This window comes from Ischnura elegans, chromosome 4 (genome assembly GCF_921293095.1).
Source record: "Ischnura elegans chromosome 4, ioIscEleg1.1, whole genome shotgun sequence".
Taxonomy (NCBI): Eukaryota; Metazoa; Arthropoda; class Insecta; order Odonata; family Coenagrionidae; genus Ischnura; species Ischnura elegans.
This window is the reverse complement of record NC_060249.1, coordinates 137,513,020-137,801,377: the sequence shown is the minus strand read 5'-3', so window position 1 is coordinate 137,801,377 and position 288,358 is coordinate 137,513,020. Positions and strand designations below refer to the sequence as shown.

General features: G+C 39.2%; 6 protein-coding genes and 2 long non-coding RNA genes across 13 annotated transcripts; 4 read left to right on the top strand and 4 right to left on the bottom strand.

Annotated features, from left to right (window-relative positions):
• Positions 1-34,222: 34,222 nt before the first annotated feature.
• LOC124156969 lies at positions 34,223-36,351 on the top strand. Of its 3 annotated transcripts, XR_006864485.1 has the most exons (4): positions 34,354-34,752; positions 34,865-35,584; positions 35,898-36,100; positions 36,176-36,351. XR_006864485.1 is itself a non-coding variant. In XM_046531413.1 (2 exons), the coding sequence occupies exons 1-2, from the start codon at positions 34,344-34,346 to the stop codon at positions 35,278-35,280; spliced, it is 825 nt and encodes a 274-aa protein (XP_046387369.1). In that variant the 5' UTR covers positions 34,223-34,343; the 3' UTR covers positions 35,281-36,351. The 3 variants fall into 3 exon arrangements, 1 of the variants encoding a protein (XP_046387369.1); XR_006864484.1 differs by having other exon boundaries at positions 34,223-34,752; positions 34,865-36,100; XM_046531413.1 differs by having other exon boundaries at positions 34,223-34,752; positions 34,865-36,351.
• Positions 36,352-47,555: 11,204 nt separating this feature from the next.
• On the top strand, positions 47,556-50,153 carry LOC124158109. Of its 3 annotated transcripts, none has more exons than XR_006864736.1 (3): positions 47,556-48,348; positions 48,455-48,596; positions 48,821-50,153. It is a non-coding gene; the product is annotated as an uncharacterized LOC124158109 (long non-coding RNA). The 3 variants fall into 3 exon arrangements; XR_006864737.1 differs by having other exon boundaries at positions 47,588-47,620; positions 47,715-48,596; XR_006864735.1 differs by having other exon boundaries at positions 47,556-48,596.
• On the bottom strand, positions 49,247-54,508 carry LOC124158108. The gene is made up of 6 exons (XM_046533289.1): positions 54,247-54,508; positions 53,585-53,802; positions 53,189-53,371; positions 52,620-52,956; positions 50,003-50,159; positions 49,247-49,390 (listed from the first exon to the last, which is right to left on the bottom strand). The coding sequence occupies exons 1-6, from the start codon at positions 54,263-54,265 to the stop codon at positions 49,363-49,365; spliced, it is 942 nt and encodes a 313-aa protein (XP_046389245.1). The 5' UTR covers positions 54,266-54,508; the 3' UTR covers positions 49,247-49,362.
• Positions 54,509-104,131: 49,623 nt separating this feature from the next.
• LOC124158268 (Golgi reassembly-stacking protein 1-like) lies at positions 104,132-191,528 on the bottom strand. The gene is made up of 10 exons (XM_046533463.1): positions 191,511-191,528; positions 188,636-188,800; positions 170,154-170,234; positions 162,789-162,879; positions 154,609-154,735; positions 152,848-153,058; positions 133,884-134,027; positions 120,197-120,410; positions 118,787-119,273; positions 104,132-104,609 (listed from the first exon to the last, which is right to left on the bottom strand). Exons 1-7 carry the CDS (start codon positions 191,526-191,528, stop codon positions 134,007-134,009), a joined length of 714 nt encoding a protein of 237 aa, XP_046389419.1. The 3' UTR covers positions 104,132-104,609; positions 118,787-119,273; positions 120,197-120,410; positions 133,884-134,006.
• Positions 106,964-110,350, top strand: LOC124158106 (myb/SANT-like DNA-binding domain-containing protein 3). 2 transcript variants are annotated; one of them, XM_046533287.1, is made up of 4 exons: positions 106,965-107,409; positions 108,025-108,307; positions 108,667-108,995; positions 110,190-110,350. In XM_046533287.1, the coding sequence occupies exons 1-4, from the start codon at positions 107,245-107,247 to the stop codon at positions 110,208-110,210; spliced, it is 798 nt and encodes a 265-aa protein (XP_046389243.1). In that variant the 5' UTR covers positions 106,965-107,244; the 3' UTR covers positions 110,211-110,350. The 2 variants fall into 2 exon arrangements, with proteins under 2 accessions (XP_046389241.1, XP_046389243.1); XM_046533285.1 differs by having other exon boundaries at positions 106,964-107,409; positions 108,667-110,350.
• LOC124158107 (putative nuclease HARBI1) lies at positions 113,438-115,972 on the bottom strand. Its single transcript, XM_046533288.1, has 6 exons — positions 115,299-115,972; positions 115,159-115,215; positions 114,836-115,055; positions 114,451-114,659; positions 114,059-114,350; positions 113,438-113,694 (listed from the first exon to the last, which is right to left on the bottom strand). Exons 1-4 carry the CDS (start codon positions 115,557-115,559, stop codon positions 114,595-114,597), a joined length of 603 nt encoding a protein of 200 aa, XP_046389244.1. The 5' UTR covers positions 115,560-115,972; the 3' UTR covers positions 113,438-113,694; positions 114,059-114,350; positions 114,451-114,594.
• A 520-nt stretch (positions 191,529-192,048) lies between the features above and the next one.
• LOC124158105 lies at positions 192,049-196,422 on the top strand. The gene is made up of 3 exons (XM_046533284.1): positions 192,049-192,529; positions 192,638-192,752; positions 194,410-196,422. The coding sequence occupies exons 1-3, from the start codon at positions 192,383-192,385 to the stop codon at positions 196,248-196,250; spliced, it is 2,103 nt and encodes a 700-aa protein (XP_046389240.1). The 5' UTR covers positions 192,049-192,382; the 3' UTR covers positions 196,251-196,422.
• A 24,016-nt stretch (positions 196,423-220,438) lies between these two features.
• On the bottom strand, positions 220,439-233,614 carry LOC124156968. The gene is made up of 3 exons (XR_006864483.1): positions 233,284-233,614; positions 232,854-233,123; positions 220,439-222,604 (listed from the first exon to the last, which is right to left on the bottom strand). It is a non-coding gene; the product is annotated as an uncharacterized LOC124156968 (long non-coding RNA).
• Positions 233,615-288,358: the final 54,744 nt, after the last annotated feature.

The window sequence follows — 288,358 nt, the reverse complement described above, 5'->3', positions numbered from 1 at the left end:
TTGTTTCTTCATTAACAGAGTGTAAGTCAGGTAATGGCATACGTGAAAGAGCGTCAGCATTACCATGTTTTTCAGATTTAACGTACTGAACATCAAAATTATACCCTGATAAAAACAAAGCATATCTCTGCAGTCTACTCGCGGCAAAAACAGGTAATCCCCTTTTTGGGCCGAAAATGCTTACTAAGGGTCTGTGATCGGTACATAAAGTAAACTTCCGTCCGTACAAATATTGGTTGAACTTCTTGACGCCAAAAACAACAGCTAATGCCTCCTTATCTATCTGCGAGTACCCACACTCGGCAGGAGATAAGGTTCGCGAATGAAATGCAACTGGCCTTTCGACACCCTCCTGAGTGACTATGCTTAAAACAGCACCAAGTCCGGTGGAGCTGGCGTCAACTGCCAATTTCACGGGCAGTGTTGGATCATAGTGTGCCAACACAGGTGCTTGCGTCCAGATTTTCTTTACTTCATTGAATGCATAAAGACAGTCTTTGCCAAATTTGAACGGAACATCTTTACGTAGAAGTTTATACATAGGATTTAAAATGGTTGACATGTTTTAATAAACTTAGAATAATAATTCACAAGACCAATAAATGCTCGAACTTCATTGACTGATTTTGGTATGGGTGCATTCACAATCGCAGCTACTTTATCTTGGGATGTGTGCAGTCCGTCTTTATCGATTTTAAACCCTAAATATTCAACCTTACTTGCAAAAAATTTACATTTTTCCTTTTTGACTGTTAGACCACATTCACTAAGACGTTTACACACAGCCTCCAATCGCTCATAATGAGTTTTAGTATCCGGTGCACTAACCAAAATGTCATCTAAAAACACAACAGTACCTTCTAACCCTGCTAAGGTTTGTTCAATGGCCTTTTGAAATACTCCTGGAGCACTCGAAATACCATAGGGCACTCTGCAATAAGAGAAGAGACCCTTGTGTGTGCTAATAGTACAAAGCTTTTGTGACTCAGAATCTAAGGTCAATTGCATAAATGCATTGCTTAAATCAATTTTGCTAAAATGCCTACCTTTATGCATGCTTACAAATAAATCCTCAATGCGAGGTATGGGGTATTTATCAACCTCCAAATACTGGTTTAGTGTGACCTTAAAATCCCCACAGATTCTGATGTCACCATTAGCTTTTAACACGGGCACAATTGACGTACCCCAATTGCAGCTACGTACAGGCATTAACACTTTTTCGTCCACTAGACGTTGCAATTCACTCTCAACCTTTGACTTCAAGGAAAAGGGAATGGGTCTTGGCTTGAAATATTTCGGCTTAGCACTCTCTTTAAGAATTAATTCTACTGGTTCGCCTTTGTACTGGCCTAATTTATTGGTAAAAACTTCAGGGAACTTTTTTACTAAATTGTTAACCATTAAATCAAAGTTATCAAATATTTTACTTGAATCGCTAATTCCGTAGAGATCGGATTTATTTTTGAAGGAAATGTCTATGCCCAATATTTTAAGCCAATCACGTCCTATTAACGGATGTGATCCCCCTTGGATTACATACATATCAAGAAGTTTATTTACATTCTGATAGCTGACCTTGACTTTAATTTTACCAATTGGAACAATCGGTTGATTGGCATAGGAACATAGCTTTAACTCGCTAGGGTAAAGCGTACAAGAACTTAGATTATTCTTGTAAAATGTATCACTAATAACAGTCACACTTGCTCCTGTGTCTACTTCGAACGTAGTCATTTCACCCTGAACGACAATATCTACCCTTATTGGGTCAACTTTGACTTTCTCGGTATGTTCCTCATACATGGCAAACATATGCTGAATATCTTCGATGTGAAAATCGTCAGCTTGATTTCCCACACAAAAAGCAATCGGCGTATCGGAACATTTTTCCAAACCCACGAAATTGTGTTTTGGCTTTAACATAGACTTATTAAAAGACTTACATTTTGGTGGTCTGGAATGGCCGTAACTATTATTACGCACAGTTGTCGCACTTGTCATCGCACTCGCCGATCGACAAACTTTGGCAATGTGGTTTTTCTTCCCACACTTATGGCAAGTAACACCATACAATTTACACTGATTCTTTACATGCCCAATTTGCCCACAACAGAAACACTTCACACCACCATCCCTGGACACTGAGTTTGACCTGGTCGATGTAGGGTTGTTGATCCTTTGCGTTGCTCTCCACGATGCGATGTGCTGTACTCGGCCGCCGTTGTCGACTCCTTGGACAGCCAAGGCTGCTGCGTTCTTCTCTGCTGCCTCCACTGAGCTGGCAATCTTGACTGCCTGCTCGAAACTCAAGCTGGCCTCTGCAAGTAGTCGCTGTTTCGTCGACTCATTCCTGATGCCACTTACTAGGCGATCCCTTAAATAGTCATTTAAGGAAGACCCGAACTGGCAATATATTGACAGCTTTTTGAGGTTTGCGATGTAATCAGCTACCGTCTCCCCCTCATTTTGATTTCTCTTGCTGAATTTGTAGCGCTCAGCTATAAATGATGGTGCCGGATAAAGATGGTCCTCTACCAGCTTTACTAACTCGCTATACGTCTTTGACGATGGTTTGTTCGGCGTGCACAAATCACGAATCAAATTAAATGTTTTAACTCCCACAACGGTTAAGAGAGTACTCACTTTCTTAGTCGCATTTATCTCGTTACATTCCACGAACAATTCAAATCGTTCGACATACGACGACCACGTGTCTATCGTACTATCAAACTCGCCAACCGAGCCTATTACTCCAGCCATTTCAGAATTACTGGATCACACAGAATTACTTCCTTTATCCTAGCCGTTATCGATCTGTTACATAACGCTAGTTTCCACATAGTTTATCCTCGTCGCCATTTGTGGTGTACCGGGCTCAATGATTTAACACACGTGATTGACAGTTCAGCGAGTCCGACTGGCTCGGCGGCAGGTAGGGTAGCAACTGCCCTCGAGCTAACAACTGCAGCTGAGAAGCCGGGGTAGGCGGCGTGCCGGACAAGCCAATCGAGCCTCATTTATTTCCAGCACCAAATTCAAATACAACAGTTTCAAATCACATAACGTGTGCAAACCCTGACTTGTATTTTCTCCCCCCCCCCCCTCCACCTATAGTTTACTACCACTTAATATTTCGCCGATGCGGAAAACCGACCGCCATCTGTGTTGAGGAGGACATCATTGATTCCAGGGTGCCATCGCTCGAGTCGGAGCATCTACTCCCTGAGTCGATCCCAAGGAGTGAGTGGAGTAGATACGTGATCAGTTCACCCGAAACGACTCAATGAATCGGATAGAACTCTAATGTCGTCAACATCTCATGAAAATTGGGCGGCAAATTTTGCGACTTTTTATTTCAAGTATATGAGAGAACGGCTTAATGGGGAAGGTATTTTCCTTCGTAAAATATCCTTGCTTTAAAACCGAACGAATTATTTGATAAATTTCGATTTCGGTTTTTAATAAACGACCCTATTGTTATATGATGTGTAGCGGGCTAAGAATTAATGAGGCTCCAATATATTTTTCAATCTACCTGTTTCTGCTACAAAATATCCATAAACTTATTCCCATTAACCGCCAATTTCAATATTTCTCTGAACATTTAGCTTTTTTGGCATATTTCTTCTCTATTAACGACAGAAAAGAAAATATGTCCAAAAAATCTGTTTATGCTAAAAAAAATAGTGCGCTTTTCCACCTTTGGCTATTTTGGAGTTCTTGGGCACTAAATTAATGGTAGAAAAAACTTTAAATGTCCATATATTTAGCTGAGTTCACTATTCTTAATATTAGCTAAATATAAACAAAGACATTCAGGCGAATGCGAAAAACAAAATAACTGGACAAATAAAACAATAGCAAAAACAAAAATGAAACTTAAAGAAGAAAATGAAGAAAAACTCGTACAGGTATCGCAAGTAATAAAAAGATTTGAGTGATAGCAGGTGAAGGTAAGTCATAGTGAAACATAAAAATATTCTCATTCATCCATCCTCTCCAAATTTAAAAATTATTATGAAAAAAATAGATTTAATTGCTAAGATTGGGTTAACGTAGCGCTCCTACCCGTTAGTACTATGATTGCGTGAAAGAACGCTCAATCCTCTTTGTTTTGAACGAAAGTAGTTGCGAAAAAATGAATAACTAAAATCGAACGAAATAAATTTTCGAGGAATCTACAGGTGAATGATCGGAGACGCTAAAAATAAGTCGACTATATCGGAATGATGTGTGTGCTTGTAGGACTTCATGGCTGACCGCGTTTGACACAGGGATTGTCGTGGGAAAATGATATAGGGAGGATTTCATGAGAGATTAAGGCGGAAGAGGCAGAGAAGTGGGACACTTCTCGCCTCAATTATGCATATGAGTGTGGTGCGCACTCCGCGCGGATCGCACCTAGAGTATAAGGAAAAAAACAAGAGAAACGCGAGAGGCGCATTCATCGATATCAAACACCAGGCGAAAGTATACTACGAGAAAGGCGTAGACCAGATGCGCTTTCACCCTCCACGTATTTAAATGATTTACAAAAGTCACGACTAGCGTCGCTCTCTGATACAGCGATCCCTATTTCACGGAAAAATAAGCTTTAATCAAGGTTGAAAATCAAATTTCATATTCCTGACTATGTGATCTATTAACCTCATAACCTTCCCCCTATTTATGGCAATTGCAGTTACCCTACGAGAAAAAGTTTACCAATAAATTAGAAAGTGGCAACAAAAAAACCTGCTCTCCATGCAGTCCCCTTGACGACTAGGATTATTTAGAGGAGGCTCCAGGAATTGATTTGGGTTGCCAATTCGGGGTGCATTTTTAAATGTTTCCAAATTTCTCTAGGGTGCATTGTTGAGAGCGGAGAAATGTAGTTATTCTTATTATTTTTGTGGGAAGATTTTCGGATGAATAAGTAAAAGGTGGTTTTCCGAACTCATCCGCACAAACATAGAATATGGGACCCTCCGCAGAAATACTTAATCCGTGGAGTAAATAAAATACGAAACAGAGCTGCGCGGTTCCTCAAAAACTCATACTGCCACAAAGCATTACAGAGATGAAAAAAATTATACTGGGAGCCGCTAGAGATTTGGAGGCTACAATAAGATTGCTTGAGAATTAAATAATAAATACCTTTCGGAGCGACACGGAGAGCATAAAATAAGAACACCACAATTAATCCAGGTTCGACAGACGCGATTAATTAAGAGAGATATTTTGCCGGACGGATAGGTATAGGAATTAGTTTTTCCCCGAACAATTAAGAACTTTAATAGAATCTAGGGGGAACTTCATATTCGCATTTCCCTCTCATTTGGTAACTTTCGCTGGTGTCCTGACACACTTCTCCACGTGCCCATGGAGGTGTCTTGCATTGGGGTAGTATGAAGTGATTTAGATGAATAGTGAGTATTGCTCATAAGTCATCGCGTCGCTCAGGTCCTCTCTGAGGACCGATTTAAATGCGGTTGAAGTCGATTCACATTTATTCCAGCTCCCCGGGTAAGGGCCTCTTCCACATATTATGCAGCCGCCTAGCTCGAGTGCACACAAGAGAAGGCCCTCCCAGTGTGGACTGAAGGGTTGACACTCACCAAGGGGCGACACCTGCCGCTCCCTTCCCACCTGCCGCACCCTCGCCACCAGCCGCATCTCCCGCTCGGCCCTAAAACAACAACGCTTCGAACAAACGCGAAGCGACGAAGTGCAGAGAGTTGGTTCGGCCGCGCGACAATGGCTTCCCCTCCCTCTCTCCAACGCCCTCTCGCGGATGCGATGGTTTTGAGGCGACACGGGGAAAGCAGACGCCTGCGGAAAATAATTGCGAAGTATGTAGTGTAGCGCCATTTTCAAGTACGCCTCCGTATCGCGCCTTGCGATTTTAACGTCTGCAGACAAAAAATAGTAGTTAGGTTAGACTTGACTATGCGTATCATATCTTTAGGCTACCAATTCATCCGGTGTTTTCGAAACATAATCACTCAATGCTTTCCGTTTTATTTTAAACACATATATTCCACAGCATCACTATCATGCTAATGCAACGATGTGATAAGATCAATTTGGTCCAGATAAGCCTCTATAATTTTCCAGTGAGATTATATATTGTGTTCGTGGTTCAACCGGTGCGAACGCCATAATCTAATTTTGTATGTACATTTGTGCTCTAATATTCTGCTTTCTGGGAATGGGGAACTTGCATGGGTCATACATTTCTATAAAAGCTATTTTGGACAGATAAAATGGATCCATTAGCTCGCAAAAATACTTAAAGTTTCTCTATTCATCATTAAAAGAAATAAAAAAATGACTTTAATATCGAGAAAAATTTCTCTGAGCCGCCCACTGCGCGAAGACGCAAGAGCTCTGCCGAAGCAAAGTGTAACGTCATAGTTGCCTTCACTGCCGTCAGGAGTCGGGAAATACACTGAGCGGATGCGGTAAACATTGCGTTGAGGTAGTATTTAGCTGCTCATCGTCACTTTTTTACGTTCTGTTGTTCTCGGAAAGTTCTCCTATAGCTATTGTGCCACGATTATTCCTTGGGAAACAAAAAATGCGACATCGGATTGATGAAGTACAAGGATTTGCCTTTGTATGCTTCAATTATCAGAAAAATGGATGATAATAGTACACCTGATTCATCTACATCTACATACTACCTCGCAAGCCACCTATAAGGCGTGTGGCACGGGGTGTAAGGACACCAGCCTTTTTTTGACGCCAGAAATTGATGCCACGACCCTCATGGAATTTGTTATGACAAATTTTTGCTATGCGTAGACGGAAAATCGAGGTGTAAAAGAAACTTGTAATGATGGAGGATAACGCTCGTTAGCTTACAAGCCGTGCTGCTGAAATTGTCAACGCCGCATTAGCGGAGAAGGTAGTCTTATCCGTCCTACGGTGGTCGGATTCTCTTCCTGATGAAAATTCATCACGAATACATAGCCGGAGAGCCTTAATCACCGATAAAAGCTCTTAACTCATGTGAAACAAATATTCTGTTGCTCTGAATTATTTTCAAGTAAAAAGAGGGGTTTGGAAAGCTAATGCCAAATCAGAGAGCACAAGAATATCACTTTCTTTCATTGTGAAAAATAACTTTTAGACAGTTATTTATGAAAAGCTATGGACAGTAAAAGAAACACGAGAAATGCATGTATTGTTAAAAGAAGCTTTTATTTCATGATAATGGACACCATTTCATTGGTTTCACGAATTTCATTTGTTTCACCGTTTCATTGGTTTAACGAATACGAATTCACTGCAAAACAGTCTGCACACAAATCGCATATAAGAATCAGTTCCGCTGTCAACACACACACATACAAGCTACAGCCTATTTCAATAATATAGGTAAATCTATAGACGATATATTAGCACATGCCATAAAAATATAGTGGGAAATAGGAAAATACAATTATTATATACTGGAAGTCACTACAAGTTCATGCAAGTTTCCCATTGTGAAACACGTCCAACAAAATTTGCATGCCAATCATTGCAATTGATTGATTAAACAACATAACTTCTGGAAGCACGTTGGAGATGGAAATTTTAATGCGCTTATTGGTATACTTAACAGATTGTGTATATTAGAAAGAGTAGTAATACAAAAAAAGCGTAGGTAAACTGTAAAAAAATGATAATCAGAAAAATCAATCTGAGGATTGTTTACATTTCATAAGAAAATTAATTTTTCTATGATCGCGATGTGATCCGACATATTTCCCATCAAAGTAAAATCACATATACAAATAAATTACTTACTTGAAATGTGGTCATCGACTTAGTAAGGATAAGACCGCGGAAACATGTGCACTACGTATGATTTCCATAACACAAAATATACTTCATCGCCAAATATCACTAGAAGTGTCAGTTATGAAGGATTAGCAATATCATATTTTATTTAAAAAAATAAGTTATCATCTCCCCTAAATTTTTAGTACATGTAGTGGTGCTCAGCCTTGTGTGTGTGGCTGGCATTTAGTACTGCATTGAGACATGGCAGTCAGTTTTAGCAATTAGAAAAACACACACATAAGTTTAAGTGGAAATGCAACGGAAAAAAGGGGCCAGCGGTCCTTTAATACATCTTATTTGTCTTCCTTGTCAGCCAGATATGCCGGTTGTTTCAGTGTTATATTTAATCTCATAAAAGCTAGCTGGAATACACGTGCGGGAATCAGAGAAAGTTTGAGGAATGAATGTGTATACGATGATGGATATTACACTCCTCTGTCTCCAGAAGAAGAGAATAACAAAAAAGATATCTCAATCATTCAACCTAAACTTCTATACGTAAAATAGCTCTGTACTCCATTGCATTATGCTTAGTTCTCCCATTTCACATTATTTTAAAGAATAAAATCCGCAATAGCACTGGGTAAGGACTACTTAACTCACTAGTTTCCAACCACGTCCGTTCCCGATGTGTCATTCCGAGAGGACACACATGTTCGCTTCAAGTGCATTCATTTGTCGAGACGGGGGAGGGAGGGAGCCGTAAACGCCCCAAATCTATTGCCCCGGAAGAGGCGCTTGCGGATACCACGGGGACGAATTTAAGGCCCCAGCGCAAGGGGCTTGCTTGCCAGAGGACTTATTTTCGCCCCAACTTGTGCTCGCGCGTAAATCTAAAGCGGCTGGCAAGGGACAGCGGATTTAAGGTGGGAAAGACGACATCTGTCGGTGGGCCGCAGAAACAGGGGCGGCGGGCGAACACAATGGGACGGTGTGAATTGCGACAGCTCAGCTCAATTCACCGCGTTCATGGCGTACGCGATGTCCAATAGGCGATAAAAACAAATACCTAACGCCCTGCGCATCACCTCAACTAGGAACACATTCGAGGGTTCCTCCGGTCAACGGGAAAGTTGATCTGGAGAGTTGCCACCATCAACGTGTAGTTAGCTATCTTTCACGCAACCAAAAATACGATTTGTCGATTTATGTTAAGATTTCAGTCAAGTTACTCGAGCGCAATATTCGGACGCTATCAGATTGGGCTAGAGAATATAAACTATTTGGCTCGATGAAAAAATATGATGAAATACAAAAAACAACCTGGAGTGTTAATTTCGAGGCTATTCCAGCGAAGCCGCCAAAAATGAAACGGCCGGAAGATATACCAAAGGAGTAAGAAATAAGAATAGGTAAAATATTCATTTGACGTAAGTATGTTCTAAATTTCATTTCGGAATTTATTTGCATTTTTGATAGAATATAGGGATTAAATTTCACGCTAGTATTTCGGATGAAATTTTAGCGATTCAGAAAAAATTGATTGAAGTATTAAATTGCACGATCGTTTATAAAATTCAAAGTTGAATGAAGTAATTTGAACGAAACGATCATGAGATGGCTCTCATTAATCACAGAATGATACCTGAAATATGACGAAATGATGCGTTTAATGGGATTTCACAGAATTCAAAGGTGACATACGAAAAACGATGCCACTGTGGTCTCCATACAAGCAATCCTCCAATGGGACCTTAAAAAGTATAATAATAAATAATGCGCAACCAGCCGCGATCCAAGGTCGTAGCGGTGAGTCGCAAATTGCGATTATCGTCGGTCGCCGGGATATCGCATGACTGAGGAAGACCGCGCAGTGATAATTGGCGAATCCAAACGACGAGCCAGTCACCTGGTGGCCAAAAATCGAAGCTAATTGGAGGCGATCGTGCGAGCGCTGGTTTGATTTTCGACGGCGTCCCTGAAGTGTACGATCGATGAAATCAGTTAATTACGAATGAGATAACTTCCGAGAAATTTGGTCACATTAATAAATTCCGAGAGAAATAAATTTGTATCGACCGAAGCACCGACGCCTAAATTTTGCGCACGCACTTTCGCGGGCGTTCCGAGCACCGAGTAAGGCACCTCATGCCAATGCATGGACACGTTCTTGAGAAAGTACCGTTTAACGAGGAATTACCGTTTCTCGAGCGTCCGAAACATTACCTATTATAATAAAATGTCGGTTAAGACATTTTTATATTACCGGGATGAATTTCTGAAGATGTTGAGGAAACGAAGCAGTGAATTCCCTTTAAATTCCAGTTCAATGGCATCACAGCCAAAACGGAATAAATAAGTATTAAACTTGACTTTTTCCAACTTTTTCCTAGGACAGTAGTTTTCATGATTACCTAGCGGCAATTAAGGGAACATTTTCTACTGCATACGGGACAAGCAATACAGTTATTTATTTTGTCTCCTGAAGCGCAAAGTTATGAAACTTAAGAGATGTATAACAGCACTATGTACTATGTTCTTAATTCTGTTTTTCGTGGTTAGTTAGACGGTAGGAGTATTATTTTACACGGAATCAGGAAAAAGATTCCCAATAAATATATATTTATCTTATAAGAGACATCGGAAGATTAAAAAAAATGCGTTCATTCTTTAATAAGGTGACTTTTTATAGGTAAATTACAATTTTCATGGATATAGAAAGTAAAAAAGGAAATTCCTTCAAATTTAGAGGAGCGCAATATAGCAACGACACTTTTCTTGGCCCCCTTCGCATATTTTATTCTAATTTTACCCGTGTAAAACAGAGGGGTCATGGTCTTAAATTTATTTTTTTTGGGCGCAAAACCTATATCAATGCCATCAAATAAGATTGTATTTGGCACTGAAAACATATAAATGATAACTCATGAATGCTCGATGCAGCAATTAAGAAGTGAATGATGACGGCACTATATTATTCGTGATCCAAGGTCAAAGCTCAATTGCGATTATCATCCACGGTTCAACGTGGGAAGCGGTCAGGATATCACGTGACAGAGGAAGAGACGAGCAAGGGGGGGGATAGAAGGAGAAGATGAGGATAACGGAGGGAGGGAGGAAATGAGGAAGGTGGTCAGGGAAGAACAGGTTGGGACGATGTCAGGTCAACTAAGTGATGACCCCCACAGCCGCATATGGCGCTGATGGCAAGTCACGCTGAAACGAAGGGTATGGAAATAAATGAATGAAAGCGATAAATGGGGAAGATTAAAATTATTAATTGAGCCCACAGCGCAGTATCAACCAGTATCTGAAAAATATGCTTATGACAGTGATAGGAGAAACTGCAAATAAATGCAAAAAAAAGAGAGGAATCCACCTCGAGCGAGTGTTTCACACATCTATTCCAGGAATTCAGCTGATTCGGTATTCGCGATTCGCTAGAGACTCGGAGATTCAGTGTCAGGCTTAGATTGCAGGAGCAAATGAGAATAGACATCTTATATAGCGAAACTTAAAGTAGAACAATTCGTAGAGCATCACCATATTTCCGGGTCCGATAAAAACGATAAAATAAGAGACATATTTGACCGATCAAATATTTGGGAATCCGTATTCACCATGTTTATGCAATTAATGCCAGGCAGAAATGAGTAGTGAAATCACTTTTTCTTAGCAAGAGATTGGTGTCCTACGTCCTAGCAACCCTGGCTACACGCCTGTTAAGACGGCTAGTAAGGTAGCATGTAGAAGCAATGAGAGAAAAGTCTGCGTCTTTTGATAGAGATATAATTTTGTTCGAGATACGCAGCGTCTGCAACAGTTATCGCCTAAGTGATGTTTCGCCTTCCCTCCTGCAGGCCTTCTCAAGGTGAAACGGTTCTTTCATCCTATTTTCCGCGCATTTATGTGCATCTTTTTTGTAGTGTGAAGGTAACTAAGAACTTCAGTTTCTACCCATAATCTCCACCCTTTGAACGCAACAAGTGATACATGTGATGCTAATTTTTCTCGACTGACCATCCCGGCCATGTAACAAGGTTTCAATTTAACATTGCCCTTCCGACCACATCCCGAGGACAAATAATTCAACAGGGCGGATATTGACCATTTCGGCGCCGGAAGTTGGCATCGAGATCTTGCAAACCAACGCGCGGTAAGCTTGCCCAGGACATTGAATCCGTATTGATACTTAGAAATAGAAAAACCAATAATTATGAATGATTTTAAGTCATTAAATTAATCATTCATAAACATCCTGTTATGAAATTAATCAAGATTCCTCAGTATTTCTCAAGTAGTAACCCGTAAAAGAACTATCAAAGTGAGCCTTTAAAAGCCTGCTTGCGAGCGAATCTTGTGACCTATTGGTATTTTTCCGATTAAAAAAATATTTCCATAGACATTCATGCACGTATCAAAGAGAAAATCAAAATAAAATAAGGCCAAATCATGTACGGTTATGGCAAGAATAATCTGGCAAGATACTACGAAATCATGATGATTGCTAGAAATTCGATATCAATTCATTGGTGTCACTATATATATGCATCACGTATATTTATGCAGATCAATCGTGAGTAGAGAGAAAAAAATATCCAAGTAAAACATACAAGGAGAATACATGTATATCACCACGTAAACATAGGCAGCTAGTCCAAGCCAACTGAGCATTTCTAAAGACAAAAGCTCGCATCGATAGGGATGCCTATTGGTCTCTAAAGGCCTGGTTACTCGGTACATTAACTCGCACAAGTTAATGTATGTTTGCATGAATGATTTTTGTGGACCGGAACGGAACATGTACGAATGCATGAACCAAATAAGAATAGGTTCTATTTTCTGGGCATGCATTCGCACAAGTTGGGTGGTTACACGGTATATTTTGGTGTTCATTCACGCGTTCATACATTTGGACAATAAACCGAACGTGTTAATGCATCGTGTAACCAGGCCTTAGTAAACGTGAGAGAAAAAATTTTATCTCAAATTGCGCAGCAAGAAAACATTTTCGGCTTTGTCCATACATGTTTCTAACAGAATTATTGAATAGCAAAACTACAGTTGGTAGAGGGAAGCCAATGGCAAGCTGGTCTCAAGCAGAAAATAAACATGTACCAGCTGAATCAGATGGGAGATCTTATTAATGCCCGGCGTTCCGGGACTTGTAGACATCATTTCACCGCTCAGCCTTGCTCAGGTTAAGTAACGAAAAAGATCTTCCATGAACTTACGGCAAGGAAAATCAAAAGAGTTAACAATAATTTATACTGTTGGAATGTCCACAGTGGCCTCATTACTCATGAAAAGAATCTCAAAAAATGTATTTCTTCTTAAACGAAAAATCACACTCGTCGCGTCGTTGGCAACCAAGGAATCTGGAACGCAAAGACAGCGCTGGCAAAAATATCAAACTGCAACGGAGCAAAAAGAATTCACTAACAGCTGTGACTATCGGTAAAGAATTAATTGAAAATAGCAATATTAAAATATGAAAATAGCATAAGAACTATTTGAACGGTCTTCTGAGGAGTGAGGTGCGAGTGTTTAATGAAAAGTGTCGTGGTCACTCTCACCAGACCACTTCCACATTCCATTGCCTCCGCAGCAGAACGCAATTAATAAGCATTTAACGCTCACGAAACAAAGCCAACGAGGAGGATGAGAAAGGGCAGGCGAAGACGGAAGGTCATCAGCATGCATATTTTCGAATACAAGATTGACCAACTGAAAATTTCCATAGCTGCACTATTATGGAGATAATTATAGATGAGCCGGAAGTTGCTGGGATCACCGATATGAAAATAACTCGTATATATGGATGAGATTTGGCTCCTAGTGTGAATATTTATTAATTACAAAGTCCTAAGATTTAGCTTGGAAATTAATACCAGCTACTTGGAGATTAGAATGCGAGTTATATGGTAGGGACAATTGTTATTGGATATTAATATGTAGATTGAATTGCTAATGCTCCAAAAATTCGTAGATATAGCATGCTTCCAAAAAATTGGAAGCTATCAATAAATTACTTATACGTTAGCTACCACAAAAAAACGGATACAGGAGTAACGACATCAGAAGGGCAATAGGGTGGTTTCCTATAATTTTTTTATTGCCTAAATCGAAAGTTTATAACTCCTGGAGTACGCATTTCACACTTTTAGATTTTTTAATGACGATATCTATTTTTCGCGATTAAATGAAAAGTGAAAAATTTCAAGCGCGCGAAAACGCGATGGTTATGTAGGAATGATGGGAAAAGCCCGTGTGACGTAATTCTTGTTCCCACTGCCGCAAAGTGAGGTGACATTGGGGCGAGGACATGTGCGCCGCTAAGATGCAGGCTGCTAGCATGTAGCAGAGTACCCTGCTAGCAGGTAGCGTTTGGCTTAAATGAGGATTATTAATACCCTATCAAACGAAGGAAACATTCCGTCCATAGGCAGTTTTAATAGGTGTTTATTAAGAGATATTTCCCTGAGCTCTGTGCCTCATGCATGCATTGGTAATCTTAGACGATGTAAAACTCCTATCTATTCGTATAGAAACTAGGTCCTTGTGACATCACGTGGAGTGGCATCGCATGGGCGCCAATCTGGCCTTTTTTCGAATGAGGATAAAATTGACCATTGTCATTCGTATAAATTGGAATTTCTAAAACCAAATCATTTGTATATTATGAATACAATATTGGTGGGTAACGAATCGCAAACAATGCATTACGTTTTTTTTATGAAGGAAACTACCCTATTGCATTAGCCAGGGAGGGCACATGAACAGAAAAGACCTTATGAGAGGATGGCAATGCTAAAGTTTAGAGAAGAATCTGATCTACAATCTAGTCTAATCTAGTCTAGCTTTACGTTGAGGAAACGTGAAAACTTAGAAAGTAGGACTAGAAAAAAATCTGAATGGGTTCAAGATGTATTTATGGAGAAAAATGCAGAAAGTGGGGTGGACGGAGAGGAGAACGAATGACGAAGTGCAAGACATGGTGGGTGAGGAGAAAATGATTTGAGAAGGGATACAGAGGAGATGGAAGGTTTAAACTCCACGGAACTTGTGCGGGATGCCTACAGTGGTAGCCGAGACATTTTGTTTACTAAGTGTTTTCGTCACGAGTTGTCGGGGGCGGGGAGGAGTCGCAGTTGTTAAAAATATACGTTGAGGTAAAAAAGAAATTGATACGAATTTCTGTTTTTCATTGCATTAAAAATAATACAAATAAAAACAATTTTTTTAATTGATTTAAATAAAAAAAATTCAGATCACTCATCACAATTGACGCATTTGATGAATAATGCTCGTTCAGAATAGGTTAAATAAACAAGACTCTTCACAGCACGCTTTATTCCTTCAGAACCAGACTCAAGCATCTTAATAAATATCTGTAAATATTTATAAGTACCATCAACTGGTCTTAAGTCGGACACTTTTATTGGTAATTTACATATAACGAGTTTGGTTTTTGATATACGCTAATATTTTGTTTACGTAAGAATTAAAAATCAGTCAAAGTATGCATTCGTACCGTTTCAATTGACCCATCCAATGTTTTCTGACCAAAAAAAAGAATAACGTGTGTCCGACTCCAACCACCATTCTGGTATTAAGTCGGAGTCTTATAATTTGCACAGAAATAAGTCTTTGCAGGCCCTACTGTCCGGATTTGGACGCAAAAATGATGAAAAAATGTTATTTAGTCAAGAAAAAACGTCAAAGGGGTGGTTACGGGATGATTTTTTGGTATGGGGTTATGGAGCTGCATCATAATAAAAAATATTTTGAGCGAAGACTTGAAAACACCATATTTATTGTTTATCCATCTTTCAATAAACATTATAACCATCAAGGTCCATTATTTTCATTCAAATGGAAATAGGTCACTCTTCGGCTTATTTTTACCTCTTGAGGGGGATCTAGCCTTTTCTCAATTTGAATTAAATCCACTAAATACCTGTCATCTTTGTCCGGCCATTTAAAATGTTTTCCAGTTTTCCATGCACATCGAATTTCTAGTTCTTCGTCCTCAACACATTCCACACATACAACATAATAACCGACACTTTTCTTGCTTGAGAATTTAACTAACACCTATTCTCCAACTTCCGGTCCCTCAGGAAGTTAGAGGTCCTCGTGAAGTTTTATTGCCACAGCGTTTGAAGATTCCCCTTCCAACGTTGAATCATTACAATGAGAAATTTGTACTGATGTTTGATATTTTTTGCTCTTTTTAGCACCCAACATGCCCAGATCGGTTTCCTCCGACGCTTCCTTTTTCCTGCCGACGTTTCCTCAAAACGTCGGCAGATGTGACGCTCTTACCGGGCTCCACATTCATTTTTCTTTTTCTTAGAGGGAAAGGTATATTTGGGGAGAGTAACGAGTCTTCTATCGGCTGTTGCTCTCCATTCAGTTAAAATTTAGATGAGTTCATAATACGCTCAGGATATTTAGTCCCCCTCTTGAATATGCACACTTTTTCACCAGGATCGTCGGTTGCCCAGGTTCATCTCATCATAATTGAGGATGTTGGATGGGGTAACCCCGTCAATCGTCTTTCTCAGCTTTTCAAAGTATTGTTTGCATTGCTGAGGGTCAACCTGTAAATATGAATGGAAGTTTTGGAAGAAACTTTGAAAAACACGAAATAATCAACACTGGCACTGGAAATTAAAATAATAGAACGAAACCTTACCTTACATCTCCTTGCAGGAACATTTCTACAAGTCCGCAAAGAGAGTTCAGCATTTCTGCGGAGAAATCCTTCCACCCATTCTTCTCCAGGCAAATTATTCTTAAATCGCGGCTCCGTACGTCCAGCTTTGTCCAGATATTGTTTGGCCAATATACGAAGATCAAATTTAGTAAATGGAAAGCCCCATTCCGAAACCTTAGTCAAATTTGCACAGATAATTGCCTCCTCTTCTTCATTAAACACTGTCTGAGCTCCATGCTTGCCAGGGTGTTTTCCACAAACATGATCACAAAGAGTTGACTTTGGGATCTGGTATTTCTTGGAAGCAGCTCTGATTGAAAGTTTCTTCTATCTAACTTCCTCAAGTGCCCTCTTAACCCTCATATGGATTCGCTGCGCCTTAGCGGCGCTCGTGGTTTTAAAAGTGGTGTAAAAATTTTCCATTCCAATGAATCATTTTGTAATTTTCAGTAGTCTATTTTTTCTGCTTTGTGCGTCTAAATATAAAATTTTGTTAGCGTAGTGTTTATAGTTTACATTTTATTGGCCTCTAATGGAAAAAGTTACGTCGTTGGATTGTCGGCGCCGCTGCGGCGCTCAGTATTTCCTCGTCGCTACGTCGTTGACTGCACTCTCAATGTTAATGTCAAAGCAATTATGTTTCGTATGAAATGCTATAATATATTTATAGTCATATTATTTATATTTCTAAACATTATAAACAAAATAAAATTGTTAAACAAAAGGAAAATATTACCATATCAATTTTGCTTTCTATTTTAGCTAAGAATCAATCTATTTGCCTCTTTATGATGTTCATTGACAAAACTTCATCTTTTTACGAGAATTATTCATAAAAACTCATGGCTAGTCCAAGTTGTTTTTTCATGGGCCTCCGACTTAGTTTTGCTTGGGCCGAGAATTTCCTCGTCGCTACGTCAGGGTCTGCACTCTCAACGCTAATGTCAAAGCAATTATGTTTCATATGAAATGCAATAATACATTTATAATCCTATTATTTATTTTTTTTAACTTATAAACCAAGTGAAATTGTTTAACAAAAGGAAAATATTACAACACCAATTGTGCTTCCTCTTTTAGCTAAGAATCATTATGTTTGCTTCGTTGTAATGTTCATTGACAAAACTTCATCTTTTCGCAAGAATTATTCATAGAAACTCATGGCTAGCCAAGTTTTCCTTGTTTTTTCCGTGGCTTCCGACTTAGTTTTGCTTGGGCACCTTCTCCGCTCCGCGCCCACGTACCTGCCGTGGTGATAGTCACCTTTGGGTACATCCTAGGGTGACTCTGTTTAGAATTACTCCAAGCCGCAATTCTAAGAAAAATTTAACACAATGCATTATCCGAATTCGTAGAATAATGCTTCCTCACCGTTGTGTGAATATTTCTCGCTGAATGAGTAACTGTAACTTGCCAGGAGATTCAGAAATTTCACCGACTACCGTGAAGAACACATCGCACAGTTATTGTTATATGTCTTGTACCTTTCATTCGAAAAAAATCCCTTTGCGTCTAAGATAGTCTATACAAAATTGCAAGCGTTTATACAGTTACTGATGACGTGACAGTTTACCATTGGGGTGAAATCCAGATAACTACCCAACTAATTGTGTGATAGAAAATAATTTCTCTTTCCTGACGATGAGTTTAGACTTTACATGGTAAAAATCGTTTCATTATGAATAGGTGAAAAGACAATTTACCGTGAGGTGAAAATTTGTGAACATATTTCTCGTTTCTTTGTGTACTGAAATGCACAGATGTTTTATGCATTGGGGGTGTTACTAACGTAAAGGGGTGAGTGAGGAGGAGAAAGGAGAAGGAATGCCAAGAGGTTGTTTTGAGGTGAAGTGGTGGTAGTGTGTCGACTGCCAAGGATCGGGGAATACCCAGATCGTTAGGACAGGTAGGAGTAGAAAATCCTTATCGCGGAAAAGGTTGGGAGTGCAAGGAGGCAATTAGATACAAAAGCATGCTTTTTCTTCTTCCTTCCATCGCTGCACCAGGGACAGGGAACAAAAGCCTTGTCAAAACGCCCCGCGGTGGCCCTCCCTTCATTCCGAGAAGGTCTAGCTCGGGTGGGTCATTAGGGTGGAGAGAAGTTCAATCAAGTTTTGTGGGAGGGGGGAAGAAGGTGGTGAATGACGAATAAGGGAGCTTAGTGGGAAGGTATGGACAGTCTCAATGTTTGGGTCAGTGAAACGCTAAGAAAGAAAACGGAAAGAAAATGTAAGGGAAGTCCTTCCAAAGTGAGGGTATTTTTGTCACCCCAGAGCATTCTTTCATTGGTTTCTCACGCAGAGCTGGACGAAAAAAAGGCAGCTGCTCCTTCTCCCCTACCACCAATAACACATACTTCTAAGAATTTATTTTTTTTGGATTTCCCACCAATCCAGGAGTAAAACCTAATCTGATGCACTCCCACGCAAAACATTTACCCGTCCATATCTAAGGAAACCTTTTCCTTGGGCTACACGTCCCCAGTGGGGGAATAGGGCTCCGTGGTAGGAAAAGAGTACCGACTCTTCTAGCTTCAACTCCAAAGAAGCGTAGGGTTCTTTGACACGTCGCTTGTCATCCCATATTTTTATATTTCAAAACCCATAAGACTTGATTTTTTTAATGCAGGACATAAGCTCCTAGAGTATTCGTAAGATTTGTCTTGATCGCCAGAATCTTGTAAAAATCACGAAAGTAACACTCGTCTCTTCTCACTTAACCTACAGCTGTTCCATTATTAACGTTTAATAACTTTTCCTTCTATATACACTGCAAAGATATAACAAATGGGTGGACGTAGTGAAGCAAAATTATGTCATATGGGCATAAACGAATTTTATTCGGTCATCATTTTTAGTATTTAGATAATACAAAAATTTATAAACAATATAAACATTAAAAAGCGGAGTTTGTCGAGCTCTGCATATCAGAAAAATATTTCAAACAACAATAACACATAAAATTAAAACTTTCATTCAGAAATAACGAACAAAGGGAACTGAAATAAAGAGCATTACGGCAAGAAATGGAAAAGAATGCAGCGTTCAAGATTTGTTGTTATAACTTCAACAATAAGGGTTTAAATCTAGCAAAACACGGTGAGAAATAAAGATAATAGATGTATTTACCATTATCAATCGGAAAACTTGTAAATTCTGGCTAACTTTGAAAGATAATAGCAAAAAATGACGCGGCGCCGCTGCGGCGCCGAAAATCCAACGACGTAACTAATTTTGTAAATCCATATGAGGGTTAATATCAGGACACTTATCCATTTTCTGGGCCAAATAACACCACTTAAATTCCTTAGTGCAAAAAACACAAACCACACACACATACACTTCTCCCATCACTTGGCGTTGCTCTGTCCGACTTCAGGCGGGGATATGTCCGCACCAGGCTTTGCGAACTGCCATGTTAAGAGGAGGTACCTTGCCTCCCCTAACCACCCCCCGCTTTTTCCTTACTCGACGTAGTACAGTAATTTTCATAGATGGCAGCCCGAAAAAAGTGTACGTGACTGCCGATAGATGGCAGCACTGACAATTAGCGGCAAAACTGGGCATTCAAATATGTCATCCAGTATATACAGTAATATTAATACTCGCATTTCCTGAAAAACAAAACTTTTTGTTTCTTTTAAAGAAAAAACAATGGTAATTAAACATTAAGTCATTTTTATTGATAAAAAACTGTAATACATTTATAAAACAAGGCAACATTAACATTTGAAAAAGATCACTGAAAAACAATAGATCACCACTTCAATGCCTTACGTTCGAAACAATTTTATAAAGCATGAAAAAATACTAAGGCATTAAAATAACCTCACATTCAGGGATAAGGAAAGAAATATTGCTAACTCGAACACATTGAGCAAAAGACAGTTGTGAATGCAATGCATTAATACCCTAGTAGCACAAAAAGGATTATATCTGTATATTTTTAAGATTTCGAAATACATCGGTATACATATTTGAAAATCTGTATATAATACATATTTTATACATGTCCGATGATCCATGGTTACACCATAAGGATATTAATTGTATATTTTAAAGATTCTGGTATACATCATATACAGATACACATATCTGTATTATATATATATTTAACATATATTTTAAAATCTCTGCTTCTCTTTCAAACATCCGCACACAGCACAAGAACTCGCGTACATAATGTATTTACGAAGGAAATTGATGTATACTATACATAATGTATTTTGTAACGTATTATTGCTGTATTACAGCGTTATTATATGTAGGGATTTACATTATGTATATTGGTGTATCCATACCGGTATAATGCATAAACCTTTGAGTTCATATTAGCGACCAAAAATATTAATGTAACATATAGGAGAGTACACTGCCGAGGAAAATTATATTTGTGGATTAATATTCACTCTGAAAACTAATAATTGCCTAGTTGCACATTATCGGTTTTAATGAGTCCACTCATAAGATCATCTTTGAGCGAAGTAGTGATATCCTTGAAACTCCTACGTTGTTTACGAGTGAATATACGTTACGTTTCACCACTTTTTAGGGATTTTTGTGGTGTAAGTTGTTGAAAATTGAAGTTTCTGAGGATAGTTAATTTTCCTTTATTCTTGAATTTCATTCGCTGGGCTTAAGAAACGTGTGTTTGTGAGACATTTTTGTTAAAAACGCCTTTCATGTGTTCAGTACCGTGCGAAGAAAACTCCAGGAGTGGACCCAAAGTTTGTTTTTAGCTTTCCAAAATATCTTGAGTTGGAGATCAAGTGGATTCGGGCGATCAGAAGAGACAATTTCACCTCCACGAAAAACAGTAAGGTATGTACCCTTTCACGCTGTAATTATTTGGATGTAATTTCTAGCTAGATGTGGCTTGGGGATGTTGATGAATGTCTCCAATACTAAAAGTGGTGATTTAAAATATTGTAGCGGCAATTCGACTGAAAATTCTTTTATTTTAGTTGTTTTTTTGTATTATTTCGTTCAGTAGACGTGTGGTTGAAGGAGTTAGTGGGAATTATAATTTAGCAGCCAAGTTTATGGTATCGAATATTATTTCTTAGCTTGCCCTTTGGTTTGTTATGCGTCTGAAACTCAGTACTCAGTTAAAAATACTTATTTAACTTAGATTTGAAAAGCTGTTTGAATTATTTACGCCCTAAGTTATATACTAGGGTATTTTCGATGAGGCTTCCTGAGTCATTGTATTTTTGGCGTAGTACCGTATATTACGGGGGAAAGCACATACCTTTTAAGGTATTCATGCTTTCGAATTAATTTGAGCTTATGTATCATTTCGCAAGACCAGCGATACTCACTTAATAAGTTGCATGGAAAGCAATGCTGAGAAATTCATTGAGTCTCGTCAGAAACTTATATACTAATTGTAAGTGTGTATGAACCGCCGTGAATGGAAATATGCGTTTTTATCTTGCAATCGTGAGTGATGCAATGAACCGGAATTTAACTGTGTCCGGCTTTTATCATCTCAAATTATCTTATGCTTATATCTAGTTTTTTATAAAAAAATCGTTGAGGTATATATATAGTTATCTCCTGTATTTACCAGCCAAGTCATTAGATATATTTCTCATTCAGAAATGCCTTAAATTGAAAATGAAATGACTAAGTAATTTACTTGGTATTTTCTTATTTATTAATTTTAGGTGTGTGAGCTGCACTTCACATCGATTGATATCAGAAAAGAATCTGTGGCCTTGCACGAGAAGATGGGGAGATAATTCGTGTTGAATTAAAGGTGCCGAGACTGGAGGAAGGTGCCATTTCTTCAGTCACCAAACTATCATTCAGAAGACAGAAAGACAGTGGTATAAGTGACGTATAGAACTATGGTGGATGTGGATTTTTTTTAAGTGGATGATGTGACAATAGACATTCGTTGGAGAAACTATTGAAGATAGTATGGCTTCTGTCAATGCACTTAAAAATAATTTTTGTTCAAAAGAGAATGACAGTATTTGTTTCAGCAAAGTATTTCATGGTAACAAGAGAGTATTGCAGCTATTATTGTGATTGAATAATGAAAATAAAAAATATCTGTATTTTAATTGTTTTTTTTTCTTTCCTGCCACTAAAATTCATTATGGTGATGTCCTCATGCATGGTAAGAGCTGAGATGTGATTTAAGAGATATCATATTCTTTATACATATTTTTATGCTGGTGGTTTGGCAGGACATTCAAATTTTTATTAGATTGATACATCTACTGAAGTGACATTGAAACTTTTGCTCATCCCAAACAATATTTCAAATATATATCCGCCTGGGACTGGTACGTTTTAGTAGCTGAGGTTGGACTAGTAGTTGAGGTTTAGATTGATCTTTGCTTTCGCTGGCATAGTGGAAGTACAATCCTTTCAGACATATTTAGTTGAAAATATTATTTTTCTCGCGAATTCACATTGTTAATAGTTCTTTGTGGCAAGTATAGTCTCTCTCTATTATCTCGTAGGTATATGGAGGGTTAATATATAATATCTTATTATATTATGGATTATATTTTGAATATATATTATGTCGCATATTTAATCTGTATATAATCCATATTATTGCAGCAGATATAATACGTATAATATCTAGATATTATATGCGTGGTAGAGGACATTTGCATGGATTTTATACAGATATAATCTGTATACAGTGTATACAATGATACGTATTATATCTAGATATAATCCTTTTTGTGCTACTAGGGTAGGTGCATGAGCAATGAATAGCAATGTTGCTTATCAAATGCATATGAAGCCAATGGCAGTACACCCCAGCATAACCATGCAAGACAATTAAACCAACAGGCAGTTAGAGGCAATCAACACTATCAGCAAAGGACAGTTGTGAACGCAATGCATTAATAGGAAGGTGAGCACTGAATAGTTATCAGATAACTAGCCACAACACTTGCATATGAAGCAAAAGGCAGTACACCACAGCATAACTATGCAAGACAATTAAACCAACAGGCAGTCAGAGGCACTTAAACACAATCAGCAAAGGACAGTTGTGAATGCAATGCATTAATAGGAACGTGAGCACCGAATAGCAATCAGACAACTTGCTTATCACATGCATATGAAGCAAATGGCAGCACACCCCAGCATAACCATACAAGAAAATTAAACCAACTAACAGTCAGGGGCACTTCAGCACAATCAGCAAAGGACAGTTGTGAACGCAATGCATTAATAGGAATGTGAGCACTGAATACTTATCAGATAACTCGCCGCAACACTTGCATATGAAGCAAAAGGCAGTACACCCCAGCATAACCATGCAAAACAATTAAACCAACTGACAGTCAGGGGCACTTCAACACAATCAGCAAAGGACAGTTGTGAATGCAATGCATTAATATAGGAACATGAGCACTGAATAGCAATCAGATAACTACCTTTAACACTAACATACGAAGCAAATGGCAGTACACCACAGCATAACCATGCAAGACAATTAAACCAACAGTCGGAGGCACTTCAACACAACACAAACACTTCAGCAAAGGACAGTTGTGAATCCAATGCATTAACAGGCGCGTGAGCACTGAATATAAATCAGAGAACTGACTTTAACGCTGACATACGAAGCAAAAGGCAGTACACCACCTCCCATCCGAAATATGGGCACCACACTCCAAAACACTACGGTAGTGCTTCATTTTCACTTTATAAAAATAAAGACTTATCACACGGATCACGAGAGCTCCTAACTTGCCAAGAGAACAGATTCAAAACGTGGTCACGTGGTTATAACGGCGCTGGGACCACGTGAGTTCCACGAAAACCCTCCCCTACTTCCCCCTCCCTCTCTCACCTCCCCTACAACTTCAATACTTCTCTCAGATGGCGTGAGAGTGCAAGTTACCCGGAAGCCCCGTAAGAGATCGCACTGGTTGGTCCGCACGCTGTCCGACTCAAGAAGGAATGACGGGAAATTTATTTGACGCTCAAAATTTGGATTTGAGTACATTGTAAACAATGCATACTTGGAGAGAATACATTTCTTCAGGATTTTACTCTCCTTTATACTGATTGTAACTACATTGACGAAGGTCGCATGTGAAAGTTGGACAGCGACATTTTCTTCAGATTTTTTCTGAAATTGATCTTGCTACAACTTCGAGCCCAATTAAATCGAGACGGGCGGTGTCTCGAATGCTTCAAAAAGGAAACCTTATACGCTACGCGATCATATTTCGTCGCGGTGGGAGGGCCGAACTGAAACAATTCCATATCATTTCTAAATCAGAACTGCTCGTTGTCCGACTTCATACCCCCTGTCCGACTTTAGACAGAATGACGGTAGGCAATTTTCACACTAATCCTATTTTGGGTCATGGTTTCGACAGTGCAATTTCGTTCTTAAGGTGATAACAAGTCTCTTGATAACGACAGAATAGTGTCGGAATCATGGTCGTAAATTCAGTGTCAATGCGAGACGTACCAATTGAATTTCCTTTTTTTATGCATATAAGTGACATTTCTTAGATCGTATACAGGCTCATCAACGCTCACATTCCTTTAGACTTATCTACGAGTACTACGATTCATTAAAAATGGTATGCACGGAAGAGAGCTTAAAAAATTAAATGATTGGAGTTAAAATTGACCTTGGTGAAATTAACCTGTCAGAGCTGAAATATACTTTTCTGAAAAAGAACCTGACTTAAGAAGAGTTATAAACGAAGCTGGCAATATAAGATATTTATTTTTATTTTCAGACATTCGTAAAATAATCGAAAAATAAGCATTTCATCCTGATGTGGATAATACCTACTATAATGTCGCGGAGGAAATCATCGCGGACATTGTCTGCGAGTATTCTCGTCTCTGGGATTGAATTGTGCGAATGCATGAACGAAATTAGAACATGGGCTATTATGCCGTCTCACTTCCACGCATTCTCGCACGTGTTCACGCAATACACCGCTTTACACGACGCAATTTTGATTGCGCCTTCGCATGTACGTCAGATTGCGCAATTCCGTGTACCGTGTAAAACGGTCTTTAAGCTCATATTTATTTCCCCTCTGTCGCTTGGACACCTTGACTTGATCAAATTTGAACAGATCGACATTCACGAAAATTTAAGCGAAATGAAATTTACAGAAGATAGTTTTGCATCGCTTTATGTAAAAGTTGAACAAGTAAGAGTTGAAAGCTAGCTTTTACAAATATTAAATTACATACTTAATAACATTAATAACGAATAATTTTAAACGCCAATGTTTTAAATGGCAAATTCCAACTATGTCCAAGCAGCACCGAGGAAGGCCGAGGAACCGCACAGAGTCTTATTAAGCCATGGGAAGGAAATTGTGAAATTATATCCGAAATGAGATAATCCATTCATTTGGAACATCCCTCGCCGGCTTATCTTCGAGAGGAGAAACTGGTCTGCGGATAAGACGGCCTCGAAACGAGACGAATCAAGGGGTGAGGATGATGAAGTGTGGCATGGGAGACATGAAAGAAACAAGTGGGCTCGTCCAGACCTCCCAAAGCTCGGGTTTCGCTTTCGCTCGACCGAAGAGGAATATCGAAATACGAGTGCATTCCTTGTGAGATCCAAGGATACCCCTTTGTGAGGAAGTTGAGGGAAAAGCGAAAGAGAGGAAATGTTGGAGGAGGAGGAGAAATCGGGAGCGGCGGAAGACGTTTTATCGGATGAAGCCCGAATAATTAATGAGAGGCAGGCGAAAAATATTCGTTTTTTTAAATCCGTCCCTCCCGTCATTAAAATTGCTCTCGGGCCAGCCCTTGAAGGGAATTCTTGATATCCATATTTCTAGCGGACACGGAAGCCTCATCGAAGCGAGGAGAGCGTTTTAAAGCGCCCGAAGAGGGATTATGCAGGTGAGAATGGCGAGGGACACTTCATCATCGGCGAACGGCATCCACCGGCAAAAAATAAACGACGACGAGGAACAGAGGATTTGGAGGAGACCACAGCGCGGCAGAAGAGCCTCGTGAACGGAAAGAGGACCAGCGCCATCGCGATGAAGAGTTCTTTACGACCGGAACACCATTTATAGTTTCTTCTTCTCTGTGAGGGAGAACGTTCCCTGCGATGGAAAACGCCTCTATTCTTATGCACCCCTGATTTTAAATGCTCATGTGGAAGGCCATTAGTCAGAAATGACCCACTTAACCTATTTATAGTATTTTTTATCAATTAAATAACTATGTTAAATGTAATTTAATTCTTACCCGATGAATAATTTGCGTGAATTCCCGCCAGTGAAGCCAATTAGTAGAATGGGAAGTGAAAAAATTGAGGGCGAAAGACCCCGAAGATATAATGACCAAAGGCAGCGTCTTTCTATTCGCTCACAACCAAAAATCGCAGTTCATGAATAAAATTCGGAAAGAGATGAAATCGAAAACTTCTGCCACCTTTTCCATGAGTTGGTGACGGCATTATGGCTCTGGTACACTCAGTCGTTCATGGAGAAACTTTCACCGAGTTGTTGAGGTCCCTCATAAGTCTACAGTAATAGATACTGTCTGTCTGATGCACGACCCCTAGGAGAAGCGGTAACCCTCACGGCAGATGGCCGTGACATCATCAACTATAGGTTCTCCTGCAGCAGTTAAGGAGGTATTTCTCGAGTATTTAGCTCCATATGCAAGCGATAAATCTAGGCGGAAAAATCAGGTATCTCTATCCTTCAGCAGTGGAAATTATTTATCTAACAAGTCCATTACGTACTTTTAGGGTACCGAAAATAATTTAATCTAGATTGAGATAACTGCTGAGAGTATGAAAACCGATGCTAATTACGTTAAAAGGAAAAAACCATGTGAAGATATTGGATGGTGATATATTCAGGGTCGTAAAATTGGCCTATCAGGCTTCTAGGTGTGCTTAGCAAATTGCCTGCATAGGCCGTTCGTTGTCTCATTGGCCAGCCCCCTACCCCCCCTCTCCGTTCCTCCGACTCGCCTGTGTCCCCGCCAGATAACATGACACCGGCAACCGTCTCCGCGCACCACGGAAACTTGAGCGTCCCGCAGAATGCGCGCTTTATTGAATTTATGGCGCCACCCTGCAATGCTGGGCGCCCCCTTCAAAGCACCTTATCACATTCCGCTCTTTTTACACCAAAGCCATCCAATCGGCGATGTCATCTCCTTTATTGCGCATTATCGGGACGTGGGAGGCACATAACAAAAGCCCTCTCCTCACACCTCCAGATGAGTTTTTTGCTCTCTCTTGTCGGATAAGGACGAGAGGGACATCTGGAAGATCACCTGACGAGATATGTGAGCAGCCCGCCTCCACGCTACCTCCGACCCTTCACGCCCATGCCGTTCACCATCATCACCAATCCTAAGTTTGCTCTGACGCAGCTCTCCACTCAATTCTCCTGCATCTCTTCACACCTCCGTTATTCTTCTCCTTCATACATCCGTCTTCAAGCGTTCCATTTATTTTATTCTTCCGGATAAAGTCTACGAAGGCATATATCCATCATTTTCGAAGGAATGAAAACAATACGTTACCTACGGCGATTTTATTTGATGAAATTAAGCTTTTCACATCGCAACATTTTATGTAGGTATTGTTTTTTCATCACTCAGCTTAATTGCCTCTAAGCGTTAAGGCGTTATGGTAGTGACCGCTGGGAGCCGCTCTGGGCGACCGAAGCCGATCGTTTTTTCCCCCTGCCAGAGTTCACATACCACTCAATTGCGGAACAACTAGTAGAGATAGAGACTTGCGGTTTTCTTTATTGTATTTAGAAGACGTGTATACACATTTAGGAAAGACATAAATTGTAATATGTCCTCAGGTAATCGAGAAAATTAAGTTGGACTTTGGTCAATTATAACTTGCCTCCAAGCTAAAACATAAGAATTTTTAAACCGTCTATCTGTGGCTACACTTTTCTTCCACAACCACCTTGAGAACCACAGTTCTATGTGAATTCGCTTGGCCTTAAAAGTCTCAACCCTCGAGTACTGCAGGCCCAAATCGGCGACAAAGGACGTGATTCGGGCCAATTCGAATTTCTTACTTCCCCTTACCCCGCACCGCTCTCCCAACTACGGCAACGTCGCAGAAAGTGGAATGGGGAGTGATACCTCGCGCCCTCCCGTATCGCCGACGCGCCGAGACGAGGCGAGTATCTGGTTACCTATCGTTTTAAGGTGAGGGGGGTGAGGTCGAAGAAAAGCGAATGGTATTCGCTTGGCCTTCCCCGAGTTGCGGGGTGTAAAGGCTACTGCATGAGAAGCGGGGAGGAACACTCCCCTCAGCTGTCTAGCCCGCCCTCCCACCTGTGTTTGAGGTGCGAATGCCGTGACTTCTCAGCTTCTTCGCTTTTCTCCACCTATCGTGAGCATCCGGTAAAAGAGAGCAGTCGTGTCTGTCAGTTGAATATCTGCTGTTTCAGTGGTTGTGTGTCTGAAAGCGAGCTGAAGATATGGGGAAACGAAAGGATAAGGGTTACAGGAAAAAGAGAAGGACTATCGCAATACGGAAGTAAGTCACCGCATTATCCTGCATCCTCTTTACCTGCACAATTTCCCCCTTAACAAAAATAAAACTTAACAGACGGTAACATTTTTTGGCGGAAAATGCTGCTAATTAATTGCTGAATTTGTTCAAACAGGCAATAATTGATCATTATACAATCTTACCTATTAAGTTAGCTGTTTAGCAGGTCAGGTTTCGTTGAATACCCTCCTGATAATCCTGTCTCGTGCATTATCTTCATCCCCACGTACTCTTGTCTCCTATTCTAAATCAACCGTCCTTTTCTTCCGTTTTCTATCTCAGTGATATCCACATGATCCAGCCAGCTTTACTTCCTTGTTTTGGTTGTCTTCATCAGTCATCTATTTTACTCCTGCGGTATCGCTTAATATCTTTCTCGTCTTTCCAACTGAAATTTAACTTTCTGCTCCACACCCACATATCCCACAAATTCCTTCTTAATTTTTAACTATATGTGCTAAACAATACTCAGATGATTTGTAACCATTCCGGCTATTTTTTATTTATTTATAGAATAGTTAGTCATCTTTTCCTACGATATAATCGCTCAATGTTTTACATTCCCTCATACCATAATTTCCTGATCTTATACGTTTCTCTTCAAAATTCACTGTTTAGTTAAAATATATCTTTTTCCCTCTCTCTCTTTTATTTTTTTACATTCCCTTCTTTCTTGTGTTTTATCCATCATGTCTAAATCCATGCTTCGGTTGCTTCTCTCGTCTTCCATTCCGATACCTAGCGTCTTCCTTTGTTTTTTTCCCAGTGCCCGTTCACATTGATGCGGTAAATACATCTTTCATTTCCTGTCTCCATATATTTACAACTTCTACTTAGTCAAACCTTTAGCTTAAAAGTTCATCTTCACCATATTATCTCTCTTAATTCTCTTTAGTCACATCTCATATTCCTCAAATAATAACACATAATCACTAAATCTATCATCGTTCGGAAGCCACATAAAACTAATTCTGCTCACTTATTCCAATGGCTCATAGCAAAATGGCCACATCCATATCTTTTGTTCTTTGATAAACTTTCTATTTTATCGAACATTTCCTTCACTTCTTCTCCTCTACTGCCACTACCTGGCGTGTTCATGCATCTGGATGGCAAGCAGCTTTTTAGTAAGTAAGTCTATTGAAATGTCTATCACTATATCCATTCCCTATAATACTTTATCAATACAAGCCTTCGTTTTTTATCATGATTCGCACTCATTGTCCTTTTCTTTTATTCACATAGCCGTTATATTCATTATCTCCACATTCCTCTTCCTTCAGTCCCGTATTCATTTTTGGAAACTCTTCGCACCTCATTGCAACTCTGTTCCTACCGTAAATCATATGGTGGGACGATTCCGGACAATTTTGTATCCAAAGAATTCCTATTTCATCTATCGCTGTTTTTCTAAAGATACTTTTGTCTTGGATCTTCACTGCGGGGTTTTTCCGTTGCCTGTCGTCGCATCCCCATGCTGCTGACCTGTGTACAGCTCATCCATATTGAGGAGAGACTCCTTGATCATCGCAGCTCTAAGATATCAGAGCACCATGACACTTCCACCCGCTTATTGTTAGTTAGAAGGATTCTGCATCTCTGCATCGTATTGAAAACAAATGACGCACGATACACGGTTTTTCACGGGAGTTTATAAGGATGTGAATGTTCACTCGCAAGTAATAAATGCAAAGGACTTAGCCAGCTGATAACTCATCTGAATTCCGCATTAAAAATTATATTCAAATGAAATTACAGCCATCTTGCGAGGTTTTTCTTTCATTCATCTACCTTTTTATCGTTCTTTGCTGTCAGCGTCACCCTAAATTGGAAAGCTAAAATAGTCGTCCAGCATCGGCACTCTTACACTTTATCCAGGTGAAACTTGGAGTTCTTTTCTTCTAAGTAGAGTGAGGTGTAACTAACTCACCTCTCTTCTCTTGCAGTCATTGAAGAAATGCATTCTCAATCATAGAAAATTCTGCATTTGCTCTAGATTTTTATTGATTTGGCAAATGGCTTGTATTCTGAATTTCGCTTACAGGCACTACTCAAGCTTTCTTTAAGCCTGCGTATGGGTTGCTTTATATTTTTGCACCAATTTAATCTAAAACAGAGCGCAACAGCGTTGGGAACTGATTCTTTGGAAGCACCGATCCTGTTACCAGCACCTTATTCTTTCCATCGGTCAAGAAGGCCCTTCCACTTCATTTTGAGTGGCGAAAAATACCCAACATCCAGTAGTTGAGTGAGGTAGGATGACTTATGGGGGAGACAAATGAAGTATGCATCACAAAAATGAATGAAATTGATACTGAGGTGTGAAGTAAGATTGTATACTGTTACCACCTTCTTCCCTTCCTGTTTCTTAAAGAAGCTGGTAATTGGTGGCACAGTCCTTAAACATTAAAAGAGTGTCTAAATTGTTGTGGGGAACTTGAGCCCAAACTCTGTATAGACTGAAGAGCAAGAAAAGTAGCAGTGGGTTAGCAGGCTGGGCTCAAGTGGCCCGAATTTTTCGAAAATGTGTACTAGTTCTACTTACCAACATACTGTACAGTTAATGAGCTATTTAGGGCATAAAACGGTCTCTATTTGCTTTGCCAAAAAAACCTAGTATGAAATATATGCACTTATCTCCAGTTTTAGCTATTCCTGATGTCTATACAGACGAAAGTTTGCAGAGTGAAATAAATAACAAACACGAGTGTAGGTAAGTTATATAACCAGTACTGCTCTCGGCGGTGACTTCCCTAACCTCCTAGACTCGAAGTATTGTCTACCTAATGCCTAAGCCTACCAGCAAATCACTGAATTACGTCGCTACACTGATGTTGAGAGAGCGAAAAAACCATACTTCATTTTTCAGTTTTGGGCTCAAGTTAGCCCACAGGGTTCAAGAAGCCCTTTTTTACAGTATGCAAAGTTGCTTTCCACATTAATTAAATGCATGTAACAACAAATTATCGACGACAAATTTTCGTATTATCAACAAATCAATGTAAAATTAACTATGCTGATCCAATCACTTGATGTAAACAAAAACCGCTTTATTTGTTTCGGAAGGGGTCCCTCCGGTTTTTCACCCCACTTCATCTAACGAATATCTAAGGTATTCACTGGTAGACTGACTTTTTGTAGGCCAAATGATCTTAATAATAGAAAAGCAATAGGAGCATTGAAGATATTCTGTGTTCCGAGAGAAGGATGAAAGAACAATCTACAATGCAAAGAATAAAAGAAGAAGACTATTTTTATGTATTCAGCGTGAGAATGACACCATTTCAAATGTTATTTTTTGGTTCTAGCTTGTGGTATGCTAATCATCGTAAAGTACAACAAGAGGGGAATATACCAAGAAACTGTCCTGTTCTGGCAAAGGACAGTGATGCTTCTGCTTCGGATTTCATTGAAATATCCACAAGGTAGGCTGAGAATGTATATAGCGGTGGCCGGATGCGGTATTTATATCTCCTGTGAAAAGAATACTATTAGTTATTGCCATGTCAGGGAAACATGTTCTTATTTATTTGATATCGTTACATTTTTTAGCGTATCCAAGGATGAGGGACGAAAAGAAATAAAAGGCAAGGGGTTAAGTCCGGCAGAAGATACCATCTTTCTTGCAAAGGCAAACTGCACCCCACGCCGCAAGGCGTTTGAAATGGGGGGAGCTTCCACTCCTCGTCTCGGGAGACAATCCAACGTCGACGAATATGATATGGGCATGCCGATGGACGTATCTCCTATCAAGCCGTTTGAATCGCACCAAAGGTGATTATCCTAGTACCATGAATAGTTGTTGGATACCTGCGTGAAGGAGGCGTTTATATTTTTTGTTTGAAATGTTTTTGCAGGTCTCAAGCGTCAATCATTGAGAGTGAAGAATCAGGGCTGGATCCTCTTCATGACAGGAGCCGTAGTATAGTCCAGCATTTCTACATGTTTTCCCAGATCTTTTCAGATAAACACCAGTTAGGATGCTCATTTATGGACTGTGAATACGTAGGCGAATGGATGACTGGTCTCCTCTGTCACTGGAAGTTTCAGTGTAAAATGTGCGGGAAGGAGACAGTGATCCACAGTCAGGATGATTCTGGCACTGTGATGGACGTGAACGATGCTGCAGTAACAGGAACAATTGCTGGTGGCGGCGGCTACTCAAATCTAAGCCCCCTTTGTGCAGCACTCAACATGCATTGAATGACCGCCAAAACATATGCAAAATATGAAGATAAGCTGGGAGATATTATATATAGTGTTGCATCGCAGGAGATGGCCACAGCAGGGCAGGAGGAAAGAAGAATTGCCTTAGAGGAGGGGTCATTTGACAAAGAGGGTAGACCTGTAAACACGGTCATCGCTGATGGTATGTGGGGCAAGCGAAGTTATAAAACGAAGTATGACTCACTATCGGGGCAGGTAAGGAGTCAATATTAGGTACCTATAAATTATTTGAGTATGGGTTTAAGATAGGCTAACCTATTTTTAATAAATTATAAGTATTTACGCCTCGTGCAATTTTTAATCAATAAGAAAAATATTTCCGAGGTTGGCTACCTAACCAGATGCTTTTCATATTGCTTATAAAATAGTGCACTTACATGTTATATCTAATAGGCAGGCAAAATTCCCTGCTGGAAAAAATTAATCAGTAGAAAAGAGTAATGGTATTAATACAATTTTAAGATGAATGTTTCATTTTAGGCGGCCATAGTTGGTGCACGAACAAAAAAGGTGTTATTTCTGGGAGTAAGAAATAAGTACTGCAGCTATTGCCCTTTGAGGGAGGCACGAAACGAACCTGTAGACCCAGCTCACAAGGTTAAATGTGCTAAAAATTGGGATGGAAGCTCGACCAGCATGGAAGCTGACATAATTACAGAAGGTTTCGCAAAGAGTGAATCGGTGCATAATCTTATATTTCACCAAATAATAGGTTCGCTCCCTGTATTTAAATTCAATTGCTCAAAGAGAACTAGAGAAGATTCCAAACAGTTAAAGAGGTCCAACTCTTATCTTGTTTATATTAGGTGACGGAGACAGTAGTGTCCACAGACGCTTACTGGAGACCAGCCCATACGGAAATTCAATGCCCGTGGAAAAAATTGAATGCATAAGCCACCTTCTACGGAACTTCTGCAACAATATGCGCAAAATTAAGGATAACACGCAATACCCAGCCCACCTTCGTCATGAACTGGATGCAAACGTCCTGAAGATTCGCACAGCTATTTCCTGTGCTAGTATACACTGGAAAAATCAGAAAGGTATTAAAATTAGAGGTTATTTGTGGCATATGAGACGATAAAATACGCGTGATTAACTTTAATTTATTTTAACAGGTATGTCCATGCAAAACCGAATAATGGCACTTCGTAACGACATCATCAACTGTCCTAGCCATGTGTTCGGGCAGCATGATCGATGCGCCGATTACTTTTGTAAAGGGCCAGACGGGAAAGAGGATGAGGTGAACTTAGTGCCAGACTTCATAGCTGCTAATATGTGGACCCCAATACAGAAATTGATTGAGAAGATGACAAATAATTCAAGAAGTTTGATCTTTCGCGCTACTAATAGTATGTGCGAAACCTTGAACAGCGTAGCTGCAAAATATTTAAATGGTAAACGCATTAACTATGCTAAAAGCAAGTCATTTGGAACCCGATGTCATTCTGCAGTCGTATCCCTGAATTCCTCTTGCCATTTTCAAGGGAAGATTCACAAGGCAACAACGGGTGGTTACAGTCCTGGTAAGTCATTATCATAACCATAACAGTAATTTATGAATAGAGAGGAATGAAGGCATAGAAAAGTAGATTTTATTTTTTTGGAATGTTGACTGTGGATCTTTTTTTATCCCAGGAAAATACACCAAAACATTTGAGGATAAAAATATGAGGCAGACCAAGAGAATGAGGAAACGAAGAGCGCAAGGGCTGCAAAGTAAAAAGAAATTGAAAACAGGAGCAAAAAGAGCTGGGCCTGATAAAGATTACGGGATGGTGGATGATGATGCGCCAGAGCCATTAGAGTTATTGGAACGCATGAAGGGCGATTTCATTGAACAATTAAGCATAATGACCGCAGAGGATAGATTAAAACTGCAGAAGTCTACAACGGTTCAAGTAGACAGAAGTATTTGGATGACGGAGCGTCGGAAAAGATTGTCCGCTTCCAATCACGGAGAGGTTTGCCATATGCGACCATACACCTCCTGTAAAAGGCTTGTGCATTCCATTCTATACGGATCCGTATGCACTCCGGACATGATGAATTGAAGAAACATGGAGGAGAAAGCGAAAGACCACTTGCGATGCATGGGGTACAAGGTGGAACCCAGCGGTTTATATGTTGATGAGGAGTTTCCATATCTTTCGGCTAGTCCAGGTAATATCAATGCTTTCTGTAAATCATTCAGACAAACCTCTTATATTACAATTTACCTAATGTAAACTCAGTCTATCCATTTAATTTTCTCTATTAGACGGTCTGATTGGAAGCGATACTGTGTTAGAAGTGAAGTGTCCTGGTGTCACCGCTGCCTCCTATCCAACATTTGAAGAAGCTTTTAATGCAAAAAAGGTTATAAATAGTAGCATATGCAGCTAAATATATGAAATGTGTTTTTTTCCATTTATTAATTTAACTAATTTATGCATTTAACTAATTTCCATTTATAGATTTGTAATTTCACTCATATTTTTTATTTAACGCGAGTCTACTTGCTTACCGAAAACTTATTTCGAAGGCCCCTTAATTTTGATTTTCTGCTGTTGATACTGCCAAATTTATCGAGCGAATATCACAACACGACACAGCGTTTTGAATATAACCAAATAGTATATGCAGTGAATAGATTCACCCAAATTATTTACATAAATCATTATCATTACAGCTTCCCTATGTGCAGCTAAAAGAGGGGAAATATATCCTCAGAGAGACGCACAATTATTTTTATCAGGTGCAAAGTCAGCTAAGGATGACTAAAAGGGCCAGATGCCTTTTTTTTGTGTACACGAAAGGTTGGAGCCGCGAATTAGAGTTAATTTCGCCCAACAATGAATGGTGGATGAAGGAAGTGGAGCCAAAGCTCACAAAGTAATTTTTTAAACTTTTACTGAATATCCAATAGAATTGAAATCTGGCACAATTACATCTAATTTTCTGTTATAGATTCTTCATGGAATGCTTGTTGCCAGAAATAGTCCTACCTAGGCACGGCAAAAGGCTTTGCCTTGAAGATATAAGAGAAGCTGCTCATATTAGCAAGGCGATAGTGGAAAAGGGAGCGAAGATATAATGTATCCCAAATGTAATTTAATAAAATATTTCACACAGCCATTTATGTCGTAATATTTCTCATCATTTGAATTTCTGCTCCTTAATTTAAGATGTTTTATCCTATAGTATGTAAGAAAATATTTTTGATAAGCTCCTCTTCCCAACTTTATTTTCTCACTTTACTCTTTCTAATCGTATCTCAACTTCCAAAATTAGTAACAAAAGTATTATTTATTTATTTTCACTCTAGCTGTCAGCGCAGTTTTTGTAACTGTAATTTTATATTTTGATTGTTTATAAAAAAAGGCTATTCATCGTTCACCTCGATAATTTTCTCTTCCCATGCCAAGGTTGTCCAACTAAACCGTCCAAAATTCCTTCTCCTGCACTCGCAATCAATTCAATCATCACAATATTGCAAAACCCCTGTATTTCGTTTTTTAAAAAACCCAGTATTTTATCCAACACTTCCTCCACTTAATATGAAAGACTTAATTTTGTGTTTTGAAAAGAATTGAAGAAGCTAGTTCTGAAGCTGCAACAATTAAACAAGCGCAAGGTTAGAGGCAAATGATTTTACCATTACCGATTCTCCCAGCGAAGTGAAACTTCAGAGGCACAAGACTTCACTCCGTGACACTTGGAAGTTTATTACTAGAAGCGAAGTCGAAAATAATTTCTTTCTCTCCCTCTCCATGGCTTCACAGCTGGGTTTAAATGTCGAAGTTGACTCCTATATGGAAAAAATGGGGATTGAGCTTCTACGGCCTCAATGGATTAAAGAAGAAAAGGAATTTCTCAAATGGCCGTATAATTCTCCCTGCTCGTCCACCTTGCAAGTCGAAAAATTTTGCTGCGTTGGTGTGCGGGAAGGGGGAGAAATTCCCCGCAGGGACCAAACACCAGCCTCTCAACCGGAAGGCCCAAACAACACACACACTCACACAATCACTCACTCAAACATACACAACAAGATCCTTTGTGGGGCTGTAGGGACCTCCGCTAAGGATTCTTGCTCCACAGAAAACCGGGAATCTTCACAGGATGGGCCTGTTAAAGACAGCCAGTGATCCGTGGAAACACATTCACTCGATAAGCAGTCACTCACCTGTGGATGGCTTCAAAATTGAAGCCATCCACAGGTGAGTGACTGCTTATCGAGTGAATGTGTTTCCACGGATCACTGGCTGTCTTTAACAGGCCCATCCTGTGAAGATTCCCGGTTTTCTGTGGAGCAAGAATCCTTAGCGGAGGTCCCTACAGCCCCACAAAGGATCTTGTTGTGTATGTTTGAGTGAGTGATTGTGTGAGTGTGTGTGTTGTTTGGGCCTTCCGGTTGAGAGGCTGGTGTTTGGTCCCTGCGGGGAATTTCTCCCCCTTCCCGCACACCAACGCAGCAAAATTTTTCGACTTGCAAGGTGGACGAGCAGGGAGAATTATACGGCCATTTGAGAAATTCCTTTTCTTCTTTAATTTGACTCCTATAGCAGTCAACTAGGTATTACGCGCGACTAGTACGGGTAGTCAGTGACTGAGAAGCAAGCGCAAGCAGGGAAGACGGTAAGAATCGATTGAGGTCTTGATTCAACATGTTAGTGATATTGAAGCAGTTCAACTTGGAACGTAATAGGAGCCGATGGCTGTGTATGTATCGCAAGCGGAAAATGTTGATTTATCTACGACGGCAAAGAATATAATTACATATTGCTAGTTATCAATTTACTTCTTGGATCATTGGTTAGCCAAAATTTCATATAATTTTCTTATTAAGAAAAAGATGAAATTATTTATCCTGCGCAACTGTCAATTCTTTTGTTTTTCTATATGAATCGTATTGGCACTCTTGAGACTCTTATTTGTTGAAATTAGCCGCGAATAATCCTTTTGGTGCTACTGCTAAAACAGCCTGCTTCGACTGTTGAACCCAGCTAAGAGTACTAATCTGATACTCGTTAGTGAATCTCCCTGCGTTGACTGCGACTGGGGAGAGCTTGAAAGGTGGGCCTTCGTTTGAGGGAGAAGGGGAGCGGTCCCCATTTCACTTTCTGCGACGTTGCCGTAGTTTGGAGGGCGATGCGGGGTGAGGGGAAGTAAGAAATTCGAATTGGCCCGAATCACGTCCTTTGTCGCCGTTTTGGGCCTGCAGTACTCGAGGGTTGAGACATTTAAGGCCAAGCGAATTCACATAGAACTGTGGTTCTCAAGGTGGTTGTGGAAGAAAAGTGTAGCCACAGATAGACGGTTTAAAAATTCTTATGTTTTAGCTTGGAGGCAAGTTATAATTGACCAAAGTCCAACTTGATTTTCTCGATTACCTGAGGACATATTACAATTTATGTCTTTCCTAAATGTGTATACACGTCTTCTGAATACAATAAAGAAACCCGCAAGTCTCTATCTCTTCTAGTTGTTCCGCAATTGAGTGGTATGTGAACTCTGCCAGGGGAAAAAACGATCGGCTTCGGTCGCCCAGAGCGGCTCCCAGCGGTCACTACCATAAGTCCTCCATTGCTTTCCATGTTAAATATTTGAATCATCATCATCACTGGTCAACAATCCTTGGATTGGTTTGACGCAGCTCTCAACTCTATTCTCCTATCAGCTAATCTTTTCACTCCTACGTATTTCTTCTCTTACACATCTCTCTTTACTTGTTCCATGTATTTTGCTCGAGGTCTTCCTTTTCCGTTCTTGCCTTCCACTTGTCCCTCGACGAATGTCTTCATCCGGCCATCATGTACCAAGACGTAGCCGATTTTATTGTTCCGTCTCCTTATTAAGGTTATCATGAGACTTCTCTTCTCTCCTACCCTTCTTAGGACTTCCTCGTTACTAACTTCGTCGATCCATTTGATCTTAATCATTCCTCTGCAGCACCACATTTCGAAGGCCTCTACCCTTGCTTTCTCCGCTTAGGTCATTGTCCATGCCTCACTTCCGTATAGGAGCATACTCCAAATGGAAGTTCTGATAAATCGCTTCCTTACTTTTCCTGCGTCCTAAAATCCGATGTCAGCTTAATCCTATTTTTGTAGAATGACTTATTGTAAATTTAAACATATTGGCTCTTCCTTTAAGGAAATACGTCCATCGGAATTTTTTACCAATATAGTGTGCCACGTTATTATTCTTAAGGTACAATTATGCATTAATCTAGTAAACGAAATAGAATTGGCCCACAAAATAAGCCGTTCCAACATACATAATGTTTTTGCTACTCCAACATAGCCTTATGAATCTTTAGGAATCGACGACGCTTTTTATAGTTTTCTTGTAATTATTTCGTAAAAATCCGTATAAAATAGCACTAAATGCCCTGCTGCGTAAATATTTTTGATGAAATTGAATTGGCACATTAATTGTGACGCGAGACAAAATACAACAGTTTCAATTTATTGAAACCAATACATGAGGGTACCATTGGTAAAAGACTTGTATTTCGCGTAGTTCGCAGTCTAAATAAATGTGGGATATGAGATTGTGTTCCGGTCTACACTTGCATCTTGGAGGCTACGTAGACCCCATTTCCCGCTCGTAGTGCCTCACTCTTCCGGTGGGCGGCGCCAGCGGCGCACCAGAACGTCCATTGCACAGCTCATCAAGCAAACGGATCGCCGCACGCTCTACTTCACCAATGCGGACAAACCAATATGGCCACGGAAGGCTGGAGACGGCAATGGAGGAGGCAGCGCCACGATAAGCAATAAATTAGAGCGAATCCCATCGAAGAAACACTTCTTGCCGTTATTAGCCCATGGGCCAGCCAAGATGTCACTATAATTTTGGGATACCAATTTTTTTATATGTATTTTATATTTTTTAGGTGAACATTATGTATTCACTCGTATATGTGCTCGTAAATTGACTTCTCTCTGATCTTTGCTTTTAAAAATATCCTTGGAAGAGTGTAGAGGCATTTTTTTTTAAGTATACTGGGACTAGCCACGGTGATAACTTTTACGGGAGTCACCCGCAATGCACAAATTGTGCGAAAAATCCACTGAGGCCTTCGTGAATATTGCGCGCAGATGCTTTTGGTGATCGAGTTTGTGGATAGTATTCTCTGAGATACTTTGGTTAAGGATCGCAGCTTTCTTTGAAAAGCTAATGCTTGCTAGCGAAGAAGTTACATTCAACTCTTTCGATAAATGAAGGCGTCACGTGATTAAAAAAGGTTGAACGAGCGTAAAATTCACACGCGCGCGTTCGAAAAACGCCTTCACGATCAATAATTCTCATCAACGACTATCGAGAAAAAAGTATGTATTTAGGTGAATAATAGGTATTTAGGTGTACATTATCATCATAATTCAATAATCGATCAATTGAGAGCTCTTCTATCCGTTATTTATTCATAGAGACATATTTCTTCTATTTCATTCCCTTATATAAATGTCACAATGCATGCATGCATAGAGAGAGATACATAAATCTTTACGCTTAAATAAATCATTATCTACATTTTAAAACACAGATGTAAACGTGCAAATTTTTTTTCCAAACTTTTCTGCGCATCGATTCTCTGTCATTGAGAAAGGTGGGTTTTCTCATTGAAACGTAGGGATTTTTTTTTCTTTTTCTGTGCGTTAATGTTCTAAAATCTAGTTTTTTTAAGTACATACATATATCAAGTGTATTTTCTTTATTAAATTGCTTGGTTATAAAGCATCTAAGAGCCATCGCCAGAAGAGTTACCTTAGTCACTTTCTTCTCGAGAGTCGTTCATACGAAAAAAAGAATCAATGCCATGAAGGCGTTTTTTGAACGCGCGCGCGTGAATTTTACACTCCTTCAACCTTTCTGAATCATATAACGCCTTCATTTATCGGAAGCGGTGAATAAAAATTCCTCGCTAAATAGCATTAGCTTTTCAAAGAAAGTTGCGATCCTTAACAAAATATCTCAGAGAATGTTATCTACAGACTCGATCCACAAAAGCCTCTATACTCTTCTAAGGATCCTTTTTTTAAGTAAAGATCAGAGAGAAGTCGATTTTTGAAAATAAATATAAATGAAAAGCACTTTGCTAAAGTAGGTGATAGCAATCACAGAGTTTGGAGATAAAATGTTAAACCACAATTACTCGTTACAATCCAGGTCACCCAGAGTTCTCTCCTGTTCATACCCGTCTAAAACCTTTACCACTCGCAAATAAATAAAAGTTCTCTAATGATTTGGAATCAAATGAATTGCAATAAATAATGTAAATTACTCTTAGAAAGTGTTCTGAAGAAGAAAAATCAGACAACCTGCCATCGAACTTGAATTTGAAAATATTGCTTTGGAAATTCTAATCCACCGTCAGTACACTAACATTGATCAAGAATATTAATATACATCCTTAATTATTACTCTATATAACTATTAAATAGGTAGAAAGAAACTTTTATGCTGTACTTAATCACTTACCTCCACACATCTGCATATAAAAATTTATTATTCAATTACGACAATGCAAAAGGGCATAGGGCTCACTATGATGCATTAATCACCAACAGCAATATAACATTCCCCAAAAATTGTCACCTTTTTTCTTTATTATTCCCACGTACTGATTTGTAATAGTGATTAAAAGAATAACGTTGAAAAGCAGTTATGTACAAAATTAAGCATGCGTAGGAATTTATTATTTGCCAATGTTTGAAATTGAAAAGGCCGTTAGCAAATAAGAGATGTTTTACGCAACAGCACTGCTTGATAATATTTTCATTAATTTTCTTTACGTCAGTATTAACAGTTGTTTTTGCACTCGAACGGTGCCAAAAACGAGCTCACAAGTAGAAATCGCAACTAGGCAATCGTATCACAATAGGGTGGTTTCCTATTATTTTTTAATTGCCTAAATCGAAAGATTACTACTCCTGGATTACTTATTTCACGCTTTTAGATTTTTAAATGACAATATCTATTTTCCGCAATATCTAATTTCCGCAATTAAATTAAAAGTGAAAAATTTCAAGCGCGCGAAAACGAGACGGCTCAGTAGGAATGATGGGAAAAGCCCGTGAGACGTCATTCTGGTTCCCGCTGCCGCAAAGTGAGGTGACATTGGGGCGAGGACATGTGCGCCGCTAAGATGCAGGCTGCTAGCATGTAGCAGAGTACCCTGCTAGCAGGTAGCGTTTGGCTTAAATGAGGATTATTAATACCCTATCAAACGAAGGAAACATTCCGTCCATAGGCAGTTTTAATAGGTGATTATTAAGAGATGTTTCCCTGAGCTCTGTGCCTCATACATTCATTGGTAATCTCTGACGATGTAAAACCCATATCTACTCGTGTAGAAACTAGGTCCCTGTGACGTCACGTGGAGTGGCATCGCATTGGCGCCAATCTGGCCTTTTTTCGAATGAGGATAAAATTGACAATTGCCATTCGCCTGAACTGGGATTTCTAAAACCAAACTATTTTTATATTATGAATACATTAATGGTGGGAAAAGATTCGCAATAAATGCCTTTCCTTTTCTTTGATGAAGGAAACTGCCCTATTACGTAGGAAGGGAAACAGTGTGTGACCTGAACGACGAGTGAATTTCCCCACCTAAACTCCAACCATGAAAATAGATTATAAAAAGTGACCATTTCCAGGCGCTTCCTTCGCTAGAACGGGTCTAGCTATTCCGACCCGTCACTTGTCGCGTTATCTGCGCCTTTCCCTGTGCATGACAATCGTCTCTCTATTTCCGTATCGGGCCCCTCATTATCTGGTCCGACGGACGCATTACGCCGCTGAAGGAAAACTTTGGCTCCTCCAGCGCCCCCGCGCGGACGATGGAGTTGGAAAGTTGAGCGAAGGCTGACTGAGCGGGGGATGCGAAGTTGCCGTAATCGTCTGCGATGGGCGATGGTCACGTCTCGGAAGCGATATGGGTGGGGAAGAGGGGGGCCAGGGGCGTAAGTGGCCAGGGGTCCACGAACCGATTGACTAAGAGCCGCTCGAGGGATCAAATCTTATTGAGTAACACAAATGCATTTAACACGCAGTCACAAAGGGGTGCTCTCATAAAATTAAAATAGCCATTTTTTACATGTATCGATAAGTAAGTTGAAGTTATAAAGGTTTGCAAAATATGACTTCATAATTCTCAATATTCTTGTTATTACGGAGCTTCAAAGTTCGCGAAAACCACTTAATTCTTTCGCGCTACAAAAACGTCCTGTGACGTCAGAGTGCGATTAAGCATATTCGCTCCATAGCAGTAACAAACAGTAACGACTATAACAAACAGCTACGACGATACTGAGACATAACATTTAAGGTGTGTCAAAAACAGTTTCGAATGGTTTTAAAGACTTAACGATGCACGTACTGCACGATGGCTGAATCCGACTTCGTGGAGACACATTCTAGGAACATTTTGAAGGTAGATTAATTAATGGTCGCTTATTTCTTCTCCGGCAGTGAAGATTTCGCGTAGTTGAGAAGCTGGGAAATTGAAACGTAAGACAAATGAACTATTTCGTTCGATAGTAATATAGAGCTCGTTTTGTATCTGATTTAACTACTGTCATTTACTCATTGCTTTGAGATGCCTAGATTTATGTGCTATGAGAGATACATAGATTTTTCTAAAACTGGGGCAAACAGTCTACTGGCACCACGTAAACGTTTTGTTTACTGGACTCTGACGTCACGCTCAGCCAACATGGCGATGGGTCGTTTGAAGCGCAAGATTACTAGACGATTTTCAAAGTGGAATTATGCGAATAATACGCTTGTTAAAGAAGAACTGCTTTCGCTATAATTTTTAGCGTGGAGGATACTTTTTTATTGCATAATCACCCATTTCCAGTGGAATTCCCCACTGATAATCATTGAGCATATATTTTTTATTCAATTTATCTCGTGGATTTGTCAAATAAAATTGCATATTATAAAACTTCCACAATCGCCTTGTCATTTTCAGAGTTTGGAATTAATATATGTGTACATTCATTATATTTCATAAGCTAAAGTACTCAGTAAGTTATAGTACATGTATATATTATTAGGAAGAATAAGCATGGATTATCCGATGAATATGCTGGCATTTATCTGGTGAGAGACGTTAATCATTTTCAATATGTATAAAATCAAACCGAAGAACTAAAGCCATTGGTGTTTTTTTCTTTATTTACAGAACATATTTAAAATTTTGTTACCAGCGTGCATCTGTCACAAATGCAACCACATTTCATGCAACGTTAACACATAATACATGCGCATTTTTTCAACGATGTGAATCGCATTTTTTCCATCGTGAAATTATTGCGAGAGAAAGTTCAATGCCAGATCACCTACCGGAGAAATTTCCTAATCGTTTAATTTGCGACTCAGGCTGATTGAAGGATATGTACCTCAGAGAAGGGCAAAGGAAATGACCTTCTGACTGTACTTGATGGAATGACGGTGAAAAAGCTTGATATTTAAAGTAGCATTATCCGGACACAACACTTAAAATCTCAACGTATTATTCATAACGTATCATCTAATTGGATCAGTTCTGAAAAACTTGAACAGGCCAAATGAGGAGTACAATCAATTCTTATTGAATCATTTCCGATAGTTTGATAATTAAATATCATAATATGAGCTGATTAATATTCTCACCATAGAAACACATGAAATTAGGCCCACAAAACAAGATCTGAGCTTAAATCAGCTCATTTCCTCAAAACCTTCTGTAAAATTTCCGAACGGGAAGAGGCGAAATTTGAACAGTATAGAGCGAACGATATCAGGAAATAGGAGTACTTACTCGTAAGAATGTCAAACCTATGGTGAACGAGTCGGAGAGGAACGAATCCCACAAATGAACGGAACTGTCCCGCACGAGTAGGTTTGCGAGGGCCCACCAGGGCGCAGCACAAGCGAGGTGGTGGTGAGGAGGTCGTCCTCCTTAATTCCAAATTCGCGAGGGCAGCCAATTACTCGTGATTGAACGTGGCAGAGGAAATGCTTCCAATTAACCCGATTCTGATTGAAAACAATGAATTGAACATAGGTTTGAATTTAAATAGTCGCTCACAAAATGCTTAGTTCAATTATTCACCGGTCGACCGTTCGAACAATATCTCCCATTTTCACAGGTCCAAGTCCATTACACATTCCTGCCGTACGAATTCTAAAATAATGACCAAAAGGAAGGACTCATAACAATTGCGCACGAGAACTGAATAAAAATGTGACATCCAAACAATGTAGCTTCAGAGCGACCGAGGAAATAAAAAAAATTGATATGATTACTCAGGTAACAAAGCAAAGGGACTTTGTAGCGTCACCCACGAGCAGCCGCATGTATCCACCGCTAGTTTTCTGGGAAACAGAACTCCACAAAAAATGAACCGCAAAGCCGATATGATAATCTGAATCAGGGGCCTTATTCACGAAGGCCTCGATTTCGTCGAATCCTCGAAAATGTCGAGGCGGCGACGTTCAAGCCTCGACGTTTCCGTAATTTGCAATTCACGAAGCTTATTGTCGCCGTTTCGAGGCCGCGCCAGACGGAAAAAATATCGAGGCGACGTAGGCCTCGACAATTATTCCGAGTCTTGTTGATCCTCGATTTACAAGGATTGCAACTACAGCTGGTATATTAAGAACCTTATATTTCAATAGCTGACGCACGTACGACGGTGATCAAGGTCTTATTTCATATATTTAAGAAGGCAAAGTAGGTATAATTATACGTATAGTTGTATAATTTTATATATGATAATTCCAAAAACCGAAGTTTCATGCGGTTGTTTCATGAGCGATCACCTGTGAACTAGCCTTTAACTTATTTAATGTTAAGAATCGTTATTAAAATTCGCCATCACGAATCTCAGTCACATTAGAACAATATTTATATAGTGGATTTCATAGCCCCTAAATTTGTGGAGTTAGGCAAAACTCATGAACTCCCGGTAACTGATTTTGGGTTGCGCCTACGTTCGTGTTGATTTCGGGATTATCATTAAGGGTTGTGTTCTTCTTTCCGATGCATGTTATATTGCCGTGTTTTCTGCTGTAGGTGATCAATGTAGCAATGTGGGAAAGGAGGAAAATCTCTGTAGTATAATCGAGAAAATGATAACTTAATTGAGGCTTGTTTTTTTTACCTAGACTATATAGCTCGCTAGCATGGAAACAACTTACAGCTGTAGAGATAAATGAGTGTTTGTTTTCAACTGTACGTGGTGGTTCTCTTTGAACTTGATGATTAATGGAATACCTAGAGTTCTAAATGCGTTGTACCTATTCATGAGATATAAACGTTTATATATTGTGCATTCCTTCATAATATATTGAAGCCAATCTTATAATATGCATCATTGGTACTTTCTTGTTATTACGTGTTGAATACGAATTATGGTTTTCATCGTGTAGCAATTTCCTGATTTTTATTCTTCTTTATGACCGTTGCCATATAGTAAGTACTACTGTTTTCGTGTCACTGATACTTTCCCATGAGCATGGTAAGTTCTCGTTCCTTAATAGCACTATTAAGGGACGGTAATTGTGAGATTCGCGTCACTCGTAGGAATTGCAAAGGCTTTTTATGAATTCCGCTGGAGTGCTATGAATGAGAGTACCTATCTCACACTTAATTAGAGGTCTTAATTAAAGATCAAGTTGCATAAAGTAGGTACCACACTTTTGTATGATGAAATATAAAGCATTTCTCAGTATGATTATTATCTCAGGTTTTCAATGGATACTTTATTTGTTAAGAGTGAAATCAATGCACTAGGTTCATATAACACATAAATCTGAGCTTTGTCTTGAATAGTAGATGATCTTAGTATTAGCACAAGGAAAAAAACAAAGGTATTGTAGCACTAATTGTAAGTGGGAAAGATTACATGATTAATCAATAGGCAATTAAGAATATTGCTTAGGTAACATAATATAGTTGATGATTTCATTGAAAGTATTGTTTATGCTTAGCTTACAAATTGATACTCAATTAGGAATAATAATAGTATTCTAAAATGACAAGCATATTGATAATTATCTTAAAAAATTGTTCATTGTAAACTTATGATAAGGCTGAAAGTAATGAATGATACATTCAAAGCTAATTAAAATTTTCATATCATGCTTCATGATCCTCTGTAGCTAATTATGGATGATGATATCGCCTTGATTTGGTTAAGGAGGAGAAGAAATTTAAGGAGAAGAAGAGAAATAATAATTAATAGAAGAAGATTACAAAATTTGAGGCACACATCAGTACCTTTCAGAATGCCCGATGAAACCTTTATGGGGCTATACAGGTTATCAAAGGATTTAACTATGAATTTAATAAACGAGTTGCAACCTAATGTACCTGTTGCCACTAGGGGATCATCTGTATCCCCTGAATTAAAGGTAGTATGGTTGCCATAATTGCCTGAAATTTTTTACATTTCTGATGCAACTATGTTTATTAATTTACTCAAATCAATTTTCTTTAATGAGGAAGGTACTCTGCGCTCTCCACTTTTTTGGCCAAGGCTCCTATCAAAAATCAACTGGTAGTGACAGCAATTTAGGGTTGAGCCAGAGTTCTGTAAGTCGTTTTATAGATGAGGTGACCGAATGTCTTAACTCCCCTGGCATGGTTGCCAAATGGTTACCTTTCCCTGTGAGAGCTGAGGAAAGACAGGACATGATTCGAAAGTTAGTTCAAATACTTTATCAATCTTATACAAATAATTTAATGAGGAAATATAACCAGGACCATCATGCTAGTGTAAAGTCATATGAGATATATCATTTCATAATATAAGAAGATAGACACTGCTGTTAGAGCATGTTTATGCCATTTATATGCATATATATATTTATATAGTAGAGTAATGCAGTCTCATTAAATTTTCCAAGAACAATTAATACCTTCAAAATTATGGTAGCCTTCTGCTGTCTAGATTTGAAGAAAGGAATAAACACCATGGTAAATTTTATGTACTACACCTGTTTTTCAGGAATTACAGAGAAACTAGGTTCCCAGGAGTAGTGGGCTTTGTAGATGGAACACATGTCGCTATAAGGGCTCCTTCTACGTATGAGCACTTATACGTAAATAGAAGGGGATACCATTCTATAAATGCTCAATAGTAAGCATATTTAGTTAATTTTTAGATGCCCCGATCATTACTGGATTAATTCATTTTGTTAATTTTCTCATCAACTAGAATAAAATGAGTTTTTACCTTTCTATAGATATGTGATAGTGACCTCACAGTTCTGAATTGTGTTACAAGATTTCCGGGAAGCTCTCATGATTCCTATGTGTGGGGTCATAGTGAAGCTCACATTCAAATGAGAAGGGTATGGGAGAGTGGTGAGCAGTGTTGGCTGCTTGGTCAGTACATGTCATTAAAGTATTGATATTAAATGATTACTTCCACCAATTCTTAGATAAAAAATAGAATGATGTAGTTTGAACATTACTTTGAACAGACAACTATTTTATTGCTGCTTTTGGTATAGCCTTTTGTAAAGAATGATGTTAATTCTTAAGTGATAATTTGAATTCATAATGTTCCATTATTACAACTATATTATATTGTTTATTTCATTATATAGGTGACTCAGGATATCCTCACCTACCCTGGTTACAAACCCCCATAATAAATGCCATTGAAGGCTCCCCTGAGGCAAGGTTTACACGCCTACATAGCAAAGCTCGAGCTACTGTAGAGCGGTGTATTGGAGTCATTAAAAATCGATTCAGATGTCTTTTAAAACACCGTGTGTTGGACTATAGCCCTAGGAAGGCCGGAAAAATAATAGTAGCATGTTGCGTGCTACATAATATGTGTGTGAGGGGAGGTATACCTCTTCCTCAGCACATACAGGAAGAAGATGAACCTCTTCTTGCTCCTAACCCCCCTATTCCGCAAGAAAGAGTGTTGATTAATGAGGCACGGCGTGTGAGAGAGGGGATTATACAACGAATTGTTAATTAGACCATACTTGCAAATATTTTACTAGAAATATTTATTAATTGTGCATGAATACATTTAAATTTTTATTTTGGAAAAAAACTAAATATAAGAAAATAATTATATTATTACACAGTTTATTTAATGAAATCTTGAACATGTCTAAAGTATATACAAAGGAATTTATGTTGGCCTTCCTCTGGCTATGTATCTGGAAAAAAAATCAATAATTTAGTCTTGCATGATTAAAAATTGAATATAAATTTCAATGCTATGGTATACTTTAAATAATTTTCTATATTAATTTATCTTTTTTCACATTTGTAGGTAGATTTTTTACTGCTGACTCAGTTATCCTCATCAATTAAAGTTGAGGGCCCCTTAGAGGAGCAGTGCACTTCTTTACAGGCCGAAGCAAGGAGCAAATCATCATGAAGAATCATGTTTGATGCCTACTTAGATATTACTTTCTGGCTTAATATGGGCTTCACTTTATTTGTTTATGGAGAAGTACCTGTCCCTGCACAAGTGAAGAAAGGTGGTCCCTTTCCACCTTCCCACTAGGACTGGAAACATGGTGGCCTATAGATTTCATGTTCAACCTCCCACACCAAGGCCTCAGTTAATTGTTTCACTGCCCCCTCAACCTCTCCCATGATGATATTTTTACACCCTAGTTTATTCTGCATTCAACCCTATTACCAGCACAATGTTTTACCTTGAAAGGAGTGATTTTTTGGGAACAAAATGTGCTGGAGGGATTTAATTTAATTTTTTATGTAATTGGATACATTACATTCAATATTGAATTAAATCCCCATACTCATCGCTAGCATCCTTTATTGCTTGGCAGGCCATCTTAATGGATGCAGTTATGTCTCTCATACTCTCGGCCAAACTACTTAAGGCAATCGCCTTTGCCTTACTGTGCTCAGTCCTCTCTTTTGCTGCCAGAGCCAATATGTAATCAGAATCATCATCTGAAAAAATAATAATTAGACTTGTTTAATATGAATCGGAATTGTTTCATTTTATAATTACACCCTAGTAGCTCAATAAATTATTGCAACATCATTTATTTTCTAAAATCTCAATCAAGGTTTGTGCTTGGATTCATCATCATCAGTGATTACTGTCCTTAGACAGGTTTCCACTGGACTTCTCTCCATCTTTCTCTATCCTGAGCATCCTCCTTTAGGTCTTTGTATTTTCTTCCTCTTCTTATATCATCCAACATTCCCATCCTCCTTCTTCCTCTTCCTCTCTTTCCTTCTATCTTCCCTTCTATTATTCTCCGTTCCAAACAATTCCTTCTTAATATATGCCCTAACCAACTTGCCTTCCTCTTATGAATCATATGTATTAATTTTCTTTCCTCGCCTATTCTTCTTAGAACTTCCTCATTCTTCACTCTGTCAGTCCACTTCACTTTCAACATTCGTCTCCATACCCACATTTCAAAACTTTCTAAATATCTCTCCTCCTTCTTTTTAACAGTCCATGATTCACATCCGTACAACACTACACTCCACACAAAACATTTCATAAACCTCTTCCTCATCTCTATTGGAATTCTTTTTGCTGTTAACAATGCTTTTACCTTTCCATACGCTCCTTTACCTATTGATATCCTTCTTCTTATTTCCTCAGTACAACTTCCATTCCATCTTACCAGACTTCCCAAATATTGGAAAGTCTGTACTTGCTGTATGATATTTCCTTCTAAGGATATACAAACACAACCTTCTTTTCTGCTGATTCTCATCACCTTGGTTTTATTTATGTTTAAGTTCATTCCAAATTCCCTCCCCACATCCATTATATCATCCATCACTTGTTGTAAATCTTCTTCACTTTCTGCCAGCACTGCCTGATCATCTGCATATTTAATTGTTTTTATTCTTTCTCCTCCTATTACAACTCCTCTAGCTTTTTCTAAAGCTTTCACCATCATTTTTTCTGCATAAACATTGAAGAGCTCTGGAGAAAGGCAGCACCCTTGCCTCACTCCTCTTCCTATGCCAATTTCTTCTGTTTCATCATCTCCAATTTTTATAACTACTACCTGCCTACAATACATCTCCTTTATTAATCTCCTATCTTTCCAATCAATGCCAATGTCTTTCAAAATTTTCAATAACACATTCCAATTAACCTTATCAAATGCCTTTTCCCAATCAATAAAGCAAATGTACAAATCTCTATTCACTTCCATCATTCTTTCTCCTATCATCCTCAAGCATCCTATTGCATCACGAGTCCCTTTACCCTTTCTAAATCCAAATTGATCTTCTCCCATATTTTCTTTAATTCTTCCTTCGATTCTTTTTAATATAATCCTTGCAATTACTTTGGTAACATGGCATATAAGACTAATTGTCCTAAAGTCTTTACATTCTTTGGCATTACATTTCTTTGGTATTGGTATTAGAATAGTTTTAAGTAGATCATCAGGCCAGCTCCCGGTATCATATATCCTATTGATTAAATTTGTTAATCGACTCATTGCACTGTTACCTAGGTTCTTTAATGCTTCTGATGGTATTCTATCGCATCCCATTGCTTTCCTTTCCTTGAGATCCTTGATTGCCTTTTCCACTTCTCTTCTCAGTATGTTTGGTCCTCTATTCACCTCTTCACATTCCCATTCCTCTTCCAGCTCCATCTCAGAATGATCATCTTTACTATCATATAGTTCTTTCACATATTCTTTCCATATGTTTTTGTTTTCCTCAACACCTGTTGTTATCTTTCCGTATTTATTTAACATTCCTTGTTTACTTATTTTCTTTGGCTCTCTTTTTGTGAACTTTTTAGCTGTTTTATACATTTCTTCCAATCTCCCTTGTTCTTCTAGGACTTCCATCTTTTCGCATTCTCTCTCCATCCACTCCTCTCTTGCCTTATCAGTTAATCTTCGTAGTTCATTGTTAAGTTTCCTATATTGCCCTTTTCCTTCTTCAGTGTGAACATTTTTCCACTTTCTCCTTTCCTCCATTTTATCTATCATGCTCTGAGTGATCCATTCCTTCCTATTTCTTTCCTTTTGTACAACACCAACTTCCTCTTCTAAGACTTCCCATATTACATCCCTAATGTTATTCCATTCCTCTGATACCTCATTACTTTGTCTTACATCTTCCAATTTTTTCTCAACATTTTTATTATATGCTTCATTCTTCTCATTTTTCAGCTTTATTACATCCCATTTCCTTATCAACCTCCCTTTCTTAACAAGCTTCAATCGTGTTCTTATATCAGTAACTAGAAGATTGTGCTTGGATTATGTACTAGTAATATTAGAATAATAACATTAACTGACGGTTGTTCAGGAATATGTAAGGCAACATGAAAATAGTTCTATCGCAATAGCAGCTGAGCATTTAGGGACATTTTTAGTCCTCCATATAACTACCATATCTGTAGTTATTATTTCTTACTTGGTGGAGATGGCCGCTTCCTTTTTCTGGCCCTTGGTACTGTGTCACATACAGGATTTGAGGGAGGAAGGACTGGAGGGGAATGATTTTCTTCTGCGGGGAATGTTTGTGAGGTGGATGGCATTGGAGATGGCTTTGAAATCGCATTTTCTATGGCTGATATGTGATTTTGTATTACTTCAAAATTTAGTGGGATTTGAAATGGCTGTTGGTGGGATGTAGTTACTGTTGTAGGGGAATATGATGTCAAACAATAAATGGGGTTTTTATCTGGTGATGAAGGAGGAGAAGGTGAATCAGATGCAGGTAGGGGATGTGATTCTTGGCTTATGCGGTGCTGAAAAAAGTTTAAAAAATTGTTAGACATCAAACCATGAAATGCAGTACATCTGCTATCCCTCAATCATTCATGAATTTTGAAGGCTAATGTGTTTTATAGCCCATTGACTATAATAACAAATTAAACTTTTATTTATTAAGTTTATCATGAAACCACAAATCTTTTCAAGGAGTGGTCACTGCCACAAATTGGCCATTTAAGTGGTCATTCAATATCAATTTAAACTTACTATCAAAGGGTCTACAAGGCCATCCTCCCCATCCACTGCCTTTTCCCCCACCAAGCTTAGCACTTGTTGCTCTAACTCAGTGAGGGGGGTGATTTTAAGGCGGCCACCTCCACCAGTTCCGCTAGCATGGGTCCTTATTTTGGATGCCTTTTTTTTTGTATCTAGACGCCAGTCTTGCCATGTCTAACGAGAATAAATAATTCAAATATTAGCTTTATAATAGATTAGAATTCTGCATTGAGATTATTTGGAATGCTTAGGAAGGCATAAAATGCTCTGGTTCTTGAAACTTTGAACTAATTTAGATTGAAAGCATTGGCAAAATTTTTTTATTACTGCTTTAAGCAGTGACTAACTCTAGGCCTTCATGAATGAGAAATATAAATTACAAATTACCTTCGCCCACTTAACTGATGATCTTGTTGCTCCAGTTGGGCAGGCATTTAATTGGTCACTTAAAGTGGCCCACAGGCGTTGCACTGTGTTGGAAGCATTACTGCCTTTGATGCGGTTGCGTGCCAACCCTGGGTGCTCTCGCATGTATTGGATAAGGATTTCCCTCTGCTCGTGAGAAACGCGTGCCTTTTGGCGACTCATGCTTTTTTCAATTGCCTCTTACAGTGTAAAATCAAAAAGTATGTAATAATTAATGTGCGATTATGTAACGCAAAATTAATTTCAATTTTAATGAGTTTGTATGCAGCCATTATGTGATAGAATCTTATTCTGTATATTTTATTGGTATTTATTTCCACCTATTTACCCAAAACCTAACAGAAGAACTTATTCTATATCTTTGCATTTAAGGAAGATCGTTAATTCTTAATATATGCAATGTTATGATCAACTTCAGAATTTTTATGAAGTATCGGGGCGAGAATGTTGAACAACATGCATTATTTTCTTATTATGTCAATAAATTTGCGTCAATAGTTGTTAATAATAACTACCCTGTATATAACATTTGAAATAATTAACGTTTAGCTGAAATATGTATAAATATGATTCATTTGGTTATCCTCATCACTGAATATCAACGAGAAATCATTCAAACTTACCTCTCTTTTCGGAATCCATAGTTGAATTTCGAGCGAGAAGTCTTCAAGTTTTGGGAAAAAGAAGAGCATCGAATATCAATCCCTCGATAATCCATGACGTCACAAGCGTCAATTTCGTCCAGCGTCTGAATTCGTCGAGTCCTCGATTTTCGCTTCGTGAATAGCACGGAAAGCGATTTCGTGCCTCTCGACATTGTCGCCTCGACGGCTTCTCATTGTCGAGGCGACATTTCCGATTTGTTCGTGAATAAGGCCCCAGGATGGCCAATTCAAAATGAGGCCACGTGTTCTTCAATCTCTACGGCTACCTGCCTAGAAGAAAAAGCATTCTATGAACACAATATGGAGAATAATTTATTAAATTTCAAGCGCAAATGCGAGGACGCTTTGCGGATTATTTACAGGTCTAATAATTTTTCAAATGATATGAGTAAGGAAACACGCCCAAGAATGATGCGTATACTCCCAGAATTAAATATTTAGTAGAAATAATAATTTTTCCCATCTTTTGGACCAACAGATGATGAATATTGATGACAACCAGAAAATGCAGATCAGTATAGTATTTAATAACTTTAGCAAAATCTTCAATGCAGCCATTAACCTCCTGTCAACGAAAGACACACCAACATAGCATATAATAACGCAATGTGTTCCAACGGTGGTACTTCTGCATCATTCTTCATTATTTTAGGAAGGAAGGCGACCATTATAATTTCGCAATTGTTTCATTCACCAGCCAGATCCCTCCTTAATTAGATTTCTCTTTTTGGAAAGATTAATAAACAATACGGGAGTCAATTTCTCGATACCAATAGGCAAATAAATGAATTAAAATAATTTCAATTCAGACACGAATTGCAGAGCAGGTCACTATTAATGCAAATGAATTTAGTCGTCATAATGAATTCGGGAGACAGAGCATAATTTATGTTTCCTTTATGACACGCATGTTTGTGTTGTATTCTCGATTCCCTCCGGTTATACCCAGAGCGTACGGGAAAAATAAACGTTTAGGGCCTAGATAGGTCTTCGCTGCTCACCAGAATTTCAGCGGTCAAATTCATCGAATTTGATTCTGTTGCAGTCTGAAATGATAGTAACGGACGCCACAGTTTGACATCCATTATCACCTTCTCTATTTATATTCATACATAGTCACATCAAAACAAAAATCGTATGACTCTTTACAACATAAATGCCATAACACTAGCTTAAAAGAATAATGAAATCCACAGGGCGTAAAATTCTTAATCGCAGAAACATTATAAAATAGCCACTTATATTCATTGGATATCAAATTTAAATGTCTACCGCTAATATTGTGTCAACCAAAATCTTCTCTAGAAACCAGAATTCTATCGAAAGATTTCCTCGATTACAAATCAAATTCCATTGGCAGCGTAGCAATATTTCGTATGAAAATATTAATTGCTCAGTTTAAAATTGCCCGACCTGATTAGCCAAACCTAAAATAATAGGAAATATTTTTCTGAATATCGGGCCAATCCCTCGTGCTATTTAATAATTCTAAATAAATAACCAATAAGTTGTCATTGCACTTTCATCATTTTTAACGACGCACAACTGAATTTATTTGCAGCGAAGTATTGAACGTTTATCCATAAGCATTTACAAGCAGACACAATCATTCAGAGAACCTTCGAACGTGCTCGTGCTCCTGGAATTCATTTCCCAGAAAAAAACTTTCAATTGTTTCAAAAGGGTAGCCAGCAAATACGACTGGAATATCTTCATACTTGGTTTTGATACTGGTATCTGGTGACCGCCTCTCTTCCGTTGAGATGTTTACACATTAACGACTTATAGACGAATGCAGAACTACGCGTGCAGTGGTGACTAAACCCGGGACTTGATCGAAGAACTGCGATCATTGGAGACTAAGTCTCGGGGTCTTAGTCGGAGAGAGGCATGAAAAACTCGAGTCTCGGAGATTTATCTCAACCATGAGTCCACTGAGGGCGACAAAGAGTCTCAGAGCCAATTCACAGGTATAGCAACTGTTCATTGGTTCTTGAAGTATGGTGAATTACAAAGCGAGGATAAATGTTGAATGTGCTGTGCGAAAGTACTTATCAGAAGTATGCGGATATCAGAAGGCGGTCATTAATCTAGTTTTTTTTAATCCCACCTAAAGAGATGGATAATTAATCAGTAAAGGGGTTACGATATCAAAGAACAGGAATGCAAATTTTGGCTTCAGGTAGTTTTGAAAGTTTACTGCATGAGTATTTTTGGGTACAAGGAAATGTAACTTTACATGATCCACTTCAATAAAAAACATTGTAATGGATGGGAGTCCTCAGACAAGAAGAGGCGCTGAGGAGCGTAATTTACACAAGCAAGGTAAGGCAGGGTTTCTGTTCCATCTTGCACTCCGGGGATATCCATTTGGAGGAGTCAAAAAAGTTTATCCGGGAATTGAACCAGAGGCCCGCCGATAACGGTCTAACAACACATCGCTCAACCGCCTACTACTCATGAAACATCTACATCTACATAATACCCTGCGAGCCACCTCTAGGGTGTTTGGCAGGGGGTGATCAATCACCAGCATGCAGCATGCATTTGGACTCCCACATGCACACTACACCGTCCAAAGAACGTCCCGTATAATAACAAACTATACTACTATATGCTGTTAGAAATTCAGAAACATGCATTAAGTTTTATATAGGTTAGTAAGCTACACTACAAGTCATGCAATCTATTTACGAGTTCTATTGCTGCCGTTATAATCTCTTATCGATCGTGGAAAAAATGACATTCGGAATCTGTCTGTTCTGCAATCTCTCTTATTTTATTTATATGATCTGATCTTCCGTAGTACGTTGGCGTCCGCAAGATATGGTTAACTTCGTCAGAAAAGACACTGCTCTTGAATTTATCTAAAAGGTTTAGTCTATTTTTCAATCTACGGTCCGACAGAGATTCCCATCCGAGTTTAAAACTTTAAAGCTTTTCTATGAAACATGAATATTGAATAAATCATTTTAACCAATATTAGCTTTCAGGTAAGAAAGCAAAGCGTAAGTATCTCCAATGCGACTGTTTATTACTATTCACAGATTCATGAGAAAGGCAAAAGTAAAAAGAATTTTTCATGGTAATGGCCATGAATCTAAAATAAAAATTATTTCATATTTTAGATATGGCTTTCATAGAATAATGAGAATTATTAAGCATTTAATGAAGTATCGCATGAAAAATATGTGTTCATATGGGGATATTATAATCTCTAATGAACTATGCTACAATTGGATCGACGTAGCTTTCCACTCTTTTCTACTGTTAGCTAATCTTTTCACATCCAAGCATCTCTATTTTTTCACACCCTTTAACTCCTGATCCACACAGGTATTTCATCTCAAGGTCTTCTTCTTTCGTTCTTGTTATTCGATTGCACCTCGGCAATTGTCTTCATAAGTCTCCTCCTCCGAGGACTTCCTCTCCCTCCATTGCTTACTCGATCCATTTGATTCACTTCATTCTCCTGTTTCACCGATTTTCTACTCAACAAATCTTGATATCTCCGCTGCTGCCATCGACTATGTCTCACTGTCATTGGGAAGCCAACTCTGTTGATGCTATATGCTCGATTGAATTGTGTCCTTAATTTCTATGCTTACATTTCCATCTTATAGCATTCGAATAAAGTTTTTGAGGCTGGATTAAATAATTTCACCATCGTCATCACTAACTTCTGCTAGTCCGAATAATAATGATAAAGGTAAAACAGCAAGTAAACTCCTGAATCCAGTGGAATTGGCACAAGACCTCAAACAACTGCTACGGTTGGCCATCAAAGAAACTGCCGCGTCATCGTCATCTGTTTACGTAGATAATAATGTCCAGATAGTCCGCATGAGGGTCGGATGAAATCACATTTATTGGCAGAAGAACTGCTCCCGAATCGGAGAAGGGAAACCGAAGCATTATCGGAAGACAAGCAAGACGGGTGATGTATGTAAATTTATCGGCCACCCAGCACAGTTTGAGGATGAGGAACAGCAAAATTCCGATAATTTACCGTTAGGGCCGAGCAAATTAAGCAAAAATCAATATCATCGTCCTTTTTACCACACTAATATCGTGCGTGGGTCGCGAGGTATTGACTCCCTGCCGGCCCTGGGACTACCCTTTTCTGGGCCGGCGGAGCAACACGCGTCCTTGGAATGCAAGCAGCCCTCCAACAATGCCTCTGACCGCGAACCATCGAACAAAACCATCCGTAGCCACGGGACCGCCCGCGGTGACCCCACGACGTCTGGAACCGCAGGCCAGGGATCTCATTGGCGGAGAGATATATATATACCGCTGCTGCTGACCCCCACAAAACATGACCTCAGGGCCGCGACCCTTGGGCAAGGAGAAAAAGCGACATAGAGAGCGTTAATCTTATTAGCGATGGCATTAAGCGGCGACGAAACGAAAGTTTTGATCAAGGGCGATATCAAATGGGCAGGGCCGCAACTTTGGCCCTTCGGGGTCCTACCCACAATCCCTTTCTCTTCCTCTCTCTCTGCAACACCCCCTCCCCCTATTTCAGGTGGGATAGAGGGGGCACTGCGACCCCCGAAGGTCTTTCAATCTTGCTTCCCCCCCGCCCTCCCCTGGTGGCTGCCTTTCTCCGGAACTTATTGTGGAAAGTCCGCTTGGCCTGAGGTAACGAAGTTATACGTTACAACCTCTTTCCCCCATCCCTATCTCCTCCTAACCCTCCACCCCCAGCCCCATCTCATATTTCGTGCGATATTACGGTGAGGTGACCGCAGAATTGGTTCACCATCGATGACAACGGATTTCTCTTCAAAGATACCTTTTATTTTTATATCCTCCAATTTTTTAAATCTCATTTTTTCGTTCACTCCCGCCTGATTCCACCCTACGGCCGTACTACCTAAAATAAAGACTGTCAGCTGGTAGACTTTATTGTACAAGTCCGGATTTTTCCACTGAGGTACGCTTTTTAACGTAATTATGATTATACATCTACATCTACATCTACATAATACCCCGCAAGCCGCCTAAAAGGCGTGTGGCAGGGGGTGTTAGGACACCAGCCGTTTACAGCTATTAAAAAAAAAAAAAGAAGTGCTCTAACGAGGTTGGGACAAGCGTTTATTAAAGTCCTTTATTGTTCGGGGGAAAAACGAATTCTTATATCTATCCGTTCGGCTAAAAATCTCTCTTAATTTATCGCTTCTGTCGGACCTGGAAATATAGTGTGGCTCTAAGATTATGTTCTCTGTGTCGCTCTTAAATATATCCATTCTCAATTGCTCAAGCAATCTAAACCTAGCGCGCAGCCTCCGAGTCTCCAATGGCTCCCAGCCTAATTCGCTTAACATCTGGGTAACACTGTCTGTACGCCCGTAGCGGTTTTTGACGAAACGCGCAGCCTTCCTTTGTATCTTATTCAGCTCGCGGATTAAGTCTTTCTGCACTGGATCCCATACACTCGCTGCATATTCAAGGTGCGGTCGGACGAGAGCGAAATAGCACCTTTCTTTTACTTTCTCATCCGAAAATCTTCCCACAATACGCTTGACGAATCCTAATCAGTGATGGAAAAGAATTGAAAAGAAATTAAAGCCAAAACATTTGATTGAAATAAACCTGAGATTACACAAAGAATAATAGTGAAAAATATCTCTCAAGCAGCTGATTACTTGTCGCTGGCCAAAATGTCATTCGAAGCACGAAACCTAGAACCGAATACCATCACCAGTCGAGAGAAAAAATTTGAACACTTGAAATTCCGAAACGGTCAACAGGTCACTCAGGCGCTGCTAGTGTTAAATTAAACGGGAATAATTATCAATTGATACACACAAAATTTAAACAGGGACTAAGGTTGAAATTATCCAGCCGCACGTATACCATATGCAAGAAAATGTAGGAAGGATGCTGGGGATCACGTGATATGCGAGAATACCCCTCGGGCATGCGCAGAAACAAAGACATTGCTCTCGTTATTACTAACTCCTGGATTTGAAGCCGGCCCTGACACCCAAAGAGCACTACGGAAGCACGCGAATTGGTCGTCATGAGGAGGACATGTGGAGGGGGAACCCTTCTGAAAGAGGACACCCGGCACAACCTTAATCGTGTTTACAATCTTGGAATGGATTAACATTATACCTTAGGTTGAAACAACGTTGGATCCAACGCAACCATATCAGGCGACGAAAGAATTTGACAAGACACTTCCTGACATTCTTCAAGTTTAGATGACAAGTAACATTATCCTCAAAGCAAATAAGAATCTTTCATATTTCCATGCCTCGACGCTAGCATATGAATGGCAATTTATATCCAGCTTTGATTTGAATTTCAGAAATAAAAGCACATAAAACATAATTATACGGCTAAACATTTGCTACACTAAGGCCATAGTGACTTGAAGTCTGCGCTTTTATCGCATTCCGAGTACACTACGAAAAATATACTCGCTCAACAACCTCCAAGTTTTCAATATAATTTTACTCGTTGCCCTCAAAGTCTTTCAACTGTAAAAATCAAAAGTCAGAGTAAAAATCAAATTCAAAACAGATAAACAAGAAAGCAGCCAAGTCATAAATCCAAATCAGAGAGGTGGATAATTGAAGTCACTCACTTCGCATATTACAAATTTCTTGCATTAAATCTTTTTCACACGTCATCTCCGTTCACACTTGATCCTCGTTCCCGATTTAAGCGCAGCCTTCCGTTAACGTCACGAATCTTTCGCAGGCGATGGTAATCTGCTCATTTCGTAAACAGTAGCAAACGAGTGGTGGAGTGAACAATGTGAATTTTTGGCAACGTCACAGAATTACGAAAAACAAATCGTAGCGAATTAAAAAAGCTGAGGCCGGAGAAAAACAAAGCGGAGGATTTTGGGGCAAGCGAAGATAATGACTTGAGATTCCGTTCATTCCTTAAAAACATGATTATTGTTCCACCCAGTGAATCATTTGAATGCGGGGCAACAGGGAGAGGGGAGGGGACTTCATCCCCATGGACGCAATAGCCTGAACCCTTTTTTTGTGATCCCCTGTGAAGAGTGATGATTTATAGGGCCGTCTCCTCAAATGACAAATAACATTTTGCGGACGAAGAGCGACTCTCATATCTCTCTCCCGCGGCAATTACTCCGCCTTCAAGTTCCCAATTCCCCCAACTCATAATTCTGGGAAATACAATTTCTTACTTAAAAAAGCTTACACCTTGTTTTTTCAAGGTTAATTTTAATGTGTGCAAGGAACGCCGCGGAAGGAGGAAACCGACAGATTAAGTCTTTTGCGCCATGAAGGAAGGATAGGGAAAGAAGGATGGAGAGTAACTCGGCGTTGGAACGAGCCAGCTCTAAAGGAAAGGTAACCACGGATTATCGTCCAATGCGAAGGACGGAGTGATAATCTTTGATTTCCCTCCACAAAGCATTCAAGCAGGGATAGGAAATTTTTCACAGAAATCAGGAATCTATTTATGGAAAATGGCGGGGGAAAATTTAACCCTCTTTCAGTCACGTCACATTTTGGAGCGCTATTTGTCTCACAGACACCATTTTGGAATGTTTAAGCAAAATTCATGAAAGGAGAAATAACTGTTTTAATTACAATAAATCATTCGTTCAATACTTATTTTAATTAATGACAAACAATTAATGCATAACATTGATTGAAATATTTGTATTAATAAAAGACTGAACACTAACTGTTTTGACGTTTCTTATTTCTTACTTGTTTACGTACTTATTGCTAAATTGATCACCATTAGAAAATCGTCGCACTAAAACGCATATCCAAAATTTAATGATTTGAGTAGTTTTAGTTTAAATTATAAACGTATTTAAACACTTTGTGATGAACATCATTGTAACTCAATTTTTCGCGTTGCGTCTACCAGACTACAAAAACAATTACACACAAAAATTTATTCCATAAGTGTGACAAAAACATGCAATGACATTGGTGACTATTTCAAAATCTCAATTACTCAAGGTAAAAGAACTCAGGCATTTAAAAGCAATATGCGTCAAATGTCACCGGAAAACCATAAAGGAAGGTAATTGGCATTCGATAAAAAAACACGGTATTTGGATGCTCATTCGATATTTGGGTATTTTCATAAAAGCAGAATTGTATAATAGGTATAATTCGTTTCTTTTGCCAGCGAAAACTTCCGTGGGAGCGCATTTTACGACGACGGACGGCGGAAAAAAAGATGGAGAAAGGGTTGGAAAATCGTCTCCTCCACTCAAGGTCACTAACTCCAATTCCTCCTCCCTTATTTTCTGCAAGAATAGGGAGACATGTGAAGGGAGCGGAAAAAAACATCTGCGGAGCACGGGGCGAAACTGAAACGAAAATAAATTAAAAAATGAGAAGCGCCACACGCCATATTGTCCTATTCACGCCTCAGGGCTCTCGACGGAGACATTAAATAACAGCGGCTAAAGGTTGAGAGTGAGAGACGAGATGAGAGAATGAGGGGAATGTATCGGGGGAATGGGAGGGTGAGAATGTGGAATGAAAAGCGAAGGGGGATTTGGGCGTTGGATGGAGCTAAAGGTTGAGAGTGAGAGACGAGATGAGAGAATGAGGGGAATGTATCGGGGAATGGGAGGGTGAGAATGTGGAATGAAAAGCGAAGGGGGAATTGGGCGTTGGATGGAGCTAAAGGTTGAGAGTGAGAGACGAGATGAGAGAATGAGGGGAATGTATGGGGGGAATGGGAGGGTGAGAATGTGGAATGAAAAGCGAAGGGGGAATTGGGCGTTGGATGGAGCTAAAGGTTGAGAGTGAGAGACGAGATGAGAGAATGAGGGGAATGAATTGGGGGAATGGGAGGGTGAGAATGTGGAATGAAAAGCGAAGGGGGAATTGGGCGTTGGATGGAGCTAAAGGTTGAGAGTGAGAGACGAGATGAGAGAATGAGGGGAATGAATTGGGGGAATGGGAGGGTGAGAATGTGGAATGAAAAGCGAAGGGGGAATTGGGCGTTGGATGGAGCTAAAGGTTGAGAGTGAGAGACGAGATGAGAGAATGAGGGGAATGAATTGGGGGAATGGGAGGGTGAGAATGTGGAATGAAAAGCGAAGGGGGAATTGGGCGTTGGATGGAGCTAAAGGTTGAGAGTGAGAGACGAGATGAGAGAATGAGGGGAATGAATTGGGGGAATGGGAGGGTGAGAATGTGGAATGAAAAGCGAAGGGGGAATTGGGCGTTGGATGGAGCTAAAGGTTGAGAGTGAGAGACGAGATGAGAGAATGAGGGGAATGTATGGGGGGAATGGGAGGGTGAGAATGTGGAATGAAAAGCGAAGGGGGAATTGGGCGTTGGATGGAGCTAAAGGTTGAGAGTGAGAGACGAGATGAGAGAATGAGGGGAATGTATCGGGGGAATGGGAGGGTGAGAATGTGGAATGAAAAGCGAAGGGGGAATTGGGCGTTGGATGGAGCTAAAGGTTGAGAGTGAGAGACGAGATGAGAGGAATGTATCGGGGAATGGGAGGGTGAGAATGTGGAATGAAAAGCGAAGGGGGAATTGGGCGTTGGATGGAGCTAAAGGTTGAGAGTGAGAGACGAGATGAGAGAATGAGGGGAATGTATGGGGGGAATGGGAGGGTGAGAATGTGGAATGAAAAGCGAAGGGGGAATTGGGCGTTGGATGGAGCACTCATTAAAACAAGGCCAAGGACGCGAGAGGAACTGTTTGACTCTTCATTATTTTTGAGAGTCCGCTCTCCTTTGGCCGCCATTTCGAAACGCCAAAGCGAAACGCTCGCGACCTTTGTCGACGTCTCCCGAGATAGGGCACGCTGATACAATGGATTGACGATCGCTATGCGCTGCGCCAGGAATCAGCGGGAAACGGACCCGGGCCCTCCTCCCGTTTTTTTCCTCCGCTGAAGTTACGTCTCCACTGAATGTGACCAAATATCGAGACTAGATCTCTGAACTATGTCCGTTGGAGACTAATCTCGGCCTTCAATAGGTAATAATTAATGCAAATTGCTATTCCACCCCATTTCTAATATGGGAGGGTGAATTTTCACTTGAATACATTTCCCACGCATTTCTGTGGAGGTATATGCTCAGGAGGAGAATTCCAAAATGGTCTTTCCTTCGAATTCACTTCGCTTCACTCGGACCTGGCTTGTCATCGTGCAGTTTCACATAAAGCCCTAAATCTAAGATGAAACTCCACATCTAGAGCTTCAGTTCCGCACGAGGATGGCTAGGATTCATCTGATGCTAAACCCTCAACTTCCCACACCGGCAGAGTATGAATATGTATAAACTCGATCTCCATGTTTCAAAAAAATGGAATTAAAAATGTGATGGGCGCGGGTTATTTTTGTGGGAATAAAGTGCTAGGCGTCTATCGGAATGGCTCCAGGTTCTGATTCCGAGAAAAGGCGATGGACACGAAAAAAAAACAAATAAAATTCCTGTAAGGGAGAGATGGCTCAGTGGGGAAGACTAGCTACCTGCCCTAAATAGCTGTCATTCACACGCGTATGGCTTCGCCAAAAGTGAGCTCTTCCTTGCCCAATACAAAACTTCCTTCGTTATTCATTCCTGACAATGGATGCTGATAATATTTAAGACGAATGAAGCTTGAAAACGAGAAAATGTGGATATAGCAAAAAGACAATGAAAATTAATTTTGGCTGCTTTTTAAATGCGATTGAAGCCTAAGATGCATGCATTAATTGTAATTACGCATTGTTTTTTTCACAAATTTTAAAGTTCTCCTCCGAGTACTCAATCTTTAGGAGCACCAAATGCAGTCAGCAATAAATTTCATTGGTCGTTTTCCAACTCGGTGTTAATATCAATTTGCAAGGGTTCATCGTGATATAAAAATGTCATATCTTCAATATTTCCATCTTCACTCTATTACCTTTTACTCAACACCTAGAAGTGTTTTCCTCTCAATTTTCATCGTGAATTTAACGAAAAAGATTCCGGAAAAGACTTCTCCATTAACATCGAACCATCATTCTTGTACTGATCAAACAAAGATAACACTATAAATCATTAAAATCTTTTAGAAGTCGACAAATAAACATAGCCTTAAGTTTCAAAGGCTTCAAACAAACGTAGGATTAGGTTTCGAAGGGTATAGCCGCATGGACCTCTCAGAATGATTCATCACAGATTAGGTATCTACCCTCACTACCTCCTTATGATTGAAATATAAAATGCACGCGTTCATGGAATAATGAAACGGTACTTGTCCCTCCGTTTTCCAGCACTTTTGAAGGTGTTTGTCACTAAAACACCCCAATATCTGCTCGCGTTCTGCACAATGAGGAATAACGGCGTCACTTTCACGCTGACCGCGACATTCTTGCCTACGCCACCGCAAAACCCTTCTCGGGTGATCCACGTCGTCACGGGCGACGAGCGTGTTTTGTCCTGCCCGAGATCCACCTCCCGCCCGCATCAACGGAGCAATCGCGTGTGACGAAGGGAGGCGGATGTCACGGAAATTTGACGCCAAGCTACCGTTACGTGCTTCGGACGGATCGAGGCGTCTTCATCGGAGAAACGAGTCTCTCGCAAAAACAAAAGGTTTGAAAAAAGCATACCTTTCACTGCCTGATTCCGTGTTCCGCAAAAGTAAGTAATTCTATCAAACATTTAGCATAATTTTTAATATAATACAGGAAATTCGGAAAAAGTAAGGACAATAAGGGTAGAATATTCCATATTCGTTATCCATTTGATATAAAAATCCATTTATGCCCAAGCAGTCTCAGAGCTATGAACATTCGAGCCTAAATGTGAAAGCAGCCTAGCCAGTTTATGGGAAAAAGATATTTTTGGACTATTACGTTATAATTACGATAACAACACTTCACTTAGCGTCAAATAGTTGCAGTATAATTGGATATGAAAATGAATAGTGACATTTTTACGAATAAATATTCAATTACTCTTTTAATTCTAAGATTGAAGCAGTTGTATGTCACGATCCTCTGAAGTAACGCCCATGAATTTATCGTCATGGCTGGTGCTTTTTACAAAATCATTTATTGGCATTAACAAAGGGATTCTTCTTCACTACCAACCTACAATATATAGGTGCATGTGACACACCTGCAACGGGGCTAATTAGAGTACTAAGGCCGCCTAGCTCACTTTTATCTCCACAATTCCACAAATATTATACTACCTGAGGATAAACTTCTTATAAGTAAGAAACATGACGATGTGTTACATAAAACCAACGACAGTCGAGGGTCTTCATGGCATAAGAATCGTAGCAATGAATTAGTGTTCTCCTAGGGTAAGAAATCACAGATAATAGGAAACCTTTTGTCAAATTGCGTGTGCTCGATGAAATAGAAACAGAAGTGGCGATAACTAGCCTTCAACTCGAATGGCAACGTAAAAAGAAGTAATATCTTATTATATTTTTCCTCACATTTCCCCCCCCCCCCCTCCCCAGGCTAAATTTAAATCACTCCCACAGAAAAATCGAGCGATCACGTCGCATGCCTCGCCTCATTTGTTACCGGCCATACGCACGCGTATTCCTCCCGAGGCTAAACTTCCCTTTCATTCCAAATCAACGGCTCTCGAGAGATTCTTCCGCTCCGCTGCCAAATATTCTTGCTCCAACCGCTCCTTCTCTCGTCTTTTGTGCGATCCCTCATTCATTTCGTCAATCGCTTAATTTCACCGAAACAAGGAAAGTGGAAATTTGTCTATGAGAATTAAATATAGCTAAGAAGTATGATGGTAATATATTACGGCAAGAACCTATGGATGAAATCAAATAAATTTCTATTAATGAGAGTTAAGCATCGACAACGAAAGCGGCAGAAAAGTCATGAGTCAAAGGATTCGTATAGTGGTGTTGACGAAAACTAATTAAAATAAAGAGGTTCGCTTCAATAAGTCATAAATAAGGGGTAATAAGAGTAGAAGCAAAAAGAAGTTCAAAAACCATTAGAAGAAGGCGGAGCAACTTTAATTTGCCACATCTCAGGAATGATGGACCGATGAAAATAATCGAAAATTTACTGTAGTCTTATTAACTCCGTTATTTTTACTCTTAAAGTTAAAGTAAATTATAATTTCATTTTATAAAAATGCTACACAGTTTTTAGCGTTCTTCAAAGACATTTAACAAATATCAATATTCAGATATTCCTTGTATGAACAGTCAATTTTTGGGTAAGATTGAGTTCTTCGTGAAATTCCTAAGGTGAAGAAATCGGAAATAACTCTCACGCTTTGTAATAATGAAAAATGAAAACATCAGATTCAATAATCTGCGATAAAGGTTTACGAAGATTTTTTAAAATCGTAGGATTCTCCAATGGAAGATCATTAAGCAATGTGTAGCTCACCATATTGCTTCCAAGGCCATCGCATACCAAAGGCAACAGGCACACAGCAAGAAATATTTATTGTTATTATGCTAAGAGGGTCATTACCTCTTTTGCCCTCAATCAAATATTGTTTCATAGAATGAACGAATTGTTTTTTCAATCCGTGTGGAATTTATCAGTTTTAAGTTTGAGAAAGATAATTTAAATTCATTTTTGCTAGCACTTCCCCACTTCAACCCTTGATAATCAAACCTTATGTTACGCGAAAGGCGTGAAGTAGCGAACGAATAAGGCTATTCGATTATTGAACGGGAGGATATTATTTATCATTAGCAATAAAATTCCATCCATTTTTTAACGCCCCGTTTAAATAAACTTTGAGAATATACCTTCAGAACTTTTGAAAATAACAAAAAACATCATTAGTATTCGATTTACAGGGAGAGATGCACTGAGGGATGATGAAATATGATCTTCTGAGGTCAAAACAGTATAGCGTTAGCTAATGAAATCGTTCAATTTAAGAGGGCTCGCATTAAATATCAGTTTAAGTATTGAGACTAGGCAGAAATTGCTTAAACTTTTTGAATGTAGTGCGCCGACACATGGATGTGAGATATGAACACTAAGGAAGAAGGTGACCAAACTTGAGCAAAGCAGACATGAGGTTAGAAGGAGTAATACATTGTGGACACAATTCTAATTGGGCACGCACCAAATGAAGTCCATCCAGAAAAAGAACAAATGGTAAAAAGAAGGAAAATAAGAAACTTGAGATCATCGGACAGTTACCCAAGCAACACCACTTCAAACGGAATCTCATAAAAGGAAATATTCTTTGGAAAATAAAGAAAGGACGACCGAGACCTTGATGCATTCAAGTTTTGGCGTTGGAAATGGGATGCAACTACAACAACGACATGAAAAGGATGGCCGAAGATAGAGATTGTTGAAGTCATCACCGCAGAAGTGAGGGCAACTTTTAAAAAAGGAAGGAACTTAAGAAAAAATGTATTCGGAACAGTCAAAGATTTGCGACAGACTAAAATTAATTTCAACTACTCTAATGATAAACGCCTCCCTTCCGCAAAATTCAGCAAGCAGAGTTCAGGAGTAAGCAAATATGTTACAATTATTCGATCGCATTTTCAACCGTATGTTTCATAAAACTTTGTTTTCTTGTTTTATTGCGGAGTCAAATACTCCAACGGAAATGTGCGACTGAAAAATACCCACATAAACAACGTTGGAAAACAATAAAAGGACTGTGATAGGTGTCCCTAAGAGTAAAAAAACAGCAGGATAGGTTATTCAAGCGTTACACGGGAGTATCTATAGCAAGGATTTCGTAATTGCACAGAATCCTTAACTGGCTTTATAATTAAATGCGTTTGGAAGAAGTGAACGATTAAGTTAGGAGCCTTTGCGATACGCTTTACCAAATTTAGATACCAGCGCAAGAATTTATCAAAAACTGCTGCCGTTGCCAAGAAGAGAGAGTGCATTGACGGCGAATAGATTTTCAGAAAATTTCTATGGTAGAAGATTATTTTATCAAGTTAAAATACTATCGAATAACAGCAGGAGAATCGATAGAAAATAATAATGTGACGTAAACGTGTTAATATTACATGAAAACCAATCTAGTGCCTCAAAAAAATGACAGCTGCGAAATGAAACAAGTCAACTATGCACCAAGTGTCTATGTAATGAGAAGATAAATTGTCAAGTGTATTTAGAAGACGCTAATATTCATAACGAAGTGCAGGTAATATCTAAGATACCTCTAATTGTAAGATGTCTAATGATACGTTTAGCCAAACAAATAAACTATGAATGGGATCATAAGTACAAGAATCCGTCTGCTCCACCTCGAGAACAGCTTGTAAAAAACGCGAACCCAAAAATCACCTCGTATCTTATCTGGTATTTGAAAATTTTTAAGAAATCACGAAGGAAGAAGCCAAACAAAAATTATATTGTGTGTTACTGCGCTTAAGTATATCACGCCCGTCATAAAAAAACTTCTATTTCTAGTAAACACTGAATTTTAGCATACAATTGGCAACGTTTTGGCATATAACATAATAAAATGTTGAAAGAAGAAAATTGCTTACCTTTCATTCCTCACGATGTGGAAGGATTCCGAGAAATATCACTTGTAAAATAGCACACCACTACTTTCACACGGCTCAATTTTCTGAAAATAATAAGAAAAAAGACATATATTAACAAAGCGCTGTTATCATGCACGAATCGGGAGTACAAAATGAATAAAATCTGAATATATTGTACTATTGCAGCAAAATCAGGCTATCAAGGCGACGGAAATTTTTCAACGAGAAATTAAATTAGCGAGAAATGATAGTAAATCCACTTACTTATTCAATCGTCTTTACTTATTGATTGCTCAGGCCATGTAAGTCAACGGACAAGGAGAGAAAATAAAAGACGAGAACTGAAAGTTCTTGGTTGTATTCGGAGGAAACTCCCGAATAATTGAGATAAATTTAAGGAATGACAACCACTAGGCGAGTACACTAAAGAGAGGCGTCTATTTCAACTCAGAACACGAAATATTAAGAACTCAGGGTTAAGGTGCGTTTGGTGGGGACATGGAGCAGGTAGTCCGAAGATGGGCGTGGTACACCTTCCGTAGGGTCCTTAATCCTCAACCCTTTCCTCGACGCGTTCGGCCTCGCTGGCCCGTGTCTTGGACCCTCCCAGGGGGGGGGCTTCCCTCCCGAAAAGTGACCCTATGACTGCAATTTGGAAATCAATCAATCAATCCAATAATCAAAAAATGACTGTTTGCATAGTACTCCTGTCAATCATGCGATCAAGTACGTCTTTGAAGCGTGATTCTGCGATGAAAAATAACGATTTTGTTAACTTTGCTAAACACGTGGCTGTGGACCACCGGAAAATGGCAACAGCGCTTTGGAATGGGCAAAGTAGTGGGCTGTTTGAATGAGTTACGAGCATGATTTTGCCATCTGGTACCGCTCATTTGCACGCCAAGGCTTCAGTTAATTTGCCTTCAGTTCCACATAGGCTCCGATTAGATAACCTGCGTCGAGATAAAGGGTCAATTATTCCCTAAGTCGGATATTGAAGGGTTAAAGCAGTCGAACTACTTCAAAAAGTCAAAAAACACCCGAAAGGTGGATAGGTTGCGTGATTTTTAGACGGTGACTGCGAGTCCCTTTACGTATTTTCTCCAGAGAAATGAAATAAAATTGCGGCAAAGTTCTTTGTATACAAGGAATCTTAACTGCTGACAAAAATGCACCCCATTAATGATCATTCATTCAAAGAGGCGCTGCCAGGTACGGTAAAATTCTTTACTTCTTGTTAATCTTGTTAGTGTTAATACCTCATCGATAAACTCGAATGGAAATCTCTATAAGACCGCAGACTGAAAAATAAACTTAGCCTAATTGATAAATTCAAGAGACATGTATTTTCTGGCGAAGGTAGTCATATCTTACCAACGCCAGCATACCACGTAGATCGAATCATAAAAAAAATATATGAGAGATAGACTGTGGAACAGACAGATTCAGAATTTTTTCCACAATTTATAAGAGACTGTACAGACAGCATTAGAACTCACAAATAGATTACATGAGTTATATTGTAGCTTACAACTTACTTAAACATTAATGCATGTTTCTAAATTTTCACGACGGCTCATAATGCTTGAAAAAATGCTTGACAAATTTGTATTGATAAAAGAAGACTATAATGAACAATGTAAAACAATTGACCCAGTTACATTTGATTTTATTACCTTTTCTAAATACTTACTGAATGGCCGTCGTATCTCACTTTGTCGTCGCCCTTTCCTAGTATTTTTTTACAAAACCCAATTTACTTAATACCTGTTATTTCCCGAATATATTTTATTCCACGATAGATGATTTTTGAGGTTTCAAATGATCTGCGCTTCCTGAATCCATGTTGACCTCTCATTAAAGTTTTGCGCGTCTAGGTGTTTAATTAATAAGCTGAATACGGTGTGTTCATCTACATCTACATAATACCCTGCGAGCCCCCTCTAGGGTGTTTGGCAGGGGGTGATAAATCACCAGCATGCAGCACGCATTAAGTTTTACAAAGGTTAGTAGGTTACACTAAAAGTCATTTAATCTACTTATGCGTCTATCGCTACCGTTATAATTTCTTATTGACCGTGGAAAAAATCGATCGTTTTACCTTCAACTTCCCGGACATAAGACCATGATGCTCTTGAGTTATTCCGTAACTGCTCTACTAGTGTTTTTCTTTTAAAATTCGTGAATGCATTCCTGAACGCTTCCTTCGTGGCGGCTTGGGACAACTATATTGTTCATTTATTAACTCAACGATTCAAGATTCAACCCTGGTCTCTGTTACGGTTACCGCTTGGCTGACGATTGAATTCTTTACAGCTATAAATACTCCACCTCCAGCTCGATTCCTCCAGCTAGATTTTTATTCGATCGAAATCTTACCAAGATCCGGGAAACATTGGTTAGTATCAATGTACAGTATTGATACTATTGTACTGTTCCGATTAATGCTCAGAATTTCGGCAAAGACGGATTAAGTTCATTGTATGAATTGCTGTCTCATATGCCCATGGAAAAATATGTTTGTTTTGGAGTTATCCTTTAGACTAGCTAATTTTTTGCTACCTGCTCGAAACCCAAGCTAGTCTTGACCGACTTTCATTAGGCTGAGAGTCCAGATCGGAATTTCCGACATCGCCTTCATTCCTGCAACCCTTCCTGTATAATACAAATTGCACGACATTTTGGATGGTCATTAATGGGGTGCATTTTTTTAGCGCTTTAGAGTCCATATCTACAAAAAAAACTTTGCTGCAATGGCTGAAAGAGGACTGAGTAGTGAGTAGTATATGTGAGCATTTATGTGTGATAAATTCAAAGAATACCTGTCAGTGCGATAGTTAAAGTATTCTTAAAAAATTTTCTTTCCTTTCTCTGGGGAGAATATATAAAGGGCCTCGCAATCACCGTCTAAAACTCACGCGGCCTAACCACCTCTAGGGTGTTTGGCATGTGACAATTATTTGCTATAGCGTTATTATTACAGCGCTATTTACCTGCACCTCTCTTACGAATAATCAAAAAGCCTTAGGGCTAAAATAATGGCCATATTTGCCCATTATTTTTCGTTTGAATTCATTCGATGCCCCCAGAAGAGCTTCCTTTGTATCATTTTTCGATTTTAATAATTGTCCCGCATTTATTTTATTTTCACACAAAAAAGATCTACACGTGTCTTTTTCATTTTTGCGAGAGAAATTAGCTACTTCTCCCTCATTAGACTCCATGTAGAATACGCTGTCAGTGTTTGGGATCCTCGTGAAATAGGCTTAAAAAAGAGTTAGAACGCGTGCAAAGAGGAGCTACCAGCAAACAATTATCTCAAAAATAGCAACCTTTCGGGAGAGCAAAAGAAACTATTCATATTTTTAATTGCACACCTAAATTCAAAATCACAAATACATTTATTAAATAATAAATTCAACAACGATTTCAGAAGGGAACTTAGGAAGCAGAGCAATTTATACAACGTGTACAGAAAGTACATTACGTCATGTAATAAATTGAAGGAACTTGAAGCTAAAGAAAATTACGCTCCACAACGCTCAATAACTAAGGAGTTAGCTCCACAGATCACTCCTTACTAAGAGATAATATCTAGAAGTCACTATCAGAAGGAAAGTTATCGCTAGACTGGAACATTGCAAGCGTTACACCCATATTTAAAAAGGGAAACAAACATGACCCAGGCAACTACCGTCCAATTTCAATAACATCGATCATAGGCAAGATACTTGAGCATATCGTCGTTAGCAATATCATGACTTTCTTGGACAGACGTAACTTCCTCCATGACTGTCAGCACGGATTCAGAAAAGGTAGATCATGCTATTTACGAGTTCTATTGCTGCCGTTATAATCTCTTATTGATCGTGGAAAAAATGACATTCGGAATCTGTCTGTTCTGCAATCTATCGCTCTTATTTTATTTATATGATCTGATCTTCCGTAGTACGTTGGCGTCCGCAAGATATGGTTAACTTCGTCAGAAAAGACACTGCTCTTGAATTTATCTAAAAGGTTTAGTCTGTTTTTCAATCTACGGTCCGACAGAGATTCCCATCCGAGTTTATCTAAGAGGTCAGTTACACTAACAAGACTATCGTAACGACCTTTCACATACCTGGCAGCTCTTCTTTGCACGCGATGCCTTGTAAATAGATTGACGAGAACTCGTAAATAGATTGCATGACTTGTAGTGTAGCCTACTAACCTATGTAAAACTTAATGCATGTTTCTGAATTTCTATTCTATATTCTATTTCTAACAGCATATAGTAGTATAGTTTGTTATTATACAGGACGTTTTTTGGACGGTGTGGTGTGCATGTGGGAGTCCAAATGCCTGCTGCATGCTGGTGATTGATCACCCCCTGCCAAACACCCTAGAGGTGGCTCGCAGGGTATTATGTAGATGTAGATGTGGATGTAGATGTAGATGAATCTTAAACCGATCTAAATCAGCTCTTTTAAAAATGAAAACTACGTGATTATTGAAACGCGGGTAAAGCATTTTACATATGAATCGATGACATGAAATTTACCGATCTAAATCAGCTCTTTTAAAAATGAAAACTACGTTCTTCTTTAAAATTTTCAAAAAATTGCTGTCTCATATGCCCATGGAAAAATTATGAAAGCTTTTGAGTTATCGTTTGCACCAGCTAATTTTTTGTTACCTGTTCGAAACCCAAGCTAGTCCTGACCGACCGTCATTAGGCTGAGAGTCCAGATCGGAATTTCCGTCCTCGACTTCATTCCCACGACCCTCCCTGTACAATGCAAATTGCACGACTAATCTGGATGGTCTTTCATGGGGTGCATTTTTGTTAGCGTTCTAGAGTCCTTATCTACAAAGAACTTCGCCGCAATGGCTGAAATAGGACTGAGTGGTAGATAAATGCATTTATATGTCACTGACGTCTGGCGAAATTCAAAGAATACTTGTCATTACGACAATTGACGAATTCTTAAGAAAATATTCTTGCGAAAATACGTTAAGGTGCTCGCATTCACTTTCCAACACTCGCATGGCTCCTTATAAAAAGAGGGTTTTACGTGCAAAGTTTTACTCTCTACTGAACTGCCAAACCAGTGACATGGAGTTCTGTAAGAGCATATCTGCGTTTAAGGCCCATATTAGGGTGGTGGGTATAGTGCAATTCTTGGTGCTTTGGGGCTTGGTGCGTCTGTGGGAGCATGAGAACTACCCTCTCGAAGGGGAAGGGGAGGCTGCCTGTATTTAGATGCCCGTTGGCTACATGCCGGAGATGTTCCTCCATCACAGTGGGAACCATTTTTCAATGGTTTGCCACTAGACCGGAGGACGTCCTTGCCGTAGTCATAGGCTGGATTAATCGCTATCCAGTCTGTGTAATTTCTAAGGAGATAGGCATCCAGCGGAGGACGGTTTCCAGCATCATCGGGGTCTTCCAAGAGATGGTCTTCACCTGGCTCCAGGAAACGAGTGTAGAAATCGGCGGTCCGGGGCACGTGGTCGAGATCGACGAGAGCGCATTCGGGCGTCGAAAATATAACCGCGGTCGTCTCTGCCAAACGAAGTGGGTCCTTGGTGGTGTTGACCGGGAGACCAGGGAGACCTTTCTCTGCGTCGTGGAGAAAAGGGATGCCGCCACTCTCAACGAGGCAATAACAAAATACGTAAGAATGGGAACGACGATTAAAACAGATATGTGGCGAGGGTACGCCGGTCTGGAGAGTTTGGGGTACATCCATGATACCGTCAACCACTCTCAGAATTTTGTTCGTCCCGGAGATAGAAGCACCCACACGCAAAACATCGAAAGCGTGTGGTCAGTAATGAAACGGGACTTGAGGAGGAGGACCGGCAGATTACGTGTGGGAAATCTGGAATCGTTCCTCACAGAATTTGTTTGGCGATCCAGGCTCTCAACGACGGAGGACCTATTTCGTGATTTGGTGAAAGCGCACAAGTGCTTTTACACAAATGTTTAGAAGTAGTATGTAAAGGAACTGACAACGCTTATGGCTGCATCTATTCATCATAACAAAGCTCTTTTCAGGGCTGCTACCTATATTTTTTTGCTTTGCTTTGCATTTTTTGGCAAATCAATTTCATAGTGGTAGCAGACTTGTTAATAATCATCAGTGTCACCCAGCTAGATGCCAACCAAACGCGATGGAGATGGTGGGTAGAGAAAATTATAGATATCAACAATATTTTGCTGTCTCCTCTACATTCTAGAATGAATCATTCGTTCTATAACTTAACAACTTGGCTATGAAATGATGAAATAAAGTGGCACATGCAGCATCATTTTACCTGTGTCTATCCCCAAGTACGTACTATACAATACCGTGGGAGCCACATCTTGGGTGTTTGGCAGGGGGTGGCCTCCGTTGACTTCATCCAGAAGAGTACCAAGTCCTTTCCCTCCGATGTGTAATCAGGGATGCCGACTTAAAAAAATATTGGGGGGGGGATCTTGCACTGGGAAATTTTATAATTAGTGAGTTTTAAGCTTATAAGCATTTTAGAAGAGTCATATGATCAACATTAGAAACGTGATAACTCGAATGTCGATATGTAGACAATCCGGGGAAAATCGACAAGCCTGACATTTTTTCCTCACACCCATAATGAATTTTTGAGGGGAGTCGGGCCCCCTCAAGCCCCAGTGAGTCGGCGCCACTGTTTGTAATTACACTACAAACAAATAATTTGGGGAAAGTAGAAGCCAAATTCTTGTTTGATTCATTGAATTCGGTAATCGGCCCCATGTTGTTCATTGTATACATTAATGATCTCTGCTCCCGCATACCAGTAAAATTCGTTTATTTGGTCACAACGCTGTCATCTATCGCGAAATTATGGACCACTCTGACTATGAAATTCTATCATCGGCGTTAAACAACGTTCATTTGTGGAGCCAAGAGTGGGGACTCGATCTTATCTGAGCAAATGCATGTCGGTACATTTCTTGCGAAATTCGTCCAATTATAGCCATATTTAATCTGTGGATGGTATTAACATAAAGGCAACATACTAAGTGAACTACCTGGGAGTTACGATAACCTCGAACCTCTACTTAGATTGCCAAAATCTTTCAGTAAAAGAACAGCACGGATTTAGAAAAGGGATAGGAAAAAAAAGATATTTTCTCAGACGACGAGAATCATATCCTTCGTTTACCATCGTACTATAGTAGACGTGATCATGAGAATAAAATAAAATAAATAAACTGCAGAACAGAGAGATTTAAAATGTCATTCTTCCCTCGTTCTATTAAGGATAGCAACGTCGTCTCAATTGATAGGATTAATAGCGTCGCTCGCTAGGATCACTCATTGCATGTTTTTTTCATAGTTCTAACCTTGTATGTATTTGCTCTACGAATAAATAACCATTAGCAAGTTTTTTTATGGACAAGCATGTATATTTTACTAGTATGCGTAATATTTATATGACCGTGCGGTGTGCATGTGGCGGTCCTCTTGCATGCTGCATGTTGGTGATTTGTCACCCCCTGCCAAACACCCTAGAGGTTGCTCGCGGGGTATTGTTAAAATGTAGATGTAGAACACCTAGACGCGCAAAACTTGTTAATGAGAGCACAATATGTATTCAGGAAAAGTAGATCATGCGAAACCTCAATAATGATCTATCGTGGAAATGCTGTCGGTACAGTCTCATAAATCGTGGGAAAAAAGACAATGAATCTGTCTGTTCTACAGTCTATCTCTCTGATATTATTTATATGATTTGATCTACCGTGGTATAATGGCGTTGGTTGGTAACATATGTCTACCTTCGTCTGAAAATACACTCCTCTTGAATTTATCTAATTGGTTCAGTTTATTTTTCAGCCTGCGGTCTGATAGAGATTTCCATTCGAGTTCATCAATGAGGTATTAGCACTAACAAGACTAACGTAAAGAATTTAGAATGGATATCTTTAAGGGGGTGTCCTAACGCCCCCTGCCACACGCCTTTTAGGCGGCTTGCGGGATTTTATGTAGACGTAGACGAACCGTGAGGTATGTACGCACTCCGAAATATTCGCAGTCACTGTCTAAAACTCACACAGCTTAGGCACCTCTAGGGTAGTCATCATAGCGAGTAACGTAATGATCTACTTATTGAGATACCGTTGCTATCATTTGCAGTACGATGGAAGATTGACATTTTGAAAGCCTGCGAACTTAGTATCAGTAGCTGGTGAGTAAGAAAATACTCTGGTAAATTAACTGAAGCCTTGGCGTGCTACTGAACGGTACCACATGGCCAAACTCACGCTCGTAACTCATTCAAACAGCCCGCTACCTTGCCCATTTCAAACCGCTGTTGCCATTTTCCGGTGGTCCGAAACCACGTTTTCAGCAAAGTTAACAAAATCGTTATTTTTCATCGCAGAAACACGGTTCAAAGACGTACTTGATCACACGCTTGACAGGAGTACGATGAAAACATTTATTTTTTGATTATTGGATCGATTGATTGATTTTCAAATTGCAGTGGGAACGGTCACTTTTAGGGAGGGAGGCCCCCCGCTGGTAGGGTGGAAGGCGTGGGCCAGCGAAGGTGAGTTCGTCGAGGAAAGGGTCGAGGATTAGCGACCCTTCCGAGGGTGGCCACGCCCAACCTGGGACTACCTGCTTCATGTCCCCACCAAACGCACTTTAACCAGTATTACAAAGGCACACTCCCTTTAAGCCATGTCGTACTTTGCAAACGGTAAAATATTATCGTAGGCGAAATAAAGCAGTGTAATCGAAAATAATTATCGGCATTAATCGCACCAAATATAATGATATCATAAACTCTAACACGAAACAGTAATGGCGCACATATAAAAAGGAACCGATAACTTTAAGATGGCTTGCTTACTTACCTCTTCACTCCAAGCCGGCTAACATCAAACTGATGAATCGAAGCGCTTCAGAATGAATAGCGCCAGAGGATAGTTACCTGATTGGACAACGAATGTGAATTCACGAGAAAGTCAGATATATTTTCGCAAAAAAAACTATAAAATGGATTGTTATAATATATTAATGAATAGGATTTATTTGAATTAAATATTAAAAGGTAATACTTCATATCAATTCGTGTAAAATAGTTAATTTTTCCGAAATCTAACTTTTATGGAGAGTAAATATTGGTACGTCACATGCTGTTCGCCTATGGCGAAAATTGATTGTCTTTTGTTTTCTTGTGACGTCTTTCCCAATAAGTTCGCTAGTCTCGGTGCCCGGCCGCTTTTCACTCTCCGACGGTCTCAATGCCCTATTCAATCATGTCCCACTATATTCCATTGTTGACCTCCACACCCACTAACTTTCGCGGTATATCTCCTCCCCCACCCTATATTAACGATCTTATTTTACCTTCGATAGACTATGACTCATTCTCACGTGCCATTTCAAACTACTTCCGCACTCTTTGCGCAACAGTGTCCACTCCGACATACCACCGTCAGTTACTCCATTTACATCGATGTGACGCCCAACGGATTCACGGATGCAGCGACGTGACTGTTTATTGCACACATACCACGCTGGAGAAATTAAAAAGGAGTGAAAATTGTGTGCAAGTGAAGCTTCAGTTAGAAGGTAACCTGGCGCAAACAGCGGCTATTTGGACGAAATTCACGTTATCGATCGTGATTAAGCGAGTGAGTACAAAATTGTTGTTTAGTTTTATTGCCATTATAATTTTCATTCCATCACTTAGTGCGCGGGTTTTTGACAAATTACCTTCAAAATACAAAGATAATGTCGATTTTCGGAATTAAATTATACTATTCCAATATATAGCAAACTCTAAATAGCTCCTTAAGAGGTGATAGAGGGTAAGAACTGATATTCCTTCGAACTTTGGTATTCTCCGATAATCTCTCGGGAATGCAATAAAAACTTCTTAGTGTCTGTCTTTTACGTGCGTTTTTCAGCATCCTTCTTCATCGCCGTGTGTTTTGACAACGATCCTATGGTCTAGCATTGTATCTGCTTCTCTGTTTACGGGGAATGTGATTTACTGATTGTTACGGAGTGAAAGGAGAAGATTTTGTACGGACGTGCGCGCGGAGTCAAAATCCAATGGAGTGATCGTGATTATTACGTGAGTGTTGAAGTACAAGTCCTATCTATTAAGTGCCGTCATCTTAGATCGGAAATTCGGAAAACCGTTTCACGCAGCACTCAATACTATTCTCCTTTCAGCTATCACTTCCATATTTGCATGTATACAAACCATCACTTGGTTTGAGGAAATGAGTGAGCGATGAAATTGGTTAGATTTTTTATGATCCCACTCAATTAAACTTCTACGCCCAACCCAAATTTTCAGTCGTGCACTTAGTACCGTCACTTCAATTGGCACCCATGATTAATATTCCCGAAACTTATCGCGTGGATTTTAATGTATTATCGGCATTGTTTCTCAATTTTCAGTCCCATAAAAGTTAAATGTTTCAATTCCTCAAGTTACATTCCTGTTTCTTAGCTAGATTTAATTAGCATACAAATCTGTGGTTAATCATTTATATTTTCTGGTGCCATTGGTTCATTTAATCATTTTATCTATACATTCCCAAGAAGTACTGCAGATGAAGATAATACTTAGCATTTATTCAAAGCATTCATTTATGATGATTATCAACTGTCCCGACTTCCAGTAATATTTCTAGCGTGTGCAATTTTGCAGTTGCTGAACTACGAGTCGTCCTGCCAAATGATCCCGGTGTTCGTCGGGACAGTTGTCACGCCTATGAAGTGAGAAGAAAATCTGGTGGGGGACACCGTTACGTGCATGTTTGCGGAGCGGAAACACACCGGAATAATCGTAAGTGAAAAAGTTAATTTTCATGTACATGCAAGTGATATTGCAATCTATACAGGGGTACCAACTCCCTCCACGGCTCACCATCACAAACCTGAAGATTAAATATTGCAAAACAGATGACTCGCCTCCTACTCCCATAACCATTAATTTGTATATTCCAATAAGCCTACTTTTTCTCACAAGCGCCCCTCATCCCCATCCTAAGTGATATTCACATTTTTTGGTGATGACCCTTAAATTGGTCTGGACCGCTGGATAGCTCAGTGAATGTTAGGACGGGGTAAAAGAGTAATTTTATACGAACATGCATTTAGAGAGTTCCCTCTTGGGGAGGGAATTTATCTTCGAAAAAATTCCACTTGTGACGACGAGTATTTTCCTTGCTATTGCGCGTCTCCAGTGTATAATGGAAGAAAAAGATCGAAATTTAAATTAAATTCATTTCGAAATATACCCTCCGCTAATGCAATCCATGGAATTAACAAGCGACTATTGGACCGATTTGCTACCTCCCACGACCTTCAGATTTTCGCACATTTTTGAGGAACCGTTTGAGCCCCCACCTCCAAACTCCTTCCTCACACTTACCCTACCCACTTCGAATAGTACCTAATTTATTATTTCTTGGAGTGTGGGTCTGACTTAGGTTACTATAAGGGTGTTTACGGATATCAGCTACTCCATACACGAAATGTCCTTGCGCGCGAACACAATAGGCATCAATTTCCAAAAATTTATCACGAAGTGTTTCCAACAGACATAACATTATGTTGATGTAAGTAAATTATATTCACCTCGACTTGTTTTGCGCTAAATATGAATCCGAATTTTCGACGCCCGTAACTGTACAGCTATGCCAAAGCCTTGTTCACAAATAAATTCATCACTTGATTAATGGTGGATCAGAACAATAAACCACTTAATCTTTCAATCACAGAACAAATCGCGAATCAATCCTGAAATGAATATCAGAAGTTTAATTTCATTACGATTGTTTTCCTTGGTAGATACAACTATCTGACTTGATACCGGATAATATCAATAGAAATTTTAGCCAGCATCAGCTGATGATCATCCTTAGCAGAGTTATAGAATTTTTGAGTGGTGTGATCCAACACAAAACCCTCTTGTAGAATTTCATTCCATGGCTTGTTCAATTTGGGAAGGGGAATACGCAAAATACACAAAACGCCGGGATGGTGCACAAAATATTCCATGTGAACCAATTTTAGCCGGTAGAGTAGCTCTACCTATAATACATCTGGGAAAAGTGTTTTTTTAACTTCCGGACGTCTTATGAACACTTTGTATGCGTGGATGTCGTAGTGATGACTGCTTATTCCATGTATTAATAAAAAATTTCCGGTACATACCAATAGAGCTCATAGTAATAATTGTTAATGGACGGGTGACGTCACTACTTTGGTCCCAACATGCCTCAGAGCGTCAATGGTAATGTGGTATTGCATCACGTGACATATGTACGCACGATTAACAAATTGATGCGCATTTGAGTGACAAGAGAAATCATTCGAGGGAAGCCTAGTGGCCTTATATTGGTTATTAAGTTTTAAAGTATTTTATTTTAAAGTATTTAAGTTTTAATATATTGTATTTCATTTTGATATGCACCTAATTTTCCTCCATCCCCGGGTTCATTAATGTCTGAATTTCCCACGTCACGTGATACATATGATGGACATACGTGTTTACCGAATAGGATGTTAGGCAGTTTATTTAAATCGGCATTTCACCAATCACAAAACTCCAGAATTGTAGGATCTATGAAACAGACTGGAGTTAGTAATTGAAAAACTCTTTCCTCACACTTGCCCTACCCACTTCGAGTAGTACCTAATTTATTATTACTTGGAGGCATTGGAATTGGGGCATGGATCAACTTCAAGAAGGTACGTCAGTAGATTTTACATTAATTGTGTATATATTTGTCGCTATTGTTATGTTGGCAGCCTGCGTGCTGTGAGTAGTGTTATGTTGGCAGCCTGCGCGCTGTGAGTCATGTGGGCAGCCTGCGCGCTGCTGAGTGTTACGTCCGGGCACAGTGCTGTTCGGGCGGTTGACGAGTTGAGAGAGGTCGCAGTCATTCGTTACTCATGTCTGTGAGACCCTAAGTGAAATAAAGTCTAAAAGCCAAAGAGCAAGATTGTTCTTCTTGTAGACAGCTTCCTTCGACATAATATCTGGCGACGAGGAAAACTGGCGAACGTGTGCTATCTTTCAACAGTAATATCCATGTTAAGAGAGCGGGATTGTAATTGAGGTTTTTTAGTCATGTCGAAACCTCCTATATTTGAACCCGGAATCGAGGACTTTGATTCCTTCGTGGGAAGACTTGAGTTATTCTTTCTCATAAATGGCACCGAAGACAGACTCAAGAAAGGTCATTTCTGTGTGAATCTGAATCCGGGCGTTTATGCGGAGTTAAAAATTTTATTAGCTCCAGTAGATTTCGCTAAGGCTACATATGATCAGTGTGTGCAGGCTTTGAGTACTAGGTATAAAAAGATAAGTAAGGTTATACCTGAGCGTTACAAGTTCAATTCTCGTAAGCAACAATCAGGGGAATCCTTACAAGACTACGTTTCTGAGATCAAGCGTTTATCAACGAAGTGCAACTATGGCTCGTTCCTGGATCAAGCATTGCGTGACAGGCTGGTGTCGGGTCTACGGAACACGTCTATGGTGAGTCGTCTATTATCAGAGAAGGACACAATGTCATTCGACGAGGCTTGCAGTATTATTTTCGAGATGGAAGCGGTAGAGCAGTCAACATTGGTGATGGCCGGTTCGAGTTCTGACTCTTTTATGGTTTCCTCCAAGTCTGAGGGTTCGCCTTCATTTGAACGTGTTGCCGCGAGGAAGAGTTTTCGTTCTCCCGTGAGGTCGACGTCATACCAGTCGAGGAGGGGGTCATCGCCGAGGCGAGGGTCTCCATTCCGGGGGCGTTCGCCATCACCTAGTCTACGCTCGGAAGGAGGTCAGAAGAAGAGGTGCCGGTATTGCTATTCCAGACATACTCCAGATAAGTGTCCAGCTAATAAGTGGTTGTGTTACAATTGTGAATGTCAAGGTCATACAGCTGAATTCTGTGGCAAGCAACAAGTGAATTTTGTTGTTACTGGAGTCAATGTATCTGTGAATGTGTTAAAGTCTCAGTCTGATTCATTATTTGTGAATATTGTTATTAACGGTAAATCTGTGCGGTTCCTTGTTGATACTGGGAGCTCTATTTCGATTTTGAGTTATGATGTTGCAAAGGAATTGCAGTTATTGTCGAAAATTTTGCCCTACTATGGTACTATAAAAGGTGTTGGGAATCACTTATTAGATGTGATTGGAAAGTGTGAGGTTAGTATTTGTTACGGCAAGTTGAGTACAATATTTTCCGCTGTAATTATAAGAAATGTATCATGTCCTGCTATACTGGGTCGCGATTGGCTGTCAGTATTAGCACCAAATTGGGGTATTACGTTATTACCTCATTTGTATAATGAGGGTGAGGTTGGTCTAATAAGTAGACAGGAAACTTGTATGTCCGTGCGGTCTAGCATAGAAGAGTACGTTCAGTCCTTGTCAGTGAAATTTCCTAAAGTATTTTCTAAACAGAGTAATGATAAACCAATTGAAAATATTAAGGTTAATCTAAATTTGAAAGAAAATGTTCCTCCTGTTTTTCATAAAGCATATACGGTTCCTTATGCATTGAGAAATGAAGTAGGCCTTGAGTTAGATAGATTAGAGTCTAAAGGCATAATTACTAAGGTGAAAACGTCTGATTGGGCAAGCCCTTTGGTTCTTGTTCCTAAAGGTAATGGAAAGATAAGATTGTGTGCCGATTTCAAGGCAACTTTGAATAAGTTTTTGAAGGTGGATCAACACCCTATGCCTATACCTGAGGATATTTTTAATCAGTTTACTGGCTGTACGGTGTTTTGTAGGCTAGACTTAACTGAGGCTTACTTGCAATTAGAAGTGCATGAAGCTAGTAAGGATTTTCTAGTTGTTAACACAATACGAGGTTTGTACAGATTTAATCGTTTGTGTTTTGGTCTGTCTCCTGCATGTGCAATTTTTCAGTCTGTTATTGACTCCATTTTAGTAGGAATTGATCATGTGGCACCATACTTAGATGATATTTTAATTGGTGGTAAAGATCTGGCTACTTGTAAGGAAGTTTTGAATAAGGTCATGATAAGATTAGAGGAATATAATGTCAAACTGAACGTACAGAAATCTGAATTTTTTGTCAACTCTCTATTGTTTTTGGGTTTTGAGCTGTCAAGTAAGGGTAAAGTTCCTTCGGCCACCAAGATTGAGAAAATTTTGTCAATGCCACCACCTGAGAATTTGACACAGTTAAAAGCCTTTGTTTCTATGTTCAATTACTACAGAAATTTTGTTCACATGTGTCCTGACATTTTGGAACCATTCCATAAACTTATGAGGAAAGATGAACCATGGGTATGGTCTTCGGAGTGTATGATTGCCTTTTCCAAATGTAAAACAGCTTTATCTGAAGCTTCTATGCTTGTTCTGTATGATCCAAGCAAAGAGTTAATTTTGTCGGTGGATTCCAGCTCCTTTGGGGTTGGTGCCATCCTAAGTCAAATTGAAAATGGTGAGGAGCGGCCTATTGCTTTTGAGTCAGCTACCTTAAATCAGTCCCAGAGGAACTATTCTCAGTTAGATAAGGAAGCATTGGCGATAATTTTTGGTGTAAAAAAGTTTCATAAGTATTTGTGGGGGAGGAAATTTACAATTTTCAGTGATCACTTGCCACTGAAAACAATTTTTGGGGAACAAAAAAAAATTCCAGTTATGGCTTCTTCTCGATTAATAAGATGGGCTACCACTTTATCGGCTTATAACTACTCTCTGGTACATAAAAAAGGAACTTTGATTCCTCATGCAGATGTATTGTCGCGTTTACCATCTTCAGATAGCATAAATGATAAGGAAGTGTTGTTTACATACTTGTCCACTCCCATGTTAGATTTAGATGAAGTGAGTGAGCACACTCGCAATGATAAGTTGATGAGCAGAGTCTTGGAGTATGTTTTAAAAGGTTTTCCAAATTCTTGTGCAGATGAATTGAAGGTTTATGAACGAAATAAGTGCGCCTTATCTGTAAGTAACAATTGTTTATTTTTTGGTGACCGAATTATTGTGCCTAAGAGTTTAAGACAGAAAGTATTAGAGATAATGCATTTTAATCATGCGGGTGTTGTACGATCCAAATTATTGGCACGTTCATATGTGTGGTGGCCTGGATTAGATAATGATATTTATAACAAAATAGCAACCTGTGACATTTGTCAGTCAACAAGGAATAGAGCAAATAACAAGTACCGTCAATCGTGGCCATTGGCTCATTTTCCTTGGGAAAGGGTTCATGTGGATCTATTTGATTTTTGTGGAAATAAATATTTGATAGTGTGTGATGCATATTCGAAATGGATCGAATGCTTTATTTTGAGGTATAGGTGTGATTTCAATGCGGTATTGTCCAAGTTGGCTGAAGTTTTTTCAAGATTTTCCTTTCCAAAGACTATTGTATGTGATAATGGACCACCATTCAGTTCTCATTGCATGAAGAATTTTTGCTACAATAAGGGGATTAAACTGATTTTCACTCCTCCATATTCTCCGCAATCAAATGGGCTGGCTGAGCGTAGTGTCCAGACCTTCAAAAATTTGTTATCAAAATTTCATTTACAAAAGAGACACAGAAACGAAAATGTTATCACTGAAGAACTGTTACTTGACTGTCTATTTGCTTATAGGTCTACACCGTCCTCGGTGACGGGAAAATCACCGATGTCGATGTTGTTAACATATGAGCCAAATGTTCCTTTGTCGGGTCTCAAAAAAAAAGTTACATTTAAGAGTGGTTTAATTGATGAAAAGGTCACAGAACACAGGAAATCATTCAAAATATTTGAGGTAGGCCAAGTAGTATGGGTTAACCCTAATAAAAAGCAAGAATTTGGTGTCAAATTCGAATTGGGAAAGGTTATAGAGAAGGTTAGCAATTTTGTTTATATAGTAAAATTGTCCAATGATGTTGTGGTTAAAGTACATGTAAATCAGCTCAGAGAATTTTATGATAATGCCCAGCTACGCAATTCTCTGGCGGCCAAAGTTCGCAATTTGCAAACTAGTGGTGGTGAGAGTGAGCAATGTGAGGTGAATGATTATAAGGAGACACAAAACGAATTGCGGAGGTCTGGACGAGTCATAAGGAAACCGAATAGGTATTCCGACTCGAACTTTGCTTAAATTTGTATTAGCTTGAATCTGGGATATGCCCATTATTATTGTAGTAATGTCTTTTGTTAAGTATTCGGTGTTAAGTCATTTCTTATCTAGTCAGTCTGTTAAAATATAAACCAATCTTGTCATTTGTTTTATTGTATCTTTTGTCAGGTCGACAGTTATCATGTCGATTGTCATTTTGCTATTGTTTTATTATTTATCAACTAAGAGGGGAGAGTAGTGTTATGTTGGCAGCCTGCGTGCTGTGAGTAGTGTTATGTTGGCAGCCTGCGCGCTGTGAGTCATGTGGGCAGCCTGCGCGCTGCTGAGTGTTACGTCCGGGCACAGTGCTGTTCGGGCGGTTGACGAGTTGAGAGAGGTCGCAGTCATTCGTTACTCATGTCTGTGAGACCCAAAGTGAAATAAAGTCTAAAAGCCAAAGAGCAAGATTGTTCTTCTTGTAGACAGCTTCCTTCGACATAATAGCTATAAATTTGAAAAATGTTATTATATGTTCATTATAATGCGATTTAATTTATAAAATCAGCCTTCATAAGTGCAAACTTATATTACTCAGATACCAACGTGTTAATAAGAACGATATTAAGGAATATTTTCCCAAAGGAAAATATTAAATTTCTACTTTAAACGTTGAAAATTCTGAGCTGAATCTTTAACACGCATGTATGACCTCAATATAAGTCATTGCCAAGGGGGGGGGGTCGCTTTTGCCAAAATTTAATGTTGTGAAAGGCGTCACGTAGCAGTCAGACATCCCACATAACCACGATCACGATGGCATTTCCATTTATCAAATGCGACATATTCTATGGATGCGACATTTTGCATTTTCAATTGTATTCTCACACATCCTTCCCAGCAAAGCGCACTATAATTATTGAAATTATAGCCGCGGAGGAAATGAGAACTTTAGTCTACTTCGTAAGTCAACGCGGCGAGGAATTCGCGCTAGGTGGGAGACCATAAGATGAACCACGCCTCCTCGTGGGAGCACAACAAACCTACAAGCGCTGCAATGGGAGAGACTTTTCTTAGGTGGGGTCCAAATGGAGTGATTAGTTATTGAGGAAGGGAATTTGAGTAGCAGAGTGATTTTTGTGATTGGGTGCGCTCGAGTCCGAACAATTGACCCTCCCTTCAAACTCACGAGGGTTTTTTTGTTCTGCGAAGTCGAAAGGTTGGTTTAGCGTCGTCGCCAATTCCACGTTTATTCTCGAGAAAAATTTCGGCTCCTGGGTGGTAAGGTTTTTGTCTCCGAGACTATACTAATGCTGCGCCTTTAACCTGGATCCGCCCAAAATATTTTTTTTTAGATTAATAATTCATATTCTAGGGGAATGGTAAGGGCCTCAGTTTTACTACATTCTGAAAATATTTCGTTGATCGGTTGTGTAGTTTCCGAGATACAGGCTGTGACATAAATGTCACATTGGGCGGATCTGTTGTCTTTTGGTGCAAGGTAATATTTCCCCAGAAAAAGCAAATATTTTTCGCATTTGAGCTGCACTGTTCATTTAAATGATAAAAAGCACTAGAAAAACATATTATTAATTACGTACACTATTTTCAAGCTTTTGTTTAAATTTAAAGTAAATTGTTTAAAAATTTAGCAATAATTTTCAGAGTTCCATTGCCAGCGATTCATAAATTTTTCGATGTAAATTGTGATTTTTTAAGATGTAGAAGTGTTTTGGATTTTTTCAATGCTATTTCACAAGTTTGGGGTATATTTAAATTTATAATGTTTATATTATAAACTTGTCAAATACACACCAAGAAAAATTATTTTAAATTTATGTATAAATTTAAGTTTTCGGCAGTAGTGTTATGAAATTACAGAACCTTGAATTGACAAAATCAATGGATTTGTTGAAGGTACATTTAAATAATATTTTTACATGGCTAACAAGTAAAATAGTTGAAAATGCATTTCCCAATTTTGGAAAATACATAGAATAAATATACATGTTTGAAAAATATTCTCACAACATATAAGGGTGTAATACCTTATAAAATTGAATTAAATTTGAATCAATTTGTTTCATATAAACTAAAGATTGCTTTAGAGTTCAATGCCGGTTTATACGTACCATTTTGAGTGGTAAGTAGTAAAGCAATATTTGTCCATATTTCATGCATCGCATGCAGTGCATTTGACGGAAGCGCAATGTTCTCCAGCACGGCGACGCAATCTTTTGAGACTAATTGATCATTAGCATCGTAACATATTTCACTGTCTGCCTCTGTTGAAAATGAAGTAATACGGCGGCTATACTTGCCTTTGCATCGATGTATGGTCAGTAATGTTTGCATTATTACACGCCTGATCTCTAATTGTGACATGCAATGACCAGATTTCGCTCGTGAACAGATTGTGAACAGCTACATCCAAAAGTCAAGGAAAATATTCCACCATTACCACCAAAACTGATTGTCCTCCGCCGAATGAAATACATGCAAGGATGGATACCAAAATACTCCACAATCATACTCCTGCCAAAAGAGAGTTTTTTCAGTGGGAAAAATCCCTCTGAAACGTTCTTTCAATTTAGTGATCTACGGCGAAGCTACCACAATTTGTCTATTATGTCGGGCATCGTATTGTCTGCACAGTGAAGGTATCTACTCATCTCAAAGAACCTATTCCTTCGCTAGGCTACGGTAACCATTGAGTTGTGAGCACCCCCAGAATCTTCCCAGGAGCATCGCTTGGATGGAAACCAGTTACAACCTCATAACAGTAAAATCCCAATGAAAATTTTCATCCCCTCTTTACTGATGCTAGAAGATGAAAAAACAATAGAAGTAGTATAGTTATCTAATTCTGCCATGAGAAAAAAGAATGTCATCCGAAAAAACTATTTGAAAAATTTCTACACCTAATTTTTCCCTCTATTCAGGAAGATCTGTTTCGGGGAATAACCTATTTCTTACAAAATGACCTTCTTGTCGCAAATTGGCAGCTTCTCTTTTTACTTTTTTCTATTGGAGAAGTGATGTAAGCTTCGTTGACTTCGAATTCTTTTCCTTACATCTAACTGGTACCGAAATACTTCAGGACTTCTCTTGAAATTCATTAGTATTATCATTATCAAGCTGCAAAACAAGCTCCACTCTTGCCCGAAGTTGTCTTCCCGTTAAATTTTCCACAAGTCTACCAGCCTGGTCATCTGCAATGTCCTCATCAGTGACAATTGCTGCTTCTGGTAGCTCAAGGTATATTGTACTTCGTCAAAGTCTTCGTTTTCCGGAAGCTATTTGCTTCACACAGTGTAATATCTCTGAGGTATCGATATCCCTAATATTAAAAAATTTAATTCAAAAGTAATTACCGGAATAAAAGTTAATAAATGCAAATTTATCGACTAATTGATAAATAATAAGTATTTTGGCGGGAATACGAAGGAAAAAACGTTGAAAATGGAATAAATTCTAACTAGAGCATAAAATTCGAAACTTTGAAGATTTGCATAGGGATCCGCCCAATGTGACATTTATGTCACAGTAACATTTATCAGAGTATATTACAGAAATGGAAAGCAATACCAAACATATTAATGTATTATTAATAATTTTGTATCATTATGTTGATACATACCAAAAATTGTTGCTGTAGCGCATATAGTTAATGAAAAAATTAAATATTTACACAAAGCGAACGTCCATTTTTAGTGTCTAGGGAAGGCGCATAAGTACCAGGGGTACTCAAAGGATAGGTCTTCACTCTCACTTGACAATTCTTACCTTGAATTGAAGCACTTAGCTTCCTCTTTCTTATAAGGTATAAAACACAACAATATACCGTGCCCGAACGATGCAAGAGCCATTACAGTGAAGCGATACAGGGTGTGACATTTATGTTACATTGGGCGGATCCAGGTTAAGGCAAAGAATTCTAACTAAACTAAGAGTAAGTAATTATTACAAATTTCACAATTATAAATTTTCCGACATAATAATTTTCTCACATGCGTGGAATTGAATTTACGTGGAAATAATACGTGTCATTGGAAAATTTGGAATAATTACTTCACAAGGCGGAACAGGCACACCACAGAGAAATAAAATCAACACCCGTCAAACGGTTATCCAACAATTGAACTATATTCTGAGTGCCAATTTCAAATGAAAGAGGCTATAATATTATCAAATATAGGATTCTCCATTCAGCTGCCACTCGCTATGCATTTTAACTGGTTTACAAACGAGGGTGATCCGAACTTCATGGGGATATTATTAGATAAAGTTAATAATTAGTTTAAAAATGTTAAAATCATTCTTACTTGCTTGTTTCCTTGGATTTGTAGCCCCGACTCTTTCAACAGGAATGAAGTTTAATCCTAAGGTCCGAGTATCGTTTGATGTCTTATTCCTCTTCTGTAACTCTCATTGTATCACAAAATGCTAAACACAATGTAATACAATCACCACATGTGCTTACACACACACACACACACACACCATCGAACACAATTATCACTATGCCATGGACTGACTCAGTGATTTCCAAATACCGATTTTATCCCACTCCACATAGATCAATGCACTTGTTCACAATGCGCAACGAACAGTAAGCGTTTTTTAGATGCATAAATCACTTCCTTAAATTCATTGAAAAATGGAATAATTACTTCACAAGACGGAAAAGGCACGCCTTTCGGAAAAACTCGACATTCTCATCACACGGCCATCCAGAAACTGGACTATGGTCTGAGTGGCTTCGCACCGATCGGAAATTTTCTCCACCCTCAAATCAATATTGAGTCATGCCGAAGGCCTAAAGCCACGATCAACTCAACCAGTCAGTACATGACCCCACAAATTGTTAGTCCCTAAAAAATTGCATAGGTACGTCCGGTTAAACGGCAGTGATGCGCCTTGTCTACCGCACGCGCAAATTTTAGTTATTACTCACTTCGGTGGATTCGTATGGGCATTCTTCGCTCCGAGGGCATTGCCTGATTCATTATGAAGCGAGGGATAAAAGACCAACTCTCACCGCGGTATACAATAGATTCGACAGTAAAGTAAAAGCGTAAGGTGAGGTGGGGAATCATAAATCCATAAGTATAATATTATAACGATCGTCATATTTCTCCATCGGCTCATTTCAGCATAGATGTCCCCCACGAGACGTACCACGGGGACTGTGTACTACACTTGGGCAGGACCTCGGCACATTTATTTTGAACAGGAAAGATTCGGCAAACGCTAATTCAAGAGACACCAATGTTACAAAATAAAGAATTTTATAATCAGCGAATTTTTCTCACCGCGAATTTAAACGGCTTTGCAAAAGAGACAAAGCGATCAGAATAGGGTGGTTTCCTATTATTTTTTATTGCCTAAATCGAAAGATTATTACTCCTGGAGTACGTATTTCACACTTTTAGATTTTTAAATGACGATTTCTATTTTTCGCGATTGAATGAAAAGTGAAAATTTTCGAGCGCCCGAAAACGCGACGGCTAAGTTTGAATGCTGGGTAAACTCCGTGTGACGTCGTTCTGGTTCCCGCTGCCGCAAGTAAGGTGACCTTAGGGGCGAGGCTTTGAGCGCTGATACGACGCAGAATGCTAGCAGATACCAGAGTACCCTGCTAGCTGGTGGCGCTTGGCTTAAATAAGGATTGTTGATACTTAAAAAACTTAACTGTGGAACTTAAAAATCTTTACTTAAAAAATCTTCAGCTCCACAGCATTTCCCTTACTTGATTTTTTTCAAAAAAAAGTACCCGTTTTTGCGTTTATTTCGCCGTAATTTTCGTTCCAGTAGTTAGCAATTTTGACGTAAGAAACACAAAACTTGTATTAACAGTTTGCAAAAACATATTGTCTATACAATTAAAATTGATGGATTTGTTGCAAACAACGTAAATCTCTGCTAACTTCGAAACCAATGGGTCAATTGATTGCTATTGAACCTCGTGTGCTCCTTCCAAAATTCCGTGGTCCTTTATTATGCCTCCCTATCGGTTTCGGTGAATAAGAATAATCAATATATGGTATTTTCCTTCATCAAAGAAAACGAAAGGCATTGATTGCGATTCGTTACCCACCATTAGTGTATTCGTAATATACAAATTATTTGGTTTTAGAAATATTGGTTTAGACGAATGGCAATGGTCAATTTTATCCTCATTTGAAAAAGGCCAGATTGGCGCCCATGCTATGCCACTCCACGTGACGTCACAGGGACCTAGTTTCTATAGGAGTAGATGAGTTGCCGGAGGGTACCGTTTACCGAGGCAGACACGATAAAATTTATCGATGAATATCAAAGGCATGAATGCCTTTGGAACATTCAAGCACCGGAGTATCGGAGGCTTGGCTTGAAAAATCGAGCATATTTGAACCTGGCCGAGACTTTTAACTTGTCGGTGGAAGCGGTCAAAAAAAATAAATAATATACGGTCCACGTATCTGCAGGAGAAGAAGAAAGTGAAGGCAAGCGGTAGGACTGGGTCAGCGCCCGAAGATATCTATGTGCCATCGTTGGTGTGGTACCACCAATGCGCGTTTTTGGATGACGTGGTGGTACCAAGGAAGACGACGTCCAGCTTGGAGGTAGGTTTTTCTGCTTGTGAATGCATAGTGAACAATTGGGAATAAAAATATTGATATCAAATAAATTTCTTTAAAATAATTAATTAGCTTCGTTTCAAGTTAGCATTCTACGGAATTGGCGAATTTCATAAATCCACAGTATCACTGTAAGTTATCAATTGATGCTTCCTATCAAGCACAAGTTGCCTAAATTTTGAGCTAATCTTGGATTTTGCTAGCTTCAATTGATATGACGTTATTTTACCAATTTTAAAACCTAAGTTAATTAAATTCTAAATAATATCTTTCATTGTCTCTTTCAATAACATTCATTTTTGTTATGGAGAGTTTTCATCGAAATTTGACCAGAAGCCACAAGGCCGTTAATTGGACAATAGTTTAGTAATGAAGTTGTTCTTAATGGCGTTAGCTGTCAAGGAGCTGTCTGGAATTTAGTATTTGAATAGTACATGTGCACTGAGGTTTCCATGTACATTAATTGCTCCGTCAGCTGCACTCCTAGGTACAGCGATGTTGTATTTCCTAAGCAGTTGTTATACATTGATTGGGCTATCGTATTTCCCCAGCATTTATTTGCGCTGTGAGTTAACTGGAGGGGTTACTGTACTTTTCAGCATCAATCAGTTTCAATAGGTCTATTTTTAAATTTCTCATACCATCCCCCACCTGAGGCCATTACATATTCTCCTTGCTTTCAATTCGCTTTCCTCCATCTTACAATAATGTCTGTAGTAGGTTTATGGTCCTCAACATTCATGTACATTTATACCGTTCACGCCGCCTTCACATTTTCTGCCTTGGTTCTCAAAGTCATTCTGTGTGCAGTGTACATGATAAATTGAATAGGTCTCTGGACAAAATTTTAATATCCCTTCAAATACTAACTAAAAATCGTAAAATATAGTAAAATTGTCATATAGGCCACTTTAATGCACTCATTTCACATATTTTCTTAAGAACTTTGAAAAGAAATGACCGAAACAGCTCCAAAAACACACCCACTTCAAAACGCAATTCCATTGGCCAGCCGGAAAGTGACGTCAGCTCATGCAATCGTGTGGGAAATCCAGTGGCGTTGCGCATTGTCACCAAATTTCTCGGTTTAATTAACGACTTTGACGTGAGATTTTATTTCTTATACATCTTTCGGAGGTTTTATCGTAAAAAACAAACGCCACGGAACCTGGTTTCACCAAGGCTGACACCGGAAACTTGCCGAAAATTACAACGGCAGCAATGTTTACTTACGTAAGCAACAGAAATTGCTACATGCAGGTTGAAAGCCGGGGAGTGAAGATGCATAGCCATGGAAATATAATATCACCGGCTCTTGTAAAATAAATATTAAATGTGTTTATGAAATTTAACAATGAAATTCCATTCATTAGGGTCGGACGGGAAGATTACGCTGACGACGCCATTGGCACAATCTAAACATATGTTCAGATTGCCATTGGTTGCGTGCAAATTATGCACAATGAAAACGAATGTATAGTTCGAGCTCGTGTGTGCCCCGAGCACAACCTATTATGTGGAGGCACGAGTTTTTGAGGAGGACGGTGAGGTGGAAGTTAACAGCCTTTCTTGCAATGATTGCATAGCTAGTTCTGAGAGCAGTTCAAGTATTGTGTAAGTAGGGCTGGGCAAATTGAAATGCGCAAAACCTGTGACTTGGGAGTTTGAAATCTAAAACAGTATTTGAAATACTTTTTGAAATAAAAAAAATAACATTTGTAAGCCGGCTGGTCGACGGCCGACAGACGGCTTCGGTAATATTTTTACAACACCTTCCATAGGTATTTCGCTGGAATCCTCATTCCATGGACAGGTGAAACTTATTTCAGTTCCAAAAAAGTCCTCAAAAATCAAACCACGGCATCACCTTATTCATTAATCTCCAGAATATTCCCTGCAGAGTGAGCATCTGACTTTTTGCTGCTGAACCTAGCCAGAATCCAATCCCCACTTTGAATGTTAGTCACCGAATTTGTTAAGCTTTTTCGGCTCATGCTATCTTGTTTCAGGCATTAATGCCATGTCGTCTACATCCTCCTCGTCAGAAGACATGATATCCAATGCCCTATCATAATCAATCAACAAACTGAAGTAAGCTATCTTTATCAGATAAACCTTCGAAATAAGAGTTAATGAGAGGACTCTAATTAAAAGACATAGTTTTATAAACTTCGGTGTTTTGCAACATTTATTTAAGAAATTTTAACGCAAGAACTGCCAGACAGAAACTAAAAGTTTAACGCAAACACTGTTACACAGAAGCTAAAAATTCAATCCATACCTACTTCAACCTCGTATCCTGGGGTAAGTGCGGCAGGGGGTCGCATTAACCGCGGGCAACGGGGTCGCACTTACCCCAGGCAACGGGGTCGCACTTGCCCCGGAAGGTAGGAATGAATGGTTACGACGGGGAAAGTGCGACCCCCCATCTAAACTAAATATAATGACCCGAGTTCCTAAATTTAAAGTAAAGCAAGGAAAACCAATCCATGAAGAAGAGAAAACAAGATATAGTTCTTACCTAACACCTCCGATGCGTTGATTCAGAGGGAACTGCGGTGTAGCCTCTCCTCACAACCAACTAAGTCTACGAGATGAACGGACGGGTATATTTCCTAAGCATGGGGAACGAGAAATTAAGGGATAAGTATTACAAAGTCGTTCGCTCTGGTTTCATAACAATGTGTGGAATATGTTGCACGACCGCCACCTGCTTCGAGAACGGAAATACGATTTACCTGAAGGGGGGTCGCACTTACCCCGCAGTCGCACTTACCCCACCTCACCTTATGGAAACTAAGAGATCTTAAAAAATATTTAACCTGTTTTTGCTCGTAAGGATAGTTACAAATAGTACACGAGAAAGGTATGTTTTAAAAATATATATTTTATTTTTTAAAGTAAAACTTCTCAAATGTTGCTCAATATGGTTGCATTAGTCTCCCTGAGGAATATAAATTTTTAAAAAAGTGTCGGACAGAGATCCCCTCGAAATGGATAAAGCCAGCAAGTGAAAAAACTTTCCACTGGTGAAGATGAGTAGGTATAGGATTGTGTCAAATCTGATAAACAATGCGTTAATATTAGAATTCAATTTTTTCATTCATTCACATTCGTCGGCACTTTCTCATCTGAACCAATCTTCATTCTACGTCTTTGGTGACCGTATGAAAATATTTATTTGGAGCATTTCTAGTCGTATTTCTGCACTTAGGCACAATGTAGTACTTGAAGCTATACGCTGCGACATATCGAGGAATAACTACGACACGAAAAATACGGCGTAATAACCACAATATCTCCACTGTAAACTTCAATAATGCACACGGTCAAGGTGGTTAAGAACAACACTATTGCATGAGCTGACGTCATTGAAGATGGCGGCGGTGCGATTTGCGTTTTTCCTTGATGGCTTGTAAGACGTATTTTAAATGCTCATAATAAAAAAATAGATGACTTTACAGCCATATTGTTATAACTTTGAGCTTAATAATTACACCTACTTTTCAGAAACGTCTTTATCTACATAGGTGTTCAGAGACCTATTGGCGGCAACCTATCCCATAATAATAAACTTGTCCAGGGGCACGACCAATAGGTTAGTTTCCTTCGTCTAAGAAAACGTAATACATTGATTGCGATTTGTTACCCACCATTGGTGTATTCATAATATACTAATTATTCGGTTTTAATAATCCCAGTTAGTCCCAAGACGAATGGCAATGGTCATTTTTTATCCTCATTTGAAAAAGGCCAGATTGGCGCCCATACGATGCCACTCCACGTGACGTCACAGGGACCTAGTTTCTATACGAGTTCTACATTGTCTAAGACTACTAATGCATGCATGAGGCACAGAGCTCAGGGAAACATCTCTTGATAATCACCCATTAAAATTGCCTATGGTTAAAAAGTTTCCTTCGTTTGATAGGGTAATAATTATCCTTATTTAAGCCAAGCACTACCTGCTAGCATGGTACTCTGCCACCTGCTAGCATCCTGCGTCGTATCAGCGCTCAAAGTCTCTTCCCAAGGTCACCTCACAACAATATCGCGGTTCTTCGGCGTGGCGCCGGGTTTCCTCTCCTCTGTCTCTCTTCTGGTCTGGAGACGTGGCAAAGTGGTGTAACGCATGGTTGAGGCAAGCCATTGGAAGTCAATTCCCATATCTATGCGTTCTGCTGAAAATATCTCCTAATTCATAAAAAGGGTGGTTTCCTATTATTTTTTATTGCCTAAATCAAAAGATAATTACTCCTGGAGTACGTATTTCACGCTTTTATATTTTTAAATGACGATATCTATTTTTTGCGATTAAATGAAAAGTGAAAATTTTCAAGCGCGCGAAAACGCGACGCCAAAGTATGTATGCTGGGTAAAGCCCGTGCGACGTCATTCTGGTTCCCGCTGTCGCGGTGTGAGGTGTTCTTGGGGCAAGGCTCTGGGCGCTGATACGACGCAGGATGCTAGCAGGTAGCCGAGTACCCTGCTAGCTAATAGCGCTTGGCTTACATAAGGATTATTAATACCTTATCAAACGAAGAAAACTTTCCGACCTTAGCCAGTTTTAATAAGTGATTATTAAGACATGTTTCCCTTAGCTCTGTGCCTCATGCATGCATTGGTAATCTCAGACAATGTATAACTCCTATCTACTCGTATAGAAACTAGGTCCCTGTGACGTCACGAGGAGTGGCATCGCATGGGCGCCAATCTGGCCTTTTTCAAATGAGGATAAAATTGACCGTTGCCATTCGTCTCAACTCGGATTTCTAAAACCGCACATATTGGTGAAGAAAGTAAATAATAATACGTCACTTCAATGATTTTTTCTCAATTCTGATTCATATTTTTCTTTTATGAAAAATTCAATAATCAAGACACGCCAGTGCTATAAATGACTCCGCGCACCATAAAATTAGCCGTTTTGTCAACTTCGTGAACTTCGCAACTCAACCTAGGTATAACAAATACGTCTACAACATTCGTCTTCCACAATAAGTTGCAAACATTAATACAGATTGATAAAATGGCTATTGCGTATTTTAAGAACGCATACTTTGTTGTAAAATTATTTTTTCATTGGCATATATGCTATATTTGAGCAATTTTTTTCTTAATTTCTTGTGTGGAAAAGGTCATGAAACTTTTCACATGAATTTGTTTAGTTACATTTCACACATTGAATTGCTTTTAAAGTTTCAACACTTGATAGTGATTTTTTCTGATGCACACACTTCATTGGTTGATTGGTTATGGTGCGTTCTTGGCATTACTATTTATTAATGGTTATTATCGAAATACAATGTACACTCACGTTCTTTAGACGCAGAAGGATCGCTCAACATGTTCCCCCACGGAACCCCAGAATCCATTTTCCGAAGAAGTCTGTTAATTTTTAATTCTAAAATTGTGTTTAAAAACTGCTTACGCACAGAAAAAGCCGAAGAATTCATTTCAAAGAAGAAAATATAGTACTATTCATCGAAATTTATCATAGAAAAAAACTATCGACTATTTAACCACATAGCAACGGATTCCTGCAGTGAAGATGATCATAAATGAGTTGATGGGTTGGGTTTAACTGTCGAAGAATGGCCCTAAAGGACTCGCTAAGCTGAGTGTCTCAGGCTGGGCCTGAATGCATCCGACATTGCTACCACGATCTTAGAAAAAGAGATTTTTCTACCTCAGCGGTCGCTTCCCTTCCCTCTCGACAGCAAGACACAACCTCCGATCGTTTACATCTAAAACATCCGCGACAACTATACCCAACGTCATTGGTCTTCCGCGTATGAAAACGTCCGTCGGCTTAACCCGAAGTTCGGTGCGAAAATGCTACGACCTAAGCCTTCGACGCCTGGAACAGAAGATGCATAGAAGACGATAGAATAACCAGTCACACACACTAAAGTATTTTCTTTTTAAATCTCACAAACACAAAGGTCTTATAGGGAGCTCGTTCATTGGAATCGGGCAAAATACATAGCAAGAATAGCATCGCCACAAATCACGGCTGACTTTTAAAAGTGATTCTCCTATCGGTGATCGCAATCACAGGTAAGAATCGCAGTTACCATGGGCGCAGCTAGCAATTAAGGCTGGGGGGGGGAAAGAGGTTTGCGTGCAACTAATACCGCGGGGTGTGTGGGGGTATGGAATACCCTCCAGGATACGGGGTAGGTGCGAGATTAATAAATTGCGGAATTTTAAAGATAAATAAACGATTTCAGTTTTTCCTGGTGAATACTTCTGACAAATATTTATCGGGTTTGCATCCAGGTTAAAGCTTTTATGCAAGCCGACGTTTCGGAGGATGGAAGACAAGTCGTCTTCCAAAACGTCAGGCTTGCATTAAAGCTTTAACCTGGATGCAAACCCAAGAAATATTTGTTAAAGATAAATGGTTCAAAATGGTGAGTTTTATGGCTTTCTGAGGGAAACTTTATTAATCCTTACACTATTCTATATTATTAGTAATATCGATCTAATTAAGTGAGATGGATTAAACTTTAAAAAATTTATGAGCTCTGGGGGGGGGGGGGGAGGGGTTTATCCCCCTAAATCCCCCTGTGCGCTGTGCCACTAAAAAACACAACGGTCTGATAGGGGAGGGTCGTAAAGGGGTTGAATTATTCCCAGCTGGGCGGATCTTGGCCAAAAAGTGTAAACGCAAGGTAATATAAGTCCAGAGGCCTTTATTTATTTCTTTGTGAAACTCTTCTCTGCTTCTTATACTAAAACCAAACACGCACAATAGGTCCTGCAAGTATAATTGTAACAGCCAGCGGTGGATGCAGAATAAGGGCCAAAGCAGGGGGTATCTATTACCTCTCTGCATTAGTGGGGGTTCGAACAAAATCACCACTCTATCTAGTGTGTATACACACATTGGACACCCAAGGGGAGGGCTGTGGCCCTTTAAAGAACTTATGCCACTCAATTGCAACATAATAAAAGAGCACGTAAAATAGGGCATATGTTTAGAGCTAGTTTGTATATCAATTCGTTAGAGTAGGTATATATATGTAACGGAAAGTATATCTATAAATACTAGTATACAAGGGGGCAAACCCTTAACCAAAGCATTCATGAACGGGAAAGAGTTTCTGAGAGGATCATCACATGAGAGTTTCAACCTTTCCGTGACTGTGCTGTGTGAATAACTTAGTCACCCCAAATTACGTTAATCTTGTTCACTTTTTAATTATTTTGTCCCTTTGACAATTTTTGTATTTGAGCTCTACCACTTGGTCATTATTTAGGTGATGGATGATTTTTTAAACATTAAATTTTTATTTTGAAAACTTTGAATTTTACCCCACAGCTGTTGGTGGGAAGAAAAAAACTTGTTTATTCATATGAGTGCAGGAATAAAAGTTGAATTCAATAAATTTTATTAACTTACAACTTCAACAATGTCTACATTTTACATGATGGCACCTTTAGTAGTTGTTTTTCCATTCCATGATAGTCAATGCACAGTTACATGCAATAGCAATTAATATGAAATATTCGACTGCCATTTCGGAGAAAAGAAATGTAAAAACCTAAATGTAGCCTCCTATGTATTTATGAATTATGCATAACAAGATATTATATAATTAAAAAAGAAAGACATGGTGTTGAATTACAGGAAATACTAAAACAGTGCATATAATTTATGAATTGTAAATTGGGTACCCTCGAGATACCCAACAATGTCCTTCACAAAAGTTTTCTACGCACAGTACAGGAGGGCAAAAGAAAAGGTTGGAGAAAGGTTTATTTACTGGCGTGTAGAGTATTACGGTGCAATTATATTTGCTATTTACTAAGAGGACAATTTCCAACACAATGGGGAGTGATTTTTGAAGAGTAAGGATAGGAACGTAGAATTCCAGAGAACAATATAGAGTCAGAAATCAATGTTACCGTATTTGCACGAATCTAAGACGAACACGATTCTAAGACGACCCCCCCTTTTTTGGAACTCCACTATGGGGAAAAAATTTTTCTAGGGGAAAACGTTCAATGTGGGGATGTTTGGCTAGGTTGTCTATGTCCCAGGAAACGAGGGATTTTTGGTGCGTAATGACAGGAATAGTAGTACTTTATTGAGACACTTAGGTCTTATTATTGATTCGACTAATAATTTCTTTGGAGGGGCCATGGTCCGAAGACCAATAAAATTAAACTAGTGAAAATGAAGCCTGACTTTATTAAACCCACACGGAAAACACTCGGTGGTATGAAGGCAAGACACCCTGGAAAGTAGGGAACCAATCGTACGAGCTATGCTATTGCGTTCGGCGTACGCAGAGTATACTGCTGAGGGTGAAGCATGGCCATTTGACTGCGCCATGAAATTTTTTGTCCCAAAGATACCCATTCTTTTCTAATTAGCGTAGCGCCAGATGGGCGGATGAATTCGGATTACCAGTAGGGAGGAACAAAATATCCTGAGAAGATATCCCTTCGTCAGTAACTCTGACAAGTGAGACTTATGGTATAACTCGTAAATTGACAACTGATAATAACCTGATATCCTGTTTTCAGAAAAAAATTGCGGCATTAACTGCCGAGAAGCTCAGCTACGAGGATATAGAGTTTCCCCAAAAATCATTATCGTATTTTTCCAATTAGTTCCTTGCAAATACTTAAATAACGTTAGAAATACGTCATGCTTGGTCTCATTCTTTTTTGAATTACGAGCACATTGCAAATATTCCAGCCTAATAAAAGTATAATACCAATTGCCGAAATTCATTGTTAGACACCTTTTGAGCTAATAGGTGATTCATGCAGCGGTTGACCTCCAGAAACTGGGAACTTTGAAGCAAGTAGGCTGAAAAAGGTTAGCGGGTGAGAAAATGGGGGGTGTGAAACGCATTTCTATTGTTCTCGTGTAACGTGATATTTATTTATTTCATCTCATTTTCGTCAAAAGATGGATGCAGGAAAAATTATACATCGGGACCACGATCTTCAAACAATCAATGCGGGGAAAGCGATACTTCGGAGATGCAGGAAAAAATTACATTGTCTATATGAAACTTTATTTGGGACCAGAAACGGCTAACGATGAATGCAGGAAAATGTTCAATACAGGTATGATAGATCGGGGTTCCACTGAATAACTTTTCTTTTGAAAGCGGCAGTGGCAGCGGCAACTTAATAACTTCTTTTCTCTGCCATCGTAATACTCTGAAAGGCACGGAATTACAACTGAATCGATCTCTCTAATCAGAGGCAAATCATGTTGCCTTCTTACCGTTGCTCTGAGAAAAATGCAACGACTTTGTAGCAGTTTATTCCGCGACGGCATTGAGGCTTTAACATTACAATTTAGGTAAATTGTAACCAATCACACGAACATTTTGTGAGTTGATCGAGCTTTAACTTGAATGGAGCCAAACCCAGGGTAAAGCAGGCAATCTCGCAGACACGGCAAAAGTGCACCCGGCGGCTGATCGGCACGCGCCGAATTTTTGCCTGCTGCCCAAAAATGGAAAATGTTTTTTTTTCTACTTGAACACAAAATTAAATATGCTAAATTACTGTTAAGATATTTTTGACGTTGATTTTTCGTTGAATAGTTATCAGGTGGCAAACTCAGGTGTCCATAATTTTTCTGACGTAAATTATGCAACCCGATTGACGTCGAGAATTTTGCATCCGATTGTAAGACGAACTCTCTTTTCTGCAGGAGTTAGGAGGAAAAAAAACCTCGTCTTAGATTCGTGCAAATACGGTATATGGAGAGAAATGATTCAGATTTAATCTGGTGGAACTCTAACATATTGTAACTTATAACTTATTAATAAAATCAACCCAAATTATTTATTAAGTTGATTCAATTCCATGATGTCACGCCTGAGACAAGTAATTATGGTAAAAATAATCATCCATTTCAGATAGATTCTAAATAAAAAATTGAATACATATATCCTCTGTTGAAAGGGAAGTAGTAAGCATATGTAATCTTTTTCCCTGATTATTAGCAGTCAAAATAACTTGCAATATAGCAGATGACCATATACATATATATGCCCACCTAACATACTGTGTTTACATTGCTCATGTGTACATACATACATGGAATGACGTGCTGAAAAAACACACTATTTGTTTAATTTTTTGGCTTGAAAAAAGCAAATATTGTTAAAAATACTAGCATGCCACCCTCGCATTGATAGGGAAGGAGAGGACCCATACAAGTGGGAAACTTGGAATTTATGGTAAAATATCGAGAACAAGAACGACAGTCCCACCCCGATCGTATTCCCCATGTCACTGCCACCCAACGCAGACCAAAGGCCAACCTGAGAGACCATTGTATGTGTCCTGGAATCCTGGGTAATGTTTCTCTGAACATACTGATGATTCTTGTAATACCAAATCAATAAAAAATAACACTTACTTATCCCACGCCGTCGTGAAAGCAGGTTCAGGAAAAACCAGGGCTTATATTTTTGAAGTAGGCAACTGACACCTGATTACATACATTTACAGGGATAAGTTAATGTAAATTGTTTCATTGCAGGTAAGTGAAGGCGTTGCATTACTTGAGAATTGCTAACCTTAATTATAGCAGGAGCTAAGTGAAAGCGTGGTTAATTAAGTGATTGCGATCTCCATTTAAACCTGACTGAGTATTCTCCTATTAAAAATTACTCTGGTTAACTCCAAACGAACCATCTTGTACCTGGCAAGACATTTTTTAACGAATACCTAAAAATTTGTTTTTCCACAGAATTTTTTATTAAATCACCACCATGATGATGTTGTCGGGACACAAGTCACTCTCGGCTGAATCGCCGCCTGATGTAGGGCAGCCTAAAGATAAACTGATACGAGGTACGTAAACTGTTGCATCGGAGACAGATCTCTCTTGGGGGATAACTGGCATCAACAATAAGGGAATATAAACGCCGCAAATCCTCCAGTAAAGCCCCACTCTTGAAAAAAATATATAAAAGAAAATCTTATAAAAAGAATTCTATAAAAAACCAGAAATGAGGCAAAACGATGTATATGAATTGACTGTATAGAAACTTCCAGACCAGTAATTATTCACTTTATTAACTAAAAAATCCTGTACCAGAGCCCAGATGGCTAATGGCACCTTCTCTCCGCCGAATATGTATTAGGGCATTTTCTCATCTTCTTTGGCATCAGTTGGACTAAACACTCAACTGCAATTCACCTGGAATGAAAAGAAAATTTTGATCATCTAACAGTCCAAGAAGATTATCATGAGTGCGTGAAATATATTTGGCAATAAAAATTGTAATCAGTAACTAGAACCCATTATTATTTTATAAATTAATTGGTTACCATTACAAGTATATTGAAAATAACTATCCTGAGCATTTTAAAAATTTAACAATAGGTTTGTGGACCATAGTGAGTTTAGTTCATTTTAACCACAATTTAAGACTATTTACTATGTATCCGCAAAATGCATAATGCTTATAATTAAGAGTATTCAAACAAGAGTAGAAGAAAATATCAGATATCTGACATTCAACTTAAATGATTTTGATCAGCTAATAGTTCATGAATATCATCAGCCATGCGTTAAGTATTTAGATATACAGTGGAACTTGTTTAGTACGTTTCTGAAGGGACCACAAAAAATGAACATACTAACCAGGAAAACGTACTAACGAGGAAAGTAAAAAATAGCAGTCGGGGTAATTGCAATCTGTGGAAAAGTCGTCATAATTACAATTACTATCGATAGTTCTCGTAGGATCACCTTCCTGAACTCTTTTCACCTTTAAAATCAAGAAAATGGGCGCTACATTGAAAAACAATACTATGTGAATAAAAATCACAATGTTTATTAGATTTCCCGAAGACAATTACATGAAAACGGCGTCTTTCTCCCGTGATTTATCCTATATGTATTTATAGAAAGAGGACAAGTAAAGCTAAGTCATTTCTTTTTTGTCACAGCATACTCGGAGAATATAACAACAAACCTGAGTATGTCAACGGGTTGTATTTAAACATAGAAATTGGACAAAATTATATTAACCTTAAATATATCGATATATCAAATAATAACACGCAAGATTATTAGAATATGTCGTAATTACAGAAGACTTTATATTATACAGTTGAAATTTACTTTAAAATTTGTTTAATGTCGTCTGCTTTCGTGCCGAGATCAAGTATTTTTAAGCTAAGCTTCGCGTGCAGATCCAGAGCATTGTCTGCTCCCACAGCAGTAGTCAAATACGCACGTACCCCGTAGCATTGACATAGAGTTTATGAAGTACGTGCAGTACTGCTTTAGATAAAGTGGGAAATGGATAAGACTCATTTCTTCATCATGATAACACGTGTAATAGCAACAATTGCCCACTCGTTAAATTTGTGCACAGTGGGCACTCCAGAGGCAACAGAAGGTGAGGAGCTCGGGGTGGGGAAAATTGGGGCTTCTCATTGGCTGCAGTTTTGCATAGTCAGACATTCCTGATAAATTCATCACGTCATAAGAATTGAGAAATGCATTTGGATAAATCACGGTCGAAGATGGATATGTAGAATAAATGAAAGAATGTTAATGGCTAGTAATAATAGATTAAATCATGAATTCGGAGCTTTACGACCCTTAAGAAGATACTGGTGAACGATTTGCGGGTTGCATCACGGATAGCAATTGAGCGTACTAACAAGAAAGCACAATTTTTTCAAACGTACTAACCAAATACTTTTGCCTGTATTTTGTTCCGATGGTACCGGGACCGAGAGAAATGGTCGTACTAAGGAGGAAAACGTACTAACAAGGAACGTACTAACCAAGTTCCACTGTAAAAATTTGTAATCATATAGCAAATATAATCAGCTGCAATTGAAAAAGAAAAATCAATTGGTTGCAGTCATTCACATACAACAATGACACACAACTTTGTTCTGAATATGCATAAACTTCTAATGTCGAAGGAGGACGTTAAATCAATTGTCGGGAGCACTCAGTTGAATTTGTAAGCAAGTTTGTAGAACGATCTTGTGTGAAACACAGTGTGGAAAAAAAGTAACTGATTTATTTTAAAAAGTGTCGTGTGTAAATAGATTTGTGTACAGTAAATGTAAAAAGTGTTCATAATAGGGTGGTTTCCTATTATTTTTTTACTGCCTCTATCGATAGATTAATACTCCTGGAGTACGTATTTCATGCTTCTAGATTTTTAAATGACGATATATATTTTTTGCAATAAAACGAAAGTGAAAATTTTCAAGCGTGCAACAACACGACGGCTAAGTATGAATGCTGGGAAAAGCCCGTGTGACGTCATTCTGGTTCCAGCTACCGCCGTGTAAAGCCACTTTGGAGCAAGGCTATGAGCGCCGCTATGATGCATGCTGCTAGCAGGTAGTAGAGTACCCTGCTAGCTGGTAGCGCTCGGCTTAAATAAGGATTATAAATACCATATCAAACGAATTAAACATTCCGACCATAGGCAGTTTTAAAAGGTGATTATTAAGAGATGTTTCCCTAAGCTCTGTGCCTCATACATGCATTTGTAATCTCAGACGATGTAGAACTCCTATCTACTCGTATAGAAACTAGGGGCCGTATTTTTAAACGAATCTCTTTCTCTTACTCTTCGCCGGAGTGGGGAGAGTTAGAGATGTATCTCCACCTACTATTCGCAGTCAAGAACGTTCCTACAACGAAAGCAATCTCTTCCTCTTCGAAGTAGTGAGTGTTGAGCTGCTCGCTGAAATTCTCATATCTACGTCACGCGTCCTTGACGTTTCGTGTGACGTTTGCTGCCCACAGTTCATTGCGCGAAACAGAAACAGACAGAAATACGGAGGACCGACGTATGGTTCGGCTCACAAGGGAAGAGACGAAGTTGTTGGTTGACATCATAGTTAAGCATCAGGAGGTTTTGGAGAGCAAGAAGACGGATGCATTATCAAATGCGAAGAAGGCGAAAGCCTGGTTGGATGTGCAGGAAGAATTTAATTCTAATGAATTTGTGCGGAAGGTAAGTAACTTTGGAAGTATGATGGTTATGAATGTATTGTGCGATTGTAGGAAAGGTTCTGCATAACTCGTATAACTCTGTTCAGAAGAAGGACTTTTTTGAACGCTACTTAAGTTCCTGGATCATTCATTGGCTTCGGGGTTTAGAATCGGTTGATAAAACTTTGAAGTTTGTTTTCCATTCTTTGCTGGAATCCTTAAGTGCATTTTGGTAGTAGATTGCAAAAAACCTTTGTGATTAAGTCGCTGTCAGAGATTTTACTTGTAACGTATTTCCCTTCATTAGCAATGCAAGATGAAATATGATTCACGCCATGCAATACAAATAAATGTTACTTTCCAACGCCGAGACCAAAAGCTTCACAATAATAATTCCATGTTATGGAATGCTATTGGAATTATTGTTGTGAGCTTTTGGTATCGGCGTGGTAGCGGTAATGATTACAACTACTCCACAATGGTGGCGGAGTAGTTGTAATTGTTAAAGTAAGTAATTTTTTAATAAACGTAGCATCATAAATTGTGGCTGTATTGATGGATATTGATTTTTAGTTTGTCCAGTAATTTATTTTGTGTCGTAAACCTCAATGTTAGCGATAATTTCTCGCCATTATAGCGCACCGCCAAGCAATTGAGGAAGAGTTGGGATAACCTGAAGATGAGAAAGAGGAAAGAGCTGGCTGATGAAAGGCAGGAGAGGATGAGGACTGGTGGCGGACCTATGCCGTCCACCAGCAGGGAAGATTTGCCACCAGAGATGGAAATTGCCATGTCGTCCATCTCCTACTCACCGCCGAATGCTGGAGACTGCGATGCATTGCCGGTCCCCAGCGTTTCCACGGTGGGTAGGGTTGGGACCTCGGAGTGTTTGCTTCCTCCCAACGTTTCTGAGATATCAGGCAAGTTGATTGAAAATAAGGATTATGTACCTATCATTAATGACGGGAATTCCATAGTGTCACACTGAGATTAACAACAATCAAAAAAGTATCACATATAACATCTGCCAGCCAAAAATTAGTAGTGGTGTACAGTATCATGATTTTCCATGAAGGAATAACACTTCTTTAAAGAGAAATTTTACTGTATCGTACTAGCCTTTGTGTATTATGTTCTTATTTTCCTGCGACTTATGGAAGTTGTTATTGGATATCAAATATAATCAAGTTTAAGTTGAGTTTCTTGATACCATTTCCAGGAATGTTAAGTATCTCATGTTTTTCATTAATCAATGGTGTATTTTATGATGTTTCCTCAGATTGTGACGAAAGACCGGTAGAGGAAGCATACACTCCGAGGATTCAAGGTGCAGGGACCTCTTCCAGTTCGAAAAGGGCACGATTTACCAGGGAAGCGGCCATTGAGAAGGAGATGGAAGCTAGGCTGGAGCACATGGCATCTTATAATGAAAAGGAGGATGCCATCCAGCGGATCCGGAAGAGAGAAGCAGAGATTGCATGCGCAATCAAGGAACAGGAGCTAGCCAACGCCAAGGCTGCTGGAAAGACCATCCAGATGGAGGAGGAATTTAAGAGGCGTATCTTAAGTATACAGCTTCAAACGGAGGAGGCGAAGCGGAAGCGTGTGGTACTTGTTATGATATATTACTATGCTGAAGATGAAACAAGTTTAGTAACAGCCAAATACATGAGTAGAATCTTAAATGTGAACGTGAGGCAATAATCATTCCTATTGTGAGTTCATAATGCATCAGTGTTCATTCCAAAATTTTTAATACACCTCTTGATGAATAACATTTCTGCAAATAGCTAACTTACAATAAGCATAGCATTCCTTTTAATTTCTAGGACATTCCATTGTTCTTTATCTTGTTGTTTGATGATGTGCTTGGAATAGTGATAAATGAAACATCTACAGCATGAAATAATATCTCTACCAGTGGCAGACTGCTTTTGGAGGGAATACCTCCAGTTCTTCATGAACACATTTCTGTTTCCACTCATTCCATTTGCCCGTTATTGAAGTTTTTTATTATCCCCCATTAAAAGATTAAATTCATTAAGGTATGAAGTACTTCCTTTAATTTGGTTTTATTTAAAATTTCACTGAAGTGTGTATTGACAGGAATTGACAATGAAGCTTAAGGTACTTTCTCATTGGTTCTTGAATAATGCATGTCATGGTCACACATCTTTTTTATTTTTTGATTTCTCTATTTTCTCTTAATAGCTTTTAATTATAGGACTGGCATGTCTTTATTTTTCAATAACTTTAAAATACTGGAAAATAAAAAAGTTATTTCTTACTGGATTCATTACTTGGTTACTCATTATCCCTAATATGTGCGTTCTTTCACCTAGGTAAAGGTGTTGCCAGCGTCTTTCTTGTTAAAATTCTCCATTATCTTGTTATCTGTAAAGTTATTTGCTTATGATTCTAATTCAATGGCTATTCAGGAAAGTACATTCATTAAAATCAGCCAATTTTAGGGATAATGAAAACAAAATATATGTATGTTAAGTTTGATGCATGTTTCAGTTTTCTGCAGAATTGGCATATTAGTTGTGGGAACTCAAACTTTCAAATGCATAGCCAACTTTTCATTGTATGAAGTCTTGCAGTTATGAAACCCAGCATGATAACATTTAATCCATGCAATGCTCCCTTAAATGAATGATTGTAAATAAAAGCATGTGAATGACCATTGTATTTGCATATTGATATGAAGTTGTAATGCATGATTTGAGGGGCCAAATTACATCTGTATTGTTGTGTGGAGTTTGTATGCATCATATGCTTATATGCCAACTTCTTTGTAAGCTTTCAGATACACCTCTATGAATTCCTCCTCTATCTTGGCGTTGGTGTGCTTCCTGTTCCTGCTTCTCTCTCCCGGACTGCTGGATGCGTCTGTGTCATTTAAGATGCCATTACTCCCGCCTGCTTCCATGCCTTCTCATGGACCATTTCCCCTGGTGATGGTGCCCTTTTTGTAACTGGAAAGAGATCCTCTGCACCTGCATGACTATTTTCCATCCTGCTTGACTCCTGCCTTTCATTAGCCATATCCCAACTCTTCCTCATGTAATTCTGCACATCCAACCAGCAATTTTGCCTTCTTTGCATTTGATTTTGCATCGTCTTCTTGCTCTCAGAAATATGTTTTGTCTGTCAACCAACAACTTCGTCCTTCCTTTGTAATTATTGTGTATTTATTTATTTATTTTTAAATTTTAAATAAAGTTTAATTCAATTGAACATGGATAATGTTATTTAGCTGCATTTCCCATTCCTTTAATTACTCTTTCTTTCAATCTGTTCAGGTAATTCGGTGACGTAGGTAAAAGCAATACGTAATGTAATAATTATATTTAATTTTATGCATTCCTTTCTCACCATGAGTGGTCACCATTAAAGGTGTAGTTTTGTGGTTTAATACAAAGCAGTTTTTGGATCACTTTAACATGTTGCTGAAGGTAACACAAACTATTCATTGGAAAAACTTTCGTTTAGCAAATTGAGTGAGTAATATTTATGTTGACATGTCAGTCATTAATGCATCATGGTTAACCATAGTGACTCTAGCATATAGTTGCTTTCATGTGAACGATCTCTCTTAATACCTCCCATGAATGAAAATAATTTAATGCTAATGAAATACTATGCTTACTCGTTCATATTCATCGTTCATGATTATTTTTCCATGACATTGTATTTCCTCACAAATATGAAATGGACAAATTGAAAGGGCATAACATGGTCCGATGGTCCATGGATGTGCCTGCTAGATAAATTTTAGTATGTATAATACATAAAACATTAAATTAATTTCCACGCAGATAGAGGCCTGAAATTAGGGTTATAGCCATGAGAAGTAATTATAGCTCTTTTCATATGCTTCATTTTGCTATCCATATTCATGCATTGCAAGGAACATGCAAAACTTGTGGGAGCCTGGAGCAAAAAGGGAAATGAAGGAACTACATACATGGTTTTAAATCAGAATAACATAATTTATTTATTAAGATCCATTGCAATTGAACAATTCACTATGAAAGTACGTGATGGCAGACACATGCATTTATGTTGGAAGAATACACAAAAGGGATTGGCAGAATCCCATTAATTCAGAAGTAGAATTCCTCAGCAACCGCGGTTTGCCTCATCCGGATATTTTCAAACCATAATTTGCCTCGAGATGAAGTTGCCAATTTCAGCATAAGATACTGCGCAATGCAAGCAGTCCTGGAGTTGTGGATTGCACTGCAACCATGCTCCCTACTCGGCGAATTGTACAGAGATGTTTTACCCAATAATAGAAATACACCCATGTCTCGTATAGCGCAATTTCGATTAGCGCAATTTCGATATAGCGCAAATTCGTTCCTCGGGGAAACATTGCAATGCAGTGTAGCCTAATCAAAAATCTTAAACGCTCTCGTGATAAAACGTGAACTTGCGCTAAGTACACACGAAATTTCTATCAATTTACGCATATTAATATTGTTTCTTGCCTCAAATCTTCTTTTTTGTTTATATATTAATCGAAATTCATTGCTGTGCAATGGCCAAAAGTATTACTCGTCATTGGGTCCAGATAGCCAGCCTGTCGAAGTAATTTATCTCGTCTCCATAACAGAATGATAATAAGTAATTTAGATCGTTAATTAAGCGTGGGGCTATTGGAAATGATTTTTTTTTCAGCAATACGGTTTGAGACGTATTTTTGCCGTCGTAGGTTATCGGGCGATTGACTTCCAGGTAGAGGGTCTGCGCTAAAGCCTTCAAGGTCATCGGTATTCACGCGGGAGAAATGGAGCGGTGGCCGAGTTGCGCATGAATAGCATCAACACATAAAAAGGTCCGCTATGGAGTCTCAAACACAATGGCTTCGTTCCCTCCCCGCAGTCATAGGCCTTCTGCGTCTCAGGAATACAGTTCAGCAGAAGAAGGTGATTTAGATAGAGCCATACAGAGTAAAAACCAAGAGAATATGGCAAAAAATAGGAATGCGTGTAGAAAAATCAAGAATTTATCAAGAAAAACCATAAACCTAGAAGAGAAATTGATATAGGTCAATTGCTTTGAAAATGGAGAGCGTCAAAGCGATATTGCGCGGAAGTTTAAACTCACGAAACCTTATTCTGAATAAAGACGAAGCTAAAATATCAGTGACCTCAGCCGCACCAACTTCAACCAAGCGGTCTACACGTACGGAAAGTTCATAGTGAATCAGTACAAAAAGACGAGAGTGGTAATCGCTCCGAGACATTTAGTGAAAGCTCCGGTTGGTTCCAGAATTTAAAACGGCAAGCAGGTATTTTCAGTGCGGCGATATCAGGTGAATCTGCAAATGTTGATAGCGCACTCACCACAACATTTTCTGATGAACTCCAAGCTGTTATTGAAAGTGGCTTCTTTCCCCCTCTACTAGTTTTTAGTGTTGACGAGACGATATTCTTTTGGAAAAGAATGCATTCTCGTTCATTCATTTTCAGGGAAGGAAAACCTGGGTCAGGTTTCAAGGCATTTAAAGACTGTTTCACGTAGCTGCTAATGACTCGGAGGACTTCAAATTAAAATGATTTATCATTCATAAACTCCCCTAGCTATGAAATGGCATTTAAAGTAGCATTTTCCTGTCATTTCGATGAGCAAATAAAGGGCCTGGGTGACACAACAGTTGTTTTTAGACTAGTTTGAAAAATCGTCAACTGCCGGCAACGAATTACGATCCCCTGAGATAGCTGATGTTAGCCCACCCGCACGACAGGATGGAATTTCGAAAGCACGTAAGAATTTTTTTTAACGTGAATAAAAGTCTTTGAATGCGTGGATACTATCTTTAAAGATGTTTTAAACTATAAATATTTATAGAAATAATGTTATATAAGGCTTTTTATGGGATTATATATGTTTTAGAGGAAATTCAATACCCAAGACCTATGCTACCAGGAACGAATCCCTATCTTCCCTATGTTAAAACGCTCTCGTATAACGCAAATTCGTATAGCGCAAATACCCCAAGGAACGCATCCCTTGCGCTATACGAGACATGGGTGTAATGGATATGTTTACAAATGACAAGTTGAAGCTCATGATGCAAAATTTTCCAAAAAAGATGGCATGCATAGACCAATGAGACAAATGATATCCTTGGAGTCAGTAAGTATCCTCTATACCTTAGGTCTGCTTCCTGGGACAAGGTGCCATGCCACATGAAGTTATTTACTTCACACAAGATTTTTGGGGTCGTGAAGTTCTTCTCATTGTGTTTATGCAGAATCAAATCCTATGCCACGTTCTGAGGTTCAAGAACATTGACCTATTTAAAAGAAAAATGACATTGTATGATTTCGTTAGAACATGCATAGGTACCTTACAATTTCAGGGCTACATATAATGAGTAATCTAAGTCAATAGTACATTGTTGTTAGATCTGAAGATTAACATGGTGAATTCTCAATGGAGTACACTGAATATAATCTTAAATCAAATCGAATCATATTTTATCAGTGAGCTTTCAAAATAAATGAAATTATGGAAGTTAAAATTGAAATCTTTCCAGCCATTGTCATACATATCTCAATTTCTGCATATCATTTCCTTCTTTGATATCACATAAAGTAAGCCAAATGGAGTTGAAATGGTAATTTTCATATCATATTAATTTTCCCAAAAATAATTACCTCTTCACCAAAATGCCTCTCTATGAATGCCGCCCGGATGGCATTTGGGCGACCGTGAACAGGTTGGAGTCTTTGTACAGGGACTTCCAACCTGGGCATAGCTGGCATACGATCAGGCATAGGATCATGATTCTGCATAGCCACATTGCGAAGAACTGCACAAGCCAAAATGACCTTCTGTGCAGTAAATAACTTCACGCGGAGCTTCATACTGATGCATGGAAATCTACGTTTCCACACCCAAAATGTACGCTCCACTGTGCACCTTGTCCTAATGTGGGAGATGTTGTACCTGAAAGGTTAGTTTTCATAAATCACCATACTTAAGGCATTGAGGTGCTATAACTTTTGTCAAAATTACAACGTGAATCACAAATTCTCTCTTTATTTACCTCCTCTCAGAAGCAGACACTGGTCTTAAAACTGATGTGAAAAGATATGGCAATAGAGGATACCCACTATCTCCTAGCAGGATGCCCTTCACCTCATTGGTCTCAAATTTCAGCTTAAGGCGACTATTGTGGAAAATTCTAGCATCATGAGCTGAACCTTGCCATCTGCAAACTATATCCATTATTTCCATACTTGGACCGGCAACGACCTAAATTAAAATGAAATTATAAGATTCCACTTTAGCACTTGTTGACATAAAAACAATGAAATTGCATTCTAAATAGTAGTGCAGAAGAAACTTGAATAAATAGTAGTGTAACATCGAGAAATCTAACAACTTGGTGCAACATGATGACGATAAATTGGTAAATAAAATATACATACCTGCACATTTAGGGAAAACCACCCCTTCCGGTTTCTGTACAACTCGCCAAACTCCCCCCCCCGGACTCACAATCGGAACATGGGTGCAGTCGATACAACCCACCACTCCAGGAAATTGACCTTTTTCGTAAAAAGATCTCTTGCATCGAGCAGTATCTTCATCTGAACTTGGAAACTTCATGTGCCGAGGTAATACTGCCACCAGGTCATTACTGATGCTCTGTAATGATTACCAAATATTTGTCATGAAACGCCTTATAACTCTCCCCCCACAAATGGAAATTTTACGCTCATACAAGTACCAAACTAAGGAGAAAGCATACCTTAATAATTTTGCACACCGTCCCCTGAGTAACCCCGGCCAGATCGCCGCAAACTAACTACAAAAGGGATTTGAATATGTATTACATGATCAACGCGACAAAAAAACATTTATAAATATTACGTAAAAGATACCACATACCTGGAATGACCCGGTGGCGTAAAACCTCAAGGCAATTAGCAGCTTCAAAATATCCGGAATCGGCAAACCACGGTTGCTTAAACGCTCACTCCTCACATAAGGTAATAAAACGTCTGAGACCGTTCTCTTCGAGAAGCGATACCTCTGGAGGAATTCCGCTTCTGAATAAAACTCAATGGGATTCTGCCTATCCCTTAGGTGCATTCTTCCAACATAAATATACGGCTCTTCCATCACGTACCTTGCAAATGCTGCGTCCATGTTGATGCAATGTTTGTTTACTTCATTGCTATTACGGACTTCACTTTTTCGTTCTTTTTATACGTTTCCTTATAACAGGCATATATGATGAAATAAATAAACATCAACCGGTTAAAGAAGCGACATTTTAACTACATTATGATCGCATATTGCCACATGTGTCTAAAAAAAAAGCCAAAATCCGGAGGTGATCAACGCATTCCGCCATGTTAGGCCTTGAAACCGTTCCTACAATTTAGTAGCATGGTCTGAGCCATGCTCAAAATAGTAGGGAGACAATCGGTATGCTTGTAGATAGAGCTGGTCCTACAAACGAAGAGGTTCGTTTAAAAAACGCTTAGAGGTTGACTTCCCCCTAGTAACGCGTCATACGGGAAGAGTCGTTCCTCTAGGAACGTCTTAAAATACGGCCCTAGGTCCCTGTGACGTCACGTGGAGTGGCATCGCATGGGCACCAATCTGGCCTCTTTCAAATGAGGTTAAAATTGACCATTGCCATTCGTCTGAACTGGGATTTCTAAAACCAAATAATTTGTATATCATGAATACACTAATAATGGGTAAGGAATTGCAATCAATGCCTTTCGTTTTCTTTAATGAAGGAAACTACCCTATTGGACATTCTCCATGAAGAGTAGTGTCAATGATTGAATTTACGTGGTGTGGACATAAAAAGTTTTCAATCCTCCACCTCACTGATAAGCGCCATCGAAGATACCGTTGGTAAGTACATGAATTTGAATTTTAGTTATTTTCAATTGTATTTGACAAAATATATTTTTCACTAATGATGTTTCATTAAGTTTTTTTCATGCACTTTCATTCCTGTGGTTCCATGCAATATTTTTTGCACAATTCAACATAATGAAATTTCTGTTTAACAAACCTATCATGGCAGTTCATAGAATTACGTTATACAGACATTTCACTGCATTCAAAGAGGGATAATACGTGAAAAATAAGAAAATTCAACACAAAATTCAGCTTCCAAAAAGGCAAAATGTAGTCATACCACACACAGCCATATATTTTAAATGGCATACACTAAATTCGTTATTCATTCTCACCCATTGTTAAACCATAGAACTCTTTTGATAAACTTAAAACTTTGTTAAAATAATCGTGAAAATTATATACATCATTATTTTCACTGTTCGACATAGATTATGTCCTAGAGACATACAGTAAAACCTCACCTTAACGAACTCCCGCTAAACGAAGAACTCCGTTCAACGAACAAATACTATTGGTCCGGTCAATTGCCTATGTAAACACATTAGTGAAAAACCCCGATGAACGAACTCCTCTTTTACGAAAACTCCCGATCAACGAAATGAAATTTCGGCGCGATTGAGTGAAATTCACCTCTCAGTCACCAATTTTTCCGGTTAAATTTTTATTTTCATATGAATAATTTAATATTCGTAGCATTGGAGGGCAAATTAGAGACTTCCACTGAATAAGCCAATCAGAATCGTCATTATTAACCGTAACCATAGCCTTCCATCGTGTGTTTCCACCGACCCCAACTCGCGGCTCGCGGCGAATTGCGAAAAATGTTAATGCTGACTTTCGTAAATGACTCAATGTCCCAATATTTACACGCTCAAAGATATGATATCTAGAGCTATGTACTTTGATCGCATTCTTTTGATGGTTGTTTAAGATACTTTACAGAATTACAATGCGTAAATTCCGAGAAGCTTTTTCACTCGCCGCCATCTTGGATAACTTCTTTAAAATTTAACTAAATTACGGGAGATACTTTGCTACTTACTAACTATTGGTCTTTGAAAGATTCTCCTGGTTCATTTTCGGGGTATTACTATAAAGAATATCATACGACCATTATTGCAATTCCCTCTCCTGCATGTTCCATTCATCGTGAAATAAAAATGCTGGAAGATGCTCATGCAAAAGTTTTCAGGAAAAGCAAATTTATGAAAATAATATCTGCGAGACAAAAATGAAAATTTGTTCCAACACAAACAACTAAGATTAATCGAGGAAATTAATTATGCATTTTTAACATGATCACGCAGTTTTGAAGAAAATATTTTGTGAGAACAGAAATTTATCAGTTGTCATCATCTCCAAGGAAAGGAAACGGAATATATTTTCCGTATTCCATGAAAGATATAACGTAGTATCGCCAGAAAAGGTTCATTAATTATATCACCTGTTAATCATTTTCACTCTGCAAAATACCATTGATTTTAACCCTTGTACTGCCAGCCTATTTCAGGTGGGATGTACGAAGACTGCCAAGGCTATTTTCCGGAATTAGCAACATTTCAGGTTTAAAAATTTCTCAGCTACTTAATAATATTTAATACTTCTAGATTTTTTCCCAATTCCTAAGATATATTTATATCTTATAACCATAGATAGATTAAGGGGGTTTACTTAAATTACAGCCGATAAAAAGGCCACAATCACAAAAAAGTGAAAAAATTTCGCTCAAACAGCAAGGACCGATATATCAGCCCGTTGGCAGTACAAGGTTATATCTATTTTTCAAATTGTTATCTAGGAAATGTTTAAATGTTTGTTCAGAAATACCCCCCCCACCACCTTACCATCTTCCCCCTAACCCCCCACCTTATCAAACATCTATTTACGCTAGGTCTTTTTGTATCACCCCTTGCGAAATATGGAATCAATAGGGTAGTTACCTTCATCTAAGGAAACGAAAGGCATTGATTGCGATTCCTTACCCACCATTACTGAATTCATAATATACAAATTATTTTGTTTGAGAATTCTCAGTATAGACGAATGGCAACGGTCAATTTTAATCTCATTTTAAAAGGCCAGATTGGCGATGCCACTCCACGTGACGTCACAGGGACCTAGTTTCTATACGAGAAGATACGAGTTCTACATCGTCTGAGATTACCAATGCATGCATGAGGCACAGAGCTCATGGGAAACGTCTCTTAATAATGACCTATCAAAATTACTTAAGGTCCGAAAGTTTCCTTCGTTTGATAGGGTATTAATAATCCTTATTTAAGCCAAGCGCTACCTGCTAGCAGGGTACTCTGCTACCTGCTAGCAGGGTACTCTGCTACCTGCTAGCAGGGTACTCTGCTACCTGCTAGCAGCCTGCATTGCAGCGGCGCACATACCCTCACCCCAAGGTCACCTCACACGGTGAAAGCAGGAACCAGAATGATATCACACAGAGTTCCAGAGACCGTTTATTACTATTATTCTTCTCTCACCCAACTAACAGCGTTCAGTGCATCTTTGCGTGGTGGTTGAGCGTGCTCTTCTGCGAGAAGCGCTTGTGGCACACACCACACGCAAAGGGCCTCTCCCCCGTCTGCACCCACAAGAGAGTTTGCAGGCACCGCAGGATCTCTTCTGGGGTCGATACCCGTGATGCTGTTTCCCACCCATGGGTGGCGGCGATGGCAAGGATCCTAGTACGGTTGAACCCAATGCTCCTCATAGTGGTCGAAAGAGTCGGCCATTCAGACCCCAATGTGAGTAAGAGATGGAACTCATGTCCGTCCCACCTGGTGAGCTTCGGGGAGTCCTTGTTGTTTGCCAGGAGCGTAAGCAGCTCCAGAACCTCCTGGTCCGCCGGTGTGGGCAGCATTCCAGGCGCGGTGGCCGGGAGAAGCTGTCGAAAGTCGTGTTCCAGGGAGAGGGCCTGGGAAGCTGGCTACGATGCCGGAGGCTGTGACTCAAGGTATTGCGATGGTTCTTGTGTGGAAGGCAGCAATGGTTTTGTAATGATAGGAGAAACATCGGCGTAAAAATTTAAATGTCACGCGGAGCGAACAGAAACTACATGACAGAAATAATGAATTCTTAAGGCCGTTTTACACGGGGCATGGAATTGTGCAGATTAGAGCTGCATTAATTTCTAAAGTGGCGTGGATTGCACGAATGCATGAACGAAATTAGATCAGGGGCTATTCTGCCATCTCGCATCCACGCATTCTCACATGTGTTCCAGCAATTCACCGCTTTACACAACACAATTTTGATCGCGCCTTTGGACGTACGTCAGATTGCACAATTCCATGTACCCTGTAAAACGACCTTTAAAATAGTAAAAGAAGAGATTTCTTAATATTGTCAAGCCTATGATTTTTCCCAAGCCCTTGAAAGAGTTCTGATGCCCTGAAATATTATAATCACCTGGAAAGCATCAACAATCTCAATTACAACATCAACATATTACCCCTCAAGCCGTCCCAATAGGTGCATGGCCGAGGGTGAAATCAATTTTTTCAGGCTGTGTAACTGATTAAATTTGTATATGAGAGCGTATGGGTTGGAGAACAAGGGGATGTCATTGCCAAATTCGACCCAGAAATATGAATGTGAAATATCAAATCAAGTCATCGCACAAATTCAATAGAGTTGAATAGTTTTTGCAGATTGCTACGTTGAACAAAAGCAGCCTTTTTTCAGGCGTTTCATCATCAAATTCACAGAGTAATCCAAAAATACAAAATGGCCCACATGATTCCATGACATCACAGCTTCACAGGTAAACAGACATCCTCAGCGGAGGGAAAGATATAAGAAACACTCACGAATTGGACGAGAGAAAATTTACAATTCCTTCCACTTCCAATTCGAAGTATTTTCCAGGAGACTTTCCTTCATGACTTTACCTGTGAAGTTTGACGGCACTGTGGCTCTTTGAGTGCTGGGTCAGGTCGCTTGCCTTGACGTATCGTTGTCTGCAATCCCCGCACGCAAAGGGGAGCTCCCCCAAGTGGTGCGTCCTTGCGTGGCACAATAGCTGACTGCTCTTGCCAAATCCCTGGCTGCAATGCGAGCACACGCAATGTCTGCCACTATCCCCATCCGCCACATCCTCGAGCCCTGTTCTCGGAAGACAATGAACGCACATCAAAGAAGAGTGAAGAAACAGGCCAAACTCCAATACAAGCACACCAACATAGCCTGTATAAATGTAACATACACTAAGTCAAAGTCCATCTTTCAAAGTGTACAAACAAATCAGAACATGTATATGCACAAACAAAGCACCTGTAAGCAAAAGAAATTTTACAACAATCCTGGTTGATGCCACGTTATTACTGCGATGGATTAGAATTTTAACACACCGAATATTACTCATATACTTTCAAATAATATTATATTTATGTATTTACAAGGACAAGGAAGAGGTTAGCTAGCCTCTTTTCATGCAATTAGCCTTATGGCTCAAATTGATTCCACAGGATGTCCAACCAATCAAAGTATAAAAATTCATGCACAGTTCCCAGTTTTCCAAGAAAAACTGAAAAAATTCCAGGTTAATCTCACATTATTACTGTGATGGCTAAGAATGTTAAGACACCCCAAATCATTTCAATGCTTCTAAATAATATTATATTTATGTGCATAAAAGGACAAGGATTGGTTACTTAGCACACAATGCATTTAAAATTTAAATACATTCAATTCGAGCCAAGACGCTACTTTGATCTGATAAGCGGATTTTGATGTCCCACGGAATTCTAAGTCTTTGTGTTTTTGAATGTTACATAAATCATAGTGATAGACATTTCGAATATGTTGCCTTGTCCGTCATACCACATTTTGCTGCAGCGGTAGAAATTATACTAAGATGGTGCACTTAAAACTGAAACAAACATTTTCAGCCAGAAAAAGGGCGTTGAACTGGAAAAATTATATGTGAAATGAATTTGAAAAAAAATTTTAATATTCCCGGTTTGAGCAAAAATTCATGAATACCGTATAAGCACTTTTAAGAGGCACACCTTTTTTCCCCAGAAATTGCAGCCGAAAATGGGGGAGTGCCTCTTACACAAATTTTTTATATTCCCCTCCTCCCTTTCCCTGGTCACTAGCCGAAAAAGAACTGAGTGGCCTAGGTTTCCAGCTGAGTCAGTCATCTAAAAACCAAGGTCAAAAACAAGCGGGAGGCAGTGGAGTTTCTTCCTTAGTGACATATTTTTAAAATGCTCCTGTTTGCGTTTCTAACTCGTAAGCATCGCACCATCACATTGGTAGGTACCTCAGATGTGAACATGGAAAAGATTGCACGGGGTATTTTGCTCCGGAGGGCCCGCTAAATTTACTGCTATGGGTGGGCATACCTCAGCATTTATACTGCAAATAGTACACGCTTGCCAAACGTAGAGAAAAGTGCAGTTTTGAAGGACGATACCTGGTCAATAGTCAACATCTGTCTTGCCAAGTAATTTCCATTACGCTAGGGGCCTGCTTTTTCAAAAATCATCTTCAGACGATATTATAAGGGTTATTGCGATTGAAAATTATATTGGTGTCAAAACCTGCTGTTTAAAAAATTCAAAAGAGTGTGTACATTGTTTGACTGAATGGCGGATAGGAGAAATCTGAAATGTTTAAAAGTGAAGAGCTTTGAAGGACAGGTAGATGGGAAGGAGCTCGCTCCCTCCGTCTTTCCTCCACAACGAGGCTGAGGGCAAAGGAGAAAGGGAAGAACACGTCCGATCTTGCACGTGACGTCATTGTCTTCAAAGCGAAGGGGCAGCAATGTGATAAATGCAGTTTCAGTTGCCAGAAGTTTCCAGTCCGTCTTGTCTTGTTTGAATGCACTTATGCTACGCTTGTTTCTTCCGAAATTGTGCTGTTTGGACTATTTTGAATATTAGTAGCGGTAATACGGTAACAATAAATCTTTGTGTCAATCAATTAGAGCTTAAAAAACTTAAATTCTGTCAGATATGTGTCGCGTAGATTTCTTTCGTTTTGTGAACTTCGTGCGTGTCTTACAATTATTGAAAGCTATTGAGATATCTTCAGGCTCGCTAGGTGACTCACCCAGCATTAGGCCTCCAGAAACTGGGAGATCGATCAAGGTCAGTTGGTGAGACGGGGAAGGGTTGAAACAAGTTTCGATTGTTCCCACGTAACTTGATATTTTCCTTTGAGCAAGTGATTTATGGTCCGTAGGGTCTCGGAAAGGAAAATAAACGTCATAGGCAGGGGCTGATGGAGGGCTAGGGGTATTTTGTGAAATCTGTGCCGTGGTTATTTTTTAACGGCGCTGAGATTTCCCCGATTGTTGTCCAATCTCTTGGGAAGATTCACGCTATGTGCCTGTTATGTTTTGATTTGAAATTTTCCACAGCTGAAATTCTATTGCAATACTCCTACAAGAGCTCTAAAAAAATTGCACGTGAGTAGGACAAACATCGTAGTGCAACGGCGCATGCGAAGAGAGGATCGGAACTCGTTCTACTCCCTCTTATGGGATGTTGCATTCACGAAAGCAACGATTGAAAATTTAGGATTCAGATTCAATTTCTTTGACAAATTTGGATCCGAAGTACATTAAGGTGAAGGGCATTATTCGTGGATATTTGGATCTGAGGTATCCGATCCGACCGTCCCTAGTAAGCATCAGAAGGTTAAGGCTACAAGTGAATACCTACTAATCTCCGAGCGCCACACATATCATGTAAATTTAGCACAAGAATGCTGTGTAAATTATTACTATTGAAAGCGGAAAAATTGATAACTGTCGAAAGTCCAGGCTTAAGTCTGCTACACCGTGCGATAGGATAAAAAAATGCCGAAAAGTTTTCCTTTTCTTTAGCTCTGATGCTCAAAATAGGAGTGCGCCTCTTACACGTGTGTGCTTCTTACACATGCTTATACAGTAATTCACGCATAATTCCAGGGACATAATTCAAGCATGATTCCTGATTTTCCTGTGCACAACCTGTTATCCCACGTCATGGAGAAGGATATGCTAAAAATTCATGGACTTATATGGTGATTCTTATATGCCACATCATGAGAATATATTTCAGAGTTACCTACTTAAGAATCATTACATCTCTAGGGAAGGTTGTAGGATTTGATGGATAATGAAACAAGCCAATAAAGAGCTTCAATTATGGCATTGCACATTATGTTGAACACGTAATTATTGTAGAGAAAAATAAATACCACAAGAGGCTATCATAACTTGATGTCAAATCACTATTTTAAATCATCAGCTGGTCGTGAACATACATGCATGAAATTTGACCATAACATCAAATAAGTTTCCCATTTGCTACATTAACACACTCAATGCGGATGCCTTGAATACAAGGCATCGGTCCCATTAGGTTTCTCGGCCCGCCATCTGCCTCCGCGTCTTCTACTAGACCCTGCAATTGTGCCCAGCGTCTCAGTGTGTCTTCTCCTGTGACTGGATACAAGTCGTTTGCTTTCAGCAGATTTTTTGCCTTCTTTTTATTATTATATATTTATTATAATTTTATTATAATATTTAATATTTTCTTTATTAATAGCGCAAATTTTAATAATTTTGACCTATGTATGATTGTATACGATTAAGGAAGACATAATATCTGATATTATTGCAAAATATTTTTTCCGCGTGGCGGTGTGTTATGATAAATTTTCTCAGCATTGAGTGTGTTAACACCTCTTGGTCCGGCATCCTTTAAACTAGACTAGCCATTGGGGCCGGTTACTTTTTGCATTTCTTCTGGGTAGGTAGGTTTTCAATATATGTTCAAACTATTATAACGTCGATAAAAAAGACATCAATAAGAAAAACTTTCACAAAAACAAACAGTAAAGCTACCTGAAGACGCACAAACCAGAACTAGGTCGAAATAGTTCCAAATAAATCCGTAGAGGTCAGCAGGAGACTACACTGCATGAAAACGTAAAAACACGTGATCGGCACATAAGCGCTGGCGGCGGAAACACGTAAAAACATGCGTGCGGACCATAATGTGTTAATCATAATTGCATCATGTTTAAACACCATTTCTAATCTAGGAGTGTAGCGTACATTGATAGAATAGAATTTTAAGAACAAATTCTATCAATCTGTGTGATTTTTAGAGACTTCAGGATCTAAAAGAGCTTCCTACTAATTCAAGTATTGAACTTTTCAATTTTATTTAGTCAATTTACTCAGAAGCAAAACAACAACAATGAACATGTTATTTATAGAAACAGTTGAAACATTTTCATCTCCAAAGTGTACAACCAAATCAGGGCATAACTACACACACAACCAAAGTGCCTGTACGTCGAAGAAATTTCACAACATTATCAGTTCTGATTGCGGCTAGTAAATGCTGGCCCACTCAAAATCACTGGCCCCTGGTCCTGGATCTGACTAGGCTGCTTGCTGGCAATATCAAAATTGCATCGTCTAGTTAGAAGCAGCTGCTGAAATGTGATTTCGTCTAATAGTGCACTTGGTTGTGCCTCCAAAGTGGACTGGAGTTCGTCTTCACTCACAGCTGACGTAAGCGACGAATTGAGCGTGTTTTGTGTCTATCCTTTGATGTACACTTCACGCAACACATGTATGCGAGTATTCTGCCCACACTGCAGGATGGGCAGTTTGACGGATGGAGGTTCACTATCGAGAGATTTTAGTGATAGGCACCATTTTTACATATCATTTGGAAATGAAAAGCACTACTGTCTTTTAAACCATTACATTTATGTGTTTGAATAAACATGCACGCATTAGTGAATATGTACTTATTATTTGATAATTACAGAAAGCGAGCGCTATCGCATGATTTGTACCATGATCAGAGAGAAAATGATGTGATCTCTCTTAAGTCAATAGTCACTTAAAATGATTTGGATCGTTGGATACCTTTTTCCTTATTTACTGTTAGGTATAGGGATGAGTCGATTCCAAATGTCGATTCTCGATTCCACCGATTCTCGGGAACGGAATCGGAATGGAGAATCGATCGCCTAAAGTCGATTCCGATTCCATCAATTCCAGGAAGATAAATGTTTTGAGCATAGACTATAAGTTTGGGGCACAAAGGCTGCCACACACCTAAGCGGCCGCGGTGTCAGCCTTGCCCGCGCGGAGAATATGCCTGGCACGCGGGTGCTGCGACGAACATGCCTAAGAGGCCTCCGAAACATGAAAATGTCGGCAAGAGCGACAAACCGACGAACCCTGAAATGCCTCGTGTTTATAAGCTACTCTCAGAGAAAAAAATTGGAAAGCACGGGTTCGGGAAGCATTGCATGCGTTTTTCGTTCTTTCATCACCGCTGGTCATGGCAAATCAAATTATTACGATTATAAATCACATTCGGAGAATTCATCTGGACCACCAGTTTTAAAGTATAATACAGTAAAACCCCGTATTTGCGTTATCGGAATTTACGTTTTCCCGCAAATTGCAAGTTTTTTTCTGGGTCCCGTCATATTTCCTATCTCTCCAATGTAAATAGAACCCTGTATTTACGCCGTGTTTTTTTCGTTTTCCCGCCATGTGCATCACGACGTGCCGACTAAAAAAATTTTTTTTGCGTAGTAAAACAATTAATCGCGCATATCAGCCCTTAAAACTGTCCTTTGGCTTCCTTTCGCGCATTTTTATTTAAAAATCTAAGAGAGAAAGACGTAATGAGAACTATTTTCGGGAAGAATTTGAATGTGGCGGGACAGAACGTCACTAACGTCGGAAAGTTGAACTACGTCCTCTCGTTTTCTGTCATCGGCGAAAAGATTCACGATATGAAAGTAGATGTATTGAGCAATCGAGCTATGTATTAATTATAATGCAAGAACTCCTGAAGGAATGTTGACAATAATCATGTAGTCGATAATTTGATACGAGAGTTTGCAAGGGAACCAGACGTGATAAATGCCGGAACTATATAACTTGACCGACAACTGGGATCATTTGCGCTGACTTCATTCAACAGTTACGTAGCAATTATGGGTTAATCAGTGGCGGCTGGTGGTAATTTATCTAGGGTGTGCATTAGAGCAGATATAGGATGATTTAATTATATTATGTTAATGCTAATCCATGAGCATCATATTTCGTCGTAATAGAATACATTGCAAGCAAAACATATAACTGGCATATTCTAACCTTAAAATTGCATGAACAGAAATAATATTAGCATGAATGAAAATAATTATTCTAAACACGCCTTTACAAGTGACGGTAGGCGAAATTCATTCTCCTTTCCTTACACTCTATGAGGAAGTAGTGTAGAAAACGGCCATACAGATGACTCTGTAGACGGACTAGGATCCTGGGCGCAGGTAGTGTACGTGGCGGCTACACCCGCTACACCACTACACTACCTGCGAGTCACTCACCAAAAACATGCGCCTGCGCACTCGCATCGTTTTGAGTCTGCTCCCTTCACCCATTTGAACTGCATATACCCCCCCGCATACTTCGTCCCGCCAGAGCACCCTCAAGCGATCGCATAGACCGAAAATGCGCCCGGTCAATGCCTTTGGCCCGGCGCGATGCCACTGGATCGCACACTTGTAGAGCGGTGAATTCGAAAAGGAGATAGCTGTAGCGTTCATGTTTCTAGCATATGCAGACAGGATTTTTATCCTTCTCGTTGCAAAGGAATAGTTTTCTTTTGTAATGCATTCATCTTTGGGTGTGCACTTGCTAACATGCGTATACGCACGCGCCGCCACTGGGGTTAATTAAATACTTTTAAAAAAACTTATTTAAACTTGAATTATCCCATTCAAATAGCAGTGTATCGCAAACTATTGTAAATTTAAAAAATTATGAAGTCCCATGACAGTTTGTACTACGCACTTGATCGCCGAGGATACTCGTGTGTTGCCGATCGGCAACTCGATTTACCCTCAACTCGTACGGGAAATAGAATTGATCCGGCTTGAAAATGGAAATTCGAGGTGAAAAACGGACATTTTTAATTGACGAGAAAATGAAAATTATAGAGATAGTATTCCCACGCACCGGAACCCGCATCGATTCAAACGCTGGCGACTCGAATGTTGGGACTTCGCAATCCGTTCGGATTCCCAGTCTCAACATTCAATACCGAGGTGAAAAATCGCGATGCCATTGTAAAATATGCAAACCAGTGCGGACATTTATCAAAAAAGAGAATATATGCGAAGAATTCCAGGTAAGAAAAAATAGAACGAATTCTAAAAGAGTAGTTTTTAGGTGCAAGATCATCAAATGTCCCAGCAAATGGTGTCATCTAAAGGCCTGTTTACATAGTACATTAACCCGTACAAGTTAATGTCTAAATTATGCACACGAAAATGCACCGTGTATTCACCCAACTTGTGCGTATATGCACGAACAGAAAATAGAACCTGTTCAAATTAATTTTGGTTCCAAACCAAATTTGGTTCATGCATTCATAGTCGGATTTAGGGGATGGGGACGTGCCCCCCCAGATGCTTAAAAAAAGAGACAAAATTTGAATACGGTTATCATAGGAGGATATATGGGGGGGAGGGCACGTGCCCCCCCAGACTTAAAAATATGCAAGATTTTTAATACGGTCCGGTTATCATTGCGTTCGTTTTGTATAACGTGGTACATAGGCGGATCCAGGGGGGGGGCACGGGGGCACGTGCCCCCCCCAGACCCTTAAAAATATGCTAGATTTTTAATACGGTCCCATTATCATTTCGTTTGTTTTGTATGACGAGGTATCCTTGTGCCCCCCCCTGACCAAAATCCTGGATACGGCCTTGCTTGTGCCCCTCCCAGAAAGAAATCCTGGATCCGCCCCTGACGTGGTATCATTGTGCCCCCCCCCACTCCAGATCAAAATCCTGGATACGGCATTGCTTGTGCCCCCCAGAAAGAAATCCTGGATCCGCCCCTGATGGTCATCATTATGTTCGCTTTGCTTTGTGTATTACTCAAGGAGGCTCAATCATTTAATTCAATAAGAATAAATTTGATATAAAAATAAAGAGAATTTTGTAAAGTCTTTGTTATATCTTGTTTTTAATCTCAATTAAGACAGATATTTTGCCTGTCAGGCCCTCTAGTGCCCCTCCCAGAAAAAAATCCTGGATCTGCCCCTGTCTACATTCATACATATCCCGTTCCGGTCCACAAAAATCATTCATGCAAGCAGAAATTAACTCGTACATGTTAATGTATCGTGTAAACAGGCCCAAAGGCCCTTGAGAAAAGAGTATTTCCCCACAAGATTGGGAATCGAAGATTCCACAGCATCTATAATGGTTGGTTGGACAGATTCAAAAATAGGTACAGTCTTGTATATAAGATGGTGAGTGGTGAAAGCAAAGATGTTAACATAGAGACAGCAACTCAGTGGAAAGAATCTGAATATATTAGAGTTCTGGAAGGTTACAGCCCAAAAGATGTTTTCATTGCAGACAAAACAGGATTATTTTTTAATTTTTGCTGCCAGCAAAAACACTGTGCTTCAGAGGGAAACAGTGTTATGGCATAATGCTTAGTGAACAATTAAAAAATTAACATTTCCAAAGCCAGTATATGAATAAAAGTGAAAATTCTCTATTTCCCACGATTTGCATTTTCCCGCAATTTACACTTTTTTTCTTGGGTCCCTAGAAAAGTGTAAATAAGGGGTTTTACTGTATATCGATAGATATGTTTTTATTTTCAAATGTTATTTGAAGTCTGATGAAAATAAAAACGATCAGAGAACGGGTTTACCTGTGAAAAAAAAAGTTTCTTATAAATACGCGCTAAGAGCGGTTTTTTTATATAAGTAACTTTTTTTAGACTAACACACGTCTGCGTCAATAATAAAAAATAGACACATTCGCATTTGTATAGCCCAGTTTCATCAATGACACCCTTGAGGAAGTTGATACTAGCTAGGCATAAGCCGCCCCGGCCTCCGGGCAGACTCGACAGGTTGCGTTCGGCCGCCACCGCGCACCCGCTATGCTGCTCTGGTATGTATATGAACGCTACACTATTGTTTAGCCACCGCGGCCAAATGAGAATGTAGCCACCGCGGCTATTGTTATTTTCAGGGATGGTCGGATCGGATACCTCCGATCCAAATATCCGCGGATATTGTTCTTCATCGGATACAACGGATCCAAAGTCGCGGAAAACATCGGATCTGGATCCGAAATTTTAAATTAAAGCTTCAGTGAATGCAACGACCCATAATGGTGGAAAGAGTTCCGATTCTCTCTTCGAATGCGCCGTCGCATGCGATTCTTGTCCTATTCATGAACCGTTTTGTTCGAAAGCTCTCGCAGAGGTTACGAGTAGAATTTCAGCTGTGGCCAGGATTTTCAGCCAGAAAATAAAAAAGGAAAAATACGAATGGCATATAGTGTGACTCTTCCCAAGAGATTGAACAATCATCGGGTTAATCTCAGCACCGTAGCATAATAACCACGTCAAAAGTAACTACGTCGCAGATTTTAGAAAACCACCCTCGGCTGTCCATCAGCTCGTACCTCTTGTTTTTTTTTCGTTTCCGAAATCACACGGACCATAAATCATTGTCTTTTCAGGAAAATATCAAATCACAAGAAAACAACTGAAGCGTGTTTAATCTCTACCTCGTCTCACCAACTGACCTTTTTTGGCCTACCTGCTTCAGTTCTCCGTTTCTAGATGACAAATGCTAGGAAAGTGACTTTCTGTGCCCGAAGATATCTCGATAGCTTCGACAGTTGAATGAAATGCACGAGATTAAAAAAAGAATTTGACCAAACGAGACGCATTCCTGACGATATTTCTGTTTTTTTTTCAGCTCTAATCGATTGCAACTCAGTTTTCTATCTACAATTCTACAATTACACTTTACTGATATGCAACATTGTCCAAACAGCACAATTTTCAAAGAAACAAGCGCAGCATTAACCCCTCAAACAATTAGAGACGGATTGGAAACGCCAACTACATACATCACATAGCGTGCCCGACTTCGCTTTGAAGGCAACGACGTCACTGAAGCAAGATCTGACTTGTTCGTCCTTGACTCCCTCATTTGTAGCCTCATTGTTTGAAATACGGAGGGAGCGCGCTCCTTCCTCTACACCTCTCCTTTACGCGCTCCTTCCCAGTGGCGTATCCTGGGGGAGGGTCCGGACCCCTCCCCATCCCCGAAATATAAAAACACAATTATTGCCCTTCACAAAAGAAAACAAAATGTTGAAAACTCAGGAATTCGCAAAATTTTTCTTTAACAAAATAAGTTTTTTCGATTATAAAAAGTTTTAAAATTAGTTTACAACCTATTATTTAGTGCCCGGTTTTTTTTCTAAAATATTTCCCCCTGTTTTTGCCCCCCCCCCCTCCGAACGAAATACCTGGCTACGAAACTGCTCCTTCCTCTCCACCTCTCCTTTACACGCTTCTGCTGCCCACCCCTCCCTCAAGCTGAGCGGTTGAGCACCTCGTCGCTCGTGACGTTAATGATACACCGATAAAAATGTCTTTCATTGTGTATAAACATTTCCATTGAGATATGGAGAACCAATGAATGCCGTGTGCGTGCACTGTGGTATAAATTGTCGCGAGGATGTGCTAAATCCACCTCACCATAGTGAAGCATTTCGGGTAAAACACAAGTCGGTATGCAATGAGAAAATAAAATTCGGGGGAAACGTGAGTGAGGAAAATTTGAATTCAGTCGATGGCAGGGGGTCGCCAATCCAAAACCAGGGGGAAAATTTTTAAACAACAGGGTACATAGGAGAGGGTTTCAAACCAATTTTAACACCCTTCATAATAGAAAAAACTTCATTTTTCAAAGATTAATTTTTTTCATTTTTCATTTTTATAAATTCATGATTTTTAAATATTTTGTTTCCTTTTATGAAGGAAAGTAATTGTGTTTTTATATTTTGGGGGGTCCTCTTGCTATGCCACTGGTCACTGGTCAGTGGATCATCTAAGATTTTTCCTATTTTCATTTCCAAACCCAAGCATAACATTTTAGGTCCTGAGCATGTAGAGAAGTTTAAAAAAAAACAACTTGAAAGCCTATACAAAAGATTTTTAATTTATAAAAATATTAAAATGTGTATGAAAATCTAAAAAGCATTCCATTAATTGTATGTACCCAGAATAAACTTGAATAATGACTTTGTTTAATGGCAGGAATTTGAAAATGCATTCGGAATCGAAAATATCAGATTCGAAAGATCAGGCTCCAAAAATCCTGGATCCGTCCATCCCTAGTTATTTTATTCTACTCCATTCTTAAATTTTAATGACAGTAATGCTACAGATAAATCAAAATCCCACCTGCTATAAGGAGTAAGAATCGATGGAATCAGAATCGAGAATCGGGAATCGATTTGAAGGAATCGGAATTGGAATCGGAATCGAAAAAAAGTGGAATCGACTCATCCCTAGTTAGGTATGCTCTCATACGGAACAATTTGGCCATAACTAATGGTTAATGTTAAAATTACAACATATTAAGGGTGTATGTATAAAAAAAGGTGAAACATTTATTGCTTAAAATTTCATTCCATACACGTAATCACGGCTGCATTAATGGTCTCTAGTTGTCTCGGTACGATTTGCGGAGGTAGTTAGGCCGTCTTTGGGGTGTCTCCTTGGTACGATAAGTGGAGGTTTTATGATATAAAGAGGTTCACTACATAGAGGTTTTACTGTATTAAGTTAATTATATGGGCATAAACCATAAATCAAAATAATTACAACATCAGAATATGGTGTCAATGATAACACATGATTCATTTTCCATAGTTGTAAATATAGTGCCATTGTATATTCACACATTTACTACAAGCTAATGTGGTATCTGATAAAATTGAAATAGGTAGTATCTTTTTAACGTGAATAGATAATCAAGTTAATGTTATTAATGTATGCAAAATCTGACTTCATAATTCTCAATATTCTTGTTGCTACAGACCTTCAAAGTTCCCAAAAATTTCTAAATTCCTTAGCACTACAAGAATGCCCTGCGACTTTAATTTTAAGATTTCTCAGCATGGAGTTGAGAATCCACAAAATTGAAATGGAACACAAATTAAATCGACAATCTCATTCACTATCATCTGTTCATTTTATCTCTGCGGGTCAGCTTTCGTGAGATCCCGGACACTATCGAAGGGCCTCGTTGAAGGGGAAGGGGTAGTACCGAGAGAGAGAGAGAGCAGGAGCAACCTTAGCATTGCCAAATGTACGTAGGCGCCCTAGTGTCCCACTGAAAAGGTGTGACTCTTACATGGCCACATGTATTTTGGGCCCGGTGGCGAAACAATGCATACAATGTATAGCTACTCATTTAGAGGGGATTGAGGATAATCCCATCTCAGAAGCCAGGATATTGTCCGCTAAACGCGAGACCACTGGTGAAGGGCATACATAAGCGTAACATTCTGATAAACGGGGATTGCAAGGGAATTCGTGAGGATGAGGATGCAATAAGAATGGAGAACAGTAGCACGACAGGTATTTAATTAAATAATTTATTTTGTAACTTATTGCTGGAGCGGTGTGGCTAATAAATCAACCTCTTCGTCTCCCCTCCCGTCAGTGTCTTAATTTTCGGAGTCACTTTCGGAGCCTTCAAAAAACACGCTCGGATATTACTCTTTTAAATCATAGGTATACAGAACTATATAGGTTGTAATACCCAAAAGTAAATACGGAGTTGAGGAAAAGGGTTAGGGTTTGGTAATAAAGGGATTGGAGAAGTACTGAGAGGGAGTAGGTGGAGGGAGGGAGTCGGTGCGGATGGGAATGCAACAGGTGGATAAAAAACTTTCGAAAAGGAGATGGAAAAGGATTGAAGTGGAAGAATAAGGAACAATAAGTTATATGTTGGATTTAAATGGAAGAATCGAAGAGCACCAAGAGAACGCGCGAGATTTGGCCACACAGGTAGCAGACTCACGAAGTTGACACGACAGAGGTCTGAGAGCGACTGAAATTCCAAAGTGCTAGGCCACGCCTACTGTCTGCTGATTGGAAGAGGGAAAGTCACAAGTCGATAAACTTTCCCTCCTCTCACCCCAACTCGGTTAAGCCACACCAGCTCACCCGCATAGATAAAGTGAACAGACCTTAGTAATCTAGAGCTTGGATAATAAATTGTACTGAGAAAAAGATACTAAGTGATACATGGGTTTTTCTAAAACTGTGACAAATAGTTTACTGGCACCACTTAAACGTTTTGTTTATTGGACGTCACCCTTATTTGTTCCAACAACGCGTAGGCGACCCAACATATTCACAATCTGCAGTCTGACGTTAAAACGGCAATATTTTTGCCAAATTTGCATTTAAGCCCCAGCATAGACCAATTTTCTATCCACTTCCTCAGTGTGTCATCAGTGGATACCGTGCTGTGACGTCATGCACAAGCACTCATGATGAAATTGTGTTTTCAGGCAGCTGATGAAGAGGTATTTCAAAAGACTCATACCTCAGTCATATAAAACGTCATTCATCCATAAAATTTCCATTGAATACAATAGAGTTCTTTCTCTAGTACTTTAACAAAATCATGCATGTTCCCCATTAGAAGATTCTCCCGGTCGTTGAACCCCCTGTTCCACGACGAATGCACTTACCGCTAACTCCTTGGCTCCCGTCGTCTGCCAGACCACACTCCAATGAGTGGTCACCTGTAAGGTCATTGCCAAGGAACTCCTGTCTTCACTCGACTGCCACTGTTTGGTTGAAGCAACGACTTCTCAACCTGCAGCCATGACAACCTAGAAAACAATAAGGACATTCTCATTTTAGAGAAACTGGGCCAAAAACATCCCCACCAGCCAAAAACACTCATTTTCTGATTGTACGTCTTTAAGAGATGTCGTAAATATAGTACAGTGTGTCCTCATTTAACGTCGTCCTGTTGAACGTTGTTTCACGATAACGTTGTCCAAAAATTGAAACCCTTCATCATTCAACGTTGTTGTTGCTCCACGATAACGTTGCTCAAATTTTACGCGACGAAAAAAAATTGAATGGCAAATAGGACGCAAGCGCATCTGATGTAAAGTAAATACTACTACATCCATGTCTCGTACAGTGAAATTTCGATTAGCTCAATTTCGATACAGCGCAAATTCGTTCCTCAGGGAAACATTGCAACGCAGTGTAGCCTAATCAAAAATCTTAAACGCTCTCGTGATAAAACGTGAACTTGCGCTAAGTACACACGAAATTTCTATCATTTTACGCATATTAATATTATTGCTTGCCTCAAATCCGCTTTTTTGTTTATATATTAATCGAAATCCATTGCTGTGCAATGGCCAAAAGTATCACTCGTCATTGGGTCCAGATAGCCGGCCTACCGAAGTAATTTATCTCGTCTCCTTCACAGAATGATGATAAATAATTTAGATTGTTAATTAAGCGTGGGGATACTGGAAATGAGTTTTTTTTCGGCAATACGGTTTGAGACGTATTTTTGCCTTCATAGGTTATCGGGCGATTTACTTCCAGGTAGAGGGTCTATACTAAAGCCTTCAAGGTCATCTATGAGAAATGGAGTGGTGGCCGAGTTGCGTATGTTTAGCATCAACACATAAAAGGGTCCGCTATAGTCTCTCAAACACAACAGCTTCATTCCCTCCCAGCAGTCCTAGGTCCTCTGCATCTCAGGAATACAGTTCAGAGGTGGAAGACGATTTTGATAGAGCCATACAGAGTAAAAACCAAGAGAAAATGGCAAAAAATAGGAATGTGGGTAGAAAAATCAAGAATTTATCAAGAAAAACCATAAACCTAGAAGAGAAATTGAAAGAGGTCAATTGCTTTGAAAATGGAGAGCGTCAAAGCGATATTGTGAGGAAGTTTAAACGCACGATCTCTGAATAAAGACGAAGTTAAAACATCAGTGACCTCAGCCGCACCAACTTCAACCAAGCGGTCTACACATACGGAGAGTTCATAGTGGTTCTGTACAAAAAGATGAGGGTGGTAATCGCTCCGAGGCATTTAGTGGTTACAAGCTCCGGTTGGTTCCAGAATTTTAAATGGCGAGCAGGTATTTTCAGTGCGGCGATATCAGGTGAATCTGCAAGTGCTGATAGCGCAGTCACCGCAACATTTTCTGATGAACTCCAAGCTGTGAGTGAAAGTGGCTCCTTTCCCCCTCAACTAGTTTTTAGTTCTGACGAGACGATATTCTTTTGGAAAATAATGCATTCTCGTTCATTCATTTTCAGGGAAGGAAAACCTGGGTCAGGTTTCGAGGCATTTAAAGACCATTTCACCTGGCTGCTAATGACTCGAAGGACTTCAAATTAAAATGATTTATCATTCATAAACACCACTAGCTATGAAATGGCATTCAAAGTAGCATTTTCCTGTCATTTCGATGAGCGACAAAAGGGCCTGAGTGACACATTAGTTTTTTTAGACTGGTTTGAAAAATCATCAACTGCCAGCAATGCATTACGAACCCCTTGAAATAGCAGACGTTAGCCCACCAGCACGACATGGGGGAATTTCAAAAGCTCGTACGAATTTATTTCAACGCGAATAAAAGTCTTTGAATGCGGGCATACTATCTTTAAAGATATTTTAAACTATAAACATTTGCATAAATAATGTTTTCTAAGGCTATTTATGGGAATATATATGGTTTAGAGGGTGTAAGATACCCAACACCCATGCTCCCAGGAACGCATCCCTTATTTCCAATGTTAAAACGCTCTCATAAAACGCAAATTTGTATAGCGCAAAGACCCCAAGGAACGCATCCCTTGCGCTATACGAGACCCAAGTGTATTCGAATTTTAAATACACAGCACAGATTGTCTGTAATTCTCTTCATCTCTAATGACAATGGTTGGGTCTTTAATGAAATTTTGCACATTTTGTTGGTTTAATGCTTTAATAATATTTTTATGAAAACTTATCGAGCAAGCACTGAAATTGTAAAATGCCGATGACTCCACAAGAACAACACTAAGAAGAATTTACGCATGCATTCAAATGCACGCGACGTTGGCTTTTCCCAGAGTGACACTCGGGTCACGAGATGGACATTACACGAGGGGCAGCTTCTTGGAGGGCAAATGCAAGGGGAGTCTAGCGCTGTGTGTCCTATGGAGAGAATGTACCTCTGCGCTCTGTGAATTAAAGGTGTGAAACCAGACGTCCGCCTTGTCACCTCAGTCTGCCTTCTCCAGACCCTTTCTCATGAGCTAGCACTTGCATCGTATTCGATATTCGAATTCGAGAAAAATGCTCTTCAACCCATCCGTAGACTTTAATACGTCCCTATAAATGTACAGTACAATCTTTACAATCTGCCCTCGCAATAATCCGGCATGCAGGGCTTCCTTCCTTTCCTTGCGCAACTATAATTTCATCAGTTTTAAATAAAATATAATTTGGCAAGAATTTGTTTTATTAGTATGTGCGTAGGAGCTCATAATAGGGAAGTTTCCTTCATCAAAGAAAACTAAATGCATTGACCATGATTCCTTACCCACCATTAATGAATTCAGAATATACAAATTATTTGGTTTTAGAAATCCCAGTTCAGACGAATGGCAATGGTCAATTTTATCCTCATTTGAAAAAGGCCAGATTGGCGCCCATGCAATACCACTCCACGTGACGTCACAGGGACCTTGTTTCTATACGATTAGATAAGAATTTTGCATCGTCTGAGATTACCAATGCATGCATGAGGCACAGAGCTCAGGGAAACATCTCTTAATAATCACCCATTAAAAAGTGGCTAAGGTCGGAAAGTTTTATTCGTTTGATCTTAGACCATTTAAGTAAGTAGACCTGCCGTTCGGACGGAACGCTGTGGCCAACATCGCACCGCGGGGAAGTGAGTGGGATGAGGGATCGTGACGTCACGGTTCGGACTGCGGATGATATTCCGTATGCGCACTTGAGATATTTTAACGCTCATACGCTGCAAAGTCGCTGAAAAGTGACGATATTGGGCACGCAAAATGATTATACACTTAATAAACATATTTTTACGATGAACTAAGGCATTTTATAGCCTTGACTCAGCGCAAAAAGCTAAATAAATCAAGACGAAGCGATCGCATTAAATATATTTATTAAGAATGTAATTTTAATAACTTTGCATGGAGCAATATTCATGAAAACTGGCACACTTATGGGGAAAAGGCCTAAGTTTTTTTGAGTGTAAGCAATATTTTACAATTTTGACCTTTTGACCTCACAATGTGGGTCCAAACTTGAATTTGCCCTATGGGGTTTAAATGTTTAAAAAGTCGAGATAGAATGTCTGAATTTCATTGACCGAGATGTCAATTCTTAGGTTTTTGGACCAGAGAAACCCGAAAATAACACTTTTATTTACGAAAATTTAACCGTTGACCGTCAAAGTCATAAGGGAGGCAAAAAGAGTAGCATACCAACAAAGGTGTCGATCCATGGATTTTATAGGGCACCCAAGTCAATGGTATTGTCCAAATACCCATATTATTCACTAATCGACCTCCAAGGTTAATACGGAGGTCAAAGACCATAGAGGTAAACGTCTGGCCATCGTGACACCCAGGTTTCGAACCATATGTTTAGAAGGGTGCCAAAGTCGATTTTTCAGTTAATAGATCCGTATTGTTATTTTTTTTGACCACCGAGGTCTCAAAGGTCATAGAGTTAAATGTCTGGCCATCATGACAACCAACGTGTCAAACCATAGGTTTTGAAGGGTGCCAAAGTTGGTTACGCAGTTCATTCATCCGTACAACAATTTATTTTGACCACCGAAAGTCGTAATGTGGGTCAAAGGTCATAGAGATTTTAGCCGACCGCTTTGACTTTCTGACCGCTTTTGATTCAGATATTTTAAACTTCATTCACTACTAAGATTACCAATATTTTATCACCCTCAATAACTTCAATAGCATTTTTAAAAAAGGTGATTGATTGGTTTTAAACTCTAGCTAAATTTGAGGATTCTTTTTCAAAACTCTCTTCTACAACTGTAGGGCATTAAGCCTGATATAGAAAGTAGGAATTCATAGTGTGGTATAATTTAAAAATTCTATCTACAGCTGACGAAAGAGGTAACTAGTGCGTTTTACAGTAACCAAGTATTTTCTTATATATGCGACTTCCGCAGTTTCACAAAATTCTTTCAGTATTTGAAGACGCACAGTGTAATGTAAAAATAGAAATATATTTTAATGACAATATTTTTCATATCTATATCTATAACAGCAGCTGTTTGAAAGGCGTTATGTATCATGTGCGCTGCAAAACCGATTGTACATGCCTTTGATCTGAAGGAATGACTATTAAAAATAGCATGGGAAGACATCCTACTGCTAATGCTAGTTTCTTTTCTTCGTCTCCATAAATTGTTTTTACTAAAAATTTCTGTATTTTGGAGGAAGATGCAGCAGTATTTAAATATCTTTTATGCTCTTGCGTCTCCAAGTTCTTCGAAATATTATACTGCCGTGAAAAATAGAAAATTATCCGTTACATTTCACACATTGGACAGAGTAATTGCTTCTGGATTTTTTAATAAAATGCGATTTATTTCTTAGATGATCGTTGAATCTGCATCTTCTTTTCTTACGTATTGTGACAAGAATAAAAAAATTAAATTATGTCGTAAATTGTTTAAAAAAATTTAATTGAAAACTCTGTAAGTACATACGTACAACATTACATGAAAATATTTAATAAGTTATTCAATATATTAAATATAATTGATTGTTATAAAGCAAATTTATCTTTAAAATTATTTTAATCCAATCCTCTCTTTCTTTCTTATTATAAATATGTTAATAGGTATTATTTATCCCCAGAATTTTCCGTAGCGTACGTAAATCGTAGGTGTCACTTGCAAAGCCGGCGACCTTTTTCCACCATCGCAAAATATATATAACACGAGAGCTGTCTGCTAGGTAAAAAATTATGCATTTATGAAATAACTAAATTACTTACCTAAATAATATGAATGCTGATTTGTTGACATCCCTTTTTAGTAGCGCTAGCGTGCAGTTCAATTTGCGTCGCATAATTGACCGTTTAAAAATTACTATATGCGAAGGCGTTGCCGCGTTACTTCGTGGACGACCGGCAAATTCTTTACACCATGACCCTTTTCCTCTCTAAAATTCCCCCGTTTACAACTTTTGTGCAAGATTTCATGTTTTTATAACGATTTTCCGAATGATGCTAGATCGCTAACGAGATAAGAAAAAATCTGCGGAAGTTTACAAAGGGCTTTGTCTTCATTTTACTGCCACAATATTTTTTCGTCGCTGCCAATGACGAAAAATGCCACTGTTCATTAATTGTAAATTCACCAATCCAATCATGGCTGAGAGAATACTTCTCGTACATAACGCAATATATATTAGTACTTTTAATTGAAAAATCGTGAAGAAAATGGTCAAAATACCGCAGTGATACAGTGAATCCCCATTCGTTGCCATGCACTACGACGATGAGCGTCACAACCGTTACGTCACGCCCCTTTAAAAGTGGGTGGGGAAGGAAGGGAACGGAGGGGAGATGTTGGCCACACGGCGAGACATAGGTAGGGGTGGGGAATGGCGGGTCTAGTTCTTCTATGGTCTAAGCGTTTGATAAGGTATTAATAATCCTTATTTAAGCCAAGGGCTACCTGCTAGTAGGGTACTCTGCTACCTGCTAGCATCCTGCGTCGTATCAGCACTCAGAGCCTCGCCTCAAGGTCATCTCACTAGCGGCAGCGGGAAGCAGAACGACACCACATGGAGTTTTCCCAGCATTCATACTTAACCGTCGCGTTTTCACTTTTCATTTAATCACAAGAAATAGATATCCTCATATAAAAATCTAAAAGCCTGAAATATGTGCACCAGGAGTAATAATCTTTTGATTTAGGCATTTAAAAAAAATAATAGGTAAACACCCTATTAGCATGAAGTTCTTCGTAAGTCACAGCGGTGTTCATTCAGTTATCGAAATTTCCTCTTTCAGTACTATTTGAAAGAGGAAATTTTGATAAACTGCGGCGGTAATAGAGGCATAAGAGGGAGTAGAAAGAGTTCCGATCCTCTCTTAGCATACGCCATTGCTCTACTTTGCTTGTCATACGAACAATTTTATTTAAATGCTCTCGCAGGAGTATTGCAATAGAATTGCAGCCGTGGAAAATTTTAAGGCAAAACACGTCAGGCACATAGCATGAACCTTCCCAAGAGATTGGACAACAATCAGGGCAATCTGAGCGCCGTAGGATAATAACCACGTCATAGATTTAACGGAGCCACACTCGGCCCTCCATCAGCCAATGCCTCTGACGTTTTTTTTTCCTTTCCGATACCCCACAGGAAAATAGGAAAACATCAAGTTACAGGGGAACAACGGAAACGTGTTTCATCCCTACCCCGTCTCAGCAACTGACCTTGATCGATCTCCCAGTTTCTGGAGGCCAAATGCAAGGGGAGTCATCTACTGAGCCTGAGGATATCTCGATAGCTTTCAATAATTGCAAGACACGCACGAGGTACAAAAAAAGAAAGAAATCTAACGCGACGCATATCTGACAGAATTTAAGTTTTTTAAGCTCTCATTGTTTGACACAAAGATTTATAGTTACAACAAGGCTACTAATATTCAAAATAGTCCAAACAGCACACTTTCGGAAGAAGCAAGAGTAGCATAAGCGCATTCAAACAAGACAAGACAGACTGGTTACTTCAGGCAATGCAAACTGCGTACATCACATTGCTGCGCCTTCGCCCCTTCGCTTTGTAGGCAACAACGTCACATGCAATATCGGACGTGTTTGTCCCTTGCTCCTTCGCTCGTAGCTTCGAGGACGGTGGGATCGCGCTCCTTCCCCTCGACCTCTCCTTCAGTGCTCTTCACTTATAAGCATTTCTGATTTCTTATATCCACAATTTAGTCCAACAATGAGCACACCCTTCGAATTTTTTAAAGCGCAGATTTTGACACCAATGTAATTTTCAGTTGCAAAAATCCTCATATTAGCATCTGAAGATGATTTTTGAAAAATCACGTGCTCAGCGTAATGGAAATTGCTCAGCAAGACAGATCTTGACTACTAATCAGGTATGTCCTTCAAAACTATGCGTTTCTCTACGTTTGATAAGCGATTACTATATGCCGTATAAATGCCGTGGGATGCTTACTCGTGACAATAAATTTAGCGCGTGCTCCGGAGCGAAAAACCCCCGCGCGATCTTTTCAATGCCCACCTCTGAGATACCGACGTGACCGCGCAATGCTTACAAGAAAAGCAAACAGGAGCATTTTAAAAATACGTCACTAAGGGATAAACTCCCCTGCCTGCCGCTTGCTTTTGACCTAGGATTTCAGATGACTGACTCACACTGAAAACCAAGCCCACTCAGTTCCCCTTGGACTTGCGACCGGTGAAAGGGGAGGGGGGAAGATAAGAAGTTTGTGTAAGAGGTGCACCCTCATTTTCGGCAGCAATTTCTGGGAAAAAAGGTGCGCCTCTTACACGCGCTTATACGGTAACTCAAGTCCTCGTGTCCTGTCGTGCTGCCCCTTCAAGTGGACTTTTTTCTGGTGTGTGCCATACCGAAAAGAGTCTTATAATCTGTAAAAGACTGCAATAATTACTTTTCTAAAAATGGAAAGGAGAGCTATTAGAAAAAGAAATCCAAGACATTTGATAAACAAAGCGACTCAATTTCAACAGAGTGTGGGCGGGAGTTCTCCAGACGAATGACATGTGACTAGAGGTCCGTGAATTTCGCGAGATGCGATATCGCGAAATAACATGAAATGATACAAAATCGGTAAATGAAAACAAAATTTCGCATTCTTTGCAATGTTAAGTGGATTAGCGAAAAATATCACATCTAATGAGTCACAGTCTATTAAAGCCTAAACCTTCATTGTTTAATGCTGCCGACGTTCACTTGCTTCATCTCATTACGATTCCAAGGTCAACTGGCTCGTTAAGCCTCGCGCATAACGCATCCGCGTATTATCGCGCACCGTAGTGATTTCTCCACCAGAATTTGCCGTTCAATTTATCACAGCCTCTCTCTTCGATTTCGTTTAGTCAGAAAGCAGCCTCAATGTGGCACTGCCTGTATTTCACGCCGTAGAGGGCACACCACCGGGCCGAATTGAAATGGGCTCCGTGGTGACCATGGTGGCCATCAACAGCGCCATGCCATCAACTGCGTGATTCGATTCGTTTAAAGATATCCATTGACAAGTATGGTTATTTGAAAGCACGAAGCGCTAGCAATGGAGGAAGGGAAGGAAGGAACAGAAAGGATAGGAGGAGAGGGGGGTCTCCTTACTAGCGGATGGATCGTCGCATATTCGGCTCTGCACTGAACTACAATGCAAAAGAAATCATTTCGGCATTGGCCAAATGTAATATCTAATTCTTCTGGAGAGAAAGTGTCTCAATCTAGATGTTGCAGGATCGATTAATGGGAAATAACTTTTCAAGTTTCTTTGAATCCGATTATGTTTTATTACGTGTGATTCTTTCACTGCCTTTCCCGACCGATTGGCAACAGCTGTAATCAAAACTAAGCGATTTTGTTGTATCTAGCAGCTGTCCTACCTTCCCTCAACACCTGAGTGAGGGGTATCGAAAGGGAACCCACGTCATGAAACATTTCGGCCATTTGTAAGTTGTACAGTTCTATGGTTATACTGTAGCTACCCAGCACTCAGTTTGAAAACACCTTTGTGAGTGGTTGTGTTTTGAGGTTAGACTGTTTTTTTATCGTAGTTCCAGCTTTAAATATTGAACGAAGGATGGGAATTTTAAAATGCCAAACGCAAGTGATACTGTTCCTAACAGAGCAAGCGAATTCAGCTCATTAGGATTCAATGTGAAAGACAGAGTATTACTGTGCAAAGTTTGCGATAAAAGATTATAATTTGCAAGATGTGACACTTTGTTAAAGCACATCAGTAGCGATATACAAAAGCGAGCAAAAAAAAGGGGACACCTGCAAAACAACAGCTATCATTTGAACACACAGTCACTCAGTCAAAGAAAGCAAAGGAGGAGCTTGTTGTTGCTACTACAGAAGCATTTTTAAAGGCTTTATTTAGTGTAGAGAAACTTGACAATACAAAAATTCTGGAATGGCTCACGAAGTATACATATAAGAGGTAGAGGGATTTGCCGTTTGCCGATCGTATTCACCAAGACTACATATTTGAATAAGTACTCATGAAATGTGTATCGTAAAATAACAAAATGCCTATAATGTGGGAAAATTGTGGCATTTTAATAAAACCGCCAACATTTTCTATAACACCGAAATCACATGGTTTTAAAATGAATTTTAGCAAAAAATAAAACCACTTCCACGGACCTCTACATATGACCTTGAGTACAGGGGCACAGCAAGGAATTAAGGCCAGGGGAGGGGGGGATTTACGTGCAACTAATACCGGGGTGTGTGGGGGTTATAGAATACCCACCAGGATAAGCGGTAGGTGCGAGATAAACAAATTGCGGAATTTTGTTCATTTTGTGGTGCTCAGGGGGGGGTCAGGAAGGCTGACAATTTATTTAATTTATTTGGACGGCATCTACGTCCAAAACTAGTGTAAGAGATGGTGGAGATGTGTGCAATAAATTTCTTTGAAGTATTTGCACTTTCTCTTTTATCATGTCTTTACGGAACTTACTTTCTGAACATTCATCGCAGGGGTGCAGATAGGAATTAAGGCTGATGGGGGTTTAGGTGCAACTAATACCGGGGTGAGTGGGGGTTGTAGAACCACCAGGATAAGCGGTAGGTGCGAGGTTAATAAATTGCAGAATTTCAAAGATGTATGGTTCAAAATGGTGAGTTTTACAGCTTTCTGAGGGATATTATATTTTATTGATCCTTATACTATTCTATTAGTAATATAGAATATCTTGTTTATACATAGTAATATCCTTTCCCTTGGGCTACAACCTAGTCGCGGTGGAAAGGCTTGCACGTTCCTATGACCCCTAGAAGTGCACTGGCAGGATTAATTCTAAATTATTCCCAGTAGGGCCACCCATGCCAGATAGGTCGAATGGTAGGAGCCAGATGAAAGGTAGTCCACGTGATGCTGTGATGTGAAAAACACTGTTGGAATGGAAGTGGCAATCCCCATCAACTATCTCTTCCCTGAAAACATGGAGTACAACCAAATGAGTCACGGAATCTCATCGTCCGGGACCCATCCGCAAAGGGCAGGTGTCCGGCACGGCAGCGAGGTCGGCTTCGTCAACATGCGAAATCCTTGCAGAGACTTATCATCATCAGCAGCAATGAAGAGAGAAGAAAAGACGACCAAGAAGAAGATGGAGAAGAAGAAGTCGGCTATAAATGCAGGGACGTGGAATGTGAGGACAATGATGAGGGTGGGGAAGTTAGAAAATATCAAAAGAGAAATGGATAAAGGGAGGATAGATATCTTAGGATTATGCGAGGTGAGGTGGAGGGATGGGGGGGACTATTGGAGTGATGGGTATAGGCTATATATAGTGGATGGGAGCAAGGGGTAGCTTTAGTATTAAACGGGAAGATGGGTAAGCGTGCGGTAGGTATAGACCAGGTAAGCGAAAGGATTCTGGTGGTAGAAATTGAGGCACGGCCCACCAACCTTGTGGTGGTCCAGGTTTACATGCCCACTAGCAATCATAGGGAGGAAGAAGTAGACGAGGTGTATGAACAGCTCGAGGAAATAATTAGAGACACACCGGGTAAGAAAAATCTGGTAGTGATGGGGGACTGGAACGCTTCAGTCGGGGAAGGGAGAGATGGAAATGAAATAGCAGAATTTAGCAGGAGAAACAAATTATTCATCACAAACACGTGGTTCAATCATCATAAAGGGCGAAGAAACACATGGAAAAGTCCAGGGGATGTGGGGAGATATCAAATAGACTACATTATGGTAAGACAGAGGTTTAGGAACAGTGTGAAAAACTCGCGCAGCTTCCCAGCAGCTGATGCGGATTCAGACCACAACCTAGTGCTCATGAAGCACAACGTAAGATTCAAAAGACTTAAGAAAGTTAGGAAGGCAAAGAAATGGAATTTAGAAGCGCTGAAGGGGAGTATGAGGAGAGAATAACAGGAACTAGTGGACATTAGTATATGGGAGATTGAAAGTACGAAGACTGTTGAGGAAAGAAGGGATAATATTAAAACGGGAATAATCAAAGCGGCTGAGAAGTCAATTGGTTACGTTGACAGTAGAAGGATAAAGAAGCCGTGGATAACGGAGAACATGATAAGGGAAATGGAGGAGAGGAGGAAGTGGAAGAACGCGGACACAGAACAGGCCAAAAGAATGCATAGGGAACTAAATACAGTGGAACCTCGATCTGTCGTTTTTCAGGGGGATGGATGAAAAAAAGATGAATGCGGGAAAACGATCGATGCGGGATTGTTAGTCCGGGTTGCCTATGTCCCAGGATCCGCTGGATTTTTGCGAATTATGATATTCATTAATGGATTCAAACGAGATTTTAGCTGATTACAGGAATATTATTACTTTATCGAAACACTTAGGTCATTTTGTTGATTCGACTTATCTCTCTTTCAAATATCCTAAAGGAACGAGCCGCCTTGCTAAAAAATGTTTGCACTCCACTCGGAATTTTCACTGCTATTATGCATTTCTGTCTGATGTAAAAATTCTTATCCATCAAATGCCATTTCCAGTACACGTATTTATGAGAGAAATTTGCATGCGTGCCTCAAACAACTGATTTTGCCATCGCAGTGATTGGTTATGAGATGGATCAAGAAGGCCATTAATAGTTTATTATTTGAAATCTTCCTTTCAAGCAATTAAATTTTTAATATGATTGAGGCAATGTGGCGTTAATCGTTTGCGGCACGCCCACCTGATCCTCGGCTTCATCCCACCTCTTGTTTTCACCAGGGATCTTGCTCTACCCCCACCCCTGCCGTCATGTACTAGCGGACATACTGAGGCGTACTGTAATATTCACACATTTCTAGCCCGGATTCTTTTCTTCATCATCAATTATTTTCAGTACATCTTTTAAAGTTCTCACTTATGTCTTCGGAAGGGCCATGGTCCGAAGACAAATAAGAATAAAACTAATGAAACTGAAACCTGACTCCATTGAACCCACACGGAAAACACTTGCTAGTTTTAAGTCAATCCACCCCGGAAAGTACGGAACCACTCCTACGAGGTGAAGTTCGGCACTGATACTATCGCGTGCGGCATCGGCAGAGCTTACTGCAGAGGGTGAAGCATGACCATATGACTGCGCAATGAAATTTTTTATCCGATAGAGAAGGCAACTTACCCACTCATTTCTAACAATAAGTAGCGTAGCTCTAAATGAGCAGATGAATTCAGATTGCTAGTAGCGAGAAACAAAATATCCTGAGAATATTTCGCTTCCTTAGCACCTCAGACAAGTGAGACTTGTAGCATAACTCGTAAATTGTAACCAGATCCTGTAACCCTGTTTTCGAAAAAAATCCGCATCAACTGCCATGAAGCTCACTATCAGCTGCAAGGATATCGATATTTGCCGGAAATCACCATCATATTATTCCAACTATTTCCTTGCTTAAAATGGTTAAATAACGTTAGAAATAAGTCGTGTTTGGTATGAATCTTTCTTGAATTACGTGCACATCACTAATATCTCAATTTAATAAAAGTATAATACCAATTGCTGAAATTCATTTTTACACACCTTTCGGGCTAATCGGTGATTCATGCAGCAGTTGACCTCCAGAGGTGGGGATCTTTGAAGCGAGTCAGCTAAAAAAAAGTCAGCGGTCGAGAAAGGGGGAGGCGTGAAAAAGGTTTCTTTTGTTCTCGAGTAACTTGATACAGTAAACTCTTGATTTTACGAAGTCAGTGGGACCGGAAAATTGGCGCTTCGTAAAATCGAGTTTCGTAATTTCAAACCTTTTTCATAAGTCACGAAAAAATGTTCGCTTTTGTTTCTTCCGCCCTTTTTTGTCTTTAGTGGTCTTATTTAAATGTTTTCGGCGGTTATTCTCGATATTATTCCTAGTAAAGTCATTTTGTTATCGATATATGCTGTGAAAGATCGCTAAATAATTATACCACCATAAAATTCCCATTTCTCGTTCATACTTCAACATCAACGATCGCTTAAGAAATTCCCGACCAGTTTAGAAAACGTAATCAAATATTGAATTGCAAAGTTTATTATAAGAATTTAATGTTATAAATTTGTGGTTAGGAGCGAATAACAAATATTAAGTTAGCGTAAGATATATATATTTGTTTCCAGCACCCACGGAATTTTAGCGGCAGCCGTCCTAACCGCCATTTATGTCGCCCTCTATCGCTTAGTGACGAGAAAAAAAAAGAAAAACGAGGGCCTCCACCCGTTTCCAAAATAACCTTCGTAAGTTAATATTTCGAGTTACTCTGTATATTCAGTTGAATGTGCTATCTTTTCCATTGGTTATTTTTGTTGAGATTCAGATACGATTATAAATTACGTAGGATATGATTATCTTCTGGCGAATATTTGAAGTAAATTCTGTTCGAGTTCTTCGTCCGGATATATCCGCACAGTATACTGTGCTCAATCATCTTAGCAAATGTTGCTACGAAAGACTTCATTCTTCATTCGGACCATATTCTTCATACCGGGTGTGAAGTGCTATCTTCATATAGTATTTCTCTCTCCTTTTATGCCCACAGGAGCAAGGTTACAACCGGAAAACGACAGGAGAAACATTTTCCATTATCGGAGAAATAAAGAGAGAAATGTTATTATCCGCATTGATTGTTTTTCTACAAGATATGTTTCATCATTTCTCAACGTGTGTGAAGTATTGGTTCACTTGCGTGAATTCCCAAAAATGACACGCAAAAACCTGTACATTCATCTCATTTAGTTTTCGTGTCCCTTTCTCCGCCGTATTGAAAGTTATGCAAAGAATCATTGACGTAAAGAAAAGATTTTCTTAGCTTTAGCACTAAAAAATACTCGTGCCATAATCGTAAATAAATGTAGAGAGGAAAGAGCAAAGAAAATAATTTCAATCGAAACGTCAGCAGATAAGAAGAGAGACAATTGTAAGCGCGGCACCATTTCACCGATAGTGGAAGATACTTCTTCAGCCTCTCTCCGGTTAATAACTTACCCCCGTTGCAGGTAAAGATGAACCATGCCCTTCTCCACAATCGGGGAACGTGGGTGGGGTGAATAAGAGTGGGATAGGATTGCCTGAGGAAAGAAGTGGTCAGAATATGGTGTGGTGAAGGGGGCAGGAGAAAGATGGGTGGGGAAAGGGCCTTCAGCTCTGCCTCAGTTTACGTTTGAGGGGCTTATTTTTCTACGACGCACTCAAGCTCCGTCCTTAGGGGGGGAGTGAATGGGAAATGCTGGGGAAGGAGGGGTTTGGGATGCGTAAGATGGGTGTCAGCAAGATCAGCAGAAGGCCGCTGCCGCCGGAAGTAAACAAAGACTTGGAAAGAAAGATCTCTCGGCATGGGAAAACTGGGAGACGCGCGAGAAAAAAGCTCATGGTTAGAGTTAGAAGTGCATCTACATTACGAGTAGCCTGAAAAATAAGTTGGTGGTTAATGGAGCCCAATACTTAAGATATTTAAGTTGTTTACTCAGGAAGGCTATTATATACACGAAAAGATACTACTAAAAAATCTGTTATTTTTTTTCTTTTTGCCCTTCTCCATCGCCGCTTCCACCATGGTTTCTCACTTGCATAAATGGGAATGAAATTGGGGACCTAACTCGTTAGCCAGATCAAAATATCTTAATGTTTGGAGGGCAGCGTGTACTTCTTTTTTATTTGGTGAAATTACTTCACTTTCATCTTTGTCGTCACTGCTATTATGACTAGTCCCGGCCGCTGCTTCATCCGATGCATGTACCGGCATCCCATTGTCGCAAGCCTGGAGATCATTGTAAAGGGCAATATAATCGTTTGATGGTGCACGCAGTGCTCTTCCTGCTTTTTCCAAGAATTTTTCAAAATCATCTTTTAAGCCTCTAATATCCTCCGCAATTTTATCCCCTGCAGCTTCCTGAAGGTATAACGTAACGAATCAACCATAGCCGTGATATTATAGCGGTAGAATTTCTAGTAGGCTCGTTGTATCAATTACCAACCTCGAGAACATCCTCATGATAAGCTATCAAAGGGAATTCGGCCGATTTCCAGCAATTTGCGATTGTAGTGGAGGAAATAAAGTACGTCTATGAACCGTGTTTCTGTGATGAAAAATGACAATTTTATTAACTTGGCCATTTTAGCAAAGTTAACAAAATCGTTATTTCTCATCGCAGAAACACGGTTCAGAGACATACTTGAATGCCTTATTGGCAGGAGTGCGATGCAAACAATTATTTTTGATGATGGCATTGATTGATAGATTTTCAAAATGCAGTCAGAGCGGTCACTTTTGGGGAGATAGGCCCCATGCTCGGAGGGTCGAAGAGAGGGGCCAGCGAGGGTGAGCTCGTCGAGGAAAGGGTCCCGGATTAGGGACCCATCGAAGTGCTTCGGCGAAAAGTAGTCAAGTAGTCTTCGAAGTACGTTCACAGCAGCCTGCCTTGCAAACGCACCAGGTACGTTCACAGCAGTGCAAAGGGTTAATTGGGAGTGCACAAAATACCCCGCGCGACCTTCCTGACATGTTAAACTACGAAGTATTGTCGATGCGATGTTTACGAATAGGCAAGTAAATAGGGGCATTATGTCAGTCGCGATATTTTAATTAAGTCCTACTTCCCCTAAATTCCCACCGTGAGGTTTTAGGCAAACCCTTTCCCTCCAAAGTTGCACTATGATTTACGATTTCACACTTTTGATGAACCACAGTTGGTAGCGCTGATTTTTTTAGCTACTTACGCCGGCGTAACTAGTTTTGTTGACAAATATTTCACCTTAGTTCGTACAAACGAATGCCTTTCGCTCTTGGGGACCGATCCGAAGTTCGTAAATTCTAAACATTTCGTATAATCGAATAGCACCATGTATTTACCATAGGCTTTTCGCCGGGACCGCACCATCACTTATTATAATCGAAAACTTTGTAAAATCCTGCTTCGTATAATCGAGAGTTTACTGTATTTTCTTTCGAAGCTAAGGTCTTCGTAATACGATCCCAGCTCGAGCTGGGACCTTTTTTTATTTCGGAGAAGAAGAAAGCTTCAACCGGGGGGAGGCGAGTGCTGAATGGAGGGGAATACCGGATCTTGGGAAATGCGCTAATGTAACTATCCCACGGCACTCTGCTTCTCCCTATCGCATTCCAATCTCCTTGGGAAGATTCAAACTATGTGTCTGTTTTTATTAGCCATAAATAACACGTTGTAAACACTTTGTCTCATTTTTATCAAATGATGAATGAGGGAAAATTATTCGACGGGACCACGATCTTCAAACGATCAATGCAGGAAAATGATACTTCGGGGAACGATAGATGCGGGAAAAAATTACATTGTCTTTATGGAACTTAATTTGGGACCAGGAGCGGCGAACGATAAATGCGGGAAAACGATGAATGCGGGAACGATAAATCGGGGTTCCACTGTAATCGATTACGACATGAAACTAAGAGGGCAAGGGAGCCTCGGTGGAAAAGACAGTGTGAGGAAATGGAAAAGTTACAGAAGGATGGAGAGGTAGGCGCGTTATATGGCAAAGTTAAGTCGCTATCGGGAGGAAAAAGAGGGCCAACCATGCCTAAAATTAAGGCTAAAGATGGAAGGATACTAACCGAGCGAGAAGAGGTACAGAGCAGATGGAAGGAATACATGGAGGAACTCTATAAAGGAAGGAACAGACCGGAGAGATTGACTTTAAAGGATGAAAGTGAAGTGGAGGAGGATAATCTTGGGCCGGGGATATTAGATTCAGAATTAGAGAAAGCACTTTGTGATATAAAGGCCAGGAAAGCAAGAAGCGTGGACAATATCCCGTGTGAGCTTCTGACGAATCTAAGGAAGGAAGGTAAGAAAAGGTTTTTCGAACTAGTACGCAGGATCTATGAGGAGGGATGTTGGCCGGAGGATTTCGTGAAGACGGTTTGAATTCCACTACCGAAAAAGAAGAAAGCTGTGGAATGTGGAGATTACAGGACTATCAGCCTAATATCGCATGCGGCAAAAGTGGTGCTTAGGATATTGAACAGACGAATGGAGGCGAGGGCAAACAAGTAATTGGGCGAAGATCAGTTTGGTTTCAGATAAGGGAAGTCAACTCGTGATGCAATGAGGTCCCTCGTCGAGAGGAACCTAGAATATGAGCAGGACGTGTATGCCTGTTTGTGGATTTTGAAAAAGCTTTTGATAGAGTGAACTGGGTAAAGTTATTGGATATTCTCAAGAAAATAGGTGTAGATTGGAGGGATAGGCAACTGATTCGTAATCTATATATGGCCCAGACTGCGCAAGTGAGGATAGCGGACGGAGAATCTGGGTGAGCAAGAATGGGACGAGGAGTGAGGCAAGGCTGTCCTCTTTTGCCGCTGCTCTTTAATATGTATGCTGAAGAGATGGTGAGGGAAGCATGGGATGAATTAGAAGCAGGAATAAAAGTAGGAGGAATGATGTTCAAATCAGTGAGATTCGCAGATGATCAGGCGTTGATTAGCCAGTCAGTGAGGGGGCTTCAGGCCCTAGTGGATGCATTATACAACCGTTGCGAGAATATGGGATGAGGATTAATCACAAGAAAACTAAGGTTATGCAGTTTTGTACAGCATCACGAGCGAGGAATGTGAGACTTATGATAAAAGTGGGTGGTGAAAAACTTGAGCTGGTTGAGCATTTCAACTATTAAGGGAGTACATTAGAGGAAAACGGACACAGTAGTAGGACATTAGGAAGAGAATTGCATTAGCAAAAGAGGCGTTCATGAACAGAAAGGAGCTTCTGAGAGCATCATTAGGTAAGAGTTTAAAGAAAAGGTTAGTGAAGAGTTTGATCTTGAGTGTAACGCTCTACTGTGCGGAAACGTGGACATTAAGGAAAGACGACGAGAGAAGATTGGAGGCATTCGAGATGAGGGTACGGAGAAGAATGGAGAAGAAAAGGAACGACAAAGTGCTGTATATGGTTGGCGAGGAGAGGCATCTTTTAGATGAGGTACGGAGGAGACAGAAGGTATGGATGGGAGGGGTACTTAGTGAGGAGGGGATGTTGAAAATGGTGTTAGAGGGTAGAGTGTTAGGGAAAAGAGGGAGGGGAAGGAAAAGAATAGGATTTTTAGATGGATTGAAAGGGAGTAGGCCTTACTGTGAGTTACTTACTCCCAGATCACTTCTTTCTCCATGGAAACCTACCTTAATCGGCAGAATACTGTAATAATAATATAGAATATGTTATCCAATTAAGTAAAATGGATTAAACTTCAAAATTTCCCTGAGCTCTGGGGGGTTTTTATCCCCCTAAAACCCCCCTCGCTGCTTGAGTACGCAGTAATAAATACTTCTCCAAAAGTGCTCCAAATCTGTGAATCTAGTTTTTCGTAATGTGCTCATTTACATTCATGGCTAATTTTGTCCGCAAAGGGGCCATGACTCGTAAAACCAACACGGCGTTGTTGATCATACCTTTGGGATGGAATCAGATGCAGCTGGAGCCAATGGTGGGGAGACAGCTTGCGTGGGCGTCGCTGCAGCTGGCATCTGCGCCGGTTGTTCTTTGGGGGATGAAGTTGGAGGCGTGACAGCTGCCTTGACGACACGCGGTTTACCTCTGGCATCGTGGTTGTTGCGGATCGGGATGCGGTGAAGGTATCCGTAGCCAATACCGCAGCCAACACTACAAGGGAGAGAAAACAGAATTAGATTCATTCCACCACTCAATACAACAAAAAAACAACAGCAAATGTCTGGAGTTTTAATGCAACGTCTTCAGTTTTCCCAGTGAAGAATATGGATGAGGCCTTGCTGGGTTTCACATCGGTTACGTTGTCATACACTTTACAGTCAAAAGAATACAAGATTAATGACATTATTACAAAAGAATAGCCATGAGAAAAAATTCCCCTGGACCGGGAATCGAACCACAGACCTTTGGATTTCCGCGCCACTGCACAGACCGCTACGCTATCCAGGTTCCTTAATTCCCATGGCAATTATACCGAGGTTCACGGCACTAGGTGTTAGGTGATTGAGAACCAATAGTTAGGTTAAAGAACATGGATAACATAGTGGTTCGATTCCCGGTCCAGGGTAATTTTTTCTAATGGCTATTCTTGTGTAATAATGTCATTGTTCTCATATTCTTTTAACTGCAAAGTGTATGACAACGTAACCAATGTGAAATTATCTCATGCTATCCACACATAAGTACAATGCATTTAGAGCACTAGGTATTCCATAAATTATCAAGTTCAAAGAGAACCACCACGTACTACAGTTCAAAACAAGCACACTCATTTATCTCTACAGCTGTAAGTTGTTTCCATGCTGGCGAGCTATAGTCTAGGTAAAAAAAACAAGCCTCAATTCAGTTATCATTTTCTCCCTTATACTACTGAGATTTTCCTCCTTTCCAACATTTCTACATTGATCACCTACAGCAGAAAACACAGCCATATAACATGCATCGGAAAGAAGAACACAACCCATGATAATCACGAAATCAACACGAACGTAGACACAACCCTAAATCAGTCAGTGGGAGTTTATGAGTTTTGCCTAACTTCACAAATTTGAGGGCTGTAAAATCCAATGTATAAATATTGTTCTAATGTGACTGAGATTCGTGATGGCGAATATTTAATAACGCTTCTTCACAGAAAATAACTTTAAGGCTAGTTCACAGGTGATAGCTCATGAAACAACGTCATGAAACTTCGGTTTTTGGAATTATCGTATTATAAAATTATATGTGTATCATTATACCTATTTTGCCGCCTTAAATACATGAAATAAGACCGTGATCACCATTGTGCGGACGTCAGCTATTGAACTATAAGGTTCTAAATATGTCAGCTGCAGCTGCAATCCTTGTAAATTGAGGATAAACATGACTCGAAATAATTGTCGAGGCCTACCTCGCTTCAATATTTATTCCGTTTAGGGCGGCCTCGAAACAGCGACAATATGCTTCGTGGAATTGCAACTTACGGAAACGTGGAGGCTTGAACGTCGCCACCTCGACATTGTCGAGGATTCGACACAATCAAGGCCTTCATGAATAAGGCCCAGGGCAGGGATTATAGATTAAGTAACAACTTAAATTTCTTAATGACGTTCCTTTAACTATAGATTGGATCGGCTCCTACACCGGGACAAACGATTTGCTTCGTAAAAGCAAGACCTTTGTGATAAGGTTGTTAGCGAGAGTGCTGAATGTTCACTTACCTCCCCTCTCCGCCCCATCCCGAGTTGGGCGTGATTGTCACCTCACGGCAAGCGTCCTCCTGCGTGTTGTACACATACAGCTTCAACGCACGCCCCTCGTGAGCCTCAATCAGCGAGAACAAATCCTCTGCAACAAAGACAAACACATGTAACACTTTCTGAAACAGACGCAACCACTTTCCTAAGTATCTTGAGAAGTAAGGCCATTTTATGCTCTTAATACTTAGTCAATCTGTTACAACACATGTTTAATACAGCGATTTATTCCAATTCCAAATGCCGTTTTACAAGGAGCACGTAATAGGGAAATTGCATACTTTTTATAAACAGTATGCTGATATATTACAGTAAACACTTAGTACCGCAATATAATTTTTTCCGCTTAAAATTCAGTTTATACACTAGAAAATGACTCCCAAAAGTCTCCCGAGTTTTGCGGGCTAAAAAATACTGCCCCCACTAATCTTAGGCCGTGACGTCATAGTTCAATAGGAGTCCAAGATCCAAGCCCAGTAACTGCAGGTTTGGAAGAGCCATGTTGCATTTAAAGGAGAACATGGGTGAAATACGGAAAAATTACAAGTGGTGCATTGTTTCTCTGTGCAATAACACCCCAGAAAAAATTTTTGTCAGCATTTCCACCGAGCAAATTAGAAGAAAAGCCTCGATGCATGCCGTCTGTCGGGATGAGCGTTACGGAAAAATAAGAGTATAATAATCGGAATGATAACCCCGTGTGCTATGTAAGCGAAGATAACTTAAATATAAATAATATTTCCATATTTCATTGACTGAATAACTTGAAACTGAGATTTTTCGATAATTCGGCTGCCGTAGAATAAAAAATCAACTTCTCAACAAAAATCGAGATAGGTATTTCTCGATGGTTAAGATGGACTCAAATTATTTATGGCACTTGTTCAATTTCAGTTACGGAAGGACATAGAAAATTCTATGATGCTTAAAATCAAGGGATGGAATATGAAAATAAAGAGCAACGTTGATCCTCATGCATTGAGTGCCAGCCAAGAAGACAGCGTTTTCTTCTACTGTCGGCGTCAAAATGATGTGCCGCTGTACTTTGCAAATTTATATCCTGGCTTCACAGCATGCTATAATAATGAACTATACGTCATTCTAAAGGAAATTTTATCCTAAATTCTGATTTTATTACAAAAAAATTCAAAAATGTAGACGCGGCCAGTGCAATAAATGACTCCACGCACCGAAAAATTAGCCGTTTTTTTAACTTTATGAACTTTGCAACTCAACCAACGGAAAACAACTACGTCTACAGCATTCATCTTCATTTACACTCATCAGTGCGGATTAATAAAATGGCTTTTGGGTATTTTTAGAACTTATATTTTGTTATAAATTAATGAAAATATTTAAACATTATCTTGTCCCATAGTTTACCTCGAAAGATAAAGGAAGTTGTAGATGGAAAACGAATGGAATCCAGAGGTGGTCACATAAAATGAATCGCAGCATTCTTTGATTTTATTCTATGCCGTTGCTTGCTTTTCAGAAAAAGTTGAGTCACAAGAGGAATACTCCACGGCCCCTGATTTGGAAACTGTGGAGATAGAGGAAGACGTGTGGATCAGCAATTTCCATTTAGTTGGTTGTCAGGATAAACCAAGGATCCATTTAAAAGTTGTCAGGCCATCGTATAAAGATAGGATCCTGATGTGCACCACAGGGGAAATGGGGTGTTTGAGGGAAAGTCAAACCTAAAGTTGCCCGAAGAATTTGCAGTTCTATGTTGCTCTTTCCCCAGTTAAAACCAATTAGAAATTGTATTGGTTTGATATTTCCACCACGGGTTCCAGTGATAGCGTGAGTGCAGGTGATCACAGTCATCGTCAAAGGTCATTCTCTACGATTTCTGATACGGAATTTTTAAGTGACAACCAATCGCAATGACGATGAGCTCACCTTTAGAGTAGGTTTCAGATATATCGTGAGAGAAGCACCCAAAATGTATTAAAGACTCTGTTTGGAAAACATGCAGATTCTAATGCTAATTTAGGAAGTATTTACACCCATGTCTCGTATAGCGCAAGGGATGCGTTCCTTGGGGTCTTTGCGCTATACGAATTTGCGTTATACGAGAGCGTTTTAACATAGGGAAGATAGGGATGCGTTCCTGGTAGCATAGGTCTTGGGTATTGAATTTCCTCTAAAACATCTATATTCCCATAAAAAGCCTTAGAAAGCATTATTTCTATAAATATTTATAGTTTAAAACATCCTTAAAGATAGTATTCACGCATTCAAAGACTTTTATTCACGTTAAAAAAAATTCTTACGTGCTTTCGAAATTCCATCCTGTCGTGCGGGTGGGCTAACATCTGCTATCTCAGGGGATCGTAATGCGTTGCCGGCAGTTGATGATTTTTCAAACTAGTCTAAAAACAACTATTGTGTCACCCAGGCCCTTTTGTCGCTCATCGAAATGACAGGAAAATGCTACTTTAAATGCCATTCCATAGCTAGCGGAGTTTATGAATGATAAATCATTTTAATTTGAAGTCCTCCAAGTCATTAGCAGCTACGTGAAACAGTCTTTAAATGCCTTGAAACCTGACCCAGGTTTTCCTTCCCTGAAAATGAATGAACGAGAATGCATTCTTTTCCAAAAGAATATCGTCTCATCAACACTAAAAACTAGTTGAGGGGGAAAGAAGCCACTTTCACTCACAGCTTGGAGTTCATCAGAAAATGTTGTGGTGGCTGCGCTATCAACACTTGCAGATTCACCTGATATCGCCGCACTGAAAATACCTGCTTGCCGTTTAAATTCTGGAACCAACTGGAGCTTTCACTTAATGTCTCGGAGCGATTACCACTCTCGTCTTTTTGTACTGATTCACCATGAACTTTCCGTATGTGTAGACCGCTTGGTTGAAGTTGGTGCGGCTGAGGTCACTGATATTTTAGCTTCGTCTTTATTCAGAATAAGGCATCGTGAGTTTAAACTTCCGCGCAATATCGCTTTGACGCTCTCCATTTTCAAAGCAATTGACCTCTCTCAAGTCCTCTTCTAGGTTAATGGTTTTTCTTGATAAATTCTTGATTTTTCTACACGCATTCCTATTTTTTGCCATATTCTCTTGGTTTTTACTCTGACGTATGGCTCTATCTAAATCACCTTCTTCTGCTGAACTGTATTCCTGAGACGCAGAAGGGCTATGACTGCGGGGAGGGAACGAAGCCATTGTGTTTGAGACTCTATAGCGGACCCTTTTATGTGTTGATGCTATTCATGCGCAACTCGGTCACCGCTCCATTTCTTCCCCGTGAATACCGATGACCTTGAAGGCTTAAGCGTAGACTCTCTACCTGGAAGTCAATCGCCCGGTAACCTACGACGGCAAAAATACGTCTCAAACCGTATTGCTGAAAAAAAAACTCATTTCCACTAGCCCCACGCTTAATTAACGATCTAAATTATTTATTATCATTCTGTTAAGGAGACGAGATAAATCTTCGGTAGGCCGGCTATCTAGACCCAATGACGAGTAATACTTTTGGCAATTGCGCAGCAATGAATTTCGATTAATATATAAACAAAAAAGAAGATTTGAGGCAAGAAATAATATTAATATGCGTAAATTGATAGAAATTTCGTGTGTACTTAGCGCAAGTTCACGTTTTATCACGAGAGCGTTTAAGATTTTGATTAGGCTACACTGCGTTGCAATGTTTCCCCGAGGAACGAATTTGCGCTATATCGAAATTGCGCTAATCGAAATTGCGCTATACGAGACATGGGTGTATTTAAAAGTAACTTATTAACACCTGAAGACGTTGTGTTTATTATATTGATCGAAGGGCGATTAACCGATTCTTTCTGCAGAATAGGAAGTGGCTTCAGGGTTTTTAGTCACAAGATGGTAGATTGTGTTGGAAGTTCGTCTATATTATCGCTACTAAATTGAAACATTAATAGTCTGGCTTCCTCAGAGCTTCCTGTCGCCCTCCAGGCAAGGTATTTTTAATTTGAAAGTATCATCGAAAGCTTCGAGGTGGAAATAAATTCACCATAAGACTCTAACGGACTGCGAAAAGAATACACATTTCACATGAGTATACGCTTTCGCCAATATTACATGCAAGTCTCACTTTCTTATGAACTATAAAACATTTCAGATGCACATCAGCTACCTTTCCATTTCTCGGCATTGTCTTTCGGCGCCGAAGTCTACAGTTTCACTAAAATACCCTGGTATCATGATAGAATCAGTAACAGGAAGCTTCCTAGGATCAGCCTAAGAATAGCCATATTCCTTCATCTTTCCGCAATCTATCGCTTTCAATGAAGAAAAAATAGATCAAATAATATCCCTGAAGTCACAATGAACAACTCCGATACGTCTGCACTTCAATAAATGAATCATAACCACGCCGTCGCTTGTATTCAAGTATGCAACCTCTACTATGGCCGTGCCTCCTCATACTGAACTATGACGTCACTTTTCTACCAGCCAATCATCGGGCGTTTTCGATTCTCACGTGCATTTGAAAATTCTCGTGAGCTTTGATGCATTAAATATCGCTAACCACGTCATAAAATAATAAAAAAACTTTCACCGAGATATGCAAACATATATTTTTATATAATTTTGGGGCTATTGATTATATCTGAAATATATGCAAGTTCCCTATTGTTCAATCTTACGTACATACGGAGGCGTAATCAATATTTCGTCGTGTATAGCGGAGTATTGCTAGAATAAATGTGAGGATGCGTGGATGCGAGACATCAAATTAACCTCTACTCTAATCCCGAGCATGCATTCTTGCAATTTCAACAAACATTTTCAGTGCTAACCTGCAAAATGAAGTGCCCCATTTAAAACGACCTTTAAGAGAAAACGGCATTTCTTAACTTAGCCGCCATCATGAATATCATCTCACTTCCAGCACGCTTTTTGAACAGGCATCTACAATTTTTGTGCTCAGAGAGGTCAAAATAAGGGCTGTTGACCGATTGCAAAACAAAATACCTCTCGACATAAAACAGAGGAGCTTGAGTGGCTCTGGCCAGCCCAAACTGCCCCTGGTGATTATGGCCAGGGGCGGTCTGGCCAGGTCAGCCGATCGGCAATCGCCTTGGGCCCTGAGCTTAGTAGGCCCCCACAATGCGCTTGTCTCTCGTGAAGCCTATACGTAAGATGTAGTAAAAAATACAGTAAAACCTCACATTAACGAACTCTCGCTAAACGAAGAACTCCGTTCAACGAACAACTGCTATTGGACCGGCCAATTGCCTATGTAAACAGGGTAGTGAAAAACCCCAATGAACGAACTCCCCTATTATGAAACCGATTTTTGAAAACCGATTAAAAAGCACGCGAAGTGATTGGATAATACGCTCTTAGGCTTCCTAATTGTGGTCTCTGGCCCGCAATTTGCATTGCAGTTGAAGAAATCAGCACTGTTTAGAAGTGTGCGAAGGAAGAATGAAGATAACGCAAACAGACTCCCTTCAATTTCCGTGCCCCTAGGATGATGCAACATGCATATCACACCCGGGGAACGAACTCCCGATCAACAAAACGGCAAAATTTCGGTCCCTTGAGTTTCGTTTAAGAGATGTTTCACTGTACTCAGATTGCTTGAACCAAATATATTTTGCAATCATAACATTCTACGCACTCATTTCTTGTTTTATTTAAAACATACTGAGGGTATCAATATCATATAAAAATAAATTAAATAAAAGGTTGAGAAGATAGAAGAGACCCTGATGCTTTTCTGAAAGGACTACTCATAATGGTTATTTTTAGAGGTGTGTCGCTTCCGCTACACGGCTCCTGGTACTGTCGGTTCTTCGCTGAAATTTCTACCGCATCAAATACAGACAATGCTACATTGAGGCCCCTTTCAGACAAAATGACTTCTAGCCAGCTGCCGTTCACGTGATATTTAGGCGGTGTTCAGAAAATGCAACTCTCTGCAATGCCGTGTGGACTGCAATGAACAGCAGCCAGTGGAAAATCGTTTCACGTCAAAGTGCTCTTATGATTGAATCACGTACATATACAGTAAATCTTCGACATATGAGCAAGATATGTTCCGAGAAATTGTTCGTAAGTTGATAAACCCATGCAAGGCATCGAAAAGTGTGGTTATCCTGCAGAATGCACTGCATTGCAACGTTGCGTTAGCTCATGTCCGCTCAGTTTATCCATGGTGTCGCTGTAGCGGCATATTGAGCAGTTTATTGCTGAGGTTATAGGAACTGTGACAGTGAAGCATGCAAGTGAGTTGTCAATTAAAGTAACAATTTAAGCTACATCGCAGAATACAGAACATATTTTGAACTGACTCACTAGTTACAACAAATTAACGGATGATGTCATCAGATGTTGGGGGAGTTTCACTATAGATCCTGATGCTATGAAGTATGTAAGCTGTGCTCCAAGCATATTTCGCGTGGCCAATCAAATTCAACCACTACTTTTCGTATGAAGTTTTTCACGGATTCTTTTATCAATGTTGATGGTGGTTTTCGGGAATTGCTACGTATGTAACATTTTCACACTCAACGTTTCACTCCTCCTACTGGGAGCGTTATCAAGGGAATGGGAGGGAAACCGTTCTCGTCCCGAGCTTATATTATAGGTTTCGTTAACCTGTTGTTGACCCGATTTTGAATTTTAGGCGATAGCCGTCAGTCATTAGATTGGGCCAGGAACCCTCTCCATAAGCGGCTGAGGTTATACATCCATCCTCCCTATTGAAGTTGTTTGGCCTTCTTCGCTATCTCGACGGATTCACGTATAAGACGCTGATGATATTATTCCGTCTTCGCCAATGCCCGTGTAACGTTAAACATTATTCTATGCCCAGGGCTGGAGGCATAATGTTCAGCGACAGCTGATGCATCCCACTGATGTAGTTTTAACGCTCTTTCGTGCTCTTTAAGCCTTTGGGAGATTGAACGCTGCCTCTGTCCCACGTAGCTTCTGCCGCAGCAGCAGGGAACCTCATACACTCCCATAGATTAAAGGGGAGGATGGCTACCCTTCGGTGAAGGTAGGATACTATGAATTTTCTTCACCGTGCAGAAGCCAGTCTTCATGTAGCCTTTTTGAAGGATCCTAGCGATTCTATCGGTGACCCCGGAGATGTATGGAAGTTTAGCGTATGTTAATTCTTCCCCTTGTGTCATCATCTTGAGGGGGGTGTCTTTCTTTCATCGCTCTTTTTATGAAAGAGACACTGCAACCATTTCAGTGCCCACATAAGGTGTTGCATTTCACCACTGATATGCTCCGCATCACACACGGTTTTGGCTCGGTGGGTTAGCGTTTTGAAAAGGCCTGCGTCATTAGCATATGGAGAGGGTTCCTGGCCCAATATAATGACCAACGGCTATCACCTAAAATTCAAAATCGGGTCAACAATAGGTAACAAAACATGTATAAGCTCAGGATGACAACAGTTTCCTTCCCATTCTCTTGATAACGCTCCCAGTGGGAGGAGTGAAACGTTATTTGAGCATGAAAATGTTACCTACGCAGCAATTCCCGAAAATCACCACCAACATTCGACAACTACTGTTTTCGGTGAATGCCTGTTTGGTACTGCAGGCAATATTTCTACCAAAACAGAATAAATAGGGTAAAAATGTTGAATTTTTAAAGTCAAGACCTGGAGAAAGAACCAGTGGCTACCTGATGTAATGTGACACATTGGTCGATCATGCATTCTTTAACAACGTGTTATTTAAACTTTTTTTTACTAGGAAAATAAAATTATGGAGACAATCTTAAGATTTTTTCTACAGAGCTTTCCTGCTGATTTAATTCTTTAGTGAAATTATTGTCATTGACTTCTTGTTGTTGTTCATCAAAATTTGCCATTAATTCAGATAACAATAGTTCATCCTTGGAGCCGAGTATCGAGAACCAATGGGAGAGAATCGGACCAGTACCGAGAACAAAAAAAATTTAGGAACCGACTCATGTCCTTGGTTATTTTAGAGGCTTTTTATGTTTCAGTGGAGTTTCAAGGAAAAAATTCAAAAAATGGATACTAGAACCAGGATAAATTAGAAAATTTTACAAGCTATGCATTCTCACAACATTTATTCTTGAGAAATCACTACTTTTTATTAACTTTTATCTCGACTGGGGCCCCCAATCACCCCACAAAATGTTTACCACTCTTGTGAAGAACCGAGTCAGCTCCGATAATGTAATCCTCGAAAGCTCGAAGTCCGGCCTCCTCGGCTGGCGACGATGGGTTCACCTCCTGGTGGCAGTCAAAGGAAACACAAACGGTATCATCTAGACTCAACAATTAGAAACAACACTGTATTTTTCATTGTCTTGCAATTTGGAGTAGGCACCCTCCCAGATTGACTTCATCTCATTCAAGTGCAAATGACGATACCTTTTCCAACAAATACCCTATCCTCAAAGGTACTTTTTATTCAAGATCGACCGACTAATACCCTTTTAGACTTGCGAAGATTTTTAAAGACTTTAAAGTACATTATATTAAAAAATAGTAATAAAAAAGCAAGAAGTATCATTCAACTTTAAATTGAGTCCATAATTTAGTTTAAAGTTGAATAAAGGAATTAGATTTCATATTTCATTCAGGAATGGTAACAGTAAATAATTATAAATGGCTCTCTTAAAGGCTGATAATGTATTTTCAGCACGAACATTCACTGGTAATTAATTCTACTTACAGGAGAATGAGACTTGCAAATTCATAAAGAAGTCTGCTCAGCCAAATCTCATGAATACATGAGAGAGTATTAAAGTGTTCGTGCACTAAATACATCGCATACATACTTCAGGATTACGAATTAAACCAAGTCTTATTTTCTTAAAATAATCATTATCGTTTTTAACGTTAGGAGATACAATCGAAGGAAAATACAAAGATAGTGCTAAATTTGAGCAATTGTGATCATAAAAGCTCACTGGTGTACAACTTATGTCTGCTAAGACTTTTAACACTTTGAGCGCTAACCGCTTAATATTATGCGGCGCGAGGTGTTGCAGAATTTGCGGGAGGCGTAATATTACGACGGGCATTTTGTTTACATTGTGGCGGCTCCCGCCTCAAAGTTACGCAGCTGGTATTACTCGGATTCATGCATTTGCTCTTACAGGTGAAGTTAATGCCACAAAGTTATATATTTCGTCATATTTTTTCTCCTTCAAGACAAAATTTGTCTGAAGGTTTGGAAATCCCTACCTCGTTCGTCATTCGTGTGTTCTTTCGCCAGTGATCATGGAGCGAAATCTCGCCGACGAAGACATTGCCAATGCGTTGAATTGTTTCGACAGCGATGATAGTGAAAGTGATTTTGATGACTCAGATTGCGATGATGATTACATGCCCAGCAAAGATAGTTCAACAGGTAATTTCCATTTCTTGCGTACAGTAACGCAACCCGCGTGACCTTTTTTTGACTTCTTTTATATATCTTTTGCGCAACATTTATTCGTACAATTACTGTTTTTCATTGTTCATATGATATTTATTTCAGAGTCTGAAGGTTTGAATGAACCAGAAATGGTGCAACAGCTAAGTAAGCGAGGAGAAGCTCAAAAAACAATGTGCAATCGTAGGGGTGCACCTAGAGGAAGACGGTCAACTAACAGAGGAGCGGGCCCGGGAGATATTTGGAGTGATATTGACGCACTTCCCAAGGTTTTTATTTAGGATATGGAACTTAGCTACTTTTCGAGCCTCTATTCTAACGATAATCTTTCCATCTTTGAAGTATGTAATCTTCACTGGTGACTATGGTGTGAAATCAAATATGTACTGGGCTAAATAGTTCAAGTGAGATGATGATTTTTTGAACATTTTTCGACATTGATTTGATAAATTGTATCAAGGAACATACGAACTTATATGCAAGGCAAAGAATTGCAAAACTGAGGAGATGGAACTTACTATCCGCAAAAAGCAGATTGCAATCCTGGAAAACAGTGACTCAAGGTGACGTAAAAAAGTTTCTTGCCGTTATAATGCACATCAGCTTTAGCAAACGTCCTCGTATCCATGATCATTGGAGTACTGATCCCGTCTTGGCGTGTGGCTTCTGTCCTGGTGTTTTTTCTAGAGATAGATTACTTGCAATCTTAGGAAATTTCCATCTTGCGGACAACCAATTATTCATTGAAAAACGCGTAGACCGTCACGACCCCCTATTCAAAGTGCGTCCATTGCTCGAGGATTTTCAAAATAAATTTCAAAAATCCTACCAACCTGCGGAGGATATAACTGTAGATGAAGGAATTTGTCCCTTTCGTGGTAGGTTTTGCTACAAAGTGTACATGCTCCCAGAAGCAAGCAGTGGTTTTGTTTGGAATGTGGATGTGTTTCATGGCCAGGAAAACTCTGGATTGGCTATAGTCAAGAGACTTTTGGCAACGCTTGCTAAAAAGGGTCACACATTATATACAGACCGATTTTACACAAGCCCTGGCCCGTGAATTGGAAAGCCTTCAAACGGGATTAGTAGGTACTATCATGAAAAATAGGGTGGGGATTCCATTGGCGATAAAAAATGCTCGCCTATCTCATGGATAGCATGTTTTCGCGCGACATGAAAATATATTAGTCCAGCGTTGGAAAGACAAACGTGATGTGTTTCTGCTCTCCACTCGACATACAAGTGACATGATCACTTTCAAAGATCGCAGAGGAAGGGAGAAAACTAAACCTGCGATAGTAATACACTATAACAAGAAAAAATTTGGTGTAGATCTAATTGATCAACTAATGAGTTACGGTGCCCTGGATCATCGATCAGTGAAGTGGTGGCGTAAGCTGGCATTCCACCTAATAGTTATGGCAGTGACAAATGCCACAATCATGTACAATCAGTTTAGCCAAAAATCCGTTGCAGTCACCTATTTTACGCAAAAAATTTGTTCGGAGTTAGTTACATTGGAAGACGAATCGCCCATTGAAAACGCCAGAGCCAAGATAACTAGAATATCTGAAAAGCATTTCATTGAAAAAATTCCCGCACCATCAGGACAAAAGAAGGCTCGAAAGAGGTGTAGGGTGTGCTCCGAGAAAGGGCGAAAAACGACTGGGAAAGCTGCCAGAAAATGTACTATCGTTTTCAAAAGTATGTAGACACCCACGAGCCCCACTTAACTTATGTGGTAGGGTCGATAAAAACTTAGAAGGTTGGCACATAAGTTAGCCTGCATCTCTCACCGGTACGCCAGCAATAGCCAACGAGGACTGACGTGGGGGCGACCGGGCTAGCGAGAAAGGAGTCAAACTACAGGCTGAAATGCCCTAGCGGATAGAATTCGCTGAGGAAACTCACGTCCACGCTCATGTTGGGCCTTCGAAGTGTTTTCTTGCGAGCTCCATGGCGAGGATTTCCTCTCTTCAGATTCATATTTGGACTCACCGTGAACACGGAATGTTTATGTGATTCCGTAGCTGAGTAGGATTACTTCACGTGCATATGATACACTGAAGTTATCGGGAGGTATTCGAATCCGAACCAAATGACTTTTTTATTTTGTGAAAGGTCGATTAATATCAAATTATTTTTAACAATTATAAAATTCTAAGCTTAGATTATTTTTATCTACAGCTTTATTTACAGCTTAATCGGCATGCAAAGTTTGTAAAAAAATAATGAAATAAAGGTTTTAGAAGATAAAAGAGAACCTTATGCTTTTTGAAAGGGTTATTCGAAAGTTATTCTGGAGGATTTTTATATTTCAGTGCGGTTTTTAGGTACAAATATTCTAAATAGATAATAGAACCATCACACCTATCTAAATTTTTAAGCTATGTAATTTTCATTTTTCTTAGTATTTTTATTTACAAAATTGATACTTTTTATTAACTTGAATCTAAATTTTAAGAGCCAGAATAGCGTCAAAATCCATTTGTAGGCGTGCGATTTCCCAAAATCTTCCGGTGGAGGACCCCCTATCATGGGCCCTAGCCGAGGTCACACAATTACCCTTTCGTCCTTTTTTAAGGGAGAAAGATTTCATGTATCAATTTACTTCAACTTAATCCTTGGATATATTTGTATTTCGCACTCCTATTGGAAGAAAAGCATTGTTGCTTTTAATTACATAACTTCCCACACTGGTGAACAAAGATTTTGTCCTGGAGACGTCGCGACGTCTCCAGGACGCGTCGTTGGATGGTCTCAGACGTATTTTTTGGCTGATTTGGAATCTGGGCAGGGATTATTTCCATCACGTCTAGTTTCATTGGGACAGCTGAATGTATGTTTTTTCTTTTACAAAAGTAGTAATTTATTTCATTTATATATCATAATAGCATGAACAGGTAAAAATAATAATTTCCTGTCATAACATGTTGTCCTACGAGAGGATGCCTTCCTGTCCCAACAAAATATATAATTAAACTTGCAGTAACCTATCGTTTTTTTTGATGCAATGCATAATCAGCTTCCACTCCAAATAAGTATGTGACTGTCGGCGCGTAAAGACGTGTGTTTTTCATCTGCAGACGGTTTTAGAAATTTGCTGCTCGCAGGAAATGTCAGCTTATTACATTGTAATCGTTATGAAGTGTCTTAGCTTTCATCATGGGGTCAGTCCGTTCATGTCGGTAGATAAACCATTTTAGGAAGAAACATTGATCACATAAAAATCACAGGCCACACGTTAACTAACAACATAGCAATCGCGATAAATGCTGGGAATGCAAATGCAGCAATGAAAGTGCTCGTATGACGTCGCCTATCGTTAGCATAATTCAGGTCTGGCTAAAGATCGCGAGTGAGGAAATGGAGGGTGGTGGGGAAGTGGAGAGGTGTCTGTTTCTCACCAGGGTTAATGATCACATTGGCTAAAGGTCTTTCAATCACAGCCTTAAGGCCTGTGTGTCGTCATGGCACACAGACCAATATTCGCACTTCGAATATACGTGTGCAGATAAATGCGTGGACAGTGCCTGCGAGTTACAGACCTTGAAATATGATCCATAAATCGATTTTTCTTATTATCCGTCAATCATAGTTCTACAATCAAGTTTGAGAGGTTTTCAAGGCTTCATGACAAATTTCACGGCTTTTTCCAGGTTTTTTCACGGTAGACGAAATTCACGGCTCATTCACGGGTTTAAGGTTCTCACAGTTGGGTGGGAACCCTCACTGAGCAATGCGTGGAAACCATCCCCGAGGAGAATCTGGGGTGAGAGCATAGTTTTATCGAATCGTCAATTTTCGTCGGATCTTCACCAAAATTATTACGTATACATCACTTACTTCACCTTTTAAACAATCCTAGGGGTGAGAAAAAGCACTTTGAGTACAAATAAAAATTTACTAGTTCATTACTTATCTTGGCGTCGGATGGGTAACTTATACGTCTCAGGAGCCATCATAGACGAGAAAAGACGATCGAAAACTAAACTGTGGCCAAGGTGAACAATTTATTTCGTATCAATTCAGGTGACAGGAGGAATTTGATATCACTTCAAGGGACGAATTAATGTTTTTAATACGAAAACCATTCCCCGACCCACTCTGGCATAATCTGACCCGCCCACATAATTTCGCTAATGCCGTCATAAGCCCATCTGTCGGAGTCAGTCGACACACAAATAAGAATAAAAAATGAGGGCATACTCAGTGCTAAAACTTATACTGCATGTAGTTTTTTAAGTACTCAACTCAGAAACAACATTTCATTTACAAGTCTCGTTTCCTTCATAAACATTTATGGCATTAAAATGTTAGTATTGACAAATTTTTCCAGTTTTTTTTTGTGGAAAGATTTTGACCGACTGTATTTTATGATAAATTTTTAAAAAATGGTTTCCAAAAGTTCTTTTCATGATGAACACACTGGTCTTTGGAATTATTCTGATATCTTTTAAATTAGCCTCGAAATTAAACATTATGCAAAACACGTTTTTCATCTAAATTTGCCCAGCTACTCTTTTAAAAATGGCTGCCAAAAAAAAGTATGGCTTGTGAATTTTTTCAAATGTCATTTTGTGATTTTCTACACGTAGGGAACCAATGATAAAAAAATATCCTTCGAGTATGATTTGCCTTCGGCACGGCTTCTACCGTGCACTACCCAACCCACCCCTCCAGTCTTACGACCGTACACTAGGAATAGGCCAGTCATTCGCTCGGATTTTACAAAATATAGAAAGGAAAATTTGCATCCTTTGTAAGACACTTCATGCCCTGTCTATACCCAAACCCAACGGACCATGCCAAAATCTGGCATTGTTTTCGATCGAACAAAAAAATACAAAAAACTGATTCCAATACAAACTAATTTGCTCACCGTAGCAACAGTTTGTTTTCGATCATCTTTTCTTGACTAAGACGGCTGCTGTTGCATATATGTTACCCATTGGACGCCAAGATGAGTAATGAAATAGTAAATTTTTATATGTACTTGAAGTGCTTTCGCCCACCCCTAGGATTGTTTAGAATGTGAAATAAGTTATGTATTAATAATTTTGGTGAAGATCCGATGAAAATTGGTGATTCGATATAACTATACCGTTGCCGAATCTGGTTGGCTGACACCAAGCCAATCATGTGACAACCAAGGAACAATAGAAAAAGCTGGCTCACTTGATCCACTCATCATCAGCCTAGATGACGGAATGCAATTTGGGTTACGAAACGTGAGCTGTATGGAGAGAGATAACATTGATAGAATCCTGAGTAGCTTTTATTGGCCTGGATACATTCTATGTCTTATGGTTTACTTCCATTGTATAGTCAGGCTTCCCACTCTAACTACATTATAAAATTCACGGTTTAAATGTCCTCAAATTCACGGTTTGTAGATAAAGCATTTAAGGCAGAAATATTGATCACCTAACAATCATTGGCTGCACGTTAATTAAAAATATAACAAAAGCAACAGATGCCGTGAATACAAACACAACAATAAAAGTGCTATCTCTCATGACGTCACCTATCGTTAGCAAAATTCAGGTCCGGCTAAAAGGGTGTGAGTGGGAAAATGGAGAGAGCAGGGAAGTGAAGAAGAAGTGCCTGATTTTTTGCCAGGGTTAACGTCTTCCAATCGCAGGCTTAAGGTCAATGTGCTGTATTGGCACACGGACCAATTAATAGAAGCTCTTCGAATGTACGGCACTTTTATTCTTCCTTTTTGTCTGTCTATCGTAGTTCTACAATCAAGTTTGAGAGGTTTCTAAGGTTTGATGACGAAATTCACGGCTCTTTCGAGTTCTTTTTCACGGTAGTTGAAATTCATGGCTTTTTCACGGTATTAAGGTCTTCACTGTTGGGAGGGAACCCTGATAGTTGCATTTAGGTTCCCTTATGGATGCTGTACACAGTGAATTTTCAGGCCATCATACACGGTATCATGCTAGCAAAAGTAGCACATATTCTAATTTTCATTGAATGTGCATGCGCGTGACGGTTTATTCGCAAATTTTTCCGTTATACAAGGTGCATGATTTCATTTGCATGATCATTCACCGTGTAAAGCGACATTTAAAGCTTAAGTCTCATTGTAGACAATGGGTTACTTATCTACACATACCAATCTTTTGTTCCCGATGGAAACAATGAAGTCAAAGAATGATTCAAGGCCAGCCTGTTGCCCCAGAGATCCATCCTGGACCTTAAACAAAAGAAAGACACGAGTCAAATCAACTGAGGGAATCCTAAATTTAGTTTCCTTGCAAATGTGAGTGTCAATGAATTTGTTGAAGAAAATGCGATTAAAGTTTTGAACGAATCTCATAAACACAACTGCCAAGATCACTTCATGTAAGACAAAGCACACCAATGCAGCTATTATATTTTACAAAATAAGCATGCCAAATTATAGTAAGAAACCAATATTATGTCAGGAGTTATGTAAAATACAAAAAAACTTTTCATGTATTTCATTTCTGCAATGTTTTATGGAAAAAAGAATTATTTTATTTACTAAGCATTTGTGTCACACTAAAGAGTGAATATAATGGTGGAAAGTGTACAGGATCCACTCTTACTTTCTATGTTCCTAACTTTAAATAAACGACAAAGCACTCTTTACATGGGGGCTTAAGAGAAAAGTACAGCAAGTTACATTCTTCGACATAATTCATTTATTCCAGTGCATGTAACTTCAATCGAGATTATTAAAAACCAAAACAAAATGTTGAATCGATACAGTTTTTTCTTAAAAATTTGAAATTGCTGAAAATCATCAAAGTATACGAGGCTCGTCAATATTGCAGTTATCTGTTTATCAACGTTGTCAGTTGCAAACTTTAAACCCCTCGGCCTTCCGATTAGCCAAATTTTGCACCAATGACCTCGTCTCGTTCTTCAATTTTTTTCTTTGAATGCAACAAAACGCCGTAGGGTATATTACCAATAATAAAAATTAATTGTACATTATACAGAAAATGTTTTATGCTTATGCCTACTTTTGAACGATACAATCGGGCTGGCTGCAACTTTTTACTCCACTATCAGTAATTCTACGGCATTGAAGACCGGTTCACTACAAGCATTAAATTTCACGTCACCTATTCACAAATTGACAAAACGTACCTTAACGTAGAGTAGCCAATTAATAAAGCAATACACGACAAAAATATCTTACGACTACAATGTAAACATTAATATAAATAGAACACCCAAAATAAAATTATAAATAGCAGTATGCACCTCAATTGCACCCTACCTGAGACAACATAAAAAGCTATGCTTGCTTTCATTGCAAATAAAAACAATTTGTTGCCATTACCGTTGAAAATTAAATAGGTTAACACACCGATTGAGCTGAAGGCAGAAACGTCATCAATCACTAAACTGGTCTAAATATGCTCACTTGGCAGCTAAAATAATCAAATTGGCATATCATATAATGAGCTTGTTGGCATCCTATGATGTGGAGTTTTTTGTTAAGGTCATTCATAACTGTTTATAAAGATAGAGGAAGCAAATAATGCATAGCCTAAAATTTAACACAGCTAAAAAGGTTAGTTACACAAGTAAGTAAGGCTAAAGTCGCTATCGCACGAATATTGACGGAAAATCGAGTACAAAAATATAAGTTCTATTTCAGTGAGACTATTATGTCACTACATAATATGCTAATACACAATTTTGATAATGATAAAGCGGATACTTAAATCAAAATACTGTTGAAAACCACAATTACTCAAAACCGGCCGTAATATTCCGCGTCCAGGAGTAAAAATTGCCTCCTAATTAACACATATCAGAAGAAATTGAAGAAACGCCGCTACTAAGCAACTTACTCTTAGTACATGCTATCCTTCGGTTCCTCCTCCAGGAATGTCAACGCTATGAGAAGCACCCATCACAGTTGATGATAAAAATTCCTTTTGCCAATTTAACTCAGCAATTAATCATTATTTCACGACTTGTACAAAAAAATTCACCAAGGAACAGTAACCTCGATCACACGTGCCACGCACTGAATGTCGGGAGGTCGCGTGAATCATGCCCTTAGCAGACGTAGCAGCCCACACGAGAGGTCATTTGCGCAAAGACACCAACATGAAATATATTAATTTTTACAAGAAAGTATAAAAACAAGCATAATACTATATTATATTAAATTAAAAAGTGTTTAATATATATGAAATCTAAATTTATTAACGATAACAGTTTAAACTACAGATTTAATCAAATTTTATCTTTTGTGAAAAACTTAAAGAGGTGGACATTTTTATCAATGTCTATATATTTGCCTACCCTATTACATATTAAGGGCAACATCTAACGAGGCAAAATACATTTGTGCAGCTGCGATTTCATGGGTCATTTCGGAGAGGTCAATGCATTGACCTCTCCATGGAGAGGTCAATGCATTGACCTCTCCATGGAAGACTGATTCTATAGTCATACGAATTTTAAGTTTAGAACTTGAGAGAAACGATGAAAGATGAAGGTTTATTATTCCATACATTCTAAAAACCCCGTAGGCAGAAAATATATTTCCCCCTTACAAAAATGCTATTTATTTTGATGATGCTAAATTTGAGAACTTGAGCATTTTTCATTCAAAACTTTCCATCAGATACTTTAGGTGCCATATTTAATATTATAACTAGTCGAATTGATACCTTCAAAATGAAATTTTAACGTGAAACGGCTTTTATCCTTCCGAAACGAAGTATAAGGAACTTGCATTTATTTCAGATATAATCAATAGCCCCAAATTATTAATAAATATATGTTTTCATACCTCGGTGAACGTTTTTTTTATTATTTTATGACGTGGTTTGCGATATTTAATGCATCAAAGATCACGAGAATTTTCAAATGCAAGTGAGAAGCGAAAACGCCCGATGATTGGCTGGTAGAAAAGTGACGTCATAGTTCAGTACGAGGCACGGCGGCACGGCCATAGTATAGGGGTGCTTTCCAATCACGTATCTGCGCTGATCTGTTTGAAACTGTTTAGCTCAGAGCATGTTCCAATCGCACCTGTGACGTCATCTGCGCTAAACAGATGGAAACACATCCTGCACCGTTGTTCGTCTGCGCTAGCATGTCAGTTGCATACTCGAATAAATGCGATGGCGTGGTTATGATTCATTTATTGAAGTGCAGACGTATCGGAGTGGTTCATTGTGACTTCAGGGCTATTATTTGATCTATTTCTCCTCCATTGAAAGCGATAGATTGCGTAAAGATGAAGGCAAATGGTTATTCTTAGGCTGATCCTAGCAAGCTTCCTGTTACTGATTCCATCATGATAACAGGGTAGGGGAAGGGTGGGCAAAGTGGCCACTGCGGGCATCATAGAGCATCTGGAGCACGGCAGCGACACTCCACGTTAAAAACCGGGACTTTCCTATTCTCCCCACCCTACCTCCAGAATATCGTGAGGAGCTGTGATTGGTCGAGAATACAGCCGGCAAGGAGGGCTTTTTGAATTGATTTACCTGCAGGTCCCAGTACCGTCCACCAATATTAACCACTTTTACCAAATAAATTCAGGTAGAGGAGAATAAATGTAATAAAACACTTAAATGCTGTAATATTTTAATGAAAATTTCATTTATTTAAACAATAAATTCTGAAATTACCACAAGTATAACAACACTTTACAAAATTGCATTCAAAAGCAGATAATGAACTTAGAACATTAATTAAAACAACAAATTTTGAACCATATCAACACCAAATACACCATAATTAACGACGATAATGTCGTTTAAAAATGAACATTAAGAGTACATTGTACGGTACCATTCATGAAAGAAATATTTAAAGAAACTTAGGATATGATTACACACTACCTGACATTTCACTATCAGAGAACTCCTATTAGAAATATTATTCCATGTACATCAGAGGTGTCATGGTGCCAAATGCACCATAACGCCGTTCCGGCACTGGTTAACAACCCTTTTTCAATTTTAAGTTTCAGTTTTCAAGCTTAACCCTTCATCAATTTTGTTGCTTCAAAATTTCGAATGCATACATTCATAATCAAAACAACATTTATACTAAAATGTCAAGAATAACAATGGATAAAAACACATAGAGTAATATCTCTAACAAAAAGTTAAGGTAAGTGCGCTCCGGCACTTCTAATTTTACCATGACCACACTGATGTACATCATTAATTTGTAGTAGCTCTCCTACACAATATTAGCATAAAGCAATAATTTGTCGTTGTACATGTTTAAATATGGATACAATAATAACATAGGAGTTTCATTTTATATACTTTGACAAAATGTGTATGTTGTAATAGAGATTTCTCAGGTTCAATCACAGGTAAGATGCTCCACGTCTCCTTCCACCATTTTTATGAGCAACTCATCGATTGCCCTCAGGGATTCAGGAATCCAATGCCATCCTGATTCTCAAGATGCTGATATGGCAACCACAGTAATCTGTATAAAAATCTGGGGCACAATCAGAATGGCATTGGATTCCTGAATCCCTAATGACAATGGACGCATTGCACATAGAAATGCTGAAAGAGGATATGGAGCATACTACCCAGTTTGAAACCCAAGAATTATTAACAGCCATTAAACATACGGAAAAAACTAACAAGATTACTTGTAAGCATTACTTCAAATGTGCATCTATTGACCATCCAAATTAGTTCAACGTGGAAACTATGGAATTCTGTGCTTCTAATACAGCATGCACAGCAAAATATTAATTGAAATTGAGCTTCATTGGAAACCCTCAACAGATGAAAGTGAGCAAAATCTTGGAATGAAACATACACAGTAGCACTTTCACTATAATATTACATGTCAACAGTATGAGACACAAAAAGCAAAATTAAAAGCTGCCACTTTCACAAATATTATAAGGGATTCAAAGAAATCTAAAAACACTTTCACTTTGCAATAAAAGCATTGAACATAAATACCAAATAAGTCATTGAATTGTGTTAATCTGCTACACCATCCACTGCATCTCTTATACTCAGATATACTCTCAGCATATTTCAAGCAATTTCTAATGGGCAACAACTGTTGGAGCCCCCTTCATCACCCAAAGCCATGGTAACTGAATGTGTGACTATCTCCTCCATGCCTGTCACCCATGTACTCAGGGTTCATCCTTTTTCTACCATGTCATTAACAAATGCACTGCATGTGCTCACATGTGTATCAAGTATTGTCAACAGTGCCAGATCTTGCACAGATGCAGATCGAAGGAAACTAAGTTTAAACATCATCAAAGATACAGTGAATGAATGATACAGGAAACTCAAAAACAATTCAATGACACTTATCCTAAATGTTCATTGAGTCAGGACAAATGGACCAATATTCTTGATTACAACATCTCACAGTACTGATCACTCAATTGTTTCCATCTCAATTTTGATGGGCACATGATACACATTACTGGGTGCCACAAGTGCATTCAAAAGTCATTCCAGTGAACCATTGTTCATTAAAACCCTCCAGTTTAGAGTTCATTTAATTTTGGGCACATTTTTACATTGTGAGTGTAGCGTGTTGTTTGCATTAGCTGGAAACTTAAAATTGAAATGCATTTTAAGTGGTGCGTCGACAACTGGGTCATTTGCAACTTAAAATTAAACAAAGATCTTTGTTTAAATTTAAGTTGTCTTAAAAAGGCATAGGAAAGACTCATGGAAGAGAAACTTGGTGAGACAGTGTATCTGTATTGGTACACTTGCATCATAGTTCCATGTGTGTGTAAGCAGGCTTAATTATGAGATATGTAACCTAGATTATATGGGCGGCAAGGACATCGAAAATGCAGATCGTTTTAGAAATTTGGAGTAAAATCCCATGGTCATCATAAAAAACAATACAAATTGATTCCAAATAAAGTGATGTTGTAATCAAGAAGAAAAAGAATAATAAAAGGGAACCCCCCTAAAGCACATAAATTAATTCAAAAGTGAAAACCCGACCCCCATAAAGACGATAATCCCTTCATGTAATTAATATTTCCCACCCCTCTTTTTGCAATAGTATTCAAGAGCCAAGGTATGAATGACTTCCATTGCCTCAGTTGGTTAACAGCGCTTACCGCTAAGGTAGCTGTTGACACTGTTGCACCATGAATGGCAATGAATGACAGTATCTCAGAAGTGTCGGCTGCCTGGGGTTCAACACTGTTACCAGCTGAAAAGAATTAATTTATTTTATTGTATTTTAATTAAGTGGTACAGAAGGACTGCCAATTTAAAGTGCACATGTAACAACTAAGAGTTAACTAGGTAAATTATTAATTACAATTTAAAATAAAACAAAAATGTAAAAACAAACATTTACCCATCTATATAGTCATTCATGCATTAAATATTTTGATGCCAAATGAGTCAAATTTTTAATTGTCAACGAAAACAGATCAATATCACCTGGGAGAGAATTTATTAGAAAAGAAAGTATCGAATCGAGAGCACTTAAAGAGCAGAATTATCAGCAATTCACCAAGTGTATTTATTTGCACACATCATGTCACTCAAGTTTATTCAGGAATGACATGCCCCTACAAAATTAAAGACGGCCCAGCTGTCATGCATTGCTGTAGGTGGAAAAAACCCCAGCACTGAGAACGGTGTCTCAAACCGGAATTTTCCCACTTCCACAAGTGCAACGACCCTGTATTCCAGTAATCGGCTAAAGGCGTTCTCGATGTCCTCTTTGTCTATCTTTTGCACCCTTCTTCATATGGTTGGGCCCCGGCGCCCCATTGAGGGATTAGCGAGGGTGAGGCGTGGAGGAAGGGTTGCTGGGGCAAAACCCTTTGAAGGGCGCAAAAAGGCATGTCATAAATGAGAAAGGGTAGATGGAAGGACATCCTCAGTAAGAAGCGGTAGAGTGTTTTGGCAAGGCAGTGTGAGGGCTGCGAAGAAAATTTAATGGAGGGGAAAACAGCTAGAAATGACATTATGAATAAAAGAATTTCGGAGCCAGAGAATACAGTTTTCAGAAACTAACATCGGCATTAAGATGGAGGACATCACTCTCAATATGTCTCCTTGCCAGTAGAATTATGCATAGATATCAGTTACAGTATCTCTGAATGATCATCCCACTGTTATATAAAACAACTTGAGAAAGCAACAATTCCAATGAATGTCTTGGCATGGAAAACGAACTATAGACCTAAATTAGTCAAAAATCGTCACCGTTCTGAATGGAAGAGACTTGCAGTCATACTGTACTGGGATAATGTATCACGGAAAAACGATGTCAATGTAAACATGTAAATTCACTGCAACGAATACAAAATACGATGCTATTTGGACTGATGTCACATGTGCTTTATCTCAACATTTGATACGCATTTTTGTTCACTTGGCGCTAATTTCTTACGACTTACTACCTTGCCGAAATTATATGTTAGATGTAGGTGACATATGACGTCTTATTACGTGACACAGAAAACTTCTTTCGTAAATCGAAACAGGTGATGTGTTTAACATGACCCAGCACATGCTATACCAATTATAATTCCGATCATTTTGAGGTATGAACGTATCTATAAGACACGTTGAAACTTCGCGTTTAAACCCTTAGATTTGAAAAAACTCCCACAACTGCCACTTATGTGAATATTACATGAAATATGGAATAAATAACAAGGTCCTTACCGAAAACGGAGTTTCTTGTTTTCTCCCAAATCAGGGACACAGCATCGGGTCCAAACCATTCTCCCTGTAAGTTGAAATAGAATTTACTACGGACATCACAAGAATTCAAGCCGATTATATCTTTCATTCAGTGGGCTATCCGTAGATTAACCTTTCACTTACCTCGTATCCAATAAACACCAAACGCCAAAACCTGATTAGCCAAGTTAAAATAATTATCTTGCGCTGTCAACCGGCACAAATCACCACGTGTCAAAACTGCAACGGTCTGTTTATATTTGAATTGTTTCAAAGAGTGACAAGTTCGCGCACGATTTGGCGGTGGGGGAAGGTGGCGGGTGGTGGGGGGTATCGCCGCGCGCATCCTTCTCGTGAGTCTACGCCCAAGGTCGTTGTGGTCAGCTCTCATTGGCTCATGAGACGGTCCTCACCCCACCATCTCTGTGCGGGGACCGTGATCTGGAGAGGGCGTTAGCTACCCCTCCTACGGTAGGAAAGTGAAGCCAGGGGGGCGTGGCACTTTAGCCGGTCCGCCATATTCCTTTACCGCGGGTGGAGCAGAAATACATGGTTCCTTATGGGGAATTCGTCAAAGGAAACTCCATATTTTACCTATTGACAGCCGGAAAAAGCCGTTCCCACCGATGAGGGAAGGTTATCTGTTGAATGTAAAACCGGAAAAAATGCATCTTTTGGATGAAATAAACGATTCAACCACGGTGTAGCAAATTAAAAATATGACGCACGACAAGTCATTTGCGACATTAGCAACTAATTTTCAGCTGTAAGGTGAAAAATAACTGATGAATTCATGTGAAACCACTAAGTTATAACTTGAGATGATCACAGTAGAACTTTTTAAACCAAATTCAGTTATGAAAGTAAATAAAAAAGGATAAATGGACGAGAGAGGAATGGGAGGACACTGAATGCTACGATAATAATCACGTTTAATTGCTATTGCGTGCACTACAAGATTTTATTTGGCTAATAATCCGTCAAAAATATACATAAATCGTGATTCAAGGAAAATAATATGGTTTAGCAAGACTTAAAACAATCGGGAATCATGCCTACCATTACTTATGAATTCTCTACAAAAAGTATTGATGAGAAAATTTTAAACACAGCGAAGTCAAGCTTCGATTCTTATCGCCGGACATTTTTTTTCGGATATGTAACTTCAATATCTAAGTGTTACACAGTGTAAATCATTTCTGAAACTACTGTTAATAACCTCATGGCCATTTAATCAAAAGGGCTTCCTCATCAAAGGAAAATTTTGAGCATTAGGAAAGTAAAATATCATCTATGAGACAAGCTCGAAAGAGATTTCGCTTACAATTCCGAGTAAACTGCCATGAAAACAATACTGTCTTAAGAAATTGAGAATGGGTCTAATGAATTTCAAGTGCTGACAATTCAGATATTATTTTCCTTCCCCAAATCAGGCGAACATGCACAGTGGGTAACAGCTGTGTTTAATGGAATCGTTGAAGGAGGTATTAAAAAAGAAAATAATTCCCATTTTCCAACTTATATAATGTACACACCCATCAAATGTTACATTTTCAGATTCCCAGAATGATTAAACAATGCTATTGAAACTGATTATTTATACAATTAATGCAAAGTAACCAAATTAACAATAAATCTCAGGCAGACATCCCAGATAACACAAAACATGTAATACACCTGTAATACAGCTGTATTACATGCATTATACATGGTGTATAGCAGATGTATACACCTGTAATACAGCTGTATTACACGTGTAAAAGTAGCTCAAAAGTCCTGCCATACAGCTGTAATACACATGTATTACAGCTGTATTTTTCTGGAAAATACAGCTGTAATACTCGTGTATTACAGCTGTATATGTACATGTACAGCAAATATACATGTGTATTACAGCTGTATATGTACATATACACGTGTATTACAGCTGTATATGTACATATACACGTGTATTACAGCTGTACATGTACATATACACATGTATGTAGCTGTATATCCTATGTATGGATACATCTAAATTATGTTTCTTGCTCAATAGTATTCATTAGCTGACCTCATTATCTTAAACATGCTGATTCCTCTAATATTAGCTGCTCTGGGAATTAATAGAAGAATTTTCTCTGACATAAATGCAGTCAATGGAAAAATTAGGTACTTATCTGCCTAAACCTTACTTATGCTCTGTATTTCTAATTTCACTTGATCACACATCATCTTACCATAGCTACTCAGGGAAAAATTTTTGCTTTGCAACTGCTTTGGAACCCTTTTGAAACTGCTTTGGAACACCAAAATCTGCATTGGAACTGCTGTGAAACTCATTTCCACTCATTTGTACCAAAAATTAGAAATATGAAGACGTTTGTAACTCATTTGTGATCCCCTTTGGAACTCCTTTGTACAGAGTGTGTTCGTTTGGAACTGCTTTCTACTCATTTGGAACTACTTTTGAACGATTCGGCAGGATTTCCAGACGTCATCATTCGTATTGTAACTGCTGTGTACGGAGAAAATTCATTTGGAACTCCCTTTGAACGAGATGACAGGATTTCCGGGCGTCATCATTCGTATTGTAACTGTTGTGTACTGACAAGATTCATGTATAACGGCTTTCCATACGTTTGTAATTCGTTGTGAACAAATCCATGCGATTTATATACGTCATCATTTGTTTTGGAACTGTCTTCTACGCGCCAACATACCATGGCCAGGTTCAGTCTGATACGTTTGGTCGAGAAAACGAAAATTCTTTAATATATGCAATAAAAATGCATAAGTGGTATAAGAAATAATCGCAACCCAGATGGCACAGAATCCTCCGTATCTAATTCGTATGCAGATACTATCCATTGACTACCGCTTCGTCGCTTTTCGTCAATGGATACTATCTGCATACGAATTAGATACGGAGGATTCTGTGCCATCTGGGAAGTCAATTAATAGAAACGGAACTCCCAAATAATCACTCGAATTAGTTTAAAAATTATTCTATTTTCCTTGTGGCTTAAATCGTATTTTTGGGTCCGATTTGAAATGCGACAAGATTATCTTCACTACGTACCGAGAATTTTGGCTGCGTATAATAAAGGTATTCAATAACAAATTCATAGCGCTCGCGTTTGTTTGCGTTTCCAAGTAGGTATATTATTATCGTCAAAATTCAATGTCTATACTTTCAAAGTATACTTCGCAATTATAAATATTGCGAATTTTACGGCATTTTTGCGACCTTTTCTTTAATTGCTTTCGTTCTTTGATATTACCGGAAAAGTAGTATATTGCATAGATTAATATACATAAAACCATAGAGTAAGTATATAATATACTTACTCTATGATGAAACATACCGATGTATTGTCTTCGCGATCCCTAGGAAATGGTTTATGTCCATATTTGGATCCGTATTTTAGGGCTGAATTTTTTCGCCATGAATCCCTCCTTCGAAAATATATTTCAATGTCGAGGTTGACAAGTTCGATTACCCGGAAAGGCCTTTTTTCGCATTTCCCATTGCATTTTCAGATATTTAACATGACGGTTTTCAAGAAAAAATATCCAGAAACGAAGGCATTTCACTCAAAAATGGACACTGAATGATCCACATCAACCACGTAAGATCGGAATTAAGCTCTCGATAAGGACTTTCTTGACCACCGAAGTGACTTACCCCTCACTCCGCTATGTGAAAACATGAATCTTGTGTTAAGCTTGTCGAGCTTGAAGGTCTTTCGTTAATGACTAATGCTTTGCAAAGCAATGGAGCGATTGCGAAATGGCGGCACTGCCGCACTTCAATTCGTAATATTCATCTTGCCTAAATATCCGAAGCAGACTAAAATAAACTTCTAGAAAATTGAGTACGCCATCTTGAACTGCTACAAAGCAGGTGGCATGGTGTACAAATGAGTTCCAAATGGGTGTCCAACTGGTACAAATCCGTTTCAAAACGGATGAACGAGTGGTACAAACGAGTTCCATATTTAAATCCAAATGAGTCCCATAGCAGTTTCCAATGGAAATCCAAGGCAGTTCAAAATATGTTACAAATGAGTTGATGACATGGTAGGATGCTATGACGTCATGAACTGCTGTGTACCGTGTTTCAATTCCACAGTAGTTCAAAAGCACATACAAATCAGTGGTACACAGCAGATAGATGACAGTTCCAAATGACTTACACAGCAGAAATTTTTCCCTGAGTACTCTAAGCAGCTCTATGGCGGGCATAGTGGCCACGGCCGATTTCTCTGCCACCTAGTGCTGTAACGCAATGCCCAACGCCGCAACTACTGCGCGAGACCTCCATTAGTGTACCGTAGCGCTGTGAAGGTGGTCAGTTTGCGAGTTCGGATTTTATCATCAAATTTATTATCTTTCAAGTTGTTGATGTAAGGTAAGTGGTCTGCTTTACTTGTTATAACTGTAACTACGACCCTAGTACGTAATGCTGACAATAACCTTTGAAAAGAGTGTGATTTAGGCTATCAATTCATGTGTAGGAGTAAGAGCTGGGTGTTACAGGTGTTCGTGCAAAGTCGCATTTTTTGTAATGGCGTCAGAAAGGGCAAAATGGCCACTACCGTGACCACTTTACCCTCCACCGTGGCCACTTTGCCCGACACCAAGTATTTAGTTTTTAATATAAAATATATTTGTTTTACATGTTCTCAAACCCAGTTTAGGTGCCCTACAGCAAGTATTTAGTTTTATATTTAAAATATATTTATTGCTAATGTACCCAAATCCAATTTAGGTGACCTAGAACGGCATTCACTTGTATGCAACTACAATGTAGGGGAAGGGTGGGCATAGTGGCCACCCTAAGGAAAACTATTTTTTTAAAGTAGTTATAATTGTTCAATAGAAATGAAAATTATATATAAGATAGCATATATAGTTATAATCATTTAAAAAAATAATACTTACCTGTATCTTAGTTACTTTTTATAAAAATAATTTTTTTGTCACACCCAACCAAATGGCCACTTTGCCCGATGGGGTAGGGCAAAATGGCCACAGGGTCGCCACTTTGCCCGATGTCAAAAATAATACAACAAATGCATTTTAAATAGCAAAGTGTATTTCCTATTGTTACAAATTTAGTTATTATTACATTGTCTTACAACGTGTAAAGTAGAAAATAAGAAAATTAACAATGACTTTACAACTTTTTACGAATTTTTTGTCTTATGTTTGCAGTCTACTTACACAGGTCACAAATGAATTCATTGTCCTCCTCTTCACACCCGGCACACGCTTCATGTGCCCATTTGTGGCAACCCGAACACCTTATCCACCCTTCATTTTGTTTCGATTTTGAGTACAAGTCCTGGCAGTACAAACAATCCACGTCACTTTCATCACTATCTGATTCGTTCAAAAACAAAGCACGATTTGCCACTTTTGGTTTCCTTTTCTCTTTGACAGGCTTCTTTTTTTTGTTTGCCAACTTCTTTTTTTCTTCTTTTTTCTCTAGTTTAATGTTCTTCAGTCTTTCTTTGTATTCCTTTTCTGCTTTCGCTGCTTCAAGTTCAGTCTTGTAAGGGCTTGAGGTTAAAACTGCAGCCGAACCCTTTTTCCTCTTATTTTGTCGTCTGATGATGTTTGTTTTTGGAATCGGGATAATCTCTCGAGGGCTTACAGCAAATGATGTACTGGGTATGGCGGTTGGACTTACAGCAGATGAGGTACTAGGCATGGAGCTTAATGCAGATGAGGCATTGCGTTTTAATGGGTATCCATTAGTTGAGGTATTTGGGCTTGAAGAGACAAGAACAAATAATGTTGTGGGGTCTCCGGAACCTAATGTGGGCCCTGAGGTTGAACTTGCATTGAGATCGGGATCAACATGCCCTGATGTTGCACTTGCATTGGGATCGGGATCAACAGGCCCTGATGTTGCACTTGCCTTGGGATCGGCATCAGCAGGCCCTTCTTTATGAGGGTCCAGTAAAACTTGATTAATGTCAGCTGTTGGGTGTAACTGAGATGGATTGGGAATTTCCGTTGTGGTAGAAGCAACAAAATCTACATCAGTGAACACATCTCTGTTGATTGGCACTATGCCACACCTTCTAAATCCCTTAACCGCAACAGTAGGAATAGCAGCACTTAAAAATGACTCCCCGAGAAGACGAGACACTTGGTATTGAGTTACTTGTCTACCTGGGTTATTTCGCAAGAATCTCTCAATTGCTTGAATATAAAAGGTGTTGAATGGCCCAATAAACGCTACGTCTAACGGCTGGAGCTTGTGACTGCAATGAGGGGGGATGCAAACCACAGTTGTATGGGTTTTCCTAGCCTTTTCGATAAAGTCAAGGTTCCTTGTGTGAGTTGCATGTCCATCAAGTACCAATAAAACAGGGTCGTCTTCTGAAGGCTTTGCAAAGTGTAAAAAGTGCTCAAACCATTGAGTAAAAATGTCCGTTTGCATCCACCCTGATGGATGGCAGGCAAATACTGTCCCTGGTGGAGAACCATCTTGGAGCTCAACTTTCATCCGCTGCCTTGGAAATATGACCATAGGAGGTATAAAAGTCCCCCCTGCTGACATACAAACTACAAATGTCGAAAGAACACCTCTTTCAGCAGCTGTGAGTGAGCCAACTTGTCGTCTGCCTTTAAGTGCAAAAACCTTTGACGATTTAGTCCGGACAGTCATAAGACCTGTTTCGTCGACATTGTACACTCTGTGAGGAGGATATAAATGTTTTTTTTGGACATCCTCTAAAATATCAAAGAACTTTGTTACATTTACTTTGTTAAATGCTTGGGCTCTTGCTGCCGAAGTAGCCTCTGGCACTCTCAACACCATTTCAGGGTGGCGGTGTCTGAAGCCCCTAACCCAATCTTTCCCAGCTAATTTTGCTTCATGGTTAAAATTATGTGGGATATTATTTTGCTCTGCAAGTTTGTATGCAAGACTACGCAAATCATGTACAGTAATTCCAAAAAAACGTACTTCCATTTCTAAAAGATGTTGTACAAGCTGCTGTTCTTGTTCTTCATTAAAAACAGGACGGTAGTGGCCAAGAACTTTGTTTATTTCCTTAGCATGCTGGTTTTTATTTAAAACCCGGCGTTTCAACGTGTTTCTTGGCACATTGAAGTTTTTTGCAGCTGTTTGCATTGGCATACCATCTTTCACGGCGTTGATAGCTCATTGCATCGTCTGAGGGTCCCAGGACTGCTGCTCGGTTTTCCGTTTGTATTTGGACACCATGACTCCACTTAAAAAAATGGAAATAGGTATTTTAGTGAAACTGTAGACTTCGTCGGCTCGGAAAGTCGATGCCGTGAAATGGAAAGGTAGCTGATGTGCATCTGTAATGTTTTATAGTTCATAACAAAGTGAGACTTGCGTATAATATTGGCGAAAGCGTATACTCATGTGAAATGTGTATTCTTTTCGCAGTCCGTTAGAGTCTTATGGTGAATTTATTTCCACCTCGAAATTGTCGATGATACTTTCAACTTAAAAATACCTTGCCTGGAGGGCGACAGGAAGCTCTGAGGAAGCCAGACTATTAATGTTTCAATTTAGTAGCGATAATATAGACGAACTTCCAACACAATCTACCATCTTGTGACTAAAAACCCCGAAGCCACTTCCTATTCTGCAGAAAGAATCGGTCAATCGCCCTTCGATCAATATAATAAACACAACGTCTTCAGGTGTTAATAAGTTACTTTTAAATAAATACTTCCTAAATTAGCATTAGAATCTGCATGTTTTCCAAACAGAGTCTTTAATACATTTTGGGAGCTTTTCTCACGATTTATCTGAAACCTACTTTAAAGGCGAGCTCATCGTCATTGCGATCAGTTGTCACTTAACAATTCCGCATTGGAAATCCTAGAGGGATGACCTTCGACGATGACCGTGATCACCTGCACTCTCACTATCACTGGAACCCGTGGTGAAAATATCTACCCAATCCAATTTCTATTTGGTTTTAACTGGGGAAAGAGCAACATAGAACTGCACATTCTTTGGGCAACTTTAGGTTTGACTTTCCCTCAAACATCCCATTTCCCCTGTGGTGCACATAAGGATCCTATATTTATACGATGGCCTGACAACCTTTAAATGGATCCTTGGTTTATCCTGACAACCAACTAAATGGAAATTGCTGATCCACACATGTCCTCTTGTTATCTCCATAGTTTCCAAATCAAAGGCCGCGGAACATTCCTCGTGTGACTCAACTTTTTTTTGAAAAGCAAGCAACGGCGTAGAATAAAATCTAAGAATGCTGCGATTCATTTTTTGTGACCACCTCTGGATTCCATTCTTTTTCCATCTACAACTTCTTTAATTTCCGGGGTAAACTATGGGACAAGATAATGTTTAAATATTTTCATTAATTTAGAGCAAAATTTAAGTTCGAAAAATACCCAAAAGCCATTTTATTAACCCGCACTGATGAGTGTAAATTAATGTGGATAAGATTAACATACTCCATTGCTTTCGGCGCTTGTAAATTTTCGGAGTGAGGGAACGGTAGTATCGCTGATTCATAGTTGTCTGGGAATTTTACTGCGTATTTTGACTTCGTTGTAATTCCTTTCATTTTTGAAATTGAAATATGATCTGCCAAATCATGGGGACGGCAAATTCCTTACGACGTTTTCCCTTAGTCCAACCAGTAAGAAGCCCTACACTGGTGCCACACAACACATAGGGAGCCCATCCTTTATCTTGGCCACCCAACAGGCAGCCAAAATAAAGCTTATAACCCTGTCTGAGAAAGGGAGTAATTTTCCACCTTTGAGCCTTAAAAGTAATTTCACCGTATACATAATAAAAGTCATCGGAATGGTTCACGCACTATCTGCATTCATATACGTGGCCCATCGAATATACACCTTGACTGTCTTGTTTACCTTAAGAGAACGATTCCTATGGCCCGTGGTGATTTTTATCGTTTCGTTGAGATAGGCGAAGGAAATTTCAGAGGAGCGTTCCCAATGTGCGCACATGATGCCGTCGAATTCGCCCCAATTCTATAAGGAGTCCATCGCGAGTCACGCTCTGGGTTGCGGGAGACTCAGTGGTAGGTCGCGTATTTGGACGACGAATATAGGAAATGGTTTGCCTTGTTTGAATTTCCCTCATTCACCAAAGAATAGCAGCCTACTGGAAAGGAAACCCAAGAAGCCGCGGAGCGATAGTGGCGGCACAAACTATGTGGGGATACTTTTTTCCCCCCTTAGTACATGGCAACCGTCTTCCTTTCAAGTTGGAATCATTTTAGCGCTTGCTTACGGGCGCACACCCTGTTGCTGTCCAAATCATGTGTTGCCATGGAATAGGGTAGTTTCCTTCAACAAAGAAAACGAAAGGCATTGATTGCGATTAATTATCCACCATTATTTTATTCATAATATACAAATTATTTGATTTTAGAAGTACCGTTTTAGATGAATGCAATGCAAGGCAATGTTCGACTTTAACTGCATTTGATAAAGGCCAGATTGGCGCCCATGCGATGCTACTCCACGTGACGTCACAGGGATCTAGTTCCTGTACGAGTAGATAGGAGTTATACATCGTCTGAGATTACCAATGCATGCATGAGTCACAGACTTCAGGGAAACGTGTCTTAATAATCACCTATTATAACTGCCAATGGTCGGAAAGTTTCCTTCGTTTGATAGGGGAATAATAATCCATATTTAAGCCAAGCACTACCAGCTAGCAGGGTACTCTGATACCTACTAGCATCCTCCGTCGTATCAGCGCTCAAAGCCTCGCCCCAAGGTCACCTCACGTGCGGCAGCGGGAACCGGAACGAAGTCACACGGGGTTTTCCCAGCATTCATACCTAGCCGTCGCGTTTTCGCGCGCTAGAAAATTTTCACTTTTCATTTAATCGCGAAAAATAGATATCGTCATTTAAAAATCTAAAAGTGTGAAATACGTACTCCAGGAGTAATATTCTTTCGATTTAGGCAATAAAATAATGATAGGAAACTACCCTATACAGGCATCCCCCGAGTTACGTAAGAGATGCGTTCCGGCAGACTATGCGTAAGTCGAAATTTACGTAAGTCGAACCTTTGCGTTGGCGCTTCAGAGATTGCTGTATAACAAGTTGTATCGTACAGGAATGAGCGCAACCACATACGCCACCACATCCATCGCTAGAACTGCAAATTTTCACGTTGATTGCTGACTTGGAATTTATAAGCGATTTTTCTACAGAAATTAATGAAATTTCCTTCGAGGAATGACAAAAATGGGTCACTTTGTTATTTTTAGCACGAAAAAACTATAACTATTCGATATTTTTTCTACCATAGGTTGTACGAGCGAATATCTACTTCTTCGCGCTCGCATTCGAAAATTAACGTAATCATTTGAAATACGGTTATCGCTTACGTAAGTACGGATTTACGTAAGTCGAGACATACGTAACTCGGGGGATGCCTGTACTGCGATTTCATACGGGAGAATTCACATGTGCGACGGTGGTCGTACAGTTATGATGCTGGAGTAGATTTAAGTTAGCTAATGCCACCTTTTTCCGGTTGACTCGTAACGACTTCAATGCGCCGTTGTAATTTTCAATCTAAAATATGCAAAGGAAAAGGATTTACTAATTGAAATGAATGAATGGGCATGGGAAAACGATATTAATACGGCGGAGAAAATTATGGTCTTGTGTGAACTAATATTTCGTCAGAACCACTAACGGCGGCATAAGAATATTTCAAATGAAATAAGGGACTCCAAAAAGACATCATGGAAGTTATGTGAGAATAAAATGTGTACAGTAACCTGCAATCATACTCAGAATTAGCATAATTCAATCAAAAGGGAGCTGATTATTCTTATCAAGACTTATTGACATGGAAATAGAATATCTATATGAACAAAAAACTAGTCAGGTGAACGATTACTTAAGAAAGTCCATACTTTTAAATCAACTGAAGTAAGGCACACATTTTCCAGGGATGACAACTTCTGGGATGCTGAGTGATGATGCAACTTTACCGCGATGAGTCCACGAAACCACTCAAGGTTATGGGTCCAGATCACTCCAAAGGATGAAAGCAAGAGAAAAGAAACTGTATTAGCAACCTGTACTCAAATTGTGCAACATAAATCGAACAAACTGGGATTTATTTAGAATTGTCTCATTTTAAAGAACAAAATGAGATTTTATATTTAGCAAGAATTTTACGTGAGAATAATGACAAAAATGTAATAACTCAATATTAACATCATTTTTTCAAGAAAAAATTACTTATATTCATGAAAATCGCGCAATAAACTCCAAATATGACCAAAAAAGAAGAAAAAAATGCTTTTGTCTCCTTTGGAAGAAGAGGAAATTTGAAATAAGACTTTCATTTCTTTAAAATTGAATCGTAATGCGAAAATTTAAAAAAGAATTTGGAAAGAGGTAAAAATTATTAAGGGACGTAAGGGCCTGAAAAGTAATAGTATTAGCAGCAAGAAATGATACGTCACTGTGTAAATTATCAAAAATTTTACTACGACCTAATGGGCTTTCAAGAACTAAATTGAAGTTATTATAAGCCAAATTACAGAAGAAGCAAAACATCTAATGAAACCGTCGTATTCAGAGATATCAATGAACGAAGAGGGTACACTTAAGTGCCTACTTCCCTTAAGAGACAATTTTAATTAGAAATCTTAAATGGAGAGCCAGCACGATAAGAGGAGTCCGAAAGCCCTACCTAATTTTTTAAGTGTGTGTTTAAGGACTCCCCAATTCCCACTGGACACTGAAGAAAAGGAATCCTTTAACCCTTTCACTGCTGTTCAATCTCCGGAAACCTTCTCCTCACATGCGGCGAAAATGTTAAAATGCGTCTCCTGGCCCCATGGAGCAGGTACTTCCAGGATGGGTGTGGTACACCCTCCGAAGGGTCACTAATCCCCGACCCTATCCTCGACGAACTCACCCTCGCAGGACCGTCTCATCGGCCCTACCAGCGGGGGCCCTACCTCCGGAAAAGTGACCGCTCTGACTGTAATTTGAAAATCAATCAATCAATCCGATCATCGAAATATGATAGTTTTCATCGCACTCCTGCCAATCAAGCAATCAAGTACGTCTTTGAACCGTGTCTCTGCGATAAAAAATAACGATTTTGTTAACTTTGCAATAAAACGTGGCTGCGGACCACCGGAAAATGGCCATTATATCAAAGTTAACAAAATCATTATTTTTCATCGCAGAAACACGGTTCAAAGACGTACTTTATTGCTTGATTGGCAGGAGTGCGATGAAAACAATCATATTGTGATGATCGGATTGATTGATTGATTTTCAAATTGCAGTCAGAGCGGTCACTTTTCCGGAGGTAGGGCCCCCGCTGGTAGGGCCGATGAGACGGTCTTGCGTGGGTGTGTTCGTCGAGGAAAGGGTCCTGGATTAGTGGGTCCCTTCGAAGTGCTTCGTGGAAGTGCTGACCGTATGGCAGGGAGGAACGAAAAAGTACGTCCACCGCAGTCTGTCGTGCGGACGTACTAGGTACGTCCACAGCAGTGAAAGGGTTAAGGATATATTGGTAGGCGTCATCAGGATCTCGACAAAAGATCCAAGCTCATTCAACCTACCACCCTATTGAACATGGGGACTTCAATGTTTAGGTTTGACGTTAGATTTGGGTAACCTCAGGAAGGTGCCCAAGTAATGTCACATATCAGTAACCCCCCTCCATAAAACATATGCTCCTCTAAGTGTGATTTCTCTATCGCCCACTAAAGCCAGAATCAAGTGGAATGGGACAAATTGACAGCGGCGTAATGGAGAGGGATGCACCAACTCCCAAATATGACCTAACCTTGAACTGATTGCCTAACACATGAGATTCAGTGTTCATAACCACACCGGGGCGCCAGGGATGGCAAGCGAAACTAAACGAAAGTCAAAACCAGTAAAATTTCAATAATTTCGTTCCCAGAAATAAAATGTAGAAACGAAACGAAAAGGAATTAAACCCGAAGAGCTAAACTGAGGGTCGAAATGAAATTGGAGTCAAAACTACTTCGGGTCGAAATTAAACTAAACCTCTGGGACGAAACGAAACTCGTATTACGTTTCGCACCGGAGGGACCACGTGATTCACCTTCGAACAGTTTAGTTTCGACCCACCACCGTCTCAAAAGATTCATCCACAAAATCGAAAGGCAGGTGCCCGTCAGTGGTAAATAAATTGACCCAGTAGGGTCACAGTCAACGTCATAAGGACGGCAAAAAGAATAGCATACCAAATAGGTGTCGATTCTTGGGTTTTTAAGGGTGCCCAAGTCAATGGTATTCTCCGAATACCCGTATTATACACGAATTGACCTTCAAGATAAATACGGAGGTCAAAGGTCATAGAGTTAACCGACTGGCCATCATGACAAACAACATGTCGAACCATAGGTTTTAAAGGGTGCCCAAGTCATTTTTGCAGTTCATGGATCCGCATTGTTATTTTTTGACCTTCGGAGGTCATAATGGGGGTCAAAGGTCAATGAGTTAACCGACTGGCCATCATGACAAACAACATGTCGAACCATAGGTTTTAAAGGGTGCCCAAGTCATTTTTGCAGTTCATGGATCCGCATTGTTATTTTTTGACCTTCGGAGGTCATAATGGGGGTCAAAGGTCAATGAGTTAACCGACTGGCCATCATGACAAACAACATGTCGAACCATAGGTTTTAAAGGGTGCCCAAGTCATTTTTGCAGTTCATGGATCCGCATTGTTATTTTTTGACCTTCGGAGGTCATAATGGGGGTCAAAGGTCAATGAGTTAACCGACTGACCATCATGACAAACAACATGTCGAACCATAGGTTTTAAAGGGTGCCCAAGTCATTTTTGCAGTTCATGGATCCGTATTGTTATTTGTTGACCTTCGGAGGTCATAATGGGGGTCAAAGGTCAATGAGTTAACCGACTGGCCATCATGACAAACAACATGTCGAACCATAGGTTTTAAAGGGTGCCCAAGTCATTTTTGCAGTTCATGGATCCGTATTGTTATTTGTTGACCTTCGGAGGGCATAATGGGGGTCAAAGGTCATAGAGTTAACCGACTGACCATAATGACAAACAACATGTCGAACCATAGGTTTTAAAGGGTGCCCAAGTCATTTTTGCAGTTCATGGATCCGTAAGGTTAATAGTTGACCTTCGGAGGGCATAATGGGGGTCAAAGGTCAGTGAATTAATTTTTACTGAAGTCACTTTGACGTATCACCATATTGTCTTTGATTGAAACCCTAGTATGTGGGAACGAAATAATAATATTTATGATTAAGAAATATGTCCTACTAGTTACAACATTAGACTCTTGTTAGTCTCGACTCGATACGGGATAAAAAGAATATAAAAAATATTTCATTTAATAATGTAAACATGAATGAATCAGATATATTATGCTAACCAAATATATATTTACTAGCAAAAAACTTATCGTATTTGCTGTAGTAAAACACTTATACAATGCTTTATTAATTACTAGAAACCGAATTATTATCCACCTATCATTTATAATAAATGAATACATTAACATCTAATCTCAACAATCAACGCAAAATGATCAATAACTCCGGTGCTAGCTTGTTTTATTAGTACCACGATCCTTGCGTACGAATGACCATTTCGCGTTCAGTGTTCTATTTGTGGTCAAGGTATGAGTGCACAAGTGCCCCATGCAGCAAGAGGCGGAAGGCCGAGCCTCGCCTTCATTCAAAGCTACTTTTCATTTGATGAAGAAACCGGCTGCTCTACCTGTACTATTGAAGACGACAAAGGAATGCAATGTGGCCAAACATTTAAGGTAAGTTGATATTTTCCATGAATTAATAGAAATGAAAACTATAGTAATTATAGAATGAAACGGTATGAGATAGTTCGCCTATTAGATTAATACTGTTTTCTTTTGCAGGGAAAGGCATCGTGCAAATTGGAGAAGCATGTGCATACTAAACATCCTGCATCAAATGCTTTATGTGCAATTATTAAAGCTAGGATAGAAATGGAGAAAGAAAGGATTCATAAAAGTAAGTTGGCAGCGTTAGTTGTGCCGAATAAATTCTAAATGAAAGCTAAGTGAATTTGGCTTTATTTTTCAATGCTTTATAAAAATTATGTTATTAGACAGCAATATTTAGATAATAATAGATTAATATGACATTGCAATATATCCATAATTTGGTGATGGTTTTTCGGGTTTACACCGCGTTGATACATGTTTTGCGGACGACAGTTTCGGGCGCGTTCCAGCTCCCGTCTTCGGATCCAAATGATTTGCAGATCTGTGATCCTTATTTATTTACAGCTAGTCAGACGGATGTTGATTTTTAATTCCATTGTTGGAAAAGCCGTTTGAAAGATGAGGATAAAGGATAGCCGTCTTCCCTATTGACGTTCTTTGGGTGACTCGCTATTTCAATCGCCTCCCTTATCAGCCTAGGGAAATATTTATTTTCCCTGGCGATGATTTTCGATTCCTTGAAAAGTATGACGTGCCCAGGTTCCGACCATGCATGCTCTGCAACCGCAGAAAGACGAAAATTTTTCTTTTCGGTTGCCTTAAGATGTTCATTTATTCTGCATTTGAGGGATCTAGATGTTTGCCCGATGTATGATAAACCACAGGAACACGTTACTTCATACACTCCTTCATAGATATGACGCCAAACATGGCGTTCTGACGCGATTTATAAGTTTGAAGAAGACCTCTGACCTCCTCCGGAGTGAAAAAGATCGTCATCCATCAGATATCTATGAAGGAGTGTATGAAGTAACGTGTTCCTGTGGTTTATCATACATCGGGCAAACATCTAGATCCCTCAAATGCAGAATAAATGAACATCTTAAGGCAACCGAAAAGAAAAATTTTCGTCTTTCTGCGGTTGCAGAGCATGCATGGTCGGAACCTGGGCACGTCATACTTTTCAAGGAATCGAAAATCATCGCCAGGGAAAATAAATATTTCCCTAGGCTGATAAGGGAGTCGATTGAAATAGCGAGTCACCCAAAGAACGTCAATAGGGAAGACGGCTATCCTTTATCCTCATCTTTCAAACGGCTTTTCCAACAATGGAATTAAAAATCAACATCCGTCTGACTAGCTGTAAATAAATAAGGATCACAGATCTGCAAATCATTTGGACCCGAAGACGGGAGCTGGAACGCGCCCGAAACTGTCGTCCGCAAAACATGTATCAACGCGGTGTAAACCCGAAAAACCATCACCAATAAACTAACCGCGGAAGCCTCCGTAATATATCCATAATTTATTTTAGCACGACACGAATCGTCGTTTCCACAACATTCTCAATTGTTGAAACAACGACATGCATCATACTTAAATAAATTTAGTGGAAATACTGCAATACCTTATTTAAATAATATTAAAATCTTCCACCACATCTTATAACATATGATACAAGATATAATATAAAATAATTTCAATTAACTGTGAATTCGTCAAGGCTGTGTTCATAAGCTGACATTATTCTTTGTTTCTAAGCTTGGAACAAAATATGAACAGAATAATGTGGACAGATAAATATGAACACGGAAATGAGGTCTGCTGTTATGGCAAATTGCGTCACGGATGAAAATTACATTCGTGGGAGGCCTCATTGTTCCTCAATTATTCTCATTCAACGAGTAAAGGTTAACTTTTTCAATAACTCATTTCTTTTTCAGGGTATTCCCATGAACACAATGAGCAAGAGAGGCAGACCAACACTCCTGGACCTTCCAGAACAACCGTGAGAAAGCGCAAGGCAGACACAATCACGATCAAGATGTCAAAGACTCGACTCTTCGAAGCCTGTAGAGAGCTCACGACAAAAAATGGGCGTCCATTTAGTGTTGTAGAGGATAGTGGGATGAGGATGATAATTGATCCCATAGTAAATGCACTAAGGGAACAATCTGGAGAAACCAACTTATGCGTCAACCGAAAGAATATTCGGGATAGTGTTCAAGAAGAGGCCGCTGCGATGCGGGAACAGATTAAGGCAGATGTAATTGGTAGGCTAATTTGTTTAAAATTAGACTGTGCCACAAGGTTAGAGAGATCTGTCATAGGAATAAACATTCAATTCATAATGGAAGGGAAAATAATCCTACGCAATCTTTGTGTCAAACAGCTTTATTGTGCACATACGGCTGAAAACTTGAAGACCGAAATCAAAAATGTTCTACATACTTATGGGATTTCGTTAAAGCAAATATATTCAATTACAACGGACAATGCATCAAATATGATTAAAACAGTTTCCCTCTTGAGAGAAGATTTTATGGAGAGCTGTTCCAGCGAAGAGGAAGAACCTATCAAAAGTGATGCAGATAGTGAAGAACTGGACGGACAAAAAGTAGATTTAGCTTTAGGCGTCGATGGTAATGATGAATATTCAGGTATTGGCACTGATTCCTCGGATAATGCGTCTTCATCCTTATTGCTGTGGCCTAAAACAATCGATGATGTACTACACTCTCTTAAAGAATGTGGCATTATCGGCCAACGGTGTGCGGCCCATACCCTTGAGCTGGCAGTAGGTGACGCTCTGAAAAGTCACAGGGGAATAATAAATAAAGCACAGACCATGTGCAAATCACTAAGAAATCCCTCGTCGTCTGAATTTCTCCGTGGCCTAGGGCTCGCAAAGCCAATAATTAACTGCGAAACTCGTTGGCATTCTACTGCTGACATGTTGGAGTCCCTATTGCGCCTGAAAAATGTAAGTGCAGAGGCAATGAAAAAATGCCGTAGAAAAGTTTTCTTATCGGAGGCGGAATGGAATGAATTGTCCAACATGAGTTCTGCCTTAATTCCATGTAGGATAGCCATTAAGAAAGTACAGGCCGAACAATTGACCGTGGGCGACTTTCTTGAAGCGTGGCTAAGATGTAAGCTAACTATAGCGGGAATGACCTCAATACAACTAGCACAAGATATTTTTGACGCGATGCAACGCAGAGAAAAGACTCTATTTCACCAAGATACAGTTATTGGAGCGATTTATATCGATCCTAGGTATCAAGTGTTGCTGTCAGGGGACGAGAAGGGAAGGGCCATAGAGTTCCTAGCTTCATTGTGGTCGCGTCTACAGGAGTTGGCGGGTATAAAAGAAGCTCGGAGGGAACCAGCAGTTTCTGACGAAGAATTGGTGGTAGATAATGACGAAGATCCAATTGAAAGCCTTCTGAAAAATAAAGAGAGAATCCAGAAGCAAAACTCACCAGGGTGCAACCGTGGAATTTCCATCAAAACGTTATTGGAAGAGTTCTCTGGGGTCCCGAGAATAAGTAAAAGTCAGAACATTTTGCTGTATTGGGAATCACAAAAGTCAAAGAAACCTGAGTTGTATGCTTTGGCTAACGTAGCATTAACCCTTCCGATGACGCAAGTTAGTGTTGAACGGATTTTCTCAAATTTGAAATTCGTTCTCAGCGTTCTGCGCGGTAAACTATGTCCTCAAGTGGTAGAAGATGTTCTGCTTGTCAGATGCAATAAGTTATTCAAAGATAGTTATATATGAACCTTTTTTTCACTACTCTTCACGGAAGTGTTTGTTATTTTGATATTTTAAATAAATCTTTAAGCGTTTGTACCATTAATGTAGCCTCATACCTTTCTGCCATTTATAGAATTTATTGTTTAAAATATTTGGCGAGTTGGCATACAAATATTAAAAATTCTAATTTTAAAAAGTTTGTTTTCTTTAATGCGTTTTGGCATCTCCAAACTTGTACTCTAGTTGAATGCTATTTCTTTGTAATACAGTGAAATGCAATTATCGCATATGCATATGTTAAAAAAAATATTACACATATACATATACTAGGGTTCCAATCAAAGATAATATGGTGATACGTCATCGTAACTTCAGTATTGGCACCAAAGATCCGCTCTCGCCTCCCGAACCCGGCGCGGAAAAATATTTTTACGGTTCTAACATGAAACTTCAAGTTTGTTCTCTAGAATGTTAGAGTGGCTTACGAGAGGATTCTGGAAGGCGACTTTATGAGTTGAAATGCCGTATTAATTATTTGATTAGTGAAAAGGGCATTTATAGGGAAATAACTCTACGACCTTTGACCCCCATTATGACCTCCGAAGGTAAACTATTAACCTTACCGATCCATGAACTGCATAAATGACTTGGGCACCCTTTAAAACCTATGGTTCGACATGTTGTTTGTCATGATGGTCAGTCGGTTAACTCTATGACCTTTGACCCCCATTATGCCCTCCGAAGGTCAACAAATAACAATACGGATCCATGAACTGCAAAAATGACTTGGGCACCCTTTAAAACCTATGGTTCGACATGTTGTTTGTCATGATGGCCAGTCGGTTAACTCTATGACCTTTGACCCACATTATGACCTTCGAATGTCAACAAATAACAATACGGATCCATGAACTGCATAAATGACTTGGGCACCCTTTAAAACCTATGGTTCGACATGTTGTTTGTCATTATGGTGAGTCGGTTAACTCTATGACCTTTGACCCCCATTATGCCCTCCGAAGGTCAACAAATAACAATACGGATCCATGAACTGCAAAAATGACTTGGGCACCCTTTAAAACCTATGGTTCGACATGTTGTTTGTCATGATGGCCAGTCGGTTAACTCATTGACCTTTGACCCCCATTATGACCTCCGAAGGTCAAAAAATAACAATGCGGATCCATGAACTGCAAAAATGACTTGGGCACCCTTTAAAACCTATGGTTCGACATGATGGTTGTCATTATGGTCAGTCGGTTAACTCTATGACCTTTGACCCCCATTATGCCCTCCGAAGGTCAAAAAATAACAATGCGGATCCATGAACTGCATAAATGACTTGGGCACCCTTTAAAACCTATGGTTCGACATGATGGTTGTCATGATGGCCAGTATGTAAATTCATTGACCTTTGACCCCATTATGACCTCCGAAGGTCAACAAATAACAATACGGATCCATGAACTGCAAAAATGACTTGGGAACCCTTTAAAACCTATGGTTCGACATGTTGTTTGTCATGATGGTCAGTCGGTTAACTCACTGACCTTTGACCCCCATTATGACCTTCGAAGGACAACTATTAACCTTACGGATCCATGAACTGCAAAAATGACTTGGGCACCCTTTAAAACCTATGGTTCGACGCGTGGGTTGTCATGATGGCCAGTATGTAAATTCATTGACCCTTGACCTCCGTATTAATCTGGAAGGGCAATTCGTGGATAGTACGGGTATAAAAAGAATGCCATTGACTTGGACACCGCTTAAAACCCAAGAATCGACACCTTTTTGGTATGCTATTCTTTTTGCCACCCTTATGACGTTGACTGTGACCTTTCGGGGTCAATTTATTTAACATAAACGGCTTAACGGTAAACGGAAACTGGCCATTCGATATTTAGCAGAATTTTTTTCCTCTCTACAAGTATGTCAAATGTGAGGGATGGAAACTATTCTCTTGTATCCCCCTCCCATCAACTTTGGGATGGAATTTTAACTATGAGCAGCAGAGTTTCGATTAATTTAGTTTTGTTCCTGGGAATTAAATTTCGTCCCGGGTCGAAATTATACTCATTTGTGATTTTAATTTCGTGCTGGAACGAAACTAAACCCTGGCCTCGTATTTTCGTTTCACTCCGGGTCGAAACTAAACCGTTTCGTTTAGTTTCGCTTGCCATCCCTGCCGGGCCTTATTCACGAAGGCCTCGATATTGTCGAATCCTCGAAAATGTCGAGGCGGCGACGTTCAAGCAGGGATGTGATCCGATACGAAAAAGCACTTTAAAGCACGAAATTTCAATAGTTTCGGACCGCTGCCACTTTAAGGCACTAAACCAAAAAGGCACGAAACCGAAAAGGCACTAAACCGAAATTGCACGAAATGGGATGCCACGAAACCTCCTCAAACCCGAAATGGCACTTTACTGAAAAAATTGCCGATCCGAAAAGGCACCATAGTTTCGTGCCATTTAGTGGAATATAGTTTCGGATCTTACATCTCTTTCACTCAAAGGCGAAGAGGGGCTGGAGAGGAAAAACATTCATCTATAAAAATTCTAGGAAAGAGGGAATGGAGGGAAAGAGAAGGAAAGGTCATTGGCCACTCAAATGAGGTAGCAAGCTGGGGAATTCCCCGCGGGAGAAAAAGGGATGGGACAGGAGAACGTCCGTTTTCGGGACTCTATTGAGGGATTATACGGTACATGCTGGGGTTGTCCACTCATATACAAGGGTCAAGGAGCTGTTTGAGAAGTTTTGGGCATCGGGTGAAGACATAGTTAAAGAGATAATTGAAGTGGTCAAGAGTATGTGGCGTCTGGGAATAGTGAGGGGGAATATCCAATGGGTTAAGGAGAGATAAGAAACGCAAGGGAAGGATAAAATAAGGTGGAAGGGTTTCCAACGCGAGAAGTGAGCGGCTACGGATAGGAGAAGGCGAAAAATAAACCAAGAATGAGAATTGATGTTGGACACTGTTACGGAAGGTAACGGTCTGGGGAAATATTATCTTTATTTGAGAATGGAATGTTGAGGAGACGTGGATGGTTTTCAAAAATTTGGCCACTTAATATATTAATTTTATGAGACTGTACAATACAATATTCCTCCAGAACGTCCAATCTTTTTTTTCCTTTCTCTCTAGATGAATTATCTCTAATACAAACTTTGCATAGAATTTCAGCAACCATGTGACTTTGCACTGCACTCCTTTGCAAATGCACATTATGCTACGAGTTTATCAGGTGTTTTGCAGGGAGAAATGAATCATATAGTGATTGCCAGCAGCTGTTATACCTACACTAATTCTTTTATTCAGGTGGCGAAGTTTCTTCTTACCTGTCCGAAGTAGATCATAAATTTTAGCGTTTCACTCAGTAAACGGAGGAGTTGGGAATGTGTCTGTATTTTTGCACAGTAAATTTCCGAGAGTTGTTCCCGGAGTTGAACTGCATTGTATGGTAAATAAATACTGTGGAAAATGTAAACAGTTTTATTGTTGTAGACCAGTTGCCAACAAATTGATACCGAAAAATTACTCCTCTCCTTCACCCTTTCTTGAAGAAACTATCCCGTTATTGATGTTGTCTCAATATTAACATCAACCTTGATATGCCCTCTTACGCTCCGCTCCATTGCTAACATTCAGTACAGACGGCGAACCGCTAGCCCCCGTTTATCCTGACCCCCACATAGCCCGAAAGAATACCCCTTTCCATCCAGGTTTTCCCAGTTCTTCCATATTCTTGTCTTAACTTCATTCTGCGGGGTTTTCCCATCATTTACCCTTGCGCATCCTGGCCTAAATGGAAAAATTCCTCACTTCTTTCTTTACCATAAAATATCCCGTTTGAAATTCTCAGCTCCTTCCTTACACTTTCTTTGGCCTATTCGCCTTTTGTTTCACCCACCATTGAGTCCATTGAAAGATCCAAAACACGTCTTCACTACTGAACCTTACTAATCCCTCAATGAAAGACCGACACCAAAAAATTTACCCCATGTGCTTCCCAAGTCACAGGCATTTGCGCTGCCTTTTTATTCTCCTGGAAAGCATTTTTCCTTCCGTCCTCACCCCTCTACTCTCTTTCTTAACTCCTCAAACCCTACATGCTATGCAATAACGATTGCTGAGAAGTTAGCATTTTCAAAATAGTCTTGCACTAGATCTGAGAGCTGACAGACGTGTGCGTGTGAAAGTGTCCAGTTGAGAAGTGCAACGAAATTATACAAGTGATATAGCGAGTTGCTTCTGTTGTCAAGTGTTTTCATCATGGGAAGACCTGCGCTGGATTTCATACGACAATTTTTCACCTTCGATGAATCTGCTCAAATTTCCAGATGCAAAATAGACACCTGCACCGCGGTAATCAAGGTAAATATTTACTTTTTACTTTCATTTGCTAAATCTTAGGAGTGTAACTTGACAAATTTCGAGATATGAATTCGAAACCAGCACCTCATTAAGAATTTTTAGGTCTCTACTTGGGATTTCCAAACTACAAGTAAAAGGACCCAATGACGTGAGATAGCTTACTGTAAAATCATTCACTTTGTTACATAGTCGGCCTCGGTGGCGGCGGGGTAACGCTCTCGCCTGGCAAACAAGAGGTCGCGGGTTAAAGTCCCGCCTGGGTAGGTTTCCCCGGTTCAGGGCTTGTTTGTTTGTGTACGTTTACTTGTTACATTTTTTTAACACCCCGGTGTAAAATGGCCAATAGGAGCTGTATCTAGTGGTTTGAAAATAAAATAAAAATAAAAAAATAAAAATACACGACGGCGACTTTCCCCAATGCTAATAAAAGTCATCAATATCTGTCATTTTTCCGATGATAATGGCATAATGTTTTGGTAGATTATTTGCTCCTTTGTTACTGTATTAAAGCAATAATTTTCATACATTTTACTTCATTATTGAATAGCATCGATAATTTTGACATACCAGTCATATCATGCTACGAAGTGGATTACTTGCCATGGTATTCCTCCGTTGCTCATCGCAGTTCATGATAGAGAAGCAAGCCTTTTATAATATTTGTGCAACTACTTTTAAAAAACTTGTGCAAATCAAGTTCTTACCTTAAATAAATTTTTCTAGCGTCGGAAAGGGGAAATTTTTGGGGAAAACCGACCATATTTAATCGACTGGATAAATTTAACTAAAGCGAGATAACTAACTGCTTTTGAGTACAAATTTTCCCTGCCGTTAAACTGTTTGCCAAACTTTCACAGGGTAATAAGTTGCTTCTCGCAAGTATTTATATAAATCTAACCTCTGACTGATATTAGCTGCACATTATATGGTGATATGCCGGAATTGCCGTCAAATACGGCGTAATAGAAAAACATTATGTGTAGTAAATGTTATCTTTTAATTTCTGTAAACATTATTCCAATATGTGTATTGGGTTCAAAAGAATTGATTACTCATTGAAAATACAAATGTTTTCATACTTAGGAATATATTTAATGAATGTTTATCATATTACAGGGAAGGCATTCCCCTACCCTGGAACGCCATATTCTCAGGCACCATGGAAGAGAGGCTCTCTTGATTGCTCGAGACAGAGCTACGTGGCAGAAAAATAAAGAAAACGCGAGGCCTGGGTCCCCTAACGATTCTTCTTCCAGTCCTTCAGAATCAGGTGAGAGGCTTTTACGACTTAATTCATGCCTTTCGATAGCCCAACTTAATTTCTGAAAATAGTATGAAAATAATAGAAGCATTTTTTGCATTTCCTCATTTCAAAAAAATCATGAAAATTTATGCCAAAATACGTAATTGTTTTTTTTTAGTAGGATGGGAGCCCGCCAGTTCATCAACGCCTCGACAAATAGCGGGAAAGAGGAGTCATGACTATTTAAAAATTAAAATGAACAAATATGTGCTAAAAAAAGCATGCACAGAGCTTGTTACAGTCAATGCTAGACCCTTCAGTCTTATTCATGATTCTGGGTTTCGCTTGATAATCGACCCCATAATTGACGCTCTGAAGGAGAATCACAATGAAGAGGCCCCATGCTTCAATAGATACAATATCCGTGACGACGTGCAGCGTGAGGCAAGCCTCATTCGCTGCCAAATTCTAAGGGAGGTGAAAGACAGACTTGTCTGTCTTAAAATAGACTTGGCGACTCGTCTGTTTAGGCAAATCTTGGGCATAAATTTACAGTATGTGAAGGATGGTAAGGTTGTGTTGCGGACACTCTGTGTCCGGGAAATAAAAACGCAGCACACCGCAGAAAATTTAAGACAAGAAATCCTGGACATTTTAGAGGACTATCACATTCATCCCAGCAAGGTCTATTCAATTACCACAGATAACGCATCGAATATGTTGCGGACTGTACGCCTACTCACTGAAGACTCCCGTATATCACGTCTTCAAGATATTGAAGACGAAGAAGAATCAGACAACGAGGAAGACGAGTTACTGGAGGAAGAAGACCGAGAGATTACAATGAGCTCCAATGCTAAGGAAGCAACAATCAGCAGTCCTGCGGAGGAAAGCGATAAATTACTACCGGCGGCTGTCTCTGAATTGGGACTTATTGGGGTTCGATGTGCTGCCCATACTCTGCAGCTCGCTGTCAATGATTGTCTTAAGAGACAGGAATTGAAAGAGGCCCTCCTTAGAACAAGGAAGCTCTGCGGTGCCATTAGAACCCCCTCAATGGTCGCTAAGCTTCAGGCACAAGGCCTGAAAAAACCTAAAATAGACTGTCATACGAGGTGGAATTCCACCTATGATATGATAGCCAGCCTCATACCACTGAGGGATTTCTGCCAGGATGCGGCCATTAATCGGCCAATTTCGATGACAGAGGGCACTTGGAGGTTGATGGAGGAAGTTGTCGAAGCGCTGGAACCAGCGAAGTTCGCATCCCTAACTCTACAAGGGGAGCAGCTGACCCCAGGCGACTTCCTGGAAACATGGTTGAGATTGAAAGTTAAAACTCAGAAAATAAAATCAAAAACAGCTGCAGATTTATATGATGCTATTGCAAGAAGGGAAAAAAAATTATTTGAATGCCCAGCGTTCTTGAGTGCTATATCACTCGACCCAAGGTTTCACACGATTCTTAGTGCTGAGGAGCGAATGAGGGCCGAAAATCATCTAAGAGATGTGTGGGCTAAGATTGAAGGGATGATGGAGTCGAGGGAAGTCCAATCTCTTGATAATACGACATCTTTGAATGATAGCAATGAAGATGAGGATGAATTGGAGTCCCTTCTCAGCAGTCGCGAGAGAGAAGTAATGGAAACAGGGCATCTCAGAAAGCAAGGTACTTTAAATGTTAGCCAACTGATGCTCGAATTTTGGAAAACACCCCGAGTTAAAACTTCTGAAAAATTCAGTATACTAAATTTCTGGAACGAACGAAAACAAACGCACCCTCAGCTATCAGCTTTGGCGTTCACAGTTTTGGCAGTGCCCATGACTCAAGTGAGTGTCGAGCGCTTATTTTCGCACTTGAGGCAGACATTGACCACCTTAAGATCCAATTTGAGTCCAACAATGGTTAATGATATATTATTAGTAAAATGTAACAGGCTTTTTGGAATGTAAGTGTTTGTATCGGTTCAAGGTCATAAATCTAAATATTTATTTAACAGGGGATATTTCCGATCGATTAAATTTCTGAGATATTTAGCTAAAATGAACCACATATTTTTCAATAGTAATGGTTTCTATGACATTTTTCTTTGTATTTTTATTGCATAAAGCTTTCATTATTGTAAATGTTTGTAGCATAATATCACTTGCGAAATAACAAGCTCATGTCGAGAAATACCCGAGACTCACGCGCCTGGTTACCTGGATACATTGTCACCTAATTGTACAGATTTTGTTATATTTGATGAATATAAAGTAACATAAAAATTATTTATTGTATTCTTCTTTTGACCTAATGTTTTGATACTTACAAATCTGTCAGGGTTTTTTAACTACTTCTGAGATTACTTCTTCTTTTGTATTTATTTCCTATTAAGGGTAAGCGTGATGCGCTTTTTCTTTGTCATGGTGGCTATTTTAATTATGATCATTAAAATATCTTTTTCAAAATATTAGCTGTTTAATTACATTAAATTCGTCCCCTATTCATCCTGAACCTGATAATTGATCCACTTCTTAAGCATGCCCAAGGTGAAGGAAAGCAAAGGTTCGCAACTGCCCTAAGGCTGGGACGCAACTCAGCGGGACGCCGATCTATTTCCTCTGCCTCAGTCCCAGACCCTCCAAGGATTAAATGACTCCTTCACAGTGCTAGTCCACGGTCAATTAACTGAATTAATCGTGTTTTATATAATCAAGTATTTGCTGTCCCCATCGATTGTTTAATATAAACTGAATTCCCCGTGTTTTTCAGAGCGTGGATAAAATTTAAGCGAAGTTCTAACGATCATATTGACACATTTACAATATTTCTATTCCATATCGGATGATTTGAAACTGAAATGAACTCCGTTGAAATTAACGCTAGAACTCAAATTGAAATTTCCATGTGATAAGCGAAAAATGAATAATTCATTTATAACTTCAGAAAAATTAGGTAAGCTACGAATATATTTTTGGAACAAATAACGCAAATAGCAGTGGATGAGCGCGCAGAGGGGACAGAAAAAGGTCATTCAGCTCGATGAAGGGCCTGGGCTCGGGGGACATCGACTAAGCTGGCCTTTTGTGTCCACATCAGTCCCTTTCTTAAACCCCCTGCGGAACAAGCACGGTCAGGCACTTTAACCACTTTTTCGGATAATTCCGTGCCACCCGGCACGAAACTATACGACAAGGAAAATAAAGTGTATGGGATCCTAAACTTTTAAAAGTGAAAAGTTTCGTGCCAGCCTGGTCCGAAATGAATCGGACCGTTTAGTGCCCGGTCCGAAAAGGCACGAAATAGTTTCGTGCCTTTTCGGACCGGGCACTAAACGTAAAATTTCGTACCGGATCACATCCCTGCGTTCAAGCCTCGACGTTTCCGTAAGTTGCAATTCACGAAGCTTATTGTCGCCGTTTCGAGGCCGCGCCAGACGGAAAAAAAATCGAGGCGACGTAGGCCTCGACAATTATTCCGAGTCTTGTTGATCCTCGATTTACAAGGAGTGCAACTGCAGCTGGCATCTTTAGAAGTTCATAGTTCAATATTTGACGTACGTACGACGGTGATCACGGTCTTATTTCATATATTTAAGAAGGCAAAATAGGTATAATGATACGTATAGTTGTATAATTTTATAATATGATTATTCCAAAAACCGAAGTTTCATACGGTTGTTTTGTGAGCTATCACCTGTGAACTAGCCTTTCAGTTATTTTCTATGAAGAATCGTGATTAAATATTCGCCACCACGAGTCACAATAGAACTATATTTTTATAGCGGATTTCACAGCCCCTAAATTTTTGGAGATAGGCAATACTCATGAATTCCCGAGAACTGATTTTGGGTTGTGTTCGCTCGTGTTGATTTTGTGATTATTATTAGGGGTCGTGTTCTTCATTCTGTTGTATGTTAGCTCTGTTTTCTGCTGTCGGTGGTCGATGTAGCTATGCTGGAAAAGAGGAAAATCTCTGTAGTACAATTCTCTCCACTCAATTGCTTATTACTAGCGAGCTACTCAATTGAGGCTTATTTTTTTTACCAATAAGCTTGCTCGCCAACATCGGAGCAACTTTTCGATGTAAATGAATGTGTTTGTATTTAACAGTGCGTGGTTATTCTCTTCGAACTTCATCATTTATAGAGTACCGAGTACGTTATACGTATATATGGGTAGTATGATATTACAATTTTACATATTGTGTTCATAATATTCGTTCATGATATTGTGCATAGCCTTTCAATTCATTGGCTTCATTGGTACTATCTTGTGATACCGTGTGGACTATAAATTATTGTTTTCATTGTGTATCAATTTCCTGATGTTGCATTTTTTTATGACCGTGTACCATATCATAAATCCTATAGTGTTAATTATGTTTCACTGATACTTTCCTAAGCTATTAAGTGACGATCATTGTGAGATATATTTGCGTCACTCGTAGGCATTGCTAAGGCTTTATATAAATTTCTCTGGAGTGTAATTGATAAGAATACCCTTGCATACTCAGAGGTTTTCACTAAGGATTAAGATTTGCAAGATTTGAGAGGAAGTACCACTCTTTTGAATGATGAAACAGAAATCATTGTACAGTATGAATGTTTGCACAGGTTTTTAATTAATATTTTATTTGATAAGAATGTAATCAATGCACTCGGTGCATATAACATGTAAATATGAGCTCAGTTTTGAATGATATATGATCTGAATTATCATTAGAATCAGAACTTAGATTTAGTACGGGGAAAAACAAAGATATTGAAGCGGGATAGGCTGCAGGATACATAAATAGGCAAGTAAGAATATTGTTCGGGTGACATCATGTAATATAAGTGATGGTTTTATTTATTTTTTAATGCTTAGCTGATAAATTGATACTCAATTATGAATAATAAGTTTTTATTCTAAATGATTAGTGTTCTAGCATGACATGCATATTGCTAATTTTTTCATGCTCCTATCTATTGCAAACTTATGAGAAGGCTGAAAGTAATGATGATGTATTTAAAGTTGATTAAGCATTTATAACCACCCTTCATGAACTTCTGTAGCAAATAATGGGTGATGATATCGCCCTAATTTGGCTACGGAAGGGAAGAAATTTAAGGAATAGAGGGGGATATGTACCTTTTGAAATGCCTGATGAAGCTTTGATGGGGATGTATATACTATCAAAGAAATTTTAAGCGTCTTTTTAATTTCTGAAGCAACTACATTTTTTAATTTAAGCAAATCAATTTTCTTTATGAAGTAGGTACTTTGCACTCTCCACTTTCATGGCCAAGGGTCATATCAAAAGTCAGCTGGCAGTGACAGTAATTTAGGTTTGAGCCAAAGTTCAATAAGATGCTTTATGGATGCGTTGACTGAAGCTATTAACTCCTTTAATATGGTTGCCAATTGGTTACCTTTCCTAGCTAGGGAGAGCAGAGAAAAGAAGGGAGGTGTGTCAAGAGTTAGTTCAAATACTTTGTTGATCTTGTAAAAATTATTTAATGAGCAAATTTACCAGGATCGTTGTGCCAGTGTAAAGTCATATGAGATACATGTTTTCAAAGTTTAAGGAGATAGAAAATGCTGTTAAAGCATGTTTGTGTAATTTATGTGGAGTAGATTAATGTAGTCTCACAAAATTTGCCTGTAACAATTCATACTTTGAAAATTATGTTAGTTCCTTCATCTAGATTTGAAAAAAGATATAACACCATGATAAATTTTGTGTACCACAATTATTTTACAGGAATTACAGAGAATCTAGGTTCCCTGGAGTAGTTGGCTTTGTTGATGGAACTCATGTTTCTATAAGGGCTCCTTCTACCAACACATATATGTAAATAGAAGGGAAGGGTATGCCCATTCAATAAATAACACGATTGAAAACATTTAGTTAATCTTTGTATGCCCAGATCATTATGTACTGGATTAATTCATTATATAGATAATTTTTTCACCAACTTGAATAAAATTAGTGTTCACCTTTCTATAAATATGTGATAGTGACCTTATGATACTAAACTGTGTCTCAAGATTCTCTTGAAGCTCTCATGATTCGTATGTCTGGGGCCATAGTGAAGCTCACGATGAAATGAGAAGGGTATTGGAGAGCGGTGTTAGGTCAGAACATGTAATTGAGTAAGTCTTGATAATAAATTATTATTTCAACCAATTCTTACATAAAAATAATAGAATGATATAGTTCTAACAGCACTCTGGACAGACAACTATTACATTTCTGCTTTCAGTACAGCCTTTTGTAAAGGTTAAAGTTAATTTTGCATCACAAACACAAAGCTCGATCCACTGTTGAGAGGTGAATTGGAGCAATTCAAAATTGCTTTAGATGTCTTTTAAAACACCATCTTTTGCACTATAGCTCTACTCTAAGGCTGATAGAATAATAACAGCATGCTGCATACTACATAACATGTGTGTGAGAGGAGGGGTACCTCTCCCTCAGCATATACAGGGACATGATAAACCCCTCCCTGCTCCAAACCCCCCTATTATCCAAGAAAGAGAGTTAATTCATGAGGCACAAACGGGTGAAAAGGAATAATATTACGGATTGATAGTTAGACCATACTTAATAATATTTACAAGGGATATTAATTGACTGTTCATGCATTGCAATTACATCATTTTCTTTTGGAAAATAGACGCATATAAGAAAATTACAATAAAATTTATTTCGTGAAATCATGAGCCTGATGTCTCTATAGCCATTAAAATATACCATTATGTGATAATGAAAACTTACCAAAGGTTTAAAAAAAAAGGCTTTTGAGAAATGCATGCGATTTACAGGTTAGGTCCACATATTTACCTAATGTAGTCATAAAACTAATAGAATAGTCATAGCAGGGTAAGGTGTTATCATTATTATTAGATCATTAAGAGACTATCTTTTTGCAGAAATTGGGATTGGTATTGTCAACAACACAACATTTGCATATAGAATATTTTATTGAAGCAAATGATATACATACAAATGAATTCATTTTTGCCCTCCTCTGGCTACGTATGTGACAAAAAATCAATAATTTAACCTTTTATGATTAAAAGATGAATGTAAATTTCAATGTTATGATATGAATTTATAATGATATTATTTAAACAATCTTCTACACTCATTTATCTTATTTCCACATGCAGGTAAATTAATTATTTATAGTTCACTCAGTTAATCTCATCAATTAAAGTTGAAAACTCTGAGGGTCCCTCAGAAGAACAACATACTTCTTTACTCGCCAAAGCTAGGAGCAATTTGTGATGAAGAATCATATTTTATGCCTAATTACTACTTTATCTGGGCTTGACTATCTGTGTTTGTAGAGAAGTACTTGTCCCAGCACAAGCGAAGAAAGATGGTCCCTTCCCACCTGCCCACTAGGGGTGGAAGTATGGTGGGCTAGGGGTATCATATACAACCTCCCACACCAAGGCCTCAGTTAAATATTTCACTGTCCTCAGAATCTCTCTTCCCTGTTGATGATTTTATTGATATTCTGCATTCAACCCTGCTCCCAGCATAATCTTTTACCTAGGAATGCTTTAAAATATTGATTTTAATGAGAACAAAATTTGCTGGAGGAATTTCATTTCATTTTTCATGAAGTTGGATGCATTACATTTAATATTGAATTAAAATCGCACACTTTTCACTGGCATCCTATACCATGTGGCAGGTCATCATAATATGTACTGATATTTCTTTCATAGTGTCTGCCAAACTAGTTACAGCTGTAACCTTTGCCTTGCTCTGCTATGCCCTTTCTTTTGATGTCATACCCATTATAATTGGAAAATCATCTGCAAAAATAATAGCCATGTTCTATAATAATCTGAAGCTTTTCATGTAATTATAATTATTACCCCCAGTGCCTTAAAAAAATGTTATAACGTCATGTATTATCTAATATCTCAATCATAGATTGTTCTTGGATTATGCCTTGATACAAAAATACATAATAATATTAACTAATGATTGTTCATGAGTTGTAAGGCAACATGACAATAATTCTATTGCAATAGCAGCCAAGTAATTAGAGATATTTTTGTCCCCTATTTACCTATTATATCTGTAATTAATACTTCCTACAATGTGTAGATAGCTGCTTCCTTTCTCTGGCCCTTATATGGCACTTGGAGGATTTGGGTAAGGAAGGGCTGCAGGGGAATGATTCTCTTCTGCTGGGAACGTTTTTAAGGTTGAAGCCAATGGTTATATTTCAATGTGCTTGGTAATTGTATTTGCAACTGCTAATACGTATATGGCTTTGGATAAATTCAAAATTTACAGGGATTTGGAATAGAAGTAGGTGGGATTCAGTTGAAACCACAAATATTTTAAAGGAGTTAATTGGAACTGCCACTGGGTGCTCCCATATGAGGCATCTCCCTCTGCTTATTCTAGATGTGCCTTTAGGAGACTCATACTCTTGTCACTCGACTCTCACCGAGTAAAATGTAAAAGTGCGCATCAATTAATGTGCATTTAATTCATGTTTAGCTAATTTTAGTTCTAATGAACTAGTTTGTAACTATTATATGATATCGCTACGTCTTATTCTGTATAATATATTGGTAATTAGGTCCACATATTTACCTAAAACCTTGTTGAAGAACTTATTCTATTACTTTGCATTTGAGGAAAATCGTTGATGCTTACAATATACAAAGTTACGGTAAAGTTCGCAAAGATTATCAAGCATTGGGGTGAGAAAGTTGAATAACACGTACGCATCATTTTCTTATATAAGAAAAAATGTGCGTCAACACTAGTTTATAATAACTACCCCAATTATTATGTTTGAAACAATCAACCATTCATCCAAAATCTATGAAAATGTGTTTCAATTGGTTTCCCTAATCATTGAATATCAGCGGAAAAACATTCCGACTTACTTCTCTTTTCGGAATCCAATTGAAGTTCGAGCGAGAAGTCTTGGGAAAAAGAAGAGCATCGAATATCAATCCCTCGATAATCCATGACGTCACAAGCGTGAATTTAGCCCACCTTTTAAATTCATCGAGTCCTCGATTTTCGCTTCGTGAATAGCACGGAACGCGATTTCCTGATCCTCGACATTGTCGCCTCGACGGCTTATCATTGTCGAGGCGACATTTCCGATTTGTTCCTGAATAAGGCCCCAGTAGAAGCTACAAAAGCTTCCGTAGGATTCTCGTACGTCGAGGATGACGTCACTATATTCGCTTCTCTCTCGCTACAAACGCTCCTGCGAAATAGCTGGAGCGAACCGGTTTTCAGCGCGAATTTGAACGGGAAGGAAGGCAAAAGAAAATATTGTCCATAACAATTTTGGACCTGGCCAGAAATAATATGACCATTTGGAGTTGATGGAAGAAGTCGCTAAGAGAGCCAGGATGGTAAATGCTAAAAACAAATGGTTAAAGAACTATTCGGGGGATATAACGATAAGGCAAATGGCAGTAAATCAATGATTTTTACAATTCAGAGCCAATGTTCGCCACGGGCCAGATCGAGGAAGAAATTGAGCGGCACGTCCAAGATATCTTATAAACTTTGTTGTTGTGGTAATTAGTTATATATATAATACTAGCTGACCCGGCGAACTTCGTACCGCCTAACAATCAATGAACTTACAGTTTACTTACACCATTCATAAATCAAGAGCGGCTGTATCGTTTTTAATCTTGTTTAATTTATCATAATAAAATAAGGATACTAATTCAATAAAACTACGTAAATGAGTACCAAAATTGCTTGTCAGAAAGACATTTTCTTTATTGAATCTACATAGGGTGAATCGGAGCACGTTTACGCGGATTTTTTTCAACAAATTTTCTTACGTTTTAGCTTAAGAAATTTTGGGCATTGTGGTTTAATCACGCAGTTCATGAAATAAAAATTATTCGCATTCAGTTGTTGGCTATTTGCGTTATTAGCTGTAAAAAAATGTTTTTAGGTCCAAGTCTGTTGCATACACTTGGCCCATTCAGGGGGCAGGTTGACACGACCCCAGACCGACGCTTGACTGATGCCCAAAATCGTGCAAGAAAAGCCCCTATGAAGCAGCATTCGTATTAAATGACTTAAGGCGCGCCAGTTTTAGTATCTCTGTTTGGAAAAAATGCACTGCGTAGACGTGCTGCATGCGTAAACGCAACACGGTGAGCCCTACACACTCGGGTTTAATGTCTTGCGTCAAGTACCTCCTGAGAAACAACAGTTTTTGTTTTGTTATCAGGCGCAAGATGAAGCGGATGAAGCTAAATAAATATAGCGAAGCAAAGCAGTGACGCAGCGAGGGGAGGTTTTGGGGGATAAAACCCCCCCAAGAGCTTAGAAAATTTTTTTATGAAAGATGTTGTTATTAATATTAGGGGGACGGATGACTAACAAACAAAACATATTTAACTATTCACACAGCCACAAAACCCACTATTTTGAACGATTTATCTTAAAAAATGTCTTGGGGGAAGTGCCCCCACACTTCCCGCTTACCTTAGCGATTTTTCTATACCCTACAGACCCGTGGTATTAGCTGCGCGCAAAACCCCCTTTGATAGCTACGCCATTGAACAGAAGGAATAAATACAGCGGATGGTTTATCGACTCGTGAACATAGCACGTTAAATTGACCATGAGAAAATCATGGGTTTTCATTAGCACATGAGCACAAACAACACAAAAAATGAAAGACTGACCATGCGATTTTTTAATCGTTATCACGAATGCAACGCGAATTGGAAATTTAATACGTTTAAGCTCAAAAGGGCATATGAGTTGAGATCATGGAATCTACGGAATAAGGACTTCCTCACCTTTGTATTTTCCTTTGAGTAAAGTTGCGTGAATCACATTCATTACCAATTATTTTAATCACCAAACATGTCCCGTTGGATAGTTATGGTTGGTTAAAGCTTCGAAAGATCATGAACACAGAAACTACATTTTTCTGTAAATCGTGCCTAGGTAAGCCAGGTACGTCCAAGGACTTAAAGTATTCAGATAGGTAGTTGGTGATTTCGTGCTCGTTTGTTACACATTTAAAAGATTCGAATTCATGCAGAGTACGAACTATTTGAATTTACCTCGTTTTAGTCATCCACATCTTCGTTCTTGCTCGCTAAATCAACCATCTTTGATTCTTTTGGTGATCACCGTTTGTCAACAATTGCTTGGAGATTTGTTTACAAACACGGTAGTGAAGTGTCAACTCGAGCTGGGCCACGGCTGGGCTTACAATCAGCTCGAATTAAATTTCAAAAATGTAATTTCAATTTAATTAATATTTTGAATATATTTAGTAATTAAAATGTTATATTGTTACTAAATTCAGTTATTAAAGTGGTAAAAACAAAACAAATTATTTAATTTATAGTTTTGACCCCTTTCCCTTGGGCTACAACCTTGGCGCGGTGGAAACTTGCGCGCTCCTATGACCCCTAGAGCTGTACTGGCGGGATTAATTCTAAATTATTCCCGGTAGGGCCACCCATGCCAGATAGGTCGAAGGGTAGGAGCCAGACGAAAGGTAGTCCACGTGATGGTGTCACGTGAAAAACACAGTTGGAATGGAAGTGGGAAACCCTACCAACTATCTCTTCCCTGAACACATGGAGTACAACCAAATGAGCCTCGGAATCTCATCGCCCGGGACCCGTCCGCAAAGGGCGGGTGTCGGGCACGGCAGCGAGGTCGGCAAGGTCCTCGGGGTCGTCAACATGCGAAATCCTTGCAGAGACTTATCATCATCATCATCAACAGCAGCAATGAAGAAGGAAGAAAAGAAGACCAAGAAGATGGAGAAGAAGAAGTCGGCTTTAAATGTAGGGACGTGGAATGTGAGGACTATGATGAGGGCGGGGAAATTAGAAAATATCAAAAGGGAAATGGATCAAGGGAGAATAGACGTCTTAGGATTATGCGAGGTGAGGTGGAGAGATGGGGGGGACTATTGGAGTGATGGGTATAGGGTTATATATAGTGGGGGGGAAGAAAGCCAGCGAGGGGTAGCTTTAGTATTAAACGGGAAGATGGGTAAGCGTGTGGTAGGTATTGACCAGGTAAGCGATAGGATTCTGGTGGTAGAAATTGAGGCGCGGCCCACCAACCTTGTGGTGGTCCAGGTTTACATGCCCACTAGCAATCATAGGGAGGAAGAAGTAGACGAGGTGTATGAACAGCTCGAGGAAATAATTAGAGACACACCGGGTAAGAAAAATCTGGTAGTGATGGGGGACTGGAACGCCTCAGTCGGGGAAGGCAGGGATGGAAACGAAATAGGAGATTTTGGTCTAGGAATACGGAACGACAGGGGATAGAAAGCAGCAGAATTTTGTAGGAGAAACAAATTATTCATCACAAACACGTGGTTCAATCATCATAAAGGGCGAAGGTACACGTGGAAAAGTCCAGAGGATGCGGGGAGATATCAAATGGACGACATTATGGTAAGACAGAGGTTTAAGAACAGTGTGAAAAACTCGCGCAGCTTCCCTGCAGCGGATGCGGATTCGGACCACAATCTAGTGCTCATGAAATGCAACGTAAGATTCAAAAGACTTATGAAAGTTAGGAAGGCGAAGAAATGGAACGTAGAAGCCCTGAAGGGGAGTATGAGGAGAGAATATCAGGAGCTAGTGGACATTAGTATACGGGAGATTGAAAGTACCAAGACGGTAGAGGAAAGGTGGGATAATATAAAAACGGGAATAGTCAAAGCGGCGGAGAAGTCAATTGGTTACGTTGACAGTAGAAGGAGAAAGAAGCCGTGGATAACGGAGGCAATGGTAAATGAAATGGAGGAGAGGAGGAAGTGGAAGAACGTGGACTCAGAACAGGGCAAAAGAATGTATAGGAAATTGAATAATCGATTACGACGTGAAACTAAGAGGGCAAGGGAGGCTTGGTGGAAAAGACAGTGCGAGGAAATGGAAAAGTTCCAGAAGGAAGGAGAAGTAGGCGCGTTGTACGCCAAAGTTAAGTCGCTATCGGGCGGCAAAAGAGGACAAGCCATGTCTAAAATTAAGGCTAAAGATGGGAGGATGCTAACCGAGCGAGAAGAGGTACAGGGTAGGTGGAAGGGATACGTGGAGGACCTGTATGACGGAACGAACAGACCAGAGAGATTGACTCTAGAGGAAGAAAGTGCAGTGGAGGAGGATAATCTTGGGCCGGAGATATTAGATTCAGAAATAGAGAGAGCACTCCGTGATATGAAGGCTAGGAAAGCAGTAGGCGTGGACAACATCCCGTGTGAGCTTCTGAAGAATCTAGGGAAGGAAGGTAAGGAAAGGTTTTTCGATTTAGTGCGCAAGATCTATGAGGAGGGATGTTGGCCGGAGGATTTCGTGAAGACGGTTTTAATTCCGCTTCCGAAAAAGAAGAAAGCTGTGGAATGCGGAGATTATAGGACTATCAGCCTAATATCCCATGCGGCTAAAGTAGTGCTGAGGATATTGAACAGACGAATGGAGGCGAGGGCAAACGAGTATTTGGGCGAAGATCAGTTTGGTTTCAGAAAAGGGAAGTCAACTCGTGATGCAATAGCAATAATGAGGGCCCTCGTGGAAAGGAACCTAGAATATGAGCAGGACGTATATGTGTGTTTCGTGGATTTTGAAAAAGCGTTTGATAGGGTGAACTGGGTAAAGTTAATGGATATTCTCAAGAGAATAGGTGTAGACTGGAGGGATAGACGACTGATTTGTAATCTGTATATGGCCCAGACTGCGCAAGTGAGGATAGCGGACGGAGAATCTGGGTGGGCAAGCATTGGCCGAGGTGTGAGGCAAGGATGTCCTCTATCGCCACTGCTCTTTAACGTGTATGCTGAAGAGATGGTAAGGGAAGCGTGGGATGAGTTAGAAGCTGGGATAAAAGTGGGAGGAATGATGTTCAAATCAGTGAGATTCGCGGATGACCAGGCGTTGATCAGTCAGTCAGCAAGGGGGCTTCAAGCCCTAGTGGATGCGTTATACGAACGTTGCGAGGAGTTTGGGATGAGGATTAATCACAAGAAAACTAAGGTAATGCGGTTTTGTAAAGCATCACGAGCGAGGAATGTGAGACTCAAGATAAAGGTGGGTGGTGAAAAACTCGAGCAGGTTGAGCAATTCAACTATTTAGGCAGTACGTTAGAGGAAAACGGATACAGTAGTAAGGACATCAGGAAGAGAATAGCATTAGCGAAGGAGGCGTTCATGAGCAGGAAGGAGCTTCTGAGAGGATCGTTGTGTAAGAGTTTAAAGAAAAGGTTAGTGAAGAGTTTGATTTGGAGTGTAGCTCTCTACGGTGCGGAAACATGGACTCTGAGGAAAGAAGACGAGAGAAGATTGGAAGCATTCGAGATGTGGGTATGGAGAAGAATGGAGAGGGTGAAATGGACGGAGAGGAAAAGGAACGACGAAGTGCTGGATATGGTTGGCGAGGAGAGGCAGCTTTTAGATGAGATACGCAGGAGACAGAAGGTTTGGATGGAGTTAGTGCTTAGCGGTGAGGGGATGTTGAAAATGGTGTTGGAGGGTAGAATGCTGGGGAAACGAGGGAGGGGAAGGAAAAGAATAGGACTTTTAGATAGATTGAAAGAGAGTAGGCTTTACAGTGAATTAAAGAAGGCAGTGCTGGAAGGAAAGGGAGGCTCCCAGATCACCTCTTTAGTACTCCATGGAAACCTACCTTAATCGGTAGAATACTATTATAATAATAGTTTTGACCGACTTATCAATTGTTGTGTTACTATAACTCCTAAAAGCATGTCCATAGGAAAGAGATGAATTTTTTTGTGAAATTATCCTTTTTTAATGGCCTATATGTTAACCCCGCCTGAGACGAATCCAGAGAACCAAATCTCATTGAAATCGGTGCAGCCGTTGTCGAGTTATAAGTGTTCTAACTAACACGATTTTCGGCTTTCTTTTATATATATAGATTTTTAATTATTAGTAGTTTAAGCTTGAGATAGCTAGTGGTGGAGATAGAAAATGACTATTCGAAATTAATAAGGCATGTGGTAAGTGAACTTTCCGGTCGAAGCATTCCGTCTGTTACTTTTGTTAATATGTTACTTCTGTTAATTATGTAAGTTATTTTGATTTATTTGTTATTTAGATCAATTATTAGTTATTTCAACTTGGCATTGTGTGAAATTGAGATAGAATATGACTTCTTAGGTTAGGGTACGTGAACTTCCCGGTCAAAGTATTCCGTTTGTTGCTTTGTGGCGGCCAACCTTTCTCCATGAAGGTTGTATTCTCTGTTCAATGATGATATCTTCCTCTAATCTTCAACTTAAGTTTAATCAATTATTGATGTTCGGTTGTATTTTACTTGTGTAATTTTCTTAAGGTCAGGTTGACACGCATTGCATTGATGCTTAAGGCTTGTTGTTGACGAGATGATTCCATGTCTAGGACTGTTTTTGAGACTATCATACAATGCCATGAGTGCATGATAAATTGTAAAAAGGACACTCCACTTAAGGCCTTTTTACACCTACATAAACCCGTACGAGTCTAAATGTATGAGCGCGAGAATGAGCACGAAATACGTACCGTACGGTTGCGTTGTTGCACGTTATGTGGTTACACGTGTAACCACTCAACTTGTGCAAATGCATGAACGGAAAATTGAACCTATATTAGCTTGGTTCAAACATTCGTACATGTTCCGTTTCGGTCCACAAAAATCATTCACGCAAACAGGCATTAACTTGTACGTGTATCGTTTAAACGCAGGCTTTTAGGTGAGTTAAGTTAATAAGGCTTATTTATGGTTTCATTGAAATTTCTCTAATAAGGTATTTAATCAGTGTTATCTTCTTTTATATGTATCATGATCTGCTCTTCGTTTAAGTTTATCACCTTGGTGTTAGAGGATTTGCAAACCCGTGGGTAAAATCTTCAGGACAAGCATAGGTCTGTTGTGGTGTCCGATCATGGTATCCAATGAAGATCTAATATTAATTAGGTTTCTTGTGGTGTATCCCATTGTCATATTCTTTTTGTCATTTATGTTACTGACCTCTCTAACAAGCTAATTAAAGTACAAGGGTCTATAACAATCCCTAATTCAGGCGACCTAATATCCGAGCAGACGATACTAGTAAAACAAACGACTAACAAATGCTACGAGGGAATTTATCGAGTGCCTTGTTCATGTGGTAAATATTACATTAGCGAGACCATCAGATCAATGAAAGTCCGATTGCAGGAACATCGGAGGGCTACGAAAAACAAGCAGCACCAACTCTCAGCCATATCTGAGCATGCTTGGAGTGAACCTGGGCATAACATCCTCTTTGAAGACGCCAGGATAATAGCTAAAGAGAATAAATACTTCCCTCGCTTGATCAGAGAAGCTATTGAGATAGCGAAAACGCCCGCAAATTTCAACAGAGATCAAGACCACAGCTTGCATACTGCATGGAAGAGGATTCTCCGACCATCAACAATGAGAGATGGACAACCGGCCAATTAGAGAGCAGCAGCGGATCAGCAGCCGCCGCCACCTATATAAGGTGGAAAATTTTATGCCTATATAAGGCGAAAAAATTTTCCAAAAAAATTTACCTTCGACCTGAAGATGCTGACTGTAACGCCAGCGAAACTGTTGTCTGTATATAACAATAAACGCGATGAAAAACCCGAATAGAATGGAAAGATCACCTAACCAACGCCGCGAAAATCTTCGAATCTACGCTAATCATCTGTGTTTAATTCAAAATTAAGAGTATCCATAACAGAGGGAAGATAACTGCAAAAAGCAAAACTTTTTTGAAGAAGAAACCAAATCAAATTCGTCATGGCGAGAGCGGGACATCGAAAGTTTTGAATTTGAACCCAAAAATTTGCAACCTTTTAATCGCGATCCTAAGATGTTACCCTCCTTTTTGGATAAAATTTAAATCGTGCAGCAGATCATTTGAATCCTCTTGCGTTATAAAATGAGGTCCAGCAGATTTACTCGGTCCATAATTTGGGTCCTTCGAGTCTCCGAATCCTTCATTATCACGCTCTTGATTACTTTCTGAATCTTTGCTAAGATAAAAATACTCCATTGCTTTCGGCGCTTGTAAATTTTCGGAGTGAGGGAACGGTAGTATCGCTGATTCATAGTTGTCTGGGTATTTTACTGCGTATTTTGACTTCGTTGTAATTCCTTTCATTTTTGAAATTGAAATATGATCCGCCAAATCATGGGGACGGCAAATTCCTTACGACGTTTTCCCTTAATCCAACCAGTAAGTAGCTCTACACTGGTGCCACACAATACATGGGGAGTCCATCCTTTATCTTGGTCACCCAACAGGCAGCCAAAATAAAGCTTATAACCCTGTCTGAGAAAGGGAGTAATTTTCCACCTTTGAGCCTTAAAAGTAATTTCACCGTATACATAATAAAAGTCATAAGGATGGTTCACGCACTACCTGCATTCAAATACGTGGCCCATCGAATATACTCCTTGACTGTCTTGTTTACCTTCAGAGAACGCTTGCCCACAGTGATTTTTGTCGCTTCGTTGAGATATGCGAAGGAAATTTCAGAGGAGCGTTCCCCATGTGCGCACACGATGCCGTCGAATTCGCCCCAATTCTAAGGAGTCCATCGCGAGTCACGCTCTGGGTTGCGGAAGACTCAGTAGTAGGTCGCGTATTTGGACGACGAATATAAGAAATGGTTTGCCTTGTTTGAATTTCCCTCATTCACCAAAGAATAGCAACCTTCTGGAAAGGAAACCCAAGAAGCCGCGGAGCGATAGTGGCGGCACAAACTTTGTGGGGATACTTTTTTCCCCCCTTAGTGCATGGCAACCGTCTTCCTTTCAAATTGTAAACTCTTCTTTACGGGCGCACACCCTGTTGCTGTCGAAATCATGTGTTGCCATGGAATAGGGTAGTTTCCTTCAACAAAGAAAACGAAAGGCATTGATTGCGATTAATTATCCACCATTAGTTTATTCATAATATACAAATTATTTGATTTTAGAAGTACCGTTTTAGATGAATGGCAAAGTTCAACTTTAACTGCATTTGAAAAAGGCCAGATTGGCGCCCATGCGATTCCACTCCGCATGACGTCACAGGGACCTAGTTTCTATACGAGAAGATAGGAGTTATACATCGTCTGAGATTACCAAAGCATGCATGAGGCACAGAGCTCAGGGGAACATGTCTTAATAATCACCTATTATAACTGCCTATGGTCGGACAGTTTCCTTCGTTTGATAGGGGAATAATAATCCATATTTAAGCCAAGCACTACCAGCTAGCAGGATACTCTGATACCTGCTAGCATCCTCCGTCGTATCAACGCTCAAAGCCTCGCCCCAAGGTCACCTCACTTGCGGCAGCGGGAACCAGAACGAAGTCACACGGGGTTTTCCCAGCACTCATACCTAGCCGTCGCGTTTTCGCGCGCTAGAAAATTTTCACTTTTCATTTAATCGCGAAAAATAGATATCGTCATTTAAAAATCTAAAAGTGTGAAATACGTACTCCAGGAGTAATATTCTTTCGATTGAGGCAATAAAATAATGATAGGAAACTACCCTATACTGCGATTTCATACGGGAGAATTCCCATGTGCGACGGTGGTCGTACAGTTGTGATGCTGGAGTACATGTAAGTTTGCTAATGCCACCTTTTTCCGGTTGACTCGTAACGACTTCAATGCGCCATTGTAATTTTCAATCTCCAATATTCAATGGCAAAGTATTTCTGTGAAATGAATGGCGTGCATGGGAAAACGATATTAATACGGCGGAGAAAATTATGGCCTTGTGTGAACTAATATTTCGTCAGAGTCGCTAACGGCGGCATAAGAATATTTCAAATGAAATAAGGGACTCCAAAAAGACATCATGAAAGTTATGTGAGAATAAAATGTGTACAGTAACCTGCAATCATAATCAGAATTAGCATAATTCAATCAAAATGGACCTGATTATTCTTATCAAGACTTATTGACATGGAAATAGAATATCTATATGAACAAAACTCTAGTCAAGTGAACGATTACTTACGAAAGTCCACACTTTTAAATCAACTGAAGTAAGGCACACATTTTCCAGGGATGACAACTTCTGGGATGTGGAGTGATGATGCAACTTTACCGCGATTAGTCCACGAAACCACACAAGGTTATGGGTCCAGATCACTCCAAAGGATGAAAGCAAGAGAAAAGAAACTGTATCAGCAACCTGTACTCAAATTGTGCAACATAAATCGAACAAACTGGGATTTATTTAGAATTGTCTCATTTTAAAGAACAAAATGAGATTTTATATTTAGCAAGAATTTTACGTGAGAATAATGACAAAAATGTAATAACTCAATATTAACATCATTTTTTCAAGAAAAAATTACTTATATTCATGAAAATCGCGCAATAAACTCCAAATATGACCAAAAAAGAAGAAAAAAATGCTTTTGTCTCCTTTGGAAGAAGAGGAAATTTGAAATAAGACTTTCATTTCTTTAAAATTGAATCGTAATGCGAAAATTTAAAAAAGAATTTGGAAAGAGGTAAAAATTATTAAGGGACGTAAGGGCCTGAAAAGTAATAGTATTAGCAGCAAGAAATGATACGTCACTGTGTAAATTATCAAAAATTTTACTACGACCTAATGGGCTTTCAAGAACTAAATTGAAGTTATTATAAGCCAAATTACAGAAGAAGCAAAACATCTAATGAAACCGTCGTATTCAGAGATATCAATGAACGAAGAGGGTACACTTAAGTGCCTACTTCCCTTAAGAGACAATTTTAATTAGGAATCTTAAATGGAGAGCCAGCACGATAAGAGGAGTCCGAAAGCCCTACCTAATTTTTTAAGTGTGTGTTTAAGGACTCCCCAATTCCCACTGGACACTGAAGAAAAGCAATCCTCTAAGGATATATTGGTAAGGGTCATCGGGATCTTGACGTAAGATCCAAGCTCATTCAACCTACCAGCCTATTGAACATGGGGACTTCAATGTTTAGGTTTGACGATGGATTTGGGTAAACTCAGGAAGGTGCCCAAGTAATGTCACATATCAGTAACTTCCCTCCATAAAACACATTGTCCTCCAAGTGTGATTTCTCTATCGCCCACTAAAGCCAGAATCAAGTGGAATGGGACAAATTAACAGCGGCGTAATGGAGAGGCATGCACCAACTCCCAAATATGACCTAACCTTGAACTGAATGCCTAACACATGGGATTCAGTGCATAACCACACCAGAACACCATTCACCACCCTAAACATTCCCACTTTCCCTCTTGATTCCAACTTAAGGGCCCTGCGATGATTGCAGGACTGGCCTAAGCGATTTGCCAGTTCGCCAGCACCTAGATCATGCAGGAAGAGGAGAAGAATCCATCCCTACCACAAAACTGCATTAAGGTCCACCGGCGGAAGAGCCTCTGCTTTCCATCGGCGATCCCACGAAGCACACGATTTATCACGTCACAAGAGTAGCCCCCAAACACTATCACACACCATACACACACACACACACACAAGGGGAATAAAACATTGACCATGCACACAACACTTCACAAATCTTCAGTTATGGCAGGCAGGCTGTCGCAACATCAGGAACAGCACTGAAGACAAGACAGGAACGTAGGGGAGGGCAGTGTAGGTGTTAGTGAAAAGCTACGGAAAAGTACTTCCTAAAATTAACTAGTGACCCAGGCAGCCACGTTTCACCTCCCATAGGCGACGGCTTTTTTGTTCCTTCCTTTCTTAAAGCCCTCTATGAATGTGTTGTCTTGTTTTGAGGTGGTATACGTACCTGAAAGAAATAGAAAGACATTTATAAGTTTGAAATTTACTTTAGCACAAACCTTATTTTTGTATATTTCAATTAATGTCATCATACAACATAGTTATCCTTTTTGGTAGGCTTTTATTCACTGTGTTTAAAATCATTTCCTTCTCTTTCTGTCACGCTAGTGCTCAATCATATACGCAGTTTAGTATTTTTTTATCCTAGAATATTAAGCAAAGTAGTAGTTTCTGATGATCATTTTTAGGTTTGCAGCAGTGAATAATAAATATCAGGCATAATATATGACCTTTCCGCTTGCTTTTTTATGAAACAAACATTTAGGAACAACAGCTGTAACATGTATATATCTTCTAAGCAAATGAAAGTAGATAACCCACGCAGAAAATAAAGATCTATTAGATATCTACAGATAGATAAATAGTTATCTAATAGACATCTATCGTTATATCCTTATAAAAATTTCTATCCATCTATACCTTTTAAAAAAATTTCTGTAGCCTTTGCTTGCTGCAATTAACATTGTTGAAAAACTTATCGCCGTATGATCAAAATGAAAACTACAAAATATACTGCTGTGACATAGCATCGAACCCCGGACCCCAACGTGACAGCCGGACCATAAGAAAATTTATTAGGAAAAAGCCAAGGACCATTGAAGTGATACGTTTGCATGCATTGTAAAACCTTCTCAGTTCTTCATCGAATACATTAGAAAGTGGAAGAATGCGAAAAAAAACCAAGGAAAGGCTTGCCGCAAGAGAATAAGGAAAACAATCATGGATGAATAAATGCCAAGGAATAGATCGGCAATTTATCCTCCAAAAGTCAATTTAGAAAGTTTAAATGTCATCCGATTCCATTCAAATACGTTTCAAAACGTTCGGAAAAATACTACAAATATGTTCATGGTGAAATAAAAACACAGTACTATTCCACAACCTTATATTTTTGCAGTCTACTAGTTTCAACGTTTACACCGTCATTATCAACACTTTGATAATGACGGTGTAAACGTTGAAACTAGTAGACTGCAAAAATATAAGGTTGTGGAATAGTACTGTGTTTTTATTTCACCATGAATATCTCATCGTTCCACCAAGTAACGCCTAAATCTGTTGATTTTATTTACAAATATGTTGTTGGCAAGTTGTTTAAACAACTGAATATGGCTCTGCAAATAAAGATTTGCAAAAAAATAGGGGTGTAAGAATAGATGATATTCCAGCAAAGCAGTAAGCAGGAGAAGAGCTACAGGGGAGGGAAGAGTGTAAGCGGTGAAAATGTGCTCCTCTCCAAGAAATAAGATCAAATGGTTCAACCGAATAAGTAATGAGGAAGTGCTAGAATGAGTGCGAGAAAAGAAGAAGTCTTCTAAAAACCCTGAAGAAAAGAACAGACCAATAAGATTGCCACATTACTGATGGCCTGATGAAGATAACCTCAGAGGGACACATTTATTGAGAGAACGGCAAAAGAGTCACGAAGGAAAAGCTATTTAGGGTGCAAGGGAAGAAATGCAGCAGTGTGAAAAGGCCTGCTGATTAAAGAAAGGGATAGAAAAACTGCACCAAACCTATCTCAGGACTATTGATTTTCAGAAATATACCAAGGCCTTCCTTTTACGCCTTGAGGGGATTGATTATTTCACTATGATGACACACAGTCTCCCCTTCCTTGAGCAGCACCTGCCATTACACACAGACCTCAGTACTGCAAGCTCACACATGGTCCCTGCACCGATGTATATTTCGTCACTTTAACACTGACGTGCTATATTAGTTTTCAGATTGAAAAATTCAGCAAGCTGTACACCATTAACCTAATTCTGTTATTAGCTTGTTTAAGAGAATGGGAAAAAAACATTTCTCGTGAGACTAGGAAGTTTGATTCAAGTGCACATTAACGATTTAAAAGCAAAAGGTAGGGTAGATGAATAAACATAGGAAAGTTCCCTCTTAAACACTTGAGCAAGAGAAGGGAGATATTATTTCACCTTATATTTTAAATATTGCAATGGAAGAACTCTTGAATATGGCAAGGAGTATCCAAAAAGGCATAAAATAGCCAGCCGACTTCAACATTTTATAGCATTTGACAGAGTGATTTCAGCAGTAAAATTGGATACCGTCCACCAGCTGAAAAGTTTGTGAGAATGCAAGGCAGTAATAATAGAGGCAAATGAAGGAAAAGCCAACACTTAACTTTGAATAAAGTGCTAAAAACAGGAGTGTTGAAGATATTGAAAACTATTGCATTGAATGTGCAGAGAGTTAGAAGTAACAGCAAATAGGTTAAATATAGGAAATTTTGAGATAAAATATTAGTCAATTCCAATGCAGGCTTTGGAGCCCATCGTAAGTATCACACATGTTATGATCGCACTATCACCATGTTACAAAATAAAGCAAAGAAATGAAAGAAATACAAAACCCGTCCCACTATATGAAAGTGAAGCTTGGGTCCACGCTAAGAAACCCTGCAGCACACTTTATGAAAGAATGTGGCATATATGAAAAAATATAGAATTATTAGAAGACGCAGTTATCATACAGCAGTGATTACAGAAAGAATGATCTTCGTAGGCCATGTTCTGAGGAGACAGGAAGGAACAAAGCGGAAAGAGATTTCCAATGCACCAAGTGGAGAATTGTAAGTCAGACCAATCAAGGTAAGACGGAGCAAAGAGGTACGTGGCGGGAGTATTGTGGCGTGACAGTATTGCATTATTCGGTAGAGGCCCGATATGAGGCTGGTCAAACTAACACCAGACAGCCCCAGCAACAAGTATTACCTTATTGTCGAGTCTTGTTTGCACAAGATTGTTTCCAGACCATATGGACATACCCAGCGAGGGGCAGGTGCCCCCCTATGAGCAAAAATCGCTAAATTCTTTAAGCAAAATCAGCACTGAATTGAAACTAAAGTATTCAACAAATTTTCTTTAAACCCACGAAAAATGATATATATTAGTGTAAGATATATAACTAAAATAAAAATATTTTTTTCAAGGAAATAATGTCATAAATCCCATGGATTGCCCCCCCTTACCCCCTATACAGTCCGGCCGCCGAGAGTTGTCCGATGACAGCTCAGAAGAAGGGGTGGGGAACCCTTCGCCAAAACGGTTTGCAGCCAATCGCTGTCCCCCAAACGCACCTCACACCCTCGCCTAGTCATGCAACGTTGTCACATGCTAATGAATCACCGAAACAAGCCTGAATCACCAAAACAAAACTTTCCATAGATAGTCTCTTTGCTCTTGCGTGCGTTCTTAGTTCACTGTGCTGTAGGTGTTGCTGTGGTGGTGTTGCTGTGTGTGGTGGTGTTCTGAATAGTTACTTGTGCTTTTCCCAACGCTTTTCACGAAAACTTCTCAACGCTTTCAACGGAAGTATTTCATTAAATTGGTTAAAGAAGGCTTCGAGTTTGTTTGTTTAACGTAGTATTTCTGATTGATTTCATCTGCTGTCATCATGAGCGGGAAGAAACGTGGTCATGGTGTGACACTGAATTCCCAAACACGGGAATTAATCGCGAGTATTTATGAATACTTTGAAAAGGAAAAATTCCATGGCAGTCCCCTAATTCCATTAGCAAGAGTGATGGATAGAACAGCTGAAGCATGCGGAATCAGTTCCAAATCAGTTTCGAGGATCCTGAAAGAAAAACATGGTGACCGTAATAGTGAAAACATAGAACCTTCTGTTTTAAGAACACCCGGAAAGAAACTCTGGGGATTATCATAGTGAGATGACAAACGAGACCTTCAGAAATTGGTTCGTCAACCAGCTGTTGCCGAACATAAAACCGGGAAGTTGCATTGTGATGGACAACGCCCCTTACCACAGCATAAGGATAAATAAATCACCCACAGGGAAGTGGCTAAAGAAGGACATCATAGAGTGGCTGCAAAAGCAAAGTGCTAACCAGGTAGTTGAAGGACTGAATAAAATGGAACTATTACAATTATCCAAGTATTACCAGCCTCGTTTCCCTGTATATGAAATTGACGAAATAGCGAAAGAAAGCGGACACAAAGTGCTGAGAATCCCCCCTATCATTGTCATTACAACGCCATAGAGTTAATTTGGGCTCAGGTGAAAAGTTACGTTGCGGAACGGAATAAAACTTTTAAAATTCAAGATGTGATGACATTGACTCAAGAGGCTATTTCTGAGGTGAATGAATCGAAGTGGAAAAAAGTGGTCCTCAATATTTCTCGAGTGATTGAAGAGGCGATCACGACCGAATGTGTTGTGGAAACCAACGTGGAGCAACTAATCATCAGTCTTAACGGGGGCAGTGACAGCAACTCCGAGAACACGTCTGATGAATCCCGCTCTTCAGAGGACTTAGATATATCTTCCCCCACGAAAAGGTATAGATTTTCCATTTCAATACTAAATTTCTCTATGCATATATTTTTTTTCATCCACATAAACACTTTAGGAATGACTTTCCACTCCAGATATGTGCGTGAGTCCAGACCAACAGAACTCGAAGGCGTATATCCTTTAGAGTGATGAGTAGTAGGCGCAGCTACGTTTCTGGGTTGTCCTTCGCGTCGATTAATCTTCGTGACGACAGTTTCGCCGGCGTTGCAGCAGCCGTCATCAGGTTTGAGAAGGGCTTCAAGTGTGATGTGTCTGTTGCTGGCGCCGCAGTAAGTAAACCAAAGAAAAATTCCTAAGAAAGTTTTTGTTTCTCGAAGGAAGGGATTACTCTCAATTATGTTGCGTTTTAAAAGCATAGGATAAAACGAATAGAAGGAAAATTACTTGCTTTATTTAATGTCAAATCAGAAACTGCATTTGGTTCACTGGAGTCTTTTCTATGATTGTTTTTTTTCCTAGAGTTATCATGTACACCCCGCCATTTAAATTAGCAGCATTTTTCTATAATTACTTCAATTACCAGTTCGTTGGAGGGAAATTCGTGATATTTGCGCGATCGCTATTTTTCTCAGTGAGGGCAGAGTAGTAGGAAAGAAAAGGATAAAAAGGTAATGCTGACCGCGACTCTTTCGTTGACCGTTCTCGCCCGTCGTCCCTTCCGGCTCCTTTCTTCACGGAACCCTTTTGTTTACATGTGAGGTGGGCGTTTCCCTTTCTGACCTGGCAACATTGCCCCCTACCCCTTCTAGCTGTCATCGGACAACTCTCGGCGGCCGGACTGTAGTTATGATCCTGGGTACGCCATTGTTCCAGACTATAGTAATCAAAGCTTTAACGGAGATAAATATATTCATGAATGGTTATAAAATACAGTGTGTCCCAAAAAGAATGACCCGAATTTAACTTGTAATACTATTGAAACAAATGTCACTAGGCAAGCGAAACAGCGCCAGATGTGATCGGCATTGTTTAGAGTTTTCGAAAAATCTGCTGAATGTCACTATGAGCGCTGATCTGGAGCGTGCAACCCTTTAGTTTAATTGTCAGACCATTGGTCTAACAATTAGGTCTACCAATAAGATGCAGCCAGTCTCGCTGAAGATGACGTACAGGACCGCGAGAACAGGCTTTACACTCTTGGCCTCCTAGGTCCCCTGACCTAACACCATGCGATTTTTTTCCTTTTGGGAAATTTTAAACAGCGTGTTTACGTTCCTCCATTACCTCGTGACATTGATGAACAAAAAACATGAATATCAGCAGCTGTAGCTTCAGTGACAGAAGACACCTTACACTCAGTATGGAAGGAATTCAGCTATCGGATAGATTTCGTCCGCGCAGCCAATGAAGGACACATTGAACATTTATGATTGGTTTTTATAAACATTTTTCTTTTGTGAGTAATTAAGTACACAATGTGTTGATGTTAAGCCCTTCTTCTTTATGAATAATCTTAATTAAAATCGGGTCATTCTTTTTGGGACACACTGTATATCCAGGGGCTGTGGTAGCCTACACCAACAAGGCGCTAAATGAAGTGAAGAAATTTGGTAATGCAGAGCTGCACAAAAGGGCCTTAACTGTCCACTATACGCGTGTGATTCACGGAACAATTAAATAGCACCCAACGAAAACATTTTCCTCGACATCAACCGCACACAATACAGATTGGCATACAATAATAATAATTAACGCATTTATTGTTCTAGGGGTGAACTCCTTTGGAACATAGAAATTATTAACGTGGTGCGCGGGAAAATTAATATGGTAATAAACCAATCCGAAAACAAATAAACGAAGTGGTCATATGCATTGCTACCAATAGACACATACAATGTTATCATTTAACAATGAACTGGAAATTAACTTAATTTCTTTTTCTAACAGAGAAACGAACATTAAACGTACCGATAAACAAAAAAAAAACTTTAAAAAAGGAAATTTTGCTAAACAAATGAAAAAAGAACTAAATTGCTGCTTCTCACACAAAAATAGATATTTATCACATCAATGAGCGTATAAATGAAATACATGATCAGTATTCATGGGTCCCCAGAAAGTAAGTGGGTGACAATCCTTTTCTTAAATATTTCCTGTGGTTCACTGTCTTTTACCAGTTTCGGCAAATCGTTCCACATATTTGAGACAACAACACAAAATGATTTATGAACTGTAGCTGTGCGGAACTGGGATGATTTATATGAAACCGGAAGTTGGAGTGATTGCTGATCGGCTTGTTTAAAGAAATGAATCATGAGTCATTTGATTCACCTAGTGATTCAATCTTTTTGATCGAATCGTTCACGATCGACCCATCACTAACGTGCACCTTTTCATTCCTTGGTCACTTCGGCTACCGCGCACTCAACAGCATTATGAAGTAAACCACCCTGCATCACTTAAATTCGATGCGTCAATATGGTCATTTTCCAGATGATACTATTAAATTACACGCCGTGACACAACCGCAGTAATTTTTTGTTATTCTCTGAACTTCGGGGAAACGAATCCACGCACACAAAGCTAGCCCAGGGAATGTAAACCCAATTTATCCCCGAATTTACTCCCAAGTAAGTGTGCCATGTTGCCGTCATTATTGGGAGTATGAAAAAAACGGGGCCACGGGGGTAAAACGGGGGTGAAACGGGGCAACTGTTTATTATTAAATATATATATATATATGAAAAATACGATGTGTATGAATAGAAAGTAACATCATTTATGCATCAAAATATAATATGCTTTTCTTTTCTTTTATTTAATATGCTTTAACCCTATAATTTTTCACTATGCACATAAAAGAAACTGCCTTAAATTGTACTTACCTGTATTTTTATAGCGTGTACTCCCTTCTGCACGTTCATGCACGAGCCCTTTATATTTAATGAACTTATACAATATACTTCATAGATTTTTATTTTTAATTTTAATATTTTTTAAACAAAAAGACTTTAACAGTCTATATATTAACAAAGTTTATTTACTACACCTAGTCAGCCTGCGTAGTTGAAATATCCATTGTAAAATTTTTTAAATTGTATGAGATCGAGAAAAATATTACTCCCCGGCGGGGAATCGAACCCCGGTCTCCCGCGTGACAGGCGTTGAGACTGACCACTATACTACCGAGGATGTGATACTAATGGAAGAATTTTAAGACGGAAATGTAAATCCCGCTGTAGCGATCGCGGTGCCGGGTCGGTCACTCTCACGCGAATTCTATGCTTTTTCCGCATCCCGCAAAAGTGCTTAACGACGCTAGAGAAGTTTTAACTTCAAAAATACGCGCTTTTTGCGCGTAAAATAAATTTGCCCAGCTTTGAGCCCTTGGTAGTCTCGAATTTTTCGTTCCAATAACTTTGAATTTTGATATATGAAATCCAGATTTATTATTAACAGTTTATAAAAAACAAATTGTTAATACCACAAAAATTGACGGATTTGTATTAAACAACGTAAATCCCTGCTAACTTCGAAACCAATGGGTCAATTGAAATTTGAGCTTGAACACTTGGCTTGAAATACTTTCGAAGGAAAAAAAACAAGAACTTACGGAAAGTCTAAGGTGTCGTTGGCCTACTAGTATTCATTCTTATTTACGTGAAGTCTGACTCCGACAGACGGGTTTATTGCGGCATTAGCGAAATTATGTGGGCGGGTGGAAATGTCAAGAATCTACACGTAAGTCCAAAATACAGTGATTTTTACGTGAAAACCTTGCCCTGACTCAACCCAAACCCACCTAGGCATATTCGCATTTCGCGGTGTACGCGAGGAATCGCTGCGCGCGGTGCAGTACCAAAAAGTAGTTCCAGTTTGTAATACGTGTTAATGAGCTTATTTTACATTTAATTTAAAAACTATTTGCATGACTGTATTCGCCATAATATAAAAAAACATTTTGAGTACCCAAATGACCACTCTTCATGGAATTTTTTTCACCCGATTTTTTTTCGCATTTTAGGTAATTTGCCGGCTTTTCCGCCACAAAAAATATCATTTTCGTAATCAGGACACTGTTATGAGCAGATCCGACGAAAAAATAGCAAAAAGACGCGTGTCCGGAAAGTGCATAATTACCTGTATCCATTCTCAATTGTTCAAGCGATTTAAGTCTCCGAGTCTCCAGCTGCTCCCAGCCTAATTCGCTTAACATCTGCGTAACGCTGTCTGTACGCCCGTTGCAGTTTTTGACGAAACGCGCAGCCTTCCTTTGTATTTTATTCAGTTCACGGATTAAGTTTTTTTTTGCACCGGATCACATTTGATATAACATGGTATTTCCTGGAGTATAGGTCATTTATACAAAAGTAATATAAGTATATACAAATATAGTATAAATAAGTTTAATATTTTTTTATATGTCAAAATTTTTTGTATATTCCATCTGTTCATATATATATGTTTATATATACGTATTTATTTAAATTATATTTTATTAAAAAAACCCAATTGTCCCTTTTTATGTATAAATATTGTGTTTCGTCTTATTCTCTGTATTTGATATTGTTTCACATTTTTTCTAACATAGCCCTGAAGATGATTTAAGGAAATTAATCGAAACGTTGGCTGCTAACTTTTGTATGAATGACCTATACTCCAGGAAATACCATATTATATATTAAATAAGGTCAAGAGAAGGAAAAAAATAATAATTTGATATCACTTCATATTCTAGGTTTAGCTGGACGAGTGGGAAATACCTCCTTTCTTATTATTATTATTGGAATTATGGTGCGGCTCTAATATTATGTTCTCCGTGTCGCTCTTAAAGATGTCCATTCTCAATTGTTAAAATAATCTAAGCCTAGCGCGCAGCCTCCGAGTCTCCAGCGGCTCCCAGCCTAATTCGCTCGACTTAATCTGGGTAACGCTGTCTGCACGCCCGTAGCAGTTTTTGACGAAACGCACAGCCTTCCTTTGTATTTTATTCAGTTTTCGGATTAAGTCTTTCTGCACTGGATCCCATATGATATCGCTGCATATTCAAGGTGCGGTCATTGAAACCATAGCTACCACACAGTCTTTCGGCCAAACAGAATGCACGTCCGCTAACAGCGGTCGTAACGTCACGATTTGCTTTCATTGAATCGTGGTTGTATCTACGCGTAAGTGACTGATTACGAGATGGTAAAAGGGACGGTGGGAATGACACTGATTCGGAAAATCATGGGTCGACTGATAACTTTTTTAGTTGCTTAGAATCTACCGCCGGAGTTATTACCCTGAAATACGGAAAATGTGATCAAGTAATTTAGTATAAAAAACTATGACACTTATGCTGCAGTATCGTAGCCAGGGGGAGGTCGGCACCCCTCCTCCTCGAAATAAGGGGTGCAGACTTGGAAAAAATATTTGGGGGGGCCAAAACCAGGGATTATGCCCCGGGAAATTTTATAAGTATTGAGTTTTAAGTTTTTTAATCATTTTAGGAGAGTAATATGATCAACATTAGCACCATGATAACTTTAATCTCGATATATGTACACTCCGGGGAAAATCGACAAGCCTGACACATTTTTTCCTCACACCCATAACGAATTTTAGAGGGGGCTCGGGCCCCCTCACACCCCATGGCCACTGCTCGAAATGTAATACAACGAAATAATACTTTGCATCAAACAAAAAAATTATTGATCGTGAATTTACAAAAAAATTCTTTAGCTGCAGTATTTTGAAAATAAAAAGTGTTAAGAGTAGTTTATATCTCTCTACTGAATACCCCATTTTTCAAAAATTGCCCCCTTCTAATTTTAGGACCCCCCCCTCCTCCACCCGAACAAAATTTCTGGCTACCCCACTGCTTTGCCGATTACGTTATGAAAGGGCATCCTTAAAAAATTAGGGGAAAAACTCACCGAAATCTTTATTTTCGAAGTTGTGCAGAGACTTCTTTTTATCGGCCTAGGCAATTTCGCAGCTACGATGAATGCCTCGGCCAAACTCTGGTTCAGTCAAATCTCGCGGTAACCGCTATCAGCCACTTGAAATCGTGGAGTAGCTACGATGTCAGCGGAATACTCTTTCCAGGAACTTCTACCATCCAACGGAAAGGTCCCACTAGCTAATTCACGCAATCAAGCTGCTCCCAGTAATCTCATCGCACTGATCATATAATTATTACTTTGCTGGGATTTGAAAATGTAAAAAAAGATAACGTTAGCACAGAAAATGAAAAATAGAAGAAATAATTGCCAAAGTATTTAAAAAATTACTGCGAATCTAGAAAATTAAATTAAAAAATGGCATGCAACTCATTAATCATCAACATAATTTTGAAATACTTACCCTACTACGACACCTTTTGGGCCACACCGTAACGAAGGCACGTCTCGTGAATAAGCGAAAGATAAAGAGTGCTTAAATCCGGAATTCAATTTAGATTACTCTTCATTAACAGCGTTGAATGAACTATGCAAGTCAGCTACACGAACGCTGCGGCATCCTCAATGTACTTCGACTGAATATAGTTTCTATAAATGAGAGAAATCACGTCTGAGAAAGAAAGCGAACAAAAGTCGGCCAGTGCACTGCAGTTAGTAGGAGCTCCCGACTGAAGACCTATATTGTCAGTGGGACTCGCATTGAAGAACGCCGGGCAAAAGGACGTGGGCCACGCGAAGCAGCTCAATTTACTCTGAGGTTCAGTGGCGATAGGGGAGGGTTGGGAGGGGAACGGGGAGTGGCCACCACCCCTACCCCGCCTCCTCCCCCTTCCCTGATTCGCAGTGCAGTGAGCGACAGGAACAGTCCCTCACTGGCGACGTCATGCCACCTTCCGCCGTCAGATTGCGCCCCCACGCGGGAGATTACAACGACCGACTCGCGCGTAAAATAGGAGATATTGCTCTACGGAACGAAGAGTGTGTCCAGGATTTTGTTCTTGGGGGGATTTGAGGCACAAGGATACCTCGTAATACAAAACGATCCCAATGATAATGGGACCCTATTAAAAATCCCGCATATTTTTAAAGGGTCCGGGGGGAGGCACGTCCCCCCGTCCCCCCCCCCTTTAGATCCACCTATGTACCTACGTATACATAATACCCTGAAAGCCGCCAAAAGGCATGTGGCAGGGGGTGTTAGGACACCAGCCATTTACAGCTTAAAAAAATGAAGTGCTCTAACGAAGTTGGGACTAGCGTTAATCAAAGTCCTTTATGGTTCGGGGGAAAAACAAATTCCCATATCTATCCATTCGGCAAAACATCTCTCTTAATTTATCGCTTCTATCGGACCTGGAAATATTGTGTGGCTCTAATATTATGTTCTCTGTGTCGATCTTCAAGATATCCATTCTCAATTGTTCAAAAAATCTAAGCCTAGCGCGCAGCCTCCGCGTTTCCAGCGGCTCCAAGCCTAATTCGCTTAACATATGGGTAAAACTGTCTGTACGTCCATAGCAGTTTTTGACGAAACGCGCAGCCTTCCTTTGAATTTTATTCAGTTTGCAGATTAAGTCTTTCTGCACCGGATCCCATATTCTCGCTGCATATTCAAGGTGCGATCGGACGAGAGCAAAATAACACCTTTCTTTTGCTTTCTCATCCGAAAATGTTCCCACAATACTCTTGAGGAATCCTAATTTCTTCAGGGCTATGCCGCAAATATTCTTTATATGTGTTCCCCACGTGAGGTTCCCCACATGGGGCGCTGGCCAGAACGTCCCAATCCATATTAACGTGCTGTCATATGGAGAGTGGTAGTGGTGGCGGCTGCTGTTGGTATGACGCGTCTAAGCTTGTGCCTTGTGGAAGTCTTGGGACGCCGTCCGAGCATGCGCAGAACGACCATAGACATTTCTCTAGTGGGTCGGCATCGCCGCGCCGGCCGTATAATCTTGTTCTACATCTACATAATACCCCGCAAGCCGCCTAAAAGGCGTGTGGCAGGGGGTGTAAGGACACCAGCCGTTTACAGCTAAAAAAAACTTAAGCGCTCAAAGGAAGTTGGGACTACCGTTTATTAAAGTCCTTTATGGTTCGGGGGAAAAACGAATTCGCATATCTATCCGTTCGGCAAAATATCTCTCTTAATTTATCACTTCTATCGGACCTGGAAATATAGTGTGGCTCTAATATTATGTTCTCTGTGTCGCTCTTAAAGATATCCATTCTCAATTGTTCAAATAATCTAAGCCTAGCGCGCAGCCTCCGAGTCTCCAAAGACTCCCAGCCTAATTCGCTTAACATCTGGGTAACACTGTCTGTACGCCCGTAGCAGTTTTTGACGAAATGCGATGCCTTCCTTTGTATTTTATTCAGCTCGCGGATTAAGTCTTTCTGCACCGGATCCCATATGCTCATTGCATATTCAAAGTGCGATCGGACGAGAGCGAAATAGCACCTTTCTTTTACTTTCTCATCCGAAAATCTTCCCACAATACTCTTGACGAATCCTAATTTCTTCAGGGCTATGCCGCAAATATTCTTTATATGTGTTCCCCACGTGAGGTTCGAGGTTATCGTAACTCCCAGGTACTTCACTTCGTCTGTTGCCTTTACATTAATGCCATCCACAGCATAAACATGGTTAGATCTGGACGAATTCCGCAAGAAATGTACCGCCATGCATTTGCTTGGATTAAGTTTGAGTCCCCACTCTTGGGTCCACAAATGAACGTTGTTTAAGTCAGATGATAGAATTTCATAGTCAGAGTGATCACTAATTTCGCGATAGAGGACAGCGTCGTCAGCAAATAAACGTATTTTACTGCTAATGCGGGAGCAGAGATCGTTGCAGATTGTTGCAGACTTTACATTACAGAACAGTTTTTGCAGAATACCTTGTTTTGGTGACCAGTTGACTTATTATATGTAAACTGTTTTATATAATGAGTGATTGGTATGTGAATAGGCCCAGTTTTAGTTGAGTTAATCGAGTTAATGATTGTTAATGCTATAGTGTTAGTGATTGCTTTGTGTATTAGTGAGTCATAATGGTCTCGTCTCTTTCCAGCGATGTGGATTTTATTGTTAGTAATGGAATTAAGGAACTGCAATATAGGATTGAGCTCAAGAATTTAGGCCCCCCTAGGTCTGTACTACCTAAATGAAATTCAACAGCAAAAGGCCTCCGAAGCACGAAAGTTTCGATCGGAAATTTTCAAATAATTTGTACAACTATGTGCTTATTGGTTGTGTGGGTGCATGGTCAATCATTCTTTTTTTCTATCCTTTTTTGTAATAAGAGTTACAGACCGTGCATGGGGGGTTGGTGGTGTCTCGGATTTAAAACATTTAAATGATTAAGTCAAAAAACATAAATTGAAAAATATTAATGCTTATTGTTGAGTATGCCGTGTTAGGCAAAGTTGACATTAGTCCAATTAGATAGTGCGTGCGGTTTAAGAATTCGAAAACTAAATGAAGAAGTGTCTAAAAACCTTTATGTATTAAGTAAATTGATAGATGCCAATAGTATATTTAAGCCTTAGTGTATCTAACAGAATATATTTTAATCTTCTATATTATTTCTACTGTATAGATTTCTCAAATTATACGCAACCAAACTTGACAAATGAAGTACCAAAATGCACAGAATTAATGAGAAAACATGCGATGGCATATCTTGCTTCCTAAATATTGCTATTGTTTCCTAAAATTGATTTTTAAATAATAAAAAAAACCGGTAATTATTCCTGACGTTAACGGCGCACAAACTGATACATTTGTTCATTTGCAACAATATCTCGCATTCCTTAAATAACTTTTATCAAAATGCGGCTGATTCCACATTCAAGTCTCCTGTTGATACGTAAGTATGAGTCATCATGTGCGTTTAACAGAGGATAGTGTACATAATTACTTTTAATTTGACTCGCAGACAATTTCCCATTAAGGTTTCCTATGCGATGACTATTAACAAGGCTAAGGGTCAGACTTTGCAAAGAGCTGGATTATTTCTTGCCTGACCCTGTATTCTCTCATGGCCAACTTTATGTAGCATTCTCTAGGATAAGGTCTTTTCAAAACATTTTTGTAAATATTAAGGAAAACGCTAAACAAGTATTAACAGAGGATGGTGTAATTACTTCCAATTTTGTATTTGAAGAGGTCCTCTGACCTCAATTAGTACATGAGAATTCCAATTAAATTTATACATAAGACCCTGTCTTTTTTTCCACATTTTAAAATTAGAAACGCGCCTATCCCTCTGTGGACCTGCATTGAAAAGAGCGGGGAAAGCCCGCTGGGAGCGGGCGCATCACGCTCGTCAAGTTTTATTTGGATAACTAGGTATTTTTGTTGAAAAAAAACGGAACAAATGGCATCACAAATTTAAGACCTAGACTACCTTAAAAACTAACTAAGATACACAAAATATTCAAAACTTTGGCCCCTCGATGTAGTTTGCCCCACCCCCAAGCATTTGACTCACAAGCCGCCACTTCTTATAAGAGGATAAAAGTGTTTTGTGATATCAATTTCGTCAGAAACAAAAGACTGTAAAATTGAAACACATATTGGTTAGTGGTAGTTTTCTGGGGCCAAGAAATGGTCAGGTATACTGGACGGAAGGGCGAACCTTTTTCGAACCCTTTCTCGGGGTCTCTGAGATAATCCGGGTGCTCAGAAGACGGGCGTCACAGTATGAGGTAACCGCTGCCGATATGACCTGTCGTAGTACATTTTTTACTTTACTAATGTCAATACTTGGAGGTAAAGAAATACACCCATCATACTCATTGTCGTTGGGAGATTAAATGCGTCTTTTGATCGAGGTTCTACGATGAGAAATAAGGATTTTACGAAAAGGCGTAAAATTTACGCCCATTGCCTCCGCTGAATTGGCAACGCCGAAATTTTGTCAGTGGAGGGGGGAACGCGAAAAGCTCCTTTTTCTCCCCCCACTCCAACTTTAAGCTTGTCCACGTGTAGGAGTGTATCCCGAATTCTTGTGACTAAGTTTCGCAAAGGTGTTTGGCAGGGTGTGAGCTTTCGCTGTCCCTCACTACTTCATTTATTCTTCTATATCTACATAGCTCCATGCGAGCCAAGGGTGCCTGGCAGGGGGTGACAAATCACCAAGATCACCACAAGCGCATGGAAAAATAAAAGCATGTAATCGCCATCTACATAATACCCTTAGAGCCACCTCTAGGGTGTTTGGCAGGGGGTGACAAATCACCAACATGCAGCATGCAACAGGACCGCCACATGCACACCGCACGGTCATAGAAATATTACGCATACTAGCAAAATATGAGTGCTTATTCATTAAAAAAACTTGCTAATAGTTAGTATTTCCTAGAGAAAATACATGCAAGGTAAGAACTATGAAGAAAAACACGCTATGAGTGACCCTAGCGAGCGACGCCATTAATCCTATCAATTGAGACAACCTTTGATCAAAGGAGATATCCTTAATAGTTACGAGGGAAGAATGACATTTTAAATCTCTCTGTTTTGCAGTCTATTTCTTTTATTTTACGTTCACTATAGTACGATGGTAAACGAATGATATGATTCACGTCGTTTTAGAAAACATCTTCTTCGAATTTCCTAAGTAAGTTAAGCCTACACTTCGATCTACGCTCCTGTAAAGATTCCCATCCTAGCTCGGGTAACATACTGGGAACGCTGCACTTTTTGTCGTAACAACTCATCACAAATCTGGCCGCCCTGCGCTGTAGTCGACTAATTTAAGCTATTATTCCTACTTCATAAGGGTCCCGTACGCTAGCAGCATACTCTAAGAGAGGCCTCACTGCATCTGCTAAAAGCTGAACATTCAACCACTTTTGGTAATAACAATCATAATTTCACGGATGGCATTAGCATTCGAAAGGGTCCAATAAGCCTGAAAAAATACTTTAAAAAATCTTAAATAGTGAATAACCTCTTTTCCTTTGCTGTGGAGGTAGCGTACTCCTGGCGTCCACCGTGGCGCAATTACCTGCTATCATTCAGTACATCAACAATGGCCAGCAAATTACAACGAAAGCAACACAAAGTCGTCTCGTGGAACGCGGCCGGCGCCGTGGCGCGGAAAACTGCAGAGCTCATCGCATTTTTGGCTCGGCAAAAATGAGATGTGGCCCTCATTCAAGAGACACAGCTGAAGCCGACAAGCCACTGGACTATTCCAAAATTTAAGGAGTTCCGCGATGATCGCAATGCCGGCGCCAACGGCGGCGGAATGGCAATCATCGTCGCGGACCACATCAATGCACAGAGATTATGTTTAGATACTTTGCCATGATCGATCGAGACCACTGCCATCGCCCTGGAGATGGAAGACGGCCCGCTGCGACTCATCAGCGTTTACTGTCCGCCGCGTAATACCTTGCGCGCGGAGGACATAAATGCATTGTTTACATCTGACGAGCCGACGGTCGCAGCAGGCGATTACAACGCCAAACACCACGCTTGGCACTCCAGGGTCGAGAATCAGAAAGGACACCGCCTTTTGAAGAACATCACGCAGCGAGGGATTACCGTCAGCGGGCCGCGGACGCCGTCTCGTTACAACACGCAAGGGGAAGGCGATGTGCTCCATATCGCATTGTATAATCTCCCGTCGGCGATGTCTGCGAAATTTATACACGCGCTGGACAGCGACCACGTACCGGTTCTATTCCATCTAAACCGGCGCCCAGCCGCGCTGCCTCAACGGATCATCAAAGATTGCCGAAATGCCGATTGGGAGATATATCGTGCCGAGGTGACGACGGGTATCGAGCACCGCCTGCCACTCACCCCTCTCATCACACCGAAGGACATCGACCGGCAAGTGGCTACGCTGACGGAAATCGTCACGGAGGCGATCGAGAAATCGGTGCCGACTCCGATCCGCTCGAAGATGGAATCATCTCGCTCTTCCTTTCCACATTCGATGCCTTATCGGGACCAAAAACTATCTTCGTCACACATTCCATCGCTCCAGAGGCAACGCAGATAAGGCCCGGATGAACGACGCGAGACATCGTGTGCGCGACGCCATCAAAGACTTCAGGCAATCATCACGGGATTCAAAGATCAGCTCTTATATTGAAAGGCAATTGTGGTTGACCTCAATGATTTCAACTCTGGAATTTACACGATCACGTTCTGTTTACTACTGAAAATGATCAACGGAAAGGTAATAATTATATTGCTTACCTTTTTTTCCTAATTTTTTTTAATGTTAATTAATTCGTGTTCATGGGTCAGAGCTGTCGCATGGAAAGACCGATATTGACTCCTGGTCAAATCATCAATGACAGTGCCTCTTCCACTGTCACTTCAGTGTGGACCTTTTCACTCGTCCTCCACTTTGAAAGAACTCTCTTAGCCCGAGTAGGGGTCGTAGTTGTTATTTCTGCAATTAGCTGAGCTGCTGCAGTATCTCCCTTCTCTCCCAAACTCACAGATGCCAGGAGAGCAAGCTCAGCAGTAGTAGTAGTAGTTTTAAAGTTTGAATTTTTCTTCTAAGTGATCTCACGTATGAGGTGCGAAATGTTTTTTTGGCCGCCAGGGAGTGACTGGCAAATAAAATATGAATTTTGTAGCATAAATCTGAAGGGGAAATTTTATTTGATCGATCAATTTGAGAGGAATAGATTTTTACAAAAGTACAATACCAACCGGCTGTCGTTGAAGCATCGGCAAAGTGATGCATAGCAAATTCTGGAAATTTTACGGATACAACGATTCAATTTTTTTATCGACACAAAAATCGTTCATTGTTTCGAGAACTATCTGCCCTTTTCTTAAGGTATGGCCATAAGATGAGTATTTTAAGGAAGGAAGTATAGTGAGGAAGTCATTGAGAAATTTCAGAGCATCAGGGTCTTGTCTTAAGTTCAGCCCCCGCGATAAATAATGTAGAATATTTTATTTCTGAGTGAGTGATTTTTCCCCAATTTAAATATTATTTCATAGATATCAAGTCGTGTAATAATGTGAGGAGGAATTTTCATATGAACGGCGGAAGGAGCCTAAGTACAATTGAAAAATAAACAATTAATTTGTAGAACACATGGTTCGCCAATGTCCTTATGAGTACACGTGGAAGAACGCGTGGTAAATGTGTAACAGACACGAGTAATTTATAAGTCAAAGTATAACTGAGGGTATGATACACATTTTAAAAAGCTAGAAGTTCCCGTGGAAATACCCCGTTAAGACGGTCAAAGGCTCCGCTCCGCAGTGTCATAAAACGACCGTTTTCGTAGTAGAATCCTGGGGGTCAGGGGTCGGAGAGTAAAGAAGTTATAAGAGTCTCATCTGGGGTCTTTCTGGTACGTTTTTTTGTATGAGTCCCAGGAAAACAACTCACTTTTTCGAGATTTGATCGCTTTTAATAGAAGCATGGTCTTCGATCGTATCCAAAGAAAACGAAATGCATTTCAATGAAACGTGCACTTGCCTCGGCTGAAAAACCTCCAACGTTCACCATAGACCATTTGAGAATCGGTGTCTTGAAGCAAAATATAAAAACGGTGAATTCTGAGCGATAAAACCCATAAAGCTTCAATAACCTTACCGCGTCGCGGCTAATCCAACTCCGGACGCGCGGAAACGAACCCCGCCGCGCCATTGAAAAATCGATGTAATTTCCGGCGACGCAAACTTATTTCAAACATAACTGCATAAGCACCTCAAGAAATCTTCAAAGAATGCTCTCATATAAGTTACTCCGACTGACTTTGCCAAAAACCCATTTGAAACTCTACCTAAATGTAAAACTTTGTGAAAAAACAGTGTCCGCCATTTTGTAACTGCACGGTAACAATTTATCGATGATATTCTTAAAGATTACGGAAAATTAAAGAAAAAACACTATACCAACAGATTATGAGATTTTTTATTCTGCATGAACCCACTCATAACTACACCATCTACTTACTTAGGAAGATTTTCAGAGAAAATTGAAGACGGGCGTTTTTATGGAAATTTTTTCATGTTTGAGCCTCTGTATCTCAGTAACGAGTAGGATCTATGTCAAATGAAGTACACATCCATAAATTTCGATCATTTTTGAGTATAATTGCAGAGTTTCAAATTTATAACTCAAAAAAAAGCCATTTTGTAATTTTGTCCGGCTTTTTCCGATTTCCGCCCACTGTGCGACGGCTCACTTTGGCGCATGGCGAAAGCTTTGCGCAATGCATCGGTGGAAGAAGCACCACTTCGAACGGAAATCGGCCCGATCTATTCGCATCAATCAAAGGCGGACGCAATGGCAGAGTAAGTATCCGGAGAGAATCTTCTCCCTCCACCCTTCCAACAAAGGCTGGTATTCTATGCCCACTATAAATTCCTGTCTCTTTCCCCACGCATTGCAGCGAGAGGTGAGGGCATTATGGACAACCAGCGGCAGAGGAGGTGGGGGACTCGGGGGGGGGGGGGGGGAACCGGAGCTCCCCGCCCCCACTCAGGCAGCGGCGGAGCCGGTAGCAGAGGAGGAGGGGGGGATAACACAAGCCACCGAAGCTCCCCCTTCCCTTCCCAGCCGGCTGCGGGCGGCCTACCGGCCGTTCACCCGCAGCAGACAACAACAACAACAGCACAACGCCACGTGCGCCCAGGCCTTTGCCTGTACTTGACAGGGTCTCCGATCACCTCCCACAATCCTCCCTCTCCCCCCTCAGCTATGAACCACTCACAACAACGGCCACGCGACCAGTCGCGTCGACTCCATGGGGCCTGAGGGGGCCCGAGCCTCCTCAAAAATTCGTTATGGGTGTGAGAAAAAAATTGTCTCTGGTGCCGATCTCAAGAGTCTTCGAACAGCACTACGCACAGTGGGCGGAAATCGGAAAAAGCCGGACAAAATTACAAAATGGCTTTCTTTGAGATATAAACTTGAAACTCTGCAATTATACTCAAAATTGGTTGAACTTTATGGATATGTACTTCATTTGACATAGATTCCACCCGTTTCTGAGATACAGAGGCTCAAACGTGAACAAATTTCCATAAAAACGCCCGTCTTCAATTTTCTCTGAAAATCTTCCGAAGTAAGTAGATGGTGGAGTTATGGGTGGGTTCTTGCGGAATAAAAAACCACATAATCTGTTGGCATAGTGTTTTCTCTTTGTTCTACTGTGCTACGCCTAGGTGTCATGACACACAATGACGCCCTTTGGCCTATCTCGAAGTTGCCGCTGCTGGAAGATGTCTTCCAGTCCCGCGCGCAGGATTTCTACGATAAGACACAACACTCATCCCACGGTGAAATTCGGCATATTGCTGACTTTCACGTGATTCCGTGGGATCGATTTCGACGCCCGCGCGCGGGGACTGGAAGAAAAGACCAGACGCCACCGCCGTCGCAGCGGCGGTGACTTCGACTCACGAGAGCACCGCTCAAGCCTGCTCCGCCAATGCGTGCGTGATGGCCCAAAGACGGAGCCCGTGAATGATTTTTCACGAAATTGCTGTTCGAAGACTCAACGACTGTGCGCCAAGCAGCCGAAAAGGATGGCCAAGATCTGTTCACGTTCGGCAGCATTGCTTGGACCTCGGTCATTGGATGGACTTAAAAAATACCAAGGTTTAGTGCCGCACTAATAACTATTGGGATAGAATTGTAAAGGAGGCATTTGCTATTAGCCTTGAGGAGAAGAGCTTAAACAAAGGTAAAAGCTTCCAACTGAGCAGTGCTTGGAATGCCATAATTAATCGGTACATCCGCACACAACAATAACGGTAACCAGGGATATGTATGAATAAATAAGTACCGTAAAAAGTACAATAAAGAGTAAACCCCTGAAGATGATGGCAGACTCAGGCATTGAAACGTTGGGAGAATAAACCCAATACCACACCCGAGAAATGGGAATGCTGAGAAATTTTTCATAAATTAAAATGACATCTTTGCTCAAAGTGCAAAACCAATTTAGATGCGTGGACCAGGTGGAGGCGATAAATACACCTCAGAATGTTCACAGCACTAAATTAGTGTCATGAGGCGTCTCCCGATCCGAATGTATACGAGACGATGGTATCAATATTATGGTGTCTGACGAAGTCAAATGTCTGGGAGTCGGGATAAATTTAACCATCTGGTGAGATGAAGCAGCTTTTAATTTCTCGCTACATCCTATCCAAGGCTAGGAAGTGCATCTTAGTAATGTTTATAAACAAATTATATATTTTGAGAGGGATTTTACTGCGTCAAGTTTAGCGGTTACTCGGATGAATATTTTCTGACTCGTAGTGCCGCTTATTGTGCTATTTACGCGCAAAGGTTGATTCGGGAACGGAAAAATATAAAGTCAGTTATGAACACGTTTCCCATTTGTACCAACTACGTACCTTCCGAGGAGAGGACCTAATTCACAAGTCTCCCAACGCGCACTTGAGAAATTGGCTGCGCATGTAATCCGTCGAAAATGGCTCTCTTTCTTGTGGAAAAAGGTTGGTGAACAGGGTGGTTTCCCATTATTTTTTAATTGCCTAAATCGAAAGATTATTACTCCTGGAGTACGCATTTCACCCTTTTAGATTTTTAAATGACGATATCTATTTTTCGCGATTAAATGAAAAGTGTACATTATCAATTAGAATAATAACATATATTCCTGTTCCCGTACAATTCTCTTGCAACAATCGATTTGAATCATTATTTCGGTTGTTAAAGTCTACTGTAGTTACGCGAGGGTCCTTTGTTCAATAGCTCATAAAGGCATATTTTTTATCTCCACTTTTTTTTCAATTTCCTTAGTGAGAACTTACCTTAAACACCAACATTGTGTAAAGATTTTTAATCAGAACAATGTTATTTTGGGTGAAAAATCTTTCATGTTCTTACCTTACGTCGGTTTTATTGTCTATTTCATCTTGGTTTAGTTTTGATCTAACTAGAACGGCCATTTTGATAGTGTTCATCAAACTGCATTCAGGAAACTGATTGTGTAATTGTTGCTAAATTGATGATTCGTTGAATTTCATCTGAAATCTTTTTTTAACTAAACTTTTATTTCAGTGTGGTATGTATTTTGGGTGTTTTTCGGATATACCGAACAATGATGCCACTCTCGGATTTTTCTATCATTCTAATGATATATTAAAAGTAAACGTTATGTATTTTTAGCATATCAACTCAAATGTCTTTCATTTCTCTCAGTTTGGTTCCTCGGATATCCACGCGCCCTCTCGCGCCAAAGCTCGCATTTATTATGTTCGTGCCGAGAGTCGAATTTTGTGTTTCATTTTATTAGTATTTAAGAGCAAGGACAGATGGATCCAACTAATGGAGGGCCATCGCAAAAGCAATCACACTGTGTTCGGGAAAGCGATCAAGTCATACCCGCTGGGGCTCCTAATTTCGTTTGTATAATGAAATTTACAGACATTGTTGATTTCTATAGCACGTATGATCACGATAACTATTTGACACCCAAATATTTTCTATTTTCACCCCTACATATACCTATATATAACTTAAAAAAGTAGCTCAATTATTAAAAATCTCTCAAATATATATTTTCTATAATATCCAATTCCCCTATTTTATACTGCATTTCAAACCAATTTTTCTAAAGTTATACTTATGTATTCTCCGGCAAGGGCGCAGCTAAGAATTAGGGCTAGGGGGGTTTAGGGTGTTTAACTGATACCAAGGGGGTCTGGGAGGTATGGAATGCCCGCTAAGGTAAGCAGGAGGTGTTGGGGGCCCTCCCCCAGAAATTTTCGAAGATAAATGATTCAAAATGGTGAGTTTAATGTCTATCTGCGGGAGAATTTTCATCCTTTCACTATTCTGTAAATAATTACATAGAGTAAGTACTTACTATATAGTAATAATAATCAAATTAAGTCGAATGGATTAAAGTTAAAAGTTTCTGAGAGCTCTTGGGGGGTTTTATCCCCCCCCCACAAACCCCTCCTCGCTGTTCACCAGTATTTTTAATATTTATTGGCTTTAATTCCATTTCACAAGGTCGCTTTTACGATTTTTAACCAGAGTCATATTTAACCTAAATTTATTTATAAACTAATTTAATAATATTCTTAATTCTAAAAATCTATTACATTTACAACGGCCGCGGTTGCCTGGTGATACTATTGCAATAGGGTAGTTTCCTTCATCAAAGAAAACGAAAGGCATTGATTGCGATTCGTTACCCACCATTAGTGTATTCATAATACACAAATTATTTGGTTTTTGAAATACCGGTTTAGACGAATGGCAATGGTCAAATTTTATCCTCATTTGAAAAAGGCCAGATTGGCGCCCATGCGATTCCACTCCGCATGACGTCACAGGGACCTAGTTTCTACACGAGAGGATAGGAGTTATACATCGTCTGAGGTTACCAATGCATGCATGAGGCGCAGAGCTCAGGGAAACATGTCTTAATAATCACCTATTAAAACTGGCTAAGGTCGGAAAGTTTTCTTCGTTTGATAAGGTATTAATAAACCTTTTTTAAGCCAAGCGCTACCATCCAGCAAGGTACTCAGCTATCCGCTAGCATCCTGCAACGTATCAGCGCTAAGCCTCGCCTCAAAGTCACCTCACCGGGCGGGAGGGGGAACCAGAAATACGACGTAAGGAGATATTTCCCGGCATTCATACTTAAGCGTTGCGTTTTCGCGCGCTTGAAAATTTTCACTTTTCATTTAATCGCGAAAAATAGGTGTTGTCATTTTAAAATCTAAAAGCGTGAAATACGTACTCCAGGAGTAATAATCTTTCGATTAAAGCAACAAAAAAATTATAGGAAACCACGCTATTGTTGGACGGAGAATTGAGTTATTCAATTGGCCGTCCTCATGCCTCGACTATGATATCTACAAAGTGAACTGATATTGAAAACTGCTCGCTAAATACTGAAGCTCATGTGTGCTAATATCTGATTCAAGTGACTTAAACTCTGTAATAGATCCGTTGCACAGGTGAAGAAGGGGCCGGAATTACTCTGGGTCAGGTAAAATAAATCCTAAAGTCATGTCAAGTCCATAAATATTTTGCGACTTTTATGATGGTAGATTAGTTTCAGATCACCTTCACCAAGGTTGTACGAAATAACCTCAGTATTTTTTCGCTTACCTCCAGACTTCTGCCCATTATTATGTGCACTACAGGCCATAGTACTTACATTGAATGATTACAAGGACAACTCCCTCGTTGACGCTGATTTTACATGCAATCATTTACACAAAAATAGTCACTATCTTACGCAAACTCATTCACACTTAATTATAGCGTCTCATTCCTTCTAAACAACACCAATGGTACTAAATTAAATATCCTCATTCATACGTAATTATATATACTATCAGGCACAAAATAAAAACAATTAACTATTTCCAGTTAATTTCCACACACACTCAACCACTCTAAACTACATCCTCACATCACATTAAATTAAGTGCACTCATTCAAACTAATAAATATATAAAATATCACTCACCAACTTGCATTCACACTTTAATATAAACTCTCATTCATACTAAACAACAGTCTTAATAGCACTAAATTACATGCTCAAACTCACACTTAAAATATATACACTCCGATATCAGTAAGAGGCACACACTCATTCACGCTTAATGTAATCTCATTCACACAAATGAATAACACTTCATCGCATACACACTAAAAGTATATAATACCATATCAATTATACTTACATTAAGTGGTTAATAATTAATCACAGGATTCTAATTTATGCATAGCAACACTAAACATAAATTATGTGCTTTTATTAGTACTAACAAATACATAATTTCATCTTCCTAATTTTCATGCATTCATATTCTCACTACATTATTAATATTTATTGCACACCCTTAAGAAAAGCCTTACATTTATTTAGGTTAACGTATAAAATAAAAAAAAATTGGATATTTTATTTCTCACAGAAATGCATATAAACTTAGCTAACATTTAAAAAAAATACAGTGACATATACAAGGTCTAAACATTAAACAACGAAAAAAGGTTTCCCTACATAATTATAAAATATAATATATATTATAATTCACAACTATTATTTCTCACTCTAGCAAATGAAACAGGCAGGTTTTTAATTTCATGCGCGAATGTTGGCATTTTATTGAAAATAAAATCAACCAAACACAGACAGAAAAATAAAAAAATACGATAATTTCCGCAGAGCAGATATAAAAAAATAGGTAATTTAAAAGTGCTAGTCAGACATGCATTGAAACAAATTTTGAAATTAGCTTTTGGCGCAACGTTAAACTATATTTATAAAAACAAGGAAGGCATAGACACCGAATAATGCCAAGTACAATGGCTTTTGTCGGCGAACATAAGCAGTTAAATTAGGCAATTAAAAATTATTTATTACTGAAATAAACACATAGATTAAGAAGATAATTACCGAAGTAAAATATGGCTGTTTGATTATTTTTTCTCCAATACAATATGATGCAAATAAAAACATTAAGTACATATACACAATGTTTAGACTGTAAAGCTTACATAATATAAATAGGTAGTTTTAATTTTTTCCGCAGAGCGAATGAAGTAAAGAAACATTTGAACTGAAATTGTAATAAATCATGTAATTTTATTGAAAATAAAAAGGTTTTCACTTTCAAAAAAATTGATTGCACATTGAATTGATATACATTAAATTACGGGCTAATTTTACAATGTGAATTCAAAAATATTAATGAAATGTAATACAATGGATATTTAAAAAAAACTGAAACACTTACAACTGAGAATAATATAAATGAATTCGTACACACTCCGATACATAAGTCACCAACTGCATTAGCCAGCGGAAAGCCATATAGGAAGAATCTAGTTCACCGGTTTTACATTTTGAAACCATCAACGTAGTTTGCAAGAAATCAAAGAATTCGGCAGTTCTGTGAAAGAAAAATTAGCAGGAAAAACTGCCGAGCAAAATTTCGAAAGTTTATTTGAAATCACCATGGCAACGTCGTTGAAACATGGCTGTCCGCTGTTACACCCCCTCTCCACGTTGAGGACGCAGTTGGATTTGAGGGGGACATGCACTACTCTACTATCTACTATCTACGCTACCCAAGTTCTACGATAAAAAAACAAGCACTACTTCAGCCATCACACAAAATGGCTTCCTCCAATGAAAACTAGATGGCACTTTCATTCACACCAAATAACATACCCTCCTCATTCACTCCAAATATATTAAACCTCCATTCACACACAACGTAACACCAGGTCATTCGCAATATATACACAACATACCATCATTCACGCATACATCGATAATAAACGCTTCATAATTATAATAAACAATTACTTCTCATTCACACTCAATGACGCACTCTCGCTCAAACTAAAATTACGTACTAATAATCGCACTCATTCACACTAAATGTCATACCACCATTCACACGAATAAAATCCCTCATTCAGACTACATAATATGCCCTTATACACTCGAAAAAACACACCTCATTTACACGAAATACATTCCGTCATTCACACTAAATAGCATACCTAATAAACATCATATAATATCCCACATTCACACGAAATAACATACTCATTCAAACTAAATAATATACCCTCATTCACACGATATAGCATACACCATTCAAATCATATAACACTCCCCATTCTCGCGAAAAACATACCTCATTCACACGAAATAGAATACCATCATTCACACGAATAAAATACCTCATTCAGACTAAATATCACACCACATTCACACGAATAAAATACCTCATTCACACGAAATAGAATACCATCATTCACACGAATAAAATACCTCATTCAGACTAAATATCACACCACATTCACACGAATAAAATACCTCATTCACACAAAATAGAATACCATCATTCACACGAATAAAATACCTCATTCACACGAATAAAATACCTCATTCACACGAAATAGAATACCATCATTCACACGAATAAAATACCTCATTCAGACTAAATATCACACCACATTCACACGAATAAAATACCTCATTCAGACTACACATTATACCCTTATACACTCGAAAAAACACACCTCATTCACACGTAATAAGATTCGGCATTCACACGAAATAGTATACCTAATACACATCATATAATATTCCACATTTACACGAAATAACATACTCATTTACATCATATAATGTTCCACATTCACGCGAAAAACATACTTATTCAGACTAAATAATATACCCTCATTCACACGATATAGCATACACCATTCACATCATATAACATTCCACATTCACGCGAAAAAATGCCTCATTCACGCGAAATAGTTTGCCTCACTTATACGAAATATAAAATACCTCATTCATACGAAATAGAACATACATCATTCTCACGAAATAATACACTTCACACAAAGTAACAACGTCATTCACAATTAATAACACACACTCAATCACCCTAAAGCACTTTCTCTAACGAACACTGACTCAATTACTCTCATACATAGACACAAAATACGAAACAAAATATAATTCAGGTCTTCAGACTTCGGATCGCCATTCTTCGTCTCTTGAGTCTTCAAATGGGCCACGTGTTCCAATCGTATCTTCATCTCTTGAATCTTCAGTTCTTCAGTTATCAATCTACACAATTTGTTTCCTTCTTCATAATTGCTGAGTTCCTGAGTCATTTCCATAGGTTAATGCAGAGGTTTTCCACGTTTATTTCATTCCTAAATCTCCTTCTTTAAGGTTCATCATTGCAAGCTGCCTCTCTCTCTCTGTCCCTGTTGATAAAACGAATTATCTTATGTACTCATGCATGAGACAGAAAGGTCACCTTGTACGGCACAAAGGTTATTATTCTTGATATGACCAAGTTGAAAAAAAGAAGAAAGGATTCGATAGAAAATGAAAAAGGATTCGACTCCCTTGAATAAGTTTTATGAATAGGGGAATTAGATATAAAAAAATTTAAAAAATTATTCAGTGTCGTTGCTGAATATCCCTGCCAAAAGATTATATTATCTAAAAAGATTAATTTATCATCTTTGAAAACACAATTTAAACGAAGACAAGCTTAGAAAAGGATAACGAATATTAATTGAAAATAAACTATAATTTCTATGTGATGGGGCTTACAGGATATGTGTTAAGAAACGTAAAAAATGAATATCTCCAGGAATAAATGAAAATGCATGGTACCATTGGACGGGGAAATTCAGCTAAAATATTTATAGATTTGCCAAGCCTTTAGGGTCCATGTAGTGAAGTAGCAAATGATATTGACGTATGAAAGGATTAACTGACATTTTTAAAGCTTGAAAAAATAAATAATTTGCACTTGCTCAAGTGCTAAACCACAAAACTCGGGCGTACCGATTTGAAAAATTAATATTCACTGTTACACATCGGAAAATATATAGAAATCAATACATTCTGACGATGAAAGAACAGAAAATTAAAATTAAATGAAAAAACGCGTATAAATAAAAGGAATGTGAGCATACTGCTACTTTTAAGTTTTACCTGTATTCTCGTGAATGGCGTAAGGGCCATTTTATCCTTTTCCCTACCGTACACGTATATATACGTGTGGACGTTTCCTAACCCGGGAGACCACGGGCGTATATGTACGTGTGAGATTTTCCAGGTCAAGAAAACGAAACCCGTATATATCCGTTTTCTAGCTCTCCCCCTTTCAGTACGGTCGTGGGTTTAGGTTGCCTTTGTCTCGGAACCCAACGCTTCGGGGTTTAGGATTAACCCTCCGAATCCGGGAGCAGGTACCCGGACCCTTCGTCTTTTATTACCCCTCTCAGCGGTAAGGGACAGCGGGCATACAAATGTTTGTAGGGTCAATTTTCGAAATAAATATTTGTTCATTTCTCAAGAAATATAAACTAAGAATTGAAGTGTTTGTCTTTTGAGCAGCGTTTACAATTTTTAAACGAAATTCTACGACAAATATTAACTTATATCTCGAGTTATGTATAAACATCAACATGGAAATTGTTGCTACGTTAAATGCTTTGATAATGGCCTTAGAACTTCGCTAAAAATTTGACAATGCTTAGATAAAAATGAGGAATTATATTCAATGTCTGTAATTTACGTGCAAGCAACAATTATCCATTTGCTAAATACATATAAGCAATACATAAGTTGACCGTGAACCAATGCCACAGGTATGGTTGTAAACCCGGAAAGGAGGGAGCACAACTACTCTCGGAGTCCGAGATAATATGGAGTCCCACCGTGGAGGGGTCGAAAAAGGTTCAGCGAGACCCTTCTTAACGAATGCCCTCCAAAAATGCTCCGTACCACGAGAAAGAAGAGTCTCTTGGGGCTCGGTACAGCAGTCAAGCTAAGACGAAAACTCCGCGGTCTCGAAAGGGTTAATGAAATCGGATTTTGTGCACGAAAAATCGTTTCTTCCTTATGACACATGGCGTAAATCATCATCTTGGCTCAAACGGATATGAAAAATATATTTTTCTTGAAAATGATTATTAATTTCTTTGTCCAGCCACAGTGTAATTATTAATATTATTCGTTAAAAATCTCTGGAAATCCGTTATCAATAGAGTGCATAATCATTCAGATTTTTGTCAAAAATTAGATGGAGAGATGGGTATTATAAAATATTTTCCTCTCAAATATTTTATGAAATAATATTAATTTTTTACGTCATTTAGAGTTTCATGGTACATAGTTATGTACCGTTCATGTGATTTTAAAAATTTACAGAGCCATACTAATTTTTTATGCATCAAATTATGTCCATTAAGTGCACCATTAAAGAATTTGACGCCAAATGAAGCTAGAATGAAATTTCTTTTCAACCACAAGAAAAAATCTATTAATGGGAACCTTAAAATATCGATTCCGAAAATAAATAGACTTTTTGGCTCAGCTCTCCGTGGAAATCAATTCTCCAGATCAAATTTCAATCGCGAATTCATTTTTCGTCATTTTACTTTCGCAAGGGTGGAAATAATACTCTCATGACTGCACAAGAATTGAGAACTCTCTATCGATAAATGAATGGGAAAGGACGGCTACAAACAAACGTGCGACAGTGGTTTTGTGAAAATCATTCTTTTTTATGTCTTAAACATCGAAGGGAAACATTTAAAGGAATCAGAAAAGCATGATGCGAACTTGATGAGCTATTTGCAAAGGATGCCCATCTCATGAACAAAAATATTGAATGACACTGACTGAGAAAAATTGAGCAGTTTGATGAAAATTCGTACTATTCATCGTTCAATGCTCATTTTCAGCAGAAATTGATTCAGCTGACAGGGTAAATACCAAACTTATGTTGGGCTGAATTTCAGATATCCACCCCGGCTGAATGAAAAATACTGATATTAACGGTAACCGTGACGGATACTACCTAAGAGTTGGAGAGATCGGAAGAATGATTTTATATCTTTTTCAATTATTGTAATATTATTAATTAATACTCCTTTCCAACAATCTATGACAACGGAAAAAATTGAGGAAGTTATCAGGTCTCCGAATAAAAAACCCACCATTGCCTGAAGCTATGTACGTGTCGTTACCAAGGCCCAAACAAAGAAGATCAATTTCGATGTACCACGACGAAAAAGTCAAAGAAAAATAATATTACTGAATTTAACGAAAATAAAATTATCCTCTTTCTTTTCTTAGAGTTATTCACATCATACACTTTTAAAATAATTAACGGACACAGAAAAAATGTAATTGAATGATTTTCTTACCTTTTGGCGTGATGTCACTGCATTATCACATTCCGGATTATCTCCATTTTTCCAACAGCGCACTCGCATAATCCTCTGCGATGACTCGTAGCTGAAGAGAGAGAAACGGGAACTGAATTTTCCTCCGTGGACTCACATAAACGCCACATAAATGCAATTATAATGAATGGGACGCGACAATTGACATTCTATTCAGCCATGCGCTAATTGTAATTGCCTATTAAGTGCATGTAATTCCTCTTCACAAACATTTTAAAAAGGCGATTCCTTTCGACAGAGAGGAACGATTACTAAAATCTAATTTTTAAAAGAATATTGAGGTATTTTTTCAGAGTGGTTAACCATGTTGTAGAATGAATGGTGATTTCTAACCTGAAGATAACTTACATTCATGTTTCAATGCTTTAAAATAAAGTCTGTGCAAAATTAATTTTGAGTTATTTCCATTGATTCGATATTTCAGCAACAGAATAAGTGTTATATATGCATAGAGAGGTATTCAAACGTATTTCCAAAAATGTATATTTCGAAAAATTAAAAATAAAAACTTTTGGAAATGTTTTCGGAAGGATTCGAATTCAATGATATGGAATGGAAAAAATCACCAATATGAATCAATCCTTGGACAGATAAATGCAGTGATTGCGTATGAAAAAAGGCTTAAAAATATTAAAACATAAATCTCATTAGACGTAGTGATCATAACGTTTCCGTGTGCTACGAGGCAAAAAGATCTTTAAACAAAAGGAAAGAATTTATATGTATTATTAAGATCAGAGAATATAAGATGCATTTAACGGACAAAGATAAGGCAAAAAATGAAGTAGATATTCTAAATGATTTAATGTGCATCAGGAATTTAAAAAAATATAAACTCAATCGGATACAGTAAAAAAATAATAAAAACTTAACAAAACGTGCTGAATAGTAAATTGAAACAGTTATTGGTTGTCGAGAACTCATATCTAGCATAACTGTATAACATTTTGTAATGTAAGCGTCCATTTTAGGGCAAATCATATTTGATTGGTACTCAATTGAGAATTCAGGGAAAATAGTTTTAAATTCATTATCAATTTGAGGTTCTAAACTTATTATGTTCATAGGAGACATAATACCGTCTACTCCTTCCACAAAACATAACTACATAAACCTAACGATGCGATAAAATATAAAAACCAAAACAGCTTCTAAGACATCAATGGCGAAATATTATTTAAAATTTTATTCTTACCGATTCCCATGTGAAGAATATCTTGGTTGATTTTTCATAAGTTCCTTCTTCAGTTAACTGATGGTCTCAATCATCAGAAGTCTTCATGTCTTCGGCCACTGGAATATCTTCAGCCTAAGGAGAAAGCGGGTTAGTGCATACAAGGAAAATAAATGACCCTTCCCCCGAGGAATCGCATAAGCCCCAATGAAATGCACGGGAAGTCACCGTGACGAAAGGAGGAAATTACCACTTTTCCATCCAAGTGACACAGTTTCGTCCCCGTGTAATGCAATGGTTTACAGCGCATGCGAAACCTCGGTTCGACACAAAAAAAGAACTAAAATTAACGCAAGCTAAAAATCCTAGCCATAATCGACGCATTGATTCATAGCCATAATGGCCCAAAAGCTAACCTAGTTTTGAAGCTGGGGTCCTCTTCACGTGAATTTCTGATGACCTACAGCCTGCGGAGAGAGGGAGAGAATACATACAAGGAAAATAAATGACCCTTCCCCCGAGGAATCGCATAAGCCCCAATGCAGTGCACGGGAATTCACCGTGACGAAAGGAGGAAATTACCACTTTTCCATCCAAGTGACACAGTTTCGTCCCCGTGTAATGCAATGGTTTACAGCGCATGCGAAACCTCGGTTCGACACAAAAAAGAACTAAAATTAACGCAAGCTAAAAATCCTAGCCTTACTCGACGCATTGATTCATAGCCATAATGGCCCAAAAGCTAACCTAGTTTTGAAGCTGGGGTCCTCTTCACGTGAAGTTCTGATGATCTGCAGCCTGTGGAGAGAGGGAGAGAATACATACAAGGAAAATAAATGACCCTTCCCCCGAGGTATCGCATAAGCCCCAATGCAATGCACGGGAAGTCACCGTGACGAAAGGAGGAAATTACCACTTTTCCATCCAAGTGTCAGTTTCGTCCCCGTGTAATGCAATGGTTTACAGCGCATGTGAAACCTCGGTTCGACACAAAAAGAACTAAAATTAACGCAAGCTAAAAATCCTAGCCTTACTCGACGCATTGATTCATAGCCATAATGGCCCAAAAGCTAACCTAGTTTTGAAGCTGGGGTCCTCTTCACGTGAAGTTCTGATGGCCTACAGCCTGCGGAGAGAGGGAGAGAATACATACAAGGAAAATAAATGACCCTTCCCCCGAGGAATCGCATAAGCCCCAATGCAATGCACGGGAAGTCACCGTGACGAAAGGAGGAAATTACCACTTTTCCATCCAAGTGACACAGTTTCATCCCCGTGTAATGCAATGGTTTACAGCGCATGCGAAACCTCGGTTCGACACAAAAAAAGAACTAAAATTAACGCAAGCTAAAAATCCTAGCCTTACTCGACGCATTGATTCATAGCCATAATGGCCCAAAAGCTAACCTAGTTTTGAAGCTGGGGTCCTCTTCACGTGAAGTTCTGATGACCTACAGCCTGCGGAGAGAGGGAGAGAATACATACAAGGAAAATAAATGACCCTTCCCCCGAGGAATCGCATAAGCCCCAATGCAGTGCACGGGAATTCACCGTGACGAAAGGAGGAAATTACCACTTTTCCATCCAAGTGACACAGTTTCGTCCCCGTGTAATGCAATGGTTTACAGCGCATGCGAAACCTCGGTTCGACACAAAAAAGAACTAAAATTAACGCAAGCTAAAAATCCTAGCCTTACTCGACGCATTGATTCATAGCCATAATGGCCCAAAAGCTAACCTAGTTTTGAAGCTGGGGTCCTCTTCACGTGAAATTCTGATGACCTGCAGCCTGCGGAGAGAGGGAGAGAATACATACAAGGAAAATAAATGACCCTTCCCCCGAGGTATCGCATAAGCCCCAATGCAATGCACGAGAAGTCACCGTGACGAAAGGAGGAAATTACCACTTTTCCATCCAAGTGACACAGTTTCATCCCCGTGTAATGCAATGGTTTACAGCGCATGCGAAACCTCGGTTCGACACAAAAAAAGAACTAAAATTAACGCAAGTTAAAAATCCTAGCCTTAATCGACGCATTGATTCATAGCCATAATGCCCCAAAAGCTAACCTAGTTTTGAAGCTGGGGTCCTATTCACGTGAAGTTCTGTTGACCTACAGCCTGCGGAGAGAGGGAGAGAATACATACAAGGAAAATAAATGACCCTTCCCCCGAGGAATCGCATAAGCCCCAATGCAATGCACGGGAATTCACCGTGACGAAAGGAGGAAATTACCACTTTTCCATCCAAGTGACACAGTTTCGTCCCCGTGTAATGCAATGGTTTACAGCGCATGCGAAACCTCGGTTCGACACAAAAAAGAACTAAAATTAACGCAAGCTAAAAATCCTAGCCTTACTCGACGCATTGATTCATAGCCATAATGGCCCAAAAGCTAACCTAGTTTTGAAGTTGGGGTCCTCTTCACGTGAAGTTCTGATGACCTGCAGCCTGCGGAGAGAGGGAGAGAATACATACAAGGAAAATAAATGACCCTTCCCCCGAGGTATCGCATAAGCCCCAATGCAATGCACGGGAAGTCACCGTGACGAAAGGAGGAAATTACCACTTTTCCATCCAAGTGTCAGTTTCGTCCCCGTGTAATGCAATGGTTTACAGCGCATGTGAAACCTCGGTTCGACACAAAAAGAACTAAATTAACGCAAGCTAAAAATCCTAGCCTTAATCGACGCATTGATTCATAGCCATAATGGCCCAAAAGCTAACCTAGTTTTGAAGCTGGGGTCCTCTTCACGTGAAGTTCTGATGGCCTACAGCCTGCGGAGAGAGGGAGAGAATACATACAAGGAAAATAAATGACCCTTACCCCGAGGAATCGCATAAGCCCCAATGCAATGCACGGGAAGTCACCGTGACGAAAGGAGGAAATTACCACTTTTCCATCCAAGTGACACAGTTTCATCCCCGTACACTGCAATGGTTTTCAGCGCATGCGAACCCTCGGTTTGACACACAAAAAAACTAAAACTAACGCAAGCTAAAAATCCTAGCCTTATTCGACGCAAAGATCACGGCCCTAAAGGCCCATAAGCTAATCTAATTCACTTGCTTTCTTCTTAATTTGGTCCTCTTCTCTTGTTGTCTTCTTTCTTCTCCTCCTTAATTTGGAGGACACACGAATCGCACTCGTATCTTTTCGCCGTTTATTCGATCAAAACGCAATTATCGCTCAATCGCGCAACGCATCGGATAAAGCGCAACGTTCACACGCATACCGGATCGGTAGTTTTCTTCGAGGTCTCATTGCTGTCTTTTCTCTTCTTCATCATCCTGTAACAGAGCTGATTAGTGAACATGAACATGAAGTACAGGTAATCAAGTCACCCAAAAAATGCATCACGAAACAAAAAAAATCATAATAACCCACTAGAAATTAATAAACAAGGTACCTTTTTGCATGCCAACTTAAACTTTGTATTTTTGGCTTTTTTCCGTCTACACTTTTCTACCTTTTGGTATTTTTGGCGCCTAGTGTAAATGTGAATTTTTTCCCCATGGTCTTATGAGAATTTTCTGTTCGCGAGAATTCTCATCCTAAAGACTCATTTATTTTATGAGTCCATAACCATATAAAAACGTCATCGGATCCGATTTTACCAATAGATTAATTCAACTCATACCCTATCACACCAGTGCGTCCCACTTATTACAAATATCAAAGAGAGGCCATATTGAAACCTTCATACCTTGATATGCATATCATCATGAAATGGAGCTGGTTAGTGCACATTTATATAAAATACACATTCGATGTCACCCACAAAATACATTACAAAACAAAGTAACCATAATCACACGCAAAAATATGCTTAACCTATATGTACCTTTATGCCTGCCTACTTAGGTTTTGTATTTTAGGCCTATTTTTTGCCAATTTTGATACCTTTTGTATTTATGGCGCCTTTTTAATATTTCACTATTTTCACCATGTGGTTTTGTGAACTTTCCGTCCACGAGAATTCTCATAATAAGACTCATTCAGTATATGGGTCTATAACCATACAATAACCTCATCGGATCCGATTTTTTACCAAGAGCTGAATTCAACTCATACCTCATAATACCAAGTCGTCCCTCTTGAATTACACTTATCAAAGAGAGAGACTTCATTTTACCATCGTACCGCGGTACATATAACAGTGCTAATTAGCTTTTCTTCCGATGAACTCTGTTGGGAAAGGCACAGTATATTAACAGCATGAAACAGAAATCACTGAATTGTAATAAAAACCTCAGCTATAGAAGGCCTTCTGCTCATCACTGAAAACCATCCACTTGATAGGAGATCCATCAGCGGCAAACACGCTTTCCGTAGTCATAGAAACGCCTTGTAACTTATTCCTTGTGTCAGTTTCCTTAATACTTAAGATAACCACACGAAATCTTTACTCCTGGTAAACGGCTGTCTTTGTTCACCCTGAAATAAATAAAAATGATATTGTAATTTTGAAGTTTATTTGTAAACTATCCATAAATATCAAAATTAATCAACACATTTAAGTTATATGCCAAATGTTTATCGCCATTTCATGCTAGTTGTTTACTTATCAATTTGTTTTTAATATTTGATATGTGTTCTCGTAATTTTAATCAGGTACAAAACAGATTGCTGTAATCCATCAAACGATGGAAAAAGTCAGCACCACGCGTTCAAAGTCCCCTTGGATAAATATTTCATCTGTTGGCTGGTTACCATTCAATTTTTAACAAAACTTTTAATGAATTGCGGTAGTAATAGATTAATTGCACAAATTTTAACAATTGTTGTGTAAGGTTTCTTAGGAAATATAGAGGTTAATACTATGATTTGTAAAAAAAGATATTACCGTAAGTATTTGAAGAGGGTTTAAAATTCGGGTTTGCGAGTTGAGGCAAGGTTTTACTTTAGATTCACAATGAAGAAGCATCATAGATCGACGTGGTATAAGTGACTTGGCGGAAGTCGGCGGAAGTATCCACTTTTTCTCTACGTTTGCGTAAAAAATTGGCTGAAAAATTGTTCCACCATTTTGTTATAATTCCATGGTTATTGATGAAACAAAATCTTTGCAAACCCTCCAAATGGAAAAGAAGGTAGTTTAAATTAAGATGGTATAAAATTTTTGTCTGTAATAATATTAATGAAACCACTGCATGAGGATAAATTAAGCTCTTTTCAGAAAAAAATCGAGAGCGGTCGTTTCTCGCTAAATTTGTTCAACTTTTGCCTCAATGACATTGTTAAAGTGAAGGAACAAGGAAGAAATAATCTTGAAGACTATGCACAATTTATTGGAGAACATGTATGCGAAGTTTTCACTTCCTAGCTCAAAATAATCGATTTTGAGGTTTTGGCCAATTTTTTCGATTCTAGCTCACTGTGCGTCTGGACCATTTACATTACACCACGTAGAATACACCCGTATGTCTCTCTTTAATCACCGTGAGCTGAGAGAGCTTCAATAAAGAAATTACAGAAAGCAAATTATAATAGTTGACGTGTGATTCATCTTCCCATTGCAAAAAATTATTAATTCTAATCATCATTCCATTTTCAAAGCGTTGCTGATACGTAATAATAATAAGTATACTACCTTGTATGCTATGTAATAGCAAGGAATACAGCATTTTTTTCACTGCGGTTGTTCAAGATTTCTCAGGGAATATTAAGGCTATACCTATGGTCTATGAAACAATAAAATTACTGTATTTAATTCATCAAATTCCAGAAGGTTTGTTGCAGAAGATGTTTCCGAAGAATTTTATCATTTGTGGAGCCAAGAGTGGGGTCTAAAAACTTAATCTGAGCAAATGCATGTCGATGTATTTTTCACTAAGTTTGTCCAACTTTAACCATATTTATGGAGTGGATGTTGTGGACAGAAGGGCTACAGTCGAAGGTAAGTCCGTAGGAGTTAAGATAATCTCGATCTTTTCGTGGGGAACGCATAGGAGGAATATTTGCGGCAGAGCCCTGAAGAAATTAGGATTCGTCAAGCGTGTTGTGCGGAGAATTTCGGATGAGAAAATAAAATAAAGGTGCTATTTCGCACTCGCCCGACCACACCTAGAATATGCAGCGATATCAAGTGTTATCCGGTGCAGATATACTTAATCCGCGAACTGCATAAACTATAAAGGAAGGCTGCGCGGATCGTCAAAAAAATTGCTACGGGCGTACAGACGGCGTTACTCAGCTGTTAAGCGAATTAGGCTGGGAGCCGCATGAGACTCGGAGGCCGCGCCCTAGGCTTAAATTGCTTGAACAATAGGGTGGTTTCCTATTATTTTTTTATTGCATAAATCGAAAGAATATTACTCCTGGAGTACGTATTTCACACTTTTAGATTTTTAAATGACGACTTCTATTTTTCGCGATTAAATGAAAAGTGAAAATTTTCAAGCGCGCGAAAACGCGACGGCTAAGTGTGAATGCTGGCAAAACTCCGTGTGACGTCGTTATGGTTCCCGCTTGCGCAATTGAGGTGACCTTAGGGCGACGGTTTGAGCGCTGATACGACCCAGGATGCTAGTAGGTAGCAGAGTACCCTGCTAGCTGGTAGCGCTTGGCTTAAATAAGGATTATTAAGACATGTTTCCCTGAGCTCTGTACCTCATGCATGCATTGGTAATCTCAGATGACGTGAAACTCCTATCCACTCGTATAGAAACTAGGTCCCTGTGCCGCAATTCTGAGGATTTTCCGCATCAATTCATAACTTTTGATGAAATATGGATTTATCACTTCACTTCAAAGACAAAATAACAGGTAAAACAATTGAGTTTTGAAGATGAACGGGCTCCAAAGCAGGCGACGATGCAGAAATGGGCAAGTCAATTCATGGCGACGATATTTTGGAATGTGTGCTGAATTATCTTCATCGATGAATGGGAAGAGGGAAAACCATTAACAGGAAAGTATTATGCATCGTTTTTGGAACGGTTTGTGAGATAAATCAAGAACAGCGCCCTCATTTGAAGCAGAAAAATGTCTTCCTTCAACAAGAATATGCAGAGTTGCACATTTGTTCAGAGTCAATAGCCAAAATTAGAGAATTTAAGTTTTAACTATTACACAATTCACCGTATTCACCAGATCTGACCTCTGGTGACATTAATAATTTTAAAACTTGAAAAAAATGACTTTGCTGACAAAAGTTTGCATATAAAGAGGAGATCGTACCTAAAGACCAATGACTATTTTGAAGAGATCTCTAAATTCTTCTTTTTGAACGGCTTAAAATGCCTGGAAAAATGTTTACAAACCTTTTTGTGGGTGAAATTAAGAAGGCTATAGTGAAAAATGAGGCGATATAATTTGTTTTTATACCTTTTTCTAAAGATTTATTGAACGACCATCGTAACTGCCTAGAGAATGCTGACTTTTCGGAGAAAGAGAATGAGTTGTGGTTGTGATATTCCAGGATACGCAAGAGTGAAAAGAGAAGAAGGGAAGCATCGAAAGAGATAAGGAAAGTGAGAAAGCGACGAAACTGAAGTTGAATAGAACAACAATTTCACAGTCAAAGGATACCACCAACATTCTAGAGACCATAACGAATTCAACGAATAATAGCGGGCGGACATATTCCGTAACAACCTTCGTTCTTGAAGGAAGACCTCATTTGAAATTCCCTCGTCTCTAAGGGCTTGTTTACACGGCACAGCGACCCAAACGAGTTAATGTATAAATGAATGAACGCGAGAATGAACACGAAAATGCATCGTATGTATAACCACACAACTTGTGTGAATGCATTAACGGAAAATAGAGCCTCTTTTGGTTTGGCTTATTCATTCGGGGAAGTTCTTTTTTAATCAGACGAAGTGAAACATATCATTTGTTTACCGCGTTACTTTGATAGATGCGACCACGAGAGGAAAATATAGGAAATTGACTGAAAAACAGAGAGATTTAAAATAGCATTCTTTCCTCGTACTATTAATGATAGCAACGGTGTCTCGATCAATAAAGTTAATTCCGTAAATCGGTAGGACGACTCATTTAATGCTTATCCATTTTTATACCCTTGAATGGATATGTTGCGTGAATAAATAGCCGTTGATATGGTTTTCCCTTTGCGTGACTGCGGACTTGCATTTTGTTTTGATGCGTAATATTTTTATGACCGTGTGGTGGGCATGTGGAGATGTCTTGTATGCTGGATATTTGCGATTGGTCCAATAATCAATAACAAAAACTAATTAGGCTTGGATCGCGTGGATATTCCGTCACAACCTTGGTAAACGACAGACGGCTTCTCTTGAATGTCTTCATATCATTCCTCAGAAAGATTTACCGTCAGAAGGGAAATCTTTCGATTTTACCACGGAGCGATGATGGCGGTACGGATTTTGCAGAAATACTTTATTTTCCACAATAGTACACAGCGTATAAGGCCGCCAGGGTAGGTGATAATGAGGAAGTGTTAAGATAAGTTGGAAAAAAGAGAGGTCTTTTAAAAACGTTAAGGAGAAGACGGGATAATGTTATTTGCCACACCATCTACATCTGAATCTACGTACTACCCCGCAAGCCAACTAAAAAACGTGTGGCAGGGGGTGTTAGTACACCAGCCATTTGCACATAAAAAGGAAACTTTCTAACGAAAGTACGACTGGCATTTATTAAAGCCCTTTATGGTTCGGAGAAAAACGAATTCGCATATCCATCCTTTCGGCAAAATATCTCTCCTAATTTATCGCTTCTATCGGACCTGGAAATATAGTGTGGCTCTAATAATTATTATGTTCTCCGTGTCGCTCTTAAATATACATCCATTCTCAATAGCTCAAGCAATATAAGGCTAGCGCGCAGCCTCCGAGCCTCCAGCGGCTTCCAGCCTAATTCGATTAAGATCTGGGTAACGTTGCCTGTACGTCCGTATCGGTTTTTGACTAACCGCAAAGCCTCTCTTTGTATTTTATTCAGTTTGCGGATTAAGTCTTTCTGCAATAAATCCCACGTGATATCGATGCATATTCTAGGTGCGGTCGGACGAGTGCGAAATAGCACCTTTCTTTTACTTTCTTCTCCGAAATCTTCCCACAATATGCTTGACGATTCCTGATTTCTTCAGAGCTCTGCATATGAATCCTGAGGGATGATGGCCTGATGAAGAGAATCGTCGAAGGACAAGTAGATGGAAAGACATGAAAATGAAGGCCCCGAATAAGTTACTTAAGACAAGTAATTAAGAGAAAGTAAAAGAGAATAAATACGTAAATATGAAGTGAAATACTAGTAAACGCAGTTGAGAATTGAGTCATCCTAATGCTTGCATCCCTAATGATTTTTCACAACAATACTCATTATATAAATGTTCATTGGTTATATTATTATGATGATCACTGAGGCATTGAGAATATTTCTTCATCCTTCCGTATTCTATGAGGGAAAAGTTTAAGAATAAATCAGAAACCACTCTGATAACATCTCGCTTCGGGGACTGTTCTATTTTATATCCAATTCTACGTTCAAATACCTGTCAAAAATCATTTCTCGTTACGACGACGTCTAAATTTTGGGATTCTATCCCTGAGGGCTTAAAACAGAGAGGTTCCAATCATGCTTCCAAATATGAATTATTAATTAATTATAAATTATATTAACACATTGCTCTAATCAAATCAGTGCTACATTAAACTCTACTTAAAAAAACACAGACTACAGATCTCATGCATGTGGCTAAATTATAATTATTGTCTCTTTTTTATGTCATAATTATTTACTTATCATACTGTTATATCGTCATTACTTCTACGGGCTCTCACGAGAGTTCTTCATTAAAAATAAGATATTTAAATAACAATGCCTACTTTGTTCAATGCGATGTGCACTCTAATGTCGCTAAACCCCTAATGTCTGTTTATTTATATCAAACGTAATATATCGCATATCAACAAAGCAAAAGGACCGATATGATATACTAAAGCCTATAAAGCTACAAAATAACTAAACCAAAACAATTAAAAATGTAATTACCACGCCAACTTGTGTCTGACTGTTCATGAATGTAACTAATGAGCTTTTTGTTTAGCCTATCATTGTAAATAGAGTTTTGCTTCAAGGGTGAAGGCCGGAGCATAAATAAGATATTCTATTATATGCTCAAAGGGACTCATCGCTATCATCTGTCTAGAGACTGCTTTTCGTCTCCGAAAACTTTCAGAGTCGATAGATCGAAGCAGTGGGTTTGGACTAAGATTGAATTGGCACGAATGAAAAGAGAAAGTGTGAAGCATCGAAAGAGATAGGCAGAGCGAGAAAGATATGAAATGGAAGTCGAATAGAACGCCTATTTTACCAATAAATACATCCACAGCACCTGTATTGCACCGACTATAACACGAAGCAGCATATTCCGTCTCAACCTCTGGTGGCATTGACTGCATTTGAACTTCCTTCATCTCGTTTTAATAAAAAGAAATAGCCTCCGAAGGGAAACCAATTTTCCCACACACCCGTGTTAGCGGTGGAACGAATTTTTGCGGGATACGTTTTTTCGTCAATAGTCCATAGCGTACAAGGCCGTCGCTAAGATCGGAGTATAGCAATCGCTAAGGGAGATGATATTCCAAAGAAGATATAATTTATATCCTCAACTAGAGGATTAACTGGTCTATATTAATGTGACTAATGTATGAAGGAACCCTATTAAAAGGTTCGGCAGTAAAAAAACGAGAAAAATAAAAAGGAAATAGTATGCAAAACAGTAAGACAGTTAACAAACAGCACGTGAAGAGTTGTTTTGGAAGAAAATTGTAGAATATATATTACATTCGTATCAACAATTGGAAATCAATCGCTGTTCTCCACTCTTATCGACTCCATTATATTTACTCGCAAAGATAAGGTAAGTGAATACTCCATTTCATTCAAATACATTTCACAGTATCTGAACGTTTTTCAAAGACGCATTTAACGAATGCCAATTTTTTGAAATTCCGCGCATGAGCCTTAAAAATTTTGGGAAAGATGGAGTACTTCGTAAAATTTCAAAGGTAAAAAAGTGGTCAAAAAATGGACTTAGTCTCAAACAGTGTGCGTATATAATCAAGTATTCTATTCCTTATATCACCTCCGATTTATAAAGTGAACATAAAACTATTAATTCTTGATTGTCGTCGAAGTTTTCCGATCGTTCGTCATACTGCTGTGAATATTAAACTGTGCATACATCAGTCATATCGTGGTGATAATATATCGTCGTGAACATACTTTCGTACTACTATTGCGACCGGTCAGCTGTCGTTAGATTTCGATTGGCTGCAATCTTATTAATTATATGTAGAAGTGCAGGGTAATGGATATTTCACACTTGTAAAATGTTATTTTCGTCTAGTAAGCTAGTTGCACAGCGGAACCGTGGAGATTGACAATAATATTTCCTAGGGAAAAGATATTCGAGGCATATTTTCACGAAGCCTTCGCATAGCGATAGAAAAAAGATTTGCTGTGTTCGTTTGCGATAGTTTATTTCAACGTAACAACGATCATGACCAAATATTACACCAAATAGTTTTTTAAAAAAATGAAGCTATAAATTTACAGGTTTTTGATATTTTTCGGAGTCACGGGCTTTTCCGGAGATCCGGACGATCATCCTATTTTTCATTGAGCGGTCGCTCAACTGTTAACAAATCGTCAGCACCAAGCTAAAGGCTCCCGAGAAGAATCTTGTTGGTAAGTTATGGTTATACTTCTCCCCGAAAGTGAATAAGCAATTCTTATACGTAAAACATATTGCTTGGCGGTCATCATTTTCCTTTCCTAATCCGTGTGGTGCCGAAATTTCCCCTAATATCCAATCACAAAAATTAGGATGGAATGGCAAGGAATGAGTCCATATTGCAACACAAAAGTGAATGCACTACGCAAAAGTGCTTCGTGTTGCAACACCAATAATCACGTATTTGAAACTAGGCTTCCGTGTGAAAAATGGAAAAAATATCTGACGCTTCCGAATAGCAGAAAAATATTTCCGCGCAGAAAAATAAAACTGTCATCGGAAATCATGGAAATAATGAAGAACTCCAGGCTTTTGTAAAACGAAAGGTGGAAACAAATGATGAAAAAAAATTGCCCCTTCCAAGAATTGAATATACGACCACCGGGCAGGACTCGAATACTGTAAACACGGAGCCACCGCTCTTAGTTGTTGAAATTTCATTGCTAAGGGAATAAAATAGACCTTTAAATGCTTAACTGTGTCTTTTGTTTAAACTATTACCCTGAGAGCACACCAAAAATTGTAGACGTATACATTTGGGGTATTTCTAGTCTACAGGTAACTTAACCGATGGAAGTTACCAGTAGACCATAAATATACGCGATGTACTACTACCGCAATTGGGATATTTCAAGTCTACTGGTAACTTAACCGATGAAAGGCTGTAGACCAAAAATATACGCGTGATGAAAAGTAAAGAAAACATCAGTTATTTCACATAAATGTCATGTCATGTATATTCATCATGACAGGTAGATTCCATAAAGTTACGCATGAAACGGCTAATGAGGAACTTGCATGGGTCGTAGATTGCTCTAAAAACTATTTTGAATAGGTCAAATGGATACATTAGCTCGCAAAAATACCTTCAGTTTCTCCATTCAACATCAAAAGAAATAAAAAAATTGCATTTAAAATCGAGAAAAATTTCTCTGAGCCGACCACTGCGCGAAGACACCCGAGCGTTGCCGAGGCCAGGCGTGACGTCATAGGTGCCTAAACAACCGCAGGGAGTTGGAAAATACGCTGAGCGCTTGGTGTAAAATTTGTTTTGAGGGAGTATTTAGCCGCTCATCATCACTTTATTTTGTTCTGTTATTCCTGGGCAAGTTTTCCTATTGCTATTGTGCCTAGATTATTACTTGGGATATTAATAACGCGGCATCGGGATGATGAAGTACAAGCGTTTCACTTCGTGTGTTTTAGTTATCAGAAAAATGGATGATAACGTTGCCACTCGTTCGAATAGTACACCTGAAATTCATCTACGTCTACATAATGCCCCGCAAGCCGCCTATAAGGCGTGTGGCATGGGATGTTAGGACACCAGCCTTTTTTTAGGACACCAAAAATTGATGCCATGACCCTCATGGAATTTGCTAAGACAAATTATTGCTATACGTTGGCGGCAAATCGAGTTGTAAAAGAAACTTGTAATACTGGAGGATAACGATCGTAAGCTGTGCTGTTGAATTTGGCAACGCCCGATTAGCGGAGAAGGTAGTCCTATCCGTCCTACGGTACGAATTCACAGCAAAACAGTCTGCACACAATCCACATGTGATATCGCGATCGGTTCCGCTGCCAACAGACACACAAGCTACAACCTATTTCAATAATATAGGTAAATCCATAAACAATATACTAGCATATACCATAAAAATATAGCGGGAAATAGGCAAATACTCTTATCAAAAACTGGATGTCACTGTCACATTCTTATATTCATCACATACAACTTACAATAACAGAACTCGTTATGATGAATACAACTATTTATTCACTGATTCACCCTTAAATTAGCCCACACAAGTGACACAGGTGACATTTCTCACTACTATTCGTTGAAATAATGGAATAACAAACTTCACACACAGTTTTTATTTCAATAGCGTGATCGTGAAATGTCATATCTACGGTGACAACGGAGATTAGCACGCCACTGACAACTTTTACACTACTGTTAGACATTTATCGATAGCGTAATAGCACTTTTTACAATTCAATCACGATGGAACACTGATAACTCTTGGCCAATATTTTTCAACCTTGTCAAACTTTGTGCATTTCAACCACTGGCACTGTGATTATTAGCAGTAGTTTAACGGGAGACGTCACGTTGAAAATAACACTATTTTGGCACAAAAATGTTCCTAGAGATCTCCAATCAGCGAGCAAAAGTTGCATTGACCGGAATTCACCCCATAATACAAGCACAGACAGTCCTAAACGACGAATTCTCCGGTACCTACGAATAAACGGATGAAGTTATTGTATATAAAAGCTAAGCGGACATCAGTAAACATCAAAATCGTTCTAATTGCATACTTAAATGAATGATATACCGTCGATAACATCAACTTACAACTAACGTATCCCCCTTCCAAGGCCGTGGCTCAGACTCCTACAACGATGTTATTTAGGTATTATATAATTTTTGGTTTAACTGCACCAGTTTTATATTTTATGCCCGTACTCAGATATTAATATTATAAATAATGCAAAATATGAGGGCTTCCAAGCCTCTATCGTCGGATATTTATCTTTAAATATAAAATAATCAACACGTCTAACAAACGAAGCTCTCACAACTGCTGGCAACTATTACAAACAATCACAACAATAGCTTCGCGTGATGTTTAGGCACCTTTGACGTCATCGAGGCTTCGTCGGCAGTGGCTTGTAGTCCAGGAAATGAAGCTCATAAAAGTGAAAAACCTTGCAATTTTTTCAAACTGAATCGATTTGCACCAAAATTTGGGAATAGACTAATTATACCCCCTACTTCAAAATCTATATCATGCCGAAGGGCGCTTTTTATTTTTTAGGGGTGAAAACTACCCCTAAAAGCTGGAACTTAAAAATTATTTTTTAAAGCTAAATACGAGTAAAATTTAGTTTAAATTATTTGTATAATTATTTTTTTTGTTTGGAAAATAATTTTAAGGCGTTTCAACCCATAATAATCAATCCTTATTGGGGGTTAATGTAAAAAAGAATTTTCAAACTGAATCGATTTGCATAAAAATTTGTGATTATACTAATCATACCTCCTTTAAAAATTTTTTTCAAACCGAATCGTTTTGCATAAATAATTGGGATTAGACTAATCATACCCCTTTCTTCAAAGTTTATATTATGCCGAAGGGCGCCTTTTATTTTTTAGGGGTGAAAACTACCCCTAAAAGCTAAAACTTAAAAAAATATATTTTAAAGCTAAATACGGGTAAAATTTTGTTTAAATTATTTGTATAATAATTTTTTTTTTGTTTGGAAAATAATTTTAAGGCGTTTCAACCCATAATAATCAACCCTTATTGGGGGTTAATTTAAAAAAAAATATTTATCACATTGTATCTTCTTATTCACTTTCTTACTCCTTTTATTATGTATTCACTTTTTTCTCTCATGATTTTAATCACTGCACAGAAAAGATATAACAATAGGATAAACAGAACAAACTTCGTCATGGTAACATAAACAAATAAATGTACATTTATGTAGACATTACATGAAACACAATCAAACGGAGACTGTATGGCTTCTAGTCTTCCCACCACATGCATGCTCACAGGTAAGCGAGAGCTCACATACTCACACATGTGTATGTATATATACATCTTATGGGTATGTGTGTTTATTTTGTAGCAAATTTGAGTGTGTCGTTAGCTTCTAACGTAAAGTACAAAAAGTATATGCTGATTATGAGGAATATTATGCTCTGAATTGTGGATTTCGAATTTTTCGAAAATAAATTTGATTGGTATTTCAATCATAGCTCCTTTATTTTTTATTATAGAAAGTTCATTTAAATTGTATTTTTTAGGGATTTTATTGACTAGAAGGTCATATGAATTAAATTTTTTTCGAGTCATTAATTTTGAAAGGGGAGGGATTTAAGGGTTTAAATAAGGTGGAGCTGGAGGTGGAAATAGAGGTTTTAATTATCAATATCTCACCAAATATTTATTGTATAGAAAATGAAAACACACTAAAATATTTGAAAATAAAGAAGCTACAATTTACTACTCCTGCATTTTTTTCATATCTCCAGTTTTTTTGGAGTTATTTTGAAAAAAGAGCATTTTTAACGAAATTGTAGAAAATGACTTTTCACTTTTTCCTCCAATTTTTTCAAAATTTAGAGTTGTAAATTAAAAAAACTTCTAGGATCAATTAACAATACTTAAATAAAGAGAAATACTGAAGGGCATTGATCAATTTTGTCTAGTGTGGTAATAAGGAGTTGTTTTCACTGATTTTTTCGTACAAAAAAGTAGGGACTGATCTTATTTTTAATCATAACTCGCTCAAATTTCATGATAAAAAATATTTGTTCTCATTATAAGAAAGTTTTTTAAAAACACTTTTAAACAAATCATATAATTTTTCCTCGAAAATTATATTTTTCCCGCTATTTGGTATTGAATCTTTCAAATTTAGCGTATGACAAACAATAGATAACCATCAACAAGTTGTAGCTCGGTCCGAATTGGTCATAAAGGTAATATAAAATAAGATTTTTATTTAATTTTTTACAAGCTACAGTTTTGTAATTCACAATGTTCTAATAAAATTAATACTTTTCAAGTTATTTGCCTATAATCGATTAAAATCGTTGATTTTTTCGTCAAAAAACTGTTATTTTCAATCGCTAATAACTCGAAAAATATTAATTTAACGCAAAAAATGGATAGAACATTTTATTCTTACAATTCAATTTTCTATCGATTCCTGTGGTCAAAATATAATTAAATATTTCCACCCCCGAGATGGGGTGGAAACCACCCCCAGGGTAAAAGCGCCCGTCGGCATGATATAGATTTTGATTTTTGGTATATTCCCTACTTATTGTGAAAATTTCAAGAAAATCGATTCAGTTTGAAAAAATTGCAAGCCAAAATGCTTCATTTCCTGGACTATTGGGGGGTGAGGTAGTTTTTCCCGCGCTTTAAAATTCGTAATATTTATCATTAAATATCTCGCGAAGGAAAACTCAGATAAACATGCGGTTTTCTTTGTTGTATTCAGAAAATAATTTTCTGTCCGCCTGTGAAATAAAAAAAATTCATGCAAGTTCCCCATTATAAATATATGCGATGTATAATACACGAAAAATTGAAGGCGTACACATTTGGGATATTTCTAGTCTACAGGTAACTTAACCGATGGAAGGCTGTAGACCAAAAATATACGCGATGTACTACTACCGCAATTGGGATATTTCAAGTCTACTGGTAACTTAACCGATGGAAGGCTGTAGACCAAAAATATACGCGATGTACTACTACCGCAATTGGGATATTTCAAGTCTACAGGTAACTTAAATGATGGAAGTTACCTGAAGACCATAAATATACGCGATGTATTCTACCAATGCCTTCTAAGCTAACGAGCCGTATGCTGGAGATGGTAACACAGTTGGTCGTCTGCAGACCACGTTAGTGTATTGTTTTGGTTGTTTATGAGTTGCGAGCAGTTGTGAGAGCTTCGTTTGTGATACGTGTTGGTTATTTCCAGTGTAAAGCAAAATCTCCGACGATAGAGGCTCAGAAGCCCTCATATTTTGTATTATTTACAATATTAATATCTGAGTAAGCGCATTAAATATAAACTGGAACAGTGGTTAAACCAAAAAGTCAGTAGCATCGTCGTAGCTGTCTGACAATGAGCCACAACCGTTGGAGGTGGATACGTTAAATGTAAGTTGATGTTATCGACGGCACCTCATCCATTTATGTAATTAGAACAATTTTGATATTTTCTAATGCCTGCTATGCTTTGACAGCCAATAATTTCATCCATTTCTTCGTAGGTACTGGTAAATTCGTCGTTAAGGACTGCTTGTGCTTGTATTATAAGGTGAACACCAGAGAATACAACTTAGTTCGCTATGCTTGGAGATTTTCGATTTTTACTAAAACATCTTTTGTGCCAAAATAGTGTTATTTTCATCGTGACAACTCACGTTAATCTACTGCTGGCAATCACTGTGCCAGTGGTTGTAATGCACTATGACAGTTAAGTTTGACAAGGTTGAAAAACATCGGCCAATAGTAGTATTTTCAGATTTCCATCGTGATTGAATTGTAAACAGTGCTATTACGCTATCGATAAATGGACAGTTATGTAAATGTCAGTGGCGTGTTATCCTCCGTTGTTCACCGTGGGTATGACATATCACGATCAAGCTATCAAGATCAAAGCTGTGTGTGAAGTTTATTTTTCTAGTATATCAACGAATAGCAGTGAGAAAAGTCACCTGTGCCACTCGAATGGGCTCATGAAGTCTCCAAATCGGTGAATATATAGTATTTTTCATCATAACGAGCTCTGTGATTGTAAGTTGTACGTGATTAATATAAGTATGGTAGTGACTTCCAGTTTTTGATGATTATATTTGCCTATTTCCCACTATGTTTTTCTGGTGTGTGCTAGTATATCGTTTGTGGATTTACCTATATTATTGAAATACGTTGTTGCTTGTGTGTGTTTGTGTATTGGCAGCGGAACCTATTCGCGATCTCAGAAGTGAATTGTGTGCATACACTTAGCTGTGAATTCGTATTCGTCAAACCAAGGAAATGGTGAAGCTTTGTCACATTATCATGAAATAAAAGTTTCTTTCTACAATAATTGCATGTCTTGTGTTTCTTTAACTGTATATTGCTTTTCATAGATAACTGCCTAAAAGTTATTTTTCATTATTTGAGAAAGTGCTTTTCTTTTGCTCCCTGAATTGGCATTATTGCTTTCCAAACCCCGCTACATACACGGAAAGAACGCAGAGCAACCGATTATTTGTTATTTCATAGGAGTTCAGTGTTTTTGTCTGTAATTAAGGTTCTCCTAAGTATTCGTGATGGATTTTTAGCATTTTCGGAGGGATAGGAATACCTTCTCCGCTAATGCGGCGTTAACAAATTCAACAGCACGGCTCGTAAGCAGTATTAATTAGGCATTGCTTAATGTTTTTGTAAAAAAAATACGCCTGCATTTGGTATAACCGTAGAACAAAATTATCATAAATGGGCGACATTTGCCCCTAATGTAGACCAAATATAGACGTCTACATTTGGTATAACCGCAGACCAAAATTATACCATTATAAGTTACCAGTAGACCAAAAAAGGAAGACATTTGCACCTAATGTAGACCGAATGTAGACCTGATGTAGACCAAATGTAGTCGCCTACATTTGGTATACGGCAAACCATTAGGTTTGCTGTATACCACATATAGACGTCTACATCTGGTTTACATATGGTATTCTGCAAACTTTGTGCTCTCAGGGTAATTACATAACCGCATGATGGGGGATGATTCGTGAACAGCTCCCGAAGGACTACAGCACTACAAAGTTTTGTTGAAATCTGAGACCCACTTTTGTGACAATACCCTTGTAATAGGGCCATTTACTTAAATATTGTTTCATAAAATGTATAAACAGTTCTAACCCGATATAAGGAGTTGACCACTTATGCTTCTGTGCCCAAGTCAATAACTAGCGTCAATGACACAAAAACGATGCAACTTATTAAGGGTTGTTACTTTTGGTTTGAGAAAGAAGAAAGTTAGAGCCTTAGACTTGCTAGTTCTTACTCATTTCGACCCTTGATGATTAAAGAATAGGTTTAACGAAGTAGCGGACGAATAAAGCCCGTGGAATATTTGCTATCATTAGTTGATAAATTCCCTCCGTTCTCCAATACCCCGTTAAAATTAACTCTGAGAATATTCCCATATAAATTTAGTAAATGCAAAAATAATCATTGTGTTCTATTTGCAGAAGACACGCCGCGGCTGAAATGGCTTGATCAATTGAGGATAGGATGTCTTTTAGAAATGTTCGCATTAGAATCCCTCTGTGCTTCCACGTCCAACAGAAATGATAGATATATATTTTTTTTAAATCACGAGATGTGGGTCAATTGTAATGTACAATTGACCCACATCTCGTGATTAAAAAAAAAAATATATATATATATAAAAAGGGGTCGTGAAGCATAAAGTTTGAAAGAAATGATAGATTAAGAGATAAATTTAGCCGAACGGATAGATGTGGGAATTCGTTTTACCCCGATAACCGTAAAGGACAAATGAAATTAGAAATAAGTAAAAACGCTAAGTAACTCAAGTAAATGGCAAAAAAATCATAGCGTTCCAGTTGTAGTGGCAATACCTAGGCTTAGATTGCTTGAATATTTGAGAACGGATGTCTTTAAGAGCGACACGGAGAACATAATATTAGAGGCACACTATATTTCCAAGTCCGATAGAAGCGATAAATTAGGAGAGATATTTTGCCGAAGAGATGAGTGTGGGAATTCGTTTTTCCCCGACAACAATAAATGATAAATAAACAATAAATGCGAGGCGTAATTTCGTCGGAGCGACTCCTTTTTACGTGTAAACTGCTGGCGTCATAACATCCCATGCCTCAAACCTAGAGAGGCGGCATGCGGGGTAGAATGTAGATGTAGATATTGCTGCTATCCAAGCGTGGTGAGATGAATGGCAGTTAGAATTAAATTTGAAAAAATACGTAGGATTGAATTTCTGGAAAAAGAATAACTCCCCACAACATAACTATATCATTCGGGGTACCCAATTTAAGACAGCTGAATCCGTGAAATATCTAGGAGTTAGATTCAATTATAATCTATCGTGGAATAAACATATTCAGGAAATAACAGGTCAAGCTAATCGTTAACTGGGTTTTGTTATTACAATATTCATCTACATCTACATAATACCCCGCAAGCCGCCTAAAAGGCGTGTGACAGGGGGTGTTAGGACACCAGCCGTTGACAGCTATTAAAAAAAAGAAGTGCTCTAACGAGGTTGGGACAAGCGTTTATTAAAGTCCTTTATTGTTCGAGGGAAAAACGAATTCCCATATCTATCCGTTCGGCAAAAAATCTCTCTTAATTTATCGCTTCTGTCGGACCTGGAAATATAGTGTGGCACTAAGATTATGTTCTCAGTGTCGCTCTTAAAGATATCCATTCTTAATTGTTCAAGCAATCTAAGCCTAGCGCGCAGCCTCCGAGTCTCCAACGGCTCCCAGCCTAATTCGCTTAACATCTGCGTAACACTGTCTGTACGCCCGTAGCGGTTTTTGACGAAACGCGCAGTCTTCCTTTGTATCTTATACAGTTCGCGGATTAAGTCTTTCTGCACTGGATCCCATACACTCGCTGCATATTCAAGGTACGGTCGGACGAGAGCGAAATAGCACCTTTCTTTTACTTTCTCATCCGAAAATCTTCCCACAATACGCCTGACGAATCCTAATTTCTTCAGGGCTATGCCGAAAATATTCTTTATATGTGTTCCCCACGTGAGGTTCGAGGTTATCGTAACTCCCAGGTACTTCACTTCGTCTGTTGCCTTTATGTTAATGCCATCCACTGCATAAATATTGTTAGTGTTGGACGAATTCCGCAAGAAATGTACCGCCATGCATTTGCTCAGATTAAGTTCGAGTCCCCACTCTTGGCTCCACAAATGAACGTTGTTTAGGTCCGATGAAAGAATTTTATAGTCAGAGTGATCACTAATTTCGCGATAGATGACAGCATCGTCAGCAAATAAACGTATTTTACTGCTAATGCGGGAGCAGAGATCGTTAATGTATATAATGAACAACAGAGGGCCGATTACGTTTCCTTGTGGAACACCTGATGTAACTTTTACAACATCAGAGCTAATTCCGTCAAGAACTACTTTTTGTTTCGAATCTCTGAGAAAGTCGCGTATCCAGTTTACAACTGTTTCGTTTAATCCGCATGACTGTAATTTGTATAAAAGTTTGTAGTGAGGTACAGTGTCGAAAGCTTTCTTAAAATCTAGAAATAGTGCGTCAACTTGTCTTTTCGATTCACCAGATTTTATAACTTCGTGAAGAAAGAGCGCGAGCTGTGTTTCGCAGGATCTATTTTTTCGGAATCCGTGCTGACAGTCATGGAGGAAGTTACGTCTGTCCAAGAAAGTCATGATATTACTAACAACGATATGTTCAAGTATCTTGCCTATAATTGATGTTAGTGAAATTGGACGGTAGTTGCCTGGGTCATTTCTGTTTCCCTTTTTGAAAATGGGTGTAACGCTTGCAATTTTCCAGTCGGGCGGTAACTTCCCTTCGAATAGTGACTTCTTGAATATGATCTCTAAGTAAGGCGCTATCTGTGGGGCTAACTCTTTGAGGACACGCGCGGGTATTCCCTCCGGACCCGGAGATTTACTATTCTTAATCGATTGTAGTTGTTTAATTATCCCATCACGTTTTATAGATATTTCTTCCATCAAATCCTCAGTATATGGGATGTCTAAATTGAATTGAGTATCGACAGTAGTGTATACACTTTCGAAGTGGGCATTTAAAGTGTTAGCTTTGTCAATATTTTCGGTGACAAGTTTACCATCTTTATCAAATAACGAATCTACGGTTGAATGTTTTCCCTGAAGCTCTCTCGCGTACGACCAAAAGGATTTCGGATTTTCTTCGAGCAATTCACCAAGTACTTTTTTCTAAAACTTTCGCATTGCAGTTCGCATTGATTTCTTGATTATTGAGCGTTGAGTAGCGTAACTTTCTTTAGCTTCAAGTTCCTTCGATTTATTACGAGCCGTGATGGACTTTCTGTACAAGTTGTATAGTTTTCTCTGTTTCCTAAGTTCTCTTCTGACATCGTTGTTGTACCAGCGAGGTTCCTTATTATCACAAAAATTAGGAAAGTGCGACGACAAAGTGAGAGACATTAGCTACTTTTCCCTCGTTAGACCCCATATTAAGTACGCTGCCAGTGTTTGGACCCTCATGAAAAAGGCTTAATAACAGAGTCAGAACGCGTGCAAAGAAGAGCTGCCAGGTTTGTGAAAGGTCGTTACGATAGTCTTGTTAGTGTAACCGACCTCTTAGATTAACTCGGATGGGAATCTCTGTCGAACCGTAGATTGAAAAGTAGACTAAACCTATTATGTAAATTTAAGGGCAATGTTTACTCCGATGAAGGTGGCCATATCTTACGGACGCCAACATACTACGGTAGATCAGATCATATAAATAAAATAAGAGAGATAGATTGCAGAACAGACAATACAGAATGTATTTTATTTCACGATCAATAAGAGCTTATAACGGCAGCCATAGAACTCACAAATAGATTGCATGACTTGTAGTGTAGCCTACTAACTTATGTATACTTTAATGTATATTCCTCATTTATATTATTTTTAATAGCGTATGGTCGTACATTTGTTAGTACCTATAGGTGACGTTATTTAGACTGAGTGGTGTGCATATGGGAATCCAATTGCATGCTGCATGCTGGTGATTGATCACCACCTGCCAAACACCCCAGCGGTGGCTCGCAGCGTATTATGTAGATGTGACCTCTAGTATCCGGCTCAGAGAAGGAGGTAAGTCGAATCCTCGAAATACTTAATTATATTTATTTAAGACCGACACTTAAAATGGACACCATGGTAACTACAATCGCTGTGGTACATAGAAAGATAAGTGAAAAGATAATACATATATATAAATACATAAATTAAGTATGTAACGTGTCTGTCTGTGTTGAAAAGGTGAATTTCGTGGTCCCGTGCCTCATATACGAAAGAGTGCGTGTATAGAGCGGTATAGGAAGTGAAGTCGTGGATTAAGAGTCGAAGTGGTTCCCTCGCATTAAATGAATAAATAAAGCGCTATCCGCCGACGGAATATTATTGTGCGACGATTATGCTAGTATCCACATTGCGAGGCTAGGCTGTCCCAAAAAAACAGTTTTCTTAAATTTCAAAATCGTCAACCGGATTTCGATGACCCTCGGGCATAGGTACAAGGAGAGGCAAAAAAAATTGGAAAATTTTTAAATAATTATAGTTAGCGAGAGGCGCCCAAATACCAAAACCCTTGATTTGTCTTACGATTTCGCGAAAACTGAGAAAATCATATGACTCACAAGGATAAAAATTTATCGTTTTTTTACGTATCTTTCACCGTTTAGGCTTTGCGGCCCGCGCAGCCTGCCGCCAAGAGTGGCGCTAAGCGATGCGGCTCGCGCGACGCGGCGCAACAGACGGCTGAGAGACCGTACCCCTCACCCCTGCGGTCGCCCGCCATGTTCACATGCTTCAGTGACTCTCTCCCTCTCCCTAATTCAGATTTTGAACTCGTTTCGTAGACCAAATCATGCCGGCACTTATGGCAATTAATTTTATCTTTATTTTATCTCGCTGCGAATGCGCATTTTCTGCCTCAGGGTGAGGCATACGCTCTTCAGCTAGTTTGTAACCACGAATGCTCACTGCAAGCACGCGAACCACCCACATTCATAGTGAATACAATACGTCTTTGATGTTTAGAAATGTTCTGGTTGCTGCCGCCAAAAGCCTTCTCTCTTTTTTTATCACAATATTCAGGGTGTTTCGAGTCCCACAGTAAATGTATAGTTTCATTACACTTCACTAACAGGGTGGTTTCCAATTATTTTTTTATTGCAGAAATCGAAAGATTATTACCCCTGGAGTACGTATTTCACGCTCTTAGATTTTTATATGACGATAACTATTTTTCGGGATTAAACGAAAAGTCAAAAATTTCAAGGGCGCGAAAATGCAACGGCTAAATAAGAATGGTAGGAAAAGTGAGTGTGAAGTATTTCTGGTTCCAGTTGTCGGTGTGTGAGGTGACCTTGGTACAAAGATATGTGCGCCACTGCAGGCTGCTAGCAGGTAGCGCTTGGCTTAAATAAGGATTATTAATACCTTATCAAGCGAAGGAAACTTTCCGACCTTAGCCAGTTTTAATAGGTGATTATTCAGACATGTTTCCCTGAGCTTTGTGCCATGTGCATGCATTGGTAATATCAGACGATGTAAAACTCCTATCTAGTCGTATAGCATCTAGGTCCCTGTGACGTCACGTGGAGTGGCATCGCATGGGCGCCAATCTGGCCTTTTTCAAATGCAATTAAGATTGCCCATTAACATTCGTCTAAAATGGGATTTGTAAAACCAAATTATTTGTATATTATGAATGAATACACTAATGGTGGGTAAGGAATCGCAATCAATGCATTTCGTTTTCTTTGATGAAGGAAACTACCCTACTGTCTGATCAAGTCATGATTATCCATGATGACAGTTTCGTTGTGGAAGTTTGCAGTGCAGAATTGTGTCTTGTACGGTGCGATGCAGACGGCAAAGGTATCCATCCACTTGACGCACTGCACGGGGCGAGGCACCTTTCAGCACTGCTCTTTTACCGACAAGCCACGGCTGGCGTCGAATTGTGCGACGCGAACGCCTCATAGCGAGCCACCCCGGTACTCACAGTCCGAGGCAAACGAGCATTCGCAGCGAGGAACCTCGCACTGTGAAAGGCGCCAAGGGGACCACGGCTTGACGTCCCTTCCGACGGACGGAGTGTTGCGCTTGAAGTGTCCTCCACACAACATTCAAGCAGGGATTGGACAGTTTCTGAAAATGATCTGCCACCGCCGGGATATGAACCTGAGCTCACGGAGTGGGAAGCCAGCACACACTAGCCACAACACCAACCCGATCCCCTTGCAAAAATAACTAAGCACTAAAGATTTCAATAGTCATTAGACATCCGCCACACTTCACGCGCCTTTATATAGTTAAGTTCTAGGATGGTTTGAAACGAACTAGGCAGAATTTGCTCTGCAGTTATAGTTAATAGCTTAATACATTTGCCAATATATATCTGTATGTATTTCTTTGCATGCTACAACTCATACATGAATCAATTGCTACCCTAACTTTTCTTTTTTCTTCACAAACTAACTAGTATTCCCTGATTTGCTTGTGTTCGTGTCCTTAGCACTATCCTAGTTTCTGGTCTGGGGCCGTATTCTGTATCTCCAAACCGATCGGTGCGGCATCGATTCGTCGGGTGGGACGTCACACCGACTCGTCGTGCGATTCTGTATGCACCCGATCGGTGCGACACCGACGTGAGGACGGGAGATCGTCGGTAGCCGTACCGACACCAAATAGGTGTCGGAAAGGCTACCGACTAGTGGGTTTCATGAATGGTGCGCATTGCACGTTTTATTTTGTTTTCACCTCATCACCGAGTAAATAATGAAGTTTTCCGCAATTTTATCTCTTTCTCCCCCTTCGAATAGGCCACTATAATTCCCTGTGTCATCATCTATTGATCACATTGACATAATTATAAGATATTGGTTAATAAACATGAGGTTTGCTAACATATAATGACTTTCTCTCATTTATGTCATCACTTTCACTCGCTTGGAATAGGATATATTTCACTCTATCATCATTTATTTACTCCCTTGACATATAAAAAATATATATTTGATTAAATATAAGTATTGCCGCAATGTTATCACTTTATCTCACACTGAAAAGGCAACTATTTTTTCCCTCAATCATCATTTGGCGTTTCTCTCGACAAAGAAATAAGATCTTTTTATTTAAATATGAGTTTGCCGCAACGGTATCAGTTTCTTTTATATTTAGTAGACCCCTATACTTCATTTATCGTCAGCCATTGATTCCCTTGCCTCGTGTGGAATTGACACACGCCCTGCCGCTGGCTTTCAAGATACCTCAATGCAGATGTAGATGAATACGCGAGGTCCTGCTAAGTTTTGGCATTAGAAAATAGGGTTGTTTCCTATTATTTTTTATTGCCTAAATCGATAGATTATTACTCCTGGAGTACGCATTTCACGCTTTTAGATTTTTAAATGACGATATCTATTTTTCGCGATTAAATGAAAAGGGAAAATTTTCAAGCGCGCGAAAACGCGACGGCTAAGTGTGAATAGTGGCAAAACTCCGTGTGACGTCGTTCTGATTCCCGCTGCAGCAAGTAAGGTGACCTTGGGGCGACGCTTTGTGCGCTGATACGACGCAGGGTGCTAGCAGGTGGCAGAGTACCCTGCAAGCTGATAGCGCTTGGCTTAAATAAGGATTATTAATACCCTATCAAACGAAGGAAACTCTCCGACCATAGGCAGTTTAAATAGGTGATTATTGAGAGATGTTTCCCTGAGCTCTGTGCCTCGTGCATGCATTGGTAATCTCAGACGACGTGAAACTCCTATCCACTCGTATAGAAACTAGGTCCCTGTGACGTCACGTGTAAAGGCATCGCATGGGCGCCAATTAGCCATATCTTACGGACGCCAACATACTACGGTGGATCAGATCATGTAAATAAAATAAGAGAGATAGACTGTAGAACAGACAGATTTAGAGTGTCCTTTTTCCACGATCAATAAGACATTATCACGGCAGCGATGGAACTCACAAATAGATTGCATGACTTGTAGTGTAGCCTACTAACTTATGTAGAACTTAATGCATGTTTCATAATTTTAATATTATTTCTAACAGCATATGGTAGTATAATTTGTTAGTATACGTGACACTTTTTGGACCGTGTGGTGTGCATGTTGTAGTCCAATTGCATGCTGCATGCTGGTGATTGCTCACCCACTGCCAAACACCCTAGAGGTGGCTCGCAGAATATTATGTAGATGTAGATTTTTTAGATCACAATTAGAAAAATTGATTTAAAATCAATCACGTATTGCAGAGTCAAAATGTTTAAATTGTGATATAACTGAGGAGACATTTCTGCCAATTCTACGTTATATGGAGGATGGAAAATGTAATCCGTAGATGGAAAATGTGATCCGTCTTCTGCGCTTAGAGATGACGACATTAAAAAAACTCTGTTTAGACAAAATATTCTCTACGAAACTACATGATAAGTTTATAATTCATAATTACCTGGAATTATTCAAGTTGTTTGTTAGAACAAGTTTTCATCTTTGCCACGTAGATATAATTGTTTTAAATTTGCCGTTAACGAAAACTTTTATCTGAGCATCTTCCAGCATTTTTCATTCACGACACATGGAACATGCAGGAGAGAAAATTACGATAAGGGTCATGTGAGTTTCTTTAGAGTAATACCCAGAAAATGAAACAGGAGAATCTTTCAAGCGACGTGAAAAGGTGAGCAGTGGGCCACCCGCGAATCATGCCATGTCCTCCATTTGACCCGCCAAACGTGCGATGAGCATAACTCGGAAAATGTTTGTGGAAGGAGTCGTGTGGGCATGGAGTCCGACCCCATACGACTCCAACACGCACATTTCGCGCTGAGGGAGTCGCGAGCGCCTGGAGTCTGAATTCGCCTTGAACAATATTTAAAATTTAATTTAATTTAATTTCATTCCCATTTATTTCGTATTGCCTAAATCGAAAGATTATTACTCCTCGAGTATGTATCTCACGCGTATAAATATTTTAATTACGATATCTATTTTTCGCGAGTAAATGAAAAGTACACATTTTCAAGCTCGCGAAAACGCGATGGCTAAGTATGAATGCTAGGAAAAGACCGTGTGACGTCATTCTTCTTCCCGCTTCCACCGTGTGAGGCCATCTTGTTGCCAGGCTATGAGCGCCGCTACGATACAGGCTGCTATCGGGTAGCAGAGTACCCTGCTAGCAGGTACCGCTTGGCTTAAATGAGGATAATTAATACCCTATCAAACGAAGGAAACTTTCCCACCGTAGGCAGTTTTAATAGGTGATTATTAAGACATGTTCCCCTGAGCTCTGTGCCTCATGCATGCATTGGTAATCTCAGACGATGAAAAACTCTTATCTACTCTTATAGAAACTAGGTCCCTGTGACGTCACGTGGAGTGGAATCGCATGGGCGCCAATCTGGCCTTTTTCAAATGAGGATAAAATTGACTATTGCCATTCGTCCAAACTGGGATTTATAAAACCAAATAATTTGTATATTATTAATACATAGGAATCTACCCTATTTCAGTGCACATTATGGCCGGATGGAGTCGTTTGTGGAGGGGAGGGAGTCGCGATTCACTGAATAAAGGCCGTATCACACTATCGACTGCGACCGCCAGCCGCGACTGGCCCGTCGACCGATCAGAGCGTGGCAGTCGCAATCAGTCGCAGCCAATCAGAGAGCTCAGTAAATTGAATTTGGGAGGGGCGCAAGCGATGTGATTCGTACAATCTTCCATTAAATCCAACATTCTTAGGATACCTTTCATAATAATCAAATATACTCCTTTTTCATTTCAGGAGGGCAGGTAACATCCGTTTTTCCATGACCATTATCAATGGTTGACTGGCAGTCATAATGATGCGCTGAACTTGGTCGCATAATTTTTCATAAAAAAAAACACTGAACAAAACTGTGTGAGTGTTCCCCAAAAAGTAAAGAATGACACTCCCATGACGACGCACTGTTGTCTATAAGATTTACTCTTGCTCATAAATATCTCTTTAATTCTTTTATTGCAAAATATATTTATCTGAACCACAATTCAAGCCAATCCGATTGCTCATCTGAAAAATATAATACAAAGATAACCTTCTCCCATGAAACAATTGCCTATCGTATGTTTGCATAAAAAATTAAAATTCTCTGTATATAAAATTCTTATTTTCAATTTATAGGATGGGAACAAGTTGCGGTATTCAAAATTTAGGCACCACTTGTATTCCGAATAAACTTATACTTGGGGAGTGACTGCTATTTCACTTGCAAACATTGAAAAATGACTGAAAAAATCCTTCGACGCCGATAATGGTAAACTCGAGCCTGGATGGTAACCGTGACGCAAACGACAATATCAACATTGGTGTACATATTTACGTATTTTTCACACGACGATGAGGAGAAATATAAGTATTGAAGTACGTGCTCTAAACGCTCCGGAAATTTTATTTGCACTCTATCTGTACTGTGTAAGTTTACGACTCAAGACTCTACCTTCCTCGCGCGATGTGTTAGTCGCCGGAAAAATCCTTAATTTCCTCTCCCCTTTCTTCGATGGTGGAATTTTTTGGCTGTGTCTGGGGCCTTCCTACCTCTGAAAGCGTGCTTTGGGCTCTGGGCGAGGGTTAAAGTAGTCAAGTTGCACCATTTGCACGACCCGACCCAATCAAATAGATCCCCAGCGGACAAGGGACGCGTAATCCATACGCTAAGGTCGACTTCGGAGAAAAACGGAGACGGCTGCGCCGGGCATGGGGACTGACTTTTGAAAGTGACTGTACATCGACATCACCTCTATTGCACCGACTATAACACGAATTAATCTTGGAGCGGGCAGCATATTCCGTCTCAACCTCAGGTGGCATTGACTGCATTTGAACTTCCTTCATCTCGTTTTAATAGAAATAAATAGCGTCAGAAAGGGAAACCAATTTTCCTGCAATAGCGATAGCGGTGAAACGAATTTTGTTGAAATAAGTTTTTTCCGCAATAGTCCATAGGATATAAGGCCGTCGCTGAGGTCAAAGTGTAGCTGTCGTTCACGGAGATAACAGTCGAAAGAACGTATAATTTATATCTTCCACTATAGAATTAACAGGTCTTTATTAAGGTGACTGATGCATGAAGGAAGCCGATTTAATTTTCTACAGTAAATAAACGAAAAGAATTTAAATGAAATAGTATGCAAAACAGTAAGGCAGTAAATAAACGGCGTGTAAAGAGCTGTTTGAGAATAGTATAATAATAAAATTGTATAATATTACGTATATTCGAATAAGCAATTGAAAATCAATTTCATTTCTCCACTGTTATCGACTTGAGTAGCGAATACAGAAGAATTTCAACGAGAGCAAAAGATATCTTGAGCTACCTTTACTGTTAACGTAATGAGCATTAATCAAGGCCCATGAATTTATTTTATTTTAACTGAGTGTACACATATACAAGACGAAGCCATCTTGTGATATAAACTAGTTAAAATTGTGGTTCTGAAATGTTAGGCAATGCGGGCGGCCCCGTAACGGGGGAGTTTGCCCCCCCCCCCTCCCCCGTGCACCCTTGCATATGTAAATCCGCCACTGATGGACTCAATCATATTTACTTGCAAAGATAAGATAAGTGAATAAAAATAGATTTAACAGTATCTCAACGTTGTTCAAAGACGCATTTAATGAATGCCAATTTTTTGAAATTCCTCGCATGAGCCTTTAATAATTTGGGAAAGATTGAGTACTTCGTAAAAATTCAAAGATAAAAAAATGCAAAACTCGCGTTGACGCGTTGTTAAGTCAAAAAATTAAAACATCGGCTTCAATTAATGATTAATGGTTCAAGGTTTTCGGAGGTTTGCTAAAATCATAGGAGCCTTCAATAGTGGTTCGGTCCGTTATTTATCAATGATTAGCTGATATGGCTTTCAAGACCATCGTAAAGTAACTATAGGCAACAGCAGAGGAATTATTCATTGTTATTATATACTAACATTTTCGTCCACAATATCATATTGTTTCATAGAATGAACCAACAGTTCTTGCACGCTATAAGGAATTAACCACTTATGCTTCCGCACCCAAGTTTATAACTACGCTTAACGACACAAACACGATGAAATTCATTAAGGGCCGTTACTTTTGGTTAGAGAAGGAAGACATAAATTGAGAGCCTTAGACTTGTTAGTCCCTACTCATTTCTACGCATTATAATTAACCCTTTTGCTGGTGTTCGATCTCCCATCTCCTCACATGCGGTGAAAAGATTAAAATGCGTTTCGTGGGCCCATGGAGCAGGTACTTTTAGGATAGGAATGGCACACCCTCCGAAAGGTTGATAATCAGGGACCCGGAATCCTCGACCAGCTCACCCACGCAGGACCGCCTCAGCGACCCTACCAGCCTACCTCCAGAAAAGTGACCGCTCTGACTGCAATTCGAAAATCAATCAATCAATCCGATCATTAAAAAATGATTTTTTTCATCGCATTCCTGCCAATCAAGCAATCAAGTACGTCTCTGAACCGTGTTTTAGGCGATGAAATATAACGATTCATTTTAACATTGCTAAAATGGCCATTTTTCCGGTTTTCCGCATCCACGTTTTTAGCAAATTCACAAAAAAAAATTTTTCGTCGTTGCAAACAGCACTTGATAATGTTGTTTGTACGCGTTGTGTAATCATAAAACTAAGTGGAAATATTGCCATGTCTTATATTAGTAATTTAATCTTCATTCATTGTTTACTTTGTCTTTTTAAGCCGCAAAAGGGTATACATGTCTTCATGAGTTCGGCGATTTTCCGTTTGCACTTGATTGTTTGTTGATGATGTATTTGGCGAATATGAATGTAGCTATATGAGCGCAGGACCAATCAGCTGACCGTTAGTACGGCGACCAGCGTGACCCTAGAAGGGGTTTGACGCGCGGCTGTATTGCTGTAGCGGAAAATGACTGTATTATTCCTATTAAAATGCTGAGCGGACGTAATAATGGAACGAAATTTGTCCCCGATATTCTGTAAAACTGTGCGTTAACGCTGAAATTGACATTTCTCTAAAATTAGGGAAATTGATTACGATTTCATTTATTCTCTGTGAGTGACCTCTGAATGTTAAACAATAAGGTAAATTTTTTTAGGATATCCATTCTGCACCAAATAGCATATTTTTAAGAGGTAGAAACAAAAAAAATCCGAGAAATTATATAAATGAATAACACCCTATCCAGCCCCTAATTCGCCAAATATGGCTCTGAGTGACTTATTCCCATTTCTAAAAATAAAAAGAATCTAAAAGGTTTGTCGTTTTACAAGCATAAAATGGCATGATAAGAATCCACAAGAGGAGCTAAAGGCTAATCCGAAAGAACAAGTTTACCAAGGGTCGAAAGAACAATTCTCACAAGTGTATTATATTTAATGAGAAATATTTTGAAGGTGACAGCATTAATGTAGACGAATAAAGACACAATCTAATCTTTCCCGTTATATTCCGAATACACTCGTATGTTCACGAATCGGCGTGTCACTCTAAGCAGTAGCAATAATCGTTGGCGCAAACTGCAGCTGACGCAGAAATAATAACACCGAAAAGACAAGGTATTGGACCGGAATAATTTACAAAGGCGGCAAAAGGAGATGTTAGCTAACGTGAAAACAAAAAGAGATGAGTCAAATCGCGAGAGACATATCGTCCGGGCGTCGATGTATCTCCATACCGTATTTACCTTTTCGCCGATAGGATCTTACCCTTTCCCTTCCTTTATAAACATGAGTCAGCGCGACATAAAACTTGTTTCGTGGCTTTTCGCGTTCCTTTCCCGACCGCTGGAAACTACTAAAGAATCAGGGGGGAGGTATTTTGCATTTTTAAAGGAATTATCAAAGAAATTTCGAAAAATCGACGACATTTTTTCAAATCCACGAATTTCTATACTACCCAGCTCCTTCCGATGAATGTTGACATACGTTCCCTTGCATGGTGCTGCCATCATACGGCATTCGATGAAGTAATAAGTTCGCTGAAATCATGTAGCGGAACCCAATGAGGTAATTGATGGTAGAACAAGATGTAAACAGTATGTCGTTAGGGTTTAAGCCTTTATCATTAACAATCAACATTGCCTCCCGATATTGACTGACATAGACTTTGCACCGATCAGCAGTATCTTTAGTGTAAGTGTTCAATGCTGTGTCTAAAGCAAATAAATACACAGGATCAAAGCTGGGGGGGTTGCAAGCCATGGTCTGGGGGGAGGGGCAAACCAAGTTGTGACATTAGTTCATGAGATTATTTCCTTGAAAAAAATAGTTATATTTTAGTTACATATCTTATACTAATGCATATCATTTTTTCGTGGGTTCGAAGAAAATTTGTTGAATGCTTTCGTTTCAATTCAGTACTGATTTTGCTTAAAGGCTTTATCGATTTTTGCTCCTAGGGGCAGCTGCCCCCTCTGCCCCTTGCTGGGTACGCACATGGTCTAAAGAAATTTGAT

Coding starts and splice junctions, on each gene's coding strand:
- LOC124156969 (XM_046531413.1), top strand. CDS start 34,344: ATGTCCATGCAAAACCGAATAATGGCACTTCGTAACGACATCATCAAC. Junction 34,753..34,864: donor AACGGGTGGTTACAGTCCTG/GTAAGTCATTAT, acceptor TTTTTATCCCAG/GAAAATACACCAAAACATTT.
- LOC124158108 (XM_046533289.1), bottom strand. Junction 52,957..53,188: donor GCCTTGTAGACCCTTTGATA/GTAAGTTTAAAT, acceptor AACTTTTTTCAG/CACCGCATAAGCCAAGAATC. Junction 49,391..50,002: donor ATAAAGGATGCTAGCGATGA/GTATGGGGATTT, acceptor TTTTTTTTCCAG/ATACATAGCCAGAGGAAGGC.
- LOC124158106 (XM_046533285.1), top strand. CDS start 107,245: ATGGTTCGGCTCACAAGGGAAGAGACGAAGTTGTTGGTTGACATCATA. Junction 107,410..108,024: donor CTAATGAATTTGTGCGGAAG/GTAAGTAACTTT, acceptor TCGCCATTATAG/CGCACCGCCAAGCAATTGAG. Junction 108,308..108,666: donor CAACGTTTCTGAGATATCAG/GCAAGTTGATTG, acceptor ATGTTTCCTCAG/ATTGTGACGAAAGACCGGTA.
- LOC124158107 (XM_046533288.1), bottom strand. CDS start 115,559: ATGGACGCAGCATTTGCAAGGTACGTGATGGAAGAGCCGTATATTTAT. Junction 115,216..115,298: donor ACGCCACCGGGTCATTCCAG/GTATGTGGTATC, acceptor TCCCTTTTGTAG/TTAGTTTGCGGCGATCTGGC. Junction 114,660..114,835: donor GGTTTTCCCTAAATGTGCAG/GTATGTATATTT, acceptor ATTTTAATTTAG/GTCGTTGCCGGTCCAAGTAT.
- LOC124158268 (XM_046533463.1), bottom strand. Junction 170,235..188,635: donor TTACTTCAGTTGATTTAAAA/GTATGGACTTTC, acceptor CTTTTGTTTAAG/GTCCAGGATGGATCTCTGGG. Junction 154,736..162,788: donor CTCGGTTCTTCACAAGAGTG/GTAAACATTTTG, acceptor TCTTTGTTGCAG/AGGATTTGTTCTCGCTGATT.
- LOC124158105 (XM_046533284.1), top strand. CDS start 192,383: ATGAGTGCACAAGTGCCCCATGCAGCAAGAGGCGGAAGGCCGAGCCTC. Junction 192,530..192,637: donor AATGTGGCCAAACATTTAAG/GTAAGTTGATAT, acceptor TTTCTTTTGCAG/GGAAAGGCATCGTGCAAATT. Junction 192,753..194,409: donor GAAAGAAAGGATTCATAAAA/GTAAGTTGGCAG, acceptor TTTCTTTTTCAG/GGTATTCCCATGAACACAAT.